At 39.1% G+C, this 241,857-nt stretch overlaps 10 protein-coding genes across 11 annotated transcripts; 5 read left to right on the top strand and 5 right to left on the bottom strand.

Annotated features, from left to right (window-relative positions):
- Positions 1-4,322: 4,322 nt before the first annotated feature.
- Positions 4,323-18,573, bottom strand: tulp4b (TUB like protein 4b). Its single transcript, XM_055161997.1, has 14 exons — positions 18,322-18,573; positions 17,403-17,531; positions 16,088-16,249; positions 15,763-15,943; positions 15,067-15,174; positions 14,827-14,990; positions 13,641-13,865; positions 12,398-12,632; positions 11,459-11,579; positions 10,228-10,372; positions 10,052-10,145; positions 9,841-9,984; positions 6,314-9,654; positions 4,323-6,028 (listed from the first exon to the last, which is right to left on the bottom strand). The coding sequence occupies exons 1-14, from the start codon at positions 18,571-18,573 to the stop codon at positions 5,912-5,914; spliced, it is 5,418 nt and encodes a 1,805-aa protein (XP_055017972.1). The 3' UTR covers positions 4,323-5,911.
- Positions 18,574-20,291: 1,718 nt separating this feature from the next.
- On the bottom strand, positions 20,292-22,575 carry myct1b (myc target 1b). The gene is made up of 2 exons (XM_020919840.2): positions 22,390-22,575; positions 20,292-21,697 (listed from the first exon to the last, which is right to left on the bottom strand). The coding sequence occupies exons 1-2, from the start codon at positions 22,442-22,444 to the stop codon at positions 21,204-21,206; spliced, it is 549 nt and encodes a 182-aa protein (XP_020775499.1). The 5' UTR covers positions 22,445-22,575; the 3' UTR covers positions 20,292-21,203.
- A 1,643-nt stretch (positions 22,576-24,218) lies between these two features.
- syne1b (spectrin repeat containing, nuclear envelope 1b) lies at positions 24,219-104,810 on the top strand. Its single transcript, XM_055155188.1, is given in 149 exon segments — positions 24,219-24,375; positions 24,984-25,262; positions 32,286-32,347; positions 34,781-34,805; positions 34,808-34,875; positions 35,086-35,169; positions 35,898-35,990; positions 36,102-36,280; positions 36,607-36,803; positions 37,814-37,920; positions 39,159-39,266; positions 39,343-39,480; positions 40,913-41,077; positions 41,193-41,305; positions 41,425-41,593; positions 41,797-41,893; positions 41,998-42,018; positions 42,711-42,913; positions 43,210-43,374; positions 43,458-43,610; positions 43,686-43,829; positions 43,982-44,149; positions 44,825-44,983; positions 45,857-46,021; positions 46,201-46,335; positions 46,420-46,578; positions 46,769-46,977; positions 47,539-47,647; positions 47,964-48,128; positions 48,426-48,593; positions 48,764-48,940; positions 49,263-49,403; positions 49,820-49,980; positions 50,058-50,208; positions 50,538-50,765; positions 50,866-50,964; positions 51,165-51,352; positions 51,434-51,557; positions 51,664-51,830; positions 51,961-52,114; positions 52,506-53,131; positions 53,542-53,721; positions 54,202-54,352; positions 54,448-54,606; positions 54,707-54,889; positions 54,976-55,077; positions 55,152-55,264; positions 55,266-55,353; positions 55,584-55,791; positions 55,882-55,994; positions 58,047-58,252; positions 58,324-58,473; positions 58,829-59,120; positions 59,324-59,496; positions 59,855-60,164; positions 60,510-60,674; positions 60,938-61,294; positions 61,408-61,544; positions 61,907-62,084; positions 62,316-62,326; positions 62,415-62,595; positions 62,740-62,883; positions 63,206-63,361; positions 63,702-63,866; positions 64,218-64,390; positions 64,506-64,659; positions 64,746-64,889; positions 64,977-65,141; positions 65,395-65,712; positions 65,870-66,025; positions 66,104-66,274; positions 66,405-66,731; positions 66,881-67,033; positions 67,127-67,294; positions 67,449-67,625; positions 67,704-67,850; positions 68,176-68,301; positions 68,481-68,657; positions 68,795-69,060; positions 69,430-71,590; positions 72,038-72,375; positions 72,948-73,092; positions 73,196-73,414; positions 73,638-73,906; positions 74,410-74,575; positions 74,659-74,814; positions 74,907-75,059; positions 75,232-75,414; positions 75,496-75,633; positions 75,781-75,966; positions 76,814-76,936; positions 77,015-77,197; positions 77,424-77,567; positions 77,663-77,833; positions 78,212-78,352; positions 78,558-78,671; positions 78,874-79,035; positions 79,442-79,636; positions 80,101-80,277; positions 81,238-81,429; positions 81,533-81,664; positions 81,739-81,839; positions 81,931-82,084; positions 82,212-82,337; positions 82,416-82,571; positions 82,934-83,143; positions 83,558-83,659; positions 83,727-83,846; positions 84,077-84,277; positions 84,534-84,707; positions 84,796-84,927; positions 85,196-85,392; positions 85,755-85,887; positions 86,185-86,367; positions 86,774-86,923; positions 87,159-87,335; positions 87,427-87,582; positions 87,749-87,904; positions 87,984-88,154; positions 88,265-88,398; positions 88,550-88,754; positions 88,841-89,023; positions 89,216-89,362; positions 89,436-89,590; positions 89,796-89,943; positions 90,053-90,147; positions 90,222-90,456; positions 90,619-90,813; positions 91,191-91,316; positions 91,424-91,579; positions 92,087-92,245; positions 92,606-92,772; positions 92,853-93,015; positions 93,489-93,676; positions 94,192-94,342; positions 94,787-94,969; positions 95,111-95,248; positions 95,521-95,712; positions 96,212-96,533; positions 96,908-96,976; positions 97,753-97,850; positions 97,930-98,056; positions 98,184-98,395; positions 98,942-99,142; positions 99,233-99,361; positions 99,499-99,711; positions 99,957-100,049; positions 101,023-101,081; positions 103,620-104,810. Coding segments are annotated over 148 exon segments (26,289 nt in total). The 5' UTR covers positions 24,219-24,375; positions 24,984-25,195; the 3' UTR covers positions 103,864-104,810.
- A 93-nt stretch (positions 104,811-104,903) lies between these two features.
- Positions 104,904-109,144, bottom strand: ccdc170 (coiled-coil domain containing 170). Its single transcript, XM_055160444.1, has 8 exons — positions 109,020-109,144; positions 108,692-108,874; positions 108,031-108,321; positions 107,262-107,462; positions 107,011-107,184; positions 106,290-106,532; positions 105,509-105,712; positions 104,904-105,408 (listed from the first exon to the last, which is right to left on the bottom strand). Exons 1-8 carry the CDS (start codon positions 109,035-109,037, stop codon positions 105,139-105,141), a joined length of 1,584 nt encoding a protein of 527 aa, XP_055016419.1. The 5' UTR covers positions 109,038-109,144; the 3' UTR covers positions 104,904-105,138.
- A 392-nt stretch (positions 109,145-109,536) lies between these two features.
- Positions 109,537-116,851, top strand: rmnd1 (required for meiotic nuclear division 1 homolog). The gene is made up of 12 exons (XM_020919726.2): positions 109,537-109,703; positions 110,064-110,513; positions 110,593-110,698; positions 110,909-110,984; positions 111,264-111,303; positions 111,380-111,480; positions 111,556-111,662; positions 112,114-112,178; positions 112,316-112,392; positions 112,805-112,925; positions 113,614-113,730; positions 115,741-116,851. The coding sequence occupies exons 2-12, from the start codon at positions 110,091-110,093 to the stop codon at positions 115,771-115,773; spliced, it is 1,266 nt and encodes a 421-aa protein (XP_020775385.1). The 5' UTR covers positions 109,537-109,703; positions 110,064-110,090; the 3' UTR covers positions 115,774-116,851.
- akap12a (A kinase (PRKA) anchor protein 12a) lies at positions 116,158-126,377 on the bottom strand. Its single transcript, XM_055156089.1, is given in 5 exon segments — positions 116,158-117,319; positions 117,393-118,060; positions 118,062-123,377; positions 123,453-123,540; positions 125,829-126,377. Coding segments are annotated over 4 exon segments (6,162 nt in total). The 5' UTR covers positions 125,934-126,377; the 3' UTR covers positions 116,158-117,319; positions 117,393-117,407.
- A 10,676-nt stretch (positions 126,378-137,053) lies between these two features.
- stx11a (syntaxin 11a) lies at positions 137,054-140,265 on the top strand. The gene is given in 3 exon segments (XM_020919662.2): positions 137,054-137,305; positions 138,207-138,669; positions 138,671-140,265. Coding segments are annotated over 2 exon segments (885 nt in total). The 5' UTR covers positions 137,054-137,305; positions 138,207-138,211; the 3' UTR covers positions 139,098-140,265.
- Positions 140,266-143,308: 3,043 nt separating this feature from the next.
- On the top strand, positions 143,309-144,793 carry adi1 (acireductone dioxygenase 1). The gene is made up of 4 exons (XM_055155932.1): positions 143,309-143,525; positions 143,825-143,944; positions 144,152-144,331; positions 144,623-144,793. The coding sequence occupies exons 1-4, from the start codon at positions 143,403-143,405 to the stop codon at positions 144,737-144,739; spliced, it is 540 nt and encodes a 179-aa protein (XP_055011907.1). The 5' UTR covers positions 143,309-143,402; the 3' UTR covers positions 144,740-144,793.
- A 218-nt stretch (positions 144,794-145,011) lies between these two features.
- trappc12 (trafficking protein particle complex subunit 12) lies at positions 145,012-177,972 on the bottom strand. Its single transcript, XM_020919850.2, has 12 exons — positions 177,867-177,972; positions 176,224-177,488; positions 175,044-175,160; positions 158,211-158,324; positions 155,972-156,110; positions 153,154-153,266; positions 151,763-151,835; positions 150,230-150,303; positions 148,796-148,894; positions 147,987-148,090; positions 146,977-147,064; positions 145,012-146,481 (listed from the first exon to the last, which is right to left on the bottom strand). Exons 2-12 carry the CDS (start codon positions 177,478-177,480, stop codon positions 146,239-146,241), a joined length of 2,421 nt encoding a protein of 806 aa, XP_020775509.2. The 5' UTR covers positions 177,481-177,488; positions 177,867-177,972; the 3' UTR covers positions 145,012-146,238.
- Positions 177,973-178,050: 78 nt separating this feature from the next.
- On the top strand, positions 178,051-238,428 carry eipr1 (EARP complex and GARP complex interacting protein 1). 2 transcript variants are annotated; one of them, XM_055155922.1, is made up of 10 exons: positions 178,051-178,231; positions 178,341-178,424; positions 181,988-182,120; positions 183,651-183,807; positions 191,161-191,260; positions 199,826-199,962; positions 213,204-213,371; positions 219,310-219,477; positions 221,938-222,117; positions 237,836-238,428. In XM_055155922.1, exons 1-9 carry the CDS (start codon positions 178,190-178,192, stop codon positions 222,110-222,112), a joined length of 1,164 nt encoding a protein of 387 aa, XP_055011897.1. In that variant the 5' UTR covers positions 178,051-178,189; the 3' UTR covers positions 222,113-222,117; positions 237,836-238,428. The 2 variants fall into 2 exon arrangements, with proteins under 2 accessions (XP_055011897.1, XP_020775510.1); XM_020919851.2 differs by lacking the exon at positions 237,836-238,428 and having other exon boundaries at positions 221,938-222,573.
- Positions 238,429-241,857: the final 3,429 nt, after the last annotated feature.

The following is a 241,857-nucleotide window of genomic DNA, read 5'->3' as shown; positions in this document are numbered from 1 at the left end:
GTGCTTAAGAACTATCGAAAAAAGTTTGCCTTCATTAAGATTTTTGGCACATTCTTTCAGCCTATCATTTAACTGCATTGTTGATGCTTGTCTTAGTTCAGAAGCTGGTTCTATGTTATCACATAAAAAAACATTGCTGGGGCTTCTGCACAGTTCTTCTAATTTTTGAATGTCCTTCGTCTGAGTCCACTGTATTACAAGCTGCTCTTTTGTTTGCCCGTTCAAGTTTACTGTTACTGAACAATAATCTGCAGCTTTGATGATTTAATTTTTTTATTAGCGTTTCTTCAATGCCACTACCATCATTCAGTCTGGTATATCCTGTCAATTCAGGTACGGCTATCTAACTTTAATACTACAACTAATATTAAACAGCTGTTTAAATCCAGGCTCAAAACATTTCTGTTTGACTCTGCATATAACTGAAAGGTTTTCATTCTGCACTCTTCTCTCCAATTTATGTCTCTCTTTTTTAATTTTAATCTTCATGATTATTTATGTTTTGATTTGTTTTTATTATGATTTTAATGTATTTCTTATTCTGTAAAGCACTTTGAATTACTTTGTGTACGAATTGTGCTATACAAATAAAGTTGCCTTGCCTAATATTGTTATAACTCATACTAAAACTACTAGCTGGTGTATTTACAGGGCTAATTACATAGCATTTGGGACACTACATCATGCTACATTAACTACATTAAATATTACAATGTTAGTAACACTACATAGCCGACACTGAACCCCATGCTAAGTTTCACAGCAGCAGAGTCACCAGTATGCCCTGATTGTGCTACGACCAGTGTTGTGCAAGTTCACACTTTTCATGAACTAGTTCAAAGTTCAGTTCACACTTGTTCAAAATGAATAGTTCACGTTCATAGTTCACAATTTTAATTTTTAACTAGTTCAAAGTTCAGTTCATTTTATATTTAGGTGAGATCTGTAAATGAAAGGCTGCATTTATTTTAGACTAAACCAGGTCTAAATCAGGACTGAACCAGGTCTAAACCAGAACTGAACCAGGACTAAAAAAGAACTGAACCAGGAATAAACCAAGACTAAACCAGGACTGAACCAAAATTGAACCAGGTCTAAACCCGGACTGAACCAGGTCTAAACCAGAACTGAACCAGGACTAAAAAAGAACTGAACCAGGAATAAACCAAGACTAAACCAGGACTGAACCAAAATTGAACCAGGTCTAAACCCGGACTGAACCAGGTCTAAACCAGAACTAAACCAGGACTAAACCAGGTCTAAACCAGGAATAAACCAAGACTAAACCAGGTCTAAACCATTACTGAACCAGAACTGAACCAGGACTAAACCAGAACTAAACCAAGACTAAACCAGGACCAAACCAGGACTAATCCTGGACTAGATCTTGGAATCTAGGACCGCCCCTGAGAGAACCCCGAGTGCGATCGGGCATAAGCTGCGTTTAGCTCAGTGGAGCGCGGACTTCTGCGTCGGTCCTTTCGCTCAGGATCACGGTCTACGCGGGCGCACCTCCGGCGTTTCACCGCTGCTGATATCGCGGTGATTTTAGCAAATTTGTATGAAGAAAAACGAAAAACCCACCATTTCAATCCAGGTTAAAAAAGCATTGTGACGCGCGTTACTGACATATGTACCAAGTAAAATAATAAGCGCGCGGAGCAGCACGTCCTGTGCGTGTAGATTTCAGAAAATAGGATACATCCTATTTTGTGACGCTCTACACGAGTTTAGGCGCATATCCCCGTCAAAATACACAGAGAGCATGTATCTATTGTTGTATTTGTGCATTTACCATCAGCACATTGTGCTCCCTGGGCAGTTGTGTATCATGTGAAAGAGCCCAGATCCACATAGACTGTTAATTAGTGCTTTGAAATTAACTTTTGAAATCCTTGCGTTTGCCGTGGTCAGCCATGTACAGAAGGTAAATCCAAGCAGCTAAGTTTGATTGACTTCTCATTGAGAGACACAAGAGCCCGTACGTTCCGCTAAAGCTGCCGGTGGAGTCGCCTTCGCGTTGACACGCGGCTGTGGTTTCGCGAGGTGAAGTGCGAGCAGATCGTCACTCGTCAAATTCCGACGTTTAACTGAACCCCAACAGTGACGTACGTCGTTCATCACACATAATTTGAACAAATTCACGTTCAAGTTCTTGATTTACAAAAGTGTTGCGTTCAGTTCAAAGTTCACTGAAAAATGAACGTGTTCAATGAACGCGTTCTTTTGAACTCGTTCATGCACAACACTGGCTACGACCCCAACCATTTCTAGAATAAACACATATATATTCTAACAAAAACATATTTTAGCACATTGGTACTACATATATTTAATATTTCTTCATGTAGGTTTCAATAAGATTTGTCCATGAGATTTCTTTCCACTGTGTTATTATTTAATGACATTAATTTGTAGATATTATAAATATAATGAAAGATGATAAATAACCACCAAAAATGATTTGATAAATAATTTCACTCAAAATAGAAATAATTAATTAAATAACAAACATTTATACATATATAGTTATATATAGTTATTATACAGCTTGAAAAATGGCCGCCATCTTGGATATTTTTGGTGGCTAACGGGCTTTTCGTAAAGACCATGTTATTATCTATCTCCACTCCAAATTTTATGCTTGTACCACAAACTCAACGATTATTTCAACTACCAGCTCCACTAATACGGCAGGTCACTATAGGACAGTAGTGCAGATATTATGAGCCTATGCAGGTTTTCACCAGTGCCAGTAGCTCCGGTTTGACAATTAACTTGTAGGCGATTTTATATTTGTTATTTTCTTTTATATCTCACGTCGGGAGAAGAATTTCCAAGACACGAATGCGTTTTTACCTGTGCAATGCTGACACTGAGGGCTGTTCGTCCTCGTCTATTGTGTGACTGACGCCGCCAACTTCGCTCTTATTGCGCGCGTTCTGTGTGGGTTTCCGGCAATGACTGGAATTACAGGAAATAAAAAATAAATAAATAAATAAATGAGATATAGCACAAAATGTAAAAATAGGAAAATACTGCCATGTAATCCATTTATTTCAGCAAAGTAACTGTAATCCACCACTCATTGAAACAGTAACTGTAACTGAATACAGTTACTCATAATTTATACTCTGATTACGTAACGCCGGTACATGTAATCCGTTACTCCCCAACACTGCATGGTGACAACATTGTATTTATTCCAATAAAACATGCAATATCCAATCCAGGGGTGTTTTTAGGACATTGGTCAGAAGGGTGCCACCCCATGGTGCACAGCACACTGAGAGACTGGGGTTTGGCACATGCATTGCCTGAAGCTGGTTCACCATTCATTTCGTGCACCATTGATAGACACAGAAGGGATGGCCCATGAAAGCGTTTTGGGGCATGCTGAATACTCTGACCTAGTCACTTTACACTGGGCCATATTTAGTCTCCTAAAACATCACATATGAAGAGAAAATGCTTTTTGTATGAAATGATTTATTCCAGCCAATATTACTCCAGCTGTCAATGCTCATGTTGCTATATTTGATTAGTGTACACTAATTTGTGCTATTTCTGCAGTGGATTTGTGTTCCCTTTGTTCTGATCAGTCCTGCCACTTCACACATCAGCCGAAATGTTTAATATCTCAAATGATTATGGCGCTATAATGGGCTTTCTCATGGGGGTCTTCTGTTCTCCAGTGAAAAGCATCTGCGTGCTTCAGTCTTTTTCACCAGAGGCCTGCTTCCTGAGAGCTGGGACGTCTTTCAAGTCAAACTGCACCACTTGTCTCCTCTACCTGCTCCACTAGAGGAAGCTCAAGAGCACACTAAAGACGTAAATGATGGCTTCTGAGCAAGAGCAGCCCCCTTTGACCTTTCTCAAAAGACTTATTAAAGTAGCAGACAATCTATTCAGTGTATTGTATTATTAAAGTATTGCCTTATTATACGTATTATACATTTGCCATTGTCATTAAAAGATTTTATTATAGTTCTGTGGTCATTACTCATTAAGTTATCCATTTCAGTTCACACATGCATTAATTATGCATGTACTAAGCATAACATAATGCATAATACATGGCCCCATGCAGTGATTATTTACCAAGCCTTTTAGCATGTTTTATTAGAACCAACTTCATCAGGTCAAACACCTGAATTTAGCCACTGCCATACTTAACACTCCTCATGGATCACCTCTCACAAATGAAATGGACAGATTAGTGCACTGTGTGGTTGGCATACAACTTCACATAAAATAAATAAATCAATAAAGAAAAATAAACATAATCTTAAAAATAAATTAATTTATGAATGAACAAGAGGTAATTTATGCACAGTATTTTTTATTAACCAGGTTTGGTTATAAACAGAAAAATCACTTACACAGTATTGCTGAAAACTGACATTTTGCTTCAAGAATCTCTTAAGCAGTTTATGTAAATAATATATATATTTTTTAGAAATGACACCAGTTTCCCAATCTCCTCTCTAAAAATACTTTTTAAATTATTCTTTAAAATAACCTTTGCTCATATTTCTGTGTTTTATATATAGCACCATTTCTATATAGATCTACCACAATTTACCTCAAACGTCTGACCATATAGATTTATTCTTGCAACTGTTTCCCAGTTATTATTATTATTATTATTATTATTATTATTATTATTATTATGTGACCTTAAAATTAAAGCTTCAGTACAACATTACATAATTTGCCAACCAAAATACATACAAGCTTATAATAATAATAAGTAATTAATATCAGTCCATCCACTACATATGTAAGTGCAAGCAGCATGTTGTTTTTTTTTTTTGTTTTGTTTTGTTTTGCTAGAACATCAGTCCTACATACAGTCAAGTTCTAAAGCAGACAAGCTCTATCTATCTACAGAAAGCAGCACTGTTTCCAAAAAGGCAAGCCACTGGACTTCACATTCAATGCAGTTTATAGTAGCGTCAAAACACAACTACTAGGAAAAAGTCTCAAACTGACAGGGAAGTCAACGAAAAAATATGTTGAGTTGTTTTCCAATGTAGACTTTTTGGCACATACACAGGCCTAACAGGGGCATCATGATAGTGGGCACCATGAAGGCAACTGGACAAAAAACAAAAAATAAGTAGAATTTGCTATTTTATAACAATAATAATACATAGCAATCATAATGTAAGGAACACTTTGCAAATACTACAAACTAATAGACAAATGTAGAACAGTAAAACAACAGAAGCTGCAATAAAATGTGTTGGTGTATTTACAAGAGGATTCTGAAACATAAAATGGTTAAGTGCCATGGTTATTAAGCATGAATAAGAACATAAGTACAAATAACTAATGCCTGAATGTGTAGCATTTGCAAAAAACCAAAAGGAGCATATTTATGTTAAATGTGTATATAAAATAAAATGTATGAAATAAAATATATTGTACTTTAAAGAACTATGCTTTATATGGTGCCCTGTACAATATATGGCTTAACATGGATTTGTAATCAGTAATGGTTAATTAATGTATATACTTCATAGACATTTCTAAAGAATTGGAGCTTTAAATGACCATGCAGTTTTTCCTGCTATTGGCTCATTGCTATTCACTAACAAAGTGCATTATAAAGATTTATTAGTGATGTTAATTTTAACGTGATTGCCCTTCTATATTATGTGTCTTTGGCGTGACAGCTTAGGAGCGCTAACTAACTCTTTCTTTCTTTCTGGGTGATGGCAAATTGTGAGTGCCACAAAATGACATTCAAGTTTTATGAACACAGTTTGTACCTTCAGAAAATGAGCCTGCTGCAGGAACAATGTTCATTTGAGCAGTGGATAGGCCTCCACATGGCTTAAACCCATGTTTCCCCAGCTGCAACTGCACACAGTTCAAGATCTACAGGTATGTGAATGAGTCTTTTTTACTTCAGCCTCTGAGTCACGTTGGCCAGAGCCACAGCAAAAGCCTGAACTGCTGAAAAGGGATACTGAAAATCCAAAATATAGGCATTTCCATCAATTCGTCCAAACTGCATCACCTACAAAGACAAAAACATTAAATTTTTTACCAATATTATAAATTGCAATTAACCTATAATTAATGTTTTATATTTTGTCTGGTCCTAGGCTTTGTAATGCAAAGCAGAGGATTAGTGAACAAGATGATGTCCATAGATTTTGTTCATGTTGCTTTACAGGCATGGGCTTAGTGGTGTACTTTTGTATTGGTTTTCATTCTGTCATTGCTACCACAAAAGAATAAAGATAACAGATATTTTGTAATCAAGAAATCTTTTTGGTGATAGTGTGTAACAGTGACTTACTTGTCTCCCATCCAATTCAATCTGAAAGTTTTTTGCTGACTCCTGTGTGACCCGTCCTCCAAAGTCCAGCTGATAGACTTGTGTTGCTTCATTCCATAGTGGCTGCTTATTGGCCATGACATAGACAAACCCTTGGCTTCCTAAACTTCTGTCTTCTCTTTCATTTGCTTTACGACATTTGATCTCCTCCAACTCACTTGCCATCCTCATACTGCGCTTGTTTTTCCAGCTCTTTTTACTACTCTGATTTTGGTTCATGAGTTCATCTCCATTAATGAACAACTCGGGTTCACTTTCTGAACTATCTTGAAATTCGTTTGTGGCTCTGCTGATTTTTTTTGTTTTGTTTAATTGCTCCCTTTGACCCTTAGGTTTCTTCTTTTCCCTACTTCCAAGCCTTGGACTTGAAATCAAACTATTAAAATCCGAAAGTGCACGTCCTTCCTTTCTGGATTTCCCTTCAGACACTGTAGGGACATCATCTGCTCTGCTGTCCAACCTTTTGCGACTTTTTTTGCTAAACCGTTCAGATTCTTGGGGTACAGGGCTTTCATTCAGTGATGAGGGTTCTGGGAAGTTGTTTGCAGAATCAGTGAGATCTTCGGCTGCACTTTTTGATGGCGGTAGCTCAGTAGGCGGGGGAGGTGGGGGCAAAGGTGGGGGTGGAGGAGGCGCAGTGGGGGGAGGTGGTGAGAGAATAGGCTTTTCCAGTATTTGGTGAGTTTTAGTTGGTAGTGGGGGAGCTGGGGGGTCCTGCATTGGCGGTGGGCATGGATATGGGTTCCATGGATGGAGACTGACTGGATGAAGCTGTAGCCCGGCACAAGAGCTTGCCCCTGGGTACATTGGGGGGAGCGGGCAGCACGCCAAGCTTGCCAAATTTGGGGGATAACCAGGTGGTAGGACCAAATTTGGATCTTGTTGAGTAAATGGGGACTGACTGACCAACTCATTTGGATTTGGTCCAGCTTGTAAAGTCTGCAAAGTAGGCCCACTGTGATTTACACTTGGTGGGAAAGGGGAAAGTGAAATCTGATACCCAGATGGAAAGGTAAGAGTGGTTGTACTTGGGCTAGTTGGAGGTTTAGTGGTGAGAACAAAAGGCAGTCGGCTTACATCTAAATGCTGAGCTTGGCTAATTATAAGTGGAGGTGGTTTATGTGGGGCAGGTGGCGGAGCTAGCATTGTTTGTTCCGGAGTGATCCAAAAGTCCTCTGTAGCTGAAGTGTCCCACTGATAAGGTGGAGGGCGTTTCAGTGTCAAATTCACATCACCTAAGTTCAACTGTCGCACTGATTTTTCAAGATGACATTGCTGACTCATTGTTTCATCCTCTGTAAAGGCCGAGTTCACATACACAGTCCTGTCTCTGCTATTTTCCACAGCACCAAGCAGGTTGTATGATGACTGAGAAGCCAATGGCGAGGCACTTTTTGAATGAACAATAATGGTGCTATGATGAGGCCCTTTGCTTGGCGGAAAGTCCTGTCTTACCACTGTCCCACCAGCTATCCCACTACTGGACGTACCACCACCTGTGACACTAACACTAGTGCTACTGCTGTTACTGCTACACTGAGTACAAGTATACAACGCAGTGGGCAACCTCTGCTGGTAGCCGAGGCCTCCTAATGCACTATTCATTTTGGCTTTTGTAGGAAGAGTTCTCGAGCTTTCCATCATTTGGGGAACTTTGAGGCTAACATCTCTTCGTTCACGTCTTAGCGTAGCATGGATAAGACTGCTGTCAATTCTCTGGGGCGGAGGCAAAGTAGCGGTCACCTGATTGGCAGGATCTGGATAAGGCGGTGGATCTCCACTTGGTATTGAGTATCTAGGAACGGACAGGCGACTCAAAGTGGCGGAACTGTAAGGAAGTTGGATTTTCTTATTCTCAGATGAGGTGACTCTAAGAGTAGCAGATCCGCCGATACCATGTACTGCATAGGCATTTTGGTTGCGAATAAGTCTTCTTCGGGGTCTACATACTTCTTCAACATTACCGCTACTATCAAAGGTTGTAATCCGCTCATAACCAAGAGGCGTTGGGTATTGTAAGGTGACGGGGTGAAGCAAGAAATCATCTTTTTTGAGGCAAGGATCTGGTGCCAAGACGCTAGGGCTATCACAATTTGTCACTAGCGTCTGTGGTGTATTTGCAACCGTAGCTGCTACTGACACCACTGTACCAGGATAGGGTGGCGGTGGGTTCGCTTTCCTCATCTGAATCTCTACGGTCCCTTCCGAATCACTGAACGAAGGGGGGAGCGTGCGGGGTAGGGTTGACTTTAAGGTATTCCCATGCTCCGCCCTGTCCAGTCCCGGTTCGCTGGTGGGTGGAGGCATCTGTGGTAAGAGATGGTGGATTTGCTGTAAGGAGATGGTTGGATACCCTGTGGGTGGCGGGGGAAGGTGCATTTGCATTTTGAGCTGTTGTTGCATCTGTTGGTGTTGCCTCTGCATTTGTTGATGGTGCTGTTGGATTTGCTGGTGCTGTTGTTGTAACTGGGCCTGTTGCTGTCTCATTTCCTGGATCTGCTGCCGGATCTGCTGCTGCTGTTGCTGAAGCTGCTGCTGCTGTTGAAGAGTTTGAGGAGACACCGGTGGGCCCTGCTGCATCTGGGGTACCTGCAACTGCTGTGACTGGGACTGGACTTGATGTTGTTGATGTTGTTGATGCTGTGGGTGCTGTGGGTGCTGTGGGTGCTGTGGGTGCTGTGGGTGCGGTGGGTGCGGTGGGTGCGGTGGGTGCGGTGGGTGCGGTGGGTGCTGTGGGTGCGGTGGGTGCTGTGGGTGCGGTGGGTGCTGTGGGTGTGGTGGGTGTGTTTGGTGCTGTGGGTGCGGTTGGTGCTGTTGGTGTGGTTGATGTTGTTGGTGCGGTTGGTGTTGTTGGAGATGCATTCTCTGCCCTTGTTGCGACGCTTTGGGTGGGGGTTGGCGAGGAGGCTGCGGATGGCTAGGTCTCTGCGGCTGTGGCGGTAGATGGTGAGGAGGGGGCAGAGGTGGCAGCGTCCCAGGTAAAAGTGATCCCAAATCCAACCCACTGAACATCACCTGGTTTGGGTTCGAGTATCTGGATGTAACAGGGTAAGGAGACTGGATAGGGTCTTGGCTGTGGTCGCTGACAGGGACAGAGGCTGCAGCCGCCGCAGCCGCTACTGCTGCATTGGCTGTGGGATTGGTCAGGACATCCAGCTGGATGTTCTGATTGGCCAGGAGAGACTGCACCAGGCCGATGCTTTGAGTGGGCGACATGGCTTGAGCAGGACTGTGGATGGGAGCGATGGGGATGTTCACAGTACAGGGAGGGTTATCTCCGGCCACACCAGAGGGACCCATCACTATGGAGATACAGTAAACATACAAAATATAAAGTCAGGTGCATTCAAAACTGGAGTGTAGTGTTTGCAACTGAAATAAATACTTGAAATTAAAATAATAATACTTGCATAAAATAATACCTTTGTTCCAAGCCTACCTGCATAGTTAGAATGCAAATCTGTATAAATGCATGTGTCATTTCTCACCTGGTAAGTCATCTTCGTCTTCACTGAAAACATTGGGGTTGAACACAGGCAGACTCATAAAGTCATGAGAAATCTTCCTCACTTCAGGAAGGTAGATTGTCATCTGTCTCGGTTGCAGATGTAGCAAGCTGGTCTTATAAATAACTGCAATACATTAAAGTGTATGCAAGATTACAATTTAGACTTCATTACATGTAATATTTATTTTTACCTGCTCCAAGATTTGCAGGTAGGAAAGAAGCAAGGCCAACTATTTTGAACTTTGTCCCCCAAATATTGGATGTGACTTGAGCAAGGTAATTGTGCTGGAAAATTGGGGGAAAATGATAACAGCATTGTTAAACCAAAGTTTGACAACAACTTGAAAAGGACATGAAAAACATTTACTTCTGTGAGTCCATCCATGAACATCTCTCTTCTTGTCAAACTTGGTGAGCGAACAGGGGGCTTTTTTGTCGGTAACCGTGGTGACCTCTGACCTTCCTGATTGGCTCGTGAAAGTTTCGGAGACTTCCTGGATTCCAAATTAATTCTGTAGAAAAAATATGCATTCCAAATCTGACAATTTTTTAAAGAAAACTGTTTAGATTTCTTATATTTCTTCTTATATATATGTTGACTCAAAGTGGCAGAACTGTAAGGAAGTTGGATTTTCTTATTCTCAGATGAGGTGACTCTGAGTGTAGCAGATCTGCTGATACCATGTACTGCGTTTTGGTTGCGAATAAGTCTTCTTTGGAGTCTACATACTTCTTCAACATTGCTGCGACTATCAAAGGTTGTAATCCACTCATAACCGAGAGGCACTGGGTACTGTAAGGTGATGGGGTGACGCAAGAAATTGTCCTTTTGAGGCAAGGATCTGGCACCAAGACACTAGGGCTATCACATTTTGTCACTAGCGTCTGTGGTGTATTTGCAACCGTAGCTGCTACTGACACCACTGTACCAGGATAGGGTGGTGGTGGGTTCGCTTTCCTCATTTGAATCTCTACGGTGCTTTCCGAATCGCTGAACGAAGGGGGAAGCGTGCGCAACTTTAAGGTATTCCAATGCTCCGCCCTGTCCAGTAGATCGGTGGATCCAGTGGTGTAAACTGACTTTCTAAAAATACTTTTTTCATGTCAATAGTTTAGCCCACAGGTGTCAAACATGCGGCCCGGGCACCAGATGCGGCCCTCTAAGGCCTTTAATCTGGCCCTCAGCTGATTTTCTACTAAAATATTTTAATTATATTTAAATATTTAAATTAAAATATTGGTAATTTTCTGCGGCGCTGAGCACAGCAGCATCTCCAGCGTCTCTGTACGTGGCCCCTCCCACCAGAGCAGGACAAATGAAGACTTGTCTCTTTCCAAACGCTCTTAAAGGACGATTGGTTTGACTGTTGACCGTGACACCCTAATCAGAAAAATGTCCAACATGAGAAAAGTGGAGCCGAGTGCAGGATTTTACAAGAAAAATGGACTTATTCCTATTTATATACGGCCCCCGGACCAAAATAAGTTTGACACCCCTGGTTTAGCCCATTGCTTTGCCAAATTCTTGTTGTTAAAACCTGCCAACAGATTTAGCACATACATTATGGGTATAACTGAATCTTTAAAGTCAGCCTAACCTGTTCCCTCGTGACAACTTTGGTGATTTTTTGCCGACCCACTCATCACTCAGCTCAATGTCACTGGAATCAGAGCAGTTACAGCTGTCACTGAACGCAATGGGATTCACGCACACTTCATCTGAAAAGACAAGAACCAAGCAAAACAACATTATTGGATGTAGTTTTAGTGGCTCAGCTGTTCCTTGTTTAAATGATGTTAAAGCCATGGGCAAATAGTGCAGTCAGACTATTTAGGGATCAAGCCTCAGACCACTTGTGAAAGTCATCCTTGTACTATCTGTTTGTTGGTTTTCAAGGTGAACAGTGGTGCAACAGTAGAAATATTATGGGTCTCTGCAGAACAGTTAGACTAAACCAACTAAAATATTGACATAACCACTAACTAACCACTAACACTAACCCTAAAGGTGACATTGCAAGTCCTTTGTTGGTCTGCAATGAGGAACTATTTTGACAATACCAGTGATTCTAAAAAAATAAATAAATACATAAAAAAGATACTTAACCAACTGTAAAATACTGACATTTGATACTCATTTGAACAAGTATTGATACTTAAAAAAAACTGACAAACTGGACCTTTCGTACTTTATATCATATTATATATATATATATATCGGAATTAGTGGCACATGTTAATTCTAAATAGACCACTATAATTTTAAGTTTAGAATAAAATAATATTTTTTCAATGTAGTAAAAAATATTATTTTCTATTGTGGCAACACAGTAAATTATATTAATTACAATATAATATGATTGTGGGATAATGATTTGTAGATGTAAAATTGCCCCATAAACAATTTTGTGTTCAATTTCAGCATTAAATATAAAAGTAATACAGTTATAATGGGATGAACTAAACTGGTCTTGAATGTGACTATGTGAGAAATACTACGTAAACAATTAACCTAAAATTAGTAAACTAATACCTACCTGCTTTACTGTCATTCTTGGGATCCATGATAACAAACTCAGGTCTTAGTTTACTGATGCGTCTCCCTTTGAGGATTGGCACCAGTCCTCCCAAATATTCGAGGTACAGGGTGTAGCAGGGCCCGCCCGCCTCTGGACTGTCCTCTGCCCGCTTCATGGTGCAGTGGAGCCTCTCGTTCCCGGAGGTGGGGTAGCTCACAAAGTCCCGGATGTTGTTGGGGTCAGGGATTGGAGGCTAAAACAAAGAGAGGAAAAGAGAGGAGGAAGAGCTGGACACTCAAAGAAAACATGTGGAAGTCAGCTGTATCACATCCATTGCTGTGAACCAAAACTGATGCACTAAACTGTTTTCATAATTACATTTTATTCTGTACAAATAGTGAGATTGTTCTGTAGGGATATGGGGCGTAATTTCCTTGGGTACTATATAATTACCATAGTATGAACTCAAGTGGATTATCAAGAAACCAAGCACACAAGATAGCAAGCATTTTATTGTACATTCCTAATATATTTTAAAGGTGCACTGTGCAACTTTTCTAGTGGAGGGTTCATCAAATGCTTTTCTCCATGCAGATGTTATTGCTTCATCTGGAATGTTTCCCAGTATGGTATAAAGACCAAACCACACCATGTTACAGAACAGACCTATGGAAATCCAACCCCACCCATAGTCAGAATGTCTACTTTTCTAGGCATTTTTCAACTATAAATCCATCTGCAATTGAATAAATGTAAGATGGAGCTCATGTCATACAGTGGAACAATCCAGGGAGAGCAATAACATATCCATAGAAACAAGCAGATGGAGGACCCCTAACAATAAAAAGTTACATAGTACCTTTACTAACTATGCAAAATCTTTCAGAGGTTTCAATTGTCAGTTTTATCTAAGGCCCTTTGTTAAGGGCCAGTTATATATGCAATAAGCAGTAGAGGGTCAGTTATATATGCAAGAAGCTGACTTAAGCTTGTCTTCAAAAGCAAAAAAAATCAATTCTGTATTTTTTTCATTTTTTCTTTTGTCATGGATCCTACCTGGACCACTGAGGGATTACACAATTATCTTCAAAAGCCATTGATATAGGTTTAACACTGAAGTTGTAAGTAAGTATATATGGGTTTCAAAGTGATGTAAAATTAGTACGATTTCCAATGAAAAGACACTCAAAATAGTGCATGGGAGCTGAAATCAATTAATAGCAATTGCTACTATGGTTATTAAAAAACATGAGATGCTTACTTTGATGGTTGGTATGAAAGCTGTAGTGACATAGGAGCAGAGCAGAGAGGGCATGTTGAGTTTCCCCACATCCTTCTCCTCTCTCAGGGCGCTGGCGATGCCCTGCTGGCACAAGAGCTGAAGACTGGCCACACGGTGCTCCACTCTAACCACATACAAAGCTGGACCACAGGCAAGGAAGAGCCGTGAGTCTCGGTGACCCCAACAGATGGTGGTGATAGGTCTCTGAAAGAAATTATAGAACCATTAATTGATTACAAACACAATCACCATCACTGCTATTGGCATGCACATTGAAAAAGACAGATGGTATAGTTTAGTACAAGAATATAACACATTTGCAGTAAGCTTTGCCAGTAATGGACTTTATGTTATAGAAGTTAGGGCTTTATGTTATATAAGTTAGGGCTTAAGTTATATTCCATTATTATTTAATTTCAGCTCCCTGCAATAAATAAAACAATTTACAACTTCAGTTTATCACTATTTATCACTATTTAACATGTTAAAATTGGTTAGTATAACAACTACTGCAACAATGTTTGTACTTCTGTTATTGCTAGTGAATTTTTCATGAAAGCCATTTTTATTAGCCAGGCTGGCGCCGCCTAGTGCCTCCACGCAATTTAATTTCTCTCCAGTGACTAGGTTAGGAATCGGAATACACCAGACGGTTTGCAAGAACCCCGTAAATGCAAGTTCGGGCACCAGGCAATCAGCGAAGAGCCATACATTCTGTGTTGGCAAGAATTCCCGAGATCGAAGATTTAAAGTCAAAATCCTCAGAGAGAATGTTCTGTGAATTTTATCAAGGGGAAAGACATTATTGCCCTTCTTCCTACAGGATTTTAGAAAAGCTACCAGCTACCAGTTACCAGTTAGCCCAATTAGTGGCGTCACATACGTCACGACCATATAGCAGCAACTGGTTAAGAGCGAACGATTTCTAATGCTTTCTAATGGTTTCCACGAAGTGAAACCGGATGATGAATCAGGCTATCATTTTTATAGTAACTGCCTTAGATTGTAGTTAAGGCATATATATATTTGTTATTTATTCACAAATTTACATATTCTATTTATACTTATTTATTACTTTATTTTTAATTTACTAATATCTCCAGTACACTATACACGTCATCCCATCAAAATGAATGAAAAATTAGATTGACAGAAGAGCTTTTGCCTGTGCAGGTGTCTCCAGAGTGTAGATGTGTTCTCCTTGGACATTGTAGAACTTGACCAGAGCGTTCCTCATGATGGCTGCACATGCTGTATCTGACGGGACATGTCTCTCCATCCCAGCCACAGCCAAGAGGTCCCCCTGAGAGCACCACTGGGCCTCTACATCTGCACACACATAATACATTACATTATGGGGTTATCTTTAAAGGGAAAATTTTACAGTTTTTAAAGTGACACCTACCTTTTAATCCAGAGCGGATGACAGCAGGGGATAGGTCATCATAGTTGTTCATTAAACTAATGTCTCCAGATAAAAAGGTGACGGTTAACAAAGGTTTGACTCTTCGCACTGTAAAAAATAGAAAATAATCAGAGATGTTTCAATACATTTTTACACTGTTTTATCAAGGCTAAATTAGCTAGCCATGTGAAATAATAAACTTGGTTGGTTGGTAAGGAATTTGTAATGCCAACACTCATGTGCCAGTTCACCATTATTCCTTCATTATTGAGGAAGGCAATGAACATACTGATTTTGACCATTACAGTTTTGTCCCTTGTCATAAATCATCAAATCACTTTTCCCTAATTTTAATCATCAACTTTAGACATAATTTAGTATAAGTATATTAGTATAAATATCTGTGCTATAATGAGAAAGTAACCTGCCATTCACTTCACTGTCAGTGGCAAAGGCCTAATTTGTATGATAGAGGTGTTATTTACATGTAACACCCGAGAATGTGCTTGTTTTTATAAAATATGTCATGTAATTTATGTCACACTTTTTGATGATGGGTCATGTTATTTCTTAATGATGATTCATGCCAGCTTGTATCGTCAAGTTGGTGGTGAACCAATCAATAATAGTTTGATACAGCAACCAATTTCATAGAAATAAATACAGCTTAAGTGCTTCCCTTGTCTGTGTTTGTACCTATAGGCAGAACATTTTCATCTGAGTCAGTGTCACTCTCAGTGCTGTCCTCCACCAGGAAATCAGGGCAGTTCCAGGACATGCTCACGATCCCGTCCGACTCGTGCAGCAAAACATGAGCCAACATACGGCCATGACAGTCCATCACGATCACCTGGCCATCTGCTGTACCAAACAACACCTGCGCAAAACCAGCCATAAAATGTTACTCTAAAGACTTAATGAACACCCTCTGGAGTAATAATTATCCAAGCTGTTGTTGACTAGAAAATTTGCATTAAAAACTAGGATGATGTTTATATTAGAAACTAGGCATATTTAGTACCTGCTGATCATCTGGGGTCCATATGCCACAAGTGATTTGACTTTCTAAGTTGATCTCAGAGGACCAGTGTCTCTGCCCACTGACAGAGCCCACCAAGACGAAACCATCTCTGTAAGCGATCAAAGCCTGAGTCCCGTCATGTGACCAGGTGAAGTCGCTCACCTGCCAGGAAGAAAAGGTCATCATGTTTGTTTAGTGTCTTTCAACTATTGCAGTATTGCACTATTGCTGAATTAAAGGTAAAATGTAGAGCAGCACATTTTAAGACTTGGAGATGTAGACAGATTAATAAAACATTACTAAAACATGTGTGAATGAAACAAAATAAAACTCTGGGTATTTTTTTGATGAAGAAATATGATTCTAATGTGGCATAAACAGTCAATTTTGTGTAATATATAACCTTTTACTTTTAATTGGTTTAGTTACTAAAGAATATTTTTTATGGATTTAAATATGTACTATGTACCTTTTCTACTGGATGGTAAGCCTGCTTGTCTCCATGGACATGTTACTCCACTTGGATTGTTGCACAGTATGGCATTATATGTAGACAAACACCAATCCAAGATCCAATTCATTGTTTTCTCAGGGGAAACCGTATTAACACCAGGTATTGGTAAGAGAAGTAACATCCCCATGGAGAAATGTGCCTTACACGGGTGAAATATAAGTTTAAAAATAGGTTTGGTTCTCATCATTACATGGTGTTCTTCTAACTTAATTACATTCCTTTTCAGATACAACTGGGTCATACTTTGAATAACTACAATAGGTACAAAAATAGACTGAATAGCCACTTCAGTCAGTCTTGAAAATCTCTCTTCAAATATCATATCTTTTGAGTTCACCTACCTTATAATTTTAGCTTCCATGCTTAAAATAAAACACCAAATATAGGTAGAGGACAATATTGTCTAATTACATCCACTTCACATAAGGTGAGCACATAAGCTATTTACAGCTCCATATTATTTTTGAGTGAATGTGAGGACTAATACTATAGAATTGGTCTCATTTAATATCGTCTAGTCTAGGCTATATTAATATATAAACTCTGACTTATCAAAAAAATAAACTGAAACACATTTTATTTAAATACATGGTTTGTCAAAAGGATAAAAGATAACAAAGATCTAAATGGGTCATGTGTTAACCATTAATACCCCACTGAAGTGTAATGCCCCTACAAAAATGATACATTTAAATAGATTTTTGAAAATTGTTAAAATTCTGTCACTTCTCATTCCCGTAAACCCTAGTGCATCTTGTGTAAGTTGTGTCTCTTCCCATCCCTCACATTGACAAAGTCTACCTGTGCTCCTCTGTCATTCACCAGCTCCACAGACCATCTGCCCTCGTACTGTATCCACACAAAGATTCCTCCTTCCATGTCACATGTGGCCAGCTTTTGAAAGGGTTCATTCCAGCGCACCAAGACAACCTGGGAGACAACATACATTATTGTGGAGTTAATCATTTATACAAAACACAGAAGGGTTATGTTCAGGTGTAGTTAGAACAAAATTAATCATTTTGTGTACCTGATATACAGTGTGCTCATACCGTCCAGCATACAATCTAAACGCTCTAAAACATTATGTATGAAAATGTTGTTGTGATGACTTTAGCACCACATGTCTCAACATATGGACACTAAATGGTGTTGAAAGAGTTGAATCCTTTTATTAATTCACTGTTAATGATTGTGTAACTTTGTTACACTTAATTTTACAAGATAGCAGCATCAGTTATAGGATACACATATTAAATACAGCACTTGGACTGTTATATTCTAAAATGTGAATGTGTAAAATGTTGGGTTGTTTCCATGGAGATAATATTGCTTTGGAATGGCATTAAACTTGGACTTCCATGGAGACATTTAGTGGCACCACCAGGTCACGTTACAGGTTAAATCTGTGTAGAGGTGATACTTCTCACAATTACACACAACAAGAGTAATTCAAGAGTAACTCAATAAATACAAGATTTATTGCCATACTGTGAAATAGTCCAGGCACAATCAATGAAAAGCAGGTGGCTGATCCCCCATCAGAAAAGTTACACAGAGCACCTTTAATGTAAGGTGACAAGATGTAAGAATAAGATTAGATTTGATTGAAAGCGAGACTCTCAACCTGAATGAGAGATGTTTTTTTATTGTAAATGTAATGAAAATGTCATTCTCCTCTGCATTGTCCAAGTGTCTTGAAAAACGTATAAAGACTTACTTCACTATTGTGTCCACGTAGGTTGAAGTTGATCCTCTGAGGGGTGCTCCTGTCCCGCCTGCAGTGGCTGGAGGTGAAGGTAACACCCACGACTCCTCTCCCGTTCCCGGTGGCCAGCCAGCCCTCCTCATAGTACCTCCGGCGGCACACGGGCTTGTCTTTCTCGCTCTTGGGAACACGACCTTTCCACGACAGGCACAGGATGTTGGAGTCACTGCAGAGGATCGGACCATGTTCCACGGCAGCCAACATCCCTACTGACTGACCAGGCTGAGGGGCAGGGAGGGTAGAGACAGCTCAATAATAAAGATTTGCTTCAGGGTCAGTCACACAGTGAATTATCTTCCAACAAACTCTACCAACTGCATATCCTTCTCTCACACCTACTATTTCACTAATTTTGAGCACAATTTTGAGAATTTCCTCTTTCTCTGGGCCTCCTTTCTGTCATCTCTATGGTCTATGCTCTGTACAAGGCATCTCATTCAGGAATGCCTGTTCATCTGATATAGGAGGACAATATGTTTTAAGTATGAGATTAGATGTATGATTCATCTAGTACAGGTTCACAATTACTATGTTATTTTAGTGTCTTACATGTTCATTCAGATGAGACATGACTCCATTTGTACCTCTGAATCATGAAAAGCCTTAGATCCCGGTGTCCTCACAGTTTTCTATTATTCACTGTGTGTGGAGGAGATCCAGAACTCCACATCACACCACTACAGTCTGTCTCAATGTGCACTGATTCACAAACTACAGCTCAGAATGGACATCAGCCTACAGCCATTTTACAGTCATTAACTACAAGGAACAAGGGTGTGGAATCGTCATTCGTCAATCGCCAATCAAAAACCAAAACCAACAGACTGCAAACAAAATTAGTCCTACATTTCTATAACTAAGTAGGGACATATACAATCGTTGGGCCATTTATGGACTGTTAACTGACTGAACTACCTTAAGTCATGTAAGCCAACCATTTTCAAAAAATATAACACAGCTATTACATAAATTATTATTATTATTATTATTATTATTATTATTATTATTATTATTATTATTATGACTAATCCAGGACTATAGAGGCCTATAAGCTTCAAGTCTTTAAAAAAAAAAAATTCTATATTCAAGTCAGTGAACAAGTTAAAATGAATAATGCTTCAGAAAGATATTAAAATAGGACGGATGTTTGAATGCTCTTGGGCCTACCTCATAGTTCCTGGGCATGTTGAGTCAAAAATCCTTGTTTGAGGGTGTCCATATTTCCATTCAGAGAGTGCACTGAGGCTAATAATGGCTGCTGTGCGTGTCTTTGCGGTTTAAATGGAGGTCTATGGAGAAGAAGAGGTACAATGCATCATAAGCGCCAGATGTCTTCAGCAACTCTGCATTAGACCAACAGAAGAGTTGAAACGACTTCTACGACGCCCATCCCATGTCTTCTCGTTGTCCCTGCCGTTTAAGACAGACCATTATTCAACAAGTAACCAGACCAACAAGACAGAGACAAGGACTGGATTTCTCTTAAAATAGCATCGTTGTCATTCAGTGCATCAACCTTGAAATTCGCAGTTTTCCCCTATCAGTTCCTATGCAACGAAAGCAGTGCTGCATTGGAGATCCGGGCAGCCTCTCCAGTCTCCATGGCACTCAAAGCCGTACGTGCGCGCTTGTTTTACGTCAAAGAAACGCGGTCTATGAACTCGAAAAGCATTGACTATAATAATAAGCCTATACAGAGGAACTACATTAAGCATAACTGACAGTGTGTGCTTAAAGGCAGAAAAAATATAAATTCGTTTTAGATCTTTCTGTAATGATTTTTCTGCATCGGTATACCCGCATGCAGCAATTCGTTTGAGACACAGCTGCTGACGAGACAAAAACACAACAGTAATGAAAATAAACCCGGCGTTTAACTTAATATATCATTTTGACGCTTAAATGTGACAGAGGCTACGTACCTGACCGCGCTAGAGCCCTCACGTCAATCCGAGGTGGCAGTGCGTAAACGGTGCGGTCGTGTTGCCAGGCGCTTGTCCGCTGGCGCACTTTGAGCGTGTGTCTTTAAAAACGGGTTGCCATAAGCGAGGTAGCAGGATACAGTTACCGAGAGTTTAAATGCAAAAGATAAAAGCACCATCAAATTAAATTGGATGATAGGTCTCACAGGGATGTCTCTAGGGTCCACTTATAATAATGGGATGATTTGACTGGCCTCTAACCGCTTAGTAAATAATCAATAAAGCTGAACCTCAAAGGGGCTTTCTTTGATACTGGCAACCTCACAAGCACACCCCGGGTTAGAGAACAAGTTAGTGACCCTCTCTCTCTCGCTCACATAAGACCTTGATGTGATGGATGAGAGACCTATGGTATCATTCTGTGCCATAATTGGCTATAGGCCTACATGCCAAGGTAATTATGCAAATTGTCACATGATTTAAATACTATGAAATGGGCTATTAAGTGATGGAACGAAAATGTTGAGCAGGTTACATTTATTCATATATTATATAGTTATTTATATTATGTACATATTCCATACAAAATGGTACGAAAGTGTCCATTGTACCAGCTCCAACATCTAATTTGGCAAGAATTGTACTGGTCCATTTCAAACCCAAGTTTCGAAAGCCTTGATACATTTCACTGCTAGTCAGTTATTAAAGGTGATAAAATGCAAAATGTGGATCCGATTAACAATTGATCAGAAAATAGTTTTTTGTGTGTTATTTTAATGCTGTGTGTGACAACAGAGCACAAGTGCTTGCTTTGGTTTTTCAAATAGTGTGAACCATCGTAAGCTGAAAGAGTATCCTCTTGTAATTAAGAAGCCCAGCTCTACCCGTAATAATCTATCTTGAAAGAGCATATTAAGTGCAAGTCTCTTCAAAGGCATGGATCACACTGTCATAAGCAGGTGGGGACGACTGTAAAGGGAAGAATCCTTTGAGTCCATTACTGCCCAGCCAAAAAGAGTGTCTCTTGTTTGGGACCGGAGAAGAGGAGTCTGAGTTGGACGCCATGTCCTCCAGCACTTTAGTGTCCTCCCCCATGTCCAGACTTGGACGGTTCTTCTTGGGCAGAGGCCTGAATGTGGAGGTTTCTGGACTGGGTTTAGACCCCAGAGGACCCACAGGTTCCAGAGAGGGCTGCCTGTACACACTGAGAAAGGTGCTTCTGTAGAGACCCATCTGAGAGCTCATGGGGTGGGACGAATGTGAGGAAGAACCAGACTTCTTTTTACGTCGCCGAGTAATTTTCGCTGTGGCTTTTCGACGAGATGCCCATGTCAGCAGGACATACACCAAGGCACCAAGGAGTAGTCCTACCAGCATTGATAGGCAAAAGGCCAGCAGCACATCACCTAAAAGAAAAAGAAAATAACAATACACCAGCCTTATTATTATAATTTTTCACTCTTGGCACTTTGTGATGATAAGCTACTTCTGTAGCCATACTTTTCCTAAATACTGACAGAGAAGGCAACTGTCTCTTCAACCACCACCTATAACTCTTAAATGTGTCTTCCAGCAGCAGGACTTGAACCATCAACTGTTTGGAAAGTGATGTACTGCTACACAAACATAAAGGCTGGGCATTTTTATACTTAAAATGAAGAGCCAAATATATCCCATGGGTTATATGTGCTGCTGAAGGCAGCCTCATATTCCAGATGCCTCTTTCATCTGCTCCCTGCACAACAATAAGCCTCTATTTGGACCAACAACAAATGTGTCTTTAGGCTTCAACATGGAAAAAAACTCTTTCAGATGTGTTAAAGTTAGCTCTGAGCTATTGATTTCTTGTAGACGAGTTTCTATAACAGGCTCATTGTTACATAAAGCTTTATGTCATGTCGACTGTGTGGGTTCACTGAGGTACACTTGGACAAAACTGCAGAAATAACAGAGACTATTAAATTAGCTGTTTTACAGATGAGATAGAAATAAGATTCAAATAATCTAACTTGACTTAGTACAAAAGTACAGCCAATGTGTAATGTGTACAAGTTACTGTTGCATAAAACAATGCTAACAATAATAATAACAAACTTACTGCGATTAAATGAATTAAATATCTCCCAAAGTGGATGAGTGTCATTGTGTGCCATAGTTCCTCCATAAAATGGTTTAAAATATCCACCGACTCCAAACAGACTCAAGGCAGACGGATCGAGACTAACTTTTTCCAAGACAAGCTTCTGGGGTTTTTCTCCTCTGCAGACCTTGCCATAGAGGAAACTTTGCTGTCACGCTTCCTTCCCTCTCTGGCTTTAAAATTAGCAAGTGCATTGCTTATCTGTGTGGGACATAGTACTGGCAAACACTGGGGCTTCCTTTTGCATCATTTCCTCCAGGCCATATATTCAGCAGTTTTACCAAGCCTAATAAATATCTGATATATAGATTTAATAATCCCAAACTTTTCACTCCATCCCCACAGGAAATAACAAGCTTTCACAGTAGCTCATTAGTCAAACAATAATGCACCTAAATATTGGGTTAATCAAGGTTTGAAGCAATTCATACAAATATTATGAAACATGAACAAAATAAGATCTATAGCAAAACAAAAGCTAGATAGAACCAAAAATACCCATGCAGTGTATAAACAAAAACTAAATCAGTGCCAGAGTGAGAGCCACTGAGTAGTGCATCCACCTATTCTAAACAGAGATGCAAGTTGAAATGCCAAAAAAATATCTATATCTACTTCCGTTGACGTATGAACCTCTAGTGAGATCTGGATAAACTAACATGTGAAAAGTGGTGTACAAGAGAGTGTTGGGTTTTGAGCCTCTAGTCTCAATGGGGATTTCCTTCAATTGTTGCTGTGTTCTCACTGGTGCAGTGTTTGGACTTACAGGACCTGTGTTACCTCCGCATAATGGTGCACAATGTAACTTGTCTACTGGACAGTCATTAAATCGGTCTTGCATTTATTCAATTACAGGCATAATTATTGGTAACAAATCTTTAAAAAACTTGCAGTCTACAATGAAAGGGCCATGGAGATAGATAGGCTTAATGCCATACTATGGAACATTATAGTTAAAGTGACTCCATAATGCTCTCCATAACAACCTTGTTCTGAACCCCTCCACCAGAAAAGTTACAAAGTGCCTGTTTAAGATGTTATTCCACTGACTGTCATTACATAATGGATGGCATTGTAATTTCTAACAGCTCTGAGTTTTAACTATAAGGTCTCAGATGGGAACTATATGGGTTGCTATAAAAATGTATATAAAATCCCTCAGTCATCCAGTTAGAATGGGAAAGAAGAAATTCAATTTGTCAACTGGACAAAAAAACAAACAAACAAACAAACAAAAAACACTTGAATTTCTCCTTTGCCCGTTACTATAAAAATGTAATGTGCAGCATAGTCAAAATGAGACTATTAGTCCAAATGCAAAATAAAATTGCCATGTATTATTTTTGTTACATACAAATCATTGACAATGTTTGCGGGAAATGTGAGCACTGCCTTGACAAAGCAGATCATCATACTAATAAAAAGCCTGATGTAAATGTATTAAGAGATCTTCTGTTGTGCAAACGCTGTTATCCAGCAGATGGCGCCAATGTATATTTTTCTCTACCTGCTAGTTTGGTTCAGATCCTTTTTGATTGATGGCGGTGTGGTCATGTGCTAGTTTTCTAGTTTCTTTGTGTAAAAATTGTGTGTAATTAGCGATACACTAGTTACATGAACAAAATTAAAAAACAAGAATGTGCGAGAGAGACAGAGAATTCCTTTCCATTGAACCAAATATAATGAGCTCCTTTGACAGTAAAATTAGTAGGACGAGCCTCACCGCGCGCACACGTCTCCGCCCCCTGCTCCTCTTCTGTTTTGGGGTTTGCCGCGTGCGTCTCTTTTTCACATTTCATTTGGCAGCGTAACCACTAGCAACCAGGCAACACACGGCCGCTTCCGGTGCTCAGTGCTGAAGTTAACATGAAGTGTGCCTGAAAGCGGCAGCAAAATGTCATCTGCAACCGAGAGAGGACTGTAACCAAAGAGGGCACCGTTATGGTAAGCGCATATTTAGGGTACTTTCAGTGTAGTGTGCCTAATTTCTGTTCTAACTTCCTGTCGTGTTTTCACGTTTTTGAGATTTTATCCACCATCTACGCGTGCACTAACAACAGATATATTTACTTAAAATGTCGCCAATCTATTTGATGTTATAGAATTATAGCCAAACGTAACTAATCTGTAAACTAAACTACTAGATCACTCCACATTAACTTCCCTATTTCATTCAGTGTACCACAATGTGCCATAGTTCAGTACTTCCTATAATTGCACAAAATTCGCTCAAAGGACGGAACTTACTTATATGCTTATATATGCATTAGGCTAGAATATTATGTCTGTCATTATTTCACTTGTTTCTCATCTGTTAACTTATTAATTTTAATGATTAAATTGTCTGTGTGCTGAACTCCATCATTTGTGGCCTAAGCAAGGGAATATGAATTATGAATGAATTATGTGTCATTTAGAAAAAAAAAATCTCGAATAAAAGTATACTATCTAAAATAAATATTTAATGAAAAAACAATGAGCAAACCCGTGTTAAATTATTGCTAGTAGAGGTGTGGCTTTGACACTTACCATGTGTTACTTTTGTTTTACAGGCAGTGAGTTAAAAAGACCACTGGACTCAGGAGGCTGGAGACTACATTGAAACTGGAGCTTGAGTTGAGCCCATTCTGCGGTGCACTTACACAGAGAGACGTGTGAGTGGGAGGGGCCGAGGGGGGCGGCCGAGGGGATGTCCCGCATGAGACACTAGTGAAGAAACTAGCTCCCAGCATCACTGTCTGTCACGCAGCAGCATTTAGACAACATGGCCTCTTCTCTCAGGCAGTATGCTCGATCTGTGGACATCGCAAATGTGATGCAGAAACTGCAGGGTAAGTGTCTTCCTCTCCCTCTGCTGCTGATGCTGTGATGTTGTGCTGATTCAATGACTGGCCTGGCTTTCTGTGCATTCTCCACCTTCTGTGACAGGACTCACAGCTCTTAGGGACATCTATACTGTGCATGCATTTAGTAGAAAATGAAGATTTACAGTCAGGCAACCAACTATATGTCACAAAGGTGTAGTTATAAGATTCTGTTTGCACTTCCTTATCATTTCATCAAAACCTCACCAATGTCTTGATGAAGATCAAATACAGCAAAAGTCACCTTGTATTGAATAGTTAACTAAGAAGAAGTGTTGGTCCAAATTAACATTTCAATAATGATGTTTGCACAATCTTATTAGGTCAACTTTGTAATGTAGGAAATGTTATGCCTTTTGAGATTTGTGTTCTCTAAGTTATGTCACAGAAAATACTGACATCATTTCCTTGTGGCATGTAATGTATCTAGTCTACACATCTTTAACAATTCAACCTCGCTCAACTGAAAGTCTGATTCTGTAAATTGGATATAGTTATAATTGTCTGAAGTAAATTAGGTGAGGAGTTTCATCATCTTCAACCTTCCCCTTAATCACATTTACAGTAATAAGAGAATGAATACCCATATCTTGTGACCACCAGAGTCACTGTATTGTTTGGGCATACTGTATAGAGTAATACAATTTACCATAAGCCCTTCCATTCCTTTTCTGGACACATTTTTGGACTATTATTTAACTATCACCATCTTAAGACTTCTACATTCATGTTAGATTACACTAAGTGGTCATTTGCTCCTTTCTTCTAAAGCATGTTAGCGAACGTTAAGAAACTTAATCACATGTCACAACAGCAGCATTTTCATGAATGGACTGACAATGGGCCTAAACCTGACACCTCTGCTGCCTCTGCAAAATGAATAGATCAATAGTGGGAGTCTGTGTTGGTGTCCATCAGGTCCCCCCGTGTTACAAGGGCATTAGGCTGCTTCCATTTCTGCCCATGTCCACTTACTATAATGACAGTAGTAATTATAGTTTTTGTGTGCATTGTTTATCTGTGGTTTCTATAGTTACAGTTGTGAAACTTTTGGTTGTGGTTGTGCCAATCTTGCCCATTTCCTGCTGCACAACCTTCTGATTTCCTGCACACTATTAGTCATCAAATTCTCTTGTTGTATATTTCTCTTAAATTGAATGTTGTATTTTTAATTAGTTAGTTTAGTTTTTTAGTTAGTTTAGTTGTAGCATAGCCTAATTCTCCCAAATAATTATGATAGGTAATTATAATAATATAATAGGTCCAAATCAAGCTATGATATTTCTATAACCAGAGCTTGTTTCAATCATTTCAGCCATTAATGTTGTGGACCGTAAAAGGACAACACAAGACATAGCTACCATAGCTTTCTCTTACAAACTATAAAAATACAAGTAAAGTAACATAGAAAGGACTATATTAGAATTAAAAATATGTCTACTTTAAAGCAAATGTCAGACATCTTTTCCCCCTCACCTGTCAGTTATTAATAAGGAAGAACCTAAAATACTGCCCAAATTATTTTCTGTACTCTGTAACCACCTCTGAAGGAACTGAAGCACCCTCACAGGATTTATTTTAATGCATTATTTTATTACACTGTGAATTTATTACCAAAAAAGTCATATAATTTTTATAAGCTATAATTTAGGGTAATATGCATGTCACTGCGTCATTTGCTAACACCCAGACCAAAGCAGAAGTCATAATAAACACATGCACCGCAAATAGCCTATTAAAAAGGCTTTTCAAAATCTCTCGATTAAAAATTAGCATTGATACTTTGCAGTATCATGTATCTTGAAATGTCATCAACATTCCCGGGTTAGTGTGATGCTAACTGTAAGCACTACCCTGTCTTAAGCTCTTTTGCTCAAGTTACACTTTAAACTAAAAAAGTGAGATGATTTGTGCTAGCTAGCTAGAATTAGCACACTTTTTTTGATTTTTGTTAAAAATCAAATACTTAAACAGAATCATGAACATTTGTATTGCTCAAAGGCTCCTTAAAATGTGTTGTTTAAATCCATTTTGTATTTCTTCTTGAGCTTTCAGACCATCTTATTTGTCAGTGTTTGCTAATGTTTGCATCCTGTCTCCATGGTGAACATTTCGCCAATGCACAGACATGTAGAACACCCCCAGTTTGATGTCACTGCAAAGTATCAATACTGCATCTTATCAGCACCACATGGATTGATATGCAGCATGAATATATAACACAAACCGCAGCGTGCAAACTGGAGGTTTGATCGCGTGGCTGTAAGGAGGAAGTGGAGAGTTTGGTGTGACATCTGGAAGACATTACTCTCATTACCCAGGTTCAGGTGCTTCTGCAGTGCCACGTCAGGCTAGTGTTGTGTGAATGATCTAACGTTGCTTCCTGTCATAAAAGGCATTAGGCTAAAAGAAGTCCCGCACTCACTGTGGGTACTGTTTGTTTGTTATAGTTTCAGTTGAATATGCTTAATGTCTGTAGAAGTAGGCCTGTCACGATAATTAACATATCAACTTCACTTAATGCAATGGAATACATTCTTTTTGCATTAGTGTTGAAAGATTTGTGTTATTTTAATTGTAATAATATACGATTTAAGCTGTAGAAAGTTGAATAAGTATTTTCTATGACTCATTATTATTGGTTCATTCTGTTATTTATTTGCTGCAGTTCAGGCCTTTTGAATGACACTACTGTCTATTTTTCTTGGAATTGTTTAATAGGGTTTACCTTTTACTTCAGCCTAAACCTTTTCGGTCATGATCTATGGGACTGTAGTCTATGTTTTGTTTTGTTTTGTTTTGTAGTGGTGCAAAATGACCGAATAAACTACTACTACTATTTAAAAATGGCATTCTAGGGTTATCTTGCATTGTTATTGTGTCTGTGGTAAAAAGTAGTTTCAGTATTATCATTTATCGCAGTATATCTCTGTAGCAATATATCATGTTTTGAAATTTGTTATTGTGACAGGCATATGTATAATCACAGGCTTGATACTGTAAGAAATGATGTTTATATGTTATCATGCTTTGAATGTTCCAAAGTAGGGCATTAAACCTATCTATCTTGTATTTATTAAATTACAGGTGTTTTTATTACTAAAACATACATTGAAAACCATGAATTGAGTAAGCACCTCTCACCGTAACAGATCTACCCTTTTACTTGACCGGGCGGCGTTTGATTTCATATTGTGGAACATATCAGGCAACGTTATAAGATTTTCATGGCGACAAGCAGGTAGCTAACATTTTATCAGAAAAGTTAGTGTAACTTTAAATGATATGCTATGCTTTTTATGTAATTTTCAACACATGTTTAGCTGGAGGTTGAACAGTGGAGGAACCTTGTTATTGTCAGTTAGAGGCAACAGACCTCTATTAGACTGATATAATTCAATCAAGAATGCTCTGCTTCTCACCCCACATCCTCCTTTTATCTCAATTTCACTTAGTCCTCCAAATAAAAAAAAAAAAGTAAAAATTTAAAAAATCATTAAAACATGGGGATTTCTCTGTATTATGTAACTGGTCAGAGTTAGCAAAGTCTTAAATGTTATTGGACAAACATAATGAGCTCTTATCAACGATTTCATGCCAGAATTGATTTGTTGTGTTTTGCTTTGGACTAAATGGAACAACTTAGTGGGCTTTTATCATACTCCCAGATGGCCCACAGACCAGTGGAGCCAAGCACCTACTGTACATTACAGCGCTGCATTTCCGAAGGTATAATCTCTCCTAAGATCACCTACATTATTTAAGTCAATTGTTCAGGCTTAAGTGGCTGATATTTTCCATGGTGTTTTGATGGTGGAGATACCTGCTGTTAACTGGCACTTAGCAGTTTGTAGCACTCTCGCTGCCTTGAATTTGTGGGATAACATCTTCTAAAGAGGTGTTTGCATATGGATTTTATGCTTGTCAGATTTGATGTAGATATAGTTTAGTGGTAGTGACCTATTTTTATCCATATTACATAAGTGCAGTAGTAGGAAGGCAAAGTGAGTTCAGGACTCTGGACAGCTCCACAATAAACATCAAGACTGGATATTATATACATTTACAGCTGGAGAAGTAATAGTATAACAACAAATACAATTCATTAATTTTAAGGTACCAGAAGTTGGTATTAGTTTGTGAAATATTATGCTTAGTAATAATAAGGCAGGAATAGCAGGCATAAAACAAAGTAAGCATTTTACAGAATAATAGTATGATTTGCAGAGGGGGCTATTGAGAAAAAAACAAAACAAAACAGCAATTCCTGTTTTTGTTACTTATGTCACCATTCCCCGTGTTCTCTCCTTTAAACAATCATCATTTGTTTTTACACATAAGCATCTCTAGGGGGCACCCCAGGAAATCTGTCAGTTCACATCTAACCATTTACTTTTCTGAAATGTTTTACGATATCTTAATTTTCTGTTTTAATTCAATATCATGTCACTATAGATTTGTTTTCCGCTCACTGAAGGTCGCAGTTCTCCAGCATATTTCAAAAGACCTTAAGCGGTATTGGGTTTAAATAGAAAAAAAAGACTCTCTGTGTCCTGTTGCTCGTGCCATCTATAGAGCAACAATAATAATAGCATCACTGGCTATTTTTAGCATGTGAAAGCTTTTAGTGTGCTGGGCTCTTGAAGGGACTGTTTTACAGAATAAGCCACCAGATCATCTCTCATTCACTCCTCTCCATCCCTGAGTATGTCTGCATAAAACACACTAGTAGAGGAGAGATGGTATGATACTGAGTAGAGGGGAATCCCAGAGTGGGTGTGTCTATGCTAGCGTCATCTTAGCATCAGGCTAAAGGAGCAGGTGGTGCACGTCTAGCATCAATTATTAAGATTTGTAGCACCACTGTGAGCTCTGTGCCGCAGTCTTTTCATTTACTGCATTTAATCAATAGAGCTATAGGGAGAATAAAGACATCTAGCATTAGTCTACATATTTTTAAAGGTACACTGCCTTCCATACAGCAATGCTACATGATTTAGCAGAATAGACCTGTGCTTTTTGGTGCAGTTGGGTATAGTATTATATTTTGATTATCTCCTTTTTAAAATTTCAGTATGCAGTAATATGAACTGAGCTTGATGTGAATGGTCTTTTTAAAGTCCAAACATTATTAAACATAATAATTGGTGAGTAAAGATTTTAAACTGGCTGTAGATTCACTCCATATTATTTTGAAAACAATAGGAGCATATGTATTCTATGTCCCTAATTGAAATACATTTTAATTCAGCTGTCTTTTTCATTTAACATTCATCTATTAACAAAAGATTTTCACCAACCAGTTAATTTTGTATATTAGTTTGTATCATTAGGTCTAATTTTGCAATTTGGTGATCGTCTTTCTCAAATAGAAGAAATACAACTGCAGAATAAAACATAAACATTGTATGAAGCATTTGACATTTGACTTGTATTGCCAGTGTCTTATACAGGGATTATACCATCTTTCTAAGACACACACACCCAGCCACACAAAGCTTAAATTGGGATCATGCAGCCAGGGGTGTGACATCACCTCATGCTGCGATCTGATTGGTCACTGCGGCTCAGAGCCCTCTCCAGCCTCCAGACAGTGTGCTACGATGCTACAGCAGGAAGGCGGTGTATCAGCAGCAGAGGCAGAGGTGGGGGCTGTGCAGGCTAACCACACAGGCATGGCTGCTCTGGTGAACCGGGGAACACTGGGAGGACACAGAATGGGGCCATAATTCACCCTTTTATACTGGGATTTCGTCTCTGCTCGCGTGTGTGGGAGAGAGTGCACCAGCCAGGGAGGAGGGGCTGCCTCTCATCCCAGCGTATCACACCTCTCTTTGGGCCAGTCAACTGTTTTGCTTCCTGCTTGGAAAGGAAAGGGCATAAGGACAAGCGTTTTTTCCATTGTGGATGCTATTTTCATTTGGGAATGTTGTGGATGAGCTGTGGAACTAATGAAAGGAAAAGGAATACAGGGAGACAGGGGGGTCTATGATGGCTCACTTCAAGGATGTGCAAAGGAAGACTTCGCTCAATCTAGTCACAGGATTTTTCCAATATTTGCGTGGTAAGTAGGGCAAGCTAACTGACAATCATGTATGTATATTAATAGGCTTGTTGGTCAGTCTCTCTCAGGGCTACAGCTGTGCATGGCTCTATGCATGTGCGCTTGAGTGGGCTTCCCTTGTGCAACCATGATGAAGCAATTGCCTGTAGTAATGCCTCTTTCTGTATTGTTTGCATTGCATCTCTACAGACACGTGACTGACTGCTGTCTGTATGTAGGTGGATGTTTAAAAATGGCCCCTCTTGTGTTGAGTGGAGCACCAGCCCACCGGCGTTTCTGACAGCTAAGCAGCCCTAGCCATGACTATAGAGTTGTATTGTGAAAAGTGCTGCATAATGCATGAGGGTATTGTAGCTGAATATATTAACATGCCACAAAAGACCAGCGCGATTTGAAGTTTTACCCATTTTATGTAGGATACTGAGATTCTGACTACTTCTGGACTAGCTCTAATCTCCTCATTTGACCTTATCCCAGTGTCTGAGCCATGGATACTGTTAGCATTAGCAGCTGATGTATGTATAGAGTTTAGTAGTATCACTTGGCAAGGTCTGTTCAGGTGAAACATGGTGCAAAACTGCTGCAATGCTTCTTGATATTCAGGAGGCAGACGCTTTGGAGTCTTAAGTGTCAAACTCCTAGAAGACTCACAATTTAACAAATATGTCTATCTTTAAATACAGTCTTAAATATTGCTAACTGGAAAAAGGCAATACAATGGGATCCTACTGAAAAATGTAACAACAGAAGTGGTTCTTCTTAAATTCTTTGGCTCAACGGCGTCCCAGAATGCAATCATTCAGTTGTAGCTTTCAAACACATGAGACAAAGTATTTTTGATGATTGCCCATTTGATGTCTGTTTTTAGATATCCATCCTGGTCAATACACTGTCTTTCTCTGGTTTCATTGCGGTTTGTGTTCCAGATGAGCAGGAGGCAGTGCAGAAGAGGACGTTCACAAAATGGATCAATTCTCATTTAGCTAAGGTAAGCAGGATTTATTATTATTGTTGTTGTCTTGAAATAACTTCCTTGGCACCATTCATAGATAGATACACAACTGGGTATAAGGTATTATGGTCTGTCTTAGTCAAACCACATCCAAAGTGTGAAGGCTATACCCAGACGACCTTTCTCTAATCATTGTTTTTATTACTGCTTATCGTTATCATGCTCTTCTTCAGTCAATGGCATTTGAGACGTGTGACCGAGCATGTGTGTGCTAAGTGAGCTAGCTCAAACAAAGCATTAGGCAGTACTTCTCAGCTCATTTGCCTCCAAGGGCTTCATGAATTGACAGCTTTAGATGTGTCATTCTTGGCATCTGCTCCTCAGTGGTGTTGGAATAGAATATAAGTATCACATAATATTAAACCATGAAGAGTTCGAACTCCTTAACCCATTGTGACATGATATATACTGTATATATGTTTCTTTATTATTTCTTTGCTATTTTTTACTTAGCTTAATTTAGAGCCATGTTAGTGGCTGTTTTATTCCAGTTTGGTCCTATTCGTTAATTCCCAAAATTCTGGTTTAACCCTGGACTGGCCCCATATACAGTGGTTTCCTTATTAAATGTTGGTTAAATCCTATATGATTTGTGTAGTCTTCTTTCTGGTTTAACATTTAATAATGTTGGTGGCTTTGCTTTTTCCATCTTGGTTTGATTCTGACTTAGCCCAAGTCATTTACCAGGTTAACTGCTACTATGTATGATTACTCATTTTATCAGTTGCTTTAAAAATGGATCACAATTATGAAAAATGGCTCTTCTCTCAGTATTGTAAACCATTGCGTGACTGTGTAGGTGTATTGTGTGGGTGCTGGTGTGGGTGGAGGTTATATCTGTATGTAGGTTTGTGTGCGGAGTCTGTGGGGAGGCGGTAGGTGCAGATGGAGAGATGGAGGGTGAGGACAGCTCCCTGTGGGCGTCTCTCTGCTTTTCAGGATCAAGAATGTTATAAACACCACCTGAGGGACAAAACAATAACACATGGTCCCAGGGCTGCACGCTGTGGACTTAAAATAACTCTTATTAGGAGATGATGACTAAGATGGCTATGAATCAGCAGTAAACGCTGTAGTGTTGGCATGCTGCTATTACAAGTATGTCATAAGATAAGAGAAGGTAAGGTTTGATGACAAATTATGAGTAATCTTGATGGTTTTAGTGACTGGAAACCAATTGCCTTCAAGTTATTTATATTTTGTGAGTGAGAGTGTTAATGTAGTTTCTACTGTCCTTCTAATTATGATTGGGTATCTGATTTCTGGGCCAGTGAAGTCTGCCTTATACAAGAAAAGTACTCCGATTAAGAAGCATAATTAAATTACATTGTATTTGAGTTTACGTAAGAGATGACTTATCTGTATTGGATATTAGTTTTAACTACACCCACTTACCTCAGTGAAAGTGCGTTATCTCAGCTTCCCCTGGTTTACACAGCCTTCCTCCATGATGTGTCCGTTTCCTTTGATACTGTGTAGACAAGCAGTTTTCCACGTTTTTAGCTGTTTTTCCACGGCTAAAGTCCCACGTGACTGAGGAGGGATTAGTTTCCACGCCAGATAGCATTTTATGATAACAATAAGAAATGTGCTATTTTCATTTCGGCTATAACAATACAGAACAATGTAAAATGTCAGGTTTAAATTGTGCAGTTAATTCCCAAATTATATGTTCCAAGAAGTCATAATAAAATAAATCTAATGCTTTAATTCATTACTTGTCAACATTGGTTAAATTGCTGTTGATAACATATGGAGGTTTTCCACTGGTGTGCTCATAAATGAAACACAAATCTTACCTAAGGAGAGCTTTTGTGATTAGCACCAGGTCAGGTACAATTGCAACAGTAAAAAACTAATTTACATTACTTACAAATACTGTAAATTAATTGTTAATGTTAATTTAGCTTCTAACCTGCAACTAGAAAGCATAGCAGCACAAACTGAGGACTTGGTTTGACCTATTTACCCATCCAACTGCGCCATGACACAAAATATGTTCAGTGTGAAGTACTCTGTTTACAAAGCCAATAAATACATTTTAATTACCTCCCATTGTGCTAAACAGACACTCATCTGTTATCACACTGTGTAGTTGTTGGTTACCTCTGACTTTGCCTACTTCTTAATGTTGTGAACCGAGAGACGTGTTTTCATATTAGGGTTAAATGGAAAGCTTGCCTCCGCACTGGGCATCACGCCACTGTTGGAGGAATAGGCAGCATGTTTTGAGCGGCAGGGAAGCTCTTTGCTAACAAGGCTCTTTCTAACAAGCAGCATTTGTGTACTGCTCGGCTAATGTTCAGAATACAAATAACCATTCTGCATTAGAATGCACAAGATTGATTTTTAAAAGGTCCCATTCATGAAACCTAACTATACTGTTGGAAATATGTTTCTCGTCTTCAGCATAAACCACCTCTGGAGGTAAACGACTTTTCGAGGATATCAAAGATGGGGTGAAGCTCCTGGCGCTGCTGGAGGTGCTGTCTGGTCAGAGACTGGTGAGTGGAGTTTGAATTTGTATGAAAATAATACAGGAATTTCAACTTCAAGTACTGCTTCTTCCTACTCCTTTTTTGACATTTTTTCTTTCTTTTTGTTAGATGTTCATGGTTTGAATGTCTTTCCAAGTATATGTTGTGCTTTCTTAAAAGTGTGTTTTGCACTTTGTTGTGAATTATAGTATTGAACTGTTTTACTGTTTTGTGTAGCCATGTGAACAAGGCCGCCAGCTCAAGAGAATCCACTGGGTTTCCAACATCGGCACAGCACTTAAATTTCTCGAAGGCAGGAAGGTAACGTTTGACTTTGAACAATACTGGATGAATTTTCACAAAACTCAATATCAGCAAGAATAAACTGTAATATATGTGACATTTAGTCGTAAAAATCCCCTGTGAGTTAGTGCCTGTGTGAAGTGTGTTTGGAGAGGCAGCAGCAGTAACACTTGATTACATAACAGTGAGCTCTTTGTGAGTCGCACTTAGCTCCCTGAGGACTGACACTGTTGTGGTCTCTCTGTCTCTTCAGTCCCTGTATCGAGGATCTCCGGTCAGTCTCTGCTCTGCCCTGTGTGACTCTGACATTTATGCTTTTGTTTTTATTGGTGCACGATGCATGGACACAGCTCTGCATCTTTTTATGCAATCTTTGAGCTTGGAAAATGTACAAAAGAGATCACACTTGTGTATGTTTCTATAAACCTGACTTGGAGAGATTTAAAAAAGAAAATGGGAATGTACAGTAATTGAAGGTAAAATGTTTTATAGAAAGAGAACTCCTAAGTATAGAGTAACAATATATATTTATTTTTCCACAGTTTACAGTTTGTTTATTCTTTATATATATTTTTTTCACAATGGCTGTGTTTTGGTTTGTTAATGAATTTGAATAATATTAAACACATTCGCATCAAAGATAATGTCTTTTATGCGTGCTGCAGCTTGCACTTTTTATTTGGCCTGCTTGCCTTACAATTAAAAGTGATGATCAACAATAAGGCCTGCCTGTGGTTTTGTTTCAGATTAAACTTGTAAACATTCACGCCACTGATGTCGCAGACGGACGGCCATCCATTGTCCTTGGGTTGATGTGGACCATTATCCTCTATTTCCAGGTAAAACAACTCACCTATTTGAATTAATTGCAGAGTAATTTAATCTAATAACCATGTTAATCTTATGTTTGATGGTATTAACTGTAATATATGTTTCTGTTCCACTTCCAGATTGAGGAGTTGACCAGTAACCTGCCATCCCTCCAGGCCTTGTCCAACAGTAACTCTTCAGTGGAGAGTATCCCTGGCTCTGAAACAGGAAGTCCCCCCATGAAGAGGAAAGTCATCAACAAATACCCGGGCAACGCCAAAAAGGCTCTGCTCCGATGGGTGCAGTCCACAGCAGCTCAGTATGATGTTTTCATTTTAAATAGATTTTTCCATTATGAAGTTGATAATAGAGATACTGCAAACTAGAGATTGTGGTTTAGTCCCAGTTTAATCCCACTTTTGATGTGATTTGTGAGCAAGTTTGAGTATACTGTAGGACTTTAGGATGTAAGATTGATACATAGATAACAAAGTTTTCTCCTCTAATCTCAAGCGTACTGCTTCTGAGTTGCATCAAATATAACTATTCCTTATAGGCAACCAGATAATAGAAAGCTTTGGATTGTTTGTGAATTTTAATATTATTCGTCTCTTACCATTAATGACTGCATAAACCTGCTTTCAGATACCATGGGATTGAGGTGAAGGACTTTGGGCCCAGTTGGCGTAATGGTGTGGCGTTTGAGTCTCTGGTCCATTCCATCAGACCAGACCTGGTGGACATGGAGCTGGTGAGGAGGAGGGGCAACAGAGAGAACCTGGAGGAGGCCTTCAGTCTGGCCGAAAATGAACTGGGAATCCCCCGTCTGCTCGATCCAGAAGGTGACCCAGATCATACATGCATTAAATTACAGTTACAGTTGGGGTGCACAGTATCTTACATAACACCAGTTTATATCATGTGGTCTAGCATGATTAACAATGCAACAAAAAAATTGTATAGGGTAAGAATAACAAACAGGAAACCAAAGCTCAACAATGCTTTACATACACACTTTACACTAATGGCATTGATATTTTGCAGTGACATCATGCTGGGGGTGTTCTCAACAAAGCTCAGATTAAAGTTTAACTTGAGTAATAGCGCTTCAGATAGAGCAGGGCCTACAGTTAGCATCACACCCCCAGGAAATGTTGATGACACCAGCTGCAGTATCAGTGCTATACAAAACACCATAACACAATTTGAATACATTTTCTGTCTTCATTAGTATTCAGTTTCATTCAATTGGTCAGACTTAAAATTACAAATTACCTCTCATCCATCTGTTTTTCCCCCGAGGAGTTTAGACTGTAGAATTGATGTTGTCTGCAGCAACTCTGCAGTCTCTGAGCGGTTTCACTGCAACAAGAGGCTGTGTTTCCGAGACTATGTCCTTGATTTATCGTCAGGACACAAATATGATGAAAGATGACAAGTTTAATTAGCCTGGAGAGGGACACAGAGAGATCTGTCTTTTTGTTTTTGCTGACTCAGTCTAATGCCGCTTATAAAGTAATGGAATAGACTTGTATGCAGATGATAAAGGAGCAGAGCAAATATTCAATTTCATGTTTGATGATGTCTTCTTTTAGTTGTCCTTTGGGGTGAGTTGTGGTTTGGATTCAGTTTAAATGTTTTTATTTCTGATTTGGTTCATGGATTGTCTTTGTTGGACCAACTTTAGACCAGGTTTAATCCCTTAGTTCCCTTTGCCATGGTAAAGGTTTGGTTTAGTTGTTATCTTGATTTTCCTAGCTTATACTGTATGCATTTTATGCTATTTGGGACATTCCCTAGTGAAATTCTTGTTTTTATATGACCAAATTGACCATTTGTGTATTTTTTTCAGATGTGGATGTAGACAAACCAGATGAAAAGTCCATAATGACGTATGTTGCCCAGTTTCTAAAGCACTATCCAAACCCTCACTCTGAAACCGACGGGCATCATGATGAGGTAACTACTTAATGAGAGATTCTTAATCTTTTTTTGGTCATTTGTAAGCATTTTTAAAAATAAGAATGAAACTGGTATATTATACACTTTAAAACTGTGGTAAAATATATTTGCATAATACACTGACTTCATTCATTGCATGCTTAAAAGTCCCTAAGCCTCATCATATTTCTGCCATGTACCATCAGATTAATCTCAAAAGTGTTTTAGGAATATACAGTAAATCTACTGAAATTGCCACATGACGTAGTGACTGCCTCTGATTGGTTCTTTTCATATGCTACCAGCCCCTTACTGGCATCTTGTCAAAACAGCTGCATTTTGCTCATTTCCTCCTTTAAACTGATTAAATAAAGAGCATAATAGACAAAGGGCCTCCTGACTAGAAATAATCTTTAACTAAATGAGCTATCGCCAAGTCAAATAAATCCCAAAATTGTGAAGAGCAAAATATAAATGTATAAAAACATACAATAACATCATGAATGGCTCAGTCAGTATAGATTAAAGTATTTCTGCATTTCATGTTGTTAAAAGTTCAAAACAAGTTGTCATACAAGAGACAGTAAAATAGGAATTGGCCATCTGTGATATTTATATTTGATGTAGACCAAGTATCATTTAAGGGCCAAACCACCTTCAGTTCACATTGACAGACATTTTTTTGTTTCTATTGTGCTTTATGCCATAAATGTTCAATTGATTAATTTACATTAATATAAATTCTGGTTTGATGTGTAATATTCACTGCATGCACATACATAAATATGTCACAATCACAGTTTTGTTTTTCATGATTTAATTTCTCCATGTGTTTACCTTTGTGCACATTAAGCTGCTTCTTGGCTCAATTCCAACTTTTGCACTCTCGGTCCCAGTGCTACAGGTGAGAGCTTTGGCCCTGCGCTGCATGCTGCTTGTTTTTTGACATTATTCCTCTCTTTCCATTTTCTTCCATTTTGGTCCTCTTTGCCTCTCCTTCTTCTAACCTGTTTGGGGTGTATTTCTCTTTGTGCCTTGCTGCTTTCCTGGATAGTTTGGTCCCCATGACATAGAGCAAATGCTTGAGGTATGTGTGAATTATTTATGGTAGTAACTCATAATAAGAGTTTCTCCACACATTTAACACACTCTCTTTGGTTTCTACTACTGCGGTGTAACTGATAGAACTGATGAAGGATTACTCTATCTATGCTATACATTTACCAAAATTTCATGACTATATTTTTCCCTGGCAGAGAGAGGAGAGGAAGATGCTGAGGGAGCTCAAGGTGTTTTTGGACCAGTTGGAGAAAGATGTTCTGAGAGCGCAGGGAGCAGAGGGAAACCTCACTGACAAATACCAGGTAAATAGATGTTTAATTATAGGTTCATTCATTTCTTGTTTTCTCTAAGTTTAATTTACCTTTTTTGAAATGACAGGCATTCAAGACCTTCCGTGTGCAGTATGAGATGAAGAAGAAGCAGACTGATCCTTTGCTGCAGCCTGTGAGTCGAGACGGGAAGCTCTCTGTGGACCAGGCCCTGGTCAAACAGGCCTGGGACCGGGTCTCTGCCAGGGTGAGTGTCACTAATGGAGGTCATTAAAACTCTGCGTGGAAACTGACACATAATTAGGGGCACAGTGGCAGATGCAGTGGGTCGCCATGAAAACTCGCTGTGTCTGCTATTATGTCTGTGAGACATGATCCTTTTTCATACCTAGTTAAACCTTCGTACCTATTATTTTTCACAGAAAAAATGTGTAAGTTTGTGCTAATCATGCATTTTAATTAACTTCCATCTCAGTTAGAATGCACTTAAATGTGTAGTTTGTACATTAAATTACTCAACTGTTTGTTTACTCTCAGACAAAGCCTTTGTCCTCTTCTTTGCTTAGTGGTGGGTTTTTTAACCCTTTTGCGATGCTGCTGAACACAAATGACAATGACACAATAATTTAACAATGCATATGTGCACACAAAAGACACTGCAGTCTTTTCAAACTAGATATTCCATAGTGTGTAGGTGTTTTGTTTTGTGTCTGTTAAATACTGTATGTCCTGTATCATTTATCTGACCAAATATTTGACCAATCAATAGTACAATCAATTAGAGTGTGGTAAATGGTAAAAGAGAGACAGAGAGAGAGAAGGAGAGAGAGAGAGAAAGACAGAGAGATAGAGACCAAATTATGTAGATGGTTTATTTGGGGACAGTTATAAAAATATTAGTTTATTTATTATTATGTAACTGTGGATTGTTCCTTATTTACATTGACTATCTAGCCATCACACAATATGGTCTGATAAGCTTTCCCATGGTTAAACAATGAATATCTGTGGTGAATGTTGCCATAGAGAAACTCATCTTGGCTTTTTATCTACTACAGCCACTGGTGACAATTCAGGAAGATAAAAGCCTTTGGATCAGAGTCAGTCCAGAGTAAATGAGACTGAAACAAAGAGAGTTTTGTTCACTCATCCAGACTGATCCGAAAACATGTCCAGGGTCTCGTAAAAATCAGCTTAACTTTCAGCTATGACCAGATTAATTTTTGTGGGGATTGGGCAGGGAGATATACAAAGTAGAGCTGGACAATATAGCAAAAATATATATTTATCACATGTAATTTATTTGATTTTGTCAACTTAAAAATTACTTTCAATATGAATTTCCTGAACATAAACAATAGACTTTAATCATTGTCATCTAACAAAAAATTAAAAACTGTTGAATATTTTGTCAAAATCGTCTGATCTTTGCTCCAAACCACATGCTTTTACTGACAGAGGATTGAATGTGAATCTCACAATTAAAAAGACCCAAGATGACCAGTGGCAAAAAATTATGCAATCTCAGTTAAAATTTGATAAAGTCCTACTTCCAAGTGAATGGATATCTATCGGTGTATCTTCACTAATAAACTAAATAATAGATTAAAAAAACAAACCATTGAATGAATAAATAATGTTAAGAATATGAAGTCTTTACTGTAAATTGTCATCTACAGCTGCTGGAGTGGCACATCCACCTGGACAAGTCCCTCCCCGGCCCTCTTGGAGTGATTGGAGCCTGGTTGCACAGAGCAGAGATGGCCCTCAGAGATGACATTCCCATTCACCACGTTCACGAGGAGACCGCCAACGTGATCCACAGAAAGCTGGAGCAACACACGGTACAGCTTTCTCTGCATGATCAGCAAAATTCAAGAATAACATGGCATGGTTTTAGTCTTGGACATGCTATTTATATTGTATAAATAGAATGAGTGATTATTTTTTGTTTTGCAGGAAATATTAAAAAGCCTTGAGCCCCATCGACAGACTTTCCAGCAGATTCACAGGGACAGATCAGTGAATGGAGTTCCAGTGCCACCTGAACAGCTACAAGACATGGCTGAACGGTATAAAGTTACATTCTTGGCTTTTGCATTAATCTACAAAAATACCAAGATGAAGTTGTAGTTATTTTATTGTGTTCTGCCAACAGAAACATTTGATCTATTTATACTTTTTATTTCAGGTTTAACTTTGTGTCAACATCATGCCACGGTCACCTGATCAAGATGGAATTCTGGGAAATGAAGTACAGACTCTTGTCCTTTCTTTTCTTGGCTGAATCGAAGCTCAAGACCTGGATCATTAAATATGGCAGAAGGGACTCTGTGGAGCTCCTTTTGCAAAACTATCTTGTAAGTTCATTTATATTACAAAGCAGTGTGTAGACCACTGTTAAAAAACCTTGGGTAAACTAATGTATTTAATAATTACTATATCTAGATTGTAATATTTACCAGGTTATAGTCAAGCAATTTTCAAACATGTTGGGAAATATAATACCATAGATAATTAAGCATTCATATTTATATTTCTTCTTTATCTGTTTTTCCTCCAGACTTTTATTGAAAACTATCGATTTTTTGACCAGTATGACATAATCTTCAGTGCCCTCAAACAATCTGCAGAAGTCTATGTGAGGTCTGATAGCACAAGTAAGATTTGATATAAAATTTTTTCTATATTTTTCAACATTACACACTTTGTCTGTTTGTCTGGTTCATAGTAAATTGTTGTTACTGTGGATTTCATGTTACAGGGTACAAAACCTGTAACCGAGGTAAGTCCAAAAACAACCTGACAGCATTAACCCATCCCAAATTTGCCTGTCTTCTCCTAAAAATCTGGGGATGCACTTTTCCTGTTTAACATCCTAATTACCTCCAATTAAAATCACATTGCATTGTGCTTGAAAGTGTATTACAGAAATTCATGCATTTGGTGGAATGCTAATTGCTAGCATGTGACACATTGTGATTCATGAGCGAACATTCCTCTAATCCAGAATCAACCCCAATCAGTCCCTGAGTTGTGTGTTTATTGCAGCGAATATACAAGGTGTCTCCAGAAAGTATTCAAAATGTTGTACAATACTGTGCATTAGTTTTAAGCAGGTGAAGGCTGTTACAGTTTACTTGTTATGTTTTATTTCATGTTGTGAAAAGCATTAGAAGCTACTGTTTTTTTATAATGTGTTTTGGCAAATAATGTGTTTTCGTAGATGCTTATCTTCTATTACAAGTATAAAAAGAGTATATACAGTATTGTATATAGGATCAGCACATCAGTCTGTGTCAGTATGTTTTTTTTAAATAGTTTTAGATCAGATTTTTCATTTGTTTACTTTGCTGTGTGTTTTGTTCATTGACTTTTGCACAGTAATGTAAAGCATATACTATAAGATGTATAATTTCTGGACACACTGCTCTTTACACATTTTGAGAGTTGAGCTGAAATACTTTGTACTTACAGTTGATGAGGCAGAGGGGGTGAGTAAGTTCCTGAATGAAACGACGGCTCAGTGGAAGCACCTGGCTCTGGAGGTGCGGAGCGTGCGCAGTATGCTGGAGGAGGTGATCTCAAACTGGGACAAGTACAGCAACACAGTGGCCTCTCTGCAGGCCTGGCTGGAGGACGCAGAGCTAATGCTAAACCAATCAGAAACTGCGAAGCGGGTGAGTAATTTCTATGTGAAAAGTTGAATGGATTACGTTAAGTACTTAAATACTGAGTATAGAGTTGACTGCAGATTACATAATTTGATAAATGCCTATGTAAATTTTCAGTACAGGATCAGTTTTATGAGTGTATTAGGTCCCACTTTAGAATTTATTTGTAGTGTTAAATGCAGTATAGTTGATAACCAGATGAGGGAGTTTCAATTGGCCAAATTGTGATGGTTATACAGTATAACATATGTTTTGTAACAATTATTAAATTCCACAATATTAAGTTTAGTTTTTTTCTTTAGGATTTTTTCAGAAACTTGTCCCACTGGATTCAGCAACACATGGATATGAATGACGCCGGGAACTTCCTCATTGAAACGTGTGACGAAATTGTATCCAGAGATCTGAAACAACAGCTTCTCCTGCTGAACGGGAGGTGGAGAGAGCTCTTTGTCAAAGTCAAACATGTAATACTCACACTGATCTTTAAAAATCTTGAATTCAATTTATTTAGTACACATGTTTTAATGTATTTTATGTCTTTATACAGTATGCAAGAGCTGATGAAGTTGATAAGTTGAGGCAGGACTACCATGACGGGATCAACACCCTCAAAATGTTTATGGATGCAACTGATGAGAAGATGACTGCTCCCATTCAAGTGTCTTTCCTCAATGTTCGAGCTTTTGTACAAGATGTTGAGGTACTACTGTTTATTACGTATTAGTTTATGTGTATGAGAAAGACAAGTTTACAAAGTCTAATGTTTTTTTTGCAGGAAATTAAGCATAAAGTCCCAGCAATGGAGGCAGCCTGTAAAGCAGCATGTCGCACTGCTCAGCTTTTGACCAAAGACACTCCACAAGAAGAGGTTTCACAAATGAATGCTGTAATGGCGTCAGTCAAGGAGCAACTAAGCAAGGTAACAGCATTTTTTGAATGATTCAGATTTGTAGATCACATTTTACATTAATTCATGTTGTAAGAAACTTAGCATAAAAAAATTAAGACTTTAGTTCACCCGATACCATGCCTTTATTGCACCCTTTAATAAAACAATTTTTTAATATTTAGGTGCGAGAAAGATGTTTACCTTTACTGAAAGAGTCCCAGTCTCTTCTGCCCTTGCTGGAGGAAATGGAGAAGAACATCACAGGGTTTTATCAGGCTCTAGAGAAGGCCAGTCACATCACCAGCTCCACAGATTCTGAGGGACCAGTGGACTACAAACAGAGATGCCAGGTACACTCCAAGAAAGCAATTCTTGTGTACTGTACCTTTAAGAATTTAAGTGGTCAACGATATTAACAAATCCCAAAAGCTGGAATTATATAGGTTGTCAAATCACAAACTGTTCCATATAATTATGCGTGAAATTTTGTTAAACATATTTCTCCCAAATGTTAATACCCTTGGCAGGCCCGTCGACAGAACTTTGGGGACATTGCATACACAATATAAACTTATAGGAAGAGGGTCCAATTCTGGGCCCCTAAAACCCTTGGGCCTGGGACAACTGACCCCTTTGAACCCCCCCGTCTACTGCCCTGACCCCTGGATGTGTTTAAAATGTGCTCTCTTAACTGAATTTTGACTTAACTTACCTCTTTATTTTTTATTTATTTGACAGGACAGTGTACATTAATGAACGTTTCTGTAAATCTGCACCAGATTTAAGCACAAGGCTAATTTTCATCGATATTCCCTGGACAGATGTTATACTGTCACCCTAAAAAAGACATACACCACTACGTAAATTACATAAATTATCTGTCTCAATTACAGTACTGTAATTTTTTTAAAGAATGAGCCAAAGGACCAAACATTTTTCCCCAAAATTGTTCAGTGATTTCTTTCAGCTTTACTAAAGTTAATTAGTGTATCTGAGGAACTTGGCTCATGTTTTAAATGCTGCAGGAGTTGGCGACCTTCACACATAGCTGTAAGAAGTGTCTGACTGTGATTGAGAGGAACCATCAAAGCATTCAGAAGATCATGAACACCAGTAAAACTCTCCACCACATGGACATGGGGCTGCTGCAGAAGAGAGTGGGCGACCTGCAGGCTGCATCACAGGTAAGACAAAGGGTTATGTTTTTCATTTCAAAATCTTTTCATTTACAACTAGAAAAGCACTCAGAGAGCGCAGACCTCCGCCAAGGACTACCCCCATTTTTTTATATAAATTGCGATAAAATCAGTCTTCTGGATCAGATCCGGATCAGCCTTTGGAATATGAAAGAGGATCCCATTGTCCATCCCTGAGTCAAATTTCATGGGGTTTGTTCAATAATTAACCGAGATATTGAGAAACAAAATTTTTGGCCCCATTTACCACAATGTTAACTAAAATTTCAAAGTGATCCAGAATCCAGGATTTCTTCCGGATCACCCCCAAAATGAAATCAGTTCTTCCTTTTCACATTTCCAACAAATCCTGAAAATGTCATCAAAATCGGTCCATAACTTTTTGAGTTATGTCGCTAACAGACAAACAAACAAACAAAACATAACCTCCTTGGCGGAGGTAACAAGAATCTGATGATGAGAGACAACAGTCAAACAAGGTTAGATTACAAATTTATTTGCAGTGTTAATGAAAACTGGACCTAACTATTGATTTGTGCATAACTTTACTTTATGACTAATGACTACACTTTAAATAGCTTTAATAAATCATGAACAAAGACTTAATGAGCTCATAATGAACACAAGAATGCATCAGGTTTAGTAACTACTTAACTGATACATTCACTCTAATTCTTAACCGTAACCTCTTAATTAAGTAGTTACTAAGCCTAAATCTGAATAAACGATTTGTTTATTTTTAGTCTTAGTTTATTAAGGTGTACTTATTATAAAGTGTTACCCATTTGTCTTAAACCTTTGATCACATACAAGCATGTAATAATTGTTTTCTTATATCAAATTGTTTGATTGGATATTTAGACCATGATTAATGAGTCAAATGAGTGGAGAAGACACATGGAGGCAAACAGCAGCCTGATGAAAAGGTTTGATGAATCAAGAATCGAGTTGGAGAAAGTCCTCAAAATGGCTCAGACCTGTTTGACTGAGCGAGGAAACCCAGAGGAGCTGCTCAAAAAACACACTGTAAGAAAATGATTTACAATAGCATTTTATAAGGTTTGTTTATATATATGGATATATGAATGAAATACATTGTTGCTTTGAGTACTATTAAAGTCACTGCTATATAAATGCATAATACATACTCCATGTAAAATATAATTGATTTAAGATAGCATGTATTTAAATGCTCTCTTCTGCAGGAGTTTTTTGGTCAATTGGACCAGCGCGTCTTGAATTCCTTCCTCAAAGCTTGTGATGACTTAACGGACATTTTACCAGAGCAAGAGCAACAGTCCCTCCAAGAAACAGTTAGAAAACTACACAAACATTGGAAGGTAGCAAAAATATAAATAAATGAAACAAGGAATTACAGGAATATATCAACTATCCATTTATTTTTTATTTTTTTCATTTTCCAGGATATCCAGACTGATGCTCCATTTCACCTGCTGCATCTCAAAGTGGAAGGGGAGAGGAGTAAGTTATCCGTGTGTCTTCAGGAGTGTCAGAGTGAAGTGACTCGGGAGAACAGACATCTGGCCAGTATGGGCAGCGAGAGGCTTATCAAGGAGCACAGGGTGAGAGAAACTCTGTAATACTACTACTATTATTACCACAAATTTTACTATTGCTATTAATATTACAATTGTATTTTTGTTCAATTCATATTCTTCTCTGCTGTTTTAACTATGGACTTTTTTTTGGTTGTGAATGATACTACTGCTACTCTTAAATAATTGCATCAAATGTAATTCTATATCTCTGCAGGCTTTTTTCAGAGATAAAGGCCCCCTATCCATCTGTGAGAAGAGGCTACAGTTGATGGAGGAACTGTGTCAGAAACTCCCAGAAGATGACTCGACTCATCAGGTCATGGAGACCGCGAGAAAAGACTTCGCCGAGGTCAGAGAGGAGATCGATAGCACATATCTGAAACTACTGCAGCACCAGGACAAATGGAAGGACTACAATGCAAGGTCTGACAGAGCTGTTTATACAATACTATGTTCAAACAAAACTCAGAAAGCATCTAGTTTTGCTGCATTGCAGTAGAGAGTTTACATTTAAGTCTTTTCATCCACAGTACTTTTTCTGTATAAGACAAAGAAGTCTGACAGGAGGTTTAAGAGCCTTGATGTTATGTTTAGTATTAGACTTAGACAAACCTTATTGATCCACAAGGGAAATTATTTGAACACAGTAGCACACACATGAAAATATATTATAATAGCAAAGAGCAAAAATATAATTGGTAATAATACATTCTAAATGAGTAGCAGAAATAGCAAGAGACTGGTCGAATATGGCATAATTATATAAATGTATATGTACAAGTAAAAATAAAATATAGAAATTGTTATTTTATGTTTTTTAAAATTTTCCAAATGGAAACATCTGCATTTTGTATTGTTGTGTCAAACAGTATTTTCTCTGGTTGGCTCCATCCAATTTATTTATATTCCACATTATAATTCAGTTTGGTGGCATCACATATCTCAGCATATCCTTATAAATATTGTCAATATTATTTTATACAGGTATGCAGAACTGTCTTGCTGGCTTATATCAAAAGAAAGTCAACTGAGGCTTTTGAGAACCAGAGCCAATGACCCCAGGAAGTACAACCAGGTCAAAGCTACCATTATGGTAAGTTGATTAGATTACTATTGATCAGCTGTTATTTATAACCCTTATTGACTGAATTGTACTTTCAGAGCTTGCTTGTTTTTCCTCTCGTAAACAATGTTTTATTTTAGGGATACTTTATCAGTAAAAGGAAAATAAACAGCTTGAATAATCTTGATATAGAGATGTATTTTTCAATTTAGTTCAAAAGCTTAATGTACCCTTTTGAGTTTGCATGTCTATTAAAGAACAATTCACGTGCAGCCCTTCCTCAGGTCTTGTGAGCCCTCGTATGTCAGAGCACATTTTCCACGTCGTATGTTGTTGGTTGTTTCAGGAGCTGAGGAGTGATGCAGAGCTCCAGGAGGGGAACCTGAGCTGGCTCAAGGCACGCATGACTGTGCTCCTAGAGGTCTGCGCTGACAGTGATGGGCAGAGGCAAGCCAGCGCTCTCAGCAAACTCTCCACTGACTTCAAGAACCTCCTGGTCTCACTCATAGAGGTATGTGTAGACAATGTTCTATTGCACTGAATTTATTTTGATATGTAATGTAATATTTAATATATAAATGGACATAGCTAACCTCCATATGTCCATGTAACATTGCCCTTCTCTCTGTCAGGCTCCTCATTTTGGTCTTAAAATGTTTGTATTAACCCACACAGCCATGCTGTGGGTGAAGTCACACACCCTTAGTTTACTTCTTTATACAGTCTATGGTAGCAGTGTTATGTGCAGTGCAGCATTTTAATCATATTTGCGTGTCTTACTGAATATATCACTTTTTTGTATTTGTAGGCTGAGAAGATGATTTTGGCTGTGGGGGACTGTGTTCAGTTCAGGGAGGAAGTGCAGAGCACGCTGGACGATTTGGTTCAGGGGCAAAAAGAGTCTCAGGCCGAGGTCACCAGAATCTTGGACTCACCGACTGTTAGAGAGGCACAACAACTACTGCTGGTTTATCAGGTAATAACAAAGACAGATCCTACTTATGTATCTGTTATAATACTACAAGTTACAACAAGTAGAACTCAATTTTCAATAATCACCTTGTTTGAATTAGCTGGTTTGTTCTGGTTTTAAAATCTTGGTCTACCTTCAGTTATACAAAAATATATTTTATTCTTTCATCCTAGCAACTCCTAAAGCGCTTGAAGCTAAAGAGACGTGACGTGCAGCAACTGATGACCAGAGGGCAACAGCTCCAGGCTGAGGAGGGCGTGGGGGACAGTCTGCAGCAGGACCTGCAGTGTCTTGAAAACACACTCAGCAAAATGGAGCACAACATGGACTCACAGGAGCAGAGCCTGGAGGTGAGGAGCCCACAGGGTCTACTGGGAACACGCTCAGGGGCACTGAGGGTGAACTTATATTATCCCCAGAGTAGAGTAAAATAAGAAAGGTCTGCCATATGTACTGTACATTGTGCACGCACACACACGCACACACGCACGCACACACACACACACACACACACACACACACACACATACACACACACACATCCATTAAAAAAAATAAAATATTGTAAAATTATTATGACAGTGCATATTATGTCTGTCATAAACAGTGCCTTGAGCTAAACATTTTTGATACAACATTATAATGACTGACTCCTCTTATTATTGTCTTTAGGTGACACTGGCAGCGTGGCAAGAATTTGACAGTCAGCAGGAGACAGTGCTTGAGTTTGTCTCAAAAGCTCGGTCTATAATGGAAAGAGATATGAACTTCAGCAGCCCTGAGAGCCTGGCTGTGGAGCTAGACCAGGCCAAAGTAAGTTTTGTTTAAAAACACAAAGGAAGTGAGAGCTTCAGGATATTTTAGTAGAAGTTCAGAAGAGGTGATCCTCAAGGACGAGGCTCAAAAGCTTACATATTGTGAGGATGACCAAGCATGTAATGTGAAAACTTACAGTGTAAAAAGCGGTCAAAAAATATGTTGGGATTAGTATAAAAGTCCTTTAATAATTACATGGGACAAGTCAACGTGTTGTCTTCTTCAGGGCATACGTAACATTACAAGCTTGGTCATCTTCACTATAAGTTCTGTTTATTTCAATGATTTTTCTTACCCTTATTTTATATATTCATAATTAATGACAATGCATTAATTTGATTTTTCCCTTCATTCTAGCCATATCATATACTCAACTAAAGTCATCTTGCATTTGTGTCTTTTCCTTGAAATAGGTGCTGCTAAAACAGTGTGAAGCAGAGGTCCTTCATATGAATACATTATCTAAAAGAGCCACAGAAATTCAGCTTGGTCCCAAGAATAAAAATCTCCTGGCTCAACAATCCCGAACTCTCAGTGAGCAAGTGGACCAAGTCGAGTCTGGGCTCAAGAAAGAGTAAGGACTAGCATAATTTGGTGTAATATTTTTTTACTATATAGGTGTTTTGTTCAAAGAGTGCTTTTGTATTCCAGTGTAAAGACCCTGGAAGACATGAAGCATCAATGGGAGCAGTTCATAGCTGGATTTGAAGGATTTTCTGTGTGGATTTCTGCAAAAGAAAAACAGTTGGAAGTCCACAAAACATCACCTGTACCTCTGGATGAACAAATTAAGACAGTAAAGGTAAACAAAGTCATAATGTCTGAACTTATACAGTGTGTGTGTGTGTGTGTGTGTGTGTGTATTTAGGATGAAGATGGAAGACATAACAGAACTCAGTACATAACTGAGTTACAAGAAGAACAAAACACAGTTGCTATACAGAAAAATGTTTTAGAAATTTAGAATTTTGAAATTCAATTGCCAATAAATTTGTACATGTTTTATACTCAATATTAATTAATATTATATTAATATATTAATATATAATATTGAAATATATTATTAGATGTCTAATGTTTCTCATAATGCATGCAGCATTTTAGCTGTAATAATTTGACTTTCTTTTCCAGGCTGTGAGTGTGGAGGTACAGGATCGTGCTGAGGTCCTGTCTCTGCTGGAGACACAGTCCCAGGCTCTGGCCCAGTTCGTGTCTTCGGGGGAAGCCGCCCGGGTCAAAGCTCGACTCACTCAGGTCCGACGATACTGGGAGGAGCTGAAAGACAGTGTGCAGCAGTTAGACACACAACTGGAGGAGAGTTCTTCTCATAAGCAGAAATTCAAAGCTGGACTCGAGGAAGTAAGACATTTTAGATTTAATTTAGGCCAACAATATAAAAAATAGACTGTAAATGTTTTAGCAAAATGCATAGATGAACTTATCTGTTGACTTGTCCTAGGTCCAAGCGTCGATTGCTGAACTTCATACAAAATTGGAAGACCCCATTAAATCCTGCACTTCTTCATCAGACACCTATCACACTCTTCAAAATCATATGGCAAGTTTTAGCCTTTCATCTAAATACTGTGTAGTTTTTCACCAATGATGGAAATTATTTTGTTTTTGTCACCCTATTTGCTTTGAACATTTTACCATATAACTTTAGTTAAATTTTACTGTATGCACTGGAAATATCTTTAAAGGAAAGTTTTTAAAATTGATCCAAGTTGATGTTTTTGTATTCATTATCTTTTTCAGGAAGTGTGTCAGAACTTGGAGAGGCTAAAGGGCTCTTTGCTGTCGCTCACGGCTGGAGCTCGAAGACTTAGTGACCGAGAGGAGGTAGAGAGGACTGTAGCAGATCTGAACAGCCAGTATGACCAACATTTACGAGAAGCAAAGGACAAGCAGAGTGCACTGGAGAGTCTGCTTTCTCACTGGCAAAAGTAAGTATCAATACAATAGAGAAGGATCTAAACAAAAAATATTAACAATCTTTCTAAACGTTCATGGTTGATATCTCTCAGGTATGAAAAACAGCGGTCTACCTTTATTTCAAGCTTGGAAAGGTGTGAAGCAATGTCAAAACCAGAAAGTCAGTATCTTTCTGCTGACAAAGCAAAGTTACGCAGTGAGCTACAAGACCTGCAGGTGTAGTACTGACAAAGCTATCACTCATTACAGACACAGAATGCCTTTAGTAACCACTGGTTCTCAACACATGCAGTACAAATATGAATAGTCTTGTTCTTTGCAGGCATTGCAGTCTGAAGTCCACACCCTTGAGCCTACCTATCTGGAGCTCATGTCTTTGGGAACATTACTGTATCCCTCTGCGCCGGAGGAGAGAGTGACCCAGCTAAAAGAAGACCTTGAGACACTGCAAAAGCGATTAAACATTCAAAAAGCAGTCATACCTCAGAGGTAAGTTGGGCCAATTAAGTGTAATAGCCTGATGCTAACCTTTGACATAACATAGTTCACTGTCCCGTTGTTCCATAAAGTTAGGAAGGAGCTGCTCCAACTTATGCAATGTTTTCTGCTTGTCCTCCAGAATACAAGACCTCCACAGCCACCTGTCATTGGTAGAGCAGTTTGACCAGGCATTACTAAAATTCTCACAGTGGAGTGACTCCATGCTCTCAAATCTACACTCCTCATCTCAAATTAACATCAACAGCCTGCAAGCTGCTGCTTCACATGTGAAGGTAACAAGATTGGATACAGGGTTTTATTACAGTAATAATGTTACAGAGACTGGGATATAAGTAAATACATAGACAACATATGGTGTATTTTATTGTCAGATTAGGCTCATCACGGTACCTATGAGGACCCCTCGTGGCCCATAACCCCACTTTGGGAATCACTGGATTTAGCTGTGCAAATAGCTTCAGCCTCACAAAATGTTAATCAGCCAAACACAGGCAGTTGTTGTCATGGTGACTGTACACAGAGCATCAGAGGCCATTGGTCACTGCTTACAAAAAAAGTGAATACAATAGAACAATTGGCTGTGTGTGAAAAGGCTGTTAAATTTACATGAAAACTGATTCCATGCGCTGCTATGTTGTTGACATTTTCCCATTGCTTTTACAGGAGACACAAGCAGCACTGGAGAAACAGTCTGGAGTGAGACAGAGTTTGGACCAACAGGCTGGCAAACTCTGTCAATTCTGTGAGCCTGGTGACTCTGAAGTGCTCCGAAGTCGAGCTGAAAGTTGTCTCCAGCCTTACATGGAGGCTACGCAACTGGCTGACCTCCAACTGGAATGTATAGAGAGACTTGAGGCTTTCCTACAAACCCATAGTGTGGCTGCAGGAGTTTTACATGGGCTCAGACAGACCGTGGAAAGCGCTGGAAGCTGGGACAGAGGACGAGTGGAGGAGCTTCAACAGGAACTGGCTACGATTGTCCCAGATATAAGCCAGCTTGAAACCTTAGCTGTCAATTTGGATAGCAGTCTATGCAAAAGTCATTTACATATCGGTGCTGAAAAGGGGACTCGTAAGTCATGTAGGATGTTGGCGGATGCGCTCAGTTCTGAATTGGACACTGTGAGGAATATGCTTGGGTCAAAACAAAATGAAGCGGAGGCACTTGGGGCATTATGGACTTCTTTTAGACAAAGAAAAGAACAGCTACTCAAAACGGTGGAAGATATTGAAGAGAAAGCTGACCACCAAAGTTTCAAAGAGCCCACACTACATGCTGTACAGCAGAGGTAAAGTAAACAACATCAGTATCACAATTTAAGTTATAAGTGTACTCATAAGTCATACAGAAAACTGACATTAATGAATTTATAGTGGCACTGACACCTCTCAAATATTTTTTTCTGTGTTAGAAGCATGAAAAATAAGCATACATTTGAGAGATTCTGCTGATTGTGATTGAAATGTAATTGTGATGGGTCTGCATATTCTAACAGGAATATCTAGTGACAAGCAATAGTTAATAGCAACAATAGCTCAAATACTGAAAATTGTTAAATTTTCAGTATTAATATTAGAGTTAAGCAAATATGAAAAATTAAAAGATTATATACTGTTGTATATGGAGTCACTTTTATGCATGACTGGTGTTGTAATTTGCTATTTAATTTGTTGATAATATATTTTTTCCATTTATTAGGCTGCGATTCTTTAATCAGCTTGAGGATGAGCTACAGTCTCACCAGCACGAGGAGCAGTGGTTAAGGGACAAGGGAAACCAACTGGCCAAGAGAGATGCAGAGCTCGGCGGTGAGGTTCTCCGCGAAATCAGCCTCCTGGAGACCACGTGGGAGGACACCAAGAGACTCATTACTGAAAGGTAAGACTGAAATTTTAGAATCCAGAAATATTTGTTCACATTATGATTAAAGGTCAAGTATTACACTAAATTGACTCATGAGCTTTAAGCCATGTTATAATGTTATCCAATCAAAAACATACCTGGTCTTGTGTTTTGTTTTATTCACAGATATTTTAGTAATCCTGAATTATTTGTCACATCTCCAAAGATCAAAATGCTCTGTTTCACCTTGTGATGTCATGAAGAGGTTCAAGTTAACGGCTACTTTAGTTCAGTAAAGATGGGTAATTCCATGGTTAAGGTGTATGGAGTTTAAAAGCACACTGGAGCACTTCCTGTATTGCCACATGACATCACAAGGTGGAGCACAGTGTTTTCCTTTTGAGAGAAGAACTTAGCCCAAATAAACAAAACAACATTATAAATAATTATCAGAAAATAGCGGAATATAAGCCCTTTAAAGTATATTTTCCTATTAACTTCATATACTTTTTTCAGACAAGAACAATGCAATGTCCTTGTTGAACTCATGAGGGAATATCAAGCCTTAAAAACTTCTATAAGTGGCATTATTGAAGGAGCAGAGTCTATAATTGACATAAGCTCTGTTTTAAAAGATTATGAAGAAAGCAAGAAATTACTTTCTAAGGTATGGTCACTTAAAGATTATGTTATTTCCACTGGCTAAACTATGTATTGTCATGTAATTCTATGTCATGTTTGACTAATTAATAATTTTTTTAGCACGAGACTGTCAAAATTGATATGGCAAGCAAGCAGTACGATCTAGACCAATTTTCAAACAAAGGAAAGCAGCTTGTGGTTGAACTAAAGAAGATCCCAGACTGTGAATCTCAAATATTGAAGAAAGATGCTGAAACAATTGTTGATCACTGGCTGGATGTAAGTTGGATTTTAAGATGTAAACATGCATCAGTCTTTGCTGTAAGTCTTTAAGCCATTCAAATCTAAACTTTAAATAATGCTTTTGGTCATTTATTAGGTCTCAGAGAAGATAGATGACAACATTGAGCATCTAAATCAGAGTTTGATGGTGTGGGAGGATGTACGCAAAATTAGTGAAGATGTTGAGAACTGGACCAACCATTGTGCAGTTGAACTGAATGAAAGCCTAAGCAACCTCAATGACAGTCAAAAGCTCTCTGCAAGACTCTCCACACTTCAGGTATACTTTATCTTTAATACATTACAAATGTAGTCATAGCATATTTTAGACTATATATATATATATATAATATATTTTTTTTTTAGACTGAGATGACTGAAAAGGAGCAAAAACTTGTAACTTTTCAAAGCAGGATTTCAGAGTTAAAGAAATATATCCAAAGTCAAGAAACTCCCGCAAGGCTACAGGTAAGATACTAAAAATAAATTAAATAAATAACATTATTATTCATCAGCCAGAATGGCTATCCATATTTTGGCAGGTTTTGGAGAATGATCTACGCAAGAAGATGAATACAGTGCAGAAGCTGCATGAGCAAGCCAAAGGAAATCTAATAGACTTCAGTTCACAAAGGAAACAGCTGGAAGACTATCTCGCAAATGTCAGCCTGGCTCAAAAGTATGGAGGACACTTTGGTTTCCTCACCAACAGGATCTGACCCAGAGGACATCTGCAGAGTCAAGGTAATTACACAATCAGGCAAAATATATGAGTGGAGAGAAGTCTGTTTCAATAATTATAAATGTGCACCATTAAGTTTAATGATTAAACTTTAATCAAATAGCAAATAGCTGTAGATAGTAGAGATAAGCAGATGGACATATTTTTCAGCATCATCGGTATATTGCTATAAAACTGCTGTCAAATGTGTAAGAATTGACATGTTGACATGTAACATGTTTTTGTTTTACAGGAGATTCAAAAAGAGCTTCAAAATCAACAGGGAAGTATTGATGCCACCAGAGAAAGCCTGAATACACTGTGTAGAAAATACCCCTCTGAAGAGCTGGCCAGTCTGGGTTCAGCTCTGACTGACCTCATTAAAACATATGAATCTGTGAACCAGCTTTCTGCCCGCACGCTGGTCTCCCTGCAAACCTGTCTCCAGCAACAGTTCAATGGTAAATATATTGAGCCACACACTACAGTTTTCTACCCTTTCCCTAATTAATGCTGGAAGGAGCTGCTAAAATATTTTTCTTTTTTTGTAGATTTGGCTCAGGAGTTTCATCGCTGGCTTTCGGAGCAAAGGGAGATAGTTAAAGAGTGCTCTGACAGATCGGGAGACACTTATATTGTTGATCGAAAACTGCAAAAGATTAAGGTAAACATGGTGTTTTGATTCGTAACTACAACAGGTATTTTATTAGAAACAAAGTAATATGAAAGTGTTTAAATAAGGGAAAGACATAAAAAGGTGGTGAGCACATGTACTACAGTCCCTGACAAAAGTCTTGTCGCTTATTCATTTTGTTGAAACAAAAGCTTATAACCTGACTTTAAATTAATCGATTGGTTTTAGAAATGTCTCATATGAAAGCTAAAACCCTCCCAAATTATGCTCAATATACTAAAATAAATTTGCTTCACTGAAGAAAGAATGATCATTTAATGAACACAGAAAGGTCAGATTTTGGCAAGACAAAAGTTTTGTCGCCTACAGAAAACTGAACAAATAATTTACTTCAAATACAAAAATATGTTGCATAACGTCAGTGAATTAAGTAGTGGTGCTGTGAGATCCAAGGACTGCAACCATGCGGTTCAACAATGATTCATACAATTTGTTGATGAAGTCATCAGGAATAGCAAAGAAAGCGTCTTACATGCCTCCCAGAGTTCATCAAGATTCTTTGGTTTTGCCTTCCATGCTTCCTCTTTCATTCTACCCCAGACATGCTCAATGATGTTCATGTCTGGTGACTGGGCTGGCCAGTCCTGGAGCACCTTGATCTTCTTCGCCTTGAGAAACTTTGATGTAGAGATAGAAGTATGCGTTGGAGCACCATCCTGCTGCAAAATTTGACCCCTTTTATGTTTGGGAATGTAAGAGGAGCTAATACTTCTTGATATTTTAGGCTATTGATATTGCCTTCCACCCTGCAAATGTCTCGCACACCCTCATACTGGATGTAACCCCAGACCATGATTTTTCCGCCACCAAACTTAACTGTTTTCTGGGTGAATCTTGGATCCATGCAGGCTCCAGTAGGTCTCCTGCAATATTTGTGGTGGCTGTGATGTAATTCACCCGAGGATTCATCTGAGAAATCCACCTTCTGCCACTTTTCCAGTGTCCATCCTTTTAGCAGGCTGTGGGCCTTGGCAAATGCCACACGGTTTTTTAATTTAATTATTATTTAATTTGTTTAGTGCTGGTTTCTGTGCACTGATTCGACCATGGAGGCCATTTCGAGACAGAATTCTACAAACTGTTCAGGTTGACACAGAGACTTGAGGTGACCAGGCCTGGTGGAGCTCTGCTGCAGTGGAAAAGGGGCTGGCCTTGGATTTTTGAATCAACAAACGGTCCTCCCGAGCAGTTGTCTTGCGGGGTCTGCTGGACCTGGGCTTGTCAAAAACATCTCCAGTCATTTCAGATCTTTTTCTTATTCTTTGTACTTGACGCTGAGACACATTGAAGGTGTCAGCCACCTCAGCAGTGGATCTGGTCTTCAGCCTCTTGATAATTAACGCTTTGGTCTCAGGGGTGGATCTTAGGCATGTTGTCAGAGGTCAAGTTGCAGTTGATGTGAAGGTCTGTTGTGCTGGGGTTCTTTTTATACACACCCACTAATTGATTGATCAGTAACTGATCACAGGTGAGGCTGTAATCTAGGATTGGGTGCATCATATGACAAGACTTTTGTCTTGCCAAAATCTGACCTTTCTGTGTTCATTAAATGATCAATATGAGACATTTCTAAAACCAATCGATTAATTTAAAGTCAGGTTATAAGCTTTTGTTTCTACAAAATGGATAAGCAACAAGACTTTTGTCAGGGACTGTATTGAACTATTATTGTAATATTGAACTTATTCAAGAAACCATTTTGGTTTCTCCTCCTTAAAAGTTAAAAGATGTTAACAGAACTTCACATGACAATACCCAGTCCATGCACATTGATGTTCCTTGCAGCTTATCCCTAGATATGATTTTTTTCTTTGGAATTAGTTGAATCTATGGATAAATTTTTTGTCTGTCCAATTACAATACTTTTAAATCACAATTCTTAAGCACAGTTAAATTTAGATTATAGATTAGGTTATTCAAACAACTGATTTTTTAAGATAAAGGCAATATTTTGTCTACACTATCCAACTCAAAAAATTGGAACATCTTTCTATTTAAAAAAAATTCTTTCTCTTTCTGCAGGGTGCCATGGAGCGGGTGGAGGAGGGTGAGGTGCGTCTGACTCAAGTTTGTGAAGAGGGAGAGAAGCTGCTCCTCCACCTGCCCAAAGCCAGTGCGGGACAGGTCCAACAGCATCTGTCATCCATACAACAGGACTGGGATGGCTTTGTGGAGCAATGCAGACAGAACCAACAGATCCTGGAAGACAGTGCATCTCTTATGAAGGGGTATGAAAACATGATTTGTAGCTGTACTTTATGTTGGATTTTGTTTGAGTAACATAAATGTTTTCTTTAAGGTTTGAGGGTCGCCTTAAGAAGCTGAAGTGGTGGTTGGAGCACATGGAAAAGAGGATGACCACAGATTTTCTCGAGACCAAGCAGCGAAGTCCTGGAAAAGTTGTGCTTGAACAAGTGGAGGAGTTTCAACAAGAGGTTCTGAAAGAAAGGTATTGTTGAATTCAAGACAAGTCTGTATTTTTTGCATTGTTAAGTTGCATTGTGCATTCCTATCCACTTGCTTTAAGACTGTCAAACAATAACAACTGTATATCTAAAATGAATACACTTTTGTGTATGCATATTGACTACTAATTTATTTGTTCATTCTTAATCCACATATGAATGAATATAGTCAGTAGTCAATAATTGTGCAAACCTAACCAAAACAAGGCTAAACCAGAGCTGAATGTATTCTCACTATAAAATCACTATAATGAATAAATGTGAATCTTTCTGTAGTGCAAATCACAAATTCCTTCTAACTTTTAAAATGATGTAACTTTAAAATATCTATCCATATAGGGACTCTTTTGAGCGTCTGTGTCAGGAGGCCCAGGCGCTAAACGAAGGCGGCAGAGGAGACGGCAGTGAGACTCGAGTGTCCGCTCAACTCCAGTCTCAGCACCAGGCTCTGCTGCGGAGAGGGAGGGATCTGCTCCGTTCCTGTCAGCTCACCCTCCAGGAGCAGCAGGCCTTTGAGGACACTCTGCAGGCCACATGGACCTGGCTCAGCATGATCCAGGAGAGGCTGGGTGCACTCAACAGCACCGTGGGCAACAAGGAGACGCTGGAGAAGAGATTAGGACTTGTACAGGTTAGTGTGGGGAAAAAAGCTGTAATTTCTTAATGTAAATACAATTGACTATTTATGCCTTCTCTCTCCAGATATCTGAATAACTAAGCAATAAAGAATGCAAAAATGTATATGTAATTTGTTTCATTGTCCTGATCTTTTTTTTTTTTTTACTTTACATAATATATAAAATATTTTACTTACTTCTGTCCTACTTGCTGTAGGATATTCTGCTAATGAAGGGTGAAGGTGAGGTCAAACTCAACATGACAGTGGGTAAAGGGGAACAGGTCCTGAAGCACAATCGAATGGAAGGACAGGAGGCCATCTGCTCCCAGCTGCAAAGTCTGAAGGACGCATGGGCCAACATGCTCATGACCTCCATGAGCTGTCACAGGTCTGTACATGTACTGTATGTAATATGTGCCAGAATAGTCATCATCATGCAGTGTTCATGGAAAGGCCAGAACAACCTTTTACTACTCAGAACATCACTGGAACTAAAACATTGTGTCAGAAGTAAAAGTGAATTCTTTAAGAGCAGATGTGAACAAGAATCAAAAGTCTTACTGCCAGCTTTACCTTTATTTGAATTACTTTGTTTATTTGGCCATGAAAGGCAATGAACATGCTCCAGTTCATGATCATACTTGACCTTACATAAATTTTTTTGATTTGATACTTGTACTTGACATACTTATGATATGTCTCCCTATCTTCAACTGTTTTATCCAAAATGTCTTCTTTCATTTCAGTCGTTTGGAGTGGACAGTGACCCAGTGGAGTAGTTTTCAGGACAACCGCAGCCAGCTGCAACAGTGGATGGAGAGTGTGGAGCAGGAGCTGGGCGTGACCCTCCCTCAGCAGCCCGGTCTGAAAGAGAAGTGTGCCCTCCTGGAGCGACTGCGAGCCCTCCAGGCCGATGTGGAAGCCCATGCTGCAGTCCTGTCCCGCCTGACGGAGAAAGCAGTGGAGATGCACGAGAAAACGGCTGACCCCACCTTTGGACCAGAGTCAAGGGCGGAGCTCAGTGCACACTTTGCAGATATTTCAGCAGTGGTTAAGGTAAGATTGATGGAAGAATAAAAAAGCATTTCCTGTAGGTCAAGTTCCAGATCAGCGGTTGGAAATGTCTTTCTCAGCAAATGTAGCAGGGATGTAGCAATGAAGAAAAATACACTATCCCTTATAACACTTTTTTTTTTTTAATCTTTTTTAAATAATTAGGTCTTTTATGTATGTCTTTTTATAGTTTTTTATCTTGGTTTTTGATTGGATGTTACTTATTCACCTGCTGTTTTTGAACTTTGCATTGCAACATTGCAATTTGCCCATTGTGGGACAAATAAAGGTTATCTTACATCTGTATTAAGCAACAGCATTATGTTGTTGTTATTTTTCTCTTCAAAGGGTAAAGTGCAGTCCATGCAGAACATTGTATCAGAACATGAGCAGTACTTGGATGCTGTGAGGGACTTTAACGATTGGTTGATCTCAGCCAAAGAGGAGCTTCAGCGCTGGTCTGACCTGTCTGGAGACTCTCTGTCTATAAAAAGGAAACTCTCAAAAGTTCAGGTGAGTAGTAAGTACTGCATTGAGCTGTTTTTTCAGGAACTAAGCATAAAACATTGATTTGTGGTACACTTTAGTCTAGTCATGGGTTTGATTCTCTCCTACTCTTCACCCTCATTATAACCTGTATATTATAGCTATCTATATTTATTCTATCCTGCTTAATAAAGCTTATGAGGTGAAAAAAAGAATAAACCAGAATGAGGACAAAAGATGCCTTCACACTATTTTGAAAACAGCAATTCACTTCGCTTGTATAATTTCAGGAGCTGCTTGACTCTAAACAACGAGGCAGAGAGAGGCTGAACCGCGTCCAGAGATGTGGCGCTGTGGCGAGGGATCACACCGGCTCTGGAGGATATGAAGCCATGGAACGAGAGGAGGCCGCCCTGCTATCATCATGGGAACAGTGGGAACGGGGTGCACTACAGACAAGGGCTAGCCTGGAGACTACCCTGTCCCAGATCGCCAGCTCAGAGCAGGAGTTCTCTAGCCTCTCTGCGCAGCTAGAGCACGATCTACATGATTTCAGCCGACTGCTACATCAATGGCGTCTTAAGCTAAATCAAGCTGAGGCCAAAACTGATGGAGAGGAGGCTGTTAAAGGATGGGAAATGGCCAAGGCAAGTCCATTTGGCTATAGCATAACTCATCTATTATTAACGACTTATAGTAGTGAATGGTATAATTAGGCAGGACGCATTTTGTTTAATTTGTTTGTATTTTTTTTTCTTAGGACACATTAGAGGAACTAGTCAAGGCTGAGCCCATGTCTGACAGTTTGAAAACTCAGTTGAATGATTTGTGTCGATTCTCCAAAGACATGGGAACGCAGTCTGACAGAGTGTCTGCACTAATAAAGGAATATAACAGGTTAGAAAAAAGTGTTTTATTGTCTATTTTTGCATATAATATGTAGATGTGTTTTGGAATTAATTAAGTTAGCACGTTTAAAGTATAAAAAAATTAAATAAGTGCACCACATACCCTCATTTGGAAAAATCCATTGCTTTCAGGATAATGAAAAATTTGTATGGTCTCCATAGCTGTTAACAATTTATCATTTTACCATCCTTAAAACGTCACCTATAACAGGAAGCTGAAACCCGTCAATAGCTTGCTTTTTTTTTTTTATATCAATGTGTGTGTTTTTATATATATATATATATAAATGTTTCCTATGTTCCAATTAGGAAAGCTCACTAACCAAAGTCCTTCATATTGTACCTGTGTAGTCTCAGCCTGAAGGCTTCCAGGGAGTGTCAGAGCAAAGAGAAGCTGCTGGACCAGGGTTTCCGTTCGACTTTCAGAGAATTTCAGCAGTGGCTCGTCAACACTAAGATCAACACAGCCAAATGCTTTGATGCCCCCCAGAATCTCAGCGAGGCCTCCTCAAGCCTGCAGAAAATACAGGTAATAATAAAAAATGGATTTTGTTTTAAACTGGTCACATTTTCTGGCTACAAACTAGAGGAAGGCAATAAGGCAACAGTTGGATTTTAATAGATTTTGTCCTAACCCTTAAAATAGTTTCACAATTGCTCCTAATGCTTTTCATGTACTGCTTTTAGTTCTGCTTAATGTATTTTATTTATTTGTTGATTGAAACATAATCCTTTTTCTATAACTTCTGAATTTGTATAGCACTTCGAGCAGTAGTGACTATAAATAAACCTTGATCACAGCAACAGGTTAAAAAAAGTGAACATTTTCTGACTTCAGTCTATGTTTCTGTATCTACAGGAGTTTAAATGACAGAGAACAGGGCCAGTCTAAGTTGAATGCTGTGCTTGTGAATGGGGAGCTCGTCTGTAGTGTGGCACCCAAAGACAAAGTGGATGCAGTTCGGGTTAAAATGAACACAGCTCGAGAAGACTGGAAGAGTATAATGTCCAACCTCCACAACAGAGAGACCAATTTACAAGTAAGGCTTTGTCCTCAAACCTTCTCCAAAATGTTATGTTAAAGAATAAAATAAATCAGTATTGTGTATATACAGTTGGTGATCAGGATTAGTATTTTAATTAATAAATTTTTTGGTAATCCTGTACAAAACACTTTTTTTCAGAACTTGGTGTCTCAAATGAAGGATTTTGAAGCCAGTGCGGAACCTCTTCAGGACTGCCTAAATGCCACAGAACTGGCTGTGCAGGAGAGCAGCACCCGACTGCATGACCTTACAGCCAAGAAACTGGAGCTTCACAAACTACAGGTGCCAATCAGTAGATGTGATGGTACTTGTAGTTAGAAACCTTTTCATTTTCAGTCTACATCAAGTTAAGGAATAGGCACTGTACTCTGTCATCCATTTTTGCTTTGCTTAAAACAACAAAACAACAAAAAAGCTAACTGCATCTGATGTCATGCTTTTCTTTGCTTCAGTTACACATTTTAACGCCTTCAACAATTGTTCTTAAATGTTTTTCAACCTCTACTGTCTTGTACATAATGAGTGTTGCATTGTCTGACTCTCTCTCCTGTATCTCTGTGTCTGTGTCTGCTTGCATGCCTCTGTGCTAACCTGCCCCTTCCAGTCTGTGCTTGAGGAGTTGGCTTCTCAGGAGGTGCAGCTCAGCAGGCTCAGGGAAAAGGCCCAGCTACTGTGGGACGAGCACGCAGCCGGAAAGGGCTTTGTGCACCGCGTATCTCAGCTCTCTGCTCAGTACCTCGCTCTAACCAACCTCACCAAGGTACAGTAACAGCTGTCTGTCTGCATGCTACTGTCTGGACTTTCTACAGAGGTGGTAGACTTAACTTGTGTAACCCTGCGCAACTTTGTTAAATTGTGTTGTCTTGTGTTTTCATGACTGTTTACAATGGAATTTTAGTTATAGACAGAAATGTTCTCTGCCTAATTAAACTTGGTGGCTTTATAGTACATGCTCAGGTAATTTTTTATAAGCCTTGTGGAAAAAAAGGATGCCAATTAATAAAATTTCACCATAAAAACAAATCTCTGTAGCTTCTCCACCATTTTAGAGATGATGAGATGTGCTTTTAGTAAACTGGTATTTTCATGATCTTTTGCAGGAGAAGGCCTCTAGAATTGAGCGCATTGTCAATGAGCACCAGCTGTTCTCCCAGGGGCTGAAGGAACTCCAGAACTGGGTGGCAGACACCAGCCACATGCTACAGACCTACTGTGCCCCCACAGTTGATAAAAATGTTCTGGACAGCAGGATGATCAAACTGGAGGTAATCAGAACATTTAAATGGCAGCTTTGGCTATTTAAGTGAGAATGTGAAAGGAATAAATAATTACTCCATGATTCCAGAGACATGCCAAGCCTGTAAAGTGCAATGTCAGTGTGAGATATTATTATTACTCTTATGCAAATAACTGATATATTTTGATGAAGCTTTATGTACATGCTTATTGTTTTGGATTTGGATCATCATGACAGTTTGGTTAGTTTATTTATTTATTTTTTATTTTTTTGTGCACGTACTACATACATAAGAATTGCTTTCTGGGATTATACTGCCACTAATATATTGGTTTATTTATATATTTATTCATTCATTTCAATGTATATCTCTTGTCAGGCTTTGCTAACAGCTCGTCAGGAGAAAGAGATCCAGTTGAAGATGTTGATCACAAGAGGAGAGTCAGTCCAGAGGAACACATCCTCTGACGGTGTACCCGCTGTGCAGAAACAAATACAGGAGCTGAAAGACTCCTGGGATGCCCTATTGTCTGCCTCCATTCAGTGTAAAAGGTCAGTTTAATCAGTTTAAAGCATGGTTTTGTAAGTTATTTTACTGTTTTCCATTGTCTGGGGTCTGGTGTCTCAATGTTGGTTACAGCTGTATATTACTTTTACAATTGTACAGTCAGCTGGAGGGCTCCCTGTCCCAGTGGACCAGTTACCAGGAGGATGTTAGACAGTTTGTGACGTGGATGGAGCGAGTTGATGAGAGTCTAGATCCTGCCGATAAACACTGTCCTGAGATGAGAGATAAGACCGCCAATCTGAGCAAAGCAAAGGTATTCTGTCAATTTATTTTACTTAAATTTTACTTACTTTTTTATATATATTTTTTATAATAATCATTATATATTTGCTTTTCCAGTTGTTATATGAGGAAGTCTTGAGTCACAGTGCTCTTCTTGAGACTATCACTGCAAAAAGCCTCAGTATTTCTGAAAACTATGTGACTCAACTTGAGCTGCAAGATCTACAAGAGCGCTACAACACCATCAAGGACAATGCCATGGTAAATCTCGTCTATATTAGATTAAATGGAAACTCAGAATATTACAAATTAGAAATAACTAATGAATCTGTTGTTTTCTTCATGTAGAAAGCAGTGGGTAAAGCGGAGGAGTTGGTGAAGGCCCATCAGGAGTACCAGCGTGGGCTTCATGCCTTTGAGGAGTGGCTGGAGCAGGAACAGGAGAAGCTTGGGTGCTACATGCAGCTGGAGGGAGATGTGGACATGCTGGAAGACACTCTACAAAAGCTACAGGTCTGAAAACTATTTTGTTGTTTGAATCCTATAACTATTTAATATGTGTTGAAAAAAAAAATCCACAAAATTTGGAATGGATGTAACCACCACATAAAGTAAACAAGAAACAAAGCAAAACAATGATTAACAATTTGGCATGATAAAGTAATGGTTTATTATAATAGTAAAGTAATTGAATGTCTTTAAGGTAAATACAATGTATAATTTCCAATACTTGCATTATTACTTACCAACCTTTGTTTCACTATAGGAACTGCAGCTCCACTGTACTGAAGGCCAAGCGTTGCTGAACACTTTGTTGGTGAGTCGAGAGCAGGTCCTCCCCTGGGGTCTGCCCCAAATCGAGGACCGCGCCCTGGAAACTCTACAGCAGGAGTGGAGGCTGTACCAGGCCCGACTGGCCGAAACGCGCTCGCAGCTCAACAGTGCTCTGGCCAAACTTAGGCAGATGGAGCAGAAGTTCCAGTGTCTGGACAGCTGGCTCAAAGGCATGGAAACCAAAGCTCAGCTGCGGACACACAGACGATCTGACCGTACCACCAAAAACGCACAACTTCAACTCATAAAGGTACACAAATTGTTGTTATCAATGGTTTGACAGTGATGTTATTATGAAAATGTTTTGGACAGAGCTTGCAAACTGTACAGTAGATGCATAGCTTAATATGACAGTCTGTGATGTCTTTCTAGTTGTTTTGTTAATGTGCATCTATTACCTTGTGCAGAGTTGGCAGGAGGAAGTGCTTGTTTACCAGGAGGAGATGGAGGGCCTCAGTGTTTTGGCTCAGCAGGTCCTAGATGAGACACACATCAGCTCCAGGATCAGCTCCAGAGCTACTCAGATCACTGCACGCTATCATGCTCTCCTACTGCACCTACTGGTAAATCTTTATTCATAGACCTCTTTTAATTGTTAATTGTCATATAATTAAATATTTCATTTCATTTTTGGGTCATAGGAAACAATCAAACAACTACAAGAGGAAGTGTCTTGCATTGAAGAAGCACAGAGCATTGTCACAACCTTTTCAGACTGGCTTAGCACAGCTCAGAATAACTTCAGCACTGTGGCAATAAGTGTTGATGTAGTTGACCGTTTTGCCATGGAGAGAAAGATGAAGAAACTTGAGGTATGCACAAACAAAACAGTCCTATATGAATAAATAAAATAATGAATAATGAAAATGAATATGCTAAAAACAAAACAAAAAAAACCCTCCTTGATCTGGACAATAATATATGTATTTTTTTGTTTTCCAGTCTTTTCAGGCAGACATGGAGCAGGGCCACACTTACCTGAAAACAATGAGAGAGAAAACTGAACGTGCCATGGCATTCTTGGAGGAGCCTGAAGCTGAGCAGCTAAAGGAAGAAGTGGACGCTCACCTGGCCCAGCTTGAGAGCCTAATGTTGGCTTTAAGGACTGAACACAGCTCCTTAGAGAAATGCATATCACTGTCCAAAGACTTCATGGATAAATATAAAACACAGGCGCAATGGGCACTGGAGACCAAGAACTTGTTAGCTGCAACTGTGGAACCTAAAGCAGAACTGTACCAGAAGAAAGCCCAGCTGGCAAAATACAAAGTAAGTCTCAAGTATTTGAATACTGATATTTGATTACTAGCTTTAGATATGATTGAAAAAATATATACAGCACATGGTTAACTGGTAATTAAAATGTTGTTTCTCCTGTTTGGGGATTTAATGTATGTGTATTTGATTTTTAATTGTAGACAGTCCAGCAGACAGTACAGTCCCATGAACCAACAGTGAAATCTGTGATAGAGAAAGGAGAGGCTCTGCTTGAGTTGGTTCATGATCCGACAATACGTGACAACATGAAAAAACTGCAAACAGACTATCAGGATCTTTGTCTTGCTTCTAAAGTGTGTACATTTTTAAAGTTTTATTTATGACCATGTAGTTTTTCAGTCATTAATACTAATATAACATTTTTGTGTTTTTTCCTCAATATTCAGACCCATGTTCAAAACCTTGTGGATTGGGTGAAAGAGCACGAGGACTACAACAGTGAGCTGCAGGAAGTGGAGAAATGGCTTCTTCAGATGTCCAGTCGTTTGGTCACCTCAGACTCTATGCAAACCAGCAGTATGGAGATGGCTACACAACAGCTAGCCCGGCACAAGGTAACTTTGGATTTCAGATATTGTAAAGTCCAATCTAACAGGTAAACTACTGTAGATTAAATAACTGAAGAAATTATTCCTTAATCCTATAGTTTAAATTGAAAGTTGTTATTATGGCTGTTTACAACATATTAACTGGACTTGTTATTTTCAGGCAATAATGGAGGAGATTTCAAGTTTTGAGGATCGTCTCAGCAGCTTAAAGCAGAAAGGAGAAGATCTTGTGGCAAGTTGTACGGGTCAAGTTCAAGCCAAAGTCAGTCAACAAATCCAAGCTCACCAGCAGGGGGCGAGAGACAGCTACTCTGCCATTTGTAGCACTGCACAGCGAGTAAGGAGTTACTTAGTAGTTTGTGAACATGTAATACTAGCTAAGATTGTAAGAATGGATTTTCTTTTTGTTTTACAGGTTTACCAAAGTCTGGACCGTGAGCTGCAGAAACACGTGAGCCACCAGGACACTCTGGAGCAGTGTCAAACCTGGCTCTCCACCGTCCAGAAAGAGCTTCAGGTCAATGATCAGGGCCCATCTGGTCTACAGGAGGCACTCAAGCAGGTAACACAAGTGTTAAGTGTACATTTCTGTACCCTTTGCAGTCTTTGCTTATTGGCATTACTCTAAAATAGTGCTATAGAATAATTATAAAGAAAAGAAAAACATGTTGTAATTAGATGGAAAGACACAATGCAATTGAAATCAAAACTTTGAAGACCAGAACTAATCTAAGGCTAAATCAGGACTAAATTTGCAACATTAAATTATTATTTTTAATTCATTTGACTCCTTTTGACTGTAGGACTTACATTTTTTCAACATGTAACATTACCTGTATAGTGTGTATTTGTTCATTATAATAATTGTGATCTCTGTTTTGTGGCAGGTGAAGCATTACAGGGCACTTCAGGAGCAGGCCAGCACTTACCTGGATCTCGTCTGCTCTGTCTGTGATCTGTCTGATGACGCAGTGAGAGTGACAGCTGCAGAGGTCCAGCAAGTCAAGCTAACAGTGAGTTTCCAAATGTCATTAAATGCAGTACTTATGAATATATTAGACAAAACAAAAGAAACAATTGTAACTCAAAAAGTAATCATCATCTGACCTAGAAAAGTAGAATGAAACAAAATGATTTTACAAGTATGATTTTTTTGCCTATGAGGCTTACATGGATTTGTATGGTGTTTCAGATTGAGGAACGTATGTCCAGTGCTCAGGAGTTGTCCGAGGGCTGGAGACAGATCAGAGACCAGAAGCAGGACCTTACGGCTCTGTTCCAGGACCTGGAGCAGCAGTTGCTCAGCCTCTCCAGACGACCTGCAGAACTCGAGATCAAAATCGCACAAAACATGCTCTCACAAGCCAAGGTACAAAATGCATAATACATTTTTGCCGTTTAAACAGTATGTTGCCTTTGTAAATTGTTTAAAACTAAATTTCTTACTTTTTCCTTATTACTTAGTACTTTCAGTAAAAACATGCTGTCTGTATGAATTCTTGACAGGACTGTAGTCAGCTCCTTCAGTCAAAGCAGAGCACTCTGACCCTGATGTCTGAGACTGTGAGTCGGCTAACAGGAGGTCAGGGTTCACAGGAGCACTCGGACCTGGACCGTCTCAGTGACACGTGGCTGGAGCTGTGTCACCAGGCCAACAGACTGCAGAGCCAGAGGGAGGAGGACCTGCGGAGGGCACAAGAGTACCATGACTGTATCAGTGCTGTCGAGGCGCTCTTCGAACAGGTGTCCAGAGAGTGGGACAATCTGGCTAGGTATGTCTGTAACTTTTCTGTTCATGAGTCCATCACCACCTTGTTGAAATGGCTTTACCTAGGATGTTCTACAGTACATGAAACATATCTACTCTAGAATTTATTCCATTACAGGTGTTAGCTGTATTAATTGTAATTGAATTCTTACTGTGAGTGGTCTGACCTGTAATTTGACCTGGTGAGGCAATGTGCTTGTCTCCATGAAAGTAGAAGTTGAATGTCATAGTGTAGAACATTCTATGCAAAGCACAACAAATGTGGAGGAAACAAGGAGGTGTGGGACGCTCATCCAAAACGTACAGTGAATCTTTAAGAAATACCCTAATATACAGAGCAAAATCATTATTCATTATATACTGTTTGATACAGAACTGACGCTGAAAGTTCATCTCAACATCTGGAGGCTCTACGTCAACTTGCATTAACTCTTGAAGAACAGAAGGGGGCTCTGGAGGACTTGAAGGAGCAGAAACAAAAAGTCATTCAGCATCTCAATTTAGATGACAAGGAACTGGTGAAAGAACAAATCAGCCATTTTGAGCAGCGATGGACACAGATGCAAAACCTAATTGAAAAGAAGGTACAGGATTCAATGGTGACCTTAGAGGACATGAGCCAAGTGGAGACCCGTCTGAGAGAGGCTCGTGATTGGGCAGAGGAGCAGCAGCCCGCCCTATCAGAAGCCATGAAGATGAGTCCACCTCCAGAACTGGCCCAGAGCTTTTTATTTGACCATTTAAGTATATGCAGCGAACTGGAGGCCAAGCAACTGTTACTGGACCAAGCTATGACTGATGCTGATCGAGTGATGGCTAGATTAGGTCTAAGTGAACGGCAAAATCTACAGCAGCTCATCTCTGACACCCAAAATGTAGTGGAGTCTTTGAGCGTCAAGGTGGTACAAAGACGAAAACATCTTAGCAAAGCATTCACAGAGAGGACGCAGTTTTTGTTAGCAGTGAATCAGTCAATATCATGGGTCCAGCAGAATGAAAAGAAAGCCCAAGCTGAGGAATACATTGCTTTGTTACCAGAAGATTTGGCTAAGCAAGTCAGAACATGTAGGAATATTCAAAGTAGCCTTAAAGCTTATCAAAGTGAACTTACTTCATTGTGGTCTCAGGGAAGGGACTTGATGAGAGATGCAAGCGAGGAGGAGAAAAATGAAATTCTAACAAAGCTACAAGAATTGCAGAATATTTTTGATCGAACGCTGCACAGATGTGGGCAAAAACTACAAGAGCTGGAGAAAGTTTTAGTGTCACGCAAATATTTCAAGACAGATTTGGAGAAGATTTGTCAGTGGTTAAAACAAGCAGATATCGTCACTTTCCCAGAAATCAATCTAATGGTGGGTGATGCTGAGTTGGAAACACAATTATTTAAATATGAACAAATTATTGAACAGGCAATTGAATATGAAAATCTGTTGCTTATTGTGCAAAGGGCTGGGCAGGAGATATTACCCACTTTGAATGAGGTGGACCATTGTTTCTTGGATGAAAAACTGAATACCTTACCTCAGCAGTATAACAGTATTTTAACATTAGCCAAAGAGAAGCATGAGAAAATCCAACAAGCTATTTTTACTAGAAATGAATATGCCTCCTTCATTGATGTAACACACAAGGCACTTAAAGAACTGGAGGAACAGTATAACCATCTTGGCACGCAGCCCGTTGGTTTACAAACTGAAGAAGTTCTAAATTTGCAAAGTGACTATAAAGCAATGCAGGCAGATCTTAGTAGCTTGGGTTTAGCTGTGAGTGAACTGAACCAGAAAAAGGAGGGCTTCCGAAGCACTGGACAGCCCTGGCGCACAGAAGAGATGACCTTACTTGTTAGTTTGTATAATAGTTTGAAACGCCTAGTTGAACAGAAAGTTGAACATTTGGATGAGACTTTGGAGTCGTTTGAGGATCACAAAGCTATGGCAATGCAAGTTGATTCAGAATTAAGGGCGACGAAAGAGCAGCTAGTCAGGGTAAACTCCGAAACACAATCAGCAGAGGAAAGACTGAAAAATTACCACGCACTTGCAGGTAGTTTGCATAATGCAGATTCTCATTTATCGAGGCTTATGGAACAAATGGACACTCTAGCGCCACGTGTTGACCAAGCCGCCCAAGATGCATCCAAAGAGCAAATTGTTTCGTGGCAGGAAGAGCTGAGATCCTTACAGTCTGCAGTTGGTGAGCTGATAGAGGAGTGTGAGAACAGATTTGTCCAGAGTAAAGATTTTGAAACAGAGATGAAAAGGACACTAGATTGGTTGCAGCAGGTGAGGGATGATTTGAGCACGGCAGTGATTGTGGATGTGAGAGTGGAGAAAGTCCAAGAGGAGATCAGGAAGCAGCAGATCATGCAGGAGGAAGTGCAGTCTCGCCTCAGGATTGTGGCAGCTCTGAGCTCAAGAGAGAAACAGAAATACATCAGTGCTAATGAGCTGGTCCCAGTCCACCTCGATACAAGCCTGGAGGAGATGGCCAAGCTGCAGGCTGATGTTCAGAAAGCACTCAGCTCTAAATTGGTAAGACATTGCATATAAATTTTGTTTAGTATAAACCTAAATTGAAATTTGAGCATAATTTAAACAACTTACAAGATACCTGGAGTCATATTTTGATTGTTTATTTATCCATGCAATGCTTAAAGCTGCATCCATGCAATGCTTAAAGCACGTGTATGAAAAGGCCAGGACTCCCTTAAAGAGGTTTTTAATCTCAGTGTGTTTTTCTTGGTTAATAAAGGTTAAATAAATTTAAAAGATGTTGCATTTCTAAGTGTCACATATGCTATCAAAACACAGTCTAATAATTTCCATGTATTAATTACATTCACTACAAAACATCTGCCAGTGTATTGTTTCTAATAGCCCTGCTGGATATTAACTATTTCTTAATGCTTTTGTTTCCACATGTTAGCAGTAGAGGGCAACAGACACATCATTATTTATTTGTTAAATGTATTTTTGCAGATTACACTGGAGGAAGCCCTGGTGCTATGTCAAAAATACCACTTCCGGATGCAGTCGGCCTGTGAGTGGCTGGAGGATGCTGTGTCTTTCCTCCAACAAGCCAGCCTGGGCGTGGACGTGGAGAACTATGAGGAGTGTCTGAGGCAGCAGGAGGACATCATGGTTACAGAGCAGGAGTTTCTGATACATTTAGATGAACTGCAGGCTCTTCTCCCTCAGCTGCAGACACTGGTGAACCCCACTGCCAAAGAGCAGCTCAGGGTCAGTGTAGAGTCAGCCAAACAGAGAGGAGCAGAGGTCCGGGATCAGCTGCAGTGTCACCAGGATGTCCTCCACAGGTATGATTAAAATTATAAGTTGATTCAAAGTCTGTGAGAATTATGAATGCAACTTTTAAGGATGTTATTGGTATATTATTTGGGAAAGAGCTGCCTTTGCACATTAGACACATTAGACAGGCCTTTTCTCTACCTGTTTTAAATCATGTCTTTAAACGCACGTTCACTTTAGCTTTTTTTTGTTTGATGTGTTGACATTTTACCAGCTTTTTATTTTTTTTGTATGTATGTTGTTTTTATGTTTGTATATTGATATATTTATATTTTAATTCTTATGTTTTGTAGCACTTTGGTCAACCTGTGTTGTTTTTAGACTGCGTTATAAATAAAGTTGTGGTTGCAGTAGTTATTTCAGTCTTCTTTCAAATGCTAATCTTCCTGGATTTGATCTGAATCATAATTTTCAAATAGAAATCAGATGTTTTCATGCTTGCCTGAAACATTTTTTTTTTAATTGTTCAAACTAGAGACTGGTAGTCATACTTTTAAAACAGATACATTTTTATGTGAAGAAATTATGTTACCTTTTAGAACAGTGACCTTGATATAAAAAATGTCCTATTTATCTGTAGCTGTGTTGCCCAGTGGAAGTCGTATCAGGAAGCCCGACAGACTGTCATTGAGCTCATGAATGAAGCTGAGAAGAAGCTTACTGAGTTTTCTACAGCAAAGGCAGCTACCAGCCAAGAAGCAGAGGACAAACTTTGCAGCCATCGGGTAAAAACACCATAACTAGTCTTTAATATTGGGGAATAAAGAGCCACTGTCTTTTGAATAGTATTTTGTTTAATACTTATTGTGTATCTACTTTTTCCTCTAGTCCCTTGTGTCACTGGTGAATGGTTTCCAAGAGAAGCTGAGTGAGTTGGAGGAGCAGGCCTCTCAGCTGGAGTTGGTGGGGAGTGACGCGAGCAAAGCAACCATCAGTCGCTCCATGACGACTGTTTGGCAGAGATGGACTCGGTTACGTAGCGTGGCCCGGGGACAGGAGAGAGTACTGGAGGACACTGCACATGAGTGGTGGACATTTAGAGAGAAGGTAAGTGTGGATAGGCACGCATAGTCCAAGTCTTCTTTTCTCTTCAAATCACTATATGACCTACCAATCTTCCTGGAGACAAATTGGTGACTCTACAAAAATTCAAGTCTTCTTTGGCAATTAAACTTACATTACACAGTGCACCTTTAATTTAGCACATTATCTTTTATCCTTATTTATGTGTTGTCTGAAATATGCTTCATTAAAAAAATATATTTTACAGATGGCGAAGGTGAAAGCAGTGGCTGATGAGCTGCAGAGCCGGGTCCCTGACAGTGCAGTGGAGAAGGCCTCTAAAGCCACACTTCTGTCTCTTCTGGACCAACACGAGCTGCTGAGTCAGGACCTGGAGAGAGAGCTGTCCTCACTGATGCTGCTCAGACAGTACGCTCTGAGTCTGTTACACGACATGGAAGTGCCTTCTCCCACAAGTGAACAGGACGAACTGCCCAGCCTGCGTGAGATCAGAGCTGTGCAAGAACAAATGGAGAGGTACTCAGTTTATGTTGTGAAATCTGGTTAATTTTACTGTCAGGGAGAAGAACGTTTCTTGGGCTACACTGCCACTTGAGCTGCATGAAAGTTCTGCATTGAAATTCCTCACACAATCACAGTCACTCAGGCCATTACACAGATACAAAACTGTATATTTGTGTGTTTTAAAGGTGTAACTTTGGATCCTAACCATCTTGTTTCCATTGAGATGTTACTGATTTGCCTGGAATGTTCTGCAGTATGACATTAAACCTATCTATCTTGCATTTATTCAATTACAGATGTTTTAATTGCAATTGATAAAAATAATAATAAAACAAGCACTCTTATTGTGGGCAGGATCAGATTCTCCTCGAGAAATATTACATAGTGTTTATTATTTATTGAATATTACACACTGTTAAAATGTCAATGATATGATAAATTAACCTTGGAAATTAATTATGGAAATGAATTAACTAGAAAAATAAATGGTTTTATTTATCTTGTCTTTTCCACAGCCTCCTGACACAGTCACGCACCAAGCGAGCTCAAGCTGCTCAGGAGCTCAGAGATAGAGAGGAAGTGGAGAAGGAGCTAAGTGTTGTAAAGACATGGATTCAAGAAACAAGAGAGCTACTGCTAAATCCAACTCCAGATATTGATGCCTTACTGCAGGAACTTGAGGTACACCCCACAAAATATAACAAATGATAATAAGTGTATGCATTTTTGTCATTTGATTTTTAAAAGTGGATATTATGTTTTAGATTGTGCATGGAGATGTGATCAGTTATCGGCAGAATGTGGATAAGTTAGCTGAACAACAGCAGAGCAAGTACCTGGACCTCTACACTATACTCCCCTCTGAGATCTCTATGCAACTTGCTGAAGTCTCCCTGGCATTAGGAGCTATTGAGGACCAGGTATTGTGTCACGTTTGGTTTAATAAATTTACATATTATATATATATTTTTATTACCTAATAATAAACGCTTTTCATGTTTTCACTCTTTAGGTTCTATCTAAAGAGCGAGAAATTCAGAAAACCAGAGAAATCAAAGAAAACTTCAGCTCCAGGATCCATGACATCTCTGAGAAACTCAAAGCAGTTTCAACTAAATTTAAAGAAAAATCTCCAGATGTGGATCATGCCAAAGAGGAAGTAAAGGTTTGTCTGTCATGTTTTTTTTTGTTTTTTTTAAATACTTTGTTAATTTATTTTTTTTATGTGGCTTGGGTCAGTCAAATTACTTGTTCATATCATATTTTCTAACTATATTGCTTTCATACAACATGTACTGGTTGCTTATTTTACCTGAATCTCTCATATTATTGTTCAGAGCTTGATGGAGGACCTGGACTCCTGTGGCCGGACTCTTGCTGAACTGGATTCTGCAGTTCAGGATTTCAGTCGTAGAAACCCATTTTTGGCCAAACAACTCAGTGACGCCATCAGCAAATTATCAGAGATGCACCACCACACATCCAGACTGGCAGACTGTAGGAATAACTGGCTCAAAAAGGTTTATATCTTAAACTTCAGCACCTTATTCAAATCACATTTCTGATAAATGCCTTGCCTATAATTGTTCATCCTCCTTTAGGCTGTGTGCTATATAGACGAATACAATGAAATGCTGGACTTCATTGTGAGGTGGTCTGAGAGAGCCAGGGGTCTAGTAAGAGCCAACATCATCTGGAACTCATCTGTGCATCTTCAGGAGCAAATACGCATGTACCAGGTGAAACCATGAGTCACTAAGTCATAAGTAGGTCATTGAAAGGTACACTATGTAACTTTGTGAATGTGCCGCTTTAGTGTTTTTAGTTTCCTTGGAATGTTCAATTAGTACAGCCTTAAACTTATCTTTGAACATATATATTGTTAGTCTGTCCTTCGTGAGTCCCGAGAGCTTCATGGAGATCTTGAATCAATGGCGGAGAAGGTGGATCTTCTGTCTGAGGTGCTGCAGGTGGAGTCCATGAGTCAGCAGGTGTGTGAGCTTAGCCGACACACAGAAGAGTTGCAACAGAGCATCAAGATACGTCTGCAGAGCCTGGAAGATGCATACAAGGTAACCATGTTCTGCCCATTTACTACAATATTTTGACTAAATCTAACTAGACAGGCTATGAATTAGTATCTAATTATTATATCATAAACCAGGGGTGTCAAACTCATTTTGGTCCGAGGGCCATATCCAACCTACTTTGATCCCAAAGGGGCCAGATCAGAAAACTCATGGCATATATACCCCCAAAAATAACAATAAGTTCAAATATTTGTAAAGAGAAACACAAATCTATTACAGAAATCTCTTTAAATTGATGAACTCTTTCTTTTACAAAATATTATAATATTATGAACAACCTGAAACTTTAAGAAAAATACAATTTCAACACAATGTTTTAACATTAACATGTATGCATTTCATAGAATTTAGTCATGCTTTCTTTTTGCTCCTGAAACTTAATGTTCATTACTGAGAAAACCTGCTCACAAAGGTAGGTAGTAACTCTAAATCTATTATTTCTAGTTGCATGTCTGCAGACACATCAGAGGTTTTGACTGTGAATGGTGTGTGAAAAATTGCAAATTTTGTCTTCAGGTTTTAAAATATAATTAAAATATTTTAATAGAAAATCAGCTGAGGGCCAGACTAAAGGTCTTGGAGGGCCGGATCAGGCCCCCGGGCCGTAAGTTTGACACCCTTGTCATAAACCATGCCATATCAGCATTGCCTGCAAGACTAATTTGCTCTCATTTTATAGAAAAGTGTGTCTAGATCTTGCTGCTGTCAAAAATGTGCCAAAATACAGCAAAGACAGCTTTTGGCACATATTTGTTTGGCATTGGCCTGTTTGTTGTATACTGTATGTAGCTGATGATCTAATGAATGTGTATAATGTTTGTTTTGTCAGAGTATGGAAGCCTTAGAATATGAAGTGAAAGCTCTACATGTTGCTTTGGAGCAAGTTCAAGCCACACTGACCTCACCAGAACTGGCCCGACAGAGCCTCAAAGAACAGCTGGCTCAGAGACAAGTAAGTCCTCAAACTAAAAAAAAAAGAAAACCTAACCACTTTAATTTGTGTACTACTTAACTGCTCTTGGTTTTGCAGCGTCTATTGGCTGATATGGAGGGCTTTAAGCAGCAGGTTCAGGCCGTACAGCTGTGTCAGAGTGCTCTGAGGGTCCCAGAGGAGGTGATGCCCAACCTTGCCATCTGCCGCACTGCTCTGAGGCTGCAGCAAGAGGCCAGCCAACTGCAGCATGTGGCCATACAGCAGTGCAATATCCTCCAGGTACAGTAGGGGGCACTGTGACTTCAACCTGTTACCAGTGTTATATGTAGGATAGCTATAGTCATTTAATGTAGAGAACTACTAATTGTGGTTATATCTAATGTATAAGGTTGTTGAGTCATGCTTTTCAAATTGTTACATTACAGTTCTGACAAATAGTATAGTAAAATCATGTCTTGACACAAATCTACCCACTTGCATAATTGTACCTTTTTGTCTTAAACAGGAGGCGGTTGTGCAGTATGAGCAGTATGAACAGGAGGTGAGAGACCTACAGGGGCTGATAGAAGAAGCACATCGCACCATTCAGGACAGACCCATCCCATCCAGCAACATCCAGGAGCTACAGGCTCAGATCCTACACCACGAAGTAGGTCCTAGGTCTAACTGTTGTCATTGGTGTGATGTTTATAGGTGTACATTCTTAATCTGTTACATTTAATCAATACAATTTTAACTTTTTAGGAACTAGCGCAGCGAATCAAAGGATACCAAGAGCAGATTGCATCCCTTAACTCCAAATGTAAGATGTTGGCGGTAAAGGCCAAACATGCCACCATGTTACTGACTGTGACTGATGTTGAGGGGTTGCCCGAGGAGCTGGACAGTGACAAAAAGACTACACAAACAGTTACGGTAAGAAAACCATAGTCTTTACAGCTGTTTTATACACTAATAATATAATATATAATTCTTTACAGTTATAGTAGCAACTCATGAACAATATATCTTTTAGTGGATTAATATTTGAAACAATATTATGCGTAGAAATTGTAATTTGTCAAGTCATTTAAATTAAAGTAGCTAGCAAATAATATGCTTTGATACTGTATTTATCTATTTTTTTTTCTATCCCTCATTACTAACTATGATTGGAGCTCATTGTACTTTTTTTTTTACCTTAACATGAGTGCACTCTACTTAAAGTGCCTTATCTTCTCAATTCTGAATTTACTTTTGTCTATCTTTTGCATGTGTGTACTGATTTGTGTGGTCTTGGTTGTGGTTTGTCAGATGACTGCTGGCCGCTGTCACACGCTCCTGTCTCCTGTCACTGAGGAGTCTGGAGAGGACGGCACTAACAGTGAGATCTCTTCACCGCCTGTTTGTCGCTCCCCTTCTCCTGTCACCTATTCGGAGCCCACAGTCTCCAAGGTAAATCTGTCTGCCTTTCCTATTATTACTTTCAGTATGTACTTCACTGGTAGTGTTGTTGTTTTTTGCTGTACAACTATAACTGTTTTGCTGAGGATTTATTAACCTGCTGTCCCCTAGAGCAAGCAGACTCATTTCAAGGCTGTCTTAGTGGATTAAATGACTGTATGTCATTCAAAATCAATCTATATTATTTTGCTATCAGATGGGGAGAGGAACACTTATAAGAGCTCCTATTCAAGAGTTATACGACCCAACATTTGACTCCGTGGCCCACCTGGATGACCTGCAGCGATCATGGGAGAGTTTGAAAAATGTGGTACGTTAAAAAAAAAAAAAAAAAACAGTATAGTATTTTTGAGTAATGAATTCAATGATACTTTATTGTTTAGTTTTTCGATCACTGAAAAAAAGCTCACTTTATTTGTAAAACATTTTATAAGCAATTACTTATTTACCACATTTATACTTCCAATATTGTTATAAATATTTTGTATGCACACCCATCTTTACATTATCAGATCAGTGAGAAGCAGAGGTCTCTGTATGAAGCCCTGGAGAAACAGCAGCATTACCAGGGCTCGCTCCAGTCCATCTCTTCCAAAATGGAGACTTTGGAAAACAAACTGAGCGAACCACTAGAGGGAGATATAAGCCCTGACAGCCACATAAGGGACCATCAGGTGAGTTAATAATACAATGAGTTTATTTATTGATGAACTGATAATGTGGATGATTTAAAGCTACCAGCTGTAAGTTTATTTGATATCATGTAGCGGTGAAAAGTGAGAAAACAATAGGGATTGGTCAGCTAGTCTAATTACATATGGTAGCTTTAATAAATGGTTCCTTCTTTCTGATCATATCTCATAAAACATAAATAATTTTCCTTCAGATATTTACAACTTTTGAAAGAATTTTCTCTATTTTAGAGTTTTTGAGATTGATTTTTTATAATGAAGCCATTTTGCACTGCTTTATAAAGTTTATAAAGTTTATTTTTTAAATGCTCATGTGTTTTTTCATACAGTAGTACATTTAAAGTGATACAAGGGGATGTTGTGAACTATTCTATTGTATTGCTTGCAGGACATCATTAGAGAAATCCAAACAGTTCAGGATGAAATCGACAGGCTGCAGTTGAACTTCACTGAGGATCTTGTGTCAGACTCTGTAGACTCGGAGATGGCTGATCAGCTCGCCATGCAGTCGTCTCTGTCTGTGTTGGCCGAGAGGATGGCTACAATACACATGAAGGCATCAGGGAAGCAACAACAGTTGGAGGTGATTATCATATTGTCATATTGTATTTTTCATTTATTTTTGTAAGGTATGTTTATCATTTAGAAGTGGACCAAATATAGTCTACAATATTTTTCAAGCTGCAAAAGATCTGATTATAAAGAAACAACATTTGCAATGTGTAGAGTGTTGCAATATTTCAAAAGAGAGTTTAAAGTTATATTTCTGCTCTTGGTCTTAAATTTACAGTCCATTCACATTTTTCTCACACTTGAAGACATTTACAGTTACACATTTGAATATGTCTGTAAATTTTAATTTGTTATGAATTGCAAAAACACCATTAGAAAAGATCCTGTTATTGCATATATTTTCACAAGGATATTTTGATTTTGAAGATTGTGCAATTCCAATATTTTTAGGGATAATACTCAAATTTGTTACCAAAAAGTGAGTTGGTGATTATGTGCTGCCATATTTAATGATTACTCCCTTTTTTGTCCCAGGAGTGTGTTAGTGACCGTTTGGAGGGCCAGCGGCAGGAGCAGGCCATTCACCAGTATCTGACTGAGGTGGATGACCTGGAACACTGGCTGAACACAGCCCGGACCACCGCTGAGTCTCTGCTGGAGCTTACACCTGCAGAGGAGGAGGAAATGGAGACCCTGCTCACTGACTGTCAGGTAAGAGCTCCCCCTAGAGGCCTGTTAATGAAGTAATATAAATGTGCACGTGTGTGCTACAAATGTGGATGAAGTCCATGTTTGTGAAATTATTTAAGTAAAAGCACTTTTGCTAAATCCATAATGTCTGTTGCTACTGATATAATAATTACTTTGCTGTTATTCCTTTTTTTAACTAGTGCAATGGTGATCACCTATAACTATCTAGTCCTTGTACTACTACTACTACTACTATTACTTTTCATTAATAATATGGGCAAATACCATTATTCTCACAATATAAACAATAAATTGTCCTTTTACATTTTGCTGCTGTTTTGTGTTTTTACCTCCATCAAAATTATTTTTTATGCCAGAAATATTCTTTGTATTGTTCTTGTCACATAAGGAACAGAAATCTTGCTGTGGATAAACAAGAGCATTAGGGCAGTAAGAAGTTAAATTCAGATGGCTGGGCTTCTAACGGTCTGAAGCACCGTTGTTAAGAAGATTATGCAAATGTATTGGTGTGCGGGAGGCGTGTTAGCACAGACCTGCAGCTCAGGGGTGGAGGCTTCACGAAGATTAACTGATAGTGCTGCTTGGATTGGTGTGTGAACCAAAGCTGCTTGAATATCCAAGTAGGGGAATCCTAGAGAGGCGTAGTTAGCTTCTCTAGTGGACTAGCAAGCTATAGATGGCCGGTTGTTGCTATGGAGTAATGATTTCATTAAGATGGATAGCAATGGAAGTTGTTTGATTAGAAATGGCTGAGTGATTAGTATAGGATTAGTGGTGATATGCCGCACAGAAGGAGACACTGCAGAGGTGGACCAAAGATGAAGACTAAAAGCCATCTTTGCCTGTCCACGGGACAGGGAGAGCTCCTGTCATAAAGGCTGTGGTCCTATACTGGCCCTTGTTTGGGGTTCCTGTAGAACAGCCATGTTTGAGCTGGCATCTCTGCTCCTGCTCCTCCAGAACATGCTACTGGAGATCGAGGAGAAGGTGCAGGCGTTGTCTGAGCTGACCATGCACAGCGACAGTCTGCTGTTGGAGGGGCGCGCCGAGACCAGAGAGGAGGCTGAGAGACTAACCCGAAAATTGAGCACAGTGAAGGGCGGACTGCTGGAGCTGCAGAAGATGCTACAGGACAAGCAGACTAACATTCAGGTGAGTACACTGTGAGGATAACTCTCAATCTAAACATCAGAGCTACATTCAGTCTGTGGCTATGTCAAGTCACTGTTTCAAGTGTCATCTTTTGTTGGCCCAGGGCTCTCTGCAGGAGCAGGAAGACAGTGAGTCAGACTCAAGTCTCTCTCAAAGCCCCAGTGTGCAGGACTGGCTGGCCCAGGCTCGGACCACTCGCTCACAGCAACACCAGGACACACTGCAGAGGCAGAAGGTAGTGAGCAGCTAATCATACTGAATAATCTTAAACAGTTTATTGTTCACTAATTCTATGCATTTTGATAAAAGGAACTTGAAGAGCAGTTGGCAGAACAGAAGAAACTGCTCCAGTCTGTGGCCAGTCGGGGAGAAGAGATCCTCATTCAACAGGCCTCTCCCAGTAGTGCTGTGTAGGTTACTATACTATACTAACTACCTATATAATATATATATTCATACTATATAAGATGGTTAAACATTTGACCCATATTTTTTATTCAGGTTGGCAGAACCTTTTTCACCAGAAGTTTTGGTTGAGAAAGAAGCCCAGATTGCCCGTGATCAGATGAGGCAGAGATGGGAAAGTCTGAAACTGGAGCTAAAAACTAAACTACAGCTTTTGCAGAAATCACTGGAGCAGGACCAGAAACAACCGGTAAAGACCTATACAAATACATGACATATTTTAATGTTGCAGCAATTAAATAAGTACATCCTGCACACAGTTACAGTTATGAATGTTAAACAATGACCAGTAGGTAATATTTCTTAATATCTTCTAGCTCTATGCTCGAGCTCGGGTGACGACATCTGGCCCATTGTTTAAAGGACAAACTCAAACCGACAAATCGTCTTTAAAAACTCTCTATGACAGTTTCAGACAAACAATAGAAGATATGACAGACCAGGTAAATTTCTACTCTTGTATTTTATCATTGTAACTTATTTTGTATTATACTAGAAGTAAATTTTTACTTTGTTTTTAGCCTGGTGCTGGAGAGGTACAGGTAGCACAGATGGAGCAGCAGCTTTACACAGCCGTGGCCTCCACCTCCTCGTGGCTCGATGGTGTGGAGAACAACGTCTTCTCTGGTTCAGTGCTCATGGCCGAAAATGCAGAAAAACAGCTTGAGAAACAAGAGGTATTGTAATGTGCCAAGTGCCTTGTGTCTGTAGCTGCACAAATATAATGATCATATACTTCAGATTTCCTGAATTTTACTATTTAAACATACATTTTTCATAGTTTTATGTTCATGTTTTATGATAGGAATATATAAATGCAAAGAAATCTACATATGATCTTACTCACACGAACCTGCTTATACTTATGCAGTGAATGTGATTTCTTTGCAAGGAGGGTAGCAAAATGGGGAAAATCCTTATTTGTATGTTTTTTGTTATTTTTTTGGTTTTTGTTTTTTTGTTTTTTTTTGCTGGAAAATGGTAAGTGTACAATATCTAATGTAATATTTGTTATATTATGCTAACCTTTCATCCACAGACCCTGGAGAGTGATGTGATGCATGTGACTGAGGATGTGAAGCTCAGTAGGTCATTGTTAGTGGGGTCTTCTAGTCTGAGGCAGGAGGACCGGGTTCTGCTAGAGGACAACCTGGACTGTCTCAAAGAGAGGCTCGGGACTCTGGGTTCTGCTTTGGGCCATCGCTGTGACCACATGAGAACCAGGGCACAGGAACTTACTGCCTTCCAGGTATGACAGCATCATAATAACATGATTATAGGATAGAAAAATAAAAAAGACTGGTTAAATGCACACCTTGATTCAGTATTATTACATAGAAAATACTAACTGTTTTCATTTACAATCTTCATACTAGTGTTATTTTATGTATTACTTACTTTACTAAAAGGATCGATGTGTATTCATAAACATTTTTATAACTGTGTCAGAATTAGTCTATGCTTCACCTGCTGCCCCTGGGTTGGGTTAGGTTTGGTGAATCATATTACAGTGCAATCAAGTATAGTGACACATTTGTGTTTATCATATATGATCTTATGCATTCATTTCATAAAATGCTTTTTGGTTGAAATATAATTGACCCAGATTGACATAATACAATTTTATTTAATTTTACATTTGTGTGTTTTTGTTCAAATGTAGACTGAGTTGCAGCTTTTCCACACTGCTTTTATTGAGACCAAGTGCCAGATTCTACAAGCCTTAGCTGGAGCCATGGATAAGCCAGCCTCCAAACAACTTGAGGTAAAGAAATAATCTAAACTTGAATCAAACATGTTTTTGATAAATGTGACTGACTTTGGTGTTTCAGGTTATTGCCAATGCAGAGGAGAACCTGAGAAATTTTGAACAGAAGATCACAGAGCTCAAAACCAGAGGAGCATCATTACAGGCCGATCAACTATCCATCAACAAACTACTAAAACTACAGGTAATGAAATGAAATAATGAGATAATAATTACTACATGCTAAGGAAAGCTGATTTAGGTGATGATTGATCTTTTGAAAAATTTGTTATTAAGATTTTGCCTTTTTAGTTAAAAAACATAGTATTTCCAAATGACTTAACTTTAGTTTGATTTGAAGTGTAAAAAAAAATAGCTTGACATGTGATCTTATAGCTTACTTATACTATATGTTCATATTCTTTGCGTGTTCAGGACTCATATGAGGAGTTGCTGATGACAGTCGGTTGTCGGAGGAGCGGTCTGAATCAGAACATGGCACTGAAGGAGCAGTTTGATCGAGCTCTGCAGGACCTGGCCGACCTGGTGGACACCGCCAAAGACAAGATGGCCGCTGACCACAGGATCATCGCCAGCTCTGTGGATGAAGTACAGAGTCATCTGGACAAGCATAAGGTTTTATGAACTTTAAATACTAAACCATTGAACCATTTTATAATCTACTATTTGTGTGTTCATTGTTCATATTTTGTAATGTATTTTTTTTTCTTCAGTGCATATATCATTTCATAGCTAATATTCAAAGATATTTATTTTTTTGTAACTTAATAAATGTTTGATATATTGCTGATAATGCATTTTTACTTTCTAGGAATATATTAGTAGTTTTAATTAAGTCCATATTTATAATAATTGTGTGTTATTCTTACAGGAGTTTTTCCAGGGTTTGGAGACACATATGATTTTAACAGAAACATACTTTAGAAAGATCAGTTCTCTCATGCTACCCAAAGAAAGTCAGGCTTTAGAGGAGACTATGGCCCAGGCTCAAGAAATCCTCAAGAAAGCACACAGTAAAGGGGTGGAACTGGAGTGTATACACGACGTAAGACCAAATGTTTAATGTAATTTTACTTCAAGATCTCTTTCTCTTGTTTATGATCAATTAATTTTATAATCCATTTTTTTTCTAGACCTGGTGTCGTTTGGCTCATGATTACCAGTATTTGAGTCGACATCTGGAAGCTGTTGAGGAAAACATGCCCACGGTTGGACTGGTCGAGGAGACTGAGGAGAAGCTGATAGAGAGGATCTCACTGTATCAGGTACACCAAGAGTTTTTCCAATAAGTTGACCTGTCTCAGCAATTACTATATTGACTGAATGTTATGTTATTAGTTCAATGACATAAAATATTTGATTGAAATGTTATATTTTTTTGTAGTAATATATTACACTTTGTTATTGTAATTGTAATAATTTGTTATTGTAAATCATGTTATGCCACAGTCCCATTTATATTCCGAATCAAGTTAAAAAATAGTTGCTAACTGTGTGTGTATATTGTCTTCAATGGCCCTTTGGTTTCTCAAGGGTTTAAAGGGCAGACTGACAGAGCACCAACACAGACTGCACCAGATTTTGGATGAGGGGAAACACCTGCTACAGTCCGTGTGCTGTCCTGGGCTGGAGAATCAGCTGGCTGTGTTAGGAGAGCACTGGATCAACAACTCCACCAAAGTCAACAAGGAGCTGCAGCGATTGGAGGCCACGCTCAAACACTGGAGCAGGTCAGAGACATGTCACAAAATCCAGTGTTTTACCTATGACTAACTGTGCTATTTGGTCCTTGTGATATGTTTTTATAAATGATATTGTGCTGCTTGATAGAGTGAAATAGTCATACTATTTTTTAAGACACCATTGAGACATCGTTTTATGTATGTATTACTGTTGAACACCTCTCCACAGATCTGAACTGTAATTTAGCCTAATTGCGTCATCTAAATGTGTGCGTGAAGATAGATATGTCTAATGCCACACTGTGCAACATTTTCGGCAACTCAGTAACATCTCCATGGTGACAAGCAGATGGCGGACCCTATGTGAAAAGTCACATAATACACCTTTAAGTAAACTGTATTTATTGTAGATACCAGCGGGAGTGTGCGGAGCTGAGTGAATGGCTACAGTCGGCTCTAGAGAGGTTGGAGTTTTGGAACACTCAGGCTGTGTTAGTGCCTCAGGAGCTGGAGACCGTCAGGGACCATCTCACGGCATTTCTGGTAAATTTACTTTTGATTTATTTGATAACTGCAGAGCCTGAACTAAGGATGAAATATCAAAGCATGAAATTGATCACAACTTTTTTTAGAATAAGATTCCCATTCACAACTTATACGCAACATTTAAGTGCTGTTTATTTATAGTCTTTTCTTTCATGTGTGGACATTAGCCAGAAATTGTTAATTTGGTCTAAAGTAGAGTCTCAAAAACCTGATTTTTGTCACATCTTATTCACAAATTATATTATTAAGCTATCATCTTCTTTAATGTTATGGATTGTATCAATTGTATTGTAGGAGTTTTCCAAAGAGGTAGAGGGAAAGTCGAGTCTGAAGTCCTCAGTGGTGTCAGAGGGAAACCAGCTGCTGAGACTGAAGAAGGTGGACACAGTGGTTCTGAGGTCTGAGTTGGGCCGCATAGACACACAATGGACTGAACTGCTCACACGGATCCCAGTGGTCCAAGAGAAACTGCATCAGGTAAATCTGAGCATTTGTTATTCTTATTTCTGGGTTTTGACAGGGTTCTGTAAGTCACTGCCTTAAATGTCTGTCTGAAAGGAGAAGTTAATTGAAACTAACACACTCTGTAACTCTTAGTTTACAGTAAGTAGTTATTAGTCATCTCCATTGAACTACCCTAAACTGTCAAATTTGGCAAACGTATTATTTGTTTGGGTCTGGGAATGAAGTTATAAATGGGTGACAAGTTGTTCCTTAGACCTTAGTTGTTCCTTAATTCAATGTCTGTTCAAAGAAGGATTTCTTCCCTGACATATACTAGTATAGCCTCTTTGGCACACAAATATGTAGTATGAATAACAGTATACATACATTATACTTTTTCTGAGTTTGCACAGATTCCACATCTCATTATTTATTTCAGATTCAGATGGAGAAACTTGCCTCGCGCCATGCCATCTCTGAACTCTTCAACTGGATATCTCTAATGGAGAGTGTCATTGAAGAAGATGAGGAAAATCTCAAGAGTGCAGTTGGTTCAAATGTGATTCAGGACTACCTGCAGAAATACAAGGTGAGTGTTTTGAGTGTTGTTCATTATGAGTAAATGTGATGGTCAATGAGGAGTAGTTCAGGTACCCATTAGTCCCTTCCATAATGTCCTTGAGCAATACATCCCACCCATCTTTAGTGTTTGTTTAATTCATGGTCAACAGCTTAAAAGTTAGTAACTATAACTTGAAGTATTAAGTTATGTGTTTGTGAATATAGTTTAATTAATTTCATTCATTTTTTTTTTTTCCATCCAGGGTTTCCGAGTTGATTTAACTTGTAAGCAGCTGACGGTAGACTTTGTGAACCAGTCTGTGCTGCAGCTGAGTGGGCAGGAGGTGGAGGTCAAACGCAGTGATAAGACAGATTTCGCTGAAAGACTTGGAGCCATGAACAGACGCTGGCAAATCCTACAGGGACGCATCAACGAAAGGGTATGAAGAAGGATACAAAAAAACTATAAGCCCTAAATGAATTAAAAGGATAAAACACTGACTAAATGTTAATTATCTGACCTACCAATAGATTCAGTTCTTGGAGGGCCTGCTGGTCATGTGGCTGGAGTATGAGAGCAGTATTCAAGCTCTGAAGTCCTGGATGTCAGCACAAGAAGAAAGACTGAAGAGGAAACACAGGATAGAAGACCTCACATCTGTACAAAATGCACTTAAAGACTGCCAGGTAAAATTATGATGCAATATTGGGAGTATTTTTACATATTTGAGTAAAAATTTGCCAGCTTGTTAAAAAGATCTATCTAAGAAGTACTCGATTGATATGATGCTGTGTAAATGTTGGTTCCTTAATTTCCTGCCTTCTCACATATCAGTCACACATGTATTTTCAGGAAATGGAGGATATGGTAAAGGAGAAGGAAAAAGAGTTGGAGCGAGTTGAGGAACAGGGCTGTGCTTTGGTCCAGAATAAAACAGATGAGGCCTGTGCTATCGTCATGGAGACACTGCAAGGTGTCAATCACACCTGGTCCAATCTCGACCACCTGGTAGGATCACAACTTTATATGATTACCAGTGGGTTTAGATATTACCAGTAATACTAATTTGTTAATTTGTTTGTTGTAGATTGGGCAGCTGAAAATCAGCCTGAAGTCGGTGCTGGATCAGTGGACCTTATATAAAAAAGCATCAGAGGAGATCAATGGTTACCTGATGGAGGGAAGGTACTCTGTGTCACGGTTTCGCCTCCTCACTGGGTCATTGGAGGCTGTTCAGCTGCAGGTGCAAAGTCTACAGGTGAGTACATTATTAAATATGAAATTAACACCTTATAATGCATTATTTTATGAATACCTTTAGTTAATCTTAATGTGTGAAATACTAAATGGTCTATGTCTTTTCACAAGGACTTGCAAGAAGATCTGGATAAGCAGGAGAGCAGTTTGAGGAAGTTTGGTGCTGTCACCCACCAACTGCTGAAGGAGTGTCACCCTTCTGTGTCAGACACCCTCAATAATGCCCTCAAAGACGTTAATGCAAGGTTAAAACCTGATAACATAATTTTAGTCTTTATAAACAATAGTGAATTGGTGAACATGTGCAATGAAAATTGATATCATTATAGCATACCCTATAGATTCATTATATCAGTGCAGTATTGCTGTAGTAACTATTTTAATGTTTATACTCAGATGGACTGGGTTACTGGAGGAGATTGCAGAGCGTCTTAAATTGAGCAAAGCCCTTCTTCAGCTGTGGCAGCGTTACAAAGAACTGTACGACCAGAGCTACAGCAGTGTCCAATTTCAGGAGGAAAAATCAGACCAGCTCCTCAAGACCGCTAGCAGCAAAGACATCGCTGATGAAGACGTGTCCAACTGGATCCACCAATGCACTGTGAGTAAACTTTATTGAATATGTGTTAAATTACTATTTGTAGTGTTATTGTATTATTATTAATATTGTATTTTTGGGGGGATTAGGAGGTGCTGCGGTCTCAAGCTCCAGTCCAGGCCTCTCTACAGGTCCTTCATGAACTCGGAGAACAGCTAAAACAACAGGTGGACATATCAGCAGCATCAGCCATTCAGTCAGATCACCTTTCTCTGTGCCAAAGAGTGAATGCTGTGGAGCAGGCTCTCAACCGCCAGCTCACTACAATGCAGGTATGTTTTGGCATGCACATAAAGAGTTATTTTTAATAGATAAATTGTAAGCTATTTGAATATCTGAATGAAAGAAAATTAAGGGCAATTGAAAAAGTCAGTATTTCCACAATAATTATTCAATATTATTATGATATGTATTATGTGTTATATTATGTTTTTGAGCTAGTTCTCTACTATTTTGTGCACTAGACGGGAGTCCATGATTACGAGAGGTTCACTGATCAGTTGGACTCACTCGGAAACTGGATCACTGAGGCTGAGGAGGTCCTGAAGATCCAAGACCCAAACGGCTCCACAGATCTAACTGCTATCCAGAGCCGCATGGATGAGCTTAAGGTAGCCACAGTCCAACATAAATCATTGATATCTATATTGTTTTGTGTTCAAACTTTACTTCTCTATTTTGCAGAAACTGATGCTTAAGTTTAGCTGTATGGCCCCTGAATTGGAGCGACTGAATGAACTTGGGTACAAACTTCCTCTCAACGATTCAGAAATCAAACGCATGCAAAACCTCAACCGGAGCTGGACAACTGCCTCTGCCCAGACTACAGAGAGATTTAGGTAATAGTTTTATTTTATTTTAAACTGGATGAACAAATTACCTCAGTGATATGTTAGATTTAATGCATTACCTTTAGAAATCAATTGATAAATTATTCAACTAACTGATTTGTTGAGCATCTGCACAGTACTTTATGAATAAATGGTTTCTATAACCTAAAAATGTCTTTGCCATTCAATTAACCTTTATTATATTTCTTTGCAGCAAACTTCAGTCCTTCCTGTTACAACAGCAGACCTTCCTGGAGAAGTGTGAAACTTGGATGGAGTTTTTGGTCCAAACAGAAGAAAATCTCGCTGTAGAAATTTCAGGAAACTTTCAAAGCCTGATGGAGCAACAAAAGGCCCACGAGGTTAGCGCTCCCTCCTGATGTAGACAAGAAATATATTAATGTTACTTTGGTAATGCAACCACTTACCTATCTATGGTATTTATCAATGCATTTTTTTGTTTATTTGTAGTTATTCCAAGCTGAGATGTTTAGCCGCCAGCAGATTCTTCACTCAATTATTAATGATGGACAGAGGATGTTGGAACAAGGCCAAGTAGATGACAGGTTTGAATGATAGTCTTATAATTATGGGAATATTGAAAGCACTTAAAATAAACCATTATATTTGAACTACACAGAGATGAGTTCAACATGAAGCTGACCTTGCTGAGTAACCAGTGGCAGGGAGTGGTGCGTCGGGCGCAGCAGAGGAGGGGGATCATCGATGGTCTAATCCGACAGTGGCAGCGCTACAGGGAAATGGTGGAGAAGTTACGGAAGTGGCTCCTGGAAGTGTCCCGCCCCACAGAGGTGCTTCAGTCTGGGGCTACTATTCCACTGCAACAAGCACGATCCATGCTAGATGCTGTACAGGTAAAATATAATGTGGGGCAGTGACTAGATAATAGCTTAAAATTACTTAGCACTAATAAACCATAACAAATCCTTAGTATTTTCCAGATTTGTTTAATAATTTAGTTTGAATTTATTTAGTCATGTTAAATTAATGTAAATACATATTCTTTTATATTTCAGTTGAAGGAGAAGGTGCTCCAGCGGCAGCAGGGCAGTTACATCCTGACAGTGGAAGCAGGTCGACAGCTGCTGCTCTCCGCTGACGGTCGAGCAGAGGGGGCGCTACAGGCCGAGCTCACAGAAATACAGGAGAGATGGAAACAAGCTACAGTGTGTCTGGAGGAGCAGAGGAAAGAGCTGGCCATACTGCTCAAGGTCTGTAATTCTGAATTTTATTATAAGTATATTACACATAATGGCACAATAATAGCATGACTATAGTTTGTTATAAAAAGGGATAAAGGACATTTTTTCTGCTCTGTTTCAGTTTTACTTATACATATTTTTACTACTACTACTAAAACACATTTCCTGACCATCTGCATTTTTCCTTCTGTGTTATAAGGATTAATCATATTACAATTAAATACATAAAAGTACTGATAAAAGATTTCACTTTTAGTTACCAAGCTATTGCTCTGCTGTTTAACAAAGGTTTATAATGTAGGACTAAAATTTTTGGTTATTAGCGATTTGTAATTAATAGTGTTTGTACAAGCTTTTAGTGAACACTTAAATTGTGGCATATACAGGACTGGGAGAGATGTGAGAAAGGTATTTGTTCCTCTTTGGAGAAACTGAGAGCTTTCAAACGTCAGCTTTCACTGCCCCTTCCTGATCATCATGAAGATCTACAGGCTGAACAAATGCGCTGCAAAGTAAGGGTTCAGTTATTTAAGAGTTGAGAGCATTTTGATCTTCCAAAACTTTAGTAGCAGTTGTTTAGATTGTTGACTGTATTATTTTATTGTCAATTTTTATGAAGGATTTGGAGAACACCTTTGATGGCTGGACTGGAGATTTAGCTCACTTGGCTGTCCTGAGAGAGTCTCTGTCCTGTTACATCAGCTCAGAGGATCTTTCTGTTCTTCAGGAGAGGATTGAGCTGCTGCATCGACAATGGGATGAAATGTGTCACCAGGTAAAGCTATAAAAAATAGTTATAAAATGTGCTATGTTTCAAATTCAGATTATCACTGAAAACACACTGTGAATATTTATTATTAAAAACTCAAGTTTAAAACTCAATAAAGACAAAATAATGACTGTAAAATGTTGTAGAATGGCCTGAAAATGGTGCTGTTTTATAAAGAATACCATGTTCAGTCTGCCTAATTTTATGCCAATGAATTTCTCTGCAATACTGCTAAACAAATGTAACTTTTTTAAAAACAAACTAACTAAAATAAATATCTAGTTCGATCAGTATTCAACTTAATTTTACTTTACTTTACTTAACTACTGTTCTTCAATAGGAACTGTCAGTATTGTATAGTGGATGACTTGAAACCCACAGTACATCCTGTGTGCTGCAAGCTCTCTGCACACAGGAAACTGACTAGATGCAAATGCACTTCTTACATTTACACTATGGATGTAATGCTCTGCACAGACATGCATTTAGTTGTAATGTTATTTTGTTCTTCAGCTGTCTCTGCGCAGACAACAGGTGTGCGAAAAGCTGAATGAATGGACCGTGTTCAATGAGAAATACAAGGAGCTGTGTGAGTGGCTTACCAACATGGAGAGCAAAGTGTCCCAGAACGGAGACATCAGCATCGAGGAAATGATCGATAAACTACGAAAGGTAAGCTTCAATTTTGTTATAGTTTTGTACTGCATATAATAATTTCCTTTGTGGTTCAATAAAATTTGTCTAAGTCTAATGTCCCATCAAGAATAATACTATAACCACTGACAACTGAAGTGCATTAGACATTTTTAATTGCTGGACCTGTCAAGCATATATAAAAAGTGAAAATTTTGATTAGTTTGAAGCATGTTGGTGTGAAGACATGCTTTTCTATGTGACCAATAATCTGGGCCCATAATAGTAAATGTATAGTCATTGTTGTGTTGTATTGTAAGTTAGTGTGTTACAGTGGTATGGCGAGTCGTTTGTTGTGTTTTCACTTAGCATATTTAATAACTTCATTATTACATATAGGACTATCAAGAGGAAATAACATTGGTTGAACAGAACAAATCACACCTGCATGAACTAGGAGAGCGTTTGTCCCGAGCCAGTCACCAAAGCAAAGCTGCAGAAATCCAACAGAAACTGGGCAAAGTTAGTGATCGATGGCAGCATCTCCTGGATCTCATTGGAGCAAGGCAAGAGAGACATTTTGTTTTTTTTTTTTTGTCTGTTCATTGATTTGAGCATTGAGACTAATTTGTGGTTTATGTTACAGAGGGAAGAAGCTGAAGGAGACTCTTGTAGCTGTGCAGCAGTTGGACAAAAATATGAGCAGTCTTCGGTCCTGGTTGGCTCATATTGAAACAGAGCTCTCCAAACCAATCACCTACGACACCTGTGAATACCAGGAAATACAGACGAAACTTGATCTACAACAGGTATTATTATTACGCTAAACTGATTCTTTTCGGTTAATCTGTGCCCTCATTCTCAAGGAAGCGCTCCTTTCTGTCCTCAATTTTCATATACTTTCAGTATACAAGTCACAGTCTTGTCTTGTCTTGATCATGATGTTAACCCTCAAATTACCTTATTTGCATGTCCTATGAATAGCTATTATTTGGCCTTATATAAGCACAATTTGCTGACGTCTTCTATGCACAGTAACTTACATTGATTTTTGTTACAAACAGAATCATTATTTGAAGTTTCAAAAGTTTCAAAATGGTCTTCCGATTAAGATTAAACACTTTATTTGAAGTTATAAAACTGGAAATTTCAAGGAGATGGTGTCCTAAAAACCCTAATGAATGCTTAGTCATTTTACTATTTTAGAACAAAATTAGTTATTACATTTTCCTATTTTCTGTACATCCTTCCTTTGACTCCTTGCCTTCTTTTGCGTGTGTAGGAACTGCAACGTGACATAGAGAAGCACAGCACTGGAGTTGCCTCTGTCCTGAACCTGTGTGAGGTTCTGCTGCATGACTGTGACGCCTGCGCCACTGACGCTGAATGTGACTCCATCCAACAGGCCACACGCAGCCTGGACCGCCGCTGGAGGAGCATCTGCGCTCTGTCCATGGAGAGGCGCCTCAGGTACGGACACAGGCTTATTAGAGATACAATACATAGTTTCTAAACATAGACGTAGATCTCTACAATGTGGCAGTTTGATTCTGGAGAAAAAAAAAAGATAAACAATATTTATAGTTTATTTGTTTATTTATAAGGATCGCATTAGCTGAAAGCAGTGCCATAAGATAGTCATCAGCTAGTAAAGAAGAAAATATAAATTTATAATTCCTAAAAATAAATAGTAAAACATTAATAATAATTAATAATGGATTTAATTATTAATTTTAATAACACAGACTTTGTAAATTATTTGAGTAATAATTGTAAGTCCATTAATTAATTACACAGCCCTAGTCTGGTTTGGACTCAGTTGCCAAATGGGGTCAAATCAGTTATATAAAGAAAGAGGTCACTACTAAGAACTGATAACACATATTGATAAACATCTTTCTTATTTTCTATTACACATTTTCCCCTCATTTAAGAAGTTCAGATAATTCTTATATAAGCATTTAGTCATTGTTATTTCTTTGTAGGATTGAGGAGACATGGAAATTGTGGCAAAAATTCTTGGAAGATTATTCCCGATACGACGAATGGCTGACGACTTCAGAGAAAACTGCTGCTCTGCCCAACTCCTCTAATGTCCTTTACACTGTGGCCAAGGAGGAGCTCAAGAAATTCGAGGCAAGAATATTAAAGCCTAATAGATTTAATAGTCTACAGTGCATAAGAGGCTGTAATGTTTTTCTAACAATTATTAGGATTGGGTCTGTGATAAATATTTATCATAGTTTTTCAGTTAAGTAGCAGTTTTTGGGAAAAAGTTGAGAAGATAAGTACAGAGATACAGGAAGTAGCACTGAGTCCTAAAGTGAAAAACCTCTACTTATCTCACAGAAAATCCATCTAAAGTGCTAAAGTGCAGGGACAATTTATGTACATAGAAGGTGTTTTTCGGACCCTTGTAAACATTATGATTGCTATGTAACAGTTATGGAATTACCTCTATGTACGTTGAATCTTAAATTTTTTTCATTATACTTTGTTAACTATTTTAGTGAAATTTATAGTCATATACTCTAACAATAACCCAGATTACCTGTAAAGATTGTGTTTGTATTTGTACAGGCTTTTCAGAGGCAGGTTCATGAAAGCTTAACCCAACTGGAGCTGATAAATAAGCAGTATCGGCGCCTGGCCCGAGAAAACCGCACTGACTCCTGCTGCAGACTCAAGGAAATGGCCAATAATTCCAACCAGAGATGGGACAACCTGCAGAAGAGGGTGGCATCCATCCTCCGCAGACTCAAGGCAAGTCAATAATAAATCAGCTCTCCTGTTTTAATTCTGTTTATGGCCACTGCTAATACTGTATATTGTTTTGTAAATGTATCCCTTTGTGAAACTAAATTGTGGTTACAGTATATAATCATTTATGCTTTGTATTCACAGCACTTTATAAATCAGAGAGAGGAGTTTGAGACAGCAAGAGACGGGATCCTGGTTTGGCTGACGGAGATGGACTTGCAGCTTACAAACATCGAGCATTTCTCTGAGTGTGACATTCAGGCCAAGATCAAACAACTCAGGGTGAGTTCATAGCACTGTTTAGAACAGAAATGGGTTGTTGACAAATTAAAGAAAAATAATATGATCTTGATTGCTCTGAGTCACTTCAATTTGCTGATATTAAATTACCAGTAATAAAAACTCTCTGACAGTAAACAATTTTTGAGAAGGTTAACCCAGTAAATTAAACTAAACTAAATCCAACTGATAAATTTCACCCAGTTTTAATTTAGTATAATATATAGTATAGTATAATATATAGTATAATGAAACCAGTTTTGTCCCTCTTGCAGTCCTTCCAGCAGGAGATCTCCCTGACCACAGCTAAAATCGAGCAGATCTTCCACCAGGGGGAGGGGCTGATCGAGAAGAGTGAGCCTCTGGACGCTGCAGTGATCGAGGAGGAGCTGGAGGAGCTGCAGCGCTACTGTCAAGAAGTGTTCGGACGAGTCGAGAGATACTACAAGAAACTCATACGCCTACCTGTAAGTGTATCAAAGCAAACTAAATAAAAAATTAATAATTTATGTTGAACCAGGTCCACATAAATCTAACTTAAGGATGGAGGATATTTTTTCACTCTAACAATATTTGGTGTACTGTGTCCTTTGGTACACAGTATTCAAATTTTACTGATCAATCAGTTCATAATATAGAAGTTGTTTGTGTTTGAGCTGTACATATATCACTATTTGAGTTGATGCATTTATTGAATCACAGAGGCTGCAATTGTAAAGAACAAAATATCCTCATGTCTATATTTGTACAGAAAAAGTAGAATCAGGCACTTGCTTTAGGTTGGCAGATCTTACAACATAATACCAAAAAGACCTCGCTATGATGTGATGTGGTGTGTGATGTGTCCTGATGATACACTTATTGTATTGTATGGGTGCTTTTAAATCAGGGCATTTGTTAAAGTTTTATTACCTCCACATTAAATATGTTACGTTAATATGTTTGTTTCCTTTGTTTCTTGCATAGCTTGCAGACGACGACACCGAAGTGTCCTTGTCAGACCGGGAGTTGGAGCTGGACGAACCCGGGGACCTGTCCAGTGTCCCGTGGAGTGAACGTTTGGGAGACGGGTTCCTGTCCCCTCTGCCCTCCTCAGGGCGGTCTCTGGCAGCTCAGCTGAGGACAGAGCGGTCAGGCCGAGACACTCCAGCCAGTGTCGACTCCATCCCCCTGGAGTGGGACCACGACTATGACCTGAGCCGAGGTCTGGAGAGTGCCAGCCGGGCTCTGAGGGAGCAGCAGAGCGAGGAGGGGGAGTTCATGCAGAGAGCTGCTTCTGCCCTCTCAGGTCAGTCATTGAAGGCTAAGGGTTTGTGTATAATTACTGTCTAATCAAACAAAGCACAAATAAGAATTTGACCTGTAATTTGGGTGTTATTTGTTCATTCTATATACAGCTTAAATTATGTCCTACTACTATGGTCTTATTTTGTGAATTTTTATAGTATTTAAACCAAATTGAATTAATATATTACAATTTAGCAGTTCTGTTAATTATTGTGCTTTCCTCAAGAATTGCATTAGTAAACTGAAAAAATCATTCAATGTAAATTAGCTACCACCCGGCGAAAGGGAAATAAACTCTAAGTACAGTATACTGATAAATGAACACACTTGAGGAAAATCTCTAGTGTTGAATATATTGTACAATGTTTCTTGCAGATGTAGTGATCCCAGAGAGCCCTGAAGCCTATGTTAAACTAACTGAGCAAACTCTGAGGTCCTCCACTGGTATGAGCAGCAGCAGACCGCAGCATGATACAGGCTCCTAGACCTGACTTAACTCACTATTCCTGTCTGAATATAAGATTTAACTCTCTTCACTAGGCTGTGGGAACCGAGTTTTTCTACTTTTCTCTTAATGATTGGGCACTTGATAACACATTGGGTTCTCTAGATGGTAGAGTCAATTTTATTTTAATTCCATCAAATTGGCCCTGAATTTGGTGGTGGTAAAACAGAATTGACCCTATCCCATTGTCTAACCAGCTTTATTGTTTGGACTTGCAGTGTGGTGTGTGGCTAACCCTGATAACAATTTCTTCATAATGTGTTCAGACTGTAATTAAAAGTGGATTGAGCAATTCCGTCTCCTACACTGGTGGTGCAATTTTTCAGCATGTCTTTCTGCTGAGACATTGTACTCTGATATATAATAAAAACAACCACTTTTAATTATAGATGATTGTTTAGAGAAGCATGTTGTCTGAAATGTGACACAATTTTCTAAAAAAAATTAACATACCGTAGTTCATTTCTTTCTGTCAATAACTGTCTCTGTCTTCCCCTGAGCTCCATTCATACAGAGACACAACAGAATCTTGAAAGTGGATTTTGAAATTTGAATATCATGTTAATAATTATTCACACCCATTTCTATTGTGTGATCCTCTGTGTTAATGGGACTAAAGCTGTTCGCTGGAGCACAATTACCAATAATGATATAAAACAAATGATACATGTTAAAACTAATAAAAATGCATAACATCTTTACATTTGACCTCCAGGTGAAGCCGCCTCCACAGACTCACAGTCACTGGACGTAAGCCGCTTCCGTAGTCAAACACCAACAGGAGCAGAACTCGATGGATCTTATATGGGATATGTATGTTCTCCTCTGTCTCATATATTTCTTATATTTGTGTAGTTACGTCGCTTATATTTCGTCTGATTTTCTTTGTCAGATGCGACTTCTGGGTGAGTGTCGAGGCAGCATAGACACAGTGAAGAGGATGGGATTTGAACTAAAAGAGGATGAAGATACAATTTCAGGACTTGCAGATCCCAACAGCTCTGAGTCACAGACCTCAGGTAAATTTGTTTTTGTTTTTGGATTGTAATTGGAAACAGGTATATCAGTGACGACATGTTGTGATACATATTTAGATGTTTTTGTTTTGTTTTTTTATGTGAGACCAATTGTCCTTCCTCTCTCCAGGTGTGATAGAGCGCTGGGAGCTCCTGCAGGCTCAGGACTTGAGTAAAGAGTTGCGAACAAAACAGCGTCAGCAGCAGTGGCAGCAGCTGAACTCAGACCTGAATAATGTGTGGAGCTGGTTGGGACAAACAGAGGAGGAGCTGGAGGTGCAGATGAGACTGGACCTCAGCACGGACATCCAGACCATCGAGCAGCGCATCAAGAAACTCAAGGTAACATTCTTGTTTACCATACCATTTTATAGATACAGAAATTATTATTTTGGTTTGATAAAAGTGTCTGATTAAATACTCAACCTGGAAAAAGACAATTAAACAAATTTATATTGTTCATCGTAAAAGAATTATGTTTTTTTGAGTGAGTTTTGGGGTTTTTGAGTGCACTGGTTCTTTATGACCTGTCACCCTTGGGTGCTTGCCACACCCCATTTAAGATGGCCACCTGAGCTCTCATTCTGTTTGCCTGACAAAGACCTAGTATCGAAACATTGCACGGTTTGTCCTAATAAATCTCACAATTTGCAAGTAAGACGGTGTGCAGGATTTTTGTCTATATTGTTCATTATAAAATATTTTAAGCAGTAGTAGATTGTTGTAGTATAAGGAATAATAGCGTACAGTAAGTTCATTTTCACCTCTTTACTTTTACTCGGTTAACGCTGCATGACAATGTGTTACTCAATCTTAAATAATATTACTTTTTAGTAAATTGAGTTTTTGTTCATATCTACCACTTACTATTGCTTATCTTGTCCACAGGAGCTGCAGAAGGCCTATGACAAGAGAAAGGCCATTGTTCTCTCTATAAACCTGTGCAGTGGAGAGTTTGTGCAGTCGGATTCTGTGGAGTCCAGAGAACTTCAAATCAAACTCAAAGATATGAACAACCACTGGGACAGACTGGGCCTGTCTCTGGACAAATGGAGGACATCCCTACAGGAGGCACTTATGCAATGTCAAGTATGTTTTTTACACATTTTAATCTATTCTAGTCTTTCTATTTCATTTTGATGTCTCACAGTGAGGATTTAATTATTTTTTTATCTATAGGACTTCCATGAGATGAGCCATGGTTTGTTGCTCTGGTTGGAAAACATTGATCGGCGAAGGAATGAGGTGGTTCCCATTGACCCCATCCTGGACAGTGACACTCTCCAGCAACATCACAAGACTCTGACGGTATGAAACAAATATCTGAACAAATATTCCAGGCTTAAATGATTACAAGATAATTTATGTGTGTGTATGTATCTCTTTTTTTACATACACATTTACCTAATCATTTACTAATATCCTTTTTTTTACAATCTCTACAGCAAATCCGGCAGGAGCTGTTGGACTCCCAGTTGAAGGTTGCTTCCCTCCAGGACATGTCTCTGCAGTTGCTGGTCAACGCTGAGGGCAGTGACTGTCTGGAGGCTAAAGAGAAGGTCCACGTCATCGGGAACAGACTCAAACTGCTGCTGAAAGAGGTGACCAGGGACCTGAGGGAACTGGCCAAGATCTTAGACATCACAAGCAGTCAGCAGGTGAGTCATTAGTCCACTACTGACTCATTCATGTAAAGCATGTTGAGTTTCCAAGAATTACTACTACATGTAGCCTATATAAATGTAATAATTCATGATATGACTAGGAACTATGGAAAGTGATACTTTTTTTTTCTAAGATGCTAGTTACATTTGCCCACCGCCTCCCTCTACTGATCAGCTTCTGTCAGGCTTTGAGTTGCGATCAAATTGACATTACAATACACATTTTTCCTTTATACCAGGATTTGTCCTCCTGGTCTTCTGCGGATGACCTGGACACCTCTGGATCCCTCAGCCCGGTCTCAGGAAGGAGCACACCAAGTCGACGGCGATCGGTAACAAACATACCCACAAAAACTGCATTTTTTCTCTGGTTCAAATCTGGGATTATTGGTGAATTTTTGGCTTGTTTTGTTAGTAATGATTTTAACCTGTGCCCCTGAATGCCCCCCTGAAGGCCAGATCCACCTACCTCTTCCATCCCCAAATCTCTCCTCCTTACTGCATCTCTCTACACATGTGGTTCTCAAACTGTGGGGCAAGTACCAACAGTGTTACAAAGAATGGTATCATTTAACCTATGTTTTGAATATACACTGTTAGCCTGCCTTTGTTTTCTTAGTGCAGATTATTTAGTTTAGTAGTGCTGCTATCTTTTGTCTTGCCTTATATGCAGTTAAGAACAGGTTCTGGTTTTCTTGGTATTTTTTGTTTAGTCCCTTTTAACTTTATTGTATTATTGATTTCTTAGTTTGAGAACCACTTCTGTGATCATCAGCTTTACTTTCCTACTTCCTCTCCTATCTCTCAAGTTCTACAAATTCCTATTTTTCTCCACCTTCCTCTTAGATGTTTATATTAAATCTTATTTTATTGCAAATTATTCTTTAAACTTTAATTTCAGCTCTTTCTTTTTTCCAAATGTCTGTCCTGCAAATCTTTCTTTCCTCTAATCGGTCCTAATTTGGTTTGATCTAACTGTTCTTTGAAACACTGGAAAAAATTTACAAGCTAAGTTTACAAAAGTCTAATTTGATAATGTATTTTATTATAAACCAAGCATATTAACATTTTAATTTAATCTAAGCATCAGTCCAAATAAGCATGCCACTACTACTACCTTGTATAACATATATTCAAAGTTGTATTGCACTTTGAAAAAATTATTCCCTAATATCCAAAAGCTATCATCTTTTGTCATCATTTGCTTCTTGTTATTTGGGGTTCATCGATAGCTTTGTTCATAATTTGCCTGGACTGAAAAATACTTTCTTTCTTTTATCCCTCCCCCCTGTTCATTGCAAACAGCAACGGGGCAAAAGTAGGGTGTCACAGCCCGGAGCTTCTGTGAGCAGTCAACACCTAAGGTACATGTCTGTTGGTTTCTAGCACACACAGAAGATAATGGAAATCACCCATGATCCACTGGGAGGAGAATATTTGTTTAAAAATCTGGATGACAGAGTTTGTAGATGCTTCGGAGAAATGGTTTTGTGGAGTAAATGCGCATGACAGTGACTTCCATCATCTTCTGCACGTCTAGACCCTGTGTTACAGTTAGGGAGGTGAGACAGACAGCAGGGGAAAGTGGACAGTGGGATCAGAGGCTGGTCCAAAGAACATATATATTCACTTATTCGATTGCCTGGAGTGACTGGCTGTTTAGAAAGCCGAACTAAACTAGTTTGAGCTCTATATAGGTAGTCTGCAGATACCACGAAAGTAATTTTTTAAAATATATTTTTTTATTTGCTATAGACGCAAGTTGTACAACAAAATTAGATTAGATTCAAAATTACATCATACTTAGAGGTAGGTTTTGGTTAATTGTATTGTATTTTTTGCCATTTCATTCTATGCTGGAAGGATGGCAAAAGTTGACCACCCATATAGAGATAAACACTGCATACACTACTGGTCAAAAGTTTTAGAACACCCTCATTTTTCGAGTTATTTATGGCAATTCAAGTCATGCAATTCCAATGAAGTGCTTGAAATGGTACAAAGGTAAGTATTAAACAGCCAGAGGTTAAAAAAAAGATAAAAGATAACAAAACACAAGTCCAAGCTCTGCCAAAACTACCTCAGGAAAAAAGAACAAGATTGTGAGCTTGAAAAAATGGAGTGTCCAGCACAGTCACAGACTTAAACCCCATCGAGCTGGTTTGGGATGAAATGGACAGAAGAGTGAAACAACCTACAAGTGCCACACATTTATGGGAACTTCTGCAACAGACTTGGGAAGAACTTTTTGAAGAATATTTCTGTTGTAGAAAGAATACCACAAGTGTGTTCAGCTGTGTTCAGTTTTATCTATATCCAAAGGTGGGCACTTTGATGAATCAAAAGTTTACAATACGTTTTGGTCTATTAATTGATTCAATGATTTATTTTTCAACTCAAATTGCTTATTTTTTCTATGCTTTCATTTCAGAGTGAAATGACACAATAAACAGAAAAAAATGGAAAAAGTGTGGTGCTCTAAAACCTTTGACCAGTAGCGTACATAGAATTAGATTTTAGTCCTATGAAATATCAAAATTACTTACTTGCTTGTTAACCATGAACTGTCTCAAGGTACTAAACAAAGTTGACAAGACAATACTATAAGAAAAGTTTAGACAGGCCTTATACATCAATGGATGTACATGTTTTTCTTTTGTAATTTGAATGTATGTTTTTATATATTGTTGATCTATTCTGGTGACAGTTTTTGTCACACCAAAGCCAATGTCCCTCTGTCGACCTCCTGCTGCTGTCTGAGAGGTAGTAGGTCAAACATTAAAAGATGAAATGTGCAAGCCCTCTTCTTGCTTAATATCGCTGACAAAACTACTTCAACTACTTCAACAATTCCACTTTACTCCTAACCTCTTTTTGGCTGTTACTGAGCACACACAGCCATTTTCCTCAGATTGCCGAGTAATGTCTGCAATGAACAATACAATCGCTTCACTTTCTATCGCTTTCTCTTTTGACATTTTCTTCTGCTGCTACTTCACTGACTCTCCACCATCTCCCCTCAGTCTGTCATCTGTGAGTCTAGCCTCTCAGTGGTAAGGGGCACTTCTGGTAACTTCATAGATACACTACAATATGTATCCATTCATATTTAATCATTTGTCACATTTAAACCAGCATTACTGACTGATAATAATAACTTCCTTTGAGGCAGTTTTCTGAGGGCGATGGTGATTTTAACAAACAGAATTTTATCTTCAAAACTGTGCTGTGCTTTTCTTGCCTTAGCATGCGTTTGCACTTTTCTACAGGATGTAAAGCATAAAATGTATTGTAATGATTTATAAACTGCTCAGAGTTGCAGCATGCTTTTGTCTTCTTCCCTAACTCAGCAGATGAATGCAAGCTCGTACGTGTATTCATTTGCCTTGGAAACTGTCATGTGACTGTCTCCATACATGTCTGTATCAGTCGGACAGCATGGACTTCACAATGTTAAACTGACATTGCCTTGAACCATGTTAGGCATGTCTTTCGTCTTATTTGGATTGAACTTTTCAGCACATTCTGAATAAATTAGAGTGTAACTCTATTTAGCCAAATTTGTTTTGTTGTTATTTTAGTTAGATAGACTGAAATTATTATTTAGGCTGTAGTTGCTACTGGTTACACATAAACCCTTAAAAATAAAATTTAAAAGGATTATGCATTTTTTTGATTATATTTGTCAATGTCAGGTATAGTCTTCCTGACCTATTTCTTCTGCAAATTTTTTTGTGGGACTAATATACCACAGTGAGATTTAAAGCCTTCTATCCACAATAGTCCACTATCTTTTATGTTTTAATACAATAAAATTATGCACAATTCTTTCATATCTTTAGCAAATTGCCTTGTTTAACTGTGGCTAAGTGTAATCTATGGCTTGTTTTGTCTGCAAGCAGGTATCACGGCGCTGGGTCCGCTTCCTCCCTTTCTGATTCCTCTGAATCTACTTCCTGGGGTCAGAGGTCGTTCATGAGGCGCGTCCTGTGGGTGGCGCTGCCGTTCCAGGTCATCCTGCTGCTGTTAGTGCTGTTGGCCTTCATGCTGCCCATGACGGAGGAGGAGTACTGTGCCCAGTCCAATAACTTTGCTCATTCACTTTACCCAATGCTCAGCTACAGAAACGGCCCACCACCAGTATAGACTGATCTTATATTTCAGTATTCTCTGCTCAAATCATGTTGAAATTCCCTTTAATGTTGGAAGTATTTCCCATTTTTTACCTTCATGTTATGCTGTGCTGAAGAATTAGGGCTGCACAATATGTCAAAACATGCAAACTGACCATTTTCATCATATTTTTTACTGGTTATTATTTCCTTTTTGACAAATCTGTAGTGTGCTGTGGTTTGCTCCCTGGTGCATCCCTATAATTTAAACTTACTTTATCCTTTGTGTCTGTAAAATTATTGTAACATGACTTGCTAAATCATAAAATAGTGCCTGTATAACCCTGAATTGGAAAGAATTCATGTCTGATTATGTAAATCAATATCAAACCTTTTCTGTTTTGCTTCTACCAGTTCAAACGTTTAGCCTGCATGCAGTTTTGACACTCGACATACGAATCTTTTTGCAATATATTGTGCAACCTTAATCCGACTACTGCTGTGTTTAGACAATGGGTTTTCTTAACGAACCAAACATCTCTTCCCATTAACCTCAGCTGTCTTGAATGTTATGTCTTCAAATGGAGTAGCACCAAAGTTTGAACTGCTATAGCCTGTGACTCTGCTTGTTACTGAGATTTGTACAGAAACATTGAATATACCTTACATTGCATTTATTTTTGTACCTGTATTTTGGCATGCAGTCAGTCACACGGGTTGCTTTTTAATCACTTTCTTCACTGTCTGTGTCCATTTTTAACTCATGAAACTAATCGTGAAATGCCAGTCATTCATGAAGTTTGTACATTTTATTTTTTAACATGAAATATGACTGTGAGATTATAACATATAGAAGTATTGTATATTTTGTATGACTGTTGATGAAATGTATGGCAATATATTATACCCTGTATATAATGGAAAAGTATATAATGTAACTGTATGTACATGCGAACAGAAACAATGAATGCCAAATCCTTATTTTGATACCTGGCTTATTATTTCACCCATTACCCATACTACAGTCTTGAGGTAATGTACTCCTTTTCACTAGTATTACAGTCTACAGAGAAAGTAGCCCCATAGTAAAAATCTGAAATTATCATGACAATTTAAGTCAAGGTTCAAGTATTGTACATGTATGCATTGTTTGTCTTTCACATATTTTTAATACACAGTTTCTTAAATTGTTTGGTAAAATTATCTAGTTATTTCCTCATATCTGCAGTTTAAAATGAAGAATTTAGAGACCAAACCAAATCTATTTTAAATGGAGAGGGCTATAAGGCAAAGTTACTGATAAGATGTGCTATTTGAAAGCAATACCAGAGTCGTTCAGACTATGGGATCTTGCTGTAGATGTATCTATTGAAGATCCAGGGTGATGCTGGTTTTGAGGCGCCCTCTGTTGGTGAGTGGGACAGAGCCAAGGCCTCCCATCACAGGGAAACAGGTGGTGGTGATGGTGATGATGATGAAGAGAAGTGTCCAGGAGTTGGAGGACTTCATGATTAGAGACATCTCCAGAAGAGGTGTCCAAACCGAGCATCTGGGAAACATCTGTGCGAAAATCTGCCAACTATTGTGAGAAAAGAGACATGTCTAAAGGAAATAATTAAGTGTTTATTATATACAAAAAACAATAGGACACTGTAATTTTAGTGTTACTCCCTTGTTACCTTGCTCTCCTTCTCAGACAGCAGCTTCAGGCTCTGTCTCAGAATGTTGAGCTCTTGCTGGTCCTCCTTAGTCCTTCTGTCTTTTACTTCCAGGTCAGAGGTCACAGAGGTTAGTTTCTTCTCCACTTTGACCTTTCTCTCTTCCAGCTGGTCCAGTTTCTTCTTCTGCTCTTGCACTGTCTGGTTCTGCTCCTTCACTTTTAACTTAATCCATCAGACACAACAGACACCATATTTTGTGTTTTTATTTTACAGATAGCAGATTACTTATAGCCATTATAAAGAGTGTTTCTAGACAATCAAATTCCCCCTCAGAGGTAAGCTCTTTCTGAAGCATAGTACACTGGCAAAGATGTATAGGACTGCAACAATTACTTGACTAGTCAGTGTTTTTTTTGGTTGTTTTTTTTCGATCTATCTATCTCTCTAGATAGTCCATTTCAATTTAATACTGAGATTTTTAGGTTTAAATATGGTTTAAACATCCTTCTAAATTGAAAATATTTACATATAAAGTGTACAATTGATGTAAAGCAGAGATTATTTATTTGATGTTTACATTTTTATTTCACAGTGACAGTTATTTTAATAGTCGACTAGTCACAATTATCCCGATTAGTGTAGTTGCAGCCCTACACATGAATAAGCAACAGGATTATCAATGCATGCTGTTTCGTATCAAACTGCGTATTAGGGATGTGTTTTAGCGGGTCTACATATGTCTCTATGCAGTGTATAGTCCTCTGGAGCTGGAGCCTGGCCGTACTCCTATGCCCTGTACCTTCAGCTCCTGGGTGTGGCTCAGCTGGGTCTTGAGCTCGGTGGTGGACAGTCTCGTGGCTCGGAGCTCCGACTGAAGTCTCTCCACTTTCTTCTGCAGTCGTTTGTTCTCGACCTGGGCATCCTCCCTCTGAATGGCTAGTGCAGTCCTGCTCCTCCTCTCCTCCTCCAGCTCCAGAACTTTCTTCCTCAAAAGCTGGATGTGCAAACTTCTGCTCTCCAACTGGTCTTTCTGAGATTTTAACTACGAGGATCAAGGGCAAATGGTGTTCTCAGAAGGAAACATTGTTGAGACATTCAGGTCAAGTGGAAAATCAGCTTCTCCATATTGAAATATAAAATTCATGACAAAGAAGAAGAATGTATTTGAAAGTAATATCAAGTAGGCTAAAAACATGACATTTATATATTTATATTCTTATGTTTCCCTGGTAAATTAAAGACTGAATAAGAAAGATTGGTGTTTTAGTCTTAGGAGAATGCTGTCAATATCACCAGAAGGTTTATAAAATAAGCAGCAATGTAGTCAAGGACACCAAGACCGATAAGGAAATGTGAAAACCTTGAAAAAGAAGGCATTTACCAGTAAACCTATTCTATTTCATCACAAATGGCATTCTCACAAGGATGCAGTGTTTTATCTCCTATTGTATTATATTCAGGTTAGATAACAAGTCTGACACATATTTAAGATAATCACACATATCTCCTGTCCTAGTTACCTTCCTCTGTAGGCTGTAGGTGAGGGACTTGCTCTCAATTAAAGCAGAGCCCTCTTGTCTCATCAGCTGCTCTGCTCTGGACAGTATTAACTTGAGTCTCATATCGAAGCCCACATCCAGAGCAATAGTTTCCACCTTCAAGATCTCCGAGAGCTTCTCCAGGAACTCTTCATACTATAAAAAAACAAAAAAAAAACAAATGGATTAATATTACTATGTGAATTTAAATATATTTTTGATGATATATTTACCTGTTGTTTGTCTTGCCAAAGTCCGTCTCGGTGTGTGTCCACTGTCAGTAGCTCAGTCTCCAGTCTGTGCAGTCGCTCTCTCAGGTCCTGAGCCTGGTTTTCGGCCAGTTCCGCCCTCTGCAGAGTGCTGTGATGGAGCTCGATCTGTTCACTGAGCTCCACAGACACTTGGATCAGTCTTGTCTCCATCTCTGAAACAGTCTGAGAGGAAAGAAAATATAATTTCAAGTCATTCAAAGAAAGAGCGGGTGGTAAAATCTATTTGGAATAGATTTCTTCAGGAAATGTACAGTTTTGGAGAGATCCAAACAGACACTGGGTCTAAAATGCTACTGTGCAACAAAGACACATGAAAAACAAGGAAATTTAAAGGTTGTGGATTATTTAGATATATTTAAAGCTATTATTTTCTGATTGTCTCTATGCAGATGTTATTGCTTGGTCTGAAATGGCATTTAACTATGTCTCCATGGAGACAAGCAGATAGCACCACCAGGCCGCTGGTCAGATCTGTGGTGAAACGAGCTCATTCACATTTAGAAACAGTTGTATTTTTTAGCCAAAAAACACCCTTAATAAAAATAAATGCAAGATAGGTAAGTTTAATGCCATTCTGTGGAAAATTCCTCCTAGCAGATGGCAGACCCTCCATCAGAAAAGTTACATGGTGCAACTTTAATAACCAAGATAGTCTACTACTAGTAGTGTTGGTTAGAAAGTGTGATATTTAAAAAAAAATCATAATAATTATACTTGCCTTATTGCACACCTCCTCCATGTTCATTCCCATATCATTCTCTGTGGACAGGAGTGTGCTTGTTGAGCCCCTCTGCAGAACTTTTATTACTTTATTTAAAAACGAGTGCAGTCGTCTCTGAGAAGCATCTGTCTCTGATTGGCTGATGTGGAGCTTACGCTCCAGCTCCTGCACCTGTTTCTCCAGACACTGGGACTCCTTCCGGGCGGCGTTGATCACTCTTTTACCAGCTTCTAACTGTTCTAACAAAGTCTGCTTTTCTGATTCAGTGCTTCGCTTTCCAGATAGTAGGGAATCATATTCCTAAGATTAAAAAATTGCTGTCTTAGGACAATGATATTAATAAAGCCAAGATAGAGAAATGTGAAAACTTTGAAAAAGTTGGAAGAAATTAATTTAAATCTCATATGAGGTAGACAAAAAACTAGTAAAATGTAAGAGTAATATTCAATATCAACTCAAAACTTAGCAATGTCATTGTTACGCTCATGTATTACCTAAGTAACTTCATAGAGTGCACTGTTGATCATAGTAACAGGCTAGCACCACTGATGTCATAACAAAATCCAACAGGCTATTGTATGTCACTGTATTCTGCAATACAAGGTACTTCTCAGTTATTGGCTTACTTTAATATAAAATATTAAAAGGCCCATTACTGTATTTTGTATACCACTTTAAATGAGTCCAGGGCTGCTGCAGAGTTGGCTGACTTTCTCCTCTCCTGGTCCAGCTCTGACATGAGCCTGTGGATCGTCTCTTTGCTGGATCTACAGTCCAACTCACAGGACTTCACACTCGCCTCCAGAAGGGCTATTCTCATCTTAAGCCTCTCACGCTCATTACACTGGTCACCCTGTTCATACAACCATAAACCAGACAAACATTTACCAGCACTCTTTGGAAATATATGTGCTGGAATTTGAGAAGAAACATTTAACAACAATTAGCTTTGCCCATTAATTAGATATAAATGAAAAGCCTGTTTTCAGCATATCTACCTCTTCATGTGGGTCCATAGTTGAAGGTGTACTAAATTGCACTGTTGCAGTTTTAGGAAAGTCTCCAAGCAACACCAAACATAAGTTCTACCAGGATTCACCAGAGAGGGCGCTGTAATCACATGGTTACGAGGACTAGGGATGTAAAAGGAAATTATATATATTAAATATTAAAGGGCATTAAAATAACCACGTTAAAGCAAAATTATATACAAAATTATGTTATTATTGTGAATGAATCAAGTTTCATTAAAAAAATAAAAATCCCAAGGTCACGTTGACAGGAAAAACGGGAATATTTATGACCCGAGTTTTGGCAGAGCTATTTTACTTGACTTTCTCATTTAAAAATATGTAATCATGTATAAAGCATGAAATATAAGTGTATAATATGAATAAATATAAAATTATGGATAAAATAAAGAAATACACATATTTTCTCTCGTAAAAAAAATCTTATTTATTGCCTATCGGGTTAAACTCAGGAACATTTTACAATACCGGAAGTGATGTAATCGCAAACACGCCTGCTCGCTCCACGAGCTGTCATGAAGCTTGTGCTATAACAACAAATGCCTGCACATTTTCTTTTGCGTTTATTTCTTTACCAAAGGAAAAAATATAAACAACGTTTTAATGTAAGACGTATCTGTTTTGTGGCGCCGTGTGCCAATATTTTTACAGGTAAGATTCACGCAAACTGAACTGTCACATTTTTCTCAATGTTACCAGCAGGCTTGGGTCACAAGCAGTGGAATATTTTGTCTTTTAATTCAAAGTCGACTCTCTTTCTACAACAACAGCATAGGTCCAGTCAGGAAGAATGTGGTTTATAATGAGTATGTAGGCTAGAGTTCAGTGAGCTGTTGTGAGAATTGTATTGGCCTTTAGTTTATAATCTGTTGTTGAAGTTACTGAATATTTAAAAAATCCTGATGCTACACCTTCTGGGCACAGTTATCCTTAAGCCTAGAATTTACTGAATGAGTGACAATATAGTACCAATATGTTTTGTTTTGTTTTGTTTTTCTCTATGTGTTTTAGTTGTTCTGGTCTGAACCTGTCTTCAAAATGCTCCGGACATTGTGGAAAAAGTTGGGACCCCTTCACTCTACACAATCAGCCCCTCTTTGTTTGTTTGCCTCTTCCTGTTCTAACCATCTTCACAGATGTGAACCTAAACGTACAACTTTTTCCAACTTACAAACATTGTCAAGGACTATTTACTCACACTCAGATCACCAGCAAGGGCATGTACAGCACACTTTTCCCTCCACAGCTGTCAGTCACAGTTCTACTAACTTTTTATTGATGCATCATGGGATATTTGCAAACTGCCATAGTGAACAAAGGCGCTTTTACTCGCCTGAGCTTGTAAAGACTGTTTTGAAATCTACGATAAAACCTGCTGTAGTCCCTGCCAAAAGAGTTCCAAAAGGACCAAGGACCAAGCAACCATCCAGATCCAACCAGCCTTCACAAACAGAGGACCAGGTAAACTGCAGATAGATACTTGCTAATATATATTCACATTTTATATTGAATTAAAACTGAGATGCATTTCTTCTTTTAGGATATGATGCAGTGTATAGCATTTGCAACGGCTGACCAATACCACTTACCAACACTTTGCCATGACTTAATTGGGAATGGTTTTCAGGAGATTGATTTACCAAGAGGTACAATTTTATAATAACTTAAAAGAAAACATACTAAATCTTTTGTCATTTTGTGTTCATAAAGTTGTTAACAATATTTAGTTCTAAGAAGAAAAAGTTGATATTGTTGTGAGACCACTGGTACAGTTCTATTTCAGAGCAGGTTTTTCCAAGGTCTTTCTTTTAACCCCTTCTGGCATATATTCTTAAACTACTCTTATTTTATTTCAGATGCCTCCAATGTCTTGGTTATAAGCACTGACATGGCTGCAAAACCCGATGATAATGCACTCATATTTTTCTTCAGGTAAAATCTATAGTTTACCTACTTTTAAAGGTGTACTATATAACTTTTCTGTGAGATCTACTCCTGCATGTCCCCATAGAGATGCGTTTGCAATGCCTGAAATGTTCCAAAAATGTCATAAAATTTATCTATCTCCATGGAGACAAGCAGGTGACATAACTCTATTAAGCTACCTTACAGGTCAGATGTGTGAATGCTAGATAGATACATTTAATGGGACACCTAAGAACATTCCAGGCATTTGCCATTTTGAATGACATGTCAAATCCTCCATTTCAGAGAAGGTTCTGTTGTCTTCTGGAATGTTGAGGATAAAACCGTAAGAAATCTGCATGCTTTATTACACAAAATAAACAGTGTTGTGAAAATGTTGTGATGTTTTGTTGTTTTTTTAGCTTAAAAGAGTGCTGCGGGTATTGGAACGTCATGAGATTCAGCCTTATGAAGTGGCATTAGTGCACTGGGAGAACGAAGAGATTAACTACACTGTTGGAGAGTATGTAAAATGATACTGTTTTGTCAGATTGTTCACAGTTGCGGTAAAAATCTCTAAAATGTGGCCTTCCTCCAGGGGAAATACTAAATTGGAGCGTGGCAATTTTGTTTTAAGTGACCAGATGGAACAACAAGAAGCTGTTTTAGAGAAATTTGCCTTTTCAAATGCCCTATGCTTGTCAGGTAAGATCAAGTTAAACACAAAAGGTTACTTCTTAAAAGAATTTGCCAATAAATTGAGCAGGGAATCCATACAATACCATACATAATTAGTCTCTGTTGCTTTAAGATCTGTTTCTGACTAAATTGACTGAAATTAATTAATTTGAAGCAGCACTTAAGAAGTTTACTGATGTCTTATTATCAAATTTAGCAAAAATCTGTATAATCTGGGGCTAGTTAGCAGTTCAGAGAAATAAGATGTTCCAAATGGCTCATGTTTTATCTAATTGGTCAAATTAGTCAGTTAGATCTCTTCAGTATATGAAGAAACTAGGGCAATAGCTGAAACACACTCAAATGAAATGAGTCATACCATCCGTTTTCACACAAAGCAAAATGAAAGACAAATGTTTGTAAAAAATAAAACAAATTTATTTATTCTCTACCAGTAACTGCTGTGTCTTCATTACAGTAAAGCTAGCCATTTGGGAGGTGGCTTTGGACAACTTTGTAGAGTCAATTCAATCAATCCCGGAGGTACAGTAAGCTCTAAGAGGTTGCAGCAGCTACAACATTGACTGTGTGTAATGTTGTGAGAGCAGGGCATGCATGTGAGATGGATTCTTCAGACACATTAGTTATGGCTGTAGACCTAATTTTTCTCTCTCATTCAGACATTGAAGTCTGGCAAAAGAGTAAAGCTGTCCTCTGCAGAAGTTATGCGAAAGATAGGAGAACTTTTCACACTCAGGTAAAATGGTTTATTTTTAAATAGCTCTTAAAACACGCAATCACATAACAACAACTATTTTGGTTTACAACCTGTTTTACAGAAAGCCTGCTCTTGCCAATTATTACTGAAAGATCAGCTAGGGACACTGAAATAATTAGATTTAGACAATTCACTTAAGATGGCCTGTGTGTTTAATGGTCCATTCCAATTCGCCGTGTGTAGCATTTAAATGGAGATAACCCTCTTGGTCTGGGGCCCAGGCCAATGGTTAAGTAGTAGTTTTCCACTTGATATCTGTTGTCCTTGGTTATCCTAGCATGTCTTGCACTGGTTTATCAGTCGCATGTGTATAGTTTTGAGCCTTTGTTACATATTTTTACACAGCATTAACAACATTATTTCTGTTTTTTGTTTGTTTTGTTTACTTCAGACACTGTATAAACCTGAGGTCTGATTTGCTCATGACGCCTGACTTCTACTGGGACAGAGAAAATTTGGAAAAGCTTTATGATAAAACATGTCAGTTTCTCAGTATCAATCGCAGAGTGAATGTAAGTTCTTACTGTTGTTGAAATTATATGGTTTCATTTTTATTTGAATGAATAATTTTGTGATATGTAAAAAGTCATGTTATGGAGTTAAATTATGTAAATAGTTCCATTGTTTGCTCCTATTATTTGGTTATCTGGCCAGCCAGAACCACACGCTTTGACAAAACTCTGTCAAAACTCTTGACAAAACTTTGACAAAACTTTGCAAAGACAAGTTGCTCTGGAGCTGTATCCTGTCTCCCTGATATCAGAGGGTGTGATTGACAGGCGAATTAACCAATCAGAGTGATGCATGCTCTGGCAGTTTAGGAGTAAAAACTGCCATATTTGTCTTCACAGAGGACTGAGGACAGCACAGATTTCAACAATTGAAGCACTTAATTGTTATTTACTTCTTGTAATAGAAGTTATATATTTTGTTCTGAATGATACAAGAATTTTCAAGAGGAGATATCTTCTATCTTTATCTTCTATCTTTGAGAGATTTGTGCTACAAATTAGTGGCTGTGGACTGTCCCAAGTTAGGAAAGAGATTTTTCACGCTCAATGGTCCATTTCCATTTGAGACGTGTAAGGGACTGGCTGGTTAACCAAATTGTTGCTCTGTTGGTCCAATAGTGGTTTAGCCCATAATAAAATACATGTTCCTCTTTGTGTTTTGTTATCCCACATTGGTTTGCTGTTGCAGGTGGTGAATGAGAAGCTGGAGCACTGCACCCAGTTGACTGATCTGATGAGGAGCCACTTGAGTGAGAAGCACAGCTTAAGACTGGAGTGGATGATAGTCATTCTTATCACCATCGAGGTACAATTTCACACTATCACACACACTCTAAATACATACACTGTGGCAAGTGGGTATTTTGACCATTTCAAGATATTTATGCATATTCTCCACCTCCAAGTTGTACAAACTTTATTGGGTTTATTGGATAAACTTATTGGATTTAAGCATATCAGGTTATGTGTATTTGTCTAATGAGGGAGGGTGTGGCCTAGGGAGATCAATGCCTTATATCAAGGTGTGCACTATTATTAGGCAGCTCCTTTTCCTCAGGCAAAATGGGCCAGCCACTAAGCCACTTAGGCAACACGTAGCCCCTGAAGGCTTCTGTCAGCAGCAGTCAGGGCTGCATGCAGTCAACTCAACCTCTCTTCATACAGTTTTTAGTGTTTATCAGAAAATAACTACTCAGTGTTCATTCTGAGTGTAATTTTTGGGACATTTAGGGCTAGATTCAGGATTCAGGACAATAGCTTTGATTTCGGGACTGTCCTGAATTTTTCGGGAGGTCTGGTCTAGATTGACCAAACGTCCATTTTTCCCCGGACATGTCCGTTTTCCGCGTCCTGTCCTGGCCGTCCAGAGTTTTTTGGGGTTTTTTTTTCATAAAATGATGCAAATGTCCAGGTTTTCATTATCTTTTGACTAAACTGAGCAGCTCTCGTAGCTTTCTGTAACTCAGAAGGAGCGAGCAGACACAAACAGTTGGTCATGCCGAAGTGCAGTCATTTAACGATGACTTGTACAAGAAATTCCCCGCTTTCCGTCCCGGTCGAGACAAGTGGGAGGACATGTGCACAGTGTACAAAGCAGGCACATATGTTTCAGTGTCCAGTGGCGGTGCCAGGGACCTCAGAGCTCATCAGGACACCGAAAAACATTCAAAAGCTTTGCCAGGTGAGAGTAGCTCAATGTCAATGATGAGGCCCCACCTCCCACTTCCTGTACAGTGTTCTGGTTTTGACACATGCAAATATGGTCACCCTAGTCTGGTCACCCTTTTCTAAAAAGTCAAAAATTATACAAGTAGTGCAAGGTGTTCAGTGTTCAGAGACATGACCAAGGAAAGGAAGGCACGTTGGATTTCAACTTAACCACCAGTGAACAAAAAACATAAGTTGAAATGTCAAGAATGGGCCAAGAAATGTCTGAGGACAACCTTTTCAATGGTTTTATGGACTGATGAGATGAGAGTGACTCTTGACAGACCAAATGGAGGGGCCCGTGGCTGGATCAGTGATGGGCGCAGAGCTTCACTTCGACTCAGGTATCAGGTAGGTGGAGGTGGGGGACTGTTATAAGCTGGTATTATTAAATATGAGCTTGTTGGACCTTTTGGGGTTGAAGATGGACTTAAAATGAACTTCAAAACTTACTGCCAGTTTTTAGAAGACACTTTCTTCAAGCAATTGTACAAAATGTCTGCATCTTTCAAGAGGACCATGATTTTTATGCAGGGCAATGCTCCATCACATGCATCAAATTACTCAGCTGCATGGCTAGCCAGTAAAGGTTAAGCTTAAAGATAAAAAAAAATAGTGACATGGCCCTGTGGCCAAATTTACAGTGAAGGAAAACAGGACACCTTTCTGAACAGTGTTTGGGAGGCTGTGGGTGTTGCTGCACAAAAAGTTGATCATCAACAGCTCAAGAAACTGACAGACTCCATGAATGGAAGGCTTATAACCATTATTGGTCACTGATTTTTACATTCACCACTACATTGTTCACAGATTGTTTGTTTATTTTTTTGTACTTTTTGAGTTGTTTACTATTCTGACAGAGGAAAATAAACAAGTGAGAATGGAAAATGTTCATTTTTAATTCTGCACATTAATAGTTGCCTAGTAATTGTGCACACATACATTTTCTCCAAAGAAAGCCAAAAGTTCACTGTTACTTTTTTTGTTTATTAACATTTTGGATTGATTGAGGGGACTTTAATTGTTCAATTATAAAATGAATCCTCATAAATACAATTTGCTTATGCAGACAGTGTACAGTGTATTGAAAATGTGCTATGTTTTTCAGGTGATGTTTGAACTGGTACGTATGATTTTCTAAAAATCACTCGCCCAAGTGAAGAATGCTGCAAAGTTGTGGATGGGAACAACTTTAAAAATAAATATTTGAAATGTTACTGTTAATTTTGTCCAGTGTAAGTGCTCAAATATTTTTTTTTTTTATAAAAAAAATTATACTCAAGGGGATTGTAAAACCAGAGAAAAATATAAGACAGAAAAATAAGATATTGTTTTTTGCGTGATTCTATAATACACATGCCCATAATCTATTGAATATGTAAATGCATTGGTGAATATTTTTACAGCTCTTAATTTTGTGCTTGAATCAGTTAATACTATTTGGAAATCCGACATTTACTGTAATAGGGAACAGATTACTGTATCCACTGCTGTATTGTTTAAAAACTCACAAATTCAGACCATGTTACAATATAATGTCATTTATTGAAAGAAAAACATTTCATCAATAAACCTTTGTCATATGGAGTAAGGCTTGTTCTGTGTATTTTAGTTTTTCAGAAAATGCTGTTGATGAATTTGACCCAGTATTGAACTATACAAAACAAAGCATAATATTTTTTTGTTAAGGCTTTGTAAATATTCTGTGGTTACAATAGATTCTGCATATATATATATTTTATTATATATACTGCCGAATGGTTAAAAATGTAGAAAATGTCTTAAGAGCAAAAGGTGCGTTTTAGAATATGCAGCAAAGCAGTAATGTACATTTAAATATACAGTTGTCTACTTCAGTGTATTTTGAATATTATCCGTGTTTGTAATTCTGTATAGACAGGTATAATGTTAGATATCTACAAAAGTAGTCATTGCTAGAATGCATAATTATGTCAAGAAATACAGATTTATACCAATTAGGCATTACATTATGACCACTGACACAATGTGAATGGAACACAGTGAAGTTCATATAGTGATATTTTGTTGTATTAATGAAAGGTAAAAGGCAAAAGAAAAATGAAAGAGCACAAGAGTTAGATGATCTGAAAGAGTTACACGAATTATAATGGTAAAGGTTTGTGGTCACTGGCCATAATGTAAGGCATATCTGATGTGAGTATGTAGTTTCTGTAAAATAAAATTTATTTACCCACAAACTGCTTGTAAGACTGCAGCAATGGTGCATTTTTCTATGCAAAAGCAGTTAAATAATAATAAAAAGGAGGCCACAGCATGAAGGGTGTAGTACAGTGTCAAACTTTGTCCCCCTGAGAGCTTTTTCCTGTTAACGTTTCCAATTAAAGTCTTATTATATGTAACATAACTAAAATTCAAGGAAACTGACATATTCTGTTGTTCTGTCCAGCCAAGCTCTAGTCAAGGCTAATTTTGATTTGCCACATAATTAAATTAAATAGATTATATTTGGGAGTAAATATTTAATCTTGGACTGGCATTTTCATCACCTTCAGAACTGGGACTGTATGTATAATGTGCAAGATAGCAGAGAAGCTGCAGTCTGAGCCACAGTGATCATCAGAGTTGATTGGTTAATTCCCGTTGTGTATCTTCCAGATTTTAAGGCTTCGCTATTAATGTGTGTTTTCCTTGATGATTCACGAAACCTGAAAAAAAATCAATGTTTAATCAGTTTGTGGATTGTTTTCTTTTGTATATAAAAAAACAAAGCTGACTTGCCTGTTGATAGCTGATTTAATCCCATTCAGTTGTAGTAACTGCTGTTTCAATTTGGGGATCTTCAAGTGCAACTGCAAAATCTTCTCCCTCACTGTCAATGTCACACTTGAGAGCAATTTTCTTTATGTCTTCTAGACTTTGTTCAAAATCAGTTTGTGTTTCTTGGAAATAATCTGGTTGACTTTCAAAAGATTCCTCAATCTCACATTGGGGCACTATTGTTTGTTCTTGAGCATTGATATCTTCTTCTGCGTCCATCCATATGTCTTGGTTCTCGTCTTCATCTTCTGTTTGTTTGCTCTGATACTCAGAAACTTGAAGAACAACCAGCTCAGTTAGTACAACTCTTTTTTCCTCAGTGTCTTGTTCTGGTTGCACTGTTTCAGCTATTTGCATAATAGAAATCTCCTCTTTTGTTGTTTTAATGTTGTCATAGATCTCTTCTTGGTGCATGGATTGGGTACCAGCATCAATCAACACTGGTTGATTGTCAGCTAATGCAATTTCTTCTGTTTTGACTTCTTCATTTTGCTCAGATATTTCTGTGGACTGGGTGCTGACATCCATCAAAACAGTTTTGTTTTTGGTAATCTCGATAGGTGTTATGTCATTAATCAGTTCTTCAGTTTCAGCACCCTGTATTCCAACATCCATTGACTCTTCATTTTTAAGTGTCTTTTATATCTGGTTCTTCAATTGTCTCAGTGGCTTGGACTGCCGCCTCTGACATTAAAATTTCAGATCGCTGCGCATCATTTTCTTGCTTGGTTTCTTCCTCTACCACTTGGACCCCAACTTCAGACATTTCTGTATTTTTTGTAAACTCATTTCTGTCGACAGGGGGCGCTGTTGCTGGTGCTTGTGGGGGGCTGGATATAGTTTGTTCAGTCGTGATGTGAGTGAGTGGTGATGGTAATGCAGGTGCTCTACTCTGTCCAAATTGTATATTTAGCTTGAACTCTAAAGAAAGACTTGACGGGGCATCTATGTTACCAACAGATGAGATGACCCCTGTATTTTGAGGCACTGCAACTGCTGTGTTATCTGAAGTTGAAATCTGGCTTTGTACGGATGGTTGTTTTTGAACATCTTTGTCATCGTCATCCATTTTAGTAAGCCCTTGCTCTTTAGTTGTCATTGCAGAGTCTAGTATAACATCAGCCTTTTCATCATGTGACTCAATCATTTTCTGATCTTCACTTAATTTACTCTGAACTAAATCAACTGGTAGTTCTTTATCTTCTGGTTCCTCCTCTGATTCAGGGACCAGTTCTTTTACATGTTGAACAACTTCTTGAATAGCCACTTTGTCCTTTTCGCTCATTATCTCTTGTTCAATATTTGAGGTAGCTGAATAACTGCCCAATCTTTCAACTGTTTCGTAGCAAGTATCCACAACTTCTTTGTCCTCTTGAACACCAATTTCCAGGGCAGTATCCACTCCTGCCTCTGCAGACTGGATATCCACATTGACCACTTGTACTTGGACTTGATGATTATCTTCAAATTCTAATCCTGGCACATGCATTAGAACAACAGCTGTACTTTCCTTTGCCACTTGGGGAGTGTTATTTACTTCTAAGGGTGTTGTTGTTTCAATGGCTTCATTTTCTTCATGCTCACTTACAACCGTGCCGAAAACTGGTTCATGTTCTGTTGTTGTTGTCTCAATGGATGCATCAGGTACATGTGACACAACATCTTTGGAAGTGCATGTAACCTGTTGTGCCACCAACATGTGCTGTACATCCACATTTGTGGTCTCCAGGGGTACAATTTGTTCTTCCTTTTCTCCTTGAATACCAACCTGTTCAACCTCAGCAAACTGTACCTGATGTTCAGGCACATCAAGGACCTCTGCATTATCCACACATGGTATAGAGGTTTTTTCAGCAATCTTTTCGCTGTCTTCAGTACTCTTTTGGATCATAAGGTCAGGCATTGTTGCAGTCACCTGTTGTAGAGTAGCTGTACTTTCTTCTTGCAGTGCAGCATGCTCAACCTCAGCAACCTCTGTCACTGGACATGGTATCTCTTCCTCAAATTCTTCCTCTACATTAACCTTGATTTCACCAATATGCGCTTCATGCAGTGGTTCTTCTGAAGTAGATACAAATACTTCTAAATTTTCTTCAATATTAACTGTGTCTTCAAGAACTTGGGCAATGCCTGAATCCTCATTAACTGTTGACACATGCTCAACAGGTAAGGCTTTAAGGTCTTCAGCAACTTCATGGCTATGGTCCAGTTGCATTATTTGGGCTTCTGATGGTTTAGCTTCTGAATGGTCACCATTTACATATACAGTATAATCAAGTTGGGATATTGTTTCACATTCTTCAGTTGACGATACAATGACCAGTCCATTAGATACATTGGTCTCTTCTTCTACCATTTCTTGTTGACTTTCAGTTGTTTCAAGGACTTCAACATGGTCATCAGTCTCATCTGCAGCAGCTTCGGGGAGTGGTTTGTCTTCCAAATCACCAGTGTCATCCTGTTGGACTGTCTCTGTAGAAACTTCCTCAATGTTTTGTTCCACAATTTCTTGGTCTATTGAAGGTGCAAGTTCCTCTTCAAAAGTTTCTCCAAACAACTTATTGGTGACATCTTCCACTTGTGAAACTTCAACCTGTGGATCTCTGTCATCTGGTTCTTCTCTGCTTTCTGGCTCAGCGGTGGCCTCAGTGATGAAAATGTCTTCCTTATCGGCTTCAACATTAATTTCAGAAACCTGTTCCTCTATTATATCCTGTTCATTCTCACCAATAACTTCTTGCTCAGTTGTCTCTGTGGATGTATCTTCAATAATTTCTTCTTCAGTTGCTAGATCAGCCATGGGCGTACTTTCTTCTTCTTGCACTGCTACCACTTCAGTCTCATCTTCTGTCAGGTTTTGGCTTTCTAGTGTAGATTCTTGTGTGTCCTCTACATCGTGCTTGTAGACAATTTCAAAATCATCCTCTGTAACAATTTCAAGCTCCACATTAGTCCCTGTAACTTCTTGAAGTTCCTCCACTGCTTGTTCGTTTGATGGTTCTTTGGATACTTCTATGTCCAACTCAGGAGTGCCCTCTAGTGATAGCACATCTATTATCTCTTCGGGTTCTGGTTGGTCTAGTTGGTTTGTTTCCTCAATTTGAGCAGACCCCAACAATTTATGTTCCTGCATGACCACCTCTTTGTCTGTTTCCATTATAGAATCCACTTCACCCTTTGGTAACTCTGGCACTGATGTAATTAGCTGTGCATCTACTTGTATGTCTGATTGTTGTCCCACTAAGTTATCTATTTCAAGTTTTTCTTCAAACAATAGTTCTGTAGACTCTGTTCTTACTGCCTCTGGTTCTCCTTCATGGCACTCATTTGGTAAAACGTCTTGGACCACATTTTCATCAAATTGTATTTGTACAGACTCTGGGACCTCAGATAAGGATTCAATCATATAATCACTATCATCTACACTTTCTTGTTTTACAGCTGTTTTTGGTTGTGCAGTGTGAATTTCATCAATTTCTACTTTTGCAGACTCAAATTCCACTTTAGAAACCTCAGATGTATACTCAGTTGAAATAGCATCTTTAAATTCTGACAAACTTTCTGATAAGACTGCCGCTGGAATTTCGACATCAGTATCTCTAAGTTGGTCGACTTGTAACCCTGTTTCTGCTGTCACTGCATCAGACTGTGCATGTATTTCCATTACATGTTGTTCTTCATTGGCAGATCTTTCAAAGATTTCATGAGTGATTGAACCAACAACTCTTTCTAAGATAGGTTCTTCTGAACAAAGTATGTCAGTTTTTGTAGCAGTAGAAATTGTCTCAACAACTTCCTTAAGCAAAACTTCAGTATCCTTGACATCATATTCAACAGGAACTGGTGTTGCATTGCCAGATGTCTTTGAGGATTCTGTTAAGTGGGATGCAGCTGAAAGCATTAGCTCCTCTGTCTCATCAGCCATTGTGATATCCACAGGCTCTGGAGCAGTAATAGCTTCTGATGTTAACTCTACCATATCTTCTGCTATTGTGTCGTCCTTAACTACGTCCTCTATCAAAGAAGTAGCTACTGTTTCTGTGATGTTACCCTCTTCGGGGATATCACTTAGAGGTTGATACTTGCTGAATTCTGTGAGTTCATCTTGATCCTGGTTCAAAGGAATTATCGGAGTGACTTGGTGTTCTTGGACTTCTTGCACAAATGTTTTGGGAATTTCAAGGATATGTTCTTGTTCAGATTCCAGGTCACTATCTTGGATTTCCACATCAGTCTTTGCTGCCTCTTCTGTCTCAGATTTGTCAAACTCTGAAAGTGGTACAACAGCTGGCGTTTCTGAGTCTTCCTCCACTGAAACCACTTCCTTATTCTCCCCTTCATCTGAAGAGAGTTGATCCTGCTTGTCTACTGACTTCCTCTTTTTCCGACCTGGAAGTAGTTTCTTTATGGAAAACAATGTCTCCTCTTGTGTTGCTTCACTGTCTGACTGCACAGTATCTTTGCTTTCCTCATCATCTTTTACTTTTCTTTTTGGTGTCATAAGTTTCTTAAAAGATTTCCAAGTTGAACTCTCACTGTCTGACGGACTCTCTGCTTGTTTGGGCGTAGAGGTCCTAACATCTCCTGCCTCATTTGGACTCTCCACGTCACCACCATCTTGTTTTTGCTCATCTTCAGAATCTGATGTTTTTCTACTTCTCCTCCGTCCTGATCCGCACAAAACGGCTTCCCATGAATGAGATGAATCCTTTCTTTTCCGCTCCTCCTCTGTGCTGTGATCAGATATCCGCTCCCCTTCGGTGGGCTTTGTTACCTCTGCATCTACCACAGCTTGGACTTGGATTTCTTCACTGCTTACAGACGCCCTTTTCAAACTTTTTTTAGGTGTCATGAGTTTCTTAAATGCTTCCCAAGCGCTCAGTTCTTCCTCTGGTTCTGTTGTTGAAGGGGGAGGTGAGGAGGGAGGTTCTACAACCACATCTTGCTGTTCTGTTTTTTCACTTGATGCCACAATTTGATTTTCAATGTGCTCACTGGAATCAGACAGCCTGCTATCACTCGATCTTCTTCCTTTTTGTCTCTTTGAACGTCTTTTAAACGTTGTCCCAGAAAATAGTCTTTTGAATGGACTCGATTGAAGTTTTTCTTGCGAACTTGTAATTTCTGATTCACTGTCTTGATCTGTTGATGGAGATTTACCTCTCTCTTCAATTTCAGGTGGTTCCATTGCTTGTGTCATATTTTCTTGTACTGTTTTACATTCAATGTCTTTTTGTTCTTCAACAGTGGGACTAGTTTCCACAGTTTCTTTTTGATTCACTGTTGTATCTGCATCATTTTTGCTCATATCAACCAGCTCCTTATCTTCTGCTTCTTCTTCTGTCTTCTTTTTCTTTAGACCCGCAAATATTCCAGTTGTGAAGAACTTTTTAATTGGTGAGACAATCTCCTCTTCTTGGTTAGCTGAAGATTGTTCAAATGTTTCATTTTGCTTTTGGTTACCGTCTTGTTCGTTCATGGTTACATTAGCTTCTTGACCTTCAGCATTATCGGCCATTTGTTTTGTTTCAGTAATATTTTCTTCTACTGTTTCAGCCACCACATCATCTGAAGTTCCTTCTGTTAGAGTAGGACAGGTGGTTGAATCATTATCTTGCATTGCATTCAAGTCTGTAGTTTGTTCAATATCTTCATATTTAGTCTCACTGACTGTTTCCACCGCAGCATCCAGTTTTTCTGTTCCCTCTTTTTCTACCTCATCATCTGCTTGGTCCCCTGTTCCTTTTTTCACTGTCAATTTTAACCCGATGTTGCTGAAAAACCTCCTAAAACTTTCATTCAGGTCATTTTGCTTGGCATCCACGTTGATTATTTCAATAGGTTCCTCTTCATTTGGATTTGGTAACTCCTCTTGAATAATTTGGACATTTGTGACTTCAGGCGCCGATTTGGTCACTGAAGTCTCTTTCTTCTTCACGATGACAGCTATTAAAAAAAAGATTTCCATAAATCAAACGGAAAAGATGAAGTACAAGCTGTATAAAAATTATGATCACCAACCTTCTTTAGCAATTTGATCCTTGACATCTGCTAATGTTCCATCTGCCTTTCCATTTAGCTCTGAGACCTGTCCATTGTTCTGTGTCAGCTGAAAGCAAACACAAAATGCATATTGTTAAGTGTATATAAAACAAGATTAAAATAAACTTCTTTAATAATGTATGTTGAAATAATCAGACAATTTGGAAATGTTATATCTTTGTGAAAATGTATAATTTGTACTTCTCGCAGAATATACAAAAAAAAAAAATTACAAAGCAAATATTATTCTGGCATAAGTACTTGAAAAATGTAATCTTATCCATTTATTACTGCACAAACTTGTATATTCAGTTGTTGTTTGTAGAAAGGTATAGTCACAAAGTTCACCACTAGTGTCCCTGATCTTTAATCCTGATTATGTGGTCTGAGCTGGGATTGGAAGCAAATAGCCCTTAAGTTTAGCCCCAAATTCAATAAACAACACTAAGACAAAGGTTCAGCACATATTAATCCGAACCTGCTAATGGGAAACAGATTATGTAATTTGGAGCATGCATTCATCTTTTACAGACCACCATATTTGTCTTGGATAATTTTTAGATGAACTTGATACCATCTTGCCACCATTGTCTTTCCGTGATGTGTTACCTGATAGGATAATTGGTTCTTCATTGCTGTGTACTGTAAGTCTGCAGAATGCACTTAAATGACCATTGTCTTATTTTATGTAAATTATAGTCCATCTGGAGCAGTTTCAAATGAATATAATAATGCATTGTTCTATTTTAGCAGACCTCTTTTTCATGTGTCTTGTTTATGCACTTAATGTACTTTATGACAGTATTTTAAGTAAAAAACATACTCGTTCCTTTTTAAACATGTGTGGACCATCGTGGAAAAAAGTTATTGGTTCTATTTGTAGTAGGAATAGTAAAAGCAGTGATAGCAACATAGTGAGTAGTAAAAAGATGAGGTAATTAGTGGTGAAATAGTAAACAAACTTCATGTAGTGAACTGGTAAAAGATACAATTTGAAGATCACAGGAATAGACAATGAACTGGCACTTATAATTGCACAACTAACTAAAGAACTCGTACTTTCTCTTCACTTTCACTGAACAGGTGGACTACATTTCCAAGTTGCACACATTTGCCTCCATAAGGACTAAGATAAGTGACTGAACGAGCTTCAACTACTAATCGTACACTGTCCACAAATAATCAATGTGTCCTTTTGCTGAGAGAAGAGAAACTGTATCCTCCCCCTGGGTCTGCTCTAAGAAAGGAAGGTCATTATTCCAGCTGTCTTTGTTGTTTTTCTGTAAACTCGACTCAAACTACTGTAAAACAAGTCTAATCAGACCACATGAATCACAGTCACTTAAGACTAATTAAGAAGCCAAATGTATTTGTTCTTTCACTTCAATGTGTGAAGTAATTACACAACTGTTTGCAACTACAAGCAACATTCAATACCTGCTGATTTGTTCATTTTATACATATCACAAGATGACTCATAGAAAGGTGAATGTTGTTATTTTAACATGTGTGGACTGATTTCTATTTAAAACATTATTTGACAATACAATATTTATGATATTGATTTAGTCCTTATAATTGTGTTATGATTTCTCATTTGATCCTGAATCAGAAAGATTAATGCATCCATTTTAAAGCTTTTTTCTACCCTTGTACTCTATATAGCTTCACTTTGTCTATTTAACATATGTTGCAAAAAGACAAGATAAGTTTAGCCAGACAACATCAATCAATCAATATTGTAAATACACACGTTACTTAAGAACTTTGAGTGTACAGGCTCTTCCATGGCACTAGTTCTTCCATGCTGGGACCATAGACTTGTTTATGAAGTTGGTCTAAACCTCAAAAATACTCACGTTCAGGGGTTGGTGTTTTTAAGCCTCAGTAAAGGTGACTAATTCATAAATGTAAAAGGTATATGAGAGATAAAATGACATGTTACTTGCTGCAATAGCCTGGCAAGGACAATTCTTGCATCAACATTATCAAATTAAACAGCCACAAAGTACTGGACCAACTCAGCATCTTTTATACACTGTTATAGGCTGACAGTTACAGGCTTTTAAAAATCTGTTTCTCCAGACAGATTAGTAAAATTAAGATGGCAGAAATGTAGATGCATGTTGCTTATCTACGGGAAACTGCTTTGTAACTATCACTGCATTTTAAGTCTTAAATCTTGGCTCGGTCCCGCAGTATCCTGACAAAAGCAAAGTAGGCACAGCCAAATACGCAGCGCAGGCATATCCATCCCTGTCATCCACTTGCAGCCACAACAAAAAGTCAATAACAAACAAATGTGTCAGTTGGTTTTGCGGCATCATACTTAGATCAACATAAATCCTTCCAAACCTTGTCATGCGTGCTTTCTCCACTTGGGCTATCCTCCACTGCGCTCTGCTCCTCCGCCGCTGCCTCGCTCTTGCCGTCCCGTTGTGCAGACTGAGCATCTCCCATGATCCGGTCCGCAGTTCTCCGGTCAGAGGTATCCGTGAGGGAGCATGCACTTTACCGCATGCAGTCCGATGCCAAATGGTGCAGCCTGGATGTTGGGGAAAAGTGTTTATTTTAGTTCCACGCCTCCGTCGCTCCCTCCTCTCGGCTGCGGGCATCACATGAAGTCTATGAGCGCAGAGTGGACCGCCTGGACCGGACGGGACCGACACGCCTCTCTCCCACTGCATCAAACACACCGAGCCGCAGTGGAACCCATGTGATGTCCTCAAATGACTGTCCCAGAAGCAAAAGGAATCGATGTCGCAATCATTTTTCTTCAATTCACATAAAACTGTAACCACAGGTTATTACTTACAGGCTCATGTGGAAAGACTAGGCCTGTAAAAAATAAGATAACGTTTAACGTTTATCTAAAATATTTTATAATCATATTGGAATATAATGTAAAAGTTTAAATATATACGACACATTATTTGCAACACCTTTAGGCTTAATTCAAATGAAGAAAGAGGGCGTTTTGGCACAGTTCCTCCTGTTCCTGTCCAACCTGGCCAGGGGGCAGTACACAGAGAGATGCCCACTCTTCCCTGTCCACTCGCACTTGTTCTAGTTTGTCTACAGTGTTCATTCAGCGTGTGTTACACACAAGGCCTCCTGGGACATGCCCAGCACACCTAACTCTTTGGACAACTAACCTTTGGAGGAGCAGTGGCTCTACTTCAAGCTACTACTGTGACTTTAGCTCATCAGTCTTAAGGATCTGAGGAAATTGTTCTCATGATTATAAAATAAAAAAAACATTTTGGTCCTGCTATAGCTTAAATAAACAGACAGTTATCCTTTGAGACTGATGTTACTGCAGCTGCCCTGGTGTCTCTGTGGACTGTGTGCTGTGGGACATATCAGCATGCATGTTGGGTGGGCACTTGAAATAGCAGCTTGTCCTGTTCTGAACAGTTTCATGCTTGTTGTGCTGTAGATCTCGGTGATACAATCTTGGCCCTGAGATGAAGCAGAGGAGGGGGCTGAGTCTAACTGTTTAATGTCATTTGTGAGAGCATGGTGCAGACGTTTACCAACAGACTCCCTAAAGCCATCCTTCCTTATTGTGTGCTAGTAAACTGTGAAGTGTCTTGCTCAAGGACACAGCAACAGCATGCTTGCCTCTCTCAATTTAAAATATTTACTGAACATGAAACATAACCGTGAACTCTTGAATTCTATGATACCAGTCTGGACAATGGCTCTTGACTTAGTTAGGTAAAAGCCTCCAGTTAAGGAAGTCTTGATCAAGCTTAGCTTAAGATCTGGAGATGGGTCCCCGAGATGGGTTCCCTGCTCCTGACAGGTTGCTCCAGCTGTACTTTCATAATTACTGACAGACATAAACACCAGAGTAAATTCGCCTACACAATGCAACTCTTGTCCTTTAGATTCTGTTTGTTATCTATGTGACCTTTAGCTAATTACAGTCATTCTAAGTGCGTCGTTTGTTTTGTTTTTCTTTTAAACGAGCACAGAGGCCGATGTTACAGTGGTAACATGTGTGTAATAGCCTGGACTAATGTCTTTGTCCAGTGTGACCCGGCAGTGACCAGTCTGCAGCAGCGCACTGTGGGAATGGAGCCGTGCCTTTCCCCTCTCAAAGCATGACACTGCACATCCCGTGTCCTGGAGTCATATGAGACACACCTTCTCTCAACTCATGACAGGCGATATCAAACTCAACAAGCGTCTCAGTAACTTTACAGAGGATTTGGTTATGCACTCATAAGAGCCTCTGAATACTCAGCTGAACTGTTATGCAATAATAAAAACATATAAAAGTATTACCATTTGCTATGACTGTCAACTATGGTCCAATGTTAACAGCCATTTCATGAGGTCAGCAGGTCATATTATGAATATCATCATATAGTACAACTGTAATAAAATGCTCAGTAGAGTTCAGGTTAAGAGATGTCAAAAATACCCACTGCTGCTATAGTTACAATTGCTGCTAACCACTCTGTCAACAGTTCTAAATGTTTGATATTATTTATGAGTCACTGGTGCCTCTTGGGGAATGACTGTGACCAGTCTGTGGCAGGTTCTTCTCTAAAGGTTTATTAGTAAAATACAATCACACAGCGTCCAGCCCAAATCAAAGTGATCATTGGATTAAAAGGGGAAGCACCTGATTGGCCTGAATCACTGCAGCAAAGCAGACTTAAGTCAATTTGAATGGAAACATGAGATATTATGTAATGATAGCTAAAGCACACAGTGAACCCAGAGGAAACTTTCAATATACAACCAACATCTGTACAGTTATTTATACTGAAAGGGCAGTTCATCTCAGACTCAGATAGACGTCTTACCTAATAGATCACGATGCAAACAGACCTTAGTGGTCCCAAAACTCTGGGTGTAAGGTGAGGTCCCCTGGCCCATGGAAAACCTACAGACTTCAAAAACCTGCAAATTCCTTTTTCCTTTGCATTTAGTACCTGCATCAGATACAACTTTTTTCTTGTAAATGGGTAACATTTACTGTTTTCCTTCCATGAGCTATATTATAAAAGCAGTTCTAACAAAATCAGACCACTCCAGTCTTTGCATAATAACAATAATGATAATAATAATAATTATTATTATTTTAAATATGAACAATGAGAGTTGTAACTACAGTTTTATAATCTCAGATCAGTAGGGATGAAAGAACACACAATGAAAAGTTGTTCTAAAGCTGCGGGTGTCCTCATAATGCAAAACATTTCTAAACTGATGTGTACTTTTGTTTGTGAGGCTGGTCAAAACTGCACCAAAATAACCAGAAAAATTACTTAAAGCAAATTACCAGGACTTTTTCATTAATTGTTTCTGTGTGAATTTATATGGTACATGGTATGTACATGTAAAGCAGACACCCTTATTATTTTACCCTTTTTAACCTCACAGGCCACCAGAGAATAGTGCAAACATCTTGTCTATACATGCATGTTTTGTTTAAATCCACTAAAATGTTATAAAAAAAATTGTTTCATCAGTGGCAATGTCCATTGGAAATCTAAAGCCACCCAGTGTAACGATCTAAGCAGCTTAGGTTTTTGAAAGAAGTCATTTTAATTCATTAATAATTAAAAAACAAATATCTCACCACAAAAGTGCAAGACTCTGTGAGACAGCACAGATAAGAATACATCCTTCAAAAAATATTGGAAAAAGGTTTGTTGTGTAACAATTTAGAGTGGATTTTCCATTCAAAGATTCCATTCAAGTTTAATTCTTAGAAAAACTTTTTCAGATATCATTCTGTATCGAGTTAGATTTATCAAGATTCAAAATCATAAAAAAACAAAAGGCTAAACTGTTGACTGTTGAATTATTTTGGATCAATTTCAAAGAAGAAGTTATTAAATTACAAGCAGTAGCCTTTGCACTCCAGTCAAAGAACCAGACTTAATTGACAATTATTAGATTATAAAAGTAAACCTGTGCAGCAGTTCAATTTCTATTTTGTTTTTATTGTTCCATTTTCCATTATTTAGGAATTTACAATTCTTACAAAAATTATTTCTATGGAACTTTTTCTCTAGACACAAAACTGATAAATGTTGTTGTTGTTGTCTTTGTGTTGTTGTTTTCTAATGGGTTAGGAACTGTTTAACCTGTACTTGAGATGGGACAAGAAAAGTCTCTATATTTGACTGCTCTAATTCACATTTTAGAAGTAAAATACAAAGTAAACCTAAGGACAGGTGGACAGTGAGGCCCTTTGAAGCGTGAGATCTTGAAGCTGCCTCAGAAACAGGACGACCTCATGACAGACATTGATGCTAATTGGATCAGATGCTCAATGCAGACACTGAGGCTGTTATGTGAACCTCCGCTCAGCTCTAACAAGTTGAATTAATCTGAGTCACAACTTTAGGTAACTCAAAACAGCTGATGTTTTTACCGCTTCCAAAGCAACCCCAAACAGTTTTTGGTTTGGTCAAAAATGTATGTCCTATAATGTACTGACAAATTCTTGAACCTTCACTCTACTACATTTTATTTATAGTGTAAAACATAGACAGATAAAGAAGCCATTACAAACCTAGTTATGAGTTTCAGTGGACCTATGTGTGTCTCAAGTACTCAGTAGCAGATTAGATCTGAGAATGTACGCACACTGATGATGACACTGTAGATGCACAGTTGAAGAGAGATATTTAAATTATGATTAGAAAATGTTATTTTACAGCCTTCGGCACACGTCCATATCTGTAGACAGCACCAGCACCATGTCAAATTAGACTGTATCTGCAATGCCATGAAAATAGTACCTTGTCCAATTGTCTGTTTTCTGCTTTTTTAAAAGCCCACAGTCCTGGCTGTTTATCTGATTCAAATATCTCAGTAGTTTTCTTGGGTTACAGCAGAACATCATTCGGTGGCAAGCAGTGGGAGCTGAGGATAAGATACTGGGAGTGCTCACTCAGATCACAGATACTTGATCACAGGTGCTCATCAAGGTTTTTGAAGTTTGCAGTTAGTTGGTGATCAGCTAGAGGATAGATGATTCAGCGCTCATCCAAGCACATCCCACTTTCCCCACACTGACTGGTCCAATCCCAATACATGTACAGTCCCTGACAAAAGTCTTGTCGCTTATCCATTTTGTTGAAACAAAAGCTTATAACCTGACTTTAAATTAATTGACTGGTTTTAGAAATGTCTCATATGAAAGCTAAAACCCTCCCAAATTATGCTCAATATACTAAAATAAATTTGCTTCACTGAAGAAAGATTGATCATTTAATGAACACAGAAAGGTCAGATTTTGGCAAGACAAAAGTCTTGTCGCCTTGTCATATGATGCACCCAATCCTAGATTACAGCCTCACCTGTGATCAGTTACTGATCAATCAATTAGTGGGTGTGTATAAAAAAGAACCCCAGCACAGCAGACCTTCACATCAACTGCAACTTGACCTCTGACAACATGCCTAAGATCCACCCCTGAGACCAAAGCGTTAATTATCAAGAGGCTGAAGACCAGATCCACTGCTGAGGTGGCTGACACCTTCAATGTGTCTCAGTGTCAAGTACAAAGAATAAGAAAAAGATCTGAAATGACTGGAGATGTTTTTGACAAGCCCAGGTCCGGCAGACCCCGCAAGACAACTGCTCGGGAGGACCGTTTGTTGATTTGAAAATCCAAGGCCAGCCCCTTTTCCACTGCAGCAGAGCTCCACCAGGCCTGGTCACCTCAAGTCTCCTGTGTCAACCAGAACAGTTTGTAGAATTCTGTCTCTGGAAAAATGGCCTCCATGGTCGAATCAGTGCACAGAAACCAGCACTAAAAAAAAAAGGCAATTAAAAAACCGTGTGGCATTTGCAAGGCCCACAGCCTGCTAAAAGGATGGACACTGGAAAAGTGGCAGAAGGTGGATTTCTCAGATGAATCCTCGGTTGAATTACATCACAGCCGCCGCAAATATTGCAGGAGACCTACTGGAGCCCGCATGGATCCAAGATTCACCCAGAAAACAGTTAAGTTTGGTGGCGGAAAAATCCTGGTCTGGGGTTCCATCCAGTATGGGGCTGTGCGAGACATTTGCAGGGTGGAAGGCAATATCAATAGCCTAAAATATCAAGAAGTATTAGCTCCTCTTACATTCCCAACCATAAAAGGGGTCAAATTTTGCAGCAGGATGGTGCTCCATCGCATACTTCTATCTCTACATCAAAGTTTCTCAAGGTGAAGAAGATCAAGGTGCTCCAGGACTGGCCAGCCCAGTCACCAGACATGAACATCATTGAGCATGTCTGGGGTAGAATGAAAGAGGAAGCATGGAAGGCAAAACCAAAGAATCTTGATGAACTCTGGGAGGCATGTAAGACGCTTTCTTTGCTATTCCTGATGACTTCATCAACAAATTGTATGAATCATTGTTGAACCGCATGGATGCGTCCTTCAAGCTCATGGAAGTCATACAAGATATTAAATATGGATCTCACAGCACCACTACTTAATTCACTGACGTTATGCAACATATTTTTGTATTTGAAGTAAATTATTTGTTCAGTTTTCTGTAGGCGACAAAACTTTTGTCTTGCCAAAATCTGACCTTTCTGTGTTCATTAAATTATCAATCTTTCTTCAGTGAAGCAAATTTATTTTAGTATATTGAGCATAATTTGGGAGGGTTTTAGCTTTCATATGAGACATTTCTAAAACCAATCAATTAATTTAAAGTCAGGTTATAAGCTTTTGTTTCTACAAAATGGATAAGCGACAAGACTTTTGTCAGTGACTGTATATTCACTAGGACCACGCCAACAACAACATAGCGCTCTGTCTCAATCTACAATTGGCCCAGCCGGAACGGGACCCCCCTGTAGGGGTCTTATGACTGAAAGACAAAATAAGGGATGGGAGGGTGGGGTCAAGTTAGCCGAGACAAACTGGGATGATGGGAAAGGCTGCTACATATAGACTTCTGAGAAATGAGAGGCGTGGTCGAGGTGAGTTGTGGTTCGCTGGTGAGAGGAGAGGGCGGCTGAGGCGTGGTCCTGCTCCTGAATCTCACTTAATCATATAACTACATTTTGTGTATGAGTTGTTGCACAAGAACAGGCATTAGACTTGAAAACCTGTAAACTGCTGTTTCACCATGTGACAACCACTGACTCAAAACGGCAACAACATAAAATTTTTATTTCTCCAAATAACTTTTTTTTAAATGTTCTGCTATTCTGTGAACCCGTCTCCTACTTGTGATTCAGATGCTACTGTGCTGACTGTCTTACATAACTGTAAACCTTGACCTGATCTGAGGTCTGACTTGTGCTGTTTGCTTTGAGTTTGATCAGAGCGCTCCATTGTTCCTGAGGGGAGCTGATTTGGACTCGTTAAGCAAGAATGTGCTCTTGGCACGTTCACTATAAACACTTCATGGGCTTTTCAGATCATTTTCTTTTTGAATATATTCAACATGCGCTGTATAACATGTATAACTTTCCTGATTTCTCTTATGTTGTACATTTTAACAGTAATATATTAACCACGGCTTGTTGTGCAATCGGAAATGAGAAAAAGAGACTTTTTCTTTTGGTCAGTCTCATGCCTGAAGTTTTGAAGAGAAAGCTGCTTTAGAGCAGACAGATATAACATATTCCAAATGACTGTGATATAATAAGGAAAGGAAGGTTTTCCGATAACTTGTACATCTTATTTGAAAGTGTTTCCTGATAACATATTTTTGAGTAATGCATTATTCACATGATTGGTTCATGTTGGCTCTGCCATCAGGAGGCTCTGACTCTGAACCAGCTGATTTCAGATAAATTCACCCTGAGACTCTGAGCTTCTACATCTGATACACATATGTACATGTACCTTTCTGTCTGAGGCTTTCTGGTTTTAAATGACTCTTCTAATCTATACGTTTTAATTTTTTTGTAGAATAAAATTGAGAAAATAATTCCAGCACATATAAAGTGTCATTAAAACCATTTCAACCAAATTGAAAATTTGGTGTCAGTCAGGGAAACATTTTATTTCCAAAAAACGTGTATTATGATGAAGGACACGATGATGTTAGAATGAAATTTTATATTTATTTGCGGCAAAAGTGGTGTGCAGCATAAAACAACCTCATTCGAAGTTAGACACACTGTTGGAATACTGACATCTTCTGGACAACACTGGCAGTACAGCAAATATCCACCTGCTTTTTGCCAGAATTGGTCGATTCATAATGAGGGGCTGTTGGGGAACATGTGAAAATCAGGATAGAATGACTTCCTAAAGGAAAACACTAGAATTGTTCCTTTGTGTGGGAGTTTGCTGTTAAAGTATCACACCAGATTCTCCCATGCAGTCTGAAGGACTGACTCATCTGTAACTTAGTGGAAATAACCATTGACACATTGACACCAAGTATAAGACCAACTTCCTCCTCTTCGCCCACGGTTTAATTTAAATCTGTCTTATTCTTGTGAATAATTCTCACAAGATGCATTTGTGGAAAAACATGACGAATGTATGAGAGGCTCGGGTCTTGAATTGTGTGTGAGCTAAGGGTAAATGATGACTTGCATTTTAAAATCACTTCACAGTTATGAACTTGATAATAACAAATAAAGTATGAAGCTTTAGGTTTGCATTTAAGTTAAGTGCTCTAAGTTTGAGCTACTCCCTTTTTACAGATAAAAACCCACAGTTCTTATCACAGTACTCTGGTCTTCTTTATCTAATGGGCTCTTCCTATGAATTTATCTTGAAAATACATCACATTATACTTTGCAATAAAGTAGACAGTGACAATTGACTGTAAGTACTATAGCAGGAAAAAAGTTATTACTGGATAGTTCTTAGTTGTATTTGATGCTATAAATATATACAATGCAATATAGTGTCTAAATTCAATATACAGCATAGAGTGCCCATCTGTGATAAAAATGTGTCTGTCATAGCTTCTCTATGTTTCTCAAAACTGGTGTTAGATTTTTATCACACCAGCTTGCAATTGCTAAACTATTTGGTTGTGTTCAAGGCAACAATGTGTGACTTACTTCCTTAAAGTCATAAGATGCCAAGATAACACACAGGACTAGATCACTTAATAATTAATTAAAAGTTAGGAGAGGAAGCACACAGAGAAAGTGAGCACCCACCTTCTTCACACCCTCCTCTTCAAGGAGAGAATTTGCTCTGTAGTGATTTGCATATTGAAGTTTTTTTTTTTTGTTTTTTTTTTTGCAAGGTACCCTCATATTATAGCCAATACTACTCATGCAGGATTTGTACTAAAGGCTGAACTGTTTTGTTTTTGCAATAAAATGGAATCATAATGCATTTGAGTTGACAGCATTGTTCCTTTAAAGCCACAGTATGTAACCTTTTAGCCAAAAATAGACCAGATCTTATTTGGCCTGGAGGGAATGTTGTTTCTTTGGTTATTATATTCCACATGGAAAAAATGGTCTGAGAGGGGTTGCTCAAATTGCAAAAACTAATTTGACAACAATAACATGACTTTTTTACATTTCTCTGTCCAGCATGTTTAAATCTTACAAAGATTGCTTGATTGTGGCCGATGTGGGACCTGCATGTTTTAATCCCTCTGGAATTCTCCTCCTCAAAACTTTTGGAGGGAAAATTCAAATGTAACAGGACACAGGACAGTTACAGGAGCAGAGGACATGCAGTTTGAAGTTTGAGGATTATGAGAGCTGATTTGGACGTAAGACTTTTCAAAGATTTTATGTGCTTCTCTGGCTTAGAATGTCACCATTGTTAAAACATGTTTGTGGTGTTTTATTTGAAATTAGAGTTAATGTAAGGACTTTTTCTATGAAACAAATTGTATTTGACTGTACATCTACAAGAGGGTGACAGTTGTACTAAGATTTGAATGTGTTTGTTCCAGAGTCGTCTGCAAACAAGGAGTGATGTCCAGAGCTCTGCTGGAGCTGTGGGGACGTTCATGAATGTTACAGCTGATGTTTCAGAAAAAAGGAAGATGTTTGAGAACCAACAAAACACAGACCACATGACTTTAAACACATTTTTCAAAATATACTTCCTATTGAAACAGTAATCGTGTTTCTACAATGATGTGGCATTAGGAGGTCTTTATACCAGATGCCCTACCTGTTACTGCATTTAGAGGAAGAAAAGCAGCACATGGTGAGTTTTGTTTCTGCAGATACAGTTCTAATGTTCTTGTGATTCTGTTCTAGTCCATTATAGGTACTTTAAATGTATTTAAACATGTACAACAGAGTAGATCATCATAATGTAATCGTGTTATTCCTGTGTCCACAGGCAGAGACCAGAGCATCTTCACTGGAATAAATCTTCACACTGTCCAGCTCCACACTGTACTTGTGCTCTTTGTATGTTTGATTCTGTTAAGACAATACAGAACTGTGGAAAACTAAATACTATTTTTGTATTATTTTACAGAATTAGATCAATTAAATTAAATTATACATACTTATACATTTCACAATAAGGTAACATAAGATAAATATGCATATTCAGCATGATTTGATCAAATTTCATCAACATGAAAAAGTGACATTCATGTTTTGAGAAAAATATGTGTAGATGGGATCAAAATAAGTTTCAAAGCCTAAACATAATTTTATTGCATGCAACTGCTTTCCATAACTTTTTTACGTAAATCCAGCAACCTTTTTTTCAGTGCACAAATTATTCGATATACCTCAATTATACATGAATGTCCTGACAAAGACTGCAAAAAGTAGAGATAAATGCAACACATTTTTCTTCTCCAAGACATGAGAGACTATTTGTTTCACCCCTAAAAAGTCCATTCAGACTCATGGAGGTCACCCAATTCCCAGGCCAGAATCATCCAACTTCAAATCCAACATGACATCCATGACCTAAAGGAAGTTCAGTTTTAGATGCTAAACAAGCTATTGCCACCAACATTAAAACAAAGAGCAAAAAGAAGCAGAGCGAATCAAACCTAAATGAGAGAGAATATGCAAATGGGACATGCTGCTCACCCCATAGCCTGTGGTGCCAGAGTCTTACAGTTGTTGTTTTTTAGCTGTGCACTCAAAGAAGCAATCTTGAGTTATTGTAATAAGGCTGGGTTGGGTCATGAGGATACAAATTCAGGACACAAGAAGCAGTTGGATCTAGTTTGGGAGCTTAAGGGGTTATGCGAATTGTTTTTGGATGTGGCCATAATTACTCAAGTGCTTTATTAGATTAGTGGTGGAGATGGGCTCATAAAGATATGTCCATACTCCATGCTGACAGAATGTTACACTGGTGGAAACAGAAACGTGCTAATGAATTGTGGGTGCCTTCTACAATTTAAAGGACAAAATCTACACATTTAATTCACCTTGAACAAACTCAGGCTCATTAGTGTTTTTAAACTGTCTGGAACAACACAGGTAAGACCATCAAGGATCTGGCACATAACACACTACAGCTGATTTTAAGTTAATTAAAACTCAAATTCCAAAATTTTACTTGCAGCGTGATAACCAAGAGGGAATTTCAATGCTAAACACACCTGCGCCCTTTTGCCCAACTTTACGCACACAAAATCTATCGAATAAAAAGAGTGCTTGGCTGGGTTTCCTCCTACTCTGTCATCTTCCGTGCTGAACACTTCACACGGTAGTTTCAGATGCGCTCTTGCTGTGGGAGGAAGGCGTGATCTTCCGCATTGTACCTGCTGCATGTGTGCGCGCGGAGCAGAAACGAGAGCGCACTGAGACGTCCGGTACACAGAGCGGCCAATATGCGGCTTGACACTGCATGTTGAAATATGGTGAAACAGCCCCCTGAAAGAGGAAATGTCATTTTCTATGTGTGAAGCTTCTTTGGAGAGTTGAGTACGAATAAGGTAAGCGAAGCACGTATATTTTATTTAAGTACAAATTAGACAATGACGTTGGTTTCATTGTTCGTTGTTTAAAATGTAAATAGTAACTGGTTTTCTCCTGTAAATACAAGTGCACCACGTTGAATCATCGCTGTGTAAACTGACGCCCTTTAATTAATTATTGTGAATGATGAGTAGTTGAACTGCCTAATTCATTTTGTACCTTCATTTAGTTAATACGATAGCCCAGGCTGGACAAATTATCACTGGTCAAATGATGGCACACCCATGCAAAGACTTCTAAAGTACTACTAAAGTACTGCTTCTGTTCTTGAGATGTAGGAGCTCCAGAAGTAGCAATTAACAGGCTTTTCAAATATTTACAATGGGACTTTTCAGTAGTGAGAACCTTTAAAGTGTTGGTTTGATCTTTTCTGGTGGAGAGACAAACAAAAGCAACTGTGCTCTCATAGAAATATTTCCTACTTTCTAAAATGAAAAAACAAAACAAAACAAAAAAACAAAAAAAAAACCCTTAAAAATACTTAAATAGTGCAAATAAATTTAGTCATTAATCTGATAAATCAAACCACACCCAGGCTTTACAAAGAATGACATAAATAGAAGTTCAATACACTTTATGTCACTTTTCTGGGGGAAGTTCAGCCAACTGTGTCAATGGCTATGCTATTCTTTGACTGAAATATTGAAAAAGTGTTACCCTAAATTTAATATACTTTCAGAAACAGTGAAGAGTGAAAGGCATAGATTTGTAACTTGGCCTTAGGAGGCACCTGCTTGTCCCCAAGGAATTTAATAAATTTAATGCTATATTATGCTGTGGAACACCTCCATTGTGACAGGAATGTGGAAAAGTTACATAATGCAAGTATTTTTTATCAATTCTTTATTTATTTATCAGGTAAAATGAAGGACCGACTGTTGGAGCTGCAGGGTCTAAAGTTGGAGGAAGAGGAGCCCAGGTCTAATGAAAGACATGACGCAAACAGTGGGGATCCTGATGAGGTTCCACTGCAGCAGCATGCCGTGGTCTTCCAGGGAGAGGATGTCATGGATGGCATCTACAAGGACGCCCAAGCCATGAGGAAAGAGATGTTCCTTCTCAAAATGGACGTCAAGCGCTTGGGAAAACAAAATACCAGATTCCTGACGTCGGTGCGGCGAATCAGCAGCATCAAACGAGACTCCAACGCTTTAGGAAAAGATATTAAAGCTAGGGGGGAAGCCATCTATAAACGTCTGGAAAATCTGGGCAAGCTGAGCAAAGAACTGGAAGAGAAACAAGGCCCAACTTCAGCCGTGGTTCGAATGGTGAGATCTCAATACGTATCTCTAACCCGAGAATTTCACGAAGCCATGTCTGAGTAACGAAGCCGAGATGGCCCAAAGGGAGAACTGCAAAACACGGATACAGCGGCAAGCGGAGATCATGGGCAAAGAGGTGACCAGGGAGCAGATAGATGAGATGATCGAGACTGGGAAGTGGAATGTGTTTTCGGACAATCTCCTGTTAGAGGGGCGGAGCGCAAAATCGGCCCTGAACGAGATCGAGATCAGACACAAGGAGTTACTGGACCTGGAGAGTCGCATCCGGGATATACATGAATTGTTTTTCCAAATGGCGTTGTTGGTTGAGGAGCAGGGGTGCATGATAAATAATATAGAGGCTACTGTGTGCGCAACTGAAGACTATGTCGCCAATGCCACAGAGCAGATTAAGAAAGCAGTGAGATACAAGAAGAACAATCCATGTAAAAAGCTCTTCTGTTGTTGCTTTCCGTGTTGTAATTAGAAAAGAAAAGACACAAAAAGACACACAATCCAATGTTTTATGTAGTTACCAAAACAGCACTGAGGATTTGAGCAACCCTGACAAACTGTGATGACTTGGTTGATGCTATTATCCTAGTTCTCACGCCAGATGTTGTAGCTTGGATTGCAACGTTAGCGCCTAATGGACAATTTTCAGTTCAAATGCGTTTACATTGCATTGATAATTAAATCTACCAACATCTGCTTTTCTAGTCATAATGAAATCAGCTTGAAGCGTAAGACAGCCCCTTCTGCATCCATCTGTGTTTGCCTGCACATTAGGATGATGGATGTGATATCTGATAAAGGTGCTTCAGTGACTCACCTGGTACGGCGTGTTTACACAGGGCCCGAGCTCAGACTGGAGTTCATAAACATGTCAGGGCATCTATCTCTTTAAAAGTTTATCCACAGTATAAGTACCGCTTACTACAAACACAATTCTTACATACAAAATAAGACGTACATTTTACATCTTAGGGGGTTTTCACGAGTTTCATAATGTCCACATGAAAATCCAACGACATAGCCTTTGTAACTTTGTAACTTGGTAGGTGTGCCAGTAAAGTATGCAGCAGCACAGATATGCAACTCATAATCTAGCCGTTTACTTTGCATTTCCTTTATTTGTTTATAGTGGAAACCTACTAAGAGAAATAACAGAAAATACTGAATACTGTTACAAGAGAATTTATCAAGAGTTATTTTACATTTTACCCAATTTCCACATATTTTTCTTTGGTCATTACAGCAGCACAGACACACAGTTACAATATAATGCTTTATTTTGTACTTATTTTATTGTATTTATTAGGAAATCCTTAATGAGTCTTCACTTTTTTCTTTTAAAACAGAGAATGAATATGTAGGTTGGCATGGCACTTCCCAACACTGTTATCTCAGCAACCACAAATTTATTTTTTGTGTCAGGGTTGTGGTATTTAGTTTCATTTAGTTTCAAGTTCATAGTTGTAGATTTTTTCAGCCCTTCCCTATTGAAGCGTGAAGACCTACTTCTATTTTGATCAGGTTTTACATATATTTTGCATAGCTGCTGTATAAAATGGTTGTTCATATGTTCTACAACTTTGACTTGAGTCATACAGTATTTAAGATTTATTTCAAAATAAAACCTTGTCTTAATTGTTTGGAGCCGTTGATAATTGGGAAACATGAAACTGGAAGTGGCGGGTAATGCAAACTGTTGCTAAACATGTCTTGTCTTTAGTAAAGAGCCACACATCAGATGTGGTTTCCTCTGAAGGTTAAGAGGAGATTTAGTCACTAGATGCCTAGAGCAATGGTGTAAGTATGGTGTGTGTATATAGGAACTGACTACAATTACTCACCCTGTATAAAAGGAAAGGAGCCATTATTTAAAACTTAAGAACAGAAATAGTGACAAGATTCACAAATATCTGTTGGACTTCTCAAAACTAACAACATTTAAAGTTTCTTGTAGAATTTTTTTTTTCTGGCAAAGATCTGAACAAAAGAATTACTTGAGTATTGAATATAACTCCAGCTGAAATAAATAAATAAAAAATCTTATGTACAACTACTACATTTAGGCCTAGTGTGCCTAATGTGAGAAGCCAAATATTTAAAATGAATGATTACAGTCCCATAGGCCAAAATTCCTGATGCCCTAATTTGACCAGAATCTTTGATGGAGTGACAGACAGAGCCTGAGACCAGCTGGGACTCACAGATAAAACATTTTCACCTATTTATAGGCTTTTTAGAGAAAACTAGATAATCAGATATTTCCATACCAGGAGTGTGGTTCGAACCCAAGAGGACTATTGATAATTAGATCATAAGTCCAACGCATCCATTATTGTGTGTTTAAAATGCCTCAGTCAGGTGATCTAGTGGCAATCTAGACTACTACAGACTTCCAGTCTGACTGCCTGTTATGACTGATGGGCCAGTGAACAGGAAAATGGACAAGAATGGTTTATTCGAGTTAACAGGTGAGCACAGGTGAGCACAGGTGAGCTGGAGGTAAATAAAGTTAGCCTACATCTGCCGATGATCTGCTGTTCAAACAGAAACCACTCTGTGCCTCAGGAGCGTCCACGTGCGCTTCTGTTGTGACACCGGCTTCAGTGTTGACAAATGTGACCCTAATGCACATACCACAACCTAATGAGGATTAAAAATGTGCGGACAATTAGAAGTTTAAACAAACATATGTGCAATATTGACCTAATAAATGCAGTATGTCTAAAATCTTATACATGAACATGATGAAGTTTTCAGAAACAGATTAAGCCCCGATGTGATATTCACATTTTTGGGAAGACTGGTCAGCTTTTATGCACACAATTTAAAGTGCGTATTTCATTAAAACAAATAATACAGAAAGTAAGCTTTGGTTTTGTGTAGACTACATCTTCAGCTCCATCTAGTGATAAGAAATGTAAGTACAGTCAAGTCCAAAGTGTTAATGCTTCTTCTTGGGTTTAAGGGGCATGATGGGTCCAGACCAGAGTCCAGACTAAAGTAGATCCTAAAGGATAACACATGGGGCCCATAGGCTAATGCCCAAATATCTCCCACTGTAGTAGGCTCTTGTGTAAAGTAGGGCCTGTATGGGTTTAGTCTCCAATAGAAAATCTAGTATAACACAGAATCAATGCTATGAATAAACTGTAAAACAAATAATAATAAATAATGAGGTCTCATATCAGACTCAAATAGTGTTTATTTGAATTCATATAATAGGAAAAAACATTTGATGAAAGACCTTTTGCAGGGTGCAGAGCCAAAGAGCATCTTAGAAAGTTAAGATACTCTGTGAAAACAATGTAAATTTAATGCTAAAGACAATGTAAGCATCCAAAATGTGAGACTTTGATAGATAAAATCAAGTGTGTTGTAGAAGCTCACATCATAGAGTTCATCTTAAGGAGAACTGGTGCAGCTCTGACACAAACTCTTTTGGACCTTGGACCACTTGAACCTTTTTGTGGTCAACCTCAAGTTCACACTGGCCCCTCCTTTTCCTCTGGATCACAGTTTTTCCCTCCACAGGGACACAGGTGTCAGTGTCTACAACAGTATGATCATTAGTGAAAACTGGTTCAGAGTATCTACAGTGTGTCTACATAAACACACCAGTTTGTTGGCGCACATATACTGTGTGTATTTATAGCAGATTCACAAAAATGTTAAAACATTTAACATAAACCTGAGGGGGTTTCAAACGTATTTTCAAGAATGAATTTTGAGTGTGAAGTCCCTCTCTGGTCCCTAAATCCTGACATACTTGGACTTTTTGCACTGTTTTCATGCTCAGAGGTCCAGTGCCTCTTTGTGACTCATAGTGGCCTCGTTGTCTCTAATTTGATTTAGTTTTGCTGAAGTAAAGTGTGTCTGTTCTCAGCAAGGGTTTGGTTTGGACAGGCAGAATCATCAGCCAGGCTCTCAAATGTTCTCATGATGACATACAACATAACATCACTATCATATTTCTTTATTTATAAATGTATACTTACAATGAATATAATTGTTAATGTATATAACATTAAAGGATGTCATTCCATCTGTTATCTTTTGAAAGACAAAACATTTCTGAAACACATTTTAGTTCATTGTTTCAAAATGTGCACAAAAAACAACAATTAGTAAATAAATAAATAAATAAATAAAATAAAAAAGACATAAAAGTAAAGAAATATTGAAATGTGGTCAAAATACAACACAACACAATACAGAAATACTACAAATGTGGTTCTTGAGTCAGATTTCAACTGCAGAAATCTATTCTTCTGCAATCTCTTGGGTGTAGATTTGTATTTTATTCTTGTGCATCCAAAGTTTCATTTCAATTGTTTGAGACAAGAAAACAATTTTGTGCTAAAAATTCTATTTTAAAATTAAACAACATAGGCAATGCCATAATTGTGACGTTAGGGGGCGACCATTGCTCACATTTCAGAGTAAGGTCCAGCAAGATGGTGATTCCTGTTGTGTCTTTCACAATAAAACATTACAAAATCCACTCCAGTGTTTGCTGATTTTTGTATTAATCAGGCATGAGTGTATTGCTAAATCCAGACCACTAACATGTAACGTTTTGATCAGCTAATGCAAATAGCACGGCACTATGAAATAAAACATACAAAAACGTGCATCTTATTGTGTAAAACCAAATAAGAGTTATAAACAGAGGAAGCGGGACATCTTAAGTCATGCGCACTCGTGACATACACGTTCATCTCAGACTGCACGCACATTTTAACAGTGTTTGTTACTGAAGTAAACTTTATTTGCAGATATGGGGATTGAAGCCTGGTACATGGACAGTTCTGAAGAAGACCAGAGAAAACCGCACAAACTGACCCCAAACCAAACAGTCTCTTTGGAGGATTTACAAAAGCTTGGTGTATATCACTGGAAGGTAAACAAACAAAAAAGATCTTAGACCTTACACTTGTGCATCTGAATGCCAATAAAGTCTATCTAAATCTAAGTAAGTTTAGAAAATACTGTCACTTTTATTCAGCAAAAAAAACAACATGTGAGTTTTTGCAGTATCCATTATTACATAGGCCTGCCATTTAGTTTGCCTAGTTTGATTGCACTTTGATTTCCCAGTTACATAACTCTTGTACTAAAAATAAATAACTCATAAATGTTTAGCTCAATTCCTTGCTCTATTTTTTTGACATTATTTAATCTATTCTTTCTTGTTTGCAGTTAAATGCTGATATCTATGAAACTGACCCAGAATTAGTGAAAATACGCAACGAGCAAGGATACACCTATATGGACATCATCACTATTCATAAAGACACACTGCCCAACTATGAGGACAAGGTATGTGTACAGTGTTAATTCCTTATTTAATTTGTGCAACTTGATCTGATTTCTCTGTAATTATTGCTTTTAGCAACAGCAACAATATTATCTTTTTGTAAATAACGTTTATTCTGATGTTTTTTCATAAATGATAAATGATCAAAATAAATAAAAACAAAAATCGATCATTCTGAAAAGGAAAAATCTTTACCTCTATTCTTTCAGCTAAAGATGTTCTTTGAGGAGCACTTGCACCTGGATGATGAGATTCGTTACATTCTTGACGGTCAGGCCTACTTTGATGTTAGAGACAAAGAAGACCGATGGATCCGGATCTCCATGAGCAAAGGGGACCTGATCACTCTTCCCGCTGGCATCTACCATCGCTTCACTCTGGATGAAACTGTGAGTTGGGCTATACATTGTATCACAATCAAATCAAAATTGCAATTGAAAATAGTGCAATAATTAAAGGCTCCAATTATTTTGGTAACAGAATATCCTTGATAAACAACAACTTAATGAAGAAAAGATCTCTATAAGCATAAAACTCAGTATAATTATTAAAAGGCCATTCCTGGGTACCATCCAAGGAAGTAATGATGCTGATTGTCATTTTGAGAATCATGCTAAAAGCATTTCAGTGTACTATAGATCTTTTTTTTTTTTTTTTTACTTTTTTCTTTCTTTCCATAGAACTACACCAAAGCCATGAGGCTGTTTGTGGGAGAACCGGTTTGGAAAGCCTACAACCGTCCTGCTGACGATTTTGACATTAGAAAGAAGTATGTGGCTTCTTTACAAGGATCCTGAATTTTTATTTATTTTTTTATTTGCTCATTAAAATGAACATGACAAAACAGGCAATTCAGTGATTTCCATATTTCATGTTGCTACTAGTTTAAGGTATCATTCACTACTTTGTTTGTTTCTGTGCTCTAGACAAGGTAATGAATTATTCTAGACTTTATTGTTGGTGATTTTGGCTTTGGCTGTCAAATTAAATAACACTAAACTCCAAGATACATGCCATATTAGAGTGCCTTTTCAGCTGCTGACTGACAATGAAAACAATGAGACTGCGCTTTAGTGCATTTTTGGTTTAATGAAAAAGAAAGTTTATTTAGATTAAACATTTAATTTTCTTATATATATAAATATGATTATGTAAACATTAATTAAAGACTCACCAGCACAAATCAATAAAAGATATGACATTAGGTCAAACAATCTGCAATGTACAATACAAATCTGCATTTTACATTCTCCATAGTGGGAAATGTAATCTGGGTGAGTTGTTTACTTTCTCTACACATGGCTTAATAAACTAATGAGGAACAGACAGCTGAAATCGAGTGGTCTTTGACAGTTAATCCAGTTTTACAGGTGTCTGCTGTGCCGACAGGAGGAAGAAGCTTAAAACAGGACCTCTGTGGACATTTATTAGACTTTAAGCACACTGAAGCTCTGGATAATGCCCGTGTCAAGTCTCACATTATGAGGCTGAAACTCCCTTAAAACCACTGCCAATCTGTAGTGCAATGAACAGGTCTGCTCTGAGCCCTGTTCAACAACTTTGTCCTGCTAACTTCTGGTGCATTTCTGATTAAGAACTGAGAAATGCATTTTTCAAATACCACCAAGTATAAAACTCTTATTCCCTTGTTAAGCATGAAGCTGGAGCCTTTGCAACAAACTAGAAGGTAACATCAAAATGTGTTGGCTCAAAATATAATTAATAAAATGTGATTTAAAGTTTCATGCCACATTACTGCTGTATCAGACTGGTGTGATATTTTCAGTTACGATGAAATACCATTACTGCTCACTCATTAATATTAACTTGATATTATTAAATCAATACCATGTTAACATTGGTGGTGAAAAATGCCTCCTGTATGATGTGTCATAAAATTGTGGGTATTTTTATATGCTTTGTTTCAACATCTCCACCATTATCAAATTACGACAAATACACCAAACTACCAACTTTTGGCCCTAAATGTAAATTTCAATTATTCTTCCCAATACATAATTATCTTATTTCACTTGAAGTTTCAGCCAGTTTCTTAATGGTGTGCCATGATCATCTTCAAAATGCTGAAAAGTTGATATTTAAAACTAGGAATTAGGGAAGCATTTACATGGTTTGCAATATAGAGCAGACATGTACATTATCTTACAGAGTCCTTTCAAAGTCCACTGATGACCACAAAAAGAAATGGCTTTTGATATGTTTTTAAGCTAAACCTTATCAACGTATCTGTTCCCATTTTAGTCTTTTCCACATTAGAAAAACTAGTGTGTATTTCTTAGACCAGTTTGAGACATTGCGTATTGAAGCTGTCTCCCTCGCGGCTGGCCACTGCCTCCAGGAGGGCCTGCTTCTTCTGGGTGCTGCGTGAGGACTCCAGCTCGTACATAGTGGTGAGGTTGAAAAGGACGCTCTCGTGTAGGTACTGGGCAGGGTCCTGTTGCACCAGGCCCTCCAGCTGACCCAGGGACTCCTTCAGACGGCCTAGATACAGCAAGCATACAGCTGCATTGTTGTTAGCCTGGAAATAAATAAATAAATATTACTGGTTTTGTACACATTTGTACCAAAAGCACATTTCCTCTATTTGTGGTTCTCAATGGTGATACTTGTGTCTTCTAGTTACTGGTCAATTTTAATGTTACTCTACTCTTAATAATAGAAAACATGATGTCATTTGAACAGCAGCATGAGTTTTGGGTTGCCAGATCCTACAATCAAAACCAGTAAGAAAACTAAAATAACAGTGAGTGAATTCTAGAAATTCTGGCCTGTCCATGTAATGAGAATGAACAAAATGTCGCAGTTCAGATTCACTTGTGACTGTAATTCCTTTTTATAAACCAGCAAGAGTGGAGGCTACATACCCTACCTTTAAATTTATTCATTCCTGTTTATCCCATATCATTTTTTTCTGGGGATTAAATTTTATGTATCTTGTTCTAGACATAGTTATGCAGGAAGAGGTCTTTATAAAGAGCACTATGTTTTGTATATTAAAATAGAATGTACTCACCACAGGGTTTTTGGGGTCAATCTGCAATACTTCAGTAAAAGATGAGTGCGCTTCTGCATAATTATTCTGACTGAGGTAGACAAATGCTCTGGAAAACATAGGGCAAACTATATTAGGCATAGTCATAAAAAAGTTTAAAAACTTAAAGAGTTATTTTATGATCATCTCCTTGGTATTGTCTAGCTTGTAGTTGAATAATGAATTATAATTTATTAATTAAACCTTTATAAATAGCCACTCTAGCCCATGTGCCGATCAATATACTTTTATAGGAATTGATCAACAGTCCCTCGCTGCACCAGCTCTGTCTGCAAACCCCTTTAATGTGACCAACTGTGCCGATGATGTCATCCACATATACATTTGCTTTACAGTAATTTAAAGATTTACAGCTTCAGGTCACAAGATCAAGCCCATTTATTTCAGATTAAAAAAAGACATTCTAACATTTTTAAACCATAATCCTGCGATGTATACCTATGTACAGTAGTAATCAAATGTAATGGTATAAAAATGCTGATATGAAAATATTAATATATACATCCCTTGAATTTGTTTTCTTTTGGGGCTGTGAGCTTTAAACAATATATGCAAGCATATAAGGGGATGAAGAGTGAGGAGAGGCATTCACCAACCACTTGGCTAAATGTTAACTGTGTTGCATAATAGCCAAGACATTTATTCATTGTGCATTTTAGTCTATCCTGGCTCCTATCAGAAGTCACCCCAGCAACAAGGTGAGTGTGTGATGTTATCAATCATGGGGCTGTGTGAAGTGAGCATCAGTGGCTGGTTTGAGTGAGAGCCTGTGCCTTATACTTCACATCTCCTCAGGCCACGGCAGCACAGGCGCGACCTCCTGTGCTAAATCACACGCCATCAGGAAGCACAAACCTGAGAAACCCCCTGAAGGCAGACCTGCTACCATCAAGCTATCTCTCCCTCTCCAACTCTTTCTATCTCTTTCTCAGTCTCTCTCTCTTTCTCTCTCTCTCTCTCACACCCCTCACCTGTTCATCACCATGCACGTGCTGTCACCAGGCTGGCTCCCTTTCATCTGGCACGCCTTCTCAACATCCTGGAAGTATTTCTCTGCAGTTTTAACATCTCCGATCTGTTGAAGTAACAGCAATAGATTTTCAATACTGTACAATATGTCTAGTATTGTCCAAGGCAGCTATGAAGCAAAAATGTGTAAAAATGCATCACAAATAAACAGAACTAAGCCTGTAACTGTGTATTAAATAGGAGCAACAAAAGCACGTTAGTTTATTGTTAACAAATCAGAGAGTTGGTAGTACAAACACCATTCAAAGGACATTGTGCCCTTGGGCAAGACACTTCATTCACTTATTTCAGTCACAGTGAGTTTGTTTTTATATTTTTTGACTGAAGAATGACCAATGGGGCTTTCATGGATGATTTCTTTTTAGATTTCTAAGGAACCATAGCTGAACTGATATAAAAGAATGATTTTGATCATTTCCAAAAGATATTTTTGATCGGATGTTATCACAAAGCAAATACCAGTGATTTCAACTGACCTACTGTATAAAAGTATAGTGCACAATAGGGCTGTAGAAAAAGCACTTAAGGGCTCCTATTTAAGGAAGCATGTTAACAGAACATTACCAGCCGCTTAGCCATCCTGCGTCTAGACATGATGTACTCAGAGACAGCGCTACTAATAGGTCACCTGAGTTTTAGCAGCCGCACTTGGTCGATTGCACTTTTATAGCCGACACAAAATGCATGTGGTAATGACCTACAAGTTTCATCATCCGTTTGTATTGTGTCTGTGTGTGTGTACAAAACAAACCTGTAAGAAGATTCGTCCAATGGCACTGAGAAGCTGCACTCTCTGCTTGGGTTCATATTGGATAATGGATTGATAGGTCTCCACAGCTAGAATGTAATCCTGAAGAAAAAAAAGGGATTTAAAAAGTTGGTAGAGGTAAAGCCAGGTAAACAGTGGGAGGCAGGGGCAGGTGGAGGGCGAGACGAGTAGATGAGGGTGTGTGTGTGTGTGAGAGAGAGCGGGCATTAATCAAACATATGGAGTATTAGCAGGGCGAATGTGACCCCGCTCCACGCCTCCTCGCTGCACCGCTACGCATCGCTCAAGCTGTGACTGGACTGCTGAGCGCGCCCAGCCGCAGAGGTCACCCGTGTTCACTACATTTTAGGAGAGTCCTGCTGAAATTTTACACTTTTAATGAACATATCTGAGAAAAATCTTACAGCATACGACTGCACAGTATAGATAATTGGGGGATTTTTTAACCAAAGATATTAGGTAATTTCATACAGCGATTGTTTAGTTTAACAAAAATGTGAACAAAGGTAAATCTGAGTTTCAATATAAGATGTAAAGGTTTTGAAACGGTCCATTTGTGCTCGAGAGTGTAGTTTAATTCGGAGTAGGGCTGCACCATGTATTGCAATCATAACGAAATTTGGCACAATTCTCAATTACCAAAAAGGCTACAGTTATTAAGGTAGTAGAAAAATCTTGTTGTGCCTGAAGTTCAGATCTCCACAAACTGAAATTCATTGGATAGTAGTTTATCAGTTAATATTTCAGTGTGGAGTTGTTTACAATGTGCACTCTGAGGAAAATTTCCCTTTATAAACTACAAAGATAATTGGAATCGCTATACAAGTCAGAAAAAAATAAATTTTTTCCAAATTGTGCAGCCCTAATTTAGAGAATGGTTGAATAAATAATACCGGAGGTGGAATGAGATCATATCAGTGAATCATAGCATTTACATTTTATAAAACAGCATGCTCTTATATGATTTGGTATTTAATCTGCTATGTAAAATTCTTAAGAACCCACTCACATCTTAGATGCATTGCTGTGAAACTGGTGCCTCCTCAACAATAAAAACCTTGTACCCTTTCTTCTCACCAGTAGATGGCACTGTGGCTCTCTGTGGCAGTCTAATGCACATCCCCACCCCAACCCCTCTCTCTCTCCTCTTTCTCTTGCTCTCTCCCTCTGCACATTTCTCTTGTTCCCTCTCTCACTGACCAAGAATCCAATTAGTGGTCAGTCTGGGGGGATTTCACTGTGAATCCTCCACCAGCCTGGCATCAGATCTCAAAGCCCCCCTCCTCCCCCTCTCTCATGCACGCACACACAAAACACACACGCACATGTTTGGGCAGGCGCAAATAGAAGGACACATCCACCCAGCGAACACAGAGGCACACACACACACACACACACACACACAGTCGCACATACCTTCATCAGCAGCAGGCAGTTGGCCATGGAGTACATGACCCGGCTGAGGCGAGACTTCCACAGCTTCAGGGACGCTGTGGAGGAACGGTACACACAAGGGGGTTCGAGTCATTATTTTTGGGCAACTTCCTGTTTTTTTTCTCCCTAGCCTAAATTTTGGGCGTCCTTATAACGTCACCCGATATTTCTGCTCCATCCATCCTTCCCACAGCCCCTCCCCTCTCCCCTCTCCTATCCCCGTTTCCCCGCTCCACACAGGGTTTATTTTAAGGCGAGCTGGTGAGGCAGGAGGAACACACTGCGGCACAGTCTTTTGCCTCAGACAGCGAGCGTGCGGGGCCATTAGTATGCGGCGCTGCACATGTGTGAGAATCTATGTGTGTGTGTGTGCGTGTGTGTGTTGGGGGGGGTTAATCACTCGGTAGGGGTCTGATGTGCGAAGGCAAGGCCCGGCGTTATTGACTTGACTGTGGGCTGTGTGCGTGGGCAGCAGGAGGAGAGGCAGAGGGCACAACCATTACACTGATTTTAGAAAGGGGAGAACGCAGGCAGCACCACCTCGCTTCACACGCATCACACTCACGTCACCAGGGCCAATTTTACCCAATTATAAGAAAAGCATCTCTGTGCATTTAGCGTCACATCTGTCATGTTGTTAGTGCTCTCAAATAAGCTAATTAGAAGGGCTCAAGCAGCTTTTGTAAAGTATGAGACAGAATTTACTTTGGGGAGAAAGGGTTTACATATATTGGACAGTAGCATAGAATTCAAATGTGACATTATTTGGATATGTAAATACACGTTTTCTGTCTTTCAGAACATTAGCAGTTCTTAAAGATAAAAAAAAAAATTCAGATGTGGAAGATAAAACTTGACATGTGCTTCTGGACCCCCATACAGCTGGTTGAGAAACAATGATCATCTATTAAATGTAAATCGAAAGTATAGAGTAATTTTTTAAATTTTTTTATTATGAAATCCTCATTTAATCAATGATCAATCCAACTGTTATCTTTATACATAACATTTTAATAGCTTTCCCATTCGTCCTTTAGCCTAGTTCTAGTCCCTCTTTTGTTTTTCATCATCACCAATCACAGTGCTTTCTTAATATTCTACAAACAGAGCCCTTGGTCACATGGGCAAACAGCAAACAGCATTATGGAGAGCACACCTACCTAAGATTACATGTAGGTGTGTCAAACGCTCTTATTTCCCTGCCACACCGGTGCAGATGTGAGTGGATTGGATAGCATTGATTTGTATCGATCCGGTTGGCGTGGAGGGCTGGGGAGACCATTTGATATTCAACACAAGTACCAAAGCGGCGAGGTGCTAAACACTTTCCGAGCGCCGCATTGGTGTGTGGTTTGGAGCGATCCTGCTGCAGCCCTGCACCAGGTGTGTGCCTCTGACTCAATATCTGAATTACCCACTGGGCCCGCGACCTCACTCTCCTCCCTCAGCGTGATGCAGTCTGGGATGGGGGCCAGCGCTGTTGCCAACTGTCTGTGTGAACGTGCGCATACTTACCTTGCCTATTCTCCTGTGTTAGTGTGATCATGCTGCCGTCCTCTGCCAAGCCCTTCTCCAAGTTCTCCAGAATCTGCTCAGATGGGCAAAAAATAAACTTCTGTAAGGGATACCATGTTAATTCTGTTGATTTAATAATGGGGATTAGAATCTGCATTGAAATGAGTTTCAAACCACGTGGAGTAGTTTCCTTGTCTGAAATTAAAGGTGCTATATAACTTTGCTAGTGGAGGGTCTGCAACCTGTTTCTCACCATGGAGATATCGTTGCCTTGTCTCTAGATTGTTCTACAATATGGCATCAAACTTATCTATTTCCGTGGCAGTTGATGCTACCAGGCCAATTTACAGGTCATGTCTGTGAAATCCTGTTGACGATAAGAATGCATGTTTTAATAAAACACCTATAATAACACAAATGCAAGACAGATAAATTAAAAGCCATACTGCGAAACATTCCAGACACAGCAATAACTATGGATTATAATCTCTATGGAGACAAACAGATGGGGGACCCTCTATCAGAATAAAGTACCTTTAACAATTGTGTCTGTGAATGGGCGAGTGATTCCTTGATGTAAAGAGCTTCGAGTGCCTTGAATGCAGAAAAGCACTATATAAATGTGACCATGTAATAACGGTGAAAATAAATAATACTAAAAACACGTATACTGTAGACTGTAGTCTTATGTCACGTTTTCTTGGGTACGATGATTTGGCATTTTGAGCACTGTTTGGTCTGACTCATTCAGTGTAGTTTGAATACTTTCAACATTTTATATACATACAGAAGACATCAAATATATGAAGTAAGATCTATGAAATTATGTAACAAAGAAAAAAGGGGAAATAACTAAATATATATATATATATTTATTTTTCCCATTCAAATGATTAATTAACCCCCTTTGTTTTGTCAAAATATACTTTTATTCTTTAATTCCATACCTTTCACTTCATATATTTGACGTCTTCTGTATGTATATAAAATGTAGAAAGTAGTACAAATAATAACAATAAAAAATAAACACTGAATGAAATGCTGTGTACAAACTTTTCACTGGCAGTGCACATGGGATACAAATTATGCTAGAAACTAAAGTCCCCTATGGCCTTCTCTCTGGACAGTGTGTAGTTAGGTGCGTATAAAATCATTCTTCACTGAAAGTATATACATATTAAAACAATAAAACATTCATTATGCACAAACAGATGGTCAGTAACTTTTTCACTTTTACCTGAACACATCAACTCTACCCACCTCTGCTGCTCTGAGCTTAAGAATTACCATGTCTAATATTCTTTACGTAGGCGTGGGGTTTAATTGTGTGAATACTACTGCATCTGTGTGTCCAGAGGCTGCTGTAGAGGTTAGGGTGTGTATATACTAACAGAGAGGCAGACAGTTCGGAGAGTGTGCAGCCGGTCCAGGGCCTCCTGGGGCTTGGCCAGGTATTGTGGGAGCTCAGCGTGCAGCAGTCGCATGGAGAACGGCACCATGGAGCCTGTAGAAAGAGAGAGAGAAGGTGCAGAAAGGTGAGAAAGAGAGGGAGGAGGGAAAGATGATAGGCAGGGGAGAAAGAGAGAGGGTGGGAGAAAGAGCGGGAGTGAGAGTAAGACAGATGAGGGAGAGAAAGAGAGAGAGGATGGAGAAACGATAGGGTGAGCAAAGTGGAAAGGAGGGGGACAGAAAAAGAAAGAGAAGACAGTGATGTGGGAGGGCATTAGAGAGAGAGAAAGAAGTGGAGTGGAGGGGGAGAGAGAAAAAGTAAGAGAGTGAGTGAGAGTGGGGGAGAAGGGCAAGTGAGTTGAACAGAGAGAGAACGAGAGGAGGAAGGTAGTGACCGAGAGGAAGCGTGTGGGGATTAGGAGAAGGGAGAAAGAGAGAGGGAGGAGGAGAGGTGCGGGGAAAGGGAGAGAGAAGGAGAGAGAGCGACACGTGGTAAAAAGGGGGAAAAAGACGGAGTAGTGAGGTGGGAGAGGAGAATGAGTTGAGAGGAGGGGGTGAAAAGGAGGGAGATGGAGCAAGAGAAAGAGACAGACAGTGAAATGGGGAGACGGGAAAGAGAAAGAGAGAGACCGACGGGGGGCATTGGGAGGAAGAGGGAGAGAGAGAGAGTGATGGGAGGAGGGAGTGTGAGAGACAAGGAAATAGGAACCAGGGTGGGATGAGGACAGAGCCGGGGAGAGGAACCGAAAAAAAAAAAAAAAAACATTGAGGGAAGGCGGAGAGAGACGAGATGAGAATATAAACCCATCCACCCACACACAAGACTGCACACAGCCCTGGAGGCAGCAACCTACAGATGGCATTGAGCTACGTATGGCTGCTTATTAAACCTCTCATCTGTGTGTGTGTGCAAAGGCAGTGCCATCACTCTTGTCTGCACCTCCATCACTCACACTGTCTCCTCTCTCTCTCTCTCCATCTCTATCTCTCTCACCATCTCTATCTCCATCTTTCTCACCATCTCTCTCACTCACACACACGCACGCACGCACACAAGTGCACAAAACTGGAGGAGCCTATATTCAGGTGAGTCCCCAGGCTTTGATCAGACGCTCTTTGATACCTCCATCAGATCTCAGGTAGCTTGGTCGTCTCTCCACAGCTGCACAGGTATATATCTCTATTCCCATCACTCTGCGTGCTCACTGTGTTCTTTAGCGCCAACACACTTAGCCTCACTGACAGTAGCTTTGCCCTGTATTACATGTTATTAGCTTCTCGCTGACCGCTGCATCCTTCTTTTTTAGCTTAACATCTTATTCCCATTAATTTCAGAGGTCAGCAAGTTTCATCATCTTGGAATTGAAAGTTTGAAATCTAGTTGGGAAGCTTGTGTGCAACTATCTAAATGCAGTTATCCTAAAAACAATCACTAATGAATAAGAGGAAAACAGATATTAAACACAATAGGAGAAATTTGGTGTTGTTGGCATGGGTCCCAATCTACACCTTTTAAAATGTTTTATCATTTTGACTCAAAGCCAAATCTATCGGCTCCAATTTGTGCTCAAAATTATAGGTAGATTTATAAACTCTCCACGCTTTATTAAGAATGTGGTTGCTTAGAATATTAAAATGTACCACACAAAACAGTCATTTGATATGTACGTTAAATACTATTGAAGTACCATATGGAAAGAAAAAAGTGATGCATTATAATCAGGGTGGACAGCTTTGTGAATTCTTTTTACCAACTTGTGAAACCTGAAAAAAGGCATACAACTTATGAGGAGTCTCCTAAGGCTATCCTATTCATGGGAATGCATAAAACTGTAATCTTGTCCAACTTTTAATTTCGCTTACATTAAATATGAGCAGCAAATGCTGACACTCTTTCATGGAGGAAACAAGCCATTTTGTACCTATGCGCAAGGCTAGGCTTTGAGTACAACATTCAGCCATGAACAAAATAGTAAGAACATTTCCTTGTATTAATGTGGCTTTCATCTTTTTAATATGGAACTTTTCAATTGGACTCAACTTTTCATGTGCTGAACAATGAAACTGACATTGACATGTTTTTTTTCTTGTATTCTGAATCTGTGGAGAGTTTTACACGGCCAGCTTGTCTCTTAAGGCGCTCAGAGAGTATGATCGTGGGTAATAGATAGTCAATGCAAGCTCCGCGCTGGAGGATTGTTCGACTTCTGATGCCAGGCTATAAAACTCGTGCCAGTTATGTCTGCAAGCACCTAGCAGGTCACAAAGCGTTTAATATTGAGCAACGGCAAGTCAATCGGTGCGCTGTAGCTTTGAGTACTCCTGTTTTTTTGTTGCTATGAGTGGGTTTGCTGCTTATGTGTGTGTGTGCATGTGTGTGTCTCTGCCGCTGCTGCCTTCACTATGGTAGCCTGAGGGGCGAAGCAGATCCAAAGTAATGGGAATACATTAGAGAGCAATTCATGCAGTGTAAAAGGAGGAAAAACAAAACCAAAGAACTGCTGGAGATGGGGAGAGTTCTCAACAGTGCAGTGTAATATCACGCTCCTGGCAGAAACTTTCTTTTGCATATTTAATAGGGCGATGGTATGCATGTGTGGTATCCTATAAGAGTGGGTAAAACACATTTTGGAGGCCAAGTTGGTTAAATAAAAGGAGGAAACAACTAAGGATATGTCAAAATATGATGAAACTTTGCATAGATTTACAAAAAAAGAAAACAAAAAAAGTAGTAGCATGATGTGGTGTGGGTGTGCGTACCTCTCCTTCCAGGGTAAACATTGGGGTAGTATTCATAGTAAAGGTCTGGTTGGTCCAGATTGCCAAAGGGTTCAAATTCCAGCTCGGCATTTTGGAAGAGGTTCAGCTTGGTCAGTAATGCCAGCCGCACAAACCAAAGCTGTAACATAAGCAAACACAACTGAATTTATTCATTCAAAACATACATTTATTTGTATAGCTCTATATCAGAGGCTTTACCAATAAAAAAAGCGCCTGGGGTATCAATCAAATGCTAAAACTGAATCCAAATATAATAGTTATATTTGGATGCAAAGCAAAATTTACCATTATCAGTATAGGCTGTATGCAACAAGCCTATGGGGGTAAGAGTGGGAAGAGACATTCAGGAAATTGTAAAAGCTGATCTTGATACGGAGGTTGGCATACAGCCTAACATCCATTTAGCATTTATTCCTACTAGAATATCCCTTAATAAATGCCCTTTGAGGAAAAAAAAAATTGGATGAAGACCATATAGAAGCAATTTCCGGGAACACAATATTTTTGTCCAATCAGGCACATTATTGGATGAGAACCATGTAAAGAAAAAAACAAAAAAAACTTGTGAGTCCCAGACAGTTGTAAGTTCATCATGGTACAAAATAACTGAGAAAAGTGACGAGTGTTCTTCTCTCATGGTTTGGCACAAGGTCTTTATATATAACGATGCTGTGCTATTTCTCAGTCCCATAAACAGAGCAGACGATGCGCACAAATCCTCAAGAGTGTGTAGCCTATATGCATTTGGATCTTGGCCGAGCCAGTTGAGCTGCGTTCTTATCTGATGCAGCTGAAGCCAGACGCCCCCCCTGACCCAGAGAGGACACATCTGACAGGTCCAGAGCCCATAAGGAGAGAGTCCTGTGACCCAGCCTTCACTCTGTATCAGCACTGCACTACCTTCTGTCATCAACACACACACACGTGGATAACAGAGGAGAGCAAGATGCACAGAGGGGTGAGGCTAGGCATTTAGCATTTCATTGATGAGAAGCAAAAACGTATGTGTTGATAAAGATAATGCTGAGTAACAGTGTAGTTTAGAAAATGAAAGTTTACAAATAAGATAAACTCCATCTAGCAAGAAACCGCAAGTAGCTAGGATCAACTGTTAAAGAAGTTTTTTTTTACTTTTGGTGGTTGGCAAAACAGAAAAAGAAAAGTTCAGAAACTTGTAACATAACAAAAGTAAACCCTGATAAATGTCCCCTGGCCAATTTTACATGTTATACTGTACATTTGTAATCATATTTCTATACTAGTTTTAACAAATTCTATTGGAACTATTGGAAGAAAGCCGCATTAGCAAAGCTAAAAAGTAAATTAAAAAGTATTTCATTGTTTGTAAAACTTGACAAACTTTGACATGAGGCTATGTAAAATATGCTTTTAGCCATGTTAAAAGTCATCTCCTCCTATATCCGTTAAGCTAATCTTCTGGCACCTTTATAGCTCTACCAGACTGGAAAAGTTTCACGCAGTGCCAATGTCCTGTGGGTAAAGAGTGGGTGGTTAAAGTTGTCCAGTGTTGTCCACAGCTAACTTTGTTTATCATACTCAATATCACCAACGGAGTCATTTCTTTTTATTGACCCTTTGACAGTTCAGGGCAGTATACACCACCATTTTAAAAAGTCTGGAAGGAATGCAAATGTAAAACCAAGAGCCATAAGTGAAAGTATTGCATAGCCCCAAGTCTTAAATGAGATCCTTCCATCCATTCTTCATTCTCTGTACAAAAAAGATTCTTGTAATGAACAAGATAATAAAATAAAAGTTCTAGTCTGTTCTCACACTACTTGGGCTTGAGTTTTGAGAGTATTTCTTTTTTGTCAATTTATTATACAAAGTGTTGGCCCCATCATCATTTATTGAAAAAATATATTTTAATTTTGATGTGTTTCAAAATCAAAGAGAAAATTACTACAACCATAACCAGCATTGTCTACAACTCTATTCAACCTCTGTGTGACTCACATTTGGGTTTTGATCTATTATTTGGTGATCTTTTATAATAAAACTAATTAATTAATTCATCAGTAACACAGAAACTGAAAATGCTTTCTTTATATGCATGTTATCGCATAATGCACTTTTTATTTTTTGGCTGCTACTCTACTGCATTGGTGTGTGCCCAAAAAGCTCAGCTCCCACTATTCTACTCGCCCACTGGTTTCAGGAAGATGGACAGAGCCCTGAATGGTCACTGGCGTTGTACCTGCAGAGAGTCGGTGGTGTGGGAGGTTGCCTGGCCCGCTTTCCCATATCCCTGACCATGAGCTGTCAGCAGCCGGCCCGTCAAGTCCACCGCCGCACGCCAGTTCTTAGTGCTCTGCAGGGGAGAAGACACATACATAACATACAGTCCGCTCCAAACTGACAGGCGGAGGGAGGCAGGGAGCTGGGCCTGTGGCTAAAACTGTGCTGTGGTAGCTATCTTAAACTTGATGTATGGCAACATGGGCAGGCAGACACTGTACTAACAGGAGTCTGTGGAAGTCCAGACTCAGTATAGCTGCACTACTAGTATGTGGATGAGTTATGTTGTCCTCCTCTAGGGTTAAACACTAGTATTTTAACCTTTAATTTTCAAATAACCATTGCTGCAAATAGGAGATTGAGTTATTGTAAACAATCATCAAAAATATTTTTTTTCATCAACATAAATAGAAAAATGCTTGATCAACATGGCAACTTTTAAAAACTAAATAATTATTGATTGATTAATTATTTATTTCCCTAGTTGAGGTAGTTTACCAAGCAAGGAATTCTATGGGTCTGAACTTGCTGAAAAAAATAAAAAATAAAATAAAATAAGCCATATTAAAATTCAAACCTGCTCAACAGCACAAAGCACAGAGGACCAGTGCTGTGTCCATGAGATGGATGAGGAGTATGGACTAAAAATGCTAAATATAATAAATTTCTACTGGTGGCGATTTGTGTCTTTTAGGTCAGTTTCATTAGTGTGATTGGTGTCTTGGTTGTCATCGTTCAGGAATATTGGTTTTTAATATGTTAGTTAATGAGATAAAAGGGGAAGATGCTCAGAATGATTGACAGCTATAATAACCATTAGCTGCCATTAGTCTTCACTGCCCCACCTCCTCAACTCAGGAATGACAGAGGAAGGCTTTTTGCATTATGTATTAAACATGTATTTACATTTCTTTAAGTTCACAGCAGGCTGCAGCTCTTTGCCAGCACACCATTTGCTGGCACACTATGGGCTGTATGCAGTGGAGGTATACCATTCAGTAATAAGCAAACCGTCACCATAGAAACATGTACTATAGAGGACTGAGCATTTTAAGCCATAAGCACTGATTCATCTTTATATTACATGCAACACAATATACTGACAGTGTAGTTAAGGCTAGGAAAAATCTTTTCACCCGATATAAATTCTATAAAGAGTGTTGCATCTAATAATCTAATAAGATGCAAGTTGATATTATTTATATGACTAGTAGAGGTGTAACGATATCCAAGTCTCACAATACGATAACGTCACGGTATGAACCTCATGGTATGATATTTATTGCGATATTGTGTGAAAGTTCACGATATGGTGGGGAGACTTGATTAAGGATAACAATATCCAAATCTCTCGATACGATATTTTCACGATATGCATCTCACGGTACAATATTTATTGTGATATTTTGTGGAGGCTAACAAAACTGTTAATATGCTACTTTTTCCTCTTAAAATACCTTGACAAGACTTAATCCAAACAACTCACAACTAAAAATTGCTAAGAAATGTTATTTATTCATGAAGTCTACACTGAAATGGAGCAAAGAATCATGGTCTATGTAGTTCCTTCTGTCATTTTTTTGGCTATTGCTGCATCATAATTCTTCCTTTAAACAAAGAGACTTGTAATTCAATGTATTGTGATGGTTCATGATATTATTGTGAGAACTTTGATAAGATATCACAATATTTCGATTATTGTTACATCCCTAATGACTATGTAGTTATTAGTTCATTCATTATCCTGTAGTGCAGTGAGTACCACCTAAGAACCAAACCAGGTATAAAGTAGGACTACACCATGATATAAGTATCCCTAAAAATAAATAATAGACCAACAGAGAACTTCCAGTACCACCAAAAAAATCCTGGGTACAACCAGTGGTACGCGCACCACAGTTTAAGAAATGCTGCTGTAGCTCCTACTTTACGTTATGCATGCATACACAAAATCATGTAAAAGAGAGGAATTATTCAGAGACAATATCAATACCAAAAGCTGACGCAGGTGTGACTGTCTCTCTGTTTGCCGCGTGTGGCAGTGCTTCTCACACAAAAAGCATGTGGACAGGTAGATAATATTCCTGACATCTGCTTCCTCGGGAGGGGGTCCACTAGGTAAGACGGGGACAGGGGCGGGAGGGGCCGCTGAGTCACCCTACCCCATCAACACACATGACAAGGTCGGCTCTGTGATTGGGCCTTAAGTGCTGTGCCATTCATCACAGTGGAGAGCTAATTAGGAGAGAGAGAGGTGGAGAGGGAGAGAGAGACAGAAAAGAGAGGAAGAGAAGAGAGAGAGGAAGGGAGAGAGAAAGAGAAGGCGACTTTCTTTGTACTTATCTTCATCACAAAACACATAAGCTGCAGCACACAGGATCCATCTCCTCCACTGCACTCTTAGACCCCTTCACCCCTTCATTCCTCTAGTTCTTCTATAGCCTCATTTGTACACTCCCACTATTAAAAGAGCCAATTACTGCCCAAGTATTTTTTGTCTTGTAGTGGTTATTGTTGAGTAGCTGTGGTCAAACTGAAAATAGAATCTCTATTGTTATACCATACCAATTTAAAAATATATAAATACGACCAACATGTCTTACTGCATATAGATGTAAAATATGTATTAGCAAGTTTATACTTTAAAAGCGTTACGTAACTCCAGGCCAAGTTACAGGTCAGATCTGTGAAGAGGAGACCCTGCTAACAGTAAGAGTACATATTATCCAATAGGGACGTAATGATATCCAAGTCTCACGATACAATATCGTCACAGTATGAACCTCAAGGTACGATATTTATTGCGATATAGGAAAGGTCACGATTAGAGGTGTAATAATATCCAACTCTCTCAGTTTTCACGATATATATCTCACAGTACGATATTTACTGTGATATTTTGTGGACGCTAACAAAACTGTTAATATGCTACTTTTCCCTCTTAAAATGCCTTGACAAGACTTAATCCAAAGAACTAACACTTAAAAGTGCTTAGAACTATTATTTCTTCTTGTAGTCTGCACTGAAACTTAGCAAAGGATCATGGTCCATGTAGTTCCCTCTGTCTTTTTTTAGATATTGCTGCACCATCACTTTTAATTTAAGCAAAGAAACTCAACAATATATATATATATATATATATATATATATATATATATATATGCAGGATAGACATATTTAATTACATACTGTGGAACATTTTTGAGAGAGAAAGAATAAAACCTCCACCAGAAAGGTTAAACAGAACACCTTTATACTGCAACCAAAACCTATGCTCTCTTTTCCCCAAGGCTTGACTTTGATATTTCCTGAAACTCCTTGTACAAACTATTCCTTCCCTATTGTGGTTTTCATTGAGCTTCCGATTCCGCATTTGGACAAGCGCATCCCACTGCGCACTACACTGGATCCATCTCTCTTCCGCCTGTCCCTTCTCGCTCTTCTTCTGCTCCTCTGTCCTGCCCTGTGCCAGTCGCTCGCTGCCTCTGAATCTTCATTAGGGAAGGAAATGAAGCTGAAAACGAGGAGGCTGCCTGGATGGCCAAAAGCAGCTGCACTCACTCACACACACACAGATATATATACACACACGCACGCACACACACACACACACGCACACACGGTACAGTGAGCTAAAGTATGCCACTGCCCCGCCATGAGGCAAAGAGGAGACAGGTGTGCAAAAGGCAGAGGGAGTGTGGGAGACAGTAACTCCAACCCTACATGCATACTCCAGACAGCCGAGACAGAGCGCAGAGCTGGGATGAGAGTGTCAACAGTGGATATGCAGGATTTGTGTGGTAGAGATCTAGTCAAAAGTTGGCCACAGAGGAAGAAAAGTCTGGACCAAAGAGTTGGATGGAGGGAAAGTAAGAAGCCGTGGGTAGTGAGTGAGGAGGAGAGAAGAGGAGAGAGAGGGAGAGAGGGGGAGAGAGGGAGAAAGCTGAGGGCCATGGATACCACACAGAGGGAGTGCAGAGAGAGGTAGGAATATTAGTGCTACAACTTCATGAACACCATGGGTAAAGAAAGAGAAGCCTGTGTGTCTTACTTGATCAAAAAGGAACGCTAAACAAGATCATTTTCGTAAGTAGTCGATCATGTAATCCCTCATTCATCCAGAAGTGGTCCACAGTATTAGTCATCTGACAATGTTTTTGCAAATCGGGAGGTTTCGGCTGCTATTCAGAAGCCATTATCTATTTGATAATGATTAGTAATTATTTTCAATATCTCATCACTGTGGTAGGCAGGTAGCTACTGGAACATTTTTAGCTATACCCATCTGGAGGAGGCTTGGACAGGACCATCTTAGCAGAAACCACCGTATCACCTAAGTAGAGGTGAGAGATAATAAAATTGCTATCAAACTAGTTTTGTAGATATGCAAAATTAGAATATCAAGTATATTGTCTATAAGAAAACCATAAGCAAGCGTAAGGAACAGAAACATGCAGATAAATCTTCTAAATATGGATATAAAGTGACATTTCTGCACTTTGGAGTTGAATTTCACAGTTCATTCACTTGGAGCGTTGACAAACAAGCATGTCTGGAACACTGCAGATGCTATAATATTCTGAATTTTGGCATTATAAAAATAAAATAATATCTATAATATTGCACACCCCAAGTTTCGATTTTGTTTCGTTTCCAGAAAATGTATGCCACTGAGATAATTTACAAGTTTCACTATTTAAAATTTCTCAACAATTAGTTTTAGTTGAAATTAGGAAATTGCATATGTCCCTCCATACTGACAGGACACATTCTTCATCACCAAACACATTTATCCCCAGGTCTATTCTTCATTTAATATCACAGCTATAAATCACCATGGTAATGCCTCCTCATTTGATTTAGGGGGAATCTGATTATCCGTTATTGCGGAGTCATTTGAGCTGCTCTAAATTATTAATCACCATTCGTCTATTGTTTTTCTGTTTTTTTGTCCTCCCACCACCACCTTCTGTGTTAATTGAAATCATTCCAACCTGAGGAGTGACAGCGGGGTTTAGTGCTTGATGGCATTCATAGTAAAAAGCCCCTCATCAATTTATCATTTTGCCACATAAAAAAGTGATGTGAGAAGTGGATAAATCAGGACGGCCTCCCCTTTAAAAGACAGGGATCAGGGCTGTTGTAATAGTCTTTTAAATGGACACGACTCGTAAGGGAAAATGATCAAAATGGATATTAGTCACTGTGATATTTCATGACGTGACCTCTTAAGTGTGAAACGTTAGATTAGCATGGGCCGTCTGATCACTGATATTCTTTTAACGGGGAGGTCACCAACAGAAGAACTGCCATGGATGGACAAGAAGAAGTAGAGGCAAAGATTGTAACCTTTAAGTCAAAGAAAATAGATTTTTAAAGATGCTCTGCACAACATTTCTAGTGGAGGGTCCACCAACTGCTTGTCTCCATGGAAATGTTATTTGTCTAATGCTTTGTCTAGAATGTTCCTCAGTATAGATTAAACCTACCTATTATGAAGGAGAGAATCAGGTTACAGCACTACACTACATTACAATTCAGATCTGTGGAGAGTCAACCCTATTCACAGAAATAATGACTATTTTTGAGTAATAGAAACACCCACAATGAATAAATGCTAGATGGATATGTTTAATGTCATACCATGCAACAGTCCAAGCAAAGTAATAACATCTCTGTGGAGACAAGCAGATTGCAGACGCTCCACCAAAAAAGTTCCACAGTGCACCTTTAATTTATATATTTCGGATTATTACTATTTTAAAAATTTGTAGTAAATTCGACAGACATAATTATTGTCTTTTTTGTCAACGGGAAACCTGACACCTATTTTTGCAACTGTTTCTTCAATTCATCATATAGTCATAGTCCATGTGGTATTCTTATTGTCATTAGAAACTAACTAGTCAAAAGTGAAAGAAAAAAAAATTGACAACTGAATAGTGAAGGCAAATGAAATGTGAAAACTTATGAGCAACACTCCACTGTACTGAGATATGTGTAGATGATTATGTGTTGTGGAATTACAATTAAAGAACAGTCAGCGTTTGCATTGCATTGCACCAGTGCTACTCTTTCTGCTTTAGCCGTTTCCATCGGGAGTACACCCACCTTTGTTCCTGACAGCTCACTAATGCCAGACCAAGATCAAGAATGACTTAAATAGTTTGACATGACCTTAGAGAGTCAGGAGGATGATGCCTCTGGAGGTAATTGCTCAAATTCAGAAGCCGCTGGGGCAAACAAACTTAAATGACGGTAATTATGTCTGACTTTAGTGGTATTAACGCACACACTTCGTCAGTCTAATGCGTGTGATTCAAATTCCCCAAATTTTCTCCTATCTCATTTTCACAAACACACATACATAATTAGTGAGTTTAAAAGGGGTGAGGCTCCTTAATTGTGTTGAAGATCGTAAGTTCAATGCGCCTTTTCCTTTTGGGCTATAAAAAAGAAAAGTGCATAACAAAGCTTGATGAACAAACGAACGCCCACTTGTTCTCTCCAAAGACCCGGAGCCTCCAGGCGAAAGAGACTTAAAAAGGTTTGTGCACACCAGCGCCGGTTAACAGGCAGCTCCCGTGCCACTTCAATTAAACCCTGGCATTTTGGATTAGGCAGCGTGAGAGGAAACAGCATTAGTAATATGCTAAATGTGCCTCTGCCGCACTGGCTAACTTCCCTTTGAAGCTTCTGTATGTTGGTCATCAGACACTCGAGCCGCAGCGTTGGCCTCGAGCTGGAAGATGCTCAGAAATGCAGCAATATACACTTCATCTGGCGGCCATTTTGTGTGGTTTCCCTTAAGGCGATTTTTCTGACTACTACCTCTGCTTCACTCATTACCAGAACTATGAACAAACTGCCTTAAACTTATACTTGACTATGACAAAAATATTTGGCATGTACTTCATTAAAGGTCCTACATCAAGCAAAATTGACTCTTGCGATCTTTAAGCCATGTTGGAATGTTGTTAACTCTACAAAAATATATCTGGCATTGTGTTTTGTTTCATTCACACATTTGAGTAATCCTGCATTATTATAAACCTGTCTTCATCTCCAAAACTTTAAATGCTTTGTTCCACCTTGTGATGTCATGAAGCAGTAGTTTTCAAGCTTTAGTTCAGTAGAGATGGGCAATTCCAGGACTGAAATCAAAATGATTCTAGTGAAGGTTTAAGGAGTTTAAGAACACATGACACAACCTGACATCACAATGTAGAACAGTGCTTGAGAGAAGAATGCAGAACAAAACAAACGTGTGAATGAAACAAAACAAAACAATGTATATTTTTGATGAGGAAACAACATTATAACATAGATTAGAAAATAGTGTAATATGGGCCCTTTAAAACAAAAGACATAAGACCAATTGACAAATGCAAATGGAAATAAAAACACATCCACAGATTGCATAAAGTGATTCCAAATATGCATATTAAATTATTTTCATATCAACCATACCTACTTCCTACATTTATGGAAGTTTCACAATGATACCTGTTCGATAAAAGCCCCTATTCGCCTGTAGTGTCTTGTCTCAAACTGTGTCACAGTGACACAAACTGCTATAATACATTATAAAGCAGGACACTCGTAGCTTGTGGCTTGTAAGGGAACTCCATTTAACAGTCCCTGAGTTGGTACAAGCCGGTTTTTACTGTTCTAAGCGTTGCTCCTTTGGGTAATCTCCACAACTGATGGACTCGTGGGCTACTGTATAACGTTTGGAGGCATGACTGTCAACAATAACAGCTCGGCCTACTTTTCTTGTCCTCAGAGACCTAACAAAACCATATTTAAGATGAAGTTTTGCCTACTTTTTATTCACAGCATAAGAACTATTTTCATGGCAATAATGAGAAAAAGTTCTTGATTGGCCAGCATCCCATTTGTTAGTGAAAAACATAGCAGGATAATGTAATGATTCACTACGAAAATCTGTGCCAAAAACAAGAGGTGGGAAGTTTTGTAAGATAAGTTCAAGTGGTATCCCAAAGTTTGAAAGTGCGTCAGAAGTGAAGAATAGAAGAAAGAAATATTGCCTACTCCTCACACCAGTCAGAATGTCAATAAGTTACACGCACTGCTGCAAGTTTAACAATGACTAACTTTACTGCCCATCTGTCCCCTATTTCATCTCTGCGTTATGAATATAAATAACTGTCTTGTTTCCTAAGATATATTATAAAACATATAATAGGAAGTAATTTAATCTGCTGTAATGAAATCATAAACTTTACAATAATTGAAGCTTGTACATGTTCTGGATGCATCTGCAAGTGCACTGAGGGAAAATGCACAAGTCAGCAATAAATGCAACGTAACATGTCACCATCACAAAGAACTGTCATAAACCTCGGATACACTGACGCAGGGCCAGGCGTGGAATTAGCATCAAAGTATTACTCGTAGAGACGGAGAATAAACATCGGAAACATGTAAATGTTGTGTGCTATTAAATAGAGGTTAGGGGGGAAATATTTTTGCTAACACTTTAGTTTAGGGACCAGATATTAGTAATTTGTTAATAGTAAAATGCATAATAAGTGCATAATTACATCTTTGTTAGTATTTATAAAATGCTTTCAATGCATTTTTGTGTAAAGCTGTATTTTGCAAGTATTAAGTCATTAACTAGTTTCTTCCCATTAAAGTAGTGGGGATTACAATAGATATTTCTGTACATGCACTGAAATCTTAATAAGCATTAATAAGTGTTTGATAAATACCAACTAATAGCTAAGTAACACCACCATATTTTTTATCACTCCCGTACTTTCTCTTTATATTTGGTCTAAACCAATATCAGGCAATACACTAGCCTGATTCATCAGCCAGTTCCACCTCATGGAAACCCTTGCAGCGTTAGAATTTGTTCGCTTGACAGAAGGCAGGTACTTTTTAATTTAACCAATCACTGCTATTTGGTCGTGACGTATGTAATGTGCTGCTAACAGAGCTAACTGGTATATTAAGCTTTTCCCAAATTCAGTAGGAATGGCAATAACATCTTTGTCCTTGATAAAATTCATCAAACATTCTCTTTATTCCCTCTTTATCTCGGGATCTCGATAATCGCTGCCAACACAGAATGTATGGCTCTTTGCTGATTGGCTGGTGCCCAGACTTGCACTTCTGGGGCTTGCAAACCGTCTAGTGTATTCTGATTCCTGACTTAGTTGTTGGAGAGAAATGAAATTGAGCGGAGGCACTAGGTGGCGCCAGCCTGGATAGCGATACACATTATCACTAAACAAATATTCAGGTCTTCTTTAATTTCTATAATTTCTTGCCAATTTGCCATTACAAGTGTATTATGTAACTTCTAAGGTGGATGTTATTTCTTTGCCTAGAATATTCCACCTTAGTACATTAAACATATCTCCTTAGCATTTGTTAAACTACAAGTGTAGCTCAAAAATACCTTAAAAACATGAATTCTTACCATGTGAAAGCTTACTTCTCCATAGATCTGACCAATTAACATGTCTCCATTGTGTAACAAGATTATTTATATCCACCAAAAAAGTTACACAGTGCACCTTTAAATTGCCTAGAATATATACTATAAAGAATCAAGTGTCACAATGTTATGCCCCTGTCCTGTCTATAATTCCATGCATTATATTATATTCAAGTTGGGAGTATTGGTCAAACACAGCCAGTACACAGCACAAGGTGAAAACCAGTAGCACTCTGAGGTTTAAACATGCCCTTCAGCGCTCCAAAAGCTGACGGTGCGTTTCCCAGACCTCTGCAACTGGCGGCGGAAATGACAGCTATGTAAAAAGGTTACGATAATGACAAGGAAAGGTTAGAGCAATGATATCAAAGTGCAAAGCAGCAGCTGGCTCTTTGTGGTGATTATGGTGGGTGTGTCCGTCTGACCCGGCCAAGGTGGGTGTATAGACTGGTACAGGCTGGACCCAAGCCCAACCAGCTTCACTCTGTGGGGAGGAGGATAGGACGTCCCTGGTGGTCACTGTACGAAGGGAGAGACAGAGATGAAGGAGAAGGAGCTAGACCAAGAGAGAAAAGGACTATTGCTAATGAGAGAGACAGATGAGGTCTAGCCCAAAGTAGTGCTGAGGAGCTGTGCAAATGCTGACCACGCCACAGCGCCAGAGGTCACACGGGAGAACAGAGGGGTAAACCAGGACACAGTAACTAGTTCAGGAATATTTAAATATGGCTTTACTGCAAGCGATAAGAAAACCTAACCCTTTGTGAAATGAGCTTGCATGCATCCCCAAGTAACCAGAAATCAAAAGAACCAGGTTTAATACTCGCTGAATTATTCACCAGTTGCTCTCTACAGACGCCCAAACTGATGAAACTTAGAATAGGGTGAAATATGTTCTTAATGCATTTAATATATTCCCCTAACTTGTAAAACCTGTCCAGAGTAGAAGTCCCTTTTTCAGTGGTAGCAAATGTAAGAGAAAGATCCAGTGAAGATGGAACACATGAGGCTGTTTAGCTTTCGGGGCTAATTATCCACATGTGACAGTGGAATTATAACCAGATTTATAAACAAGGGCTGCTGCTTGATTATAAAAACTTAACAAGGACTGAGATTTTACACAAACAGATGCACATTTGTAGTCCCTTTTCATGTGATATCAGTAAGCTAACAAGTTCAGTAAGCTATATTAGGCTATACAGAGGCTCTGTATAACTATCTAACCATGCAAAAAGTGGTTTATTTTGCACATATAAATTATGTGACAAAAAAGGTGCAACAGATAGTAAAGTAGGTGCAGAAAGAAGCTTAAAACCCAAGAGGGCACTGATCAGACCTCCCACACTCTACCCCAGGTAAAAAACATATGGTGTCTGATTTCAACACTTTAGGCAGTTTTTTTCATCTTTGGAAGGAAAAGCAAAATAGTTGTATTTGACACAGATTTAACAACAAGCGGGCTGCATAACCTCAAGACCTGGAGCTGTAATGGCTGACAAATTAATTATAATGTAGCTTTGGACATAGCCATTGTACCCATTGGCATGACACTTTCTTTGCTAAACCAATATTTGTGGCAAAAATCAATAAGTCAGGGAACCCACTTTGGGCATTTGCATGCATTTCAATGTGACCAGGACAGATGTATCACAATGTGAAACTTAGAGTTGATTTCAATATAAAAATAAAAAAAATACTCAAAACTACCAATTATGATACTGCAATGAATAAAACACTCTTTGTACAATGCTAATACAAATTTTCCAAGCAAACAAATTGCAATTTCTATCAAATAACCATACGGTCTGGTGGTTCTGATAAAGATCAAGAGCATTTTACCGGTAAAAGACAAAATTTGTCTTACTAATGTTTTTGTTTGTTTTGTTTTGTTTTTCTTTCTTTCTGAATACCAATACTTGTTTTAATGAGTATTTTGTTTCAATACTATTTTTTTTATTTTATTTATTATTTTATTTTTTACAACCAAAAGACAACCATCAGACTATGAAATGCAAAATGGTTATCAAGTGTTATAAAAGTCTAGAAAATATATCCAACCTGAAGTTATATATAAGGTATTACAATTTTAATGAAACAGTCATCTTCTGTGCTTCTGTTATGATGCTGCTCCAGTAGTGATATAAGAGCGATCTGAAGGGGACATGGATCTACAGTGGCAGTGGGAGCAGTAGTCACAGCCTGAGCTCTGCAGCATGACTCACTGTGCCAGCTCACAGCACGGCTCTGCAACACACGCACCGCTCTATACCAAGTGACGCCATAAAGCAACGCAATGTGATTACCAGCCCCAGATATTGTATCAAAGATAATAGGAACTAAAAGGTAAGAGACAAGCATTTAGGTGATACTATTTCTCAACTTGTGTATGCAGTGCGGAGATTATTTCTTGCACATTTAATTGCTACACTGATGTTTCCACCTTCCTATCTGTGAAAAAGTCTACACGCGTCTCAATTCTTACCTTCTCCCCAAAGCCGAGCAAGCTCCATCACCTCGGACTGACAGACTTTGATCAGGGATTTTGTTTGATCTCAAAAGTTTGGAAGAAATCTCATAATTTATTTGTGCCTAATTCAAAATGGAAGGAGATGGAGTAGTAGACAGATGGTGGCTGATAACATTCATTAGTGGGAGTGACTTGGTAAGTGATTGTTATATCAGCAAAACTGTCACCAGGGGCGCGTCTCAGGACCAAGACCGATGCGTGGAGCTTATTAAGGAGCGGGCTTTGTTGGCACTGACAAGAGATGTTGTCCTTCAGATGGAGGCCCAAGGTTCAAGTCTATGTTTGCAACCAGCTGGATGTCTGGAGGAAAACACTGGGCTCAGCAGCTCAGTAGCAAGCAAGCAAAATGCAAGCCCACCCAGTTTTTTTGGGCTATGAGAATACTAAGGTGATACCTATAGTATGAAATTGACCAAAAAGTATCTTCTACTTTATTAGGAGCTACGTAGATGAGGAATACATTAAGCTTAGCAAATATCAAAATCCCAACTAAATGGATACCGCTGACACCTTACCAGAAAACAGGTCACCTTTTAACAGTGTTATCAGGAAACCACAAAGTCATGTTGACATAGTTAAATTTAAAAAGAAGTGAGTATGGGAAAAAGCTAAACGGATTATATAAAAGATTATAGGCTTGAGGCATTTTTGGGGAATTGCTAACTTAATGTCATGCTTAACAACTTTTCACTGTCATATAATTCCTTATATGACTTCATAATCATAAATTAACAACTTCACAGTGTACAAAATAACCCCTAAGAAAGATATTTTAAAAGGTGCACTGTGTAACTTCTAAGGTGGAGGGTCCCCAACCTGTTTCTCTCCATGGATGTTATTTCTCAGCTGGGAATGTTCCACAGTAGGGCATTAAACATATCTCCCATGCATTTGTTCAATTACAGGTGTTTTACAGCTCAAAAATACCTTAAAACATTCATTCTTACCATGTACAGGCTTGCTACTTCATAGATCTTTCCCCATTGTGATTACCAAGTTTATTTTTTATACTGTGGAATAATCAAGGAGAAACAGTAATATATCCATGGAGACAAGCAGGTGCCGGACCCTCCACCAGAAAACCTACACAGTGCACCTTCAAACTGCACTGCAGTCTGTCAAAAGGTGCTGTCTTGTCCTTGTATGGCTTTTTAGTCACAGACACTCATTTGGAGATGACACTGTTCACAAGTGTGGGCTTTCAACAAAGAAACTAGCCAAGCTGAAGGTGTTATTTACTTAAGTCAATGTTTTTTTAGACAAGGAAGCAATACTTTATTTGGGGTCATGAGCAAAATTACGCACATCAGCAGCCAACACTACAGAGCAGAGAGTATATGCATATTGGAACCAAATTAAATTATAAATAAATCCATAACAGATAAAAACAGATAACCAATCTTTACAAATTAAGAAAATGGTTAAAACAATAATATCACCAACTTCAAGGGTCAGGCATTAGAGTAACAGTAACAGCATTTTCTAGAGTGTACCTTGAAGCCCTCATAGCCCTCCATCTGCCCCCATATCTGCTTCACTCATCACTGCGTCCTTCTTTCTCTCCTCCTCTCTCACGTCTTGACATGTGGGCTGTAGGCTTAGACGGTACCTGGCTGGCTTACAGTGGCGCTCTCCTTTACCTCTTGCTCCAGGGAGCCACCCACAGCTCCTGGCAGACAGCATATGATCCTGTTACACAAACGCACCTACACCTATACTGTGATGAGCTCAAAGTACCATCCTGTATGTGTGTGTGAGCGTACACCCGAGTCCAGAAGGCCCTTGAAATATGCACAGCGGTCCTATGCATAATACATGGGCACAGCAGGAGGAGAGAAGTTGTGAGGCGAGTGGATCTCCTCCTCTCCATCTCTCCTCCCCTCCCATCTTCCTCTGCTCTTCACTCCATCGCACAGTCTGCCCGCTATGCATATGCTTTAACTAACAACTGTCTCTCAGTGTTATTTGTGAGGTCGCAAATTATGCCACGGCGATTGTACAAGCAGATAAGACAGATTTACAGCATGCGAGGAAATGAGGTGATATTGTGGAGTTTCAAAGGCGACATGTACTTAAAGCTCAGTGAAAGTAAAAAAATTAAATATGTGTTGACGTCAGAACAATAAGGAGTCTCAGCAGAATTACTGTGGATGCAGACAGTCCAGCGGTCACACTCACTACACACACCAGAGGCTGGAGCTGCAGTGACCAACACTTTTATAATGATACTACAAAATGCGCTACAGACAGACAGGAAAGCAACATTATATCTATGTTCTGTATTAGACAGGACTATGGAGCCCACTGCTCCTCACAGGTGCCCCAACAGCATTGAAGGATGGGTCAAATGCAGAGACAAATTTCCCTACGGTCACAATAAATTGTACCTTTCCTTGACTGAAAAAAAAAAACAAAAGACACCAAGTACAAAGATTTTGTTGTTGCTACCAGTGTAGGCTGGATTTTATTTACCTATATATTAGAGCCCGACCGATATATCGGCTGGCCGATATTATCGGCCAATATGGGCACCTGGAGACATATCGGCTATCGGCCGATATGCTTGCTGATATGGGCCGATATTTCACGTGGGCATGTTATACCTCGTTATAAAGCTTAGACTCTCTACATTATGTTCATTTAATCCAATTTACAGACAGATAAATGTCCTAATATATGGCTCCGCATCAGTATTTATCTACGGTGTAATTTGTCTGTGTCCGTACTGTCCCTGAACACACGACCAGAGTGACGTCACTTCACTCGCGTGTGTTTGTTTACACCCGCAGCCGTGTGCAACATTTGAGATTATTTTCTTTTTCGGACAATCGGTTTGAGTCTGGATTAAAAGGACATTTATTAGTGCAGAGGAGCCTGTGTGAGCGGTGAGTGTTGGAAATACATCGACTTTGAAGCTAGTTTAGGTTTTGTTAGCGATTAGCTGCTGTAGCTCCCACACATAAACAGGCTGTTTTCTATTGGTCTATTGTAAAGTGACAACATTGTCCGTATATTTGTTACTGGACCAGCATTGATATGTAAATGAGCTGTGAATAGACGTGTGAATGATCCACATTTATGCATATAATTAATTACCGCGGTGCGCACGTTTTTACGGCTAAAGGCTAATAGCGATAGTTTACTAGCTTGGAGTTATGGGTCGGTCGCGATTGAAGCGGCTCTTAGTGCCGACTCTTTGAAGCGAACAACAGGAGCCTGCTTCTTATTGGGAGCCGTGTTTTCTCTTTTTCTCACTTTTTCTCTTCATGCCGCATGTAGACCTGTAGTTTGACAGCAGCAGCGGCTGAAAACGAAACTTTCAGAAATCTGCGTGTGCATAGGATTAAAAAAAAAAAAAAAAAAAAAGTGCATATTTGGCTGCAGTTCAGCATAAAATGAATAAACCAGGACTAAACTTGGGCTTGAGTGAAGGAGAGAGATAGAAACCGAGTCCCGACACTCAGTCCTGGTTTAGTCCTGCTTTGCAACAAAACCATCTCAAGAGTCACTTGGGAGCCGAAAGAGCCAGTTGCTTTAGTGAGCCGAGCCGGTTCTCCAAAAAAAAAAAAAAAAAAAAAAAATGGAATACCCATCACTAGCAGTGACAGTAACAGTAGCTAGAATGTGATGCAAAAATGCCATTAGGCCAATCTACTGTATGTAAATATGATGTTAAGAGTCAAAATAACAATAAATGTTGCCTAAATAAACCCAATTTAGAATCCACTAGAGCCAAACCTAAGTTTTTTAATCAATTCAAGAGTTACAGTGAATTTTTACATCACTAAATATATCGGCGATTATATCGGCTATCGGCAGCTCCAACTCCCATTATATCGGTTTCATATCGGTCACAACAAAATCCATATCGGTCGGGCTCTACTATATATTGATAGGTTGAAGCCTATTATACTTTCAGTGGGTGTTAAGTAAGTCACTGGAAAATTGCCAATACAACCAACACTTAAACAGATACAGTTCCATTCAAATACAATACACCAAAGGGAATTGGACTACGGTATACAGTCTATCAACCCTCAAATTCATAACTTTAAAGGGACCACTATTTTCTGATCACTGTTATAATGTTGTCTTCTCATCAAAAGTGTTTTGTTTTATTCACACATGTGTGAATGAAACACATATATTGCATATTTAAGATGAGTTCTTCTCTCAAACAGAAAACACTCATCTCAACTTGTGACGTCATGTAGTAAAACAGGACACGGTCCACTGTGTTATTAAACTCTATACACCTTCACTAGAATCATTTGGATTCAACTCTGGAATTGCCAACCTCTACAGAACAGAAGGTAAAAGGTAGCTTTAACTTAAAAACTACTGCTTCATGAACTCACACAATGGAACAGAGCATTTTGATCTTAGGAAAAGTAGACTAATAATGTAGGATAACTCAAACATATGTGGATGAAACAAAACACAACTCCAGGTACGTTTTTGAGGAGGTAAAACCAACTAACATGGCTTAAAGCTCACAAGAGTCAGTTTCATGCAGTATAAGACATTAATGGGGTTGCTGAAGTAAAAAAAAACATACATACATCTAACTCTATAACAAAAAAAAAAAAAAACTATGATTATTTGATTATTTATTTAAATGGTAATTTTGTTTGCTGTTATTAGATTGGTGGTTGTAATGAGATGTTTTACCAGTTGCCACTGCAGGCAATAGGTGATGCATTCTAAATAAATGGTTCTATTCATTTAAAATGTCACAGAAAATCAGCTATGAAGTCATGCGATAGTTACACAGCAAAAGTTTAACAACTCACAATTAGCTGTTTGAGGCCGGAGAAGGACTGCTCCACGGAGCTGGCTGTAAGGACCTGGCGCTTCACGGCGGCCTGTTCTCCAAGTAAACGCAGCAACAGGTCTTTGACTGCATCACCCTACAGGAAAGCACAGACAGTCAAGGAGAAATGAGAAGAACACCAAATCATCTGTACAGTTATTATTTAAGTCTGATTTAGTAATGTTTTTTTTTGTTTTTTTTCCTCATGGACCATTTGAGTGTGATTCATACAAAAAAATGAAATATTTACAGCCACCACCACCAAAGGCATCAGAGGAGATGACAGGTAATGACAATTCAGTCAATGAAAAGTTAATAGCAAAGACAGCAGCAGAATTATCCAGGCATCCTATGTTATCTTGGTAATACTGATGCTAAATTTGCCCATATTGGAGGAAACAGAAAATAGAATAGTAGCATTCCCCATACTTAAAAACAATTCTGAATTGGATCTTATTTATTTGCAGCAAACTGGCTCTTAGTGAACAACATCACTAAGAGGATGGAAAATCCTCAATTCTTATTCATTTATTCAAGAAAGCATTCGCCGACATTTGAGGGGATAATGAACACAATCTGAGCAGGGAGGTGGTCACACACATAACATTCAATGGAATAAATAAGTAAATTGGTGTTTCATCAGGGTTGTTATTATGGATAAATGTTTCAGTTAAAAGAAGCAGAGGATGTTTATGAGAAAAATACATGATATGATAACCCAGGAGCAGCAATATGTGTGTGCTGAGACAAAGCAATTACACTACTGTCAGCAAGACAATTTGTAAAAGACTAACACAACAATAGAGCTTTTTTCCATCTATTATGATTATTATTTGAGTCTAAATATTGTTAAACAGTACAGAAATAAAAATATATAGTTGAAAAATAAAACAGGACCAAGTCTGAATTTAACAATATAGCACAAAATTTGTTACTAGTATTTCCTTCAACAACTGCAAATAAACATTTTCTTTGTCTTACAATTAAGAATGTTAGTAATTCACTCTTAGGTCATATGCAGAGGTGGAGAGTCACAACTGCCCAGCTGCAAACAGACTAGTAGCTGCAATTTTTCACAATTAAAGCCATTATATTTCCAAAATATGATTGTTTTTGTTATTACAAGAATAAGATGAAGTAAATATTTAAATTTGCCTTACCTGTAGGTTGTCAAACTTGAGGCCTGGCATAGTGAGTCTGCTGACCTCCACATACGCTGGGCTGAACTGTTGAGTGGCCACAGAAATCAGAACCTTCCTGGTCTCCTCCGATGGCAGCCAGGCATCATGACGCCTGTCCACTTCACTTAGACTCAGAGCTGTAGCAAACGGGTCGTCACTGCCCAAGAACACAGACTGCAGCTGGTTGAACGGTTTGGGCTGAGCTCCTGTAGTTACAGGGGGAGTCTGAGGAGCAGTTTTTGATGATTCATTTAGGGTAGGGGCAAATACGGAGGTAGGGGTCCCAAAGTCCACTGCTGCCACTGGGGTTGAAATGGATGAGGAGGTGGAGGAGAGTTGGCGTTCTGGTGTGGGGCTAGAAGGCAGCTCTGCATTAGGGTTAGAAACTGAAATAAATGAGGAGGGAGAAGTGAAGGAGTCAAAGAAGTCTGAAGCTGGATTGGTCTGTCCATTGTCAGAGAAGAACTTACTAAGACTCGGGCTGGGCTGGCATATGAGCGGGGCATGAGGTTTACTGGGGGTCACAGCCTCTTCACTCACCGCTGTGCTCATCATGCCAAAACTGGGGGACTTTATAAGGGTTGGTTGAAATCCATCAGGGACTAAGGCTTTAGGCTGGTTTCCCTGGCTGAAGATGGTGCAAACAGGGATAGGTTCCTCATGTGGGCTTGAAGCTTTGGTTTCCACAGGTTCCTGCACCTTATTTTCTTCTGATGTTTTTTCAGTGTTGTCTATAGTTAAATTACTGCTTGTGTCATCTTGCTGACTGTCGGTGTCTTTCACTGAATCCTCTGCAATGGTTTTCTCTGCATCTCTGTCCAATGAGAAAACAATCTCTTTTGCATTTTGTCCAATTTCTGCCTCTTCCTCTTTGTCCCCAGTATTTTCTGTTTTAGTTATAGGCTCCCCTTCTTCTGCATCCAGAATTGAGTCCATAGCAGCTACATCATCTTCTTCACTGTTATTTGGGGAGTCAGAAATCATCACACTTTCCATCATTTGGTCATTAAGTTTATCCAATATGCTCTCAGAAGGTGTAGCACTGCTGTCCTCTTGAGGTGAGGTAAAGTCCCCACCTAGATCAATGCTTTCCTCCTGGGGCAGTACATTTTCATCAGAGGGGGCATGGCTGGATGATGGCTCTGGGGATACTGGAGCCGCAGCTTCCTTGGGAACATCGTCCACCGTGATGTCCAAGGTAACTGGCCGCTCGGCTGGAGTCTCCCCACTGTCCATCTCCACCGCTAATGACAATTAAAAAACACGATTGGTGATTCACGTAATAAAATTAATAATAATAATAATAATAATTCTATATCGTCGTCTGCTAGTTTTCATTACCGATTTTAGACATGTACTAACGGACAAATGTCTATTGATTTCTTAACACTGTGTACCATGATAAAGCACAAGCAAAGCACTAAAGACATTTTTAAGGGTTCATATATCGGTTAGCTACGTGCTAGATTAGCCGGACATCGTATGTATCATATGTTTTCGAGCAGATGAACAGATGGAAAAATATTGCCGATAGCAATTTTGTGTAAACCAGTGGATTAAACGGGTCGCTACTTTAAAAATATAATTAGAAACCTGGAATGAGAAGATATATATTGTCATACCTTTATTGCAGACTGACAGCTAGAACTCTGGTACGCATGCGCTAAGCATCCAGAAAGCCGTTGTACGGTGTCTCAAAGCGGACAAAACTCACACCGCAAATCTTTGTGATATTCACAACAGACAATACGCATTTTTTTACGACTAGAATAAAGCTATAGTGAAAGTGCTACGCACAGTGCCCAACGCTAGACATCTGCTTGTTTTCAAAACGCGGAAGTAGAGCACTATTTTCTGAAGAAAACACAGCTGTGATATTTTGATGCTTGACGTTTTCAGTAGAAAGAAAACCTGTGCAGTAGAGGAATAAAACAACAGACAGATCATGGAGGACGACGCTCCTGTCATTTATGGGCTTGAATTTCAGGTGCGTGTTGCATAATGCTCCTAGTGTACTATCATTCATTCATTGGTAAATCCATGCTTTCCTCCTGTTATCTTGCTAAGGGCTTTATGATGTTGTCATCTTTGCACAGGCACGAGCTCTCACTGCTCAGACTGCTGAGACTGATGCCATTCGTTTTCTTGTTGGAACACAGTCCCTAAAATTTGACAACCAGGTAAAGTATATTAAACAGCATAAGGACAGTTAATGTTCTGCCAGACTCATTTTCTACTGTAGAGCTATATATATTGACTTTGTGTTTTGATTGTGTGTTTAATTCTTGGTACTTTTTATGCAGCTCAACTCCATGCATTATTCTAAAGTAAACAGTTAAGGAGCACTTCATTACCATTAAAAAAAAGCAAATTTTTATTTCTAATCTTATTTTTTTCTGTTTGGGAGAGATAATGACCAAAGACTATAGTAGTATCATAAGAAATACATACATAGATATTTTTCAACAACCACACCAAAGTCACTCTTAAACATGTAAATGGCACATTCTGATATTTGGTTGAAGCTTATTGATCACATGGGCACAATAATTCACATATAGTGCTTTATTGTTAAGAATGGAGACATTAACCTGTACATTGTAAATCGGTCCTTATGGCTGCTGCTGTCCTGCCTAATAGACTGATCAAAGGGAGATGGATGTGAATATTGTGTGTGTATTAATAGTTTCTCTGAATATGAATGTGCATTAGTGAAGACAAAACAGTGAGTGTGTGCATGCATGCCTGCACATCTTGGAGGGGTCATTACAGAGACAGATGACAGAAACAGTTGGCTCTGAATGGGGGAGAAATAATTAGCTCTGTGAAAGTGAGGGAGGGTGCACAGGGAGGAGAGAAATGTCTGCCTCAAAAACAGAAAAAAAAAATCTATTTCCTGGCAGACTTTGGTGTGAAAACGGTCTGGCACTGAATGCAGACGTGATTCGCTCCAAGTCCTGTGCAGCGACTCTTATACAGCGCTTGTTGGAAATAGTGACACTGCATCTCAGTTGATTTAATTCACTCTGACAACATATTAATATACTGCTTTAATGTAACCTGTTTCACCACACTTTCCTCTCTCAGACAGAAAGCTTTATTCCACAGATATAATAGTATAGTTTGAACACTTGTTGTCATTTCCGTTTTATTTATTTAGATTTTTGCATGAGAACACAAGTAAAATACGTAATTATTTGAAAGTAGGACATTATCAAACTCACATGAGACAGTGTCTGAATTCTTGTTGTGAAGTCTTCAGTCCCTTTTGTTTGCACAGTGGTGGAAACACCTTGAAAATCATTGAGAACAGCCCGTTTGAAGGCACACACCATTATCTCCATTGGTACAAATGGTCGCACTGAGGCTGCAAAAGGAAAAAAAAAAAAAAATGAAATGCTCTTCTTTGTGAACCATTTTAAACATTATTTTCTTAAGAAATGGTCACAGTATTTTTGTTTGCCTTTGTCTTTTTTTTTTCAAAAGAAAGCGAAAATAATATAAATATAGATTTTGCACAATACATTCATAATTTGGCATGCAACACACAGATTTGTGAGTACAAACAAAAGAAAAGATCCATCTTAATATTCCATTAGGGAAACCCCAAATACTGATGTTTCAGGTGAGTTCAGTCAATGAACCTTGCTTGGCTCGTGACACTCATTGTCTACATCTCTCTGCATGAATTTTCTGATGCTCTGTGGTGAGTTCAGGTCCTGCAAGTTTTAACGTGCAATATGAAAAATGTTTTTTCGATTGGCATTTTAGCCCTGATAGCTTCTGCGCTCTCTGTAAGCCTCCTGGCCTCTCCACCTCCCATTAAGCATAATGCAGGGTGGAAATGTCTCTCTTAACTCTCAGAGCACCTCTCAAATCCCTCAGAGACCAATAGCGGGAATGACAGATCGGAGGGCGCGTCGGCATGGCATTTAAGGCTGCTAACGAGATAAAGCGCTCGAGCTTGGCACCTCTCACCCGCTCGCTACTCCGCAGTAGCGCTTACTGTCATCTGCGCGGCTAAAGAGCTTTAGCACAGAGAAGACCCTGAAGTGGGGGCCACCAGCCAGCTTGGTTTTATCCCTCCTGTAGCCTCTCCCCTCCTGCCTCACTACTCCCACCATCACACATAATTAAAAGGCTGGGCTGGCTGCCCAAGTGGCTGAGGGCGATGAGTCACTCCCCAGGCCTGTAAGAATGAGGCATAAATCACCTGAGGGAGGGCTGGAACTTCTCGCTCCTCTCACACCTGGGTTCATTCAGGGGGACCCTATTACTAGGCCTCCCAATTACCCTGTCCCGCCGGCCTGAATTTATTTGTACCGCTCCCCCACCACCATAAAATTATAACTTTGCGTAATAATTTTTTGCTCGCTGCAGTCCAACTCAAGGTTAATAGCTGCCGAGCTGACTTTGAGGTGGCTGAAGGATGCTGCCGCTCCAATGCTCCGATCCTCTCCTCCTCTTCTCAACGCCCCCTCTTTTCATCCTCTTGTTGAGCCTGTAAAAGTAGTGCCGCCAAGGGGAGTGGAAGTGCCTGGCAGGAGTTATTGTCCAGTGCAACCCCATTAACGGTCCCCTAAGGTGCTGTAAGTGTCTCCCTTATGGGACAAACCACCATTAATTGTCAGATCAAACCTTGAGACCCTTACTGTTTTACTGCATTGTGGGCCCTGAACTGCGTTCAATCGAGGGCCCTCGTAGAATAGATTTCCATCTAATGAAAAGTAAGGAGGAGTTTCTATTAACTTCTTATGGATAGAAGTTGTTTGTAGAACTCTTTGGTTGTAAAGTTGTGTTTTCAAGTGTAGCCAAGGCCACTGCCATTACAGTTGGTCAAGGAATTGATATTATACTCATTATTAGTAAGTACTGCTCTACAGTGTAAAGTACCTTCTGTTTTCAAGGGACTTTATTTGCCATATCTATGCGAATACTGACATAAAAGAATGCCTAAAATATTTAATTATCTGTTCCTCTGTTCCATCAAGTTCATGATGCAAAAAACACAGAACACGTATAGTGAACTATTCAAATCCCATAAAGTTATCAATCAAAAATGTTATTCTTCAGTATCCATGCATGTTACAGTTACTGGACCTGTTCACATGGGTTCAGATTATTTATAGAACAGTTAGGACATCAAATATCATAGAAGTTTGTATTTTCAAAATGTATGTTATGATGGGACAAAAAAAAGGTCAGTTTTTACAATGGAAAAAAAACTTCACATAATGGTTTTCAGCCTCAAATATTATTCTTGCCGTTCTTTTGTTGCAACCTCTTAAATAATGCCCTTAATTGAGAAGTTGGACACTGTACGGCGTACAAAAATGGACATGTTAAGTACACTTAGGCACGAATAAATTACGCTCCACCAGTGTTTGCTTACCAGCCCCATCTTTGGTTTATAAAAAGTCCACAATTAAAGCCTTCTCACAGAAAGGCTCTAATGGATAACGCTCTTCATCCCCAGCCCCTTTTAGCTGGCCCATTTGTCTTAAAATGTGTGATGAGCTTTTATTGCTTTCACTACCTTTTCCTCTGACTCCCAACACTAACCATACATGGAACTATCTCAAATCCAACACAGATTCTGAACATGTTCCGAAGTCATGTAGAGTTTCCAACCACATGAAAAGAAAACTGAAATATAATAGGAGATGTTTTGTGTAGTTCCTGGTTTCCATAGATGTCCATATAGTGAATGTTTTAACCTCTTTTCTCTGTGCTTTCACTCCAGATTCACATCATTGACTTTGATGACGAGAATAACATCATTAATAAGAATGTCCTCCTGCACCAAGCTGGGGAGATATGGCACATTGGCGCCAGTCCTGCAGATAAAGCTGTGCTCACCACCTGCTATAACAAAAGTGAGTGTCCTTCTGCTCTCTTAATGCATATTGTTCCCTCATCCTCTCTGCCCCTGTGGTCTCTATACCTTTTTCTCTTTTATCTAGCCTTAGTTTTCTTAACAGCCTTAAGATGTAATTGGTCTTTAACAGCTAATCAATACTGGCCCGTCCTCTCCGGCCTGATAGTAGGAGCTGTGTTAGAAGTCATGTTCAGACGCTGATAGGATCAATACTAATGTGTAGACATGATGGATTATGGCAGCACCGCACTCACCGTCTGGACCAGGGAGCACTTGAAGGTCACATGGACTTTGGTCACTTCATTTTGACTCTGAAAGAATAAGCCATCCTTTACTGTATACTGTACAGGACTCTGAAAATAAACAATTTGATATGACAATGTGATTTTGAAATGTGGATTATTATGTTGTTTATTTAACTATACAAGTATTTCTTTTAAACCTGTACTTAAAATTAATTGCCTGAGTCGGGCTCCTGTTATTTTCAGGAACTTGTTATTGCATTGTATTCAATGTTGCCATGTTGATTGAATGTATGACATTACTAAAAACATCATCACCATTTTCACATTTGTTTGTGTTTCTGTTGCTTAAACAATGCATTGAAAATCAGGAATTCTTGAAGTTGAAAGTGAAGTAGTAAAGAAACACGTTGAGATACTAATGTCCCAGGACTAAATGCTTTATCCACAGATTCCATATGAAAAGATGCCTTTGCTGATAGCATCTTTTAAGAATAAGCCCTTTGAGCTCTCTGAGCCGTGTGCTGTGTTAGCGGTTGCGTCACTAACAGCAGACAGTGCTGTCAGATGGGACATGGCAGGGTGACGTAAAATGTGCGGCTGGCCTTTAGGGGTAGATACCATTGGGACAAGGTGTAGTCAGTGTGCCTCTCCCTCTCTCTTACCCCCCTCTTTCTCTTACCCCCTCTCTCTCTCGTCCTCTCCCCCATCTCCACCACTCTTGTCTTCTGGTCCGCTGTCAGTTGAGGTGAGCACGCATGAGTTCACACACTGACAGCCACTGTGAGCCGGGCTGAAGCAGAGACAGCCCACTACGCACTGGTGAGCTCTGTACACAGTCACACATGTACATACAACATAGCCCATAGGATAAACACACAACACTTAATGTATGTTTATATAGAGCATTTTCCATACCAGCGGTGCCCCAATATATAAATGTGTTTTGGAGATGATTGCTTATACCCACCTACTCCAAGGTTGTCTAGAACCACTCGAAGAGCCTGTGGACATGTGCTATGTTACTTTGTAATTTGACAAATGGGCCCATTGCCAATGTTTCATAGCCTAACGCCTGCCCACTCACTCAATATCTGCACAAAGAAGAATTAGTTGTTTTTTTCTTTCTCTGTTTTCTTCTTTGCTTACTGTTATTGGCCATTGCCTGAAGCTTTAAACTTTCAGTCCAATTACAGTATCAATTTTATATTTATGTTTCCTTTTTTCCAATTAGTATATTTACTATGAAATGGCTGTACTTTTTTTTTGCTTGCATGTCATTGCAGCAAGCGACAGCCGGGTAGTGTCCTGTGCAGCCCTGTGGAAGATGCCCTCAGACTGGGATGCTGGAAACCACGAGTCGCCTGATGACTCCGGCCACAACCCCCAAACCCTTGAGTTACTCTGTCACCTTGACGACAACGCCCACGGAAACACAACCTGGTAGGTGATGCTGGATAAAAAGTCTCATTGGGCATCTGGAAAATCAGACCTGTAGTATTTTAGTTGAGAAGGTATGTAATGTGTATGGATGCTTGGACTCAGAAAATCTTTAACTACTTGCATTGCCTTTACTTTTACTATTACCTGTGTTTTGTCAATTACTAGTACAGGTGGATGTCTTGTCTAAAATGCATTATTATTAAGTTAGTAACCACTCTGTTGCTGTCATATTGTTAGCTTTACTGCTCAATTTTCATTTGATGATGTCAAAGTTTTCTTGTATATATGTATGTATCATTGAGGTGCTTATTTTTAAATCATATGTTAAGTTTCCATAAACCCCTAATTCTGTCATTTGAATTATTTCACTTTTAAACATACCTCTTACTTCCATTATCTGCAGGCAGTTATAGGTAAAATGTAAGAACTCAAACACTTTCTTTTACCAAACCTCATTGCCAAAGTCTGATCTCATCAAATCTGAGAAGCTAAGCAAGGTTGGGCCTGATTAAAATTTGTGGGGTGCCAGTGGCAAAAACTTCACCCATATAGCCTGGTATCAATATGTGGTGTGTACTTGAGTGTTGGTGGTGGTCAGAGGGGCCGGTGGTGCAGAATGGCACTCTCACTTCCATTAATCTGCCCTAGGGCAGTCTTGGCTACAATAGTAGCTTACCACCGCTGAGTGTGGAGTGAATGAATAATGCATAAAATTGTAAAGCAACTTGGAGTGTCTGGAAAAGGGCTATATAAAACCAATGGATTATTACAATAAATACATTATAGATTAAGCTGCAAAAAGTGCATGAATGAATGAGCCAAGTTAGGTTTTCTATCTATTCTTGTCACTCCAATCTAGTTTGTTTTTTATAGTGTTTTGTGACTACATATTATTGACTTGATCCACATGTGCAAGTTGTAGTCACAACCCAGTCTTTTGTCTTTCAGTCTGAGCTGCTGTGTGCACAATGCTTCACCATAACTCAGCGCTTATAAGAATGAAAATCAATGGTCATTCTCCTTTTTAGTCCAGCGCTCATCGGCTGCTTCGTGATTGCTATCATTTTTAGGGGGCTCCAATCAGTTAGTGCGCTGCATACTGTAGCAGGTGTGTGTGCAAGGGGGAGATAACGAAGGAGAGAAAGCCACAGAGAGGAGAGGGGAAGATTGCATTTGTGCGTTTGTGCCTAGTTTGTCGATTCTTGTGCGTGTGTGTGTGTGAGGACCCTGTGTGTTTCTTTGGCCGTGGTAAAGGGCAGGTCAAGTCAGGCTGCCGCTGCTGGGTGAAGATTGATGGCTCTGAGCTCCACCATCTTAACATCCCCAAAGCTGCAAACTTGTCCAAGGGCACCGGCAGTGTATGTAGTATGTGCAGGGGGATTGCAACAGAGATTGTTGTCTATTGAGTTTGCTTGAGATGGATGGCTTTGGTCCGCAGTCCACCTCATCCATTTGAGGCATAGTCTGTATACAATGCAGGCATAACATTATGGCCACATTATATGTTCTGTGGTCCTACGTCCCTCATTAAAACCACTTTACTAATATGCAGTCCTTATGCCAGACTATGTGATGAACTGTGTATTTAACCAGGATTCACTTTTTCTTCAATTAAAAACACCAACCAGGAAGACCTTGGTACTGGCCAGCTGTCTCTGTGCATCATCTTTTTTAAATAATTTTTTAAATTTATATTGACCACTGAAGACAGGGGCCGTCCCTTAAGAACTGCACTTTGAGATACTCTGACCCACATCAAACCCAATGCTTAAGTTTGCCAGTTTGCTTCTAACAGTTTTTAAGCACATCCAGGCACCATGATAAAGAAATTCTGTTGGTACACCTGTCAGTGGATATAATGTTATTGCTTATTTGTTGATCTTAAAAGATGGCCTTTCTGTCATTTTACCAAAGATGGTTGGATGTTTGTGCCCACTCTAGCCTGCCTGCCTGTGTAATCTTCATGTGTATTTGCAGGTCCACATGCTTGCTGCCAGTGTCTCTCCACTTCTGCTAACAATAACACTTTCTCCTTGCACCAAATCCCCTCATTGTTTGGGTGGGCAAACATTTGAGCTCATGCCCTGTTGTGAGGCGTGCTTTGAATTGAAACGTCTTCAAAACGGGACCCCCTCGCCCTCCCTAAAACACATCTGAACAAAGCTGGGGTTGGTTTGAATACACACGCACCATCGTTGTTTTTCTTATTCTGCTTCTTCTTACACTCGGTTTCGATTGGGAGCTGTGCCAGTTGAGCGAATCGATTCCTGTGGAGCCATTTGAGCCAATCAGGGCCCTAGGAGGGAATGGTAAAGCGCAAAAAGCAACAAGGTTGATTTTCTAAAGTGGGGTGTGACAGGAGGGGGTAGGAGGTGTAGGAGTAGTATTTGTGCAAAAGTGCAGTCATGTGTGTTACTGTGTGATCATCTTGACTAAAACATTTGGAGTCTTTCATTGCTGGCCTGAATGCTCTGCCCACACTGCACGTTTTGTGTAGCTGGTGCTCTGAGCCGATATATTGGTGATCCCAGACTGTGGGTTTTTTACAATGAGGGGTCCCCAAATCTCAATCAATTGGAACCCAGAGGCGGCACTCGCACTCATGCAGACAGTGGTGTGTGCAACATGGCTGTGCTTTATTGATCTTTATGACCCCGGATCAGATTAAACATGCATTGGACTGGTATGTGGTTTTGTTTCTCCTTTTATTTGTTACGTGATATCAAAAATACATAGTTTTTAGTTGCTGGCCGAGATTTCTTTCTGTCATCAAGGTTCATATGCTCTTTCAGCCAGTCCAAAGCCTTTCTGATAAGATGGTATTTGGATGGACCAACTGTTCCTCAAGTCAGAGATAATACCTCAATTACAATAGCAATACTTAGTAGTAATTTTTAGTAAACAATGAAACCATATTTTGACAGTACAATATTAAATACTAAACTCGTGTAACACCTGTTGAATTTTTATTTATCTATACATTTATTCTTAAGCAACCGTAAAAAATATCTCAGCGTAAAATCAACCAATCAGCAGAACCCCAAACTCTAATAATAAGAACCCCAAAAGGAAAATAAATCTTTGCGACCCAGAATTCATTACAACAATACTAATGCCTCCATAACAAGATGCTATCTCTTCTTCCCCAGGCGGCACGCACACATCCCCATTCTGCCCTTGTGTCTCTTTATCCGTGTGAACATCTCATCCAGAAGGCGCCACGGCACACTCTCTGTTTGCGCTGCTTGTTGGTTTTGTATATGAGAAAGCTGGGATTAGACTCATATGGATGCAAAGCACAGCAAAGCGGGCAAGCAATCTGATGAAGGCGGAGACAATGAGAGAGAGAAATGCATGGGGCTGTCCTATCCAAAGCTGTAGATATTGTATAGGGATGTAAAGGCACTATTTTACACTGCGTTCTGTAGCCAGCTTTGTGCCAGCTCGGTGCTACTTTCAAGGACAAACCACCCCACTTGTATTCTGTAAAGGGAAAGGCGATGAGTGTACTTACTACTGTCTAGCTGCTCCCTTTAAGAGGATTTCAAGCTTTAATTGATACTATAGGGAACCATACGACATGTAAGTCCCAAAGTGTGGCATACATTATAATTGGCCCTGTGTTGTGCTGATGTATCTGTTTGGAGAAGCCTGTGAGCAGAGGAGAGAAACTGATGCTATCTGACATTCTACAGTCCCAGCTATAAGAGCCATGTTTGCTAGGAGTAGGCTTATTATTTTGTATGTTCAACTTTAGTCTGCTGAGTGTAGTTGCCATAAGATTTATAGTAAAAAAGAAATTGTATATTAGTAGATACTTGTCATCATATACAGTTCGGCATTACTAACCCACTAGCTGCATTCAAAATAGGAAGTGGGCATGGGGGCGTTTCTGGCTCCATCAGCTCTGGCTCCAGTAGGCTCTATTCACGCTTACGACACTTCCCAGGCCCAGTTTTCTTCATCTAAATGTCACTGTAGCTTTCCGTTGTTTTTGGCTAATCAACAATTACAGCCATACCTCAGTTTTCATCATTTCCCCACTGTCATGCAACTCCAAGCGCACTCGGTACATGCAATTCGAAGAGACGAGAGGCCAAATTCAAGATTATTCCAAGCAGCACATACGTATGCATGTGTCTTCATTTTACTGCTGATCGCATTTACTTCAATGGGTTTTATCACAGTCGGTTTTAATAGATCCATGTTAGGTGAGCCCATTGTTGGTAACTACACCGGAAGTTGTAATCGCATGTTTCCAAAGGTCTTCCTGGTTTGTGATGTAAACGTGAATAGAGTCTATTGACTTTACATCTGAAAAATGCCACCCCCCTCTCTGTAACTGCTGCAGTGTGCCTCATCATTTTGGTCTTAAAATGTTACCCATATTAACCCACTCTGCATGATCCTGGTGTTTTTAATTTGCTGCTTTGTTCGTAAATAAATTCCTATTCCTAATATGGAACTGGCTTTAAATTCGCTCCTACTGGAGCCAAACGCTATGGGTGCAGTCACACTCCCTTAATCCACTTTTTTATACACCCTATGTTTGTCATCAATAAAATGTTTTGTAGCTTAATGGAAAGAGTATCAGATTTTGAATTCAGATCACTATTTGTAATTGCAAAATCAAATTTGCTGAGGTTTACACAATCAGGATTCTTCAAAACATGCTTTTGCCTTTTATTTTTTTGTTATTGTTGTAATTTATCAGTTTGTCATGGGTCCAGTAAACTTCCACTGTCATTTGAGTTTTCTTCAACTCGCTTTATATAATTACTTAACCTGTCTTCATGGCCTTGTCCATATTCACTGTTGACTGGTTTTTACAAGGTGAGCCCAGGTGCAAGTGGACACAGGCTGGTGCAGTCCTCTCTTAAATGATGAATGACGGTGTTTGGAGCTGCTGTGGCTGTACATCCAAAGCCCATGACTTGGTGCTCCTCGGGAGGGCAGTAAAAGCTGTCCCTCGGCTGCAGTGAATTTACAAGCCTTATAAAGCCCTCTCATCGTCTGCCTCCCTGCTACATTCCATCACACCTCCCCTGTCTCCCTCCCTGCTCCACCTTTCCCAATAAGAGCATGCATATTTTAAAAACTTGGGTTGGATCCAATAGCAAACTTCCAGTTCTCTTTCTCATTGTCATTTCTTTTATCTCACACTAACACTCCTACCGCTATAATGTACGCTCAATCACACCCTAGCATTGTTGCTTCCAGTTGACTAATGATTCTTAGAAAATGGACCTGTGTAATTGATGAACTCTTTAAATAAATAGGTTCATTTGGGAAACCCTTAACGACAGCATCTTTGGAGCTTAAAGGTCTCATATTACAAAAAATTGACTCATGTGGGCTTTAAACGGTGTTGTTACATCCTCAAAAACATACCTGCAAAACATTGTTTCATGCACACACATTTGAGTAAACCTTTATTATTAGTTTCCTCAAAATGCTCCATTCCACCTTGTGATATTGGTAGTTTTCAAGTTTACAGCTACCTTTTAACTTTTGATGAGTGATTCTAATGAAGGTCTATGGAGTTTAAAAACACAGTGGAGCGCTTCCTGTATTACCACATGACATCACAAGGTGGAATAGTGTTTTCTGTTTGAGAGAAGAACTCAGCCTACATATGCAGGATTTGTTAAACTTGTGTGAATGAAACAAAACACAACGCCAGGCATGTTTGTGATGACAAAACCACATTATAATATAGACCAGAAAACAGGGTAACATGAGCGATAAACTCATTTTAAGTCAAAACCTTTACAAGCATTTAGCAGCTTTTCCAAGCCTGTGTTAGCTCCATGACGCAGGCTTTAAAAGTTGACAGGAATTAAAATACTTCTTCTCACTTGGATCGCTGCCTTGTTTTTATCCCATGACTCCGTTCATTAAGCCGCTAAACCAATCCCAGCTACAGAGAAGGAACAAACAAAAGTGGTCCAATCAGCGCAAGGGAGTGGAAAAGCAACTATTTAGCCCCCAGCGTCACGGCTCTGGTGCAATCCCCGATGTTCGGCCACAAAACACATACTTTAAGTAGAAGGTAGCACAGAAACTCCAAGAAGCATGTAGAGAAATCAATATTCTGCAGAGACCGGTATGCAGGGAGAAATCAAAGCAAAGTATGCAGCGAAAACTAGCACTTCTCTAACACCAGCGAGGCAGCTCCCTGTCCCACAGCTCTGTTTGAACTATAGATTGACAGAATTGGGGTGCTGGATTTGCCAAAAGTGTGATGCTATGGTGTATGGGCAATTTAGATGAATGGTCATTAAAATGTATTTATGACAACAAAATCCTAACTAACTATAAATTTATGAAAGTTGTTTTCCATTGTCCTACTGAGGTCTGGTGTGTTTGTTGAAAATGCAAATGTGTTGATTGAAGTACATCTTGCAATGATCAATATTTATATAAATGCTCTGATCCTCTATAGTTCAGGAGTAGATGCATTGAACTGTAAAGTCTGCAAATCTGAAAAAGCAGAAAAACACTGAAGAAGACTCCTCTCATATTTCCAATCAAATGTGGCTGATGTTACATTGCACAATGGGACAAAATTGTTTCTGCAAGCAGTCCAAGGAGTGAAAAACAATGTTTTTCCCCCAATATCTATGGCATTTATAGGGCTGGGCACTATTAAAAAGCACTAACAAGTTCTAAAACAATAAGGTACCTTATTGTTTTTTGATTATTATGATTATTATTATTATTATTATTAATGAATAGTATTTAATGATTATTGTAGTCTTCTAATGAATACAGAAATAGATGCTTAAAAAAGGATTGTTCTCATGCCAAAAAAAGATATTTTTCAAGTACTTTTACCTGGAAAAATGGAAAGATACCAAGCCCTAGGCCTGCACAGGATTATCATAATCATAATTTATACTGACATTACAATGTGGTTACATCCACAATCTAAATCTGATGATCATATTTTTGGATATAAGATTATTAAAATCACATGTACATTGGAAAATAATCTGAATTCTTTTTTATTATGGTCTCTCTGATTCTCCTATCAGATTTTATGGTTTGCATGTCATTAAAATAATCTTAAAGGTCCAGAAATCAGATAATAATCAGATTATGGCGTGTATGTAACAGTCATATTTGTTGAAAATGTACATTATGTACTTTTGATGCAGTTTCCTGTAGGATACTTTTTGTTACTGCACCAATAGCACTGTAGCATATTTAGTCATAAAAACACTTATTTTTCAGCCTGGACCATCTGTATGAATAAACAGGTTGGTGTATATGCCTGATTGACACATGTGTCCTAATACAATCCCCTGTTATTTTTCTATACCATATGCTTGTGCCTCTGTGTGTTTGCAGTGTGCTTTGGGAGCCCATGGGGGACGGAAAGCGTGTGATTTCATTGGCTGATAACCACGCACTGCTCTGGGACCTGCAGGAGAGCTCCACACAGGCTACAGTAAGGCTGGCACACACACGCACACGCACACACACACACACACACACACACACACACACACACACACACTATATCTCACAAAAGCTAACTCATTATTTGATAACCACCATATCGTCTTGGTGGTATCAGGTGCACACATCCTCCATCCGCAACAACACAGTCCACTATTCATCCTGATGCACAAACAAGTCTAGTAGGAAAGGCTGTATCTGTCCCTATTGAATTGGTTCTTTGGGAAACGTACAAGACACGCACAATTTGTGATCCTAACGATGATATAGGTGTGCTAGGGCCGTCTAATTAATGCTATGTACGTGAACACACTGCTGTTCTTGTGTAAATGAAAAAACATTATTCGTTATGCTTGATCACCATAACACATGATACATCTATGAGGGATGGATCATGTTTTAAAGGGGCACTATCTAACTTTTTTAGTGGAAAGTCAATCTCCTGCTTGTATGAAGATGATGTTGCTTTGCCTGAAAAATTCCACAATATGGCATTACATTTAATTTTCTTTCATTATTAAATTATAGATTAATTGCCTTGAAAAGCATTCCTGTAACTTTGCCAAGCATCACTCCCATCTCCTGATATGGAGAAGTTTAATGCTATATGGTGGAACATTCCAGGCAGAGCAATACCATTTCCATAAAAACAAGCTAGTGGTGGACACTCTACCAGAAAAGTTACATACTGCACCTTTTAATAAAGAGTCAATGTTGTATAACCAAAATCATTTACAAAACATTCTTTGAGCTCCATTTATGGTGTGTCTAGGAATCAGACCATAATGCAAACTGAAGAGGCTCTTTCCTGCAAATTCAACATCACCAACCCTCTAACTTTGCAATTAAAATGCACATTATGTATTTAAAGACTCTGGATAATGGTGTGTGTCAGGTGAGCATGCGTGAGAGGGCGAGGTAATAGACTTGTGGTTTGTGTGCCCAGGCTTTCACGGCTGTGTGTTGTTCCATTAGACGGCATGGGAGATGAAGAATATAGATGAGTCATTAGTAATTCATGTGCTCGGTGAAAGATTCGCATAGGGCAGCCGGGTCACAGGCCTAACAGATACAAGCGCGTCTGCCAGTCCATGCATGCGTGTTCATTTATAGCAGCGGCGGACCATTTGATGTGCTCAGGCGGCTAAGATTTGCATGCCTGTGTAGCCTGCCCACTCCCAGTCTGTGGCTTAATTGCCGTGTCTGCTTCTGATAACAGGAATTAAGCTTTTTAATGAATGTGGGATCAATCATTTGTCCCCATGTGTTACTGTGGGTTCTCTACGGGTTCTTTCGCTTCGTCCCACCATGAGTTGCCAATGTTGGTGCATTGGTCTCTTTAATTTGCCGATATAAGAATGAACCTGTGAGTGGAGTGACATCAGTGTGTCAGCCCTGCTACTAGCTGATCAGCTACGATACTTTCAAGCCTATATAAGACCCATAGTTAGGATAGGCTCTAACTCCCTAGAATTTTTATGTTTCAAGGATTTTATTAGCATAAAAAGTATCCATCTTTGTCAATCCAAATGTTGATACCTGAGCTTTGAGTGTCTTCCAATAGCGATAGCTACTTATCCCAATCCATGATTTTTCTTAAAACAAAGTGACTAGGGTTGTAACAATAACCGAAATATCATGATATCATATCGTCAAAGTTCTCACAATAATATCGTGGACCATCACAATACATTGAATTAGAAGTCTCTTTGCTTAAATTGAGACTTATGGTGTAGCAATAGCTAAAAAAAAGACTACAAAAAAAAAGAGCTACATAGACCATGATCCTTTGCATTTCAGTGTAGACTACAAGAAGAACTAACGGTTCTAAGCACTTTTAAGTGTTAGTTCTTTGAATTAAGTCTAGTTAAGGCATTTTAAGAGGAAAAGTAGCATATTAGCCTCCACAAAATATTGCAATAAATATCGTACCATGAGATGTGTATTGTAAAAATATTGTACAGAGGGATTTGGCTATTGTTACATCCCTAATCGTGAGGCTCCCACCATATCGTGAGCTTTCCCGCAATATTGCAATAAATATCGTTCCCTGAGGTTCATACCATGACGATATCGTATCGTAAGACTTGGATATCATTACACCCCTAAAAGTTACCATATTATCAATTTTATTCATTTTGTTCTTCTTAATAACTCACCCAGCATTGTCTAAACTATGTCCAATGCTCACAAAAGTATTTTAAAGTAATTAATTAATGTATTTTAAAACATTAATTAATGGGCTTTAATCTTAAGTAAAATTCTGACACCAAACATGATCCAGGCAATTTTGTCTAACTTGGACCTGATCTCATATTGATATCTAGATGTTTTGTGGCTGTTTTAATTGAATCTCTAATCTCTACCCTTGTTTATTTTTTTGGTCCAGTTGGATTTTAGCTGCATTACAGCTGGAGGTTTAATTTGCTGTTTGCACTGACCAAGCTAGCACCCTCTAGTGGCCAGTTTGATCACAATGTAAATCAATATGATACAGTTTATAGCCACCAAACCAACCTTATACTTGACCCGTCATAATTGGATACGTGGGACATATTTTTTGTGGATACAGTGGATTTGTTTTTGGTGTCTGTTACTGTATCCCAGCTCCTTGCGTTGTATCATTACAAGTGAGTGTGTTCGTGACCCCGACAAGAGGTCAAGAAGATCCGAGGAGGTGTGGGAGAGCTGAACCCATCCTAGGACACTGACACCGGCCAACGCAGTTATTAATACAGCACCCAGGGACAGCCACTGGGGTGAAAGTCCAGCAGGCCAGCAGAGGGGTGCCGTAATGAGAGAGGCTACAGTCAGCGCGGAGGGCCGCCCTGATTGGAACCACGGAGATTAGCGGCGATACAGATATGGAAGCGGAGTGGGCTTGATGAGGAAGAGAGGGAAGAAAGAGGAGAGAAAGCTTGGCAGCCGAGACAAATTCCTCCAGCGCTGATGAGAATGCTAATCTCCCAAGCCTCGCTCTCTACCTCCTCCTCTTCCTCCATCTCTCCTTCCTCCTTTTTTCTCTCCTCTCTTCTTTTTTCCTTGTATCTGTCAAAGGGTGATGTGTTCATCTGTGTCCAGCAGCTACAGCACGAACCGGGCCAGATTGGCATGAGTGGTCCGATGTGGGTGTGTGTGCGTTCGCATATAGAACAGGGATCATGTGCATAGGCGTACACAGCATTTGGGGGGGAGGGGGGCTCTGTGCGTGTCTTCACATGGCTCATCAATTAGAATCGCTGGTGGGATTGAGCGAGCGCGTCTCTGCCAGGCTCGCCGCACACCCACACACCCTGTCCGCCACATCTGCTTCTGCCGGAGACCACAGAAAAAGCATGAAACCACGGCGATTTGACAGATCGCGCCGCATTAGTGCCGCCTGCGTCCTAAATGAATGCGTCCCCCTGTGTTGTGTGCACTGCCTTGTTAGGGGCCCTAATTTGGTTAGTGCACTAATAAAGCTGGGAACATGGGATGCACGCAGCACAGGCAGAGATGGTGCACCAGTAGTGGAGGAGCCTAAGACCTGACATGAAAAGCAACTCTTGTGTTTGGAAAAGACTACTTACAATCTGTTGTGTTGCTGTTATTTCGTTTATTTTGTGTGTTTTTCAAATGTATGGTTGCTTGTTTTCAGCCAGGAGTCTAGGAGATCCTCTACTGGCAGTAATCATTCAATCTTTCCCTCACAAAAATCAAACTCTGCTGGTAAAAACATTGTAAAAGTTTTGTACAACTCCAAATGCGTGCTTATGGACCATGCTTGTTCATGTCTCTTGTTGACAGCCTCCTGAAGCCAGTGGAGATGGTGTGGGTGGAGGTAAAAAGTGCTTTAAAACTCAAAATCTCCAAATTTCCAATATGAAATTTTCTGAGATGCAATATACTGTATATCCCCATTGACGTCAAGTCAGATATCTTAAAAGGATTCAAATCCCCTTCCAAAGATTCCTCCTCCGCATATAAGATTTTCACGGTGAAATCTCAATGCCAACTAAAGTTTAAACTGGTTTGAGTGTTACATGAATTGGTGCAATACACTCAAGGGCCATAGGTCTGATATAATGTATTTGTGCTTGGTTTTCTAATACATTCCAGTTCTGGTGTCAAAATGTCATTTATTGTTTTTATTGTCTTGCATTCTGCATTGTCAGTAGCTACATTTATGAACAATGGGCTAATTCAAATTCAGTTATTAATTAGCCTTTACTCAGATTAATGGGTTTCAATCATGAGTGCTTGTTTTTTGGAATTTTTGTGGAATCAAAACTTATGAAGGACCCTCAGAAACTTTTTTCTTTTTGTCACCAATTCATCCAATTACTGTGAGTTGCTAACCTTACCATTAAACCTATTAGACTGATTAACGTTTTTGTCTTATATTATAAATGTTAACTTAAATACAATTTTTACTTAAACTCCCCTCGTGGGTCATTACAGTTGAAAATGAAGTTCACAAATCACGTCAGAATATCCAGCAGTCCAATGGATCAACGTATATAAGCCATTTTACGGAATGGAAGCAATTAATTAGTCTTCTGCATTTTGTTCTATTCGAGACATATAATTGCAGATATCTTGTGAATTCTTGAAGAAACTTGATGTAAATTGTGTGAGTTCACCTATATGCTACACAGAACAATTAGATATGCTTAAATTATGCATGAGTGCTATTGCTAAAAACACCAAAGATGCCATTAGATTAGAATATTGAACAGCTAGTTTAAATAAGTCCAACTAAGATATGTTTCCACTATTATCTTCAGAGCGGACTACACTGACCTGTACTTCTTGTCATAGAAAAGCATATGAAGTCTTAGTCTGGTTCCTTGTAATGATGGTCTGTTGCCAATAAACAAGGGTGAGTATTTGTAGTTTTGGGTGCTCTTCAATGTAGCTGTGAATGTCATTAAATAATAAAGTCTGAATGGTGCTTCAAGGCCACAGCGGAGACCCCGGGTGTCTTCTCATCTGATGTTTATCTGTCCCTCTCTGGCCCCTTTCTTCTCTTCTGCTCCCTTTGTTCTATGCGCTTTCATGCCTTTCTTTTTTTGCGTCTCTCTCACTCTCCTTCTCTCTCTGTCTCTCCTGCCATCCCTCTCTGCTATCTTATCTCCCCCTCTTTCTCTCTCGTTCTCCACTGTCCTCTCTCTCTTTTGCCCCCCCTTTCTCTTTCTCTCATTCCGACTCCCTTCTCACTTCTTTCCACTCTCTCACTCTTTCTCCCTTGTCCTCTTTCTCTTGCTCTCTGCACCCCCCTCTTTCCTTTCTTTCTTTCTATCTATCCCTATGTCTCTCTGCTGCCATCCCTCTCTGCTATCTTATCTCCCCTTCTTTCTCCCTCTCTCTCCTTCTTGCGCTCTCCACTCTCCTCTCTCTCCTTTGCCCCCCTTTCTCTTTCTTTCATTTTGATCTCCTTCTCCCTCCTCTCCTCTCCACTCTCTCTCACTCTTTCTCCCCTTTTCCCTTTCCTTCTCTCTCTGCACCCCCTCTTTCCTTTCTTTCTTTCCCCTCTCTCTCTCTCTCTTATCTTTCCCTCTCTCCTCTTCTCTCTCTCTCCACTGTCGTCTCTCTCCTTTGCTCTCTTTCTCTTATGTTGATCTCCTACTCCACTCTCTCTCCCTCTTTCTCTGCACCTCCCTCTTTCCTTTCTTTCTTCCTCTGCCCATGTCTCTCTCCCGCCATCCCTCTCTGCTATCTCATCTCCCTGCCTTTCTCCCCTGTTCTCTCTCTTTCTCTCACTCCTCTCTCTCTCTCTCTCTCTCTCTCTCCCACTCCCCTCTTTCTTTGCTCTCTCCATTGCCCTCTCCCTTTTTCTCTCTCCGTCTAACCTCCTCTCCTTTTCATCTCTCTCTTCCTCTCTCTCTCTGCACCCCCCTCTTTCCTTCCTTCCTTCCTTCCTTCCTTTCTTTCTCTCCCCATGTTTCTCTCTCTCGCTCTGTCCTCTCTAGCTGAAATAATGAGAGTGTAGCAGGGAGCTGTGCAGTGACGGGCCGATCGATGATCCCTGCTCCAACAGGCAGAGACGGCAGAGGCAGACACAGGCAGCGGGCGAGCAAGGGAGGGAGCGAAGGAGGGAGGGGAGAAAGATGAGGATAAAAAACCCACCGATAGTCACACAGCTAAGAAAAATAGTGCTGGGCTGGTGCGCCTTTAGATGCATCATAGTTTAAGGGAAAGATAATCATTCCCAAAGTCTGCCCATAGAATTAATTGAAACTCATTTTAAAGTAGCCTGATAAAGTGATCCGCTTTTATAATTCTGAGTCCTTGAAGTGTTGTGACTTTGATTAATTTCACCTACATTGTGGCCCCGTGAAATGTAGCTAACCCGTTTAATAAATATCCAATGACAACCCACGTCTTCTTGTTTAAAAAGTCTCAAATGTTTGCAATTTATCCCAACTGCCTTTCAGCTAAAAGTGCTCCAATGTAAGACGCGGTGACATTTTGGCAGTTTTTCTGTTGAAACATTACAATACACGTCAATTGTTTTTCAAGCTGTTATTCATTAAGTGTTAAATTCAGCCCCGAGCTGCAGTTCACAATAAATAGTGTTAAGGCTAATTTGTCCATGCTGATCCATAATAACGTATCCTGTATAGATCACGAGGAGGTCAGGGATCAGCAAGGTCACATAAGGTCATGTTATGATTATGTTATTGATTACAATGTAAGGTTAATCTAAATTCTATGTAAACTGTTAACATTTTAAGGGGGCAGCAGTTGCATAGGAAGACTTGGAAATTAGACTAAGGGAAATTACTTGGGCACAGCAGCTCACACATCACATTATATTGCAATAACAAAGAGTAAAAAAATCTAAAAAATGGTACTAACATTTCTATATAAGTCTCAAGTAAGTCTCAAGTCTTTGACCTCAAGTCTGAGTCAAGTCCCAAGTCAAAGATGGGGAAGTCAAAGTCGAGTCTCGAGCTTAGATTTTTCCAATTTATATGGATTTTAAACTAAATTGTGCTTAAAAATTCATGGTATATTTCTATGTGTACTTATATAATTTTTCCTTTTTAAATGTCTTGGCAAGATCTTTGTGTGAATCATTACGGTCGGAAGAGAATAATTCAGATTTAAAAGTGCTTAATAAGTAATTTTGTCGTGTAGTCTGCACTGAAATGGAAGGATCATGTTCTATGTCATTCCCTCTGTTTTACTGTACTGTATATTTACCTCCGCCAAGGAGGTTATGTTTTTGCCGGCGTTTGTCTGTTTGTTTGTTTGTTTGTTTGTTTGTCTGTTAGCAACATAACTCAAAAAGTTACGGACCGATTTTGATGAAATTTTCAGGATTTGTTGGAAATGTGAAAAGGAAGAACTAATTTCATTTTGGGGGTGATCCGGAAGAAATCCTGGATTCTGGATCACTTTGAAATTTTAGTTAACATTGTGGTAAATGGGGCCAAAAAATTTGTTTCTCAATATCTCAGTTAATTATTGACCAAACCCCATGAAATTTGACTCAGGGATGGACAATGGGATCCTCTTTCATATTCTAAAGGCTGATCCGGATCTGATCCAGAAGACTGATTTTATCACAATTTATATAAAAAATGGGGGTAGTCCTTGGCGGAGGTCTGCGCTCTCTGAGTGCTTTTCTAGTACTTTATATTATTTGAGGATAAATATCACAGTACTTCAGTTACATCCAAAGTAACAAACAGAGAAGTGGGAGGGACATCTTCCAGTTTGTTCCTGTAAAATTAAGCACTGCGTTTATCAACTGTAAAGAGAAATGTATTTTCTAAAAGCATGTATTTTTAGGAGAAGCATCAAGTCTTCTCAAGTCACAGGCCTCAAGTCAAGTCCCAAGTCATGACCTGCAAGTCCCCACCTCTGCTTTATAGTGTCATTTTATGTATAGTTTATGTATAGTTTTTGAGAAGATTTTCAGATTGAATCGTTGTGTTGTCCTCAATGTCAAATACAATAAAGTAAAATATTATATTCTAAATCTGGTGGCAATTATTAATGTGTTGGTGTAATTGTTTTTGACGGCTGAAGATGTTCTTTGTATATCATATCTGCCACTTCTCTGCCAGTCTGTCCCAGGGCAGCTTTGGTTCAAAATTAAGCATCCCTCCAGTTCAACTTTGGAGGCAATAAAGAATAAACCTAAACTTTGAGAAGGTTGGATTTGAAGCTCTATTTTACTATAATCTATTATCTCTTGTTGAAAGCAGTGTGCGGACAGACAAACAGCCCAGATTTCAAAATGGCTGAGCGTATAATTAAACTTTAATCAGGCCTCCGTAGATCTTGAGATGGACACAGCGATTTTTAGAAATTTTCGATTTTAATCTGACTGGCTGCAAAGTGACATGCCTCCGCGGGGAAGTATTGTGCCACTAATGCCCAAAATATTAGCGCAGTCATATTGAACAATCGGGGTCTTGAGTGCAGCCCGCGGAGAAAATGACTTCTATTAATACATGATTATGCTGATTGAATGCACTACAAGGCCGGAGCTGTCACAGATATTTGGGTAAAATTCCTGCTCCCACTCAGTGATGTTAATGAGGTGTGCGTCTGTGTGCAGGTGTCGAGCCGTGCCACACTGGAGGGCAAAGGTCAGCTCAAGTTCACCTCGGGAAAATGGAGTCCGCATCACAACTGCAGCCAGCTCGCCACCGCCAACGACACGGCCATCCGCGGCTGGGACTTGCGCAGTATGAGGTGAGGGGTCTGAGGAACACATTAGCCCAGATACAGACACTTTGTGCATGTTTGAATCATTAAGGTCAGTTTTTCACCTCTAAAAGTTATACAGGGAAGGAGTTTTATTTGACACTTTGCTTTGCTTGGGAATGGTCTTTGAAGCGAGGGCGGGGTGTTGTACGTATATCCTGTATACATAAATGGACATAGCTAAACTAATAGCTGCCACGTTCCAAATAGGAAGTGAGCATGGGGGCGCTCCATTCTGGCTCCAACTGACTTTACATTGAAAAATCGTCACCCCTCTCTCTATAAGTGCTGCAGTGAACCTCGTCATTGTGGTCTTAAAATGTTCGCATTAACTTGTTGGGATGTAACAATATCCAACTCTCTTGGTACAATATTATCACGATATGCATCTCACGGTACATTATTTATTGCGATATTTTGGAGAGGCTGATATAATTGTAGATGGGACACTTTTTTGCTTTTAAAATACCATGATATGATTTTGGTGTGAATTATTTCCGTCATAATCCCAAGAATTCAAGTAAAAAACATATATCTTCATGTTGTTTGCACTGAAATGCATCATGGGATATGTAGTTTTTGATGTTCATAAGCTGTTTCTACTATAAAAGCTTGCATTTAAGCAAAGGAACTTGTAATTCGATATATTTTGACTGCTTTTGACAAAACGATATCACGATATTTTGGTTATTGTTACATCCCTTTTAAATCGCTCTACAAAAAACGCATCTGCTCGTGTTTTTATTTCACTATTTTGTCCTTTAATAAATTCCTATTCTTCATAATCCAAATTCATTCCTATAACCGCCAGCCTGGTGAGCTTCATTTGACTGGAGCCGAACGCTATGGGTGATGTCACACCTACTTAGTCCACTTCTTTATAAAGTCTATGCTGGGTCATAAGTTGAAGAGTCCTTGCTTGATATATTCTGGTAATTGGAGAATATGCAATAATGAACAAGTTTTTTTATGACGAAAAAGATTACAGCTATATAAGATAAGTTTGATGGGAAAACTCAGAAAAAGTTTGATTGAGTAATGCTGGTGATAAGAATTTAACCATTAAAAAGACACAATTTCCAATAACAAAAGTCCCCAAAGTCTAGTGCTACTTGGGCTTGTCCATATTTGACAGGAGGCTATGACATAAGAGGACACACAATTTTCATAACTTAATGTAAAGATAGAGATGCATTATAAGTACTGTGTTTGACTTTTACATAACTCCATAAACAACTTTGTGAATGGTTCCTGTGGAGCTGCTTTGAAAAAACGCATTAGCCCAAAATACAATCCTTTTACTGGTCCTCTCTCTGCAACTTTGATACTATTACTTGTATTTCACATGGCTATTATTTAGAAGGCGGACGGTTTGCATTCCTAAATATCTTCTCCTCTTTCATCGATTTTTATTTTTGTGAAATTCAAGCGGGTGCACATTCTCCAGTTAATGAAACCACACGTGTTCTCTGATACGCTGCTGCCATCCAGAACAGTGCCAGGAAAGAGATTTTAAAGACGGTGTTGAGGATCGGGACTGAGGATTTAAAAAGAGCAACATGGGGCCTGTTTTTCGCCACGGTTTGCCTCTCAGTATTAGGTCTGAACAGCTCTTATGTCCTACCTGGAACTGACATAAAGCACCTGTGAAGGCTGATGGCTCTGACTCATGCTCACAGTCACTTCAATTCAAATGGGAAAGATTAGAAATTTGAATGTGTTTATAATATGCAATTACATGTAGATTTAGCTCGCTAGCAGTTTTCATATTCTGACACTAATACAAATGTCTGTAATGTAATGAGTTATGTCACAAGGTAGATGTAAAGAACTGTCTAAGTAGGCTCAATAATGCTTTTCATGTTGCTTTTTGATTTTTAGTGATTTATTTGTATATCTATTCTAGTCACATGTGATCAGGGTCTTCTCTTGTGGTGTTACAAGTGCTTGTAAAAACAACACGGACACGAAGGTTGCATGTTACAAAACGGCACAAGCACTGATTAAAAGAACTGAAGACTTTGAAGAGTTAAAAGCAAACAAGTAAAGCAAGTCATTTTAGATGATGTTTATGAATTAATCATGAATATATCTATTCACTGCTTGGAGTATTCAATTTCTATTTTGAGTGAGTGGTCCTCATGTTCGGGCTGGGTGATAAAAAGTTAAATTGTGATCTGATCCCTGTGTCAATCTGCTTTTCGGGTAAATTTGCAATATCATAATTCACAGATTTTCTGTTTAGTGAAAGTCTGTGCTCAAACATGGGCATTTTTCCACAACCACACATCTTATTGATCAGTCAGTGTCATGCTCGGGTTGAGCGACAACTGGATTCAGCCAATTACAATACAGTAAAGTGTGACCCATCCAAAGAAGCAGATGACTCTTTACCATACAGTATAATACAAGATAAAATCTGGCTCCAAGAAAATTAGTTCTGTTCATTTTTTTGGGCATATTGCCCACCTTTGTCTTGCTTCTGACATTTACCCAAATATAAAGAAAGATGGTCCCTGGTTTCTTGGCTGTACTCTGGCCCTAGACTATATAGTAAAGATGGGAGCACTTCTGGCTCCATTTGACTTTACATTCGAAAATTGTTGCCCCTCTCTCTGTAACTGCTGCAGGGATCCTCATTTTGGTTTTAAAATGTTTGTATTAACCCGCTCTAGATGATTCAGTTTTTTTTATTTTTTTATTTGCTATTTTGTCTGTAAATAAATTCCTATTCCTAATATTGAACAGCTCCTACAACTTGTAGCCTTGTGAGCTTCATTTGACTGGAGACGAACGCTATGGGTGACATCACACTCCCTTAGTCCACGTCTTTATACAGTCTGACAAACAAACAAGTAATTAAATACATAATGTGCAACATCGACATTGACATGGAGCAAATTTGCCCATCTTGGGTTTGTAACCTGTCATCTCAACGCTCCAAACTGTTTCAGTAAAAACAACAAATGGTAGGCATTGCTGGTGTGCTGCTTTGTTTAGCTGCTCTGAGGTAAAGCAGTCTGTGTGGGGCAGCCACAGGAGCAGAGCTAACAGTGGCTCCGAGTGGCAGAAGGAATCTCTTGTGCTCTCGTCCCGTTATGACACATTTTAGTGGCACTTGAGGTCCGTCCATGAATCTAATCAAGTGTTTGTCTGCTCGTGATGAAGTGCCCGGCCCATCGCTCCTCCTTGACACAAAGCACATGTAGAAGCAGACATTAACCTTCTGAGTGCAGGTTAGCACCCTCACCCCACCTCAGCCCCCTCACACCTCCTCACCCCTCTTTGTGTTTTTGTTTGTGTTTTGTACGTATATGTGTTTGGCGAGGTCAGAGTACGTGTGTGCGTGTGTGTGCGCTCTGCTAGAGGAATAATAATCACCCGGCTATCGATTGCTTGTGATAACGGCAAAGTGGTGGAGAGATGGAGAGGGGTGAGGGGAGAGAGAGGGAGCGAAAGAATATATTTACAAGATGTGTATCACACAAGCCCTCAGATAAGACAGTTGAATCATTGATACCACTGCCTGTCAGAGCCATAACAAATTAAAGAGTTCCTGCGAGCTCCCATTTTGGCCGTTCTTCCCCCGCTGTGCAGTTTTTTGTAAGATGCAACAGTGCTGATTTGGCCGTGGGCGCTTACAGGAAGGAGGGGGCCAGGCGTAAGGCTTGTTAGCAACACTACACAGCCTCTGCTTTTATGTAGGAAAACACCCCAGTATTATTTGAAGAGATGCTAAGAACCAGTAGAGGGAGCACTGTGCTATCATTTCTCCCTTAAAAATAAATGTGGCGATATTGGTGCGAATAAAGTAGCATCTTTTTGTTAATTCAACCTTGGCAGTCTAATTTTCAGTCAGAGCTGGAAATAGATTTAGATCAGTGTTTGTCAAACTGTAGTATGCAGTCTTTTTCTCACAAAGTCCTCTACAGGTTTAATTTAGTTTAATTTAGATATAATAGCATCCACCAATGTGTTAATCTTTATTGGGACAGTTAGGCTTCGGTTAAACTTTTGTTTTGTCCCTGTTTAGTCCTGGTTAAGTTATATTACCTCCGATTGGTCTCGGAAAGCCAATTTTGTGAAACTTGGTATAAAAAGTATGCTATGTTAGGGTAATATTTTTTTGTCAATGAAGAGAAACATCCTTCAGTAGTTCAACCTATGACATCCAATATAAAATTAGACTTGTAATGGTAATGTATGAAATAAAAAGTGAAAAACATGCATTTTTATTTTGTTTTTTTTGTTTTTTTCATGCAGATGCTTATGGAACCCTATGACGAATGTAAATACTGACCACTTACATGTTCCTTGGGTTGTGTTCTTTGCCCAGTATTCCTTTTTTATTAACACATCAACCAAACTACAATTATTTACTCACTCCCACCCACTGAGAGGTGCCATGGTTACCAGACAGACAGACATTCTGCTGCACCCCTCTCATGGCAGTGATTGCTGTATAAGGTTTAGGCTCAGACTGAAAATAGGAGATGAGAGATTTCTTTCAAATGTTGTAGAATATATGTTACGCTCTGATAGCCTTGGGGTGAGTAGATGCAGTCTCAGTTGTTTCTTGTTGTTGCAGCAGTAAATGGAATAATCCTTGGTTTTGGTGCAAGATTTCAGAAAAGGTATTAATGTGTGTGTGCGTGCGTGCGTGTTTGTAGGTGTTTATGTGTGTATCGAAGCACATTTTACAAGCCCAATTACAGCTCTAGTTGGGACATTTTGTCTTTTTTTTGTTTACACACACATCTTAAATTTTTACCAATTAACCTAATTAGTGATAAATCTGGGATGCTCATTTTTTCAAAGGTGTACCTTGAAGTGATTTTCTTTTTACGCCAGATGCCCTTCCTTTCAATCTCTCTACTTGTATTTAACTTTGGACTGGGCCTACTTTGTTAAAGACAGCTATGCATCTTTGTCTGTTCCTCTTCCCCTTAATGTATTACTGGCTAATTATTCAACTTAAACAACTTTAAAGGAGGACTGCAGAGCTTTTCTTGTGGAGTGTCCACTACCTACTAGTCTCCATGGAAATATTATTGCTTTCCCTGGAATGTTCCATGGTATGACATTAACCATATCTATCTAAGATTTATTCATTATGGGTGTTTTTTATTATCCTGATTCATCAGATTGTCTCACTTTGTAGAAACCCTCTGACCTCACAGCATTAGAATTCGTTCGCTCAACAGTAGGCAGGTACTTTTTTTATTTAACCAATCGCTGCTGTTTGGTCATGACGAATGTAATGCGCTGCTAACAGGGCTAACTGGTATATTAAGCTTTTCCCAAATCCCGTAGCAAGAAGAGCAATAACGTCTTTGCCCATGGTTAAATTCACCAACATTCTTGTTGTTCCGGCTTTAAATCCTCGACCTCGGGAATTGTTGCCAACACAGAATGTCAGGCCCTTCTCTGACTGGCTGGTGCCCGAACTTGCACTTCCGGGGTTTTTGCAAACCGTCTAGTGTATTCCAATTCCTGACCTAGTCACTGGAGAGAAATGAAATTGAGCGGAGGCACGAGGTGTCGCCAGCCTGGCTAGTTTTTTATTGCTCAAAACACAATTCCTTCTGTAAAGAGGAGCGACACTTCACAGGTCTGAATCGTTATGTATAGTGGTGTAACCTGCTTCTCTCCCTCGTGATAGATAGGCTGGAGCCTGTAGCCTGTTTGCTCCCTGTCTGGGCCTCAGTGCTGTATTAGCTGTGAGCCTGTACATCCTCTCCGTTCTGTTGGTCCAGTTGGCGTGGCAGCTGTGTCATGGCAGCCCCTCAGTACGCTCCACTGCCTCCTCAGACGACCTCTGGTACACACACACACACCTTCACAGGCTCACATACACACATACACACATACACACAAGCACATACACACATACTGAGGAAAGAGCCAAAAATACGTACCCCAGGTTTGTCAAGCTCCGTGGCAGCCCCTGTTCTGGAATAGGGACAGGCAGAAGCAGTCGCCTAGAGCTAGTTATCTAAGACCCCAGAGAGGAGCACGCTGCACCCTGTCTCCAGACACCAGCGAACAACGCTCTCTCAAAACACAAAGATAACACTGCTTATGAAACTTATATGCAGCCTGTTCTACTTTGTTCCAATGTAATATGCAACATTATGTAAATTATAGAAAAGTCACCGCAGATATTGGGGACAGAAAGCACACTTTTAGAGGCAATCCGACACTTTTCAACATCTCTGTTTTTAATGTACCTTTGCTGTTGCATTATTTACATCCTAATCCCAGATGGAGGGGGAGGACCAGATTTTAAGGCGGGATCTCGTACATTAATGTTTCTAAAGAAGCTATAATTTATAAAAGCCATGCTCTTATAAAATATTTGAAATTGCAGCTAAGAAAATCATATGAATCTAATGTGGAGAGTTCAGCTTGCTCATATAGTATTCTTGATAAAAATTCAGAGGTTTGACTCCTGCTCTGGCTGGGCAAACCGTTGTGTCTAGGGGCAAAAGACGTCACCTGCTTGGCCTGTGTCTACTTTGTACTACTCTAGTGTACAATTACACTAGTGTATATGTGTTTTTGTGTGTACAAATGCGGGACAGCGAATTTGGCTACATGCCTACATATTATGTTATGCATATGTAGGCATGTTATGCTTGTGTTCAAGAACAATGATGTAGAATTCCTGATTTCAGTTGATAACATTTTAGTGAAGAGTTAATCCTTTTATTTGAATCTGATCATTTCTGTTTTTTCGACCTCTCTATGAGGTAACTACTGACCATCAAAAATAATAGGATAGACACATATAGCTTTTTTTTTTAAGTGAAGGTGAGAAAATAAATATATTTGGTCCTGGAAATGATTGACTGACATATGCAGTGTTAACAATGCCCACATAACATGTTCAGATGAGTACTATTAGTAGGCGATATGGAAAGACCTCAGATGCCCTGTCTCTTTAGAGTGGGGTGAAATGGAACTTTATTCCAAAAGCTAATATCAAGGAAAGATGGATGCATAAAGTATTTGTTCTCTACCTGCTCGAATCATTGTAGAATAAAAAATTCTGATTAGGTAAATATGTAGAAATGTCTCATACATTTATCATAGAGCCTACTCCAGGCTCCTCATGACTGCACAACCACCTGCACTAGTGTGGTTAGTGACAAGGACTTCACATGTTTTACTCAGAACCTTGAACTAGTGTACCTTGCCACAATCGCAGCTTTTAAGGGAAATACAGCTGGTTATATAAAACAGTGATTATAACCAACGAGAAAATGGAAAGTCAAAAGTGCTGAAATTTAAATTGTTTAGGCCCCCTGCTGCTCTGACACAATGATCAAAGTCCCAGCAACAGACAATACAGTTCATTATAGTGGAAACTGTACCACATGTGCAAGTGTCTGCCTATGAAAGTGTCTCTGAGCGGTAATAACCATTCTGTCAGTAAGTCCAAAATGTCTTTGTAGAGAAATGATGAAAACCTGCATTGTGTTAGTTTGTGGGGAACCAGCTGTGTGTCATTGCTGGCACACCGGGAGCCCAAAGCCTTTGAATAATATTAGTCTAGCTAACAGGCATGTAGTACTAGCCACTGGGCATATGTGTACGTGTGTGTGAGGGAGAGAACCAGAGAAGAGAGGTAGACTGAATATGGAGGGATGGAGGGAGATAGAGGGAGAAAGAGAGAGACAGAGAATGAGAGAGATAGAGACAGAGTGGAATGGTTGTCAGTGGGAATAGTCTTACTCTGCATGTCTGCCAGCTCCCTCCTGGACCCTCTGTCCACAGCGAGGGGCACACACACACACAGACGCACACACGCACACACACATACAACGGGTTGTAATAGCTGTCATGCCTGCGGCCATACCATGCTCTGCAGGGTGCATACTGAGAAGCCTGCTGCAGTGAAGCATGGACTCTCCTCTCCTCCCAATACTGTGTGTATGTGTGTGTGTGTGTGTGTGTGTGTGTGTGGGTATGTGTGTGGGTGTGTGTGTGTGCGTGTGTGTATGTGCGTGCCTGTGTGTGTATGAGACATGGACAGACCATGGTGAAAAACCAGTTGATTGATAGTAGTGCTGTTAGCTCAGTTATAGTCCAACTGAACAAACACTGTACTGCAACTAACGACTATTCTAATTGATTCTTGTTTTGATTAGTTGTTTTAGATGGCAAAGATATTTTCTATTATTATATGTTTGTTTTTTTTTATTTATTTATGTTATACTAAATACACAGACAAAACTGGTTAATCACCAAAAGCACTAACTGTTCTCTTTGTCATTATGATATATGTGAGTGATAAAACCTCTTAGAACATAGTATGTCTGGTTTGTGTATATCCCTGTAACGATTATTTGATTACTGAATTAGTTGATAATTTCCACAGTAATTGGTTGGTTGTGATTAATCAATGAACTTGTTTCAGTCCTAGACTAGACCCAGGTCCACACAGACGAGTGTCCCTGCACCTGACCAAAGACTGCTTGTTATTCCTATACATTCCAGTGATGTGGCAGCCGCACTGTGCTATAATGATAGGGTAGCCAAGGTAAACCATTATTCAGGAGCCCTTTCCATCATATATTATTCACACATTCAAATATACCTCCATTATGCAAAAAGTGTTGCCTATTAGAAGTATCATATTTCACATTCAAATAGGAGCCATTATGCAAAAGGCGTCTGCTGATTTTGAAATGGTGGTATTCCATATGCCACTGTTGATTTGAGGGTGACCTTCTGAACCTCAGCACTGTCAAATCGATCATCGGTAACCTTTTCTCTAAACCCACCGCGCCTCCTTCAGAGACACACAGCACACGGAGCCAGCGTCCCGCGCTAATGCTCATAATGATGTATCCACGACCTTCTGGAGGCCGTAAGACTTAAAGCTAAAATAACACTCAAATGTCCTGAGAGTGATGTGGCCAGCTGCAATGTGAGCGTTTTGTCCAAACTATTTGTTCAAACTCATTCATTGTTCAAAAGTGACATTGTCTGGTCTGGGGGGGGCTACAGCGAGTACAGTTGAATCCATGTCGGACCATCCCTAATCACTGTATTTGACATGTCTATCTTAATGTGATTTGTATATTTAGGTTTATTATGTGACTTATGGCTCATTCATGGTATTCTTCCTGCTAAACTCTTTGTTTGTCCCAATTTGGGAATAGCACAATATGAACATTAATTCTTTGTTCTTTGGCATCCAAATTGTGGATGGGCACAGCACTTGTCAACAATATACAGGATGTTTTACACTTTTCTGTTTAAGTCTTCTCTGATTGAAGAAACCCCAAACAGAAGTGTGTGCTTTGCTCTTAAATGACATGGTCTAGTTCCAGATGAAGATCTATTGCTGGTCTATCCTAATTATGCTCTCTGTATGCGGTCCACAGTCCAGCCCTCATCAGTGAAGCTCATGCTACTGCCTACCTGCTCTTTCTCTGCCAACCCCCTCGGAGAGCCAGGCTTTAATTTTGATCAGCGATGAAATGATTGCTCTTCTTTTTTTGATTTTGCTCTTCCTCCCTGGCCCCCCTCCCTCCACACGGCTGTTGTCATAGAAACTGTGTGTGTGTGTGGTGTGTCTGTGTGTGTGTCTGTGTGTGTGTGCGCGTGAGAGAGATTTATCACCAAGCCAGAAGTGTGTCTGTGATTGCTAAATGCATCCAACCTTTGTAGCATCACCTAGATCTTCCACACAAAATGTTTTCAGAGGTGGAATAATGAATCACGCTTACTCCAACAACTACTCAGACTTATGTCTAATTCTTCACATTTTAGAATGGAGATTTTACTGGTATTTGTGCTTAAATATATTGAATGTGTTTCTATAGGAGTAATTTTATGTGAAGTGATAATTAATGTCACGTGAGTACATTATTCATAGTAACAAACCTGCTTTTAGGTTTGTTTGGAAAAGATCAAAAACATCGGAGTATCATGAATCAAAGAAGAAGAAAAAGCGAACAAAGCCATGCTTCTCAGGTTAAAAGTCCTTAGCTGATGCATATTATATTTTATTTTTATTTTGTTTAAATGAAAGTGGTTTGGAATTTGTATCCAGCAGGTATGGCTTTGAATGACATAACCTCTTCCTGTATATGGAGGACATTTTGGTCATTGAAAAAGTATTACATACTGATTGAAATTGATACTTTCTATGGCATAGGTCCTCACTTGAAGTTGAAATGCTGAGAGTTGTTTTTGTTCATTGCATTGATGTAATGTAAATAACTGTACCTCTACTTCTCATCCTGATCCTACTTCTATTTCTGAGTGTTTGCTAGTGTATATTTTTATGTGTCCATCTCCTGGAAGCTAACAGCCTGTGTAATGAGTCCCCTGTCCCCTCATCACTCAGCCTCCTCCATGGACCACTGTGGACTGTGGGCTTTCTGCGGCCACTACCCATAATCCCCGGCCCTTATACAAACACATATAAAACGTCCCAAGTCCCTCCACTATTAGCGGGGCAAAAGGGAGTGTACGCCTGCTGCCCGTGTGTGCTGGAATCACTCAGAGACGTTAGCGAGAGAAGGGAGGTAGGAAGGGGGGGCAGGGGGGGCAGTGAGACTAACCCAATTTCCTGCTCCATTTCCTCTTCACGGGCCGGCCGCGTCCTATTCCACGGCGGGATGGGCGCGACACCAAGCACCCTACATCCCCAGGTCACGCCTTTTACCTGAGAGTCACACGCAGAGTACAAGCAGCGCTGTAAATAAACGATAGACTTCTCCTAAGTATTGTTCTCTTGATGTCCCAACTAAAGATGATGACAGGAAACTGGAGACTAATTAAAGCATCATGTCTCTTTTTAATTCTCTGGACAGCGTTTTCACAATTCTAAAATTTCAAACTCGATAGCATTAATAAGGAACATGACATAGAGAATAAAAAACACACAGACAAAAGAATGTGATTTTCAACATTACACATATTACTTTTGTTTACATTACCATGTGTAATCCCTCAGTCATCCAGGTAGGTTCCATAGTGGTCCATGGGTGTCCCAGTTATTCAGGAAAGATGTGACTTTTTTAGTATTCTTGCTCTAATGAGTATCTAGTTTCAATACTATGTTAAGTATCGATTTGGTATCTGATTTTCACTACTTTTGACAACGCTACAGCATTTTGCTCAATCCGTTTTGTTTTTTTTTTTAATTATTATTATTGGCTACTCCACTCATTCCGCCTGTCAATTCAAGGCATGTATTACAGACTTACATACTTTTATAGAACATGAAATGAGAGTGGCTATCTAAATTTCTCCTTCCCTAAAAGTACATTTTCAATGTTAAACTGACCAAATTCAACAAATTCAACTTTTGGTATCGAATTTTGCATTTATTATTTGTTTACTATATGTTTTAGTTTGTGACAATTATTCTGTTATTATTATGGTAGTTGGTAAATGACAAGTATCCCTGCGAAAGGTCGACTGCAGTGTGTGTTGTTTGTTTTGTTTCTGTGAAGGTCATTTGTGTATGAGGAATGTGCTAGAGAATAAGGCAGAAACCTGAATGAATATGCTACTGTATTTATTCACTATATATGTATTGTGTATGTGTATATATTATCGTATACTTCCTATTAGGAATTACACAATGTGAAACATTCAAACTGCTATCTTTTACCCAAAATAATGGTATAGTTTCTTTGTTGTGAAAGAACAAGACCTCTCTGAAATCGGAATAATACTAATTAATACTAAAACTAGTATCGAAAACTACTTACTCATTTAGTATTGTCACAAAAAAAATCTTGAGTTTTATCAGTACTAGTGTTAGACCACATGGTAACATAAAGAAAACACTAATATTGTGTGTTGAAAATGACAGTCTGTTGTCTAAAAACAAGCATTTTTTATGATCATGTTGGTATACAGTATCAAGCCTATTCCCCAGTATCAAAATTGAGTTTGAAATTGTAGTGTAGTGACAACACTTTTATGTGTTTTTGTCTGGTTCCAATGACCACTATAAAACTACAGCCTAACACCAGAGCTCCTACCCTCCCGCACGCCAGCACACACTGAGACACAAAGTCACGGAGTCCCTGAAATTTTCTTGACCTAATTGAAGCCCAGCGGTCTGCCCCAGGTCATTCTCTTATACTTCCCCTTTATTTTAATGAGATTTTTAATTAGCATGTTAATTGCCTAACGTGATCAGCGGGGGTGACTATAGCTATAGCGCTGCTTTAGCTGCTGTTGGCATCCAGCTGGGCCACAGCACTGAGGCGTTCCCCTCTACTGAACCGAGCCAAGCCAAACGGGGCTAAGCCGGGCTAGCCTGCAGAGGAAATGAGCAAAAACAAGATGAACCCACTGCGGTTTTATGTTGCGTTTATAGCCACAGCAACGCTGTAGATTTAATTAGTTTATCCAAATCACTTTCCATTCTGTGACCCTGATTGATGTGCTGCTCCTACTACTATTTTATTTTTAACTTTAACTCTCTATTAGAAAACACGCTATGTCTCTTACGTTTACCATTGGTCAAAACAGCCCAGTCCCAATTGTACTATTTTTCATCTGTGCCACTGTCCCCAATTTTTATCCAAGATTTTGTTGAATTCCCCAATTGAAAGGAAAATTGCCCATTTTATCCAGAAACTTGCTTGGTAGCCTTTTTTGGTCTTTTGTTTTTGTACAAGTCAAGTTTTTTAATAACCTACAGTAAAGATAAACTGGCCATTTTATTCAAACGCAAAGGTTAATTGGACACTTGAAACTGTACTATACCATGCATGTGTTACTATGTATATATAAAGACAGAAATGGATTTGAAAAGATTATTAAGTGAAGGTATGACGGGTTTAGACAATGCGGCGAGTGTCTTCCTTTTTCTCATGTCATTCTGTTAACCTCCCTCTCATGGAGGCTCAAGGCTGCGTGTGGTTATGAGGGTTGTCTTTATAATTTACCAGCGCCTGTGTCGGCTTCTTTATTGAGGCTGGCCTTCGCTGACAGACACAGACAGGAGAGCGCACTTTGATTTAGCCTGGGAATGTTCTCGCCTATGCGGACCCACTGAATCACGCTGTACCTCGCTCATATCTCCTTTTGTTGTTCTGTCATATTCCTCCTCTCCGCGCCTCTTATCGCCTCCCCACCCGGCTGCTAGCTCTCCGTCTTATCCCTCCATCCCAATTTTCCCCTCCGCACTCATCCGTCTTCCCTTCATTGCCCCTAACCCCTCCTCTGTCTCCTCTGTCTCTTCTCAGTCAGATCTACTGTATCGAGAACGCCCATGGACAGCTGGTTCGTGACCTGGACTTCAATCCGAATCGGCAGTACTACCTGGCCAGCTGCGGGGACGACTGCAAGGTCAAGTTCTGGGACATCCGCAACGTCCAGGAGCCGGTCAAGACCCTTGAGGAGCACTCCCACTGGTGAGTTAGAGGGGTCACCCAAGACACGTGAGCCGGGTGACAGAGGGGAGAAGGGTGATGTCAGGCAGAGGGTGTCCTTGAACTCTGCGTGCTCAACATGTGGACCGGGTCATGTGATGTTTGATACATAGAGACACTGGACCCTCAAGACCACTGGTGCCTCTCATATACACTGCCCAGGCAAAACATTACAGCCACTCACTGCCTCATGTTGTTAGTCGAGAGTATTTCCATATCAAGATCATAGAAGTGGACTAAGGGAGTGTGACGTTACCCATGGCGTTCATCTCCAGTCAAATGCAGCTCACTTTGCTAGCAGTTATAGGAGCGAATTTGGGGCACAGTTTCATATTAGGAACAGGAATTAATTAAAGAACAAGATAGCAAAATAAAAACACCCGGATCACATAGAGTGAGTTAAGTCAATGGAGCCGGAATCACTCTCCTGCTCAGTTCCTGTTTGGAAAATGGCAGCTAGCGGATTAGCTGTATCTATTTATATATATACAGTCTATGAACAAGACCCATGCCTACTACAGTTCCTGATCTTCTGAAAGATCTTTGCTGCATTTTAGTTCAGAGTGGTTCATTTGGTATTAAATATTTTAAATAAGGTTTCTTTAAACAGACTAGTAAGAATGCATTCTCATACCTGTTTCTCATCCATGTTTCTGCATCACTGAAGGCATCAGAAACATGAGAAAACTTTGCACTTAAACCCACTGAAATGATACATCTCTCAAGCAAAACCTATACATTACTTTATTTATATTTTTATTTACATATATTACATATATAACATACACCTGGTTATCACAGTAAGAGCATGAATATGATTAAGTTTTAAATACATCTGCCAATGATGGGGATGTATAAATGCATTCATTATGTCCACAGAATTCAACAAAAGTAGTTAATTAAAATTACCTTTACCGTATTAGAAATCTTGGATACCTCACTCTAAGCTTTGAAAGAGCCCAGTTCCTCTTTTACATTTACTCAATGGTTAAATTCTAACTCTGAAATTAATGATTTACATTCAGCCTAGAAATGCAGAAGATTGAATCTTTATGTCAAATATCTCATCCTTAAATTCATGTCAGTCACATGTTTTTCATTCCTTCAGAAGTGAGTCATTTCTACATATTCACAGTACTGGGAGATTCTGGATATGTCTAGCTGATAAACAAATCAAACTCCTCTGCTCTCTTGTTGATTGGGTTCTGAATTTATTAATGACCTCTTCAGTGTAACTAATGAAACCTTCATAGGCCTGTTTGTGGTGCCATAAAAGAAGTTACACCCTTATTAATTAAACAGCTCAGCTTGTGCTGTGTCCGATTGGACTTGACCACTGTAGACCGCTGCTCTCTCTGTCCCACACTGGGATCCTTTCTGCCAGGCTCCAGGCAGTGCTAGGAGCTGTACACAGTGTACCGCATGAGCCCGTACTGCGCTTTGTGCTGAGGTCTCTCACTCTCTCTCTCTGTTTGTGTGAGCTGAATGGATGATCAGTGCGTCTACGAGGCAAAGTGGACTGTACTGCTGCTTCCTGCCTGCCGCACACCTCACCTGATAACACTACATACACACACACATCCACACAAGAGAAGGCCTTATCTCCAAAGGACGATCAACTAGGCAAAACATATCCATAACTCTAGATAGCAGCAGCAGATGGATCTTTTCAGATAGGACATATTGTGTGTATGTGTGTCTGCCTGTACACTGCCATCTAATCTGCTTTGGTGAAGGTCCTCTCTTTATCTTGTGTATAGTAGTAGTGAAGCGCTTCTATAATGTCCGTGCATACAATGTTGCGGACTTATCTCCTCTCTGTCACATATGTGTGGGTGTTTCCCTGTGCGTACACGTATTTGTGTGCTCTCATTTTTCGGAGCACAGCCCACAATATGGCCTCGGGGCTGCTGGGGGTATTAGGGACTATTTTTTAGCGGGGAAGCGGATTAAGAGAGCGCGAGGGAATGGCGTGGCCGAGGCTGATTTTCTGTCAACAGGCTCGGTTATCCCTCAGCCTTCTTCCCATGAGGCATCTGGGGCCGCACTGTGAGCTGCGCCCCGGGCTTCAGAGAGAGAGAGACAGGGAAATTGAGACAAAGGCATCCGTGGACAGAGCGTGAAGCAGTGGCAGTATTGACAGTCCGATGAAGGGAAGAGGGGAGCTGGTGAGCTGGGAGAGTGGTGCAGGTTAATGAAAAATGTTAAACAGTTGAGGATTTGAAGCCTAGCCCATTTCAGTGATTGATTGCCGTGGAATCCAATATTGGTCGATCTCAATTAATTGTGAGAAACGATCGTCTAATAAGAAAGAAGGTTGGCCGGTCAAAATCTAACTCCCGTGTCCTTGGGCAAGATACTTTACCCCCCTTGTCTTAACATGGCTGCATGGTTGTCAAGGTTGGAAGATATTGACAAAAATGGGTATCTCAGTTTTTTCGGGGCATTTTTCCGACAAGCATATTATATTCATGCAATCTATCAGAAATGTGCTAAAACACCTGTAAATGTCTTAGTCAAGGTTCATTGCACAAAAAGTGACTGGACTATAAAATTCAACAGAAAAATACAAAAACATCACCTTACCTTTGTTTGGAAGATCCCACAAGGTTTTGTTATTATCTTTCTTCATGGTTTTTATTTTTAATGGCTCCTTTTGCAGCTTTTTGAGTTTTCTTATTACCGACTATATAGCAGATGTGTTCATTTTGCACACTTTCAAAATGACAAGTTTGATTTTATCTTATGCATATCTCCCACCTTTAGTGATTGTACATGTGGTGATGAGGGGATGTAACCTGGAGTTGTGTTGTGGTTCATTCACACAGCCTTTTATTTTTAGTCTGTCTACATCTCTAAGTCTCAAAATTATAGAAATACATTGGTCAAAGCCCCTTTAGCCCCTTTTTCAAAATGAGTGATTGTTAATTGTGATTATTCAGGTCAATATTTAGAACTAAACTCTGAAGTGCCTTTTTCTGGTCAGTAACTTAACTTTATCATTCAGAAGCTTGTCACATACTACAGCAGGGGTTCCCAAACTGAGTAATCAAGCAACAAACCCAGGACCCCCACTGCAAAATGAAACTGGCACTGGCAGTAATTTCAAGTGGCAAAACATGTAAAATCAAGTAGTCGTGTTATTTTGCTCACATGTACTGTTTTTCATTTTAAATTATCTTAAATAATCACACAACTCAGTGCTGCACAACCCTAGACAGGCTGGCCCCACCTAGTGCCTCCACTCAATTTAATTTCTCTCCAGGGACTAGGTCAGGAATCAGAATACACTAGATGGTTTGCAAAAACCCCGGAAGTGCGAGTTCGGGTACCGGCCAATCAGTGAAGACCCATATATTCTGTTCTGACAAAGATTCCCGAGGTCGAGGATTTAAAGCCAGAACAAAGAGAATGTTTGGCGAATTTTATCAATGGGAAAGACGTTATTGCCCTTCTTCCCACGGGATTTGGGAAAAGCTTAATTATACCAGTTAGCCCTGTTAGTGGAGCATTAGATATGTCATGACCAAATAGCAGCCAAAGTACCAGCCTTCCGTCAAGCAAATGAATTTTAATGCTGCAAGGTCAGAGGGTTTCCACTAAGTGAAACCAGATGATGAATCAGGTTAGCACAACCCCTACCACTGCACTAGAGTAATGATAATCAATTAGACAATGTGAAAGTTATCAATACTTATGAAAGGGTCCATATAATGCTATTTTCTGATCTATGTTTTTTTAAATTGTGTTTCCTCATCAAAAACATACCGTTATGGTTTGTTTAATCTACACATTTAATACACAAACCCTGCATATTTAGTTTTATTTAGACTTAGTTCTTCACTCAAACAGAAAATACTGCTCTGTTCTTCTTCTCTGCTAAACAAAAAAAGTAAAAAGAAGCTGTTAACATGGCAAGCAAGGTGGAAAAGAGCATTTTGAGCTTTGGAGATGCAGACAGACTAATAATAAAGGGTTACTCAAACGTGTGAATGAAACAAAACACATCTCTGGGTATGATTTTGATGAGGTAACAGCATTCTAACATGCCTTAAAGCTCACAAGAGTCAATTTTGTGTAATATAGGACCTTTAATAGCTTAAGCAAATATATTAGTAAAATCATGATGTTTCTTCTCACTGTAATCAAAACACTATATTTACTATTGTGACATCCCTACTCAAAATGGCACCCCTCAAAGCACTTCAAACACAAAGGCTAAAAAATACCCAGCTTTGGCGATCTGATGAATAGGAAAATCCTGCTACAGAAATGCAGGAGGGAGGCCAGTGTGGTGAGAGAGGAGAGGGTACACAATCAGGCTGTGGGGTTTTTATGATAACAATCACCAACTCATGTGAACTGAACCTCGGTGTAGTCTGCGCGCTCCCAAATCCCCATCATTGGCACGTGAACACACACCCAGATAGGCATATTTGGCTGTGAATTCCACTGTAAGAAGGCGGCATTTTCTGCATGACTTGTGTGGGCATGAGTGTGTGAACAGGAGATAGGCTTTCTCTGCATCGCTCTGTGTATGTTTCAGCATGGGTGGCCTGCCTTCCAGCCTCTATGGATAGGAATAAGCCGCTATGCCAAACTCAGTCTTAAATTCAATCATTTTTGTGCTGTAAAATGTTAACTGTTAACAATACTGCATACAGTTCAAGGTTGGTGATTTATTGTCAACATATTCTTGTTCTGAAGGTACACAAAATGTAAGCACAATTTATGGCAATCAAATCAAACAGTTCTATAGATGATGGAAATCTTTAGCAGTTCATATTTCAGTCTTCTCTCAAATGCCAATGTTTTCTGATCTATGTTATAATGTTGTTTTTTCCTCACAAACACACCCAGAGTTGCGTTTAGTTTCATTTACACATGTACAAGGTAAAGTGTAGCTGTTAACTTATTTAACACTACAGCTTCATGACATCACAAGGTGGAACAGAGCATTTTGAGACTTGGAGATGTAGACAGCAGAGGTGAAACCAAGTTTTTTTGTTTTGCAAGTCTCAAGTAATTTTCAAGTCTCTGACCTCAAGTCCGAGTCAAGTCCCAAGTGAAATACAGGCAAGTCCAAGTCGAGTCTCAAGTCACTGGCCCATAAGTCTAAGTCAAGTCCAAGTCATCTCTTTTGAGATTCAAGTCATTTCAAGTCTTTAAACCAAGTTACCAAATATAGCTTAGATCTTTGCAATTTATATTTTAAACTAAATTGTACATAAAAATCATACTATATTTATATACGAATGAGTGAATCATTACAGTCAGAATAGAAAGAATTAAGATTTAAAAATGCTTCTCAAGTCTTCTCAAGTCCCAAGTCAATGACCTTCAAATCCAAGTCGAGTCTCAATTCTTATTCCATTTTATAAAGTCAAGTCTCAAATCCTAAAATAGTGACTCAAGTCTGACTCAAGTCCAAGTCACGACTTGCAAGTCCCACCTCTGGTAGACAGACTAAAAATAAAAGGCTGTGTGAATGAAGCACACCACAACTCCAGATGTGTTTCTGATAACAACATTCTAACATGGCTTAAAGCTCACAAGAGTCAATGTTTGCAATATAGGAACTTTACTCCTGAAGATGTGCATTCAGTATTCTACTTTTTAAACATACAACACTAATCTTACACAGTACTTGTCATAAACATTGGTAAATTCCCTTGTGTGAAATATTTGTGGACTTTTGCATTTCATTTTAACGGTCCATTCACTTATGCGATACCGAAGCCTCAATCCTTAAGACAAGCAGGACACATCACAACACATTTCTGTAGCAATGCAAAACATTGCTGATTATTCTTATCAGTGGAATACAAAAGTATAAAAGTACATAAATAAAAGTTATTCATTTTTATCAATATCGCCCACTCCAAGTTTTTCAAGAATATATTTGTGATTGTTTTTGCAGGGTGTGGAGTGTCCGCTACAACCACAGTCATGACCAGTTGGTGTTGACAGCCAGCAGTGACAGTCGGCTCATCCTCTCCAATATGGTGTCAATCTCCTCGGAGCCATTCGGACACCTGGTGGATGACGAGGAGCTCAGTGACGGAGAGGACAACCACCAAGACGACAAGTAAGAACAACAAACACATTTTAAAGTAGCTATATTGTGCATTAAAACTGTTGAACTTAAAACGCTGGTCTATCTCAGCTCCCAATTACATACAACATTTTGAGAACCTTTTCCGTTCAAAAAGATATCATATTTTGTTAGAGTTAGAGATGTTTTGGGTGACCTGTAGCCTAAAAATAAATATAAAAAAACTTTATTTAAACAGTTTAATGCAAAGAAATAACTGCTGAAAACATGACTACACAGATCTCTTAAAGGTTTGTGGGTGAGTTCTAAATTACACTATTTGGAAGAGAAAATCTAAATCTACCTAAAATATTGTCAGATCTTATCAGCTGATCGCTATATTTTGTTTTATATATTTAATCACAAATTTTTAGGGCTTATTTAGGGCTTATCAATAGCTGATTAACACTCTTCTGATCATTCAAAGGATATTACCATTTTGTTTTGAATTGTTAATTGATGTGAATACTATGCAAATTTTTACTGGTCTTTAATAATAATGTGACTGTTATCTAACTTCGTGTTGTCATTTAAATCTTAGTTTGAAACATGACCATATAGCCAGACATCTTACACATTTAACATATTGTATATAAAAGAATGACTTGGTAAGTTGTCTATACGTGTGCAGGTATATACCCAAAGTATAGGAATTCTACCAGATAGACAACCCAAGTAGCCCTCTATATTTTCACTTTGCTCGGTTCTGTGTTTTTTCCCCGAATTATCAGAATATCATCTATGCCGTAGCCATGTAGTGCTTTCCAAACTACGCCTGTGTCCTCCTCCATCCTGGTCCCGTTCCCCCTCTCATCCGTAACGACCGGCTCTCAGCTCAATGGCCCGCACTCAAACACAATTATCAACTCTCCTTTCTAATGACAGCACTCGGGTTTGGTTTTAACCCCGCCACCATAGCCATCGACCCCACTTGTATGCACGCTACAGGTCCACTCCACTGCGTCTGGACACTGCTTGCTCTGCTCTCATGAAGCGTGAAGTATTTTCAAACTTCACGTGTTTACTGTTGTAGTTTGCTGGGTTAATGAAATCAGACATTTTTGAGATTTTGAAGCCTGCTGACTGATTATGTATGTTTTAGCAAAGAATTACATATGAAGCCATAACCACTAGCATTAATATAATAGATTGTGGATTACTGCAGTTTTCTAGTAGTTCAAGAAGGCTGAATCTATTAATGTTTAACAGGTAAAAAGCTGTCTGCCAGGATAGTTGAATGAATGAATAAATTGCCTTTAATTACTGTGGGTTTTGGGGAGACTGGTATGGGCTCCTTTTCATCTCCTCACAGTTCCATCAGTGCAAAATTTAATCAAAATAAATATTTCTTTCCCTGCTCTAGAATCATGGCCATGGCATTCCTGGCCCCAAGGATTTTCTGTATGTCTCCCCCTCACTCTTCACCCCCATTTCTGTCCTCATGTGCTTTTATGTCTAGGTTATATTGGTAAGTGTCTGCATCATTTTTGCTTCTGGGTATCATCTGGTGGTTCCAAAGTTTGAACTATTGAAATATCCTATACCTCTTACGATTTCATGTTTCTGTAATGTAATATTCTTTCACAAACGTTTCAACATTGCATTAAAAGAAGAGATTTGTTCTTATTTCCTGCCTCTGCACCAGGGAGCAGCTATTGTCTGAAAGATATGGTTAATGTGTCGAATAAATTCCAATCTGTGTGTCAGGGCTGTCCCTCAGGAAGACTTAGAGCAGTGGATTTGGGAGTTCAGGGCTGGCCGTAATGCTCCATCATAATTCAGAATTAAAAGCAGTAAAGAAGAAGTTTATGCTGTTGCCGTGGGAGACAGCTGTGCGTCTGGTGAGAGCTGTGTAAAGTTGTGCATAAACAGAGGAAATATCCCTTAGACGTCAACAGGTAATTGTGTGTGGGCTGTCCGCGGCACGCAGATGGAGTAGTAGTACAGTGAAAGGGCATGCCTCTCACAAACTGGCTATATTTATATAACCATTTATAATAGTTACAAGGTGAATGGTGTTAGGAATCTCATATTTAACAAGATGTAGTGAATATCTTCGACTTATCTAGAGCAATTTAAATCTGTGACGCCAATTGACCTGGTGTATGCACTCAAAGGTTAAGGCAGGTAACTTACCACCTCCGTAGCTACCTACTAACATAAAGTAAATGCCATTATACTACCATGGAAACTTGGAACGGAATTCATTTTATCACTATAAACTCTCACAGTCAGTGAATGAAATGGTGATTACATTTCTACATTCTTTGCCACTGTCCTTCACTCTGTCCCTTTTACCTCTCTGATTTATAATTAATTAATTCAGAATAATCAAAAAGACACTGTTCCCAGATTTAATGTACGAGCTGCGCTTTGCTTGACACGGCAGACCATAATTATCCATTGGTCCATAGTGAACGCATGTTTCTGAAGTGAAATGTTGTGTGTTTTCAGGGGTAAAGAGCCCCTAAAGGACAGTGTTGTATCCACATACGAGGAGCATGAGGACAGCGTGTATGCAGCAGAGTGGTCCTCAGCTGACCCCTGGCTTTTCGCTTCACTCAGCTACGATGGACGTCTGGTTATCAACAGGGTCCCACGGGCGCTCAAGTACAGAATACTGCTGTGAAACAGGCAAGTGGACATTTAAATGAGCAACATTAACCAGGGACTTTTGAATTTGTGTTGCCTCAGCCTTGACTATGAAGTATTGAATGATTTGAATCAAGACTAAGACATTTATTTATTCATACAACTGGAGCAGTTCAATCTTCAGACACATTCAAGTTTTAATGGTTATATTTGTATGTTTAAATCCCTAATGATGCCTGCTGTGCTAATTCTTTTAATTAAGCTTCTAAACTTGACGTTTTGTTAGTCATACAAAAGAGTGTATATTATATAATGGGACCAAAAAGCTAACATACATGGCCATTCACACAGATAGTGGCTTCCTTTTTTCTGCATTACTTGAGGAAAAACTAAAACTAACACATAACTCATCCCGGGTAATCAAACTCTATTGTAAAAATGATTGACACCACTGTAAACTTTTGTTTTAATAAAACTAATTTACTGTAGCTGATTTAATTTTGTGTATGTCTGCATTGCATTATTTATAGAGAAAATCATAATGAAAGCTCATGAATTTCTAAAAGTCATATTATCATTCTCTATCCATTTTACAAGGGATTTTCAAGCCATGAAATCTACCGTAATTTAATAAATGCAAGCCAGATACGTTTAAAGCCGCCTTGTGGAACATTACAAATCTATTATATCCCTGTTAAATAAAACACGTACAGTACATTGTTGGAAGTCAACTAAATATGAAATAAATATATATATATATATATATTCAACTCAACATACAAATGTTTAAGTTCAAGCTAGTGAGTACCAGTGTGTAAAACTCCCCTATAATATACAGTATCAACATGACATCTTTTTATGTCCCTATTCCACAATTGGTGTAAAATCTAAAACTCTCTTAAAATCTGATTCATAAACCAACACCAGTCTCTCTGCTTTTATCTTTGATTATTACTTTCTATTCTCATCACTCTCCCTTGTTCATATTTCATTTTGTCTGGCTGATGCCCCTCCTCCCCTCCACTCCCCTCCCCCTCTCTCTATATCCAGTTTGTTGAAGCTGGTCGATACTGACAGTGCAGGCCTCTGTTATGGCAGACAGCTCTGACGGGACTTTTTAATTGCAGCTTGACTCTATGGATCACACATTCACACAATGGCACACAGCAGTGCCAAGAGAGCGAACACGGGCCGGGCCACTTCATTAGCTATGCCAGTGGAGCAAGCAGCACCCAGGCCTGAATACAGAGTACGTCTCGCTATCTAATCAAAGAAAGCGCTCGCACATTTATGGACGCACAAAGACACACACATGCACACAGAGGCCTTGTTACCCTGAAGTCAATTACCAGGAGCAGGTTCAGAGTGGAGAAGGAGATAGATGGATGGTGCTGAAAAGGTAATCTCACCCATCTGGAAGCGCTGATGGTTGTCACGGACGCACACATCGCACCCTCGCTGTCTCCGGGGCCGAGGAGAGGTGAGCCATGTTAGAAGAATTACAAGTGAAAGGAGTTCTCCCATTGAAACCTCAGGGTAATAATGTATATCTGCTGCTGCTGAGGCTAATTGCTATTTCTGATGGTTTCTCATAGGTTGCATTATATTGTATTATAGTCAGTGTCAAAACAGGGACTGTCTAGTTGTGATAGAGAAACACAGATAAATTTGTGAGCTCTTAAAGGTGCAGGGTAACTTGGTTAACTGGTATAGGGAATGCCAACTACTTGTCTACATAAAGGGAATTGCTTTGCCTGGAATGTTCTGTAATATGGCATTAAAATTATCTAGTTAATGCAGTTAACACCACCATGTGAAATCAGATCTGTGGAGATACAACCCTGCTGGCCGTAACACTGCAGTACACATTTTTGTAATTGAATAAATGCAGTAAAGTTGCTGGGATAATTAAAGAAAGTCAGATTTTTTCTTTTATTACAGTTAAATAGAAAATTATATCAGATAATAAATATTACTATCGTGTCTTGTTTTTTACTGTGAAACAACAGCTTCACACTTCTGTAGAACATTGCATTTCCCTCAAATACCTACCACATAGAAATACCAAACACAAATACATATGTATAGAGCTTATGTAAAATTTAACATACACATATATATGTACATATAAATCCCCATAGATCTTTATGGTGACATCCGTAGAGCCTCCAATGTATGTGCCACAAATACAGTCATGCATAATGGAATAAAGCAATTCTCACTTCGGCCATGAAAATCTAATCTTCAAAAAATATACATATTATACATTTTTAAAAGCATTTAATTATTAAGTATGCTCCACTGTATGTACTGTATGTTTGTCCCCAGTTTATTGAATGCACTGGATCAATATTTCAACAACTTGGAATATTGCTGTAAATGTCATAGTTAAGCATACACACACACATACACATTATGAAAGCTAATATTATTATTTCTTTCTCCAGCTATGGTCAAAAAAATAACTTCTATACAGGCATATGCTTTACATTTCAACCTGGAGAGACTCAGACATAAAGAGAAAGTTTTGGTATACTTTATTCAATGGGCTATTTTTGGTGCTCAGACCCTTGAGATGCAGAAGACATTGTGATGAAGGGTGTGGCCGATTCTATGATGTTTAGGAGATGTCTTCCGCCCGGGCCTGGACACTGGAGGTGGTAGAGGTGAGGCTGAGGCAAGTGAAGGGGACGATGAGAGGGGAATCCAAAGCGACCGTGCACCTGCAATGGGGGTAGTCTGGCGCAAGGAGGAGGCGTGGCAAGTAGCGGGGAGGAGTGACTGATGAAGGCTGAGGTGCAGGTCAACTCTGGAGTAATCGGTGAGGTAGACTGGAGCAAAGTTAGATCTTCCAGGCTGAATTTACACTAGCCATTTCTCAACTGTTTTCTCTATTTGATGCTTTACAGTTGCCTTTATTCGATTTTTTTTTTTTGGTTTTGGTTTTGCTGCAGACTGGGCTAAGACATGACTGACATTTGTGACCACCTCCAATCACACCCACACACTTTCCACAAATACAAAAATGGGTGAAGTGTCTGGGTGAAGACAACTAAAATATGTGCGGAAGGGAGGGAGCTGGGATCAAACCACCAAACATACAAGGCACCCACTCATCCACCTGTGTCTAATCACGTATGTGCAGTAATGTACAGCTTTACATCATGACCACTGTGGCATCTTTGGCCCTTAGTTGTAGGTCATGTGACTTCAGGCCTTGCCCCCATAGGCTTTTGGGGTCACGAGCCTCTTGACCCTGAATGAGTGATGACAGCGTACTTATGGCTGCCGGCTTCACACGACTTCCTGCCCTCAACTGGCAAAGCACTCACGTGAAACGGCGAGAGAGTGGTCTGAAATATTAATGTAGCTGTGAAATACTGTATAGTTTCCCCAAGAAAAGGCTATTCTCTTGTGTGGGAGAATGTATGGGCCTGTATGCTTCATGTTTTGCTCACAAATCAAATCTGTGAACGTAATGGTAACTTGATTGATTATGGCCTCATCAAACATCACAGAACCTGAAAGAATAGTCATTTATTATATATTCACAGCTGCTCACAGAAAATGCCATTGCTTTTTATATGAATTAAATTTTGGCATTGACTTTACACCATAGCCCACATATAACATTGTCTTTTAGTGCTAATTGTTCCTGAGGGTCACCCGATGACGTCCTCAAAGAGTGGAGGAGGCGGAATTTAGTTTAGCTGCAGAAATGAAATTAAAAAAACAAGATTGTATTAATTATTTATTCATGTTTGGAATATCAAGCCACAGTGGTAATGTGCGTGCCTGTGTGTTTTGCCATTTTAGGTGATTATTTCCTCGGAGAGTTGGGCTCATTTGCATAGAGGAGAATTTATATGACCTCTTCAAATCAAACATTATTCACAAACATGCGCTCTTGAACGTGAAGGAGTGGAGTGACTCAGGTCTGTGTGAGTCAATCGGAGGAGGTACAGAATGTGTTTTTTTAAGGCCACTTAGGGACAACACCGAAATAGGTTTGGCTTTTTAGAAACCTTTATTGCACTGACTCTCTTTTAATATATTTACCACAAATCCACTGCTGTTTTATATACGCTTGGTTACTATAAGTTATTTATAGCTTTAATATGATAAATACTCTTCACCGTGTTTCTTCTTTTTCTAAACCTGTAACATTTCTGAAAATTTATGAAAATTAAATGTCCTATATGCAAAATTATTTTTTTTTGAGTTATGAGCTTTAAGACATGTTAGACTGATGTTAGACTGATGTTACCTCTTTAAAAACAGACCTGGAGTTTTTTTTTTTTTTTTTTTTTTATTTCACTCACACATTGAGTTGAATTACATTTTATTATTAGTCTGTCTAAATCTTCAAAGCTCAACATGCTTGCTTAGTAGAGATTTAAATTCTAGTGCTAAAATTATGATTGTGGATGATTCTAGTGAAGGTGTATGGAGTGGAGCACCTCCTGTATTACTACATAACATCACAGTTTTTCAGTTTGATAGAAGAACTCAGCCTAAATATGCAGAGTTTGTGTGTGAATGAAACAAAACTGTGAATGAAACAAAACAAAATGTTTTTGATGAGGAAACAACATAACATAGATCAGAAAATAAGGATTAAGTAATGCTAAGGTACATTTGATTAGCCACCTAGTGCCTCTGCTCAATTTCATTTCTCTCCAGCGACTAGGTCAGGAATCGGAATACACTAGTGACTAGACGGTTTGCAAGAACCCCGGAAGTTGTAGACCATGTCGGCCAATCAGCGAAGAGTTGTGAAGCCATGACATCAAACTCAAGCGCCTGTCTGGGTCCCTTTTGTGGTACAGCACAACAGTAAACAAAGAAGTCGAGATGGATGTAGACGAAGACAGACATTCTCGGTTGGCAACACTTCCCGAGATGGAGGATTTAAAGCTGGAACAGAAAGAATGTTTGGTACCTGCCTATCGTCGAGCGAACGAATCCTAATGCTGCGAGATCAGACAGTTTCCACGAAGTGAAACCAGCTGATGAATCAGGCTAACATTTCATTGCCCCTGTAAGAAAATGTTGCCTGCATTTGACCAGTGCCATTGGGGCAACCTGTTATGAGCAGTGGGCTCCAAGGAACCCATCTCCAACTCTTGAGCTTAGTCAGGACTGTCTACGATACTATTACTACAAATATGTCTCCACTTTTCGCACACTTTTCACAGCATATGTAACAAAAATCTTGTTTTTCCAAGCACCACAACTGTTTTAAATAACTGCCGTCCAACATAACCATTTTCAGTGTAGTTATATTTTTATGGGGTAAATATTCCCCCTGGATCCATTCAACCCTACACATGCTTTTACTACAACCCTCTTGGGACACAAATGTTCTACTATATAGAGCTCAATGTATGTATTAAGAGAGATACTACGCTGTGCTGCTGAGGGCTAAAAATAACCAATCCCTTGATATTGACTGGGGTTTACTCCACATGGGGAAGAAATGTTGGGCTAAATGTATCCACTCTGCAATCTGCCCTTTGTTTGGTGAATTCTTCAGATATGTGCCATTGAAACACAAACTCCCATCACTTTTCATGTTAGCTGGGAGCATGTTCAGATAGCTACTTAGCAGTGACAAGCAGCCTCAGTGCTAAGAGCTCCTGTGTGCCGTAAGCTACTTATTTAGCTTCCTATCGCTACTGCAGCTGATAAACTGCTTTGGAGTCAGGCAAAAACTGCTCTATTAAGTCATTGGGGAAATTACCACAATGTTTGGTGTTTAGGATTGTGAGATCCTGCATTTTGCAATGCTATATTTTACACAAATTTCATCTTGCTAATATATATGTATCCAGTAGGGATGTGTAACAATAACCAATATATTGTGATATCATATTGTCAAAGTTCTCACAATAATGTCATGGGCCATCACAATATATCAAAGTCTTTTTGTTTAAATTAAGAGTTATGGTGCAGCAATAGCTTAAAAAAAAGACAGAGGGAACTACACTGACCATGATCCTTTGCTCCATTTCAGTGGAGACTACATGAAGAAATAACCGTTCTAAGCACGTTTAAGTCTTAGTTCTTTGGATTAAGTCTTGTCAAGGCATTTTAAGAGGAAAAAGTAGCATATAAACAGTTTAGCCTCCACAAAATATCGCAATAAATATCGTACCATGAGATGTATATCGTGAAAACTGAGAGATTTGGATATTGTTACATCCCTAATCGTGAACCTCCCCACCATATTGTGAACTTTCCCACAATATTGCAATAGATATCGTACCGTGAGGTTCATACCGTGACAATATCGTGTCATGAGACTTGGATATCGTTACACCCCTAGTATACATTATTGTTCTACGCTTCTTTGTCAGTGTACAGAGTGAATATGGTTGTGCAAGACATACTCTACCACTTGATTCATTCTCTTCACCCCATCTGAATCTTGCACCTGTGTTGACTAAAGCCTGAACAGACCTGGGGCTGTTATTTCTGTTAAAAAAATTGACATTACTTTGATTTCACAACTATGAATTATCCCACAACAGGACATACTCTATTAAATTATTAGGCAAGGCAAGGCAAGGCAAGTTTATTTGTATAGCACAATTCGTATACAAAGTAATTCAAAGTGCTTTACAGAATAAGAAATACATTAAAATCATAATAAAAACAAATCAAAACATAAATAATCATGAAGATTAAAATTAAAAAAGAGAGACATAAATTGGAGAGAAGAGTGCGGAATGAAAACCTTTCAGTTATATGCACAGTTAAACAGAAATGTTTTGAGTCTGGATTTAAACAGCGTCACAGAAGAGTCTGTCTCACAGGTTCAGGAAGACTGTTCCAGGTTTTAGCTGCATGAACCTGAAACGCTGACTCCCCTTGTTTAGTCCTGACTCTGGGCACCAGCAGGAGGCCGGTCCCTGAGCTCCTCAGAGTGCGAGATGGTTCATATGACACTAACATGTCACAGATGTACTTTGGTGCTCGGCCATGGAGAGACTTGTACACAAGCAGAGCTGCTTTAAAGTCTATTCTCTGAGGCACAGGAAGCCAGTGCAGAGACCTGAGCACAGGACTTATGTGCTCGTACTTCCTAGTTCGAGTAAGGACCCGAGCTGCAGCGTTCTGGATGTTCTGCAGCGTCTCACAGCTCGTTTTGAGAGACCAGTGAGCAGACCATTACAGTAGTCTAATCTACTGGAGACAAACGCATGGATAAGTTTCTCCAAGTCTGCTTTAGACAGTAAACCTTTGATTTTTGCTATGTTTTTTAGATGGTAAAAGGCTGCAGATGTTATTGATTTGACGTGGCTGTTAAAGTTCAAGTCTGAGTCCATTATTACCCCTAGATTTCTTGCCTGATTTGAAGGTTTTAGAGAGAGAGACTGGAGGTGACTGCTGACACTGTCCCTTTGTTTTTGTGGACCAAACACTATGAATTCAGTCTTGTCAGAGTTTAGCTGGAGAAAGTTGTTTTGCATCCACACACTGATCTGTTGGATGCAATGACCAAGTGAGTCCACTGGTCCATAGTCTCCTGCTGCCAGAGAGACGTAGATCTGAGTGTCATCTGCATAACTGTGGTAGGACACATTATTGCTGCTTATTAACTGGCCTAATGGCAGCATGTAGAGATTGAACAACAGGGGGCCCAGGATTGACCCCTGAGGCACCCCACAGGTCAGGGCCATGTGATCTGAGACACAGTTTCCAATTTAAACAAAATACTTCCTGTCTTCTAGATAGGACTTGAACCAGTTTAGTACAGTACCAGAGATGCCCACCCAGTCCTCTAGTCTCTGTAAGAGGATCCCATGATCGACAGTGTCAAAAGCAGCACTCAGATCTAACAGGATCAAGACTGAGACTTTGCCTGCATCAGTGTTCAGGCGGATGTCATTTGTCACCTTGATAAGAGCAGTCTCAGTGCTGTGGTGGGCTCTAAACCTGACTGGAAAACATCAAAGGAGTTGTTCATTTGGAGAAAGTTCGTAAACTGTTGGTAAACAGTTTTTTCAAGGACTTTGCCAAAAAACGGCAGATTTGAGATGGGTCGGAAATTGTTCAGTACTGTGGCATCAAGACTGCTCTTCTTTAGGAGAGGCTTAATGACCGCAGTTTTCATTAGTTCCCTATCTGTGAAATAGTAGGGTGGTTCTGGCCCATATTTTGAAATTGTGCAGAATCTCTTACTTAGGATCAAATTTTGTCCTTTAGATGTGCAAAAATAAAGCATTATAGGAATCTTTTTAGAACCAATAGGTCAGGGCTCTTGCTTTCTAACTTATTCATCTCATTTTCAAACATCATTCCTTTCCCCAGATGTGAATGCAGCCTATAGGTCTTTACTTCATCAAATTTAGGTTTGTCTGAATGAGTCTCTGTTTTTACATTGAGAAGGACAGAGCAGTGAACTAGACGCTATCAGGATTGGGGCAGGTGCCGAAGCGCTCATCTCCAGCTTATTGTTCTCCAATTACCAAACAGGCACGAGGGGGGTATCAGTGTTATTTATGGGCCCTCGCAACCTCAATGTACATATAATTACCTCTCAGGGGCTGTAATTGTGCTCATTTCTCATGTCCGGTGGGAAATCCGCACCCCGGCCTTCGTGGCGTCTCCATGGAGATCGGAGCAGTTGAAGGACATTATGGGTCAGGGCCAGGCATTGGACTGTTATTGTAGCTGTTTGTTTTCACACCTTCCTGTGTACGTTTTGTAAGGATGCTTGGCTCTCCGCTTCATTTAAAAGCCTCTTGAGGGCTGATATTCAAAAGTGTTCAAAAATAGATTACAAGTAGAACAGAATTTTTTGTTTTTTGAAATTATGAGATCTCAGTACTCAATGTTTCATTTTTCTATTAGATACATGTAATGATAACTCTTGATTCTGCATTTTTACATCAGTACAAAGTATGCAATCAACCTTTCTCTACATTATTTAATGACACTCTGTAACTTTTCTGGTCCTCCAGTCGCACAGTAATTAATGTGATAATACAGTATTGAGTATTTTTTGGTATATTTTACTAAATTATAATTATTTGTTACAGCGCTACAGTTTTGTTGCTTATTTTGGGGAAGGAAACTTTTTAAAACATTTATGCGACACATTTGAATATATTCACTGTTTTGTTGTTTAAAAGGATTGTGTTTCATATGAACTTTGCACATGAAGTGTTTTAACAAAGATTTTTAGCATCACAGCCATGATTTTGCCATTATTTTTATGGAATCGATTTGAAATATATCATATCAAACCAAAAGTGCACTGTATCGAGATATGTATCGTATTGTGGCCTATGTATTGAGGTATATATCATATCGACAACTTCTTAATGATGCAAAGTCCTGTTGCACAGCATGGCATATATCATCTCTATATCAATGGAAACAAGTAAATGACTCCACCAGGCTCTAAGTTAGGCCAAGTCAGATTTGTGGAGAGGCAATCCCACTCACAATAAGAATGTACGCTTTTCGAGATACTTTTTAGCAATAAAAACTAAAAATAATGAAATATTTTAGTGATAGATATGTAGCCTAGCGGGTGCAGACCCCCAACCAGAAATCTGTGTCCATTAATTTTGGATTGAAACATCAACTTTTAGCTATTGATAAAGCTTATGTTTACAGTAGTGAAGCAGTCAGTAGTATTAAAATTGAAGTCCATAATCATTGAACTATTTGAAGTGATTATTTTTTATTATCAGCCTATCAGCTGTGTTTTTTCATGTTTGACACTTTAATAGTATCCGTTAGCTCTGAAAGTTTATTAGGGCGCTCTTTTGTGCGACTACAATTCATTGCTTCAAAACCCTATTTGTTTGAAGTGGAGTGCAATTGGTCAAGGACTTGTTTTTGATCAGGCTCTGATTTGAATGAATGCTGCACTGTGGTGGTGTGGACCGCGGATACATACAAGTGTGATGGACTAATGATTGAAGAGACTGGTGAGTCCGTCAGCGTTGCCGTGCCGATGCAGAGTGACAGTTTGTATGTGTTTGATCAATGGTGCGTAGCCCGGGGACAGCGCGGGTGCAGGGGGCTGTGGTGACTCTCGGACCTCTTTGTCAATCAAATGGCCCACGAATACCTCCCCATGAAATCCATTAAAACCAATTTAGTCTGTGCCGACCAGCTCTGAGCCCCACGCACTCTCAGCCCGCGGTGAATTAATGACGGAATTTTCAAAACTTTGGTAGTTTGAGTTGATTGCTCACTATTATTTTCAGTGTCATTCATTATTATGTGGTGAAAAGTGCTCGCAGCCAGACATCGTACCTCCGATCTCAGCTGGGTCCTTTTCAAGCGTTCTTTCATTTAAAACATGGACTAAATGATTCGGCTTTAAAGATGTATTTTCTGTAAAGGTTCGTCTGCTTTGTATCATGTTACTGTGGCTCATTGACTGACTGTATCTTTGTATCAATCATAAGATTATTCCTCTGTTATTCATCAACAGCGCATGGTTAAAATTTAAAATATGAACCACAGCTTGAGTCATTTTTGAGTTTTTATTTGGCCTTGAGTTTTATGGCCTTTATGTTCAGCTAAAAATGTTAACTGTTATAGTCAGCGAAGTGAATCTCTGGGTTGTTGTAGCAGGACATACATTCAAAATCAAAAATAATGTCTCTCTAAATTGTTTCACCTGACTTTGAGCTTTGGGTCGAATGCAGGCAAGGCTTGCAGTTCATTCACAGTCAGTTGAGCCACTGTGCACTCTATATGCCTGTCTTTAGGGAGTTATTTATAATACTGAGTAATAACTAATAATAAAGATTTAATTATAACACTGCAAGAGTGACATGGAACAAGAAAAGGATTACAGAATATAATTTTTACTGTCTTTTAAATGATGTGCCAAATCGACTTTTGAGATCTTAAAGCAATGTTGTAATGGTTTTCCCTTATCATTTACTCACTTGAAGCAGTATTTTGAGTGATTCAAGCTTTTTTGAGTTACCTTTATTCTTCTGGAAATGCTGAAAATTCCTGGTCTCCCTTACCCCCCTTACACGCCCACTGTTTTTTACTTGTTTTTACTTTTAAGAAATGAAAAATCTACAACTTGCTACCGTGAACGGATTCTAGGTGAGGCCGTCATCTGCATGGTCCACTTTAGACCAGCATAGCAATTTTAATTTTAATTTAGCTAAATCATGAAATTATAATCCACATGGCTCATACATTATAAATACATATCAGACAGAAGCATAAAATGTCATCTTGACCCGTATTATTCTAGAAAAGAGTTGTAACAGATGTAGGCTGTGTGAATAAAGTGCATGAATATACTGTACTTTGTGTCATGAGTCTTGTTCTTTAAGTCCCTGAGATATCACTGGACTCTCTTTGAACACAGACAGCACAGCAGTGCCCAGGCTCTGTCATAAACACAGAAATATTGAAGATGAAATGGATGTTTGCCTTTGACAATGGACCCACTTTGTTGTCCCTTCAAGGCTGTTCCTTGTTTATTCTTCCACCACACAGGAAACCAACACTTCCTCTTTTCTCCTGTACCACTTTCTATTGGTGGGTCCCATTTCAAGCCATTTTCTTTTGGTGGGTATTTCAGAGTAGGGGGGGAAAAAAAACACCACATTTTTAAAGTTGTTGAGAGATCTCCAAGGCCAGCTATTCCATGCTTGCTTGACAGCCAAACAATACATGTGGACAGGTTAGTGTGTATGTGGGATTTTCTGTACAATACCGCGGCAATGGTTCAGTGCTTCTCCCTGTCGCCATGGTTCTTCTGTCCTCACCTGATGTGTTGTCACCGACCCACAGTGTCAAGAGCATCTATGTCCGAGGATCGGTGTGGTCAGATGGGCAGGGGAGAGCCAGACAGATTTAGGTCATGCAGTTCCCATGAGAGAGTGTCCGAGGCAAAGGGGAAGATGACATGTCTGAAGTGAACAAGAAAGAGAGCTGAAAGGAGAGCAGGATGAAGAGGAGGAGAAGAAACGAGAGAGAGAGAGCACAGGCAGTGAAAGAGCCAGGGGTCAGAGGAGGACAAGCATGAAGCCACGTAGCTAATCCGCTGCACGCCTCGCTGGAACTAGGACGGAACGGAAACACGCACTTGAATGAATGTGTAATATATTCAGATGTTATTATTTATATATTCTCTATTTGATTTCAGATTCTTATGTGATGACGTCAAACTTGCAAATGGAGGGCAAGAAGCATTTTTATGTAACGATAAACTATTAATTGCATTTTCACATAAAATATCCAAAAAGGAAATTATGAAGATGATTTTTAACTATATAACTATAACTATAGAACACCAAAACGCTTAAAAACAGCATCAAATTTAGCTTAGCCACATCTCAATTAAACAATATTGTCCAGCAGTAAAATTGATAAATAAATATAAATAAATAAAGATTAGAATGAATCAACTGAACATTAGCTGTTTCAGTCACCATGTCATTGTGGTTAGGAGGGTTGTGAGTTAGATTCCCAGGAGTCTGGGCGTGCCTTTCTGCTATCATTTTCATGTTCCTACTGGATTTGAGTGGGCTCCAAGTCACTCAAGGTTGCACAGTAGTTGTTGCACTGGATGAAAGACTTGAAGACACTGAATTCAGCTGTAAGATTTTTGAAGATGTTTGTTTCATCATGACCAAATGGTGCTATTGTTCTAACTGGTTTCTTTAATAATAATACATTAGTAGTTTTTTTAGAACCCGTAACCCTCTTTGAGTTGCTTTACAATGTTGTGCATTATTCATTCATTCTATATTTTCTGACCATTTGTATCATCTGCTCCTTTGAACTAAGGTGCAGTGTGTACGTTTTTTTCTCTGCTTTGTCTAGAACAGGGATCTCCAACCTGTAGCTCGGGAATTGCTAGTAGCTCTCCAAGTAGCTCGCAAAGTGATATCTGAATTATAGGTATTCTGCTGAATAACTCAAATTTGACTGATTAAATGCTTATTTTCATTGCAAATGTATTGTTTTGAATGTTATGTTATTGAATTTTGTGCAGGGATAACTGGATAATCAATTATGTTTTATAGACATCAAACTGTACCTCATCTACAGCTTGCCATGGCTCTTACTAAATTTCAAGCGAAAATTAGTAGCTCTCTGTCACTTTCATTTTACAAAAAGTAGCTCACAGGAGGAAAAAGTTGGAGACCCCTGGCCTAGAATGTTCCACAGTATGTCCGCAAACAGCTCTACCTTATATTTATCCAATTGCAGGTGGTTTTATAGCTCAAAAATACTTTGAAAAACAGACATTCTGACTGTAAGCGGGGGTCACCTCTCTACACGTTTGACCTGTAACTTGGTCTAGTTTGGTCTGGTCTGCATGAAGATTGAAAGATTTAATGCCATACTGTGAAACATTCCCAACAAAGCAATAATATCTAAAAGCATTTGACTGACCCTCCACCAGAAAAGTTCCACAATGCATCTTTAACATTCAGAAAACAAGTTGATTCTTTGTGTAAAAGAGAATATACCTTAACACTAAACATGTCCAGCTGATGTGCTCATAAAGTAGTAGTTGATTAATAATAAAAGTTTTTGCATGTTAACTTTTCATATACACAAGAGTATATCCATGAACTAAAGGTCTACAGGTCATGAGCACCTTGAGGCCATTCTGTGCCCACACTTGATCCGGCAACTTTAGACAAGTTAACAGTGCAGATTAAATGTATAGCTCTACAGTATATGCAGGTTTGTAAGGTTACTTCTCCCAAGGCCAAATGTCACTCCAGCCACAAGCAGATAACCTCCTCTGTAAATGCCACACATAAATCAATTAGCTGCTGTAAGGGAGATGTGTCTGGGAGAATGCTGTTATGTAGTGTAAGGAAGAATCATTACACTGGAATTTATTTTCAAACTTTATATATTTTGCCGAAAAGGCTCACTTCCTTCACCTTGTGTAGGGTTTATAAGCCAGATACACATAACATCTTTAATAGAAGTATGTTTTTCTTGTTTAGCTCACACCCAACTGTGAAGCTGCACCCTGTCAGATGTTTGCTGGGTAAAACTTTAGTTGAAATTTACTTAAACACTGTGGCTTTTAAAAACATATGCTTAGGTTGTCTTAAAGGTCCATTGTGTAACTTTTCTGGTGGAGTGTCCATCAAATGCTTTTCTTCATACATGTTACTGGTTTGTTCAGAATGTTCCGCAGTACAATCTTAAACCTTTCTATCTACATGGAGACCAAACCAGACCAAGTTACAGGTCAGACACAGCTCACAGTCAGAATGCCTGTTTTTCTAGGTATTTTTGAGCTATAAAGCCACCTGTAATTGAATAAATAAAAAGTAGATCTGTTTAATGTCATATTGTGGAACATTCTAAGCAACAGCAATGACATTAATAGAAACAAGAAGACGACAGACCTCCAACTTAACAACGAAAACTTAGACAATGCATCTTTTAGTGCACCGAGACAGGGAATACTGACAGAGCCTGAGGTGGGATGCACAGTTCATTGTGGTTCTTACATTCACATCATATTTACATCATTTTCAGTGTTTCTGAAAGTTTTTAAACCTGTTGTAATGTTTTTTGATAGCATACATATTTTTTTGCATTATTGGGTTATGTGACAGAGGTGGGGACATGCAAGTTGTGACTTGGACTCAATTCAGACTTGAGTCACTATTTTTAGGACTTGTGACTTGACTTGATAAAATGAACTAAGACTTGGGACTCGACTTCGACTTGAGGCCTGTGACTTGAGAGGACTCGAGAAGCATTTTTAAAGCTGAATTCTCTCTATTCTGACCGGTAACACTATCTTGTCAAGACCTTTAAAAAGTAAAAGTAAAAAATTTGCATTTCTACAAAATTTGCATTTCTACAACTGTATATACTCTATAAATACTCATATATAAATATACTATGTTTACAATTTATCTTAATATATATAAATTACAAAAATCTAAACTGTATTTGGGATTTTGGTTTAAAGACTTGAAATGACTTGAAGCTCAAAGCAAGGGACTTGGATTTCACTTGGACTTATGGGCCAGTGACTCGAGACTCAACTTGGACTTGCATGTCTGTGACTTGGGACTTGACTCGGACTTGAAGTCAAAGACTTGAGACTTACTTGAGATTTGTAAAACAACAACTTTGTCCCACCTCTGCTATGGGTCACTATACAAAAGATTACTCCGTGATGCAATTCATTACAATACATAAAGCATGATGCAATTTCAGGTGTATAGCTGCCACAAATCACTATATGCAATACATAATCTGAGTTTGTATCATTATTTTTACCTACTCTAAGGGTTTGGCAAAATTGATTTAGCCAAGTTAGAACACTGTTGCTTCCTCAAAAACATATACAGAGTTTTGTTTTGTTTCATGCACACATATTTGACAAATCCTTTATTAGTCTGTCTACATTTCCTGAAGCAGTAGTTTTCAGGTTAACAGCTACCTTTTACTTTTGTTAAACAGAGATTGGCAAGTCCACGGTTGAACTTATTCACATGATTGTAACTGTATGGACACTTTTTTTTTTCATAAAATTTATTGCATATATACATACATACAAATAATTTTAAACCAACATACATGTGAACATATGAACATAAAAACACAATGGAGCACTTACTGTTTCTGTATGTTGCCTTTAATAATTTGATTTCGTCCTGTCTGTCAGGTAATGTCACTTTGTTCTTTAGTATACAGGGACAACCAGCCCCTATTGCCCTTTTTGTGTAAGCCAAATATTATTTATGTTATTCCTCTTTCATTTCCATAGATGCAGCTGGCCCTCGCTTCAAGACACGTTTCTCTCTCTGGAGACAAATGGAGAAAATGTTAACCTTTCTGTTTGGGTATCAGCAACTTTAAGACCACCCTGGACACACCGCTGTAGGCTGATATACAGAGCTTCTGATAAATGCACTTTTCATATCACTACTGTATGTTTTCTTTACATGTACATACATAAAAATGACCCATATGAAAACTGTACCCTTGAAGAAATACAAAGATAGAAATACAAGATGTGAAATACAAAATGTGCCTCCCCATCGCTCTTTTTAACAGTAGTAGTTGATTAGTTGAGTATTTTCTGATCTATGTTATAATGTTCTTTCCTTTTCAATTGTGTTTTGTATGTATTTGATGGAAATCTGTCTAAATACGAAATTTTGAGTGGACTTTTCATTGAGTTAGCTGTAGATTACTAGCCAAACTTTTAGCTCAGATCTCTGAGGTTCACGCAGTTAAAAACAAACTAATTTGGCAGTTTTGTGAGTTATGGTCTTATTTTACATTTACAGTCGTGTGAGTGAACGTGGAACAAAAACAAAATGTTTCCAAAGAGGCAATATTTTACACAATTACACAAATAAATTGAATGCAAATGTATATATTTTATTTAATAATGTTTTTATTTATTCATTTTATTTTTTGTATTTTTGGTATTTTGATTTATACTTTTTTGCTTGATGTTTTTTAAAGTGTTGAACTATGAACTCTGAACTATGTGGCTCAAAATTTATACTATACATCAGGGGTGTCCAAATTTTTTTCATCAAGGGCCACATATCTAAACACAGATGAAGCAGAGGGTCGATCGAGGGCCATAGACTGATGGTCAGTACAGAGAATAATTGAAATATGTGCATGTTTAACTATGATAGAATGACCTTTTATTCATGCGAAGATCCTTAAAACCACACTAAATATTAAATATTAGCTTTAGCTAGGTAGATTTTCAAAAAACTTGCAGTAAAAAAATATTTTTTAATTGATGCAAGGTAATTTGGACCAATTCACCTGGAAGCCTGAGGGCCAAGAAAAATTTGTCTGAGGGCCGCATTTGGCCCACGGGCCATAGTTTGGACATGCCTGCTATACATACTATACATACTACACATACTGAGCTCTTCTCTCAAACAGAAAACACTCTGTGTGCTCCACTGTGTTTTTAAACTCCATACTCTTTCTCTATTATGGATGATTTCAGCCCTAGAATTTCCCATGTCTATTGAACTAAAGGTAAAAGGTAACTGTAAACTACCAAGACATGACATAACAAGGTGGAACAGGGCATTTTTAGCTGTAGAAATGTAGACAGACTAATAATAAAGGATTACTCAAAATGTGTGAATGAACCAAAACACAGTTCCAGGTTACAGCATTAGAACATGCCTTAAAGCTCACAAGACTAGATGTATATATAATAATAATTATTATTATATATAGGATAGTTTACCCATGTTTTTACATATAACTTTTCATATGCACAGTAGTAGCCATGAACTACAAATCTACACGTTATGAACATTCTGTGCCCACGTTTGATCCATCAACTAGACAAGTTACCTATGGAGATTAAATGAAAACATTAACCTTTCTTTAAACCGCCTTGGACTGTTGCCACAATAGGCTGGCATAGAGTGATGGTGACATATTCACTTTACATAGATGTACATAAAAATCAACCATCCCCAGCAGCATATCCAGCATACCACCCCACACTCTTATTTTAACAGTCCAAGATGCAAATATCAAGCCATAGATGACAAAACTGTAATTACTTTAGCCTCTGCATTAGCCACTTTGCCCAGAGCCCCTTTTGTGTCTGTCCTATTCCCTCCTTTCACAGCACCATGACTTTACATATTTAACCCTGATTGCATGAGATGAATATTTGATGGCATATATGATCAAAACTAAATGTAAATGCGTATCCATTTCCCTTTATAATGTATGCTGCATGTTTCTCTTGGCGGGTGATCCGATCAATTCTTCCACCTCTGTCAATATGGGTGCCTTTGTGCTGCTACCCCCCATGCACACCAGTGAATTACAGCCACCAAAAGCCACTCTGGGCTCCATTCAGAACAGCAACAATGTACTCTCTGAGGTGTAGCCTGCTTTATCTGCTAGGGCCACTGTTTTTCTATGTGCCAGGCAGCCAGTCAGCCAGCCAGCCCCGCTATAATAAGCCTCCCTTTTGCAGTTCCACTTTGCGAGCGGGTAGGAGGAGGAAGTGACCTATATAGGCTGCATCTTTCAGCCTTGTATCCGCTCCCTGCATTTCGACGGCGCTCTGGTATATATATGCATGATTTGAACGCTTGAATAATGCAAAGGATGCCTCAACACGGGCCCACGTCGATAAAACGATCCTTCATAATGAGTTGTAATGGCAATCACGGAGACAATCAAAGGTATGAGTCAGAGCTGGTGCCTGAATATGTGTGTGTATGTATTGCGGGTGAGAGAGGGAGGTACGGAGCCCCCTGGTTGCCTTTGCCCCGGGCCCTGTCAAGGTTGCCCAGGGTAATACTACCTGGGACTTTGAAACCGACATGAAAGCACGATTCGCAGCAGGGGAGGTGAGGGGAAGGAGGTGGGGTGGAGCAGCCCAGAAGAGGAGCAGAGTGAGCAAGCATCCTGCCCTCCCTGTGTATGCCTGTGTGTGTGTTTGTGGACTGCCAAAATGTCTTCATCCCTCCTCCGCCATGGTGCATTCACTTGTTCTTTATGACCATTTTATTTCTGTTGTTGTTTTGGGATGCTGTGACAACTCCGATTTTAAACATTTTACTCTGTATGGCTGGCTTTCATATTTCATCACAAGATTCAATAACCCAAGACAGAGGGGCAGGCAATATGTTAAAATGCAGATTTTTGTTGTATTACAGTGACTTCCTGGGTCTAGTCAATAATAGAAATAATCAAGTTCAAGTTCTAGTTGAGGATTTACCTTTTGGAAATTTAATGGCAAAAGGGCCTTAACTGTAGCCAGGCTGGCGCCACCTCGTGCCTCCACCCAATTTAATTTCTCTCCAGTGACTAGGTCAGGAATCGGAATAAACTAGACGGTTTGCAAGAACCCCGGAAGTTGTAGACCACGCACCGGCCAATCAGCAAAGAGCTGAACCAACCCAAGTTGCGATAGCAGACTGCATACACTATCCTCCTTCAGACTTCCGAACTTTGCATTTTTTATTATGCACGTTTAGTTCACAAATTCACCTCACAGAAACGACAATGATCGTTGACAGACATGTTCACTCTCTGCTTTGTTTGCTGTTGTGCCGGCAATTACTTGGATGCCACTGAGTGTTCCAGCGCATCACGACCAAATAGCAGCGATTGGTTAAATGAAAAAAGTACCCACCTACCGTTGAGCGAACGAATCCTAATGCTGCAAGGTCAAACGGTTTCCACGAAGTGAAACCAGCTGATGAATCAGGCTACCATAACGGGTCTGTACTATGATGTTTTCCAGTCTATTTTATAGTGTTGTTTCCTCATCAAAAACATGGAGATATGTTTTGTTTCATTCACACATATTTAATGCAAAGCCTGCATACTGACTTTTTCTTTCAAACTAAAAACTCTTTGGTCCACCTAGTGATGTCATGTGGTAATACAGGAAGTGCTTTCAAACTCCATGCACCTTTACTAGAATCATTTGGATAACTTCAGCCCTGGAATTGCCAATCTCTACTGATGAAAAGGTAAAAGCTAGCTGTTAACTTGAGCCACTACCGCTCAATAGCAGAACAAGGTGGAACAGAGCATTTTGAGCTTTGGAGATGTAGACAGACTAATAATATTAGAGTTACTCAGAAATGTGTGACTGAATGAGGTAACAACATTCTAACATGGCTTAAAGGAAGAATCCATTTTGTGTAATGTAGGACTTTTAAATAACAGTAAAAATACTCCAGCAGCCAATGCAGTCATCAGAACACAGAAGCCATTGCACAAGCAGTGAATATATTGTGCAAAGAAGATTGATATATGACATATGAT

The sequence above is a fragment of the Boleophthalmus pectinirostris genome, unplaced genomic scaffold (assembly GCF_026225935.1).
Source record: "Boleophthalmus pectinirostris isolate CB_2022bp ecotype Guang Dong unplaced genomic scaffold, ASM2622593v1 HiC_scaffold_10, whole genome shotgun sequence".
NCBI lineage: Eukaryota > Metazoa > Chordata > Actinopteri > Gobiiformes > Gobiidae > Boleophthalmus > Boleophthalmus pectinirostris.
This window is presented reverse-complemented; position numbering and strand designations above follow the sequence as displayed.

Coding starts and splice junctions, on each gene's coding strand:
- ccdc170 (XM_055160444.1), bottom strand. Junction 107,463..108,030: donor TGGGAATGAACATGGAGGAG/GTGTGCAATAAG, acceptor CTTTCCTCTCAG/ACTGTTTCAGAGATGGAGAC. Junction 105,409..105,508: donor TGTCTGAGAAGGAGAGCAAG/GTAACAAGGGAG, acceptor TTCTCACAATAG/TTGGCAGATTTTCGCACAGA.
- rmnd1 (XM_020919726.2), top strand. CDS start 110,091: ATGCTCCGGACATTGTGGAAAAAGTTGGGACCCCTTCACTCTACACAA. Junction 111,304..111,379: donor GGAATGTTGAGGATAAAACC/GTAAGAAATCTG, acceptor TTGTTTTTTTAG/CTTAAAAGAGTGCTGCGGGT. Junction 111,663..112,113: donor AAATGCCCTATGCTTGTCAG/GTAAGATCAAGT, acceptor TCTTCATTACAG/TAAAGCTAGCCATTTGGGAG.
- trappc12 (XM_020919850.2), bottom strand. CDS start 177,480: ATGGACAGTGGGGAGACTCCAGCCGAGCGGCCAGTTACCTTGGACATC. Junction 148,895..150,229: donor ACTGCCTGCTGCTGATGAAG/GTATGTGCGACT, acceptor TTTTTTCTTCAG/GATTACATTCTAGCTGTGGA. Junction 147,065..147,986: donor ACGTGCATGGTGATGAACAG/GTGAGGGGTGTG, acceptor TATGTTTTCCAG/AGCATTTGTCTACCTCAGTC.
- myct1b (XM_020919840.2), bottom strand. CDS start 22,444: ATGGCACACAATGACACTCATCCACTTTGGGAGATATTTAATTCATTT. Junction 21,698..22,389: donor ATTTAATTCATTTAATCGCA/GTAAGTTTGTTA, acceptor TTTTTCTTTTAG/GTGATGTGCTGCTGGCCTTT.
- eipr1 (XM_055155922.1), top strand. CDS start 178,190: ATGGAGGACGACGCTCCTGTCATTTATGGGCTTGAATTTCAG. Junction 178,232..178,340: donor TTTATGGGCTTGAATTTCAG/GTGCGTGTTGCA, acceptor ATCTTTGCACAG/GCACGAGCTCTCACTGCTCA. Junction 199,963..213,203: donor TGGGACTTGCGCAGTATGAG/GTGAGGGGTCTG, acceptor GTCTCTTCTCAG/TCAGATCTACTGTATCGAGA.
- tulp4b (XM_055161997.1), bottom strand. CDS start 18,573: ATGTTGGCTGCCGTGGAACATGGTCCGATCCTCTGCAGTGACTCCAAC. Junction 12,633..13,640: donor CTTTCATACCAACCATCAAA/GTAAGCATCTCA, acceptor TCTTTGTTTTAG/CCTCCAATCCCTGACCCCAA. Junction 10,146..10,227: donor TCATGGATGGACTCACAGAA/GTAAATGTTTTT, acceptor CCAATTTTCCAG/CACAATTACCTTGCTCAAGT.
- adi1 (XM_055155932.1), top strand. CDS start 143,403: ATGGGGATTGAAGCCTGGTACATGGACAGTTCTGAAGAAGACCAGAGA. Junction 143,945..144,151: donor TGCCCAACTATGAGGACAAG/GTATGTGTACAG, acceptor CTATTCTTTCAG/CTAAAGATGTTCTTTGAGGA. Junction 144,332..144,622: donor GCTTCACTCTGGATGAAACT/GTGAGTTGGGCT, acceptor TTCTTTCCATAG/AACTACACCAAAGCCATGAG.